Raw genomic sequence first — 288358 nt, 5'->3', positions numbered from 1 at the left:
ATTTATTTGCACTTTGGAAGACTACAGATAAGGCCTCAAAATGTGCTGTCGATTTGTTATTCTCTAGAAGCGAAACATAGAGTAAATGTTTGACAAAAAAATCAATTCATGCGCAAGAGTCCTTTATCAATAGTTTTAGTCGATTGTATGTGTATAAAAGTTTATTTATTTTTCAAAGCAGTGAAACATTATGATTGATGCTAATACAATAACATTTCAATAGTATAATGTATGCACACATATGGATCATTATTTAATTAGTATCAGATGACTGATTACCCACTTACATCTGAACATCGTATGCACGTTATAATATTTACTGCTTTATACATGTGTACTGTATCTTTATCAGGATAGCAAGCACTGGTAGTTGAAGCTTTCCAATCCCATTTAAAATCTTATCAAACACATTAAGGCATTTAAATCTTTTTCTTAGGTGGTGTATTTTGTCTGCAGTGAATAAATGTATACAGTTATCTGTTATCATAATATAAACAAATACTTATGTGTGATTAATATGAGAGTTTTGGGCGGAAAAAATGGTAATTTGGCATACAAACAATACATTTTATCTTTTATAATGATCATTGATTTGATCGGCACTGTTTTCATTCCATATATTTATTATCTGTACCATTTCATATTGCTTTATAAAATAAATTTGATAAAAAGACCCATTATTTTCTCTAAAAATTATTTTGATATTTTTTATTATGAAATAATGCTTACAATCGTTTCAGACATATCAAACGATACACAATAAACAATAAAAATTGTGACATCTCTGCTCGAAATCTTACATTAAATTATTTTTATTTTCCGGTAGGCAATTATTTCATCCCAAAATCTGCGTTTTATAATTATTGTTTGGCTCGTTTTAGCTATCTGTTACAAGTAGCCTTGTGATGCAGCATTTTCGAATTTCCGTCGAGATTAAGCAACAACAATTTCGTATCGTTAAAATAAGAAAGAAATGAAGGATAAATGAAAACCAAATTCTTTTTTGAAATATGCTACGTCATCAACTACAAAACACCAACATTTGTCATTACAAAGGGGTCTCTTTGAAGAGAGAGAAATCAGTTCATGCATTAGATTAGTTTCATGACTTTTCTGGCCTTGTTATATTATTGACATCGTCTTGTATGGTAACCAATGAGTCCAAACGTTTAACAGTTAACTCCGCTACAATTTCAAAAGCTTAACGACCTGTTACATTAAGACTAGATAAGGAAATGCAGATTCCAGTAAACCATAATTTCATAAAATGCATCAATGATAAAATATAGCTAACTTAACCTTGATTTTATTGCATTTAGGTCATGGGTGATTGTTCTCTTTCATTATCAACATCAAGTGTGTTAAGTCGGTGTTTTATGGTCATGATTTTATGCAACAAAAATAACCCTGGTTATTTGATTTATAAAAGCCAAGCGAGGTGTTGTACTCGGTATATGCATTGCCAATGGGGTACATCTTGTTTGTTGACATTTCTTCAATAAACACTGACGTCAATGGCGAAAAAACAGCAGCAACTAAACTGTCATTTAAATGAGTGAAGTACTCTGTCAATTCGAGATCTGCTTTGTATTAAATTTAGAATTTGTCTGCGTAGTCAATGCCGTATCATCTTATAGAACATTTGTAAAATCAGCACTTGTCTAATAACTGCCTCAGATATTATAGGGAATTTGCAAATGTACTTGTGTATTAGCATTTTTCCCACTAAATGTGGTCGAAATGTTCATTCATTTTAAGCCTTGGTGAGACAATGGTATCTGGTCTGTTAAAAGATATGAAAGATCCAACATGATATGTTCGATGTTTTAAAATTGTTTGTGTTTAATACTATTTCAAAAGTATGATCAAATGTGCGTTCGGACCTTTTTCCAAAGTTGTTTGCCCCTGTTACAAAGCACATTTATGAGGAAAGTATTAATAACGGTATTGTTATGTATAAAGAGTAACATTTGAAACTCATGTTAGAACATAAATTTAAGTTATCAGAAAGTTAATATCCAATCCTTAGTACCGAGTTGTTAATGAAAGAGCCAGTTTTATGATACTGCGCGTTATATAAGCAAAGTCGATATATGCACACCCAATTGTGAATGTCAAAGCCTTCTCATGTAAACGTTATCCTCTCTGGACTCTAGATGTAAGTATATCAGATAACGCCGGAATTGTCGACACTGCCGTGCAGCACGATGTTCCCTATCAGTATGAATAGTTAATTACAGGCAACAAGTTGTCGGTCAATGCTTTATAAGGCAACATCATAAGTATGACCTAATTGGAAAAAAATACGATTACTATTTACCAATCAATTATTTAAATGTACTAACAAGCCAGTTTAACCTTTGGGCAACTTATATAATTACTTGCTTGTACACAAAATATTTATCCACTGACATTCGTCATTAAGATAAGGTTTCGCCCACAACGGCCATATCAAGGCCCACGCAAACGTGTTTTCTTTAGCAATCAAAAGCGTAAATTATTCATATCATTTCTGTCATATTACATTTTTGATCTGAAATATGAATGCTTTTGTTCTTTAGTATTATTCACAAAATTCTCCTTAACATATTTAATCAAAGTAATGTACATTTAATTGACATTTAATGTACAACTGCAGTGATTCTGCATATTCGCCTGAAAGAAAATTAAGTTAGGTAACGCTTAAGTACTCAGCTAGATTTAAAACCAAGACAATAGAACACAATTACCTCCAATATAAGATAGGTTATTTTAAAACAATAGAACTGTGAAACACGACAAACGCTTTAAAAAGATATTTCGGAAGAGTTAAATTCATATTAAGTAAATTAAGGTGAGAAAGAAAGAAACATATGAAGTTTTATGTGCGCAAAAGCAAACTAGCAAATCAAATAATAGTATATTTCATCGCTTCAAACAGGCAAATCAGAGTATATAAAATTATTCATGCTATCTGTTTTGGTTATTTATGTACAGTCACACTAACCTGGTTTTCAACGACAAGCTTTAAGTCGCCATTAATTCATGTGTAACAACTTTAAACGAACTTATGCCAATGGACCAACAACCATAGTAGAAAAAAACTGTACATTGAACACAAGGAATGCTCAGATTTCATATTTTATTAGAAATTATAAGCCGCCCAATTCTCCGTATATGTGATAATTGATATATTTGAATGGAGCCAATATGTTTACATTTGTCACTTTGTACTTAAATTGGAAATAAGTTGTAAAATTTTAAGGGCTATGCTATGAAATACATGTTATGTCTTAATCTTAATATTTGGTCCATTTTAGTTGTAAATCATTACTATTCTGTGATATTAACTTCCATTTGTGGTACTTTTATTCAATCAGTCTTAAAGAACTAAACATGTTATAATTGTTAAACCTAAATTGTTCTTTTGTTTTTATTACTCTCTTATAATAATAATAATAATAATAATAATAATAATAATAATAATATAATAATAATAATAATAATAAATAATAATAATATTAATAATAATAATAATAATAATAATAATAATAATAATAATAATAATAATAATAATTATAATAATAATAATAATAATAATATTAATTAAAATAATAATGATAATTGTACATGACATATAAATCGCACAAATCTCAATAAAAAAAAGATTTTTTTGCGTAATATATGAATAGCAATCTTTACAAAATACATCATGGACTCTACATTAATATGCTATAAATACTGAAATAAATATAAAAGAGTACATATTTAGATTAGATAAACTCATCAAATATCCCTTTCTCGATATGACCTTAAATCCCAGTTGTTTATTATTAGTAATGTTTAATAGATAAAAAACATAGGATATATTTCAAATAAAACTTAAGAACATTTTCAATTCTATATAATAAAGCATGTAGTATTAAACTTCCTAGCAAGCTAATATAAAAATTGTCACCGAGTCATTTTGCGCCTCCAATCCAATATTAGACTTCATACAAAACCATAAAGTGTCGCGAATAGTTTGATTAAATTGCCATTGCAATGAAGTTGACTTTTTTAATGACTCGTGTTTAAGCCAGAAATAGGAAGCATTTGAATTGTCCTTTTGGTAGAAAATCTGTTAAATTTACAAACATGATAAAATCTGAAGCTGTTACAGGACTATTGAAATTGATTTTGATTTGATGCCCAATTCTCAAAACTAAATTGTGCTGATAGATGCATAAAAGACACAAAATATCTCCCACTGTTATAATAACTCCCCCATGTTTGCTTTAAGTGCTTAAGTATAAGCTTAGTTCAATGTATCTTGTAAAGGTTAAATAGGTTTAGCTTTAGTAGACACATAAATTGCGCCAAGGATGGCTCGGCTGTAAGCCTTTTCAATTATTATGCCACTCACATTTATATGGATGATTTAACTTAATAGGTGTCTTTTATCTACTTCGGGTAATAAGATCTGTATGCCAATTATTTAAATATAGGAACAAACCGGGAATAAATTTGCATACGAAAATCAACCAAAAAAGAATTTCACCTTTTTCTGCTTAATTCAACTTCTAAATTGAAAGTGATGCTATTGTTTTGGCTGTCTAACAATGGGTTTAATAGACCGCTATCTGATGTAACACACATGAAAGAAATGGCGTGCTGTCTGCTTCAAGAATATGTTTGAAATGTATGTCCTTGATCTATAGCAGCAGTAATGAAGGTATTCCTGTTTCCCAATTTAACGCTTGTTTCAGGTAATAAAGAATTGTACATGTGCAAATCGCATTTATGAATGCAAGAGTAATGACATTGCTTCAAATGCATAGTTTGTCACTCGTAATACGTTGTCAAAATTGTAACTGGTTAACTTGAACGGTTTAAAGAGTGTTGCCCTAGATATTAATGCGAAATACTACAGAAACAAGCTCAGTAGCAAAAAGTTTAAACATAAACCCGGTTTAATGGCATTGGGTAAACGCCAAAGACATAGAAAATAAAATCACAAACAAGAAACATGAAAGAACAGCACAAAACTCCACAAGCAGCAAAGTGCATACATACTATGTATAAACAACAAGGTGTGTTTATCACGGATTGTTAGGTACCGCCTTGGAACGGTCAAGCCTACATGTTTTAGTACCAAAAAGTGAAATCATGTATCGTCAGATCTACTTTTTGTCATGGCATATTAAAATGAATAATGCAACGGGGATGCTAAAAGGGGCGACGGTGGTATGCAGTTTTAGTAGGTGTGAATTGAAAAACAAGTTTATTTCTTAACGTTCATAAAATTGAAATGTTAATGAGAAATTGAAATTTATATTTTTTTATGAACAACTACAGAAAACAGACGTGTAATCGAAAGTTTAAACATTAACTCTGTTCAATGGCACAAGGTCAACGCAAAGCATCTTAAAATATCTTGGTGAAGAGTCGAGGATAAAAGATAACTATGGATAACTACGCAGGAAATGGAAGTGTGTTGACCAAAAGACCCTGCCTTATTTTATCTTTAGTCAAAACGTCGTCGCGGGTTTTATTTAATTAGCTTTACACTACCAATCAACTTTTGAGATAAAAGCAATGTACATATATAGGTTTATTAGTTTATGTTAAAAAAAAAAGTTTTTTTGTACCAACAATTCATAAATGTACATCACATTTTCTAATGAAATGACAGGCACTTATCGGTGACAGATTAGGACCGATAAAAATACTTTTATGGATAAGATTGTTATTGCCTGTGAACAGAATTGTACAACACGAAAAAATCACTTTTGAAACATTCAACGCTTTCAGCGATTTCATTGCGTTTTAGCCAAGGTAAGAGTGTTTGCATGCAGACAACGAAGGCTGTTCATGACAGCATTAAAATCAACGTGTTTGACAAAGGACGAGCTAATAAAATACAGCCGTTTTCTGGTGCAAGTCATCTTAATCGTTAAAGCATGAGGGGGGGGGGGGGGGGTACAGTGTAGCTCAAACAGAGATGTGGTAATAAAGTAAAAGGTTTAACGGACGCAACTTCTTTGCCGCTTTACTTGTTATTTTCTTTTTTGCTAGATTCTTTTGTCCATTATAAAGTAGTCCATTATGTGGAATAAAAGACTGTTTTATATCCGCGCTGAACCATTTTCGACGACCAGCAACAGCAGCCTACTTGTAAAGGTTTTATATTGACGGCACTGTCAGAACATTTGTTTGCAAAACATTTGCATAAATAATTCAATGGAAAATACAACACATAAAAGTGAAAACAAACAAAGCAACCAGTTTTATCACTGACGTTGCCACAACTGTAATCAACAAATAACCAATCCGCAAACAAGTTTTTGCACATGGCTCAGAACTTTTTTTTATTATCCCGCAACCGTCGAATGGTATTTGCCCAATCAGAATAAAGCACTTTAATAAGTTGTAGTAGTTAATTGCAAATTTAATATATTATTAAGTGCTTTTGTGTATTAAAAGTAAGTCGGAATAGTCAATCTAGTATCATTTCGATTTAATTCTATATTCTTGACACGGTCTGAAAATGATGCATATTATTTATAATGGTCAAGAGTTAAATAGATGCATAGCCTGACATTGCTCCAGATCGTTAATTGACGTGTCTTATACTACTGGTTGAACTAAACCACCTGAATTTAGAGCAACTACCATGCATATACTTGCTGTTATGATTGATGGATAGGTGTTCTTTTCGTAATCCTTTCATCGATAATAAATCAACCGCTGTAGCTCACAACTCGAATATAACTCCAAAAAATGTATACTGTTGTAATATTGCTATCAATCAGGCGTAAAACTAGACCTACTGACGTTTACTTAATTGAATAGTCAATGAATTTATGGCGCTGCACAGTTTCTGCTTACGAATACAATTGATAAATGGTCCCTTATGCTGATCGTATGGTGGATAAGCAAATAAGTATACCTTCTTGGAAACAAATGAGTTTCTAGACAATAATTCAAGTAAATTAGAATGCATAAATAGACTATTACATTGCTAAGTTCAATTTGGTGCTCAGACAACTATGCCAGGGAGATTCGATTAGGTGTTTTACCACTTAGGATGGTTATGCAGTGTTTTTATAGCCACTTATATCATGACTGTTTATGGAACTCAGCCATGGATACTCGTATGATATATTGACAGGTGGGTATAAGGGTTGATGAAACTTAGTACACGTATGAATTTGATAACTCGTAAACCCGCTTAACCCTCAGTGTTTTTTTTTTCCTTTTACCGACCGTTTCAAGGCGGTAGCCCGTACACTTATTTCAAATGATATGTAGATGCTTATGTCACATGTATAGAAATAACATGACGAATTCATTATATCGCTGCCTCTCTCTTTCATGCATTTAACAATGTGCCTTTAAACAATCTCATAGTTCATATAATAATATATGCTAATATATGGCAACGAGATTTCTCGATGTACTAGGTATCTAGTGTACTGTGTGATTTCTGTAAATCAAGCTGTTAATATCACTGATGGAATTACTAAGGGTGTGTATGATTGGCTAGGGAACATGAACAGTATGCATTTAATTATTTTATTTTTATTTTTATTTATTTATTTATTTATTTATTTATTTATTTATTTATTTATTTATTTATTTATTTATTTATTTATTTATTTATTTATTTATTTATTTATTTTTATTTTTATTTTTTTTATTTATTTATTTTTTTTTTTGGGGGGGGGGGGGGCAGTGATATTGCTGTTTTCAAGATTGCAACAGATGCCAACCTCCAATTAAATTCATTACAACCTCTTCGAAACAAAATAAACGACTTCTATTCTGCAAACAAAAAAAACCCTTCTTATTATGCAGACATAGTATTTCAGAAAAAAATCGCCATGACTTATGTATGTCATTTGTTTTTAGGAGAAAATAATGGACCAACAGGTTTAAAAGATATGCCCACGTTTGATTTTTGCTGAACAATAACAATTATTGTCAAATTAAATGTTTGAAGATATTTATTACTTAATTATTTATCTCTTTAGTCTATATCATGACGTTGAACACGTACCTTCTTCCCCCTTATAAATATCTCAAATTGTTTAAATAATTCAACACTACCAAAGCAATAAAATGAGGTCATCGTAGAAAAAATACGGTAACCGTTCTTTTCCTTGTAGCCGCAAACAATGTGGCCTGTGATATCGAAAAACGGACTATACAAAGTTTCAAATTAAGTAAAATAATAAAACCGTTATGTGTATCCGTATGGCTACTAAAACAGCATCCGGATTAAGTTTGCAAATCCGGAATTTTTGCAAACTTATTTTTTTTATTTTTCACCCAATGTTTTTTATTTTTGTATTTTTAAAATGTGTTAGGTAATACTAATAAGAGATATTTTTTGTTTCCTGAAATTTAATTTAGAAATATGTTTTTTTTGGCATTTAAAGTCAACTTTTCCAATGGGAGTCCCATTGGAAAATGGCCTTCCCATTGGAAAATGGCTTTTTCAAGCTTTTCCAATTGGAAAACTGGCTCTATTAAAATTGTGGGAGAATTTGGAACATATTTTTTTTTAAATTGAAATTGACTGTTTAATTAAGAATATTTTACACTCACTACATGAAAAATAATATATTCATTAAAAATGAAGAACCGATAGATTCATTTAAGGCATTTGTTTGCGAATCCTTCCCATGAGTGAATCTTTCCAATTGGAGGATTCCCACATTCAAAGTGGGAAAGTATGAACATTGGAAAATTCCAATTGGAATATTTGGTTAATGGGAAAATTCCAATTGGAGAATAAAGTTCAGTTTTAAAAAGGGAAATTTCCAATTGGAAGGACAGGTAAGATTTTGTAATGGGAACATGTAGGAAATGGGAATAAAGAAAAATATTGCCATATTTAAAGCAAAAATTACCAAAATGACACTTCTTACAATGTCCTTACCTGTCAACTGTCGACTTATCCATATTCCTCATCGCTGTTATACTATACAATGGTTAGCATGACGTCTAACCATCGTATTGCTTCATTAACCCTGTATCAGATACTAGTACAATTTTTTATCCGATTGAAAAAAAAAGACAAACAAAAAAATCCATCTTTCATCAATGTCACAAAAACGCTGTCGTTAAGCTTGATTACAAACATCTTGCCATTTAACCGATTATTTTCAAGGTTAAAGGCAACTAAAATTTGGTCAAGAATTAGCATTAATGAAGTTCTTTGAAGTCGAAGATATAAACTTTTTTACACTTCTATCTTTGTTAAAGACCACATGATTATGTTCATATATTTACACAAATTATAAAGGAGTCGGAGAGGTGATGGAGATCTATTGTATGAAAAGGCTTAATTTATGGTATTTATGGGTAAAAATAGTGAAGGAACGACTCGCCATACTGTCATTATTTCATGTACATTGTGCTATATGAAATTATTCTCGTTCATCAGAGTGATGGTGCCATGCGTTACACATTTGATTTATAACTATCAAACCTCTGTAAATGAGAATGTGTGAATATGGTGTTGATAAATCAATGAATGGTTTAGAAAATAAACATTTTGAATTTTGAAAAAAAAGAAGCCTGAACTTGAAGAATACTGCCATTACTAATGAGATGCAATGTGCCAGGCCGCAAAAGTTTTATCAGTGAACATATTAACAGACAATTAAGATATTACATTCAAACAGGGAAAAAGTAATATGAAAACCTATCGCTGTCGCTAAAGTAATGCACCAGTCAATGGTAAGCATCCCCCCCACCCCAGGTCCGGGGAGACAGTCGGTAGTTTTGTGTTCGCGCCAAAATAGCGGGGAATTGGCCTTGGACCGACTGTGTAGCTCAAGGAATTTGGTCGAAGCGCTAGCGGTTTAAGCGCCCGGCGTGCGCCACCTCTAAAATAATCGACGTTTACTGTTTTCATCAATATCGGAGAAACAAAGGTAATAAAATACGCTCATAATGCACCATTTCCGACTACATACATGAGGGAGTAACCCCAAATTCCCGTAAAACAGTTTATGCCATATACTTTCGGTTCTGAGGGAGGAGCACATGTCAAAAGTTGCGCCCCTAAGTTACTACCCCTCTAACATCAATTCCTGGATCCGCACCTGCGATGTGCCATGTTTCCGCAACCTGGGAGATTTAATGAAAACGCTTCTGTTTCTGGGGCTGTGATTACGAAGTTCGTAATCACTGCTTCTGCTGTAATAAACCAAGATGATACTTGACTTCTACCACTACAAGTTACCTAGATTCACGTGCATTATTTAGCACGTTATTGCTATGTGTTTCACAAGATTTATACCCTGTGTACTGCTAATATTTAGCATTCTCGACCATTTATTGTTGAATAAGATTTTAGCTGATAGCTATTTTCTATTTGTCTGAAGATGATGAAAAACATAATCTTATATATTCAACCTCAAGTCAGTTTCCTAGTCTGAATTTTGAGAGGATACAAAAAGTATTCCTGGTGGGTACAACCTTTAAGGTAAAAGACAGACACAAATACATGCATGCCATATTTTTGAGAGGCTGTGCAGTGGATTTTAGTCTGAATTCCAGGGAATATTGGTCTAAAGTCCAGCGGATTTTGGTCTTAACAATATCAACATTTATTATTTAAGACTAAATACAGAAATTTGAATGCATATTTACTTATATTTATTTAATGATCTAGAAAACATACAATAAAAGAATAAATACTATATTATGAAATTATAATCAATTGTCAATGCATATGATAAATAAATAATACATAAAACAAGAGGGCCATGATGGCCCTAAATCGCTCACCTGAGTAAAAGAGTTTAACCTTTGTTATTAATATAGCTTGTTTCTCAAAGAATATTGAACAAGAGCTGTCAAAGTATGTGACAAATGCCCCCCAATGTGACATTGATCTATGATAAAATACATAACAAGAGCACCGCGAAACGGAGCATTATACGCCCGAAGAAGATTCGGCTTGAGGTCCTTTTAATGTAGTGATGATTTGTATAAAGTTATTTGAAAATCGCTTTATTAGTTACCAAGTTATGGCCCGGACACGGAATTGCTAACGGACGAGTAACAAAGATGTGGTCCGGACAAAGAATTGCTAATAGCCCCCCATGGTGATTCTAGTCTTTGAGGTATGGACCTGGAAATTGCGCGCAACACATCCTTTTAATGTAGTGATGATTTGTATAAAGTTATTTGAAAATCGCTTTATTAGTTACCAAGTTATGGCCCGGACACGGAATTGCTAAAAGACGAGTTACAAAGATGTGGCCCGGACACAGAATTTCTAACGCCCCCATGGTGATTCTAGTCTTTGAGTTATGGCCTGGACATGGAATTGCTAACGTCCCCCCATGGTGATTCTAGACTTTGAGGTATGGACCTGGAAATTGCATGTGACACATCCTTTTAATGAAGTGATGATTTGTATAAAGTTATTTGAAAATCACTTTATTAGTAACAAAGATGTGGCCCAGACACAGAATTGCTAACGCCCCCCATGGTGATTCTAGTGTTTGAGGTATGGACCTGGAAATTGCGCGCGACACATCCTTTTAATGTAGTGATGATTTGTATAAAGTTATTTGAAAATCGCTTTATTAGTTACCAAGTTATGGCCCGGACACGGAATTGCTTACGGACGAGTAACAAAGATGTGGCCCGGAAACAGAATTGCTAATGCCCCCCATGGTGATTCTAGTCTTTGAGGTATGGACCTGGAAATTGCGCGTGACACATCCTTTTGGACACGGAATTGCTAACAGACGAGTAACAAAGATGTGGCCAGGACAAGGAAAAGTATGATAAATAGTATATTTTTTCGGTACGTATTTAATCAAAATGTAAACAGAAATGATAACTGGTTTCATTGCTTCTCAAACTGAGTAATTAAGTGTTACTTTTTATTTAGGCTATAGCATATATTTAAAAAAGTATAATTAAGCAACGACTTAAAACATAATCTACTCTCGATATGCAACATGCGCATTTACGTTAAGATTGGAATTATAGATACATTACTTGAAACATTAGATTCCTTTCGCATAATTGACGTAATACTAGTTATAAACCGTTTTAATGATCCCCTTATTATTTAGCGTTCTTGGGAAATGGGAAGTTGCGACCGTTTTATGACATATCCAAAATGCGTTTAGAAAACATAAACTTTTATTATGTATACAAATCAACAATTATATTTGAATGATTCATGCAAATGTAATTGCATTCTTCCATTACAGACGTACACTTCTTATGATAGCATTCCATTGTTTAATTAATAAGACAAAGTTATGCAGCAAACAGCTGATGTGTTGACCATGGCCAATGGTTTAGCTGGATTTCTCTCCGAACATATATCTAAATGTACTTGTGAGTTTCCTCTCACTGTGTCACGAATTTGCACAAGAAAGATTTCTGATTATGTGAATAGTAGTCAATAAGCATGAAAACGATTCACATACGAAAGGCACAAGTAGTATAAATTAAAACAGTAGACATTATTCATTCGCTACAGGAATGTAACTTCTTTTTAAGAATACGTCTTTGCTAGATTCACCGATGCCAAAAAGAGCAATATTCCTAAAATGTCATATTAGATATTCACTCAGATGTGGGGAATTGCACGGCAGTATTAGATTTCTTTGTCCTCGTAACATGATATGGAAATACTTGTCTTCGATATTGAAACATTACAAAGATAGCAAAGACATTAAGTATTCATTAGCATATGTCTGAAAAACTATGTATAACGAGATATCTCCGTGTCGAAACTTGCTTGTTCCAAGTCATTCTAACTTGGTCAATGGAACTTTTAGCGAAAAACATTTCCATGCATTTTTGTGTGAAATTTTGGGAAAAGTTTAAGCAAAAAAACTTTGCGTAATCTAGCATTAACAATGGATTCTTCAAACAACACAAGAAACGCCGCAATGCGACGAAACCAGGTTTTCAATGATTGACAGAAGAACTTCAGCCTGTGTCTGTTTTTCTATTTTTAGTAACAGTGACCTTGGCCTTTGGGACCCTAAATGCAATCCATTGAAAGGTATCCATAAACTCTTCCTTTATACCAAGTTGTGTCAAGATATGTCAACCCTAACTTAAGTTTTTCAGTTTCAACTATTTTTCTATTTTTAGTAACAGTGACCTTGACCTCGAATCTAGGAACCCCAAACGCAATCCCATGAAAGGTATCCATAAACTCTTCTTTTATACCTGGTTTGGTCAAAATATGTAGACCCTGACTAAAATTATTCAGTTTCAACTGTTTTTCTATTTTTAGTACCAGTGACTTTGACCTTGAATCTAGGGACCCCAAAACGTAATCCCATGAAAGTATCCATAAACTCTTTCTATAGACCAAGTTTGGTCAAGATATGTCAACCCTAACTAAAGATATTCAATTTGAAACTTTTTCTGTTTTTATTAACAGTGACCTTGACCTTAGGGGCCCTGAGTGCAATCCCATGAATGGTATCCATAAACTCTTCCTATAGACCAAGTTTGGTCAAGATATGTCAACCCTAACTAAAGTTATTCAGTTTCAACCGTTTGTCTATTTTTAGTAACAGTGACCTTGACCTTGATCCTAGTGACCCCAAACGCAATCCCTTGAAATGTACCCATAAACTCTTTCTATAGACCAAGTTTGGTCAAGAGATGTCAACCCTTACTAAAGTTATTCAGTTTCATAGGTGAGTTTGACGCCGCCCGGCCGCCCAACCGCCCGCTTGCCCGCCCGCCCGAACAACGGCGTTCGCCATTCTAATAACCAGGTTTCACTATGTGAAAACCTGGTTAAAAACAAGTAATTGAGACCTTCTAACAATAACAGAACAAATATGTATTTAATATGCAACCACAACACTAGAAAATCGCCATTAAGAACATTTATTTCCGAGAGGGACAAACTCAACTGGAAACGCTGTAATTAAGATCATCTTGCAGATAAACAATGGTTGATTACTCTGATTAATTTGATATGGAAATAACCGTCTCGAGTATCGTGCAATTCGAGGCTGGTGAATATTTTGGACATTATCTCCCTTTTAACACGAGTTACAAATTGTTTAGCAAATGGCTTTACAAATAGACGGACAGGTTAGATATTGTGCAAAAGTATGGAAATTGATACTTTATCTAAGTATTTTAAGTATGGTATATATGCATTTGAAATGTATTTTAGAATTACTGAACTGCACTAAATGACTTGCATTACATAAGGAAATAATTTAAGGTTATTAAACGACCAGATCAAATGTAAAACGTCTAAGTTATTGAATAAACTATGTGAAGTACTCCTCCCCTTTCAAAGACCGTCAAAATGAGTACATTTGTGGACAACTGCAAGTGGTTGTATAAAATGTATACCACCAATGACGACATTTATTAACTGTTTTAAAATGCATTAAATGTATAATGTATTGATTTAATGGCTGCATTATTGAACTATAAAATGCTGCACGTACTTAAACTTAATTTCACCACCTTTATGTAAAACCAATAGAAATGTATGTCAATTCATTTGGGTTTCTTTTTAATCGTTGGACATTTAAATGTTATAGTAAATCCCTGCTAACAGTATATGAAACGGCATTCCCTTGCATTTATTTCCAGTACTTTTTAAAACAATTGTTAATTTATTCGCATTATTTTGAATATAGAAAACTTCCTTCGTATGTTTTCGTCTCAACTTAAGAAGTTGGCTTCCTCAAACTTAATCCTTAATGTGAAACATGTTTGTAAAACTTCTTGAGATATTAAATTCCCGTAAACGTGGTCAATGAAAACGAAAGAACATAAATGCAGCCAGAGAAAACGAGAATTCAAGTCAATGCAGCCAAAGTCAACGATTGTTACAATGCTTTTTTGGAAGACTGCCAGATAAGGTATTCAACTGTGTCGATTTGTTATATCCAAAAACCCAATCGAATAGTTAATATTTGACAACAAAATCAATTTTTGACCAAGTGCCCTTTATAAATAATCGTTAAGATAGCCAGTTCAGGCGGTTGAAGCTTTCCGTTTTCCGATTAGACCAATCCGTTTCCAATTATTATCAAACACACTAAGGCATATAAACCCTTTTTGGGGGGTGGGGGTGCAATTTAACTGCAATTAATAAATGTATACATTAATCTGTTAACATAGTATTAACAATAACACCTAAAATCCTGCACAATCGTATGTTACATCAGGTCTATTGTACCTATTAGACAGCCAAACTATAAGTATCAATTTCAATTTAGAGATTAAATTCAGCAGAAATGCACATATTGTTCCGCTTTGTTCCTTTACTTACAGAATTAGCATACACATCTTATTACCCAAAGTACATAAAAGACACATATTAAAATAGTTCTGCCAAAGAAATTGATTAAACAAATCAGCCATATGAATAAGATGAATTGCCGAGCCATTTTAGGAGTTTTTGTTCAATTGATGTGTCTGCCTGAAGGTATACGTAATTAATGTTTACAAGATACATTATACTTAGCCCACATTTAAGCAGTTTTAGCCATCATGGGGGGAGTAATTATTTGAATTGAAGAGTTTCTCTGTAGTTAATGCATCCATCAACACAATTTATTTTTTTAGATTAGGACATCTCATTCAATGCCCTTCACAATGCCAAACTAAGTTTGAAGGATCAAACTATAAATGATTAGAATAATCAATTGTTATTTAGTTTTGAAGTCCAATATTTAGGAGGCATAATACATACACCCGTTGAAACAGGTGTATCTGTAATAAGAAATTGAGCAACCTTTAAAGAATAAGATTTTATTGGATTTTAGATTATCAAAAATCATGTTTCATTTTAACGGAAATGTCTTTGTTCAAAGTACCTACGTTTTTGTGACACGGTCTAAAAATAATTGATTTATGTTTATAAAGGTCAAGAGTTAGATAGATTCATAGCCTGACAAACCTCCAGAATATTGATTGACGTGTTTTATACTACTCTTCGCACTTAAGCATCTGAATCTAGTGCAAACTCCATACATAACCTTGCTGTTATAATTGTTAGAGATGTGTTCTTTTTGTTTTCCTACCATATCGATAAAAAATGATAGATGAAAGTGAATGAATTCCGCAAGAACACAAATATGTCTTTCTCCGAAGATGAAAGAGGAATAATTCAGCCGCGTGAACTAACATACCAAAAATATCACTCATTCAAATATAAAGTTTTGTTATAATGCGTATAATTGAGTGCAAAACTTAACCTAAGAGATTTTTCCTTTTTTTCTGTTAAATATTCCTGCAAAAGACGTCGCAAATACTTTATAGGATAGTATTTTTAAAGATAGTGATAACTAAATGGTCCCGAACTCGAATATAGCTTCTTAAAATATATTTCTAACATTGTCACTCCTGTCTTATAATCCTGTATTTTAAAAACATCTAGATAACTAAGATATGAGAAGAGTATGACACTTGTCAATGAATTGCTCTCCATCCATTGTATTGAAAATAAGTGGACATGGCTTTTACATGTATTGGAACATAGTTACTTACTAAACCCAGACTTTGAATATGTTTTCAATAAAGCTGTACGTGAACGTATAACATTACAAAATGTAATTACTATTAAGGGAATGCATATCTCATATATCATAAACTCGTTAACGAAATACATAAACGTTTTCAACATAAAGACGAATAACATATAGTTTTGGTTTTGTGCGTGTGATTATGGTTTTGGGTCACTAAATTTGAGATATGGGTTTTCTCTGGGTAATCTGGTTTCCCCCAAAACACAATAGTGATTAATATAAGTTGCAATAACTTGTTTCACAATCGTTGTAAAAACAAATAATTTTAAACTAATAACATATTGGATTACCACTGCTCTAGGTAATACATCAACTTTGGTAGCATTTATAGGAGAGGCTTCTGGTAGCATGCATCTTAGAACAATATTGAATAAGCATTGAATTTATGGCGCATTTAGCCGTTTCTGCTATGGAATACTATTATTAAATGGTCCGTTGCGCTGATCGTGTGGCAGATGCACTAATAATTATACGATCTGGAAAAGCAATGTATTTTCAGGCAATAATTTAAGTAAATTAAAATGCATTAATAAACCATTAAATTGCCTAGTTAAACTTGATGCTCAAACAACATTGCTATGGAGATTTGTTTTGTTTTATTGGTAATGGTTATTAGGATGGTAATGCAGTGTTGTTATAGCCAATGATATCATGATTGTTTATGGAACTAAGCCATCGATATTCACAAAGGATACTGTAAGGAATGATAAACTATGATTTTAAAGGGTGTTGTTTTGTTTTATGTTTTTCAATGCAGAGTCAAATTTAAGTAGAATTTGAAAGCCGATTTCTTTCAATATAAAGAAATCATTTATGGCCAAATGTTCAAAGACATCATGTAGTTTTAGAAATTTTGTATGAGCATTTTGAAGTTGAAGAGATTTGAATTTTACCATTAAAGTAGAGGCAAAAGTATTTTTAGGAAGGTTTTGAAATATGAAACTCGCTCGTGTTGAGAGAGAGTTGTTCTTTTTTATCCCTTTCATTGATGAATAATAGAGAGAAACAAAGTGAATAAATGTCGAAAGAACTCAAATATGTCTTCTCAAAAGATGACAGAAGAATTAATCAACCGCGGGATCACACATACCATTCTTAATTCACAAAAACAATTGTTAAGTGATGTAATATTGCTATTAATCCAGCCTTAATCTGATCCTTCTGACGTTTACCCTTTTTGTCTGCACAATTTATAAATGTTTTTGTTTGTGTTTGAACATAAGAACCAATTTAAAATTTAGGCATTGTCAGTTCAATGACGCCGACTGAAATGTGATTTTGTGTTACATTGCTATTTTAGTACATTCACAGGGAAAATTTGGGTATATTGTTAGAAAAACTTGATCCAACTATTACACAGAATAATGAAGAGAGTTTTGTAGTGTTGTTTATTGGTAATGAGAGTTAAGCCCGGATGTTTGTAATGACTATTTTGTTGAAATTATTTTTAATTAAGTTGTCTTTCAACGTGTACCAGTCTTAATTCTCTAACTTTTAAAAGGTATAAGGTTGCAATGACATATGCTTTTAAAACGCTGAACATGAGTAAAGAGTGTTTATAAATATAGTTCTTCACATCTTTAACTGAATGTTAACCAAGACCCATACTAATTGCAAACGCAATAGATATTTTCTAACAATAACACTGGTCATATAATCCTGTTATCTTAAAAACATTTAAAAATTACGATATCAGAATAACTCTTGTCAATGAATTGTTATTCTTCCATTTAATTGAAAATATGTGGACATATCCATGATTGTTATTTAGCTACTTACTAAACCCAGACATTACATATGTTTTCAATAAAGCTGTACGTTAACTTATGATCAATGATAGCTAGAGTTCAGGAGTTAGCTGACATTTCAAAATGTTATTATAAATTACTAGACACATATATCTCATATATCATTAACTCGATTACGAAATACATAGACGTTTACAATATTAAGACCAAGAGCATATTGGATTTTCGCAGCTCTAGGTTATACATCAATTTTACATTTATAAGATGGCTTTCCGGTAGCACCCATCCTCGAACAATATCACATATGCATTGAATTTATGGCGTTTTCAACAGTTTCTGCCAAAGAATATTGTAACAAAATGGTCCCTTATGATGACCATGTGGTAGATACAAAAATAATTTTACATTCAGGGAAATAATTGAATTTCCAGACAATAAGTCAAGTAAATTAAAATACATAAATAGACCATTATATTGCTAAGTTTCACCTGATGTGCTGACAAGAATTCCATGGAGATATGCTTTGGTGTTTTACCATTACGGCTTGCCTGTTTAGGTTTTTACTCGCCTGTTTATTACGATCTTGTGTCATTGAACTGGTTCAGTACTTACTGACACCCAGTTTGTTCGGAGTCAGTTGTTAAGTTTAACTTGATGTTGAGACAACTTTTGATTTGATTTGATTTGGTGTTTTACCATTAAGGATGGTAATGCAGTATTGTTATCTGCTGATAACATGAGTGTTTATGGTACTTAGTCATGGATACTCGTGTGTTATATTGACAGTGAGGCGTAAGAGTTGATAAATTTTAGTACAAGCATGAGTTTGATTACTCAAACCTTAGTGAATTTTGTCCTTTTACCGATCGTTACAAGGCAGTAACCAGAAAATTTATTTCTAACGATATGTAGATTGCTAAATAATGAAACGTTTGCTTCATATTTTGCTTTATTTTGTTTGATTTTATTAATAAAGCCTCGTCTAGCAACAATTTCGCCAAAACATTTCACACCTAACCATTAAGACACGGCAAGAAAATGCAGATTCCTGTAAACCATTAGTTTCCTTGAATGCATCAGGAATATAATTGCTGAATTAACCTTGATTTTTAGACAACTATACCGTGACGGATTGTATTTTATTACTACCATTAAGGTCGTCAATGCAGTATTTTATGAGCACTTTTATTGTCATAACCACTATCATCATGTTAATTATCATTTTTTTAAACTAGATTGCGAAAACTTATCTGAGGATATACTTTTTATTTACGATGAAGTAGGACAGTTACTGATAACGGATTATACACAGTTCCAAGGCTGAAACTCCAGCATTTATTGCAATCGATATGTCGACGGCTATGCAATCTGTATTGCCTTTATGATGATGTTGTATCTTCCGCGTTAAGCCTCGTGTCTCTAAAGATATCATAGTTAAACAGATGGCTTGTAAACCTGTCCCTGATATGAATTTCCATTGCACTAATTTTGGAAATCTACCAAATTGAATGCACAAGATTCCAGAGCAACATTCGTAATACAAGCTTTCTACATACCATTCACATACACACAAAATCAATACTACGTTTTGGATAATCCATTTAACTGCTTTTCAACAATGTTTTATATCCGGAAACGTTATGTAAAACAATATTTAATTTATTAATGACTAGCTCAAGAATTACACATGTATGCATCAAACATCAATGGCATTGAACCATTGATAAAACACAATTTAAATTCATGTTGTAGTTGCCAATATGTTTCAAATATTTTAACAAACAGGTTAACTGGGTGCATCGCTGTTACATTGTTTTAGAAACTATTCGATATTAATTTATAATGTCATAGGTCAATTTTGTAGGTATATTAGTAAATATGAAAAATTATAAATTGTTGTTTTACTGCTTTCCATTTCCTTATAGTTACAGCATATTAATGTATAGCATTCAAGAAAACTAGCACATAGGTTTATACAGTATTTCCAACAGAGTTATTCAACTGTTTGTTTTGCTTTGGTCTTCAGCAAATATATGATAATTCTGCAACAACTTCTGCTTTCGGTATGGCAATATGCGCATTTACGTTAAGATCGGAATGATTGAAACATTACTTGAAACATTAGATTCCTGTCGCAAAATTGACGTAATACTAATTATAAACCGTTTTAATGATCCATTTATCCTTTAGCATTATGGTAAATGTGAAGTTGCGACTGTTTTATGACATATCCAAAATGCGTTTAGAAAACCTAAATAGTTATTATTTGTACAAATCAACAATATTTGAATAATTCATTCAAATGTAATTGCAGACGTCCACTTCTTATTTATAGCATTCCATTGTTTTAATTAATAAGACAAAGTTATGCAGCAAACAGCTGATGTGTTGACCATGACCAATGCTTTAGCTGGATGTCTCTCCGAACATATATCTAAGTGCACTTATGAGTTTCCTTTCATGGTGTCACGAATTTGCACAATTCTAGAAAGATTTCCGACAATGTGAATAATTAGCAAGAAAACGATTCACATACGAAAGGCACCAGTCGCTAGGTATAAATCAAAACAGTTGGCATTATACACTCGCTACAGGAGTGTTACTTCTTATTAAAGAGTACGTCATCAATAGAATCACTGATGCCAAAAAGAGCAATATTCCTAAAATGTCATATTAGATGTTCACTCAGATGTGGGGAATTGCACAGCAGTATTAGATTTCTTTGTCCTCGTAATATGATATGGAAATACTGTCTTCGATATTGAAACATTGCAAAGATAGCAAAGACATTAAGTATTCATTAGCATAAATCTGAAAAACTATGTATTACGATAAATCTCCGTGTCGAAACTTGCTTGTTTCAAGTCATTCCAACTTGGTCAATAGAGCTCTTAACGAAAAACATTTCCATGCGATTTTGTGTGAAAATTGGAAAAAAGATTAAGCAAAATACTTTTAGTAATCCAGCAGTAACAATGGATTTTTTAAACAAGAAAACAAGAAATTGAGACCTTCTAACAATAACAGAACAAATGTGTATTTAATTTGCAGCCTCAACACTAGAAAATCGGCATTAAAAACAGTTATTTCCGGGAGGGACAGAATCAACTGGAAACGCTGTAATTAAGATCATATTTCAGATGAACAATGGTTGATTACTCTGATTAATTTGATATGGAAATACCCGTCTCGAGTATCGCGAAATTCCAGGCTGGTGAATATTTTTGACATTTTCTGCCTTTGAACATGAGTTAAACATGTAATTAAACAAGGGTTACAAATGGTTTTACAAATGGCTTTACAAATAGACGAACAGGTTAGCTACTGTGCAAAAGTATTGAAATTGAAATATGTTATTTAAGTATGCCATATATGCATGCGAACGGTCTTTAAGAATAGCTCAACTGTTCTTAATGACCTCCTCCCCTTTCAACGTCTATCAACAGGAGTACAGTTGTGGACAATTACTAGTGTTTTAGCAGATGCATACCACCAATGACGACAATTATTAACTGTTTTACAATAAAGTTAACATATATTTAATAATTAATCAGGGATTGAATAAATGCTGCATTATTCTTCTATATAATATTGTCCTTAAACCTAATTTCAATATTTTTATGTGACATCAATGTAATAGTATGTCAATTCATTTGTGTGTTTTGTTATCGTTGGTCATTACACTTTTATAGTAAATCGCTGATAACAGTATATGAAACAACAATTTCTTGCATTTATTTCAAGAACTTTTTAAAACATCAATAATTTATTCTTAAGATTTTGAATATAAAGAACATCCTCCGAATGTTGTCGTCGAAATTTAAGAAGTTGGCTTCCTCAAAGTTTGTCCTGAATGTAAAACATGTTTGTTAAACTTCTTGAGATATTGAATTCCCGTAAACGTGGCCAATGAAAACGAAAATTCACGTAAATGCAGCCAGAGAAAACGAGAATTTGAGTAAATGCAGCCAAAGTAAGCGATTGTTACAATGCATTTTGGAAGACTGCCAGGTATTCAACTGTGTCGATTTGTTATACCCAAGAAGTGAATTGAATAGTTAATGTTTGACTACAAAATCAATTCATGACCATGTGTGCTTTATAAATAATCGTAAAGATAGCCATCACAGGCGGTTGTTGAAGCTTTCTGTTTTCGTTTGAACCAATCCGTTTTCAATTACTATCAAACACACTTAGGCATATAAACCTTTTTTGGGGTGGTGCAATTTAACTGCAATGAATAAATGTATACATTTATCTATTATCATAATATTTAAAAATACATCCAAAACCCTGCATAAACGTATGTTACACCAGGTCTATTGTAACCCATTGGTAGACAGTCAAACTAAAAGTATCAATTTCAATCTAGAGATTAAATTTAGCAGAAATAAGCGGATTTTTTTTTTGGTTGATTTGTGTATGCAAATATAGTCCCGCTTTGTTTCTATATTTGCATAATTAGCATACACATCGTATTACCCGAAGTAGATAAAAGACACATAGTAAGTTAGTTTTGTCTGAGAAATTGATTAAACTAATCAACCATATGAGTAAGATGAATTGCCTAATAATTGAAATGGCTTACAGCCGAGCGGTTTTATGGGCTTTTGTTCAATTTATGTGTCTGCCTGAAGCTATACGTAATTGTTGTTTACAAGATAAATTATACTTAGCCCACAACTAAGCAGCATGGAGGAGTTATTATTACAATTGGAGAGTTTTCTGTAATTTATGCATCCATCAACACAATTTAGTTTTAAGAATAGGAAGTCTCATTCAATGCCTTTCACAGTGCCAAAGTAACAAAAGTATAAATGTTTCAAATAATCATTTTTTATTTAGGTTTGAAGTATAAAAGACATAAAACATACAGTATAAGTGTTTCAAATAATCATTTTTTATTTAGTTTTTAAGTTTAGAAGGCAAACATACACCCGTTGAAACATGTGTATGCGTAATAGTAAATTTTTATGAAATAAGATTTCATTAATTGTTAGATTATCAAAAAGCATGTTTCATTTTCAAGGAAATGTTTTTGTTCAAACTTACTATGTGTTTGTGACACGGTCTGAAAATGATTGATTTATATTTTAAAAAGGTCTTTAGTTAGATAGATGCATAGCCTGAAATAGATCCAGAATGTTTATTGACGTGTTTTATACTACTCGTCGCACTTAACCATGTGAATCTAGAGCAAATACCATACATAGACTTGCTGTTGTGATTGATAGGTTCTTTTTGTATCCCTTCCATCGCTAAATAATAGATAGATGAAAGTGAATGAATGCCAAAAGAACACATCTATGTCTTCTCAGAAGATGAAAGAGGAATAATTCAGCCGTGCGAACTCACATACCATTTTAATACCACTCATTCAATTATATAGTTTTGCTATAATGCTAATAATCGAGTGTAAAACTGAACCTACGGGTGTTTACCTTTTTCCTTCACAATTTATGAGTAATTTTTATATTGGAAAATTAGAACCGGTATACTTTTTACGCAGTATCAAAATTATGACAACAGCAAAAGTAGGAATATGTGTTACATTGTTATTTAAGGACATTAACAGGGGAAACTGGGGCAGACTGTAATGACTATTTGCTAAACAGTACCCCCAATGCGATGGAGATTGATAACGTATCTGGAAAAACTGAAAACAACGTTTGAGGTCGTTAAAAATGTTCCTGTGTTACATTTTCTTGCAAAAGACGACGCAGATATTTTATAGAATAGTCGTTTTTTTAAAGATAAACAGTGTTAACTTATCGGTCCCGAACTCGGATATAGCGTCTTAAAGTGCATTTCTAACATTGTCACCCACCCCTGAATATAATCCTGTTATTTAAGAATATCTAGATAATTGCGATATGGGAAGAGTATAACACTTGTCAATGAATTGTTCTCAATCCAGTTGTATTGAAAATAAGTATCCATTATATATTAATTATAATTATTGGAAATTTAGCTACTGACTAAAATCCTGTTATATAAGAATATCTAGATAATTGCGATATGATAAGAGTATAACACTTGTCAATGAATTGTTCTCCATCCAGTTGTATTGAAAATAAGTATCCATTATATATTAATTATTATTATTGGAAATTTAGCTTCTTACTAAAAACAAACTTTGAATATGTTTTCAATAAAGCTGTACGTGAACGTATGATCAAAGAAAGCTGGAATTCCGAGGTTAGCTGACATTACAAAATGTTAATCTCATATATCATAAACTCGATAACAAAATACATAGACGTTTTCAATATTAAGACCAATAACATATAGTTATGGTTTTGTGCATGTGATTTTGGTTTTGTGGTCACTAATTCGGACATATGTGTTCTCTAGGTTCTCTAGTTTCGCCCCACATAACAAGAGTGATAAATATAAGTTGCAATAACTTGTTTCACAATCGTTGCAAGAATAAATAAATTTAAAATAATAACATATTGGATTACCACAGCTCTAGGTTATACATCAACTTTGGTAGCATTTATAGGAGAGGCTTCTGAAAGCATGCATCTTAGAACAATATTGAATAAGCGTTGAATTTATGGCGCATTTAGCAGTTTTCTGCTAAGGAATATTATTATTTAATGTTCCGTTGCGCGCTGATCGTGTGGTAGATGCACAAATAATTATACGTTCAGGAAAAGCGATGGATTTTCAGACAATAATTTAAGTTAATTAAAATACATTAATAAACCATTAAATTGCCTAGTTAAACTTGATGCTCAAACAGCATTGCTATGGATATTTGGTTTCTTTTATTACCATTTAGGATGGTAATGCAGTATCTTTATAGCCACTGATATCATGATTGCTTATGGAACTAAGCCATCGATATTCGCAATGGGTACTGTAAGGAATGATAAACTATGATTTAAAAGATTTGGTATGACCATTTTGAAGTCGAAGAGATTTGAATTTTACCATTTAAATAGAGTCAAAGTTAATTTCAGGAAGGTTTTGCAATATGAAACTCGTGTTGAACCCAGAGCAGACAGGTTTTAAACGTTTGAATGAAAAAACACCTGTAACCTTGGTTCTTCAATATGTAAGCAGGAGAACACAACTATAAATTCACAAATGTTACACAAATTTACGGAATTGAAAAGCCTATATTTAATATCACTGCTTAAATTTTCCAATTGAAACTGAAGTTTTTTACTTCTCCGTCTTTTTTAGATTACTAACTATTTGACCATATTTTGTTTATTTCAACATAATCAACCCAGCTTGTAACCTGCATTTTCCCACGATTATGTCCCAAGGTTCGCCGAAAACATTTTTTTTCACGTCAAACGGGTTCCGATAACTAGTTTTGGGCCTCATCGGGACCAACATATTAGGTAACGATGGGGAGCCTTGTGCGCCGATTTCTGAAAATGTGATATTCCTGCAACATCTATTATCAAAGCAATGCACATTTATTAACATGGTTATTGTACTCGTACAACAGCAGTGTTCCTTGGCGTTCGCCTGGTAAAGAGTGACGTAAGGTTACGATATGGGACTCAGCAAAACGTCAATCCATCAAATGAACCTAGTTTACTAAATGTACAAGGTCTTGTAGGTAAACAATACAATAAACTTGACAGTTCTGAAATGAAATCATTGTTTAAAACATATGACATACTTTTATTTACTGAAACTTGGTCAAATGATTTATTTAATTATGATGTAGCTAATTTTTCTACCTATATACTTAATAGAAAAGATAAGGTTAAACATTCAAAGAGAAGTAGTGGAGGTGTCATGATTTATGTACATAATAAATTATCAAAATATGTTCAGTTTGTCAAAAATACTAGTGATTGTATTCAGTGGATTAAATTAGATAGACAGTTACTAAATACAGATAATGATGTATTATTGTGTCTGACTTATAATATTCCTAAGGGTAGTTGCAGAGAATATTTAACTGATAATTCAGTGTTTGAGTTGATTTTGGATGATATTTTAGATTTTAATATTATATATGAAAATACTTGTGAATATTTTGTTTGTGGAGACTTTAATGCTAGAGTTGGAGAAAGGCCAGATTTTGTCTTAAATGATAATATTCATACTTGTTTGGAAGATATTTTCCCAGATGACTATGTACAAGATGAATATATGCATAGAAGCAATTTAGATAAAACTGTAAATGAATATGGGAATATGATGTTAGATTTCTGTAAAATGTCAGGTTTGAGAATTTTAAATTGTATGATTGACTTAGATGCCAATATAGGAAAATATACTTTTGTTAATGCAGCAGGATGCAGTACTATTGACTTAGTTTTATCCTCAAAAAAGATGTTCTGTTGTGTAAACAGTTTTAATGTGTTAGATCCAAACATTCTGTCTGATCATTGTGTTGTTAGTTTTAGCTTGGGATGTTCACAAATTTGTGGTAATAATAGTCTTTGTAATGAAGATGTGAAAATTGATGATACAGTTGATAATATACCATATAAATACATGTGGAGTGATGACAAAAAGAATGATTATGTTAACACATTAAATAATGAAGAGACTACACATATGCTTGAAACACTGTGTGATGACATTGAAAATTCACATAGTAATGATGATATTGATTCCAATTTGAAATCATTCTGTAATATTATAGAAGATATATGTTCATCTTTGTTTAAAAAATATTGTGATAATAATGTTGCACATGTATATAGAGCATATGATGGCTTATATTTTGATGATGGTTGTAAAAATTTAAAACACTGTTATTATAAAAATTTAAACATGTATAGAAATTATCCATGTGATGTAAATAGAAAGAATATGGTAGAATCCAGAAGCTTGTATCAGAGTACTGTGAGAAAAAAGAAATGTATGTATGATAAAATGCAGACTAAGAAATTAGAAAGTGTTAGATTATCAAATGCTAAGATGTATTGGAAAATGTTAAAAGGGTCAGTTGTTAAGGAAGAATGTGGTAATTTGTCAAATGCAGATTTTCTACAATATTTTAAGGCTATTAATGACCCAGATTCAACATTTTATCAACCTGATGAAGATATTTTGTATTTTCATGATAGATATATGAATGAAGAATTGAATATTATGTTTGAAGAATTGAATGTACCATTTTCACATGAGGATATTGTTAAGGCATGAAACCAGTTAAATAATGGTAAAGCTGCTGGGCCTGATTATTTGTTAGATGAGTTTTTTAGACATGGTATTAATAGTAATAATTTCTTTATTGTTGTATGTACTTTGTTTAATAAGTTGTTGAGTTGTGGATATTTTCCAGAGGCTTGGTCTGAAGGGTTAATTGTACCTTTGCATAAGAAGGGTGATAAGAATGATACAAATAATTATAGAGGTATTACATTATTAAGTACATTTGGTAAATTGTTTACTAAAGTAATAAATAATAGATTAAATTGTTGGGCTGAAAAATATCATGTATATATTGAGGCACAGGTTGGTTTCAGAAAAAATATGGGCACAGTTGACAATATTTTTGTACTACATGGTGTTATAAATTATTTGTTAGAAAATAATAAGAGACTTTATGCAGTTTTTGTAGACTTTACTAAGGCCTTTGATTTTTTAGTGAGAGATGTCATTTGGTATAAACTTTTGAAGTTAGGAATTAGAGGAAATATGTTTAATGTTATTAAATCTATGTATGCCCCTGTTAAGTCTAGAATTAAAATGCATAATACTATTAGTAAAGATGACTTTACATGTATGCTTGGTGTTAGACAAGGAGAAAGCTTATCTCCATTCTTATTTTCTATGTATTTAAATGATATTGAAGAGTATTACATGTTAAATGGGTTTGATGGTATTGATATAGGTATGCTGAAACTGTTTCTGTTATTATATGCAGATGATATTGTTATTATGGCTGACTCTGAAGACCAGTTAAAAAGGGTTTGTTGTTACTAGAGCAGTATTGTGATAGATGGAAATTAAGTGTTAATTCTACCAAGACTAAAGTTATGATTTTTAAAAAGGGAGGCAGGTTAAGGAAAAATATTGTTTTTTCTTATAAGGGGGTCAATTTAGAAGTAGTTAAACATTTTACATATTTAGGTATTATTTTTACCTGTGGTGGTTCCTTCACCACCACCTTTGATACTTTAGCAGGACAGGCATCCAAGGCTATTTTCAAGTTAAACTCATATTTAGCTAAGTTTCCATATATGTCTATTAGTAATAAGTTAGATTTGTTTGATAAATTAGTCTTACCAATTTTAAATTATGGATCAGAAGTATGGGGATTAAAGGATTCTATTGTTTTAGAAAGAGTACATTTAAATTTTTGCAAAAGATTATTAGGTGTTAAAATTCAAACTCAGAATAACTTTATATATGGCGAACTTGGTAGAACTACAGTGTACACTAGGAGAGTTGTTGATGTTATAAGATATTGGTTGAAAGTTATAAAATTAGATGCTCATAAATATGTTAAAGGTGTGTATTCTCATATGTGTAGTTATATTGAAACAAGACCTAATTGTAAATCGTGGGCAAATGATGTGTGTTCTTTATTGCAATCTCTAGGCTTTCATTATGTATGGTTAAACCAAGGAGTTGGTGATGAAAATATGTTTATATCATTGTTAAAAACAAGACTAAATGATATGTTTATTCAGAATTGGATGTCAGAATTAAATAACTCATCTCGTGCAAGATCGTATACAATGTTTAGTAATTTTATGTTACAACCTTATCTGACAAATGTTAATATGTACAAATTTAGAAAAGACATGTGTAGATTGAGAGTTTCTTCACATAGACTGTCAATAGAGTCAGGCAGATGGCACAAACCTGACCCAATACCATATATTGATAGAAAATGTTTGTGTTGTTATGTATTAGAAGATGAATTTCATTTTATTTAAGAATGCTCATTGTATAGTGATTTAAGAAAAATTTTATATTAGTAAATATTATTGGACTAGACCAAATGTACCAAAGTTTGTTGATTTAATGTAATCGGACAATGTTAAAGTGAATAGAAATTTAGCTATGTATATACATAAGGCATTTAATGTTAGAAACCAATACCATTATTACTATGAATAATATGTGTTTTTCATGTACACAATGATCTCTCGCTGTCATATACATGTACATAATGCTATAGTGTGTCTCTATTATGACATGAAACATAAATATATATTTATATGATCATTGGTGATTTATTTGACCATTTGATTACTTACATGCATATAATTCTCTATTTGTAAATGTATACTCATGGACATATTGTCTATTGTATTTGTTAATAAACTATCTCACTATGAAAATCGGCGCACAAGGCTCACCATCGTTACCTAATGTGGGGGTCCGGTGAGGCCCAAAACCGGTTGTTGTATTATATAGTTTTCTTGTAATGATTTTAAACTAACTTAGGCAAAGGAAGCGTAGGAATTAATTTGCGTAATACATGAACCTATACTAAATAGTAAATACATCATGGGCGCTCTACATAAACATGCGATAAATCCTTCAATGAAAAAAGAGAAGTACACATTAAGATAAGAGAAACTCATCAAGCATCGCCTTTTGGATAAAACCTCAAAACATATCGCCCCAAGTGGTACGAATATGGAATGGGCTTTGAACACATAATGATGTTAAAATTTGCAATGATCGGACTCATTATCGCGGCGGGTACTTCTGATCGCGGGTATGGTCAAACAAGCATGCCCACAATCGAACAAAATCCCGTATTATGCAATTATAATGTTTGCAGTTGTTTCACATGTACAGCACGTTGCAGGGTGTCAAACATTTAAAAAAAATCACGTTTGATTTGAGTTGAAAAGAGAAAGTTGATGTAGCAAATGTCTTAAAAATGATCAATTGGCTAAGCGTGTCATTTCATGCATTACAACAGGCTGGTACCCATTTCTACCTGCTATAATGTAGCTTTTTTCAGTAAAGACATTATTTCACACAATCAATTAATAAAATTAATAATCGTTTTTTAATTGAATCTGTTGAGAGCACAAGTAAGCTTTAAACCGGTGAAACTAATTTAATTTGTTCCCGATAGAAAATAAATAACAACACGGTGGGGCAGATATTCACGTAAGGATGACCTACTCGTGTTTTAATCAGCCAATTGCAAATACGACATGATATGCAAGTGCGTGTTTGTTTTAAGCAGGGCTTTAACAAACCCGTTGAAGTACGAGAAAATTCCGTTGGACTCAACACACCTTAACCCTTCCAACTACGTTCATATCCAGCTGATAGTATCAATCCTGCAATTCATTCCTCAATTGAACAAACTTTGTTTAGAAGCAGAATGCTGAGGCTTAAAATTCACTGAACCAACAGACATTCCCTTCAATTTATTGTCATTAAACTGTTTTAACTTAAATCTTAAACATTATACTGTCAATAATTAGGAGTGTTCATAGTATGATCTTATATTTGCCTTAACAAGCACCAATATTGAAAAATTCTTACAAGTTCAGAAATAGTAATGTAAAATTCTTACAAGTTCAGAAATAGTGTTTGTAAAAAACATTTATTTATGCTTCAACATCGAAAAATTCTTACAAGTTTAAAAACAGTGTTTGTAAAAAATATTCATTTATGCTTCAACATCCTTTTCAACTTCGTATTAAATATAGTATAGCATAACAGTACAAGCTTTACTAATGACATGACAGGAATCTCGATAATGAATTCTGAAACGACTGTTATTTAATCTAAAGAAATCAGATCAGTTTTAGGATCTTTTAAAATATTCGAGACAACATTAAACAAGCAAAATATATGGCATATCCAGGGAAGCAGAGACAGTTTGAAACATTTTAAAAGTGAAATACTAACTGCTTATATTATTAATCATACATATGTGTTTTTATTCACTTTATGTTACGGGTGAAATACAGTGGCTCCAGTTATGTTAGGAGCTGTATATGAAAAGAGCCAATGACACTTCCGAGCTAGAGCAAAAAGAGCTGGAGCCACTGTTTCGCAACCGTGATGTTCTCTGCTTCTCGCAGTTTGCACAATTGCACTCAAGAAGTGGGCAACAGTACTTAACATACATGTAGAACATTATATACCAGCTGATCTTATAAAAATCCTTGTTATTTTATTTCTTAAATAACTAGGCATTCTTGGAAAGTGGGAATGTCGATGTCCTTATGACCTAGCAAAATAAATTCGCCCTTGATTTGAGACAGGTTACGTCATCGATGTGACCGTACATTTTTTACTCATTTGTGTTTTAAATGTCATAGTTTGACGAGCTTTCCGGAGTGTTTTCAGCAATTGTTATTTTTAATTACAGCTCGATAACATAAAAGCCGCTCATTTAGTTTCATTCCTTCAATTTCAGACTTTCACTAGAATATTTTATAACTTTCTATTTAGCTTGCGGTCAAATTAGATAGAAAAGATGTTAAGGAAGTACGATTAAGCAAGGAAAGCCAGTGGCGTATTTTTAGATACATCACGATCGAGCAAACAGTTATTCCGTTTTTGGGATGGCTCTAGCAGGAAAGGCAAATTATGTAGATAGGTCTGCAGCTGAACAAAAGTTACGAATCATGTCACCCTGTATGTCTGTATGAAAAGGCACAAGTAGCGGAACATCAAAGCGACAAGTTACAAACGGGTGTTTTGTCAACGTTTTGGAATCAAGTTTTCCATTTTCAAAGTGTTAAGAAGTAAGCCAAACCTTTGTCAGAAAAGTTGTATTCAAAGTTATTTGAACGTAATTCCTTTTGCATTAAAAAGTTTATCGTTGTATAACTATCACCGCTGTGTAACCGCTGATATATGGGTTGGAAGTAAATGATGGTCGTTACATTTTAGAGGGGTTCAAATGTAATCACCTTACAAAACTTCTCAGGATATCAATAAAACAATAGACACTTCTGGGACAAGTCCAACAGTCTATAGTTTAACAACGATCAAGCATCTAGGTCAAACAAACACTTACGACTGACAATAACGTCGCTTTCTCCTGCTATCAACTTTATTACAGGACTCGTTGCGTTAGAAATATGGACTACATCATTTGTCAAATTTGAAATGTTTGATTAAAACAAGTCTACAGCAAAAATGTTTTGAGGCAGAATTCAGACATGAAAATACATGAGGCTCTGTAAACTGTATATTAATACTCATAATATCAACAAAGATAACATAAATGTCAACAGTAAAGCAAATAATACTCCAGATATAGCCTTTGTGCCACTGACCAAGTTAAATGTATTTTATGTTAAACATTTAGACCTATCATAGCACGTTTGAGACAACTGCATCGGAGCAAATTGACAATATGGATCATGTTATCATCGATAGTTGATTTTTGAACACTCCGTATTACTAATGACAGAGGCGTACCGTCGTAAGTTGGAATCTTACCAAGCCATCAAACTTTCATCGATTGCATTTACTTACATATCATCATAAAACAATTGAATTGTCAATTCGTTCTACAAAATATAATCAGCGATTTATCGTTTTATGGAATATAAACTAGGATTGTTTTGATCACAAACCAAACTCAAGAAATGCTCTTAGTTTGTATATGAGACTTATGGAATATTCACTAGAGCTGGATTGCAACCGATGATTTATTGGTTTATCACTTGTTTAGAAAGTTTGGAAGCATTTCCTGTTTATGTCTGGAGTTACATTACATAATGGAATTTAATAAGGAAAACATTGCATTTCAAATATGATACAAATTCTAATGGCAATGGTTTGTTGTAGACCAATCCACAACCTATTAGTCTGGAATGAGATTTATGTCCCAACAACATTGAATGGTATAACGTTCGTGTTTAAGACGTTATTAAGATATTAAACTGAATGTACTTGCAATGATGAAAGAGCAAACTCGATAGGGTAACACATTTCTTTAATTCAAATACCGGATATCAAATGAAACTTTTTATACAAGTCTTTGCAGAGCTTTGTGTATTGATTTGAATGGTCCAAGCTGCATGTACTCTTAACGTAATGTGTCCTGACATTATAATGTTTATGCAGCACCAATCTTTAATTGTGTCCTTTGCAATAAGGTTCCTTTCAAAGTTTTGGCACATTCGCACAATGATAGACTTTCTTCTTGTTATATGAATGAGTACCTGTATTAAGTTTAGATATACTTTATGCATGTATATGAAAGGTTGTACAAGCTAAATAGGAATCTGAGTTAGCTACTGAACTGAACACAACTCTCATTTGATTACAACAGTGATATTTTTACTTATCATTGAAGAATACAGCATTAATAGATTTGCTGATATCACGAAGAACAATGTTCCTAAATTGTTCAATAATATATTTATTCAAATTTAGTAAGTAGCTCGACAGTATCAGAAATAGTTTTCCTCGTAATGTGATATTGAGATAATTGTCTTTGATATCTAAACATTGCCAAGCAAACTTAGTTCAACTAGGTCAATGTTACTGTAAGCCATTAACGTCCCGTTTATTTATGCGGGCAAGTTCAAGCAAATTCCGTTGTATCACCTAAAAGTTGAATTTAAGGAGTTTCTCCCCAAAAAGAAAGAAAGGTAAACCCTGTAACAGAAAGAGGAACAGAGTGTTTTATATGCAGCTGCATTTCTAGTAAACCGACATGAAAAATCGTTACTTCCGAGAAGGACACAACCAACAGGAAGTTCATGTAATTAAGATGAGTTTGCAGATAAACAATCGTTGATTACTATTTATTTAAATATGGAAATTACCGAAAGAATTCAATGCCAGGCTGGTGTAACTTTTGATAACTCTCTACGTTTGTACTGTCAATATGTGAAAACGAAGTTTAACAGATATATTTCATATTGCTTTCAAGTAAAACAGAAAACTTAGATACGGAGAAATTGGAATATGTTATCCGAGTGTTTTCATTTTAGCAATTCTGCATTCAAAATGTGTTCAATGAATGGTCATTAAAAACATTGCCGGTGAAAGAGAAGTTATGAAAAGGCAAAATAAAACTTATAATATGAAAGTTACTGACAAGACTAGCGGAATGCTTTTGCTTTTTAAATAGAGTTAATTCTGTTTCATCTGTCTGTACAGTTGTTTAAAAGCTAGATGCACACCATCAATGACAAAATCGACGTACTTCAACCGATGGCTTCATTTATTTAATATTAGTTCGTGTTATTATTAAATAATATACCCATGGAAGTGTCATCAATGTATAAGTCATTTTATATGCTCATATTTCTTTTTACTTTTAGACATAACACTATTATTATAGCAATTCACTGATCACTGTAAACAAAAAAACCTTCATTACTGGCGTTTTTTTACGTACTGTACTTGAAATCATGGCAATATATTAACGCTGATCAAAAGAGCAAATATCAATATTTGTTTCTCTCATCATATTCCTGCAACTTGATTTGTTTGCTTCTCTAATATTAGTTCTGATTGTGAGATATAATATATTTTCAAGATATTAAACTTATTTTGCAAGATTTATGTCTTTCGGAACAGTTACATCAACATAAATTTAATGTTACGCTTGAAGAATTAGTTTGTTTTTGACAATAAAATACGTTATACAGAAATGCTAAAGACAAAGGAATCGATGATGACGAAAATGCATATATTTGCTTAACATTATTAACTAAGCATTACGATACATTGATAAAAGCTAATGGTGTTTATGCCTCTAACCATTCGGAATTGTCCATCGGCATCTCGGGGTTATAAGTTTAGTAAATTTCGGGTTTATCCCCTTAAAAATATCATAAAAGTACCAAACCGTACATCATTTAATCGATACTATTGTTCCTTCCAAAATATCATTACAATATTATCCAGTTTTCGTTTAAAATTAATCTTACATATGCATGAAAATATTATGTTTTATTCCATAGTTTGATTAAAACATTGATAAGCTAATGTGTTATGGACCGATATCATTTAAAATATATCTAAATAATTTGGTTTGGCTTTAAGTAAGGGAATATTCGTTTTCTGGTGGTTTATTTTGTGATATTATCAATATCATTATATAATATAAAAACGCACAATAAACGTATGCACGCACTCACGCACACGATGACATTAATGAGAATTACATTTGATTTTATACTAAAAGGTAGCTTATAAAAGTACTGAGGTCATATATACTGGCAATATTTAAAAAGAAATAAGTTGCCTATCATGGCATAGAGTTCATATATCATGGAAATAGTTCGATATTCATAAGTAGCCCGCCAATGTATAGAAGTCATATATAATGGCAATTGCTGAATATAAATTAGTATCTTATCAAAGTATAGAGGCCAAATATAATTGCAATAATATGATATAAATAAGTAGCTTATCAATGTTTAGAGGCCATGTATAATGTCAATATTTCAATAAAAATAGAAGACTATCAATGTATTGAGATCACATATAATGGCAATATTTCCATATAAATAGTAGATTATCAATGTATTGAGGTCATATATAATGTCAATAATTCAATATAAATAATGTACCTGTCATTGTTTAGAGGTCATATATAATTCAATATAAATTAGTAGCTTATCAATGTATAAAGTTGATTAATAATGACAATAACTTAACATCGATAAGAAGCTTGTCAATGTATACAGGTTATTCACTTAACATAGAAAATGAGCTGCATTTACAAAATGTATATATTATTTTAATACTACTGTTTCCTAGTTTGGAGGCTTTAATCATGCAATGATATTTTTATCTGAGCTTTTTTTGACATTTTGAGCAGCTGAATGTTTTGCCTATTTATAGAAAAACCAAGGGAGCAATTCTCTCCTTATTTCACTTAATACATCACACACAATCTTTAAATGATATTCATCCTCTTATTTCATTTTTTACATATTTCACATTTTCAATCATGTCTCGATATTCCTGCATATCTACCTCTTTCAATCTTTAAGTTAGTACTTAACAATTATGGTCAGTGAATCAAGTTTCCACCATCTGATACCTTGTAGAGTCAGTGATTTATGTACAGAAAGGGGATATTGCTTTGTGTGACAACTCGATGACAGTAATTTCATTCTTCAATCAAATTTCAACAAATATTTTTTTTCTCCTTTTCAAATGTAACAAACTGATCAAAATAGGCGGTACAATTGAAATATCACATTGAAATAAAAACATATATTCAATCAATTTAATGAAGATGGTATTTTTTTTTCGGGAAACTTTTGTAATCAGCTATTCTGACATGCAACTTCAGGGTAACAGAGACCTGCTACTTCTTGTGTGCACACAGATGATAGGGAATGTAAATCATTGTGATCTTATTAAGATGAACCTTCCAGTTGAATAATAAGTAATTTGCCTAAAGTAGATAAGGAATTTAGGTGGGAGATATGTACCAGGCAAGTGGCTGGTTATTTATACGAGACCGTAGGAACGACAGTGAGGTAGGTTTTCGGATGACATGTTTCACTATCCATCAGCGATGTAAACCTTACGTGTAATTATTAAAAGCGGAAACATAATGAAAAACAGTTAACGTTCGTACTCATCTAGACTACTTCAGTTGAGATGCTTAGTTGCATATTGATGTTTACAAACCATAATCGGAACTTCTGAGTGCAGAAAGGAAACAGCTAAGGAGGCAAGGGACGCTCAATATAGAATACTTTTCTTATTCAAAGTTTTCTTAAGATAAGTCTTTAATCTGAGCTAGTGTTTACTCTTTTAATTATTTAATAGTTTGGTTTAACCAAAAATGGAAAACTGCCTTAGCTTTATCATACTGCTCTAGGCAATTGATTCCTCGGCATTCGACCTTTGGTCCCAATGTTCCCTGACTATGTTCATCCTCGGCACCTCAGCGTATCATAACCTATATGATACCTTGGGCAAATTGGCTAAGGAAACTTCGTAAATCTTAAATATTCATGAGCATTTTCCGACAAATGAAATAGCCGTTAAAAAGGATAGAATCTCCTTTGTGAAGAGCTATCGGCATATTTAACAATGTCATGCCTAAAATTATTTGTAAGCCGTGATCTCGTTGGATTATTTCGAACCTAGTTTACATCCGTAACTTCTCGGCCATTTCCGCACGAGGTGTGTCTCATGCGACCAATCAATCGACTGGATTTCACCTTATTTAATATTTATGAGTACGAGATTTTTACAGCTGATTCACCCAGGGGATCATATACGTCATGATATGCTGGGATGCCGAAGATTGACCATGCTATGACATTTGCCCACTTCTCAAATATCCCTGACTAATTATAACTTGCCTCAATATTTCCTTAAAACCCTGTTTTTATGTCATGTTTACAAAATGAAGTTCGTCGAACTCAGTACGTAAATATCTACCAGTTGTTGTATTATGGTGACTCTTATTTAATATATTCGTATGCAACAAGTAGTATTCATTTGGTTTCTTCATTTTGCTAAGGATTTTTTTTAAAACGATTGGGCCGTTGTTTTCAAATATAACATATATCGCTTCTCCTAAGCACTTTAAGATGTTGCCAAAGGTCAATGCAAATTTTACACACCCATTTACAGAGTATATGACAAGAAGAGATGGTCTAACTGGCAAATCCCCATAGATTTGTTTTTGAAGATATTTCTGCTTTATAATCCCACGGTAATCTTATGTATCAACCATATACAAGTAAGTCCTGTTTTGGTCTTAATTAACTGAAAACGCCATTTCTTAACCTAGGTCTCTTTCTAATTTGATTTATGGTATAGTTCTTAACAATGCCAAAAAGGCTTTAATGAAACAAACACTCATACTTTCATCTAAAAACACTTATATGTATTTAAATTTGACTGACAAACATTTTTGAAATTGAAAAGGTCAGGAAATGGCTTCAGGTGTTTAATGCAGTCTCTGTTTGTAATCTCTTTCATTTCATTTTGATGTGTTCATAGTGCGACAATTAAATGTTTCAACATTGAAATTAACTTGAATTTCTCTTTGAATAAGAATATTACGTTTATTTTCTTTATATAACATAGATATATTCTGCCGCTCTAAAAACAAATAACAACAACATAAAATTAGGACCACTAACAGCAGTGACTTATATATGCGATGCGGGGTTCATCTTTACTGCTTGATATAGAGACATTCATTGTTATGCATTGTATGCACACTTAATGCACACTTTATGGAAAAGCGCAGACTTTATTTAGTATACTTCAATTCAAATCGGAATAAAGTCATAATCTAATGTACGTGCTGCCATTACCGCAAAGGAAGTATGATCGTGTACTTCAGTCAGATAGATTTCAATTCATGAATACAGAACAGATTTCGTTGAGGCCTTCGACATGCAATGCTCTCACAATTGCCAACATTTTGCTAATGTACCTTGCGTAACCATTCAAAGAAAAGCTTTACATCACATCTAATTCTAGAGCGTGCTTTTGGGAGTACACAACTTATATCTAACATCAGAGTTATAATGTTACTACTTCCATGCAAGTGTCAATACAATTACTTAAAGATCTTAATGGGGGTTTTCATTTGCATTAATGTAACTATAAATCAATCGATGACTAAATGTCATTGCTTGCGTTGGTGTATCTTATTCAGGACCATATTCCCAAGTTATCATCTTATGCACATATTTGTAATAGGTTTCTACGTGGGGTTCTTTTGCTAATGACACAATATATATGCAAAAAGCTACAGAAACATGCTCAGTAGCAAAAAGTTCAAACATAAACCCGGTTTAGTGGCATAGAACACAAAATCACAAACAAGAAACATAGAACAGCACAAAACTCTACAAACAGCGCAGTGCATAAATACTATATAAATATAAATATTTGGTATATAACACTGCAGAAATGTCTTAAATGGATCTTGGTTGCTTCATACCCCCAATCAAGCCTTAGGTTGGACGAGACTATCTAAATGCATATGTTGTTATAAAGCGGGACTAAGAAAATCAGCAGAACGACGACCCCTTCGATAATCAAAAGTAAAATAAAATGTCCAATCGCGTAAATGCAGCCCGTGATCCCACAATATTATCTCAATACATCAACTTCTTTTATCCATTATTGAAGAATTAATTTTATTTAAATGTATACCTCATTGTTTAAGCATACGTGTCCCTTACAGAATGGGAATTTCTCTAATATCTAAGGAACGATATTGAACACTTCCATATTTGAATAGAATATAAACCTCCTCAGTAGCAAGTTTGCAAATCAGTGTAATTTAAAAGTCATACCCGTGACAAATACCAATGTGAAAGTCAAATGAAATTGGCCTACAGATTGGGTATCTTTGGAAAACTAATCGAACATTTTTAACTGTGAGCTAAATATTATTTATTTGTAACAAGGCATTATTCTGCAAGCGAGCATTAAAATATTGAGGTAGCTTCTTACCGTGTTATGATTTGAGGGTCAACACCATTTACTCCATACACAATCGTCTAATAAATCAAATCCAATGTACATGTACACTGTTTAAATCTAGTGTATTGGTGAGGCAAAATGAAATATTGTGTTTCACAGGCATAACTGTTTTTATTTTTTATTTAAAAAATGTTGTTATTTTATTTCATTTTCTTATCCAACTTAGGATAATTTGGGGGCGAAATTGTCTTAAACAGTTATTTTTATATTATATAATAATATTCCTATTGAATTTAAAAAAAAAAAAAAAAAAAAAAAAAAAAAAAAAAAAAATCAAACTTTATTTTCACATAGTTCAATCTTATAATGGCCTTCCATATTGAAATTATAATATTTTGTGAAAAAAAACCAGCGCTTCGTTCCTTTATATGTCAATAAAACTAACTATTAAATTTCTCTGCCTAAATCATGATACAGCTTATTCTGAAGGTATTTTAACTACTTTAATAGGCTTTTGGAAATTATTCATTGTTTCTTTTTGTGATGAGCGAATGGAAACATTTTCTTAAAACTGAAATATGATGTTAGCAACGTTCTGCTTAATGCAAAATTTTGTCCCCATAAAAGGATTCATAGAGTTTGAGTTATACTTAACATAAAGGGGCATATTGCACAATATGCTGTTGTTGGTTTATACCATAAATATACTCGTATTGTATACAAATGATCCAGGGAACGAGGATATTTTTGTTCGAGGCACTTACTTATTGTATCCCTTTAAAACAGTCATTGATGTAATAGATACAGTACGAGTTTTTCTTTAGAAATGTCCTCTTACATGTTTTTCATTGATGTATATATGTTGTCTTGTGTTATTTTCCTCAATAAATATGTTTAAACTAAGAAGCCGTTTCGCTAGGACGAACACCAATTTTGTCCGAGGCGGGGATAAAATTGGTGTTCGTCCTAGCGAAACGGTTTCTTACGTCTGTAAGAGGACACTTTTGAAGAAAAAACGAGTAACTGTATCTCTCTTAAACGATGATAAGTGTATTGCATATGTAAGTGAGCAAATAAATGCTTTAATAAATATATAAATACAGATTAACAAATAGATAAATGAAAATAGTTTTCCGAAAGATAAAAATACAATTAGTATCATGGCCTTTCTAAATACAATCTATCGGCTTGTGGGATTACTCGAAATTCTCGTGCACGGTCCGCTAATGACCGTAAGAAGACACTTTTTCAATAGTTCTGCTGTGGGAATGGTCGTATAAATGTTTGATACCGATTTTTTTTATTTCTATTTTGAGCCCTAATACAATGCTTTTTATTTCAATCATACGTGTTTCAATTTCCTCTTGCTATGTATGTTAATAACAAAGCCGGTGAAATGAAAAGTGTTAGCCTTTTTTGTTTTTTCCATATTCTTTTGTGTGTGTTTTTCGTTTAACATACTGACATACGTAGCTGTAAATGCAAACTGTTAAAATAAGCTAGCCGATGTTTTATAAGTACTTCTATCATTTATGCCTTGGAGTTGACACGCTTGCGGAAAATTCCGCCTGGCACACAACCCATGCCAGATGAGTCACGTTCAACATCGCATCACTTTTTATTCCTTTGACTGTATGTTTATGATAATGACATTCAAATAAAGCGCAATTCAATATAATTATACAAGTCTAAAACATCATAAAAAAGGAAACTTTCAGTGAAACACAAACGCGTTTTCTACTTCAATTTTTGCACAAATAGATAAGTAAAAGTTGCAAGAAATAAATCGATCATGTGTTTCCGGTCCGGATTGAAAATTCCGACTATTGGTCTCGCTGCGTGACCGATGATTCGGCAACCCACGTTTCCGGCTTATGCACGTGGCCTCGGGTCGGACTTTTATTTCATCGACGATGTTGTATAATCTTTATGGTCAGTTTTCATAACTGGGAAACTTCAGTGAAAAAGTACGGACATAAACCACGGACATATATCGATATAAACATCCGTGAAATAAATCAAAAGGACTTGATCATAATGATAGCTCCTCTGCGCATACCAACACCATCGTTCTTGATGCTATGTTAATTTGAATGTTATTGACTTGTGACTTGACACGACTAGGTTAAGATTCTGGACCGATAAATGTTTGCAATATATTTATACAAGTAAGCAATGACATCTTGTCATATATGGCACACTAAATATATTGCTGGCATTTCCCCAATATCTATCTGCATGCAATCGCCATTGTAGGTTGATGCCAAATCAAGATTTGTTATGTGTTACAATGCTACTCGATGACAGTTCTTGGGGAAAATGAGACATATTACAAGGACCACTTTATCTAATTATAACACATATCTATTGATGAATGGTGCGGTTACCGTTCCTTTTATGGAAGAGGGAGGGTTATGCCAAGAAAATGGCTATAACACTTTTCCCTTGATTGAAAACAATATTTCGAAAGAAAAGACATTACCAAATAGAACAATTACATTCATATTGTGTTGTGTGGGGTTCTTTGGACATAACAGCACAGTTGAACTTACATGACAAACATATTATTTTCAGCAAGTGCACATATAACAATATTAAATTGTTTGACATACTTTTAAACAAAATTAAAGGAAAGCTAAGTTAATACTTATTTGCAACAAGTATAATTGTATAACTGTTCGTATATTATAAATAAGTAGTACACATCATTATGGGTGACGCGTGATAAATAGTTATTGTTTTGTGTTCTTAACATCAATCCTCGTAATATCCATTTCACACATCCCGAAAATAAAAAAAAGTTGTGGAATATTTGAACCGGCAAATGACAGCATAACAAATGACATTTACTAAAAGCGTACGTCAGTTGTCAAGTTTCAGACATAAATAAATGCAATACATACACTTTTATGTATCTCTGCATATCGCATATCCCTGTTATCGCAATTGTCTGGGCCTATTTCCAAGAAAGGACATGTGAAAACAGGAAAACTGCTTTGTTTAGATAGGAGATAGTGTTTAAATATCTCGTCTGAATTTAATCATAACTGGATCCACCTTCAAAAGAAGTCCGTGCAAAAATAGTTTTGTTAGAATTATAATCGATCGAAATACACGAGTTGAGCATAACATATACATTATTTCGGAAAAGACTAGGTTAAAGGTTTCACACTTCTCAAAGATTTATTTTTGTAAGTAAATACAAGAACCTCATACAGCATTCAACTTGAATCAATCGAAGAAGTTCGTATTTAACATCCATGGATCATAAACTATATGTGTAATCGTTGGCTTAAATGTCTTTTAGAGTGAGTCCCATTGTTTGTGATTTTCTCAATTTCACGTCTGGCAACAGTTAATATGCTTCCAACAACAAAAGCTAGACGACTGCTACACTTATACCATACACGGAAATGAAGATGATATAATCTTATAGTTTCATTAAATGCATCAACAAACAGATAATTGCTAAGTCAATCTTGATGATCCGCTGTAAGAGTTCAGACAGCTACGCCATGCGAAAGAGTGTTTGATATATTTGATTGAGGTGTTAAAACGGTGTGTTTTACTGCTTGGCATACACATTCATAAGAATGATACCCAGATATACCCGTAATGTTATGAACATATATACGAAATCGTGGAACAATTCCACTGCTGATAACGAACCCTTGACGAATTATTCTTTACAAGAGTACACAACTCACCATAGACAGTGAACGTTTAGGACATTATATTTCCAAACTGTCATTCAAGGTGACTATGTCGTGAGAACTATAACAACTGGCCTTTTATATTCGAAGAATAAGATTGTCCTAGCAGATATTTTCTTAATTTTTAAGAATCTTAATCTCATTCAAAATACGTTTTCTGTGTTGCAAAAAGTACAAAATTAATGGAAAAATTGCATCAACAGCATATTATTTTGTTTCATGTAATATGTACCTTTCACGTCTGCCAAATTGAATGAGGAACCTACAATCCATTTATATGTTTTTAGAATGTTAAGAAATAGACAATAATAAGATTACTGAATCATTGTTAAAAGCAAAGAAAGGTTTAGGCATCGTTATATATTATTATGTATTTTTATCTTTTCGTTCAGTGTTGCCCTTATTTACTTTACATTGTGGTCGTTTTATGACCCAGTGTCTTTAGCAAATATGAATTTTAATGAAAACTCTGCAAGATTTTAGCCGGGTTTTTTCAAAGTATGATGTTCTCTTCATGGTTGTTTACTATTAATTTACCCTGCATCATTTGTGGGCAAACTAAACGACTGTACGCAAATATATAATTACACGTTTTGTCTACTAATAACTTATAAACATAACGAAGCAAGTCTATTTAGTTAAATTATATGTCTATGATGTGTGCAATGCCTTTGAATATTTAATACAGTTTTGACACCGCATTATACTTAACATGTGGAATGTAAATTTCTGATGGAGTTCCGCTAGAATATAATTGCAATTGCATCCTCATAAACTTTGTCAGCGTTAAAGCTGTCACCTTGATAAATGATCTTAATGCGTTCTTGGGATTCCTCTTCTCACGTATTCAATGTTGTCAACAAAACGTGTATAAGAAAGAATATGTTTGCCTTTTTGATACACGTTTTGTTGACAACATTTAGAGAATGCTTTGTATTACAGTTTCTACACAGAGTGAAATGTAATAGTGTAGACACTTAAATCAGGAAATTTAATACTTTTTTTAACTATTATTTTGAATACAACCTTGAAAGCTTTATTTTCAATAATAGTGCTGCCTAATAGTTTACTTTATTATTCTTGTGATTCTACCCACCCCTAATGAAAACCTCCACTTGAAACTCTTCAATTTTAATGCTTTAGCCTATGTTGTAAAGCACAGGACTACAAATCTTTTGAGGGTTTCAAGGTAGTGGTTCGAATCCAGCCAGAAGCACAAATATTTTATTTTTTTCTTCTTTGTTTTCATTAGCTAACATTTTTTGCAGAAGTTAATATTGTATTTTAATTAAAAAATAATTAAATATATTTCTACACATAAGTATTAGCTTCTGTGAAGATTTTATAACTTGTATGCATGGCTGAAATAGGTGGTTGGAAATTACAAACTTTATTCTTTTTTAAAATGAGACGGTAAAACATTTTGATTTTTTGGCATAATGTTCCCAAAAGATTAAATCTAATCATTAATAAAGACCAGGTCCTGAGTATTTCTAGGACTTTTTGATTTTGCTTTTAAAAGGTCGATGTTCCAATTTTACGCGATCAAAACAGTTTGTTAAAATTGAAATACCATATGGCTATTTCAGTATATTATGATTATATTTGTTGGTGATGTGACCAATAATGTGTTAGTTTTTAAAGCAAATATATTTCTTGTTACTATGATACCAAATTATTACCAAAATGTTGAAAAATAAATGAAATAAAGGATTTTTCTTGTATCTCGGGTGATGTCGTTTTTAATGACAATTTTGAAATGGGGGTAGGGTAATTCAAATATAAATAAAATTGTTATTTGACGGTAAATTTATTTTAAATTTTGTTTTTGAATCCAGGAAATGATACACATTAAGAAATTATCAAGCTGATCATAGTTTGAAATGTTGCCCATTAGGGATGTGCTACCTTAAGCTTCCTTAATGAAACCGTTTTAAATGTTTTTGTTTTCTCAATTGGTTTTCGCTTTTTAATCAAATTAATTAAGAAGAAATTTGAAAGCGATGTGTATGCAACGTATAAAATGTTTAAATTGCAAAGTCACTTCAACACTTCTGTGATATTATTCTACAAAACAAATAATCAAATGCTATTGCACAAAAACAACAAAGAACGAGACACTTTTTTAATTATTTCGTAAACATTAATGAGTGAATTCAAATATTTTAAACCTTAAAACGAGAGGGCAACGATGTTGGATCCGTTTGGCTTGACATCTCTTTGACACATTCTAAATAATGCATTGTGTGACATTTTGACACTGTTTCAAAATATATACCGCTTGAATATCAACAACAATAAAGATTCAAATGAAAATAACTAGCAAGTCTCTTTTACATACATTTTATGTCTACTTGTTGTTAGTCAGATTTTGTTATTTGGAAATTTGTTAACATCTTAACCTCTAGATATGCGTTGCGGCAATAAATATGACGTTAAGTAATTGCTTCGTTAACTTACAAATTAAAGAATATAGAAATAATTAGTAAGTCATAATGAGGTAATAGACACACATCAAAATATTCGAAATAAAAAAAACCTAGACACATTTCAGTTTTTAGAATTTAACGTCTAAAGCACAAACAAGAAAATATTTCACTTCGTTTTTGCTTGTTTTTAATATCTCTTTCTCATTAACAGAATCGAAAAGAATTATGGAAATTGTTTTCATCAATCGTGTGCTTTATTGCCGTAAGTGTGAATACGATATTCTATCGTATTTGATAATGATAATGCAATGCAACCCAGCAGTCTAAACCATACAAACACCAGCAAACATAGTCCTTAGTTTTTCGTACAATAATTAACTTTCTACTATAATTATTTTCAATCGTCATACCAGACATTAATTTTTGTTTGGTGTGTTAGACATCATTTTTGGTTGATACTAAAGATAATAAAATGAACACTGTGAACTTGTTAACCCATTTCATGGTATGTCTTCTGCAATATAACAATTTCAAAGTCAGACAATGTTGAAATTTGAGTGACATAAATTGCAATATCCAGTGATAATAGTTTGGTCAAGGGTAATTTAAACGCACTTTTTTGCGTACTTGGCAAACTTTATATAGTTGTTTTCATCAAAATCGTTGCACTATAGATATTCTAAAAGTATTTTAAACCCGGAGATGTATTAATCCATGTACTAATCATTCATGCTTTAAAGGTCATTATTTCAAAAACATTCTAGCCATCCGTTGCAGATTGAAAAAGATCGGACATGATAAAACGTGAAAGAGACTATGGGTTCTGTCCAGATTGTTTAAAGCAAGATGTCTATGATTAGAAGTAATAACTATTGTTATTTCTTTTTCCATTGTATGATAATATAAGACAACAATATGCCCATGAACAATTTTGAAACATAATTATAAATCTTCACTTGTTATATAAATTGTAGTCAGATTATAACAGACAAAATGTCATTGTTATTGCAAACTTCATCTTTAAGACTGTTGTTTTTCGAAATGAATACATGCGTGACAATAGATGACATGGATTACTTAATATTGAATATATATCTGTTTTGTATGTGAATTATACATGCATGAATTGTAAACACTATTGTTTAATTCTCTGACAAATTTATTATGTTATATGTACGCTATTTATTATTTAAAAAATATAGAACCGTATCATGACCTCAACTTAAATGTTTGTAAACCAACGGTGTCGGTAATGGAGATTCCTGCATGTTATATTTAGTATATATGTTTAATGAGTCCAATTCCTGATCGATAACATAATATAGAAATAACCTTTGCAACAATTTAGGTTTCCCGGAACGTTGTACATTCGTTTTCAGCACGTTGACTTTCGGCAATTATTCACACTTTCTCGTTTTGTTAAAGTGACTTTAAAAAAAATCACTGAAAACATAATTAATTGTATCTGTGAAAGCTTATTTATTTATTTAGGGGTTAAGCATTTAAAATGACGTTATGCAATATAGCTCCTCTTCAGAACTCGTGCTAATATCTTCATACAAATTGATAAATAAATGCTAGTATTCCAAATAAAACGTAAAGGTTTTGGTTTCGGCAAGTGTGCTATGTGCTACGGAATGAGACCATAAAACCAGTATGGAATACAACTGTCGTATTTAGAATATAAACCATTTTTGGGTGAGCTATTTATTTTTCCGTTACTCAAATCAAAATGAAAATGATTCGTTGTAATAATTATTTAATCCTTTAAATAGTATTGTTTTGTTTTTGCATAATCCATTTGAGCGTTGACGCGTATAATTCAAGAAGCACTGTTGTTGTTTTCAAGTAGCCTCGACGCTACATCTCGATTGAGCGAACCGTTATTACACTTATACCAGGAAACGCAAGTAATTGTGGCAATTTTGCAGCTGAAAAAATGTTGATTACCCTATGTTTTGAAAAATCAACTTACCTCTCGAGTGCGAATGCAATGACAGACTGGTAAACATGTTGGAAGCATTCCACGTTTCAACTCTATTTCAATACCATTGCAGCGAAGCGATATGTTATATATTGATATTTTATCAAAGTTATGGAAACAGTAAGCTAAAATATTCAAAATACATTTTAAATAAAGTCATTTTGTAGTAATGATATTCTGTTTGTTTTACATTTTACCGCTGTTTAACCGTTAATGTACAGAAAAAGGTGTGTCTTTACAGTTTAACCTGAATCGAAAATAATCACATTCTAAATAGTTTGCTCCAATGTGTGCGAAACTTCCCATGATATCAATAACACAATAGAGGCTGTAATGCTTACCTTTAGAGACATGAACATCAATATTGGTCTGTAAAATGCTCATTAACACATATAAAACATATCAGAGTACTTTAACAGGAAAGTAAATAATTCCCCTGGTATGGCCCTGCCAGAATAATTGTGCCAATGTCCTAGTCAGAGGGTTATATCATTTAAAGTTTTGAAAATGTGAACATATTACTACACACCACCGTTTGGGCAAATTCAACGCACTTTGCAGACTGGTCCTAATAGTGGTTAATATGTAAAGTTGTTTATGGTATAATGTTATGGATGTTTCTGAATGTATCCCATTCGTTGTGGTAAAGAGGTTAGGACAGATGAAGCAAAAACGTTGTCAGACTCATTTAGCTATTTTGGTTACACACTTAACACACACACAATCAAATGAACTGTCTTGCTCGTAAGAATGCAAATGCCTTTAGCAGAAATACGTACTCTTGTACAAAAGTTATTCTGTTCTATAGGGCCGAGCACATTTCATATGCTTCTAGCAGAGATACGTAATCTTGCACAAAGTTTTTTCTCTTCCTTTTGGTCTCAAAAGAATTCAAATGCCCTTAGCAGAAATACGTACTCTTGCCAAAAATAAATCATTTTCTTTTTGGCAATGAAAACTTCAAATGTCTCAAGCAGAGATACGCACTATTGCACAAAAATAATACTTTCTTTTGGGCCATACAAATTTCAAATTCATTCTTTCGGGCTATTTAAATTCTCAAGTACTTTTCTAGAGGAGATACGGGTTTTTTCCAATCTGTACCCTCATTTTTGGGACCAGACAAGTTTATTGTATATCATTGGCATTCTCCCCAATCTTGTATGTTTCGATAAAATGTTATGTTCATGTAACATGAGTGAATGGCAACTGATATGTGTTTCCAACTCCCACTTTCCAAGCAGTAACGCAATTACAAGAACTATCAGCCATTCTTGATCTGATTTAACAATTTAAGTTCTGCTACCAACAGTTAAATTGTTTTTGAAGGCTAGACGTCTTGATTATAGGCGACTGAATAAGGATTCATGTTTGAGGATAGGTAGTTTATTGTCTCTTGCGTTACACGATGAGTTCAAAAACAGAGCAAGAAACCTCCCACAGTACATTTAACGATCAATTATATTTTTGGGAGGATTATTGTAAATGTCAACATAATAATATAAAGGCTGCTTCAATTCAAGTCGACAACATTAACTAGAATTAGTTCCAGTTGCTCATGAACATAACTCGGTTTGGCATGACTCAACCGGTAAACTGTAAATACTTGAAAGTTCGTTAACCTGCATAAAGCATGTCAAATTGAACTGCATGAAGCGTAATCAACCTAAGTCAATAACATTTACCTACAAAGTCTTAAAAACCTTGTCAATCAACGGGAGCCGATGACTATGGATTCGTTTATTAAGAATGACTTTGTCCATAACTCTTTACCTGAAACCTTACTGACTTTCTTGTTTATGTCTGGTGCAACATTAAACAATTGAAGGTATGAACGAAAACATTGCATTTTAAATATCATACAGGCCAATTTCAAATATTAACGGTATGTTCTGATTCAAGCCACAAGCAATAAGTCTAGTATGTGAATGATATCCAAGCAAAACAAATGGAACGGTATAATGTCCTTGTTCTCTGAAAACTACTTGTACTTTAATATAATGGATGGCAATAACGACATGGAATAAAGTAGTTGTATCGGGCAACAAATTTTTATTCTATATTTTATTAGAAATCAAAATATTACATTAATCATCCAATAAAAGTATTTCTAGTGTCTTGGCATTAAAATGTGTAGGCAGCAACAAAATGGCAAAACAAATCATGTGTGACCCTTGCAATGGTAATGCACATTCGCACAATTCAAGATATTTTTCTCGCCGTATTAATGTTAAGATAATAAGTTTAGATATACTGTAAATTTGTCTTACTGGCTAAATGTGACTTTGAGTTAGCCACTGAACTGTTCAAAACATTCATTGGCTCCAAAATATTAATACTATTTCCCACCAAAAACGTCCTTAACAGACTCACTGATGCCACAAAGAACATTGTTCCTAAATGTTCAATAATATATTCACTCAGATTTGGTAAATAGCTCTGCAAAATAAGAAATCTTTGTCCTCGCAATATGATGGAGATGGCTATGGGAATAGTTTGCTTTGCTACTTATACATTGCCGAGCAAACAAAGTCCTTTGTAATGCATTTGCATAAGTCTGATCAAGTATGTACGTCAGCCAGAAATAATACCCTCTGTGTAGAAATGAATTTGTCTAAAGGCATTCCAACTTGGTCAATGTTGCTGTTAGCTAAAATGCAACGTTCATTTATGTGAGCAAATTGCGTAAACGTTTCAAGAACATCCGTTTTGTAATCTTGTATTAACGAATGAATAGTTTGTCTAAAAGAGGAAGGCAATACATGTTCACCTTGTAACGGTAAGAGAAACGATGCGGTTTTTTATGTAGCCACAACTCTAGCAAATCACCATGGAGATCCGTTATCGTCGAGTGCGAAAGAATGAACAGGAAACTCACGAAATTAAGAGAAGATGAAAGATAAACAATAGTTGGTTACTCTTTAATTAACGTGAAAATTACCGTCTCAGCACTTATACAGTGCAAGGCTGGTGAATATATTGGACACTACGCGTTTGCACTCGACTTCACCAAATATGTGTTAATAAGGTCTAGGATATTACAAATGGCATTCAGGTAAAACAGTTAGATACAGAGACAAATGTAAGGATCATTCTAGCGAATCACCATACAATACATTACATGTGAATTGGAAGCAAAGTAATGATAAGGCATCATTTAAAGTAAGGTAGTTTTTACAAAAAGGTACTGCTGCGCTTTAATACTTTTTGGCTAATATGTTTGATCTTTATGTACAGTTGTTAAATAGCAAACGTGGTTGTTACGCCCTTGCAAACTATCAATGACAACATTCATGCACAACAGGATATGGCTACATTCTTTTTAGTGTAATGATTATATAATTTTGCGATAACACTACCTATGTGTCTTCAATGTCATTTTATATATTCCGTTTTTCTTTTACTATTGGACATTACACTATTTTAATAGTAAATCTCTTATCAACCTTAACAAAAACAACTTCCTTTACTAATATGACATTATGAAAACACATAAACGCTGATAAAAATAATATCTAATATATCTATATATATTTTCGGTATCTTATTCCGGTTAACTTGTTTGTTCCTTCAACTGATTGTGACACACACATTTATTAACTTTCTCCAGTTATTGAGTCTGTTTACAAGATTTATGTCATTCAGAACAATTACATCCACAATTATTAAATTCTATGTTGGGAATATCAATTTAGAAAAGCAATACGTTATTCACAAATACTAAGCAGTCGCAATCAAACAATAGTAGAAATGCAGATATCTTGATGTAACAGTATTCACCAAGCATTAAGATTCCTTCATATTAGCTAATGTTTTATATGCCGTTCTCCGGACATCCGTGGCTTCTGAGCTTTGCAGATATCGGACCAATCCCCTAAGAAATATCATAGTAGTTCAAAACAATTCATGATTTTATTGATATTGTTCCTCTCAAATCCTAGTGTTTCCATAAAATAGCATAACGATATCATACAATTTCCCCTACGTATTTATGGTAATATGATTTTCGTTTCCATGGTTTGATAAAAGAATTGATAATCTCATGTTTAATGGACCAATATCATTATCTTAAACCTGAATCCTTTCGTTTCCCTTGACGTAAATTTATGTTTGCAAATTTTGTGAAGCTCGTTTGTCTTGCTGATTTTATGTCTGCGGGGAACTTGTCCGTGGCCGAATCGACTAGGGGGAAATGTATGCTCGTTTTCGTGTTGGTTTTATTGTCCCTGGCCGAATCGACTTAGAACTCGCACCTCAAACAGACTATTATTTCACTCTTTTATTACGGATATATTGTTTTACTCTTTTTAAAATACAAATTTGTTGTAAAATAGCTGTAGAACTATCAAGTTGTCACTTGTTTGCAATTCATATCTATGAAACAAGCATTATTCAGGTATAATATGAAAAGGTAATGATTTCGGTGTTATATATACCGCAAGGTTCATGCTGCGTGGTACATACAGCACAAAAGGAACAAGAATATGTACATCGCGTATGTCCTAAGGATCTACAGAATTATGTTTAAACACTACCGTTTATGATACAATAAACATAACAAAGAAACATAGCAAAAATGTTATACTAGGGAATCACAAGTCAGACACGCGTGTAATCAGAAATGATAGCAAAATAAAAACCACGAAAGCCAGTCCAGTGTCAATGACAACAGCTTTGATATACATTTGGCGGTACGTCCATTTTAATCTAAATTACATGAGTTATGGGAGTACTCGGGGGTAAACATAGCCATACCTGGAAAGGGTTATACATTTCTATACGTTTTTGTGTCTATAAAACATTTTACTTGCACCTACCTGTATCGCAGAGTCGCAGCTGCCAACGGTCACATACATCGCAGGTGATGGCATGTTGCAGCGGCCTCTCAACCTTATCACACTCAATACACAAATCAGTATCAGACATTACAATTTTTAACAAAAATCCATTACACAATAAAATAAAAGTAGCACAACAACGCGTGTTTAATGTCCAATACACGAAAATTTAACAGTAGCACAGCAACACGTTTAAAACAAATGGTACTGACTTTTAGAAACGTTTTAATATATATACTTACGTTGTTTGTATTACTCAAATATTCTTTAATCAACTTTAAATAACATTAACAAATTAAAGACAATTATTCATTCACCCGTCTTTGAATGTCTTTTTCACACCCATAACACTTACAGTTTGCCTTGCAAAGAACGCATGGTTCAAAGTTATTTACAACTTATTTACAGATCTCATTTACATTTATAAGACGACCTACAATGTTTTTCTTTATACTCAAGATAAAAAATGAAATAAAATTAAGGGGCCGAAATGTCTCTGTTGAAAATCACTAAGGGGCCGAAACGTCTCGAGTCATTTTAATTAAGGGGACGAAATGGCAGGGCCGAAACGTCTTAGGGGCCGATTTGGTAGTAGGCCGATTTGGTAAGGGGCCGATTTGTCTTGCTCCCAAAAATCACGACCTCTTTCATTTCGATGAAGATAGTGTTTTGCGAGTTCAACACACATATAATAGGAAAGCATGTCATAAGGATATCATTAAAATTAACTTGCATATCCAATATCAGTAGCTCGCCTTATGTTGATATGGAAATCACGGTCTATGATACTGTTGCAATAGGCTGGTCATTTGTCAGGGCAATCGGAATGACGTCTTGCTTTAACAGGCAAGAACACATTTGTAAGGGTCATAGCATGAAGGGTTTCAAATAACCTTGATCAAAGTAGTAAGAAGTAACGAAATCACTAAAATGCAACACTTCAACCTAGTACTTTGACATTGAACATGAACCAGAACAATGCTAGTAAGAGAGGGAACAACCACGAAATGCAAAGTTAAACCCTTACACAATACATCAATAAAAACTACAGGAATCAAATACAACTTTATCAATGTATATGTAGGCTGTTAAAAGCAACAGCATCATATATACGTCTATTGTTACGTGATTCTTCTCATTTAGAGAGACGGTAGGCAATATTGGCTTATTTTAATGAATAAATAAAAACGTGAAATACACTGTTGTTACTATTCTCAATGATGATGTTGACGATAATATGAGTTGAAACGCACTTGTAAAGTGAATCTTTCTCCGATCATTTCCCACTGAAATGTCAATTATCCCTAGCTTCACATAATCCTATTAAATCTGAAGATGCTTTACGCACGGCGTATCATTATGTGTATAGGCAGGAAGTTAGAGACACTTTTGTGACCAATTTTGAAGAAACGTTCGAACAATTTGATAAACATGTTGACCAAAATAATTGCCTTGTGAAACTTGAACATTTTAACGCATTGTTTCATAAATCTGGTGTTTGATTTAAGAAGGTACGATGTGGTCCCGCTACCAAACACGAACGGTCGCGTCAACCCGAATGGTGGGATAATGAATGTAAACATTTAAAACAGGACAAATAGCATAGCCTACGTAACTATAGAACAACGAATAATAAATCGGACTTAAATAAATATTTACATAAACGAAGGCAGTTTAAACAATGCTGTAAAACCAAGAAAAATATTTTAGTGTCAAACCGACGTGAGGACCTTATAAACTGCTGTAATGAACCTAAACGGTTTTGGGGTAAAATAAACAGTGCTAAGCGAAGCAGATCGAACACAAGCGATTTAATAGACAGTTGCCAGTGGTTATCGTTTTTCAAAGACTTGTTTTCAACCTCAGAGGCCGAGAACCCACAGGCGCGGTTTGATGATTACGTAAGTGAGCGATTAACAAGGGAAACAAATACGGATGTCTTAAATGAACCTTTTACTGAGAGTGAGGTGTCTGATAGTATTAAAAGTTTGAGCGGAAATTGTGCATCAGGGGCCGATGGACTGAGTATGGAGATGTTTAAAATCACTACAAATAAAACTGTGCCATTTTTGACAAAACTGTTTAATGCTATTTTTAAAAGGGTATATATCCTGATGGGTAGGGCGGGAGTCTTATATGCCCCATTCACAAAAAAGGATCAAAACTAGAGCCGAATAATTATAGGGCCATATCATTATCGAGTAGCCTTAGTAAAATATTCATGCAAATTCTTTCACAAAAGACTAATAAACTGGTCCGATGATAACTCGATTACCGACGAATCACAAACAGGCTTCAGAAAAGGATCCTCGACGTTTGACAATATTTTCAATTTACAGTCTGTTATTCAGAAATATACTACTCGCCAACGTGGGCGGTTTTATGTATTTTACGTGGACCTGTTCAAGGCCTTTAACAGCTGTAAACACCAAAAGATCTTCGAATGTTTGTCCAGGAACAATATAAATGGCCCGTTCTTGCAAATATTTCGCTCAATGTATAGTAAACTGAAAGCAAGTGTTAAACTCAAACATGGACTGACAGATATCTTCCAGTGTGAATTAGGAACAAAACAAGGCTGTTTGAGTTCACCAATAATTTTTGCCCTCTTCATAAACGATCTTATTGGTTACTTAAGCCTAACAATGAACAATGGTGTGGTAAAAGCAAACGATATTGATCAATTATATGCCTTTATGTACGCAGATGACGTGTCTGGGTTTTCAGAAACCGCCATAGGCTTACAGAGACGTATAAACAATATATCCCAAATTTGTGACGAAGTAGGTATACAAGTTAATACAGATAAATCAAAGGTGGTGGTTTTTAGAAACGGTGGGCCACTAAGAGCTTATGAACAATGGTATTATAAGGGGAAATTACTTGAAGTTGTGTCCTTTTATAAGTATTTGGGTGCATACTTCACTCCAAAACTAAGTTGGTCAATGACAAAAGATATGCTGTGTAAACAAGCTTCAAAAGCAATCATTACTATATATAAATATGAAAAATACTTTGGACATTTCAAACCCTCGCAATCTTTTAAATTATTTGATGCAATGGTTGTGCCGATTCTTTGTTATTCATCCGAAATATGGGGCTAACTTTCCATAAACACAGAAAGAGTGCAAATAAACTTTTGTAAGAGAATATGTGCAGTACATACGAATACAGCAAACTTCTTCGCACTAAGCGAATGTGGACGATTACCGTTATTTGTCAATTATATGACAAGATGTATAAAGTACTGGACGAGACTTCTACAGATGTCACCACAACGATACCCACGGCAATGATACCTGATGTTGCGTAGACAGTCAGAAGCAGGGAGAACCAACTGGACGTCCCATGTTAAACAGTTACTGTTTCAACATGGTTTCGGTTACGCGTGGATTGCAGACGAAATCGGTGATGTTAAGACATTTATGGCTGCATTCACTCGAAGACTGAAAGACTGTGCTTTACAGAAACTTGATGCTGACATAAACTCATCGGCAAAAGCAATCTATTATTGCCAATTTAAATCATTACTTGACATTGAAAAATATCTAACTTCTTGTGTTAAAAGGGGTTGATGAGGAATGATATTAAGTTTAATATCAAATTCAAATAAAATTAGGAGGAAACTCTTCGACAAAAGGTTTGTCGAAGAACGGAGGAAACAAAATAGCAACTACTGACAGCGGCTTTAATGGTCTGAGATACAGGACAACAGTTTGCATTAACTAAAATGTTGAATAGTTTGAACGATAAATCTGCTTCGTAATAAAACATAATGGATTAAACCACACAGATTCTACTCCTTTGTATCCGGGAGATACACAAACACAACTCCCAGCAAGCAAGACACCGCTTTTAGATAAACTATAAAAAGCAAGTAAAAGAATGGGTTTTGATTTTTATCTTAATGGTTGCTATGATACAAAATGGCTTTTACCTTGCATTTCTCTTAAACGACCACTCATGGTTAATTTTCATTTGGAAAACAAGAAGATTGCTAACGCAGGTTTTAGTCAAGTATTTCTAGTATTTATTGAATAAATTCATTTTATTTTATAAATACCACTTCAGTAATTAGTGTAAGGCGTAAAAAATGTTGTTTTCCGCTTACCCGATCGACCCTTTTTTTCCTCTCGACCTTTCACTTTTTTGGTCGTAGAGTGTTTATTTTTAGTAATTTCCAAACACAATGCATTGTCTAGTGAACTTGTTAGAATTTGATCATTTTTTCAACATATCTACAAAAGTGATATACCCTGATACTGGTCTGTTTGGTACAGATTCCCAATTGTCCAAAAAACAAAATATGCCTGCCTACCTACCTACCTACCTACCTACCTACCTACCTACATACCTACCATATTGTTTTGGTAATGTCAATGGTAACCAAGTACTGTTTTGGGTGGCCTTATTAGCGAATAACAACTTCCATATTATGACCAATTAATGTTCTTTCTTAGTATCACATAACTAGAGGAAGTATAATTCCCGGAATAATTGCTTATTTAATAATCTTGTCCATATTAAAATATATTTACGTGGGTGATTATAGAGATAGGAAAGGGGTTCTATGTTGTACAATTGGGATCGCTTCGAAAATGCAGCCGTATGCTTTGTTATAATATACGGTTGATAATGTGTCTAATGTTATCCTCATTTTCTTGACAAGCCTTTTCTCCAATGTGCAATAAACGAGGATTACATGCAATAGGTTATAAAACAAGCAATATATCTAGCATATTCCAAAGCCCACAAAATTTGAATACCTTCATCATCTTATCAGAATGTCACTTTTATCATTATTTTACGATACAGCGATGGCAGTATATTGTTTTATTGTCATTACAAAGGGTCACCTTTTTAAAGGTATAAAATAATTTTTAGTGTCTGTATCTAATAATTTATATTATTATAATTATTATAATGTATTTCCATAGATATTTCTTTATTGTGCATGTATATATATATATTAATATTTGTACCTGTGCATTATATTTCTATTTGTGCCTTACATTTCTATTAGTGTCTTATACGAAAATACAACCATGTTTTTTGTTTTAATATTCGATTGATAATGTGTTTGATTTATCCTTATTTTCCTGACACGCCTTTTCTCTAATGTACAATAAACGTGGATTGCATGCAATAGGTTATAAAACAAGAGTATATCTAGCATATTCCAAAGACCACAATATATGAATACCTTCATGATTCTATCAGAATATCACTTTTATCATTATTTTACGATACAGCTTTTATCATACCAAGGCGGTATATTGGTTTATTGTCATTACAAAGTGTCACCTTTTTAAAGGTATAAAATAAAGTTTAGTGTCTGTATCTAACAATATTTATTATTATTATGTATTTCCATATATATATCTCTTTATTGTGCGTGTATAAATATAAATATTTGTATTTGTGCATTATATTTCTATTTGTGCCTTACATTTCTATTAGTGTCTTATACGAAAATACAGCCATGTTTTTTGTTTTAATATTCGATTGATAATGTGTCTAAATTATCCTTATTTTATTGACAAGCCTTTTCTCTGATGTACAATAAACGTGGATTACATGCAATAGGTTATAAAACAAGCAATATATCTAGCATATTTCACAATATATGAATACCTTCATGATTCTATCAGAATGTCACTTTTATCATTATTTTACGATACAGCTTTTCTCACACCAAGGCGGAGTTGGGTATATTGTCATTGTAAAAGACAGTGTGTACATATTCATATTTGAATTTCTGCCTCTTCGTTCTATTAGTGTCTTACGTTTATACTGTTTATTTTCTATTTTTAAAGTATATTTCTATTTGTGCCCTATCTTTCTATTTGTGCTTTTATAATTAAACCTAATATTTCTATTTGTGCTTCATATTTATACCTTATCTTTCTATTTGTGCTTTTATAATTAAACCTAATATTTCTATTTGTGCTTCATATTTATACCTTATCTTTCTATTTGTGCTTTTATAATTAAACCTAATATTTCTATTTGTGCTTCTTATTTATACCTTATCTTTCTATTTGTGCTTTTATAATTAAACCTAATATTTCTATTTGTGCTTCTTATTTATACCCTATCTTTCTATTTGTGCTTTTATAATTAAACCTAATATTTCTATTTGTGCTTCATATTTATACCTTATCTTTCTATTTGTGCTTTATAATTAAACCTAATATTTCTATTTGTGCTTCATATTTATACCTTATCTTTCTATTTGTGCTTTATAATTAAACCTAATATTTCTATTTGTGCTTCTTATTTATACCCTATCTTTCTATTTGTGCTTTATAATTAAACCTAATATTTCTATTTGTGCTTCTTATTTATACCCTATCTTTCTATTTGTGCTTTATAATTAAACCTAATATTTCTATTTGTGCTTCTTATTTATACCCTATCTTTCTATTTGTGCTTTATAATTAAACCTAATATTTATATTTGTGCTTCTTATTTATACCCTATCTTTCTATTTGTGCTTTATAATTAAACCTAATATTTCTATTTGTGCTTCTTTTTTATACCCTATCTTTCTATTTGTGCTTTATAATTAAACCTAATATTTCTATTTGTGCTTCTTATTTATACCTTATCTTTCTATTTGTACTTTTATAATTAAACCTAATATTTCTATTTGTGCTTCATATTTATACCTTATCTTTCTATTTGTGCTTTATAATTAAACCTAATATTTCTATTTGTGCTTCTTATTTATACCTTATCTTTCTATTTGTGCTTTTATAATTAAACCTAATATTTCTATTTGTGCTTCATATTTATACCTTATCTTTCTATTTGTGCTTTTATAATTAAACCTAATATTTCTATTTGTGCTTCATATTTATACCTTATCTTTCTATTTGTGACATATAAACCTTAAAAGGAGAAAACTCTTCGGCAAAAAGTCAGTAGAAGGATGGAGAAAACAAAAAATCAACTATTGACAGCGGCTAAAATCGTCTTAGATATTTTGAAACAGTTTGCATTAACTCAATGTTGAATAGTGCAGATAGATAGACAGACAGACGGACGGACGGACGGACGGACGGACGGACGGACGGACGGACGGATAGATAGATAGATAGATTTATTCGTGCATATATATATGTCATAGTAACAAACCAAATATCTCATATAGTTATAACACAGACTGATTAACAAAGTATTAGTGATGATATCTATACTAAAGCACAACATCATTAGAATGCTTTGGATACATACGTGCGTTAATAAAGATTTAATTCAATGTGACAAATATATAACACAGGATAACCCATTCAAGTTATACAACTTATTTCCAATGGGGTCCTTATGAAAAATATAATTATTTGCCAAGATCTCAGATGTAAGCTGTTTAAATTAGGTTTTCTTATACAAAAATAACATGCATGTACTCTTGACTAGTTAAAGAATGATTAAATGTTTGAGATCGAACTTTTACAGTTATAATGCAACCGACTGTTAAAACCATATGACACTTTAGCATAATATGACAAAAATCTTTGAACTGATATGCAAGATTAAATGAATAACAATTAATAAAATAGGAAATATGTATGTACATTACATGCCATCTGCTTCAATTTAAACATAATGGATTAAACCACACAGTTTCTACTTCTTTGTATCCGGGAGATACACAAACATAACTCCCATCAAGCGAGATACCGCTTTTAAATAAACTATAAAAAGCCAGTAAAATAATGGGTTTTGATTTCTATCTTAATGGTTGCTATGATACAAAATGTTTTTTACTTTGCATTTCTCTTATACGACCACTCATGGTTAATTTTCATTTCGAAAATAAGAACATTGCTAACGCAGGTTTTAATCAAGCATTTCTTGTATTTATAGAATAATTAATTTTATTTTATAAATATCACTTTTTTGCCGTAGTGTATTTTTTCTTCCCTAAAATAATTGCATTTTCTAGTGAACTTCTTAGAATTTGACCATTTATTTTTCTACAATATTGATATATGTCGGTTTGGTACAGACTCTCAAATGTCAAAACATGGAAAAAAATATCCTACCTACCTTACATAATTTTTTTTTGAAAAGTCAATTGTAACTAAGTACTGTTTTGGGTGGCCTTATTACCGAATAATTACTTCTACATAATGACCAATTAATATCCTTTCTTAGAATCACTTGACTATTGGAAGTATAATTCCCGGAATAATTGCTTATATTACAATCTTGTTCATATTAAAATATTGTTACGTGGGTAATTGGTGAGATTGAGAAGGGTTTTATGTTGTATAATTGGCTTCGGTTCGAAAATGCATCCATATGCTTTGTTATAATATACGATTGTTAATGTGTCTTATTTATCCTTATTTTCCTGACAAACCTTTTCTCCAATGTACAATAAACGAGGATTACATGCAGTAGGTTATAAAACAAGCAATATACCTAGCATATTCCAAAGACCACAAGTCTATGAAGACCTTCATGATCCTATTAGAATGCCACTTTTATCATAATTTTACGATACAGCTTTTCTTATACGACGGCGGTATATTGGTATATTGTAAAGGATCGCCTTCTTAAATGTGTAAAATAATTTTTAGTGTCTATATCTTATATGCATTTCCATTTATATTTCTTTATATTTCATGTGTATATATTCATATTTGTATATGTGCCTTATATCATTATATTTCTGTTTGTGCATTATATGACTATTTGTGCATTAAATTTATACTTGGGCCATATACCACTATTTGGGCATTGAATTTTTAATTTGACATTGTATTTCTCTCTGTGCTTTATATTTCTATTTGGGCCTAACATTACAATTTTGGCCTTTTATTTCTACATGTGCCTTTTTTATATTTTGGCCTTTTATTACTGTCTGGGCCTTATATTTCTAGTTATGCATTTTATTTCTATTTTTGCCTTATATTTCTATATCGTATTTCTCTTTGAGCCTTATATTTCGTTTTTGGCGATATATTTCTTTTTGGGCCTTATATTTCTATATCATGGCACAACGCCTTAGACACAAGAACCAGGACAACCGAAATTGGAATTAAAAGTCTTTTAATTGCTGGTTGAATTCGGATTTTAAATTTGTCTGTAAAAAGGACGAACAATATGCCAAACGATGAACGTACAAAAAGTTGTATCATGTGTTAGCATGGTTAACCTTGAAAAAAATAGTTCATTTTTGATCATATATAATAGATATGGCATATTTACTATAAAACAATACATGTTAAAATGTTTACGGTATATCTTAAAGGTTCTCTTTCTGTTCAACATTTGCTGAGTACTGCATCATTGCAACTACTGAATGCAAAATGATTTAAACATACAGCGTTACTGTTACAGAAATGTAAAAGGCTTTTTTAAATTTAGTTTGACCCAATGGGTCAAAACATTTAAAATGACACTCGTATTTAGAATCGATACATACACATGTATAACAAACATAATAACTACTTATTGAAAAATGCATTTATTGAAAATATTAATTACTGATAACAAGATTGTAACGTGTTTTAATAGCTGAAAACGCAAATGATTGGTGAGTCCTAAAAGACTGACAGTCCTACAGTGATAAACTGTCGTCTCATGCAGTAGAAATTCCGTGTTTTCTGCACCTTTCGTTCAAATTAAGCACAGTATCCTTCATCAGAACTATTGTGTTCGATATTTATACGGGCTCTAAACCGAGCGAAGCTCGGCAGAGCCCTATTACGGTCACACATAGCACTTCTTTCGTTCAAAAGTTGCACATACTATCAGCCTGAAAAAAAGACGTAAAGGTGATGGAACCAGTATTTTTCCTGTTCATAAACTATATTGAGCGCGTGCATGCCGGACACCAACGTCATCAGAGCGTGACGACACGGAAGAAAAAAAAACTATGCGATGCGGCGAAATAGCGCCCCACTAGTTATTAAAATAATTCACAATATGCTTATAAACAATTACTATGAATACTTTTGGTAAACTCAAAAAGACAAATAAAACATATTTCTATAGATTGTCTGAGATATATACTTTGTTTTCACTTGTTTATTAAAGATATTCATACGCATTGTTTACCATTCTATACGAAGGTCACACTTGACAGTTAGTAGTTGTCATTTTAGGCTTTACAATATCGATACTATTTAGATGTTTGACAGTTGTTGATCGGATAGAAATTGCGAAGAATTAATTCCTGTTGGATTACCGATTTAATTACGACCATGGATTATACCGGTACACATAGCAGAGCTTGTCACGTCAGCCAGGTAGCTACAATAATGAGCGATCAGGGATACTTTTTATTATTTTGACATTTCATGTGTATCCCTGTCACGAGTCTGCCATAGTCTAAAAATCGTCAAAAGACTCATTGACGGCCATTTAGGTGGATTAGTCAGCCAGGTACAGAATGATTATTTTGTAAAAACACATTTCAGTACAATGTAAATCATACAATGAATATATCAATTTCATAAACTCATGACATGCGGTTGACCAAGTCAGAAATCTCTATGGCTGAGCAAGATATTGTCACAGAAAAGATGGATGGGGTGTACCGATTGTGAACCTCAACAATGGATGAGTGAGATGTTTTGACCGAGATCAAAGGATTGGAACACCTTTCAATTACCAACACTCTGGTTGAGAGATTGAAACTAAAAAGATATACAGGAATTGTGTGACAGGTGAACTCTTGTGCCATGCAACAACACTTTTGTGTCAATTAAGAAGTTGGGCTGGGAGGGTGCGGGAGGGGTATCCCCTCCTGCCAAGTGAAACCATGGTGGAGCGCAAGATTATGGCTGAAAAGATCAATGGACGGTTGCGGTCCGACACCATGTGAATGATAAAGATTGTATGTAATATTAAAATATTTAATATGTAAAAATATACGACCAAAAGTGGATTATTTGTTTATTATATGTATCATGGAGTACACAGTGACAAACACATTTTTTTTATAATTCTCAGACCAAGAGATCACCCAAGGGACCGAATCGCCCCAATCAAATAGCTCGACTGGCCACAACTGCAGTCCAAATATCAGGTAACTGAAATGCAACACCACTTTTTTGTGACAGATGTTATTAAATTAAGAAGTTGGAAGGGGAGGGTGCGGGAGGGATTTCCCCTCCTGCCAAAAAATACCTTGGCGGAGCGCAAGATTATGACTGAAAAGATAAATGTACGGTTGCGGTCCAACACCATGGCTTTGTGAGCTATTGTGACTGTAGAGATGAATGGTTTTGCTTTGATCCACAGATTGTGTGAATGATTGCAAATAAATAGTGCCGAGTGACCCCTCGTGCCAAGCAACACTATGGGAGATGAGAGATTGTGACTGAATATGTTGAGAGGAAGGCTGACACCATAAGAGTGCAAGATTGTGATTGAAAGACAAATCGGCAAATGAGGGTTAATGGTTTTGCTGTGGGCCACAGATCGTGTGAAATATTGTAACTAAATAGTCAGTCCAGGGTGTGGAGAAGGCGAACCATCCTACCAAACAACCCCCATGACTGAGTGAGAGTTGCCATACCCTTACAATGAAACAACATGGCTTTGTGAGAGAATCATCAATGTTACTAAAATACACTTACTTTACAGGTGCACCTGTATGTTATCAAGCTGTGCAATTCTTTATTCATACGTTCTGTTCTATATATATTTTAAAACTTTAAAATGGAGGTGCACCTCTTACATGAATATAACTGCACCTCTATATTTAAGATGGAGGTGCACATCTTTAATATACAACTGCACCTCTATATTTAGACCGTCATGCATTTTCTTAGACCTGCACCTTAAAAAATTAGGTGCAACTCCATTTTTTCAATTTACATCGTCGTTAAGTAATTTTTCACCCAAATGGTAAGTCAAACTGTACTGGCTTGCACATACTCAATTTCATGGTCAAGTTTGTTATAAAATTGCCATTGCGTCACAATTTCTGCTTGTTGATAAGTAAAAAAGTCTAAATGAGATGCCTAAACAAGTTTGTGTTGTTGACAGTAAATACTGTAAACACTCTCTGCGATTCACTCAAATCTGCATGCGATAATGCACCAGTCAATTGTAACCCCCCCCTCCAGGTCCGGGGAATAGTGGGGACTTTGACATTTGGTCCAGCCAACCCTGGCTAAAATCCCCGCCCTGTGAGGACGAACAGATGGTAAGGTCCCCGCCAAATGCCCCTGCACCCCAGGGACCCTAGGTAAGGCCCATTCCCCGCTATATTTAAAGCGAAGACAAAACCGCCGCATTCACCCAGCACTGCGGGCCACCTGAAAGGTAAACACACGGCCCATTTCCCCTTCTATCCCCTGTATACCCCCGGACCTGGGGCGGGGGACCGTGGTTACAATTGACTGGTGCATAAGACTCCAGCTTCTCAATAAATCTTAAGCGTAACGGACTTAAAAAGCTTGAACCTGTTATAAAATATTTCCATAAATTGGGGCAAAGAAACATGACATACAAAATAAAAAAGTCATGTTCATACAGTGTACTAATGCTCAATAGCAATACGTTTGGTCATAAAGAAGTTGTGTTACTATAGTTTAGATTTCAATGTAAATCACTTGTAAATGGGATATGTAAGATTTGCACAAATTACAGACTTTTTTGTATTTCAGAATGCATCCATGCCACCTGGTTTTTGACATTACTGCTGTGGACAGATTTTCAGCAATGCAGGTATTGCCATGTTATGTATTACTGGAGGCAATAAGTTTGGAAATAAACCAGACTTTTGTCAAGGTTTCCCTGAAATAAATTGCCAGTATGTTTCTTGCTTTTTGATAGTAACATTCGCTTGTTATGACATCATGATCAGTGTTTATTTCAATAGCTCATTGATGAACTGTTTCTTTCCGAATTGAATTTTTTCAGGCCGTTTTTGTTGCAGCTTTGAGATAATATCATTTTCTAATAAAACTGCTGACCTTCATTGGTCTTTGGACTGTTTTGTGCATCTATTCGCACATTTTGTTTGCTCTTTTAATCAAACATTGCATTAATTGCAAACAAGTATCACAATTTACTACACATGATGCAGAATTATGTTTCATTTAGTGTGCATATGATTTTAAGCTTATGAACATGAAAAACATCTACTTAAACAATCACAGCAACACAATGAGATCCCTATCTAAAGAAATATTGCTACTTTTCATTCATTCATACTGTCAATCATTCATGAATATATTCATTTACTTGAAGTTAATACATTGAAAATTTTTACATCTCTGATGGCAAATGCAATAAAAAGTGAAGGGGGATAGAGATAAGTACATTTTCACTTTATGCATTAAAGAAAAAACCTTAATACACTCAAAATGCCTTAAAGGGTACACCAGATTGGCACCAAAAAGATTATTTTCTGTAGCGAATCTGGGTACAATTGTTTCATAAAATTTGATCAAAACGTTCAATCTGTGAGAGTGCAGCTTTAATAAATTAAAACACTAATTTATTGTTTATTTAATATAGCCATCCTGGTTGCTGAAGCCACTTAGGTATTTTCAAGGACAAGAACCAATGCTGATCAAAACATGGTCTAGTGATGGAATTCCATACCCGTTCTTGGCAAGGATTGTTTAGAAAGGAATATCGTCTGCAAGTAAGAAAGATTTCTAAGAAAGTCTAGTTTAAAGGCTTTCAAAATGCATCTGGGTACTCGATTAGTGAAGATTAACCTTTGAGTTGTTAAAAAAGTTATTGCAAATCATCCAAAAGACTTTATATTTAATATTTTTTGTCATACATTTTTTGAAATTAATGAACATTTATTGCATTAATGCACCAGTCAATTGTAACCTTGGACCCTCCAGGTCCAGTGGTAAACCGGGGATAGCCGGGGAAAAGGGCTGCGTTTTACCATTCAGGTGTCCCTGCAGTGCCGGGTGAATGCGGTGGGTTTGTCTTGGTGCAAAATATAGCAGTGCATGGGGCATTTGGTGGGTATTTTAACATCATTTCTTCCCTGCAGGGCGGGGATTTTACCCTGGGTTGACTGGACTGAAAGTCAAAGTCCCCGCTATTCCCCGGGCTTGGGTGCTGTTTACAATTGACTGTAGCATAATTTCTACATAGAAGGTTATGTATGTCTCAAACTTTTACAGTATAATAAGATAGTCTTATTTTGTGTCAAACATTGATTTTGTATCTTGCTTGCAGAATATGATGTGCCAATAAGCTCCAGTTTGCTGCGGCTTTTTGCCCATGGCAGTGGTCCTGCAATCTGGATCCAGGAGTTGCAGCTCTGAATCTAATATTTCAGAATGAAAATGTAAGTTAACTTTGTAGTACTTGTTTATGTTTAAATGATTCCAAAGAGTGAGATTTATACTAATCAGGTGTAAATAAGTTATTGACTGGTTAAGAGCTGTATTCTTAATTTTAAGGCAAATCTAGCCTTCAAAACAGATACTTTAAGCATTTTTTTTAAACTTAGCATAATTATGCTATTACTGCATTTTCTACATCATGTAGCCATCTCATACATGAAAACACTACCAGTTGTCATGAATCTTTCAGTTTTGGTGTTTTTTTTTGCAATTTCCTTTGCTGCGCCATTTGTCCCTGGAAGCATTTCAATTTGGCTCTATGTCATTTTTTATATAAACGCTTAGCTGATAAAGTGGAAAAATCTTATCTTGCTTTGAAAAAATCTTAATAGAGTAGGCAGGCCATTTTTATGGTGCTGTCTTATATATATATATAAACTTTACTTGGTCAGATTAATCCAATGCATGGGGAAATAATGGCTCTTTAAAAGTTTGCGGCTTACCGATTGATGGAAATGGCTATTTCTGCTTTTTATGAAAACACCACAGGTGCTTATACTCATTCTAAGTGTTTAATATATCATTGCCAAACTTTCAGTATGTGTTGCATACAGCCTGAAATTGAACTATAGAAGTTTTGAAGTCTGTTTTTGCAAAAATATTATATGAAAATACTGTTTTGAAGAGATACATTGTAAGCTTGGTTAGTGTCTATATGAAACATATAGTTAGAATAACTGTGGTCTCAGGCCATATTTACATATTTTAAAAACGGTGACTTCATTTGTTAGTGTGATAGTCTCTTCATCTGCGTCAATGTAAACAAATTGACCCTTGTTTATTATATTCTGAGTTTAAAATAGGTTTTAATCTGTTTCAGATCGGAATTCATCACTATAGTACCGTATTCACCAGTACGGTTTTATTCAGGATACCAGAGTGGCATCTGGGATTGATCTCTTCAGTCAGTTGGATTCACCAGTTACGTTTTATTCAGGATACCAGAGTGACATAAGGATTTGATCACTTCAGTACTGTATTCACCAGTAACATTTTATCCAGGATACCAGAGTTGGCACATGGGACGATCACTTCAGTACCCTATACCAGAGTGCATTCTGTATCTTGGATCGATGACTTCAGTACTGTAATCATCATGAACAATTGAAATAAGAGACAAGAATTGCATATGTATCAATGCAGAGAAATGTGTCAATTTTCTTGGAGAGTATTCCCCTATCAATAGATCAATACATAATAGTTTATTACGATCATCTTGTCAGTAGGCTGCTAAACTCTTGCTGGGGGGATGGGAGGGGGCAATTTACTATGTCTAAAATACAGTGACATTGTTAAAATTAAAACAAAGCCTAATACGTTCTGAACAATTAAGTGTATTGGCAAAGTATATACTTTTTGTAGTTTTAAACTGAATGAGCTTATGAATGAGCTAATGTAAGCATAATTATAGTACATTTTTGTTCTGATAATGTTGTGAACAGTTAAATTGCTTTATTGTGCATATATTACAAGTTTACAACATAAAAATATATATGTATCAATGACAATAACTAATGTTTTGTTGAATAATCTATGTGCTTGTTTTTAGCTCCTTTGTCGTCCTTCGTCGTCCTTCGTCAACAATTTGACTGTTAACACTCTAGAGGTCACAGTTTAAGCACTATCTGAATGAAACTTGGTCAGAATGTTACTCTCAATAAAATCTTGGACGAGTTCGATATTGAGTCAGCTGGGGTTAAAAACTAGGTCACCCGGTCAAATTAAAGGAAAAGCTTGTTAACACTATAGAAGTCACATTTATGACTGTATCTTCAGGAAACTTGGTCAGAATGTTAATATTAATAATCTCTAGGACAAGTTCGAATCTGGGTCAAGTGTGGTCAAAAACTAGGTCACCTGGTCAAATTGAAGGAAAAGCTTGTTAATACTCTAGGCCCCAATTTCTCGAAACTTCTTAAGCTTAACAGGCTTAAGTAGCTTTTAATATTTCAATTACTCAAAATACATACTTGAATGGAATTTTGATAAATGAAAAATGGTTTAATTTAACTAACATATAGTTAATTCCTATCTAAAGTATAAAAACTCTTAAAGAAGTAAATATTATCCAAATTATTGAAAACCAAAAATAGTGAGTTTAGCTTAATCCGGTTATAAGGGACTTAAGAAGTTTCGAGAAATTGAGGCCTGAGGTCTCATTTACGACTGTATCTTCCTTAAAGTTGGTCAGAATGTTTATATTGATTAGCTCTAGGCCAAGTTCGATCTTGGTCATGTGCGGTCAAAAACTAGGTCATTAGGTCAAATTATAGGAAAAGCTTGTTACCACTCTAGAAGTCACATTTATGACTGTATGTTTATTATACTTTGTCAGAATGTTTATATTGATTAGCTTAAGGCCAAGATCGAATCTGGGTCATGTGCAGTCAAAAACTAATTCACCAGGTCAAGTAATAGGAAAAGCATGATAACTCTCTAGAGGCCACATTAATGACCATATGTTCATGGAACTTGATCAGATTGTTATTCTTGATGATCTGTATTGGATTAGATGAGCGATACAGGGCCGACAGGGCCCTCTTGTTTTTTTAACTGTTATAGATGAATAATTCAGTTTAAAGACTCGTAGTTTAAATAATTAAATATTTTCATACTTTCTGCATACATCGTTATATTCAATGATGGAATGGTGCTAACAACATCAACTAAAGGGAATTTATATTCATTTCAAACTGCTGAGGTGGTCAAACTATTTTTCCATGTTATTTGCAGAACCTTAAAAATCTTAAATATACACAATGCTGTTTTACATATTAAAATAGTTTAGTACAGGTTAATTGTCAGATAACTGTAATAATTAGTTTTAAGTTAACTCAATCTGTTTCGTTTACCTTCTTATGTTTAAAGTAGGAATCATTTATTTGTACTGTAAATGCTTGTATGATATTCAGTATTAGGTAAATTAATATACTTGTGTTTGTTATTATGAGTTTTTTCAAACATTAAAATATTAAATTTGCTTTGCATTGCCTTAACCTTACTTGTTATGCACCTTAATAATCTAATTGGTGTAGTCAAAGTCATAGTATGTCATATAAAATGAATTTTTGCCTTTGACACTTGATTACCTAAGAAAAAATGTACTGCATTAGCAGTTTCTGCAGTTGATAACATACCTAGAGTCCATCTAAGGCAGTGCCTTATTTTATATTATGCTATATTTACATAGAAAGGCCCTTTCGAACGTTCGATGCTCGTGCCATAAATTGATGGTAGAAAAAGGGGAGACATGTAAATATAGAACGACAGTATAGATTTTGCTTAAGTCGAAATGTGTACACTGTAGAAGATGAATTGCATATGCTGTTAATTTGTCCACTTTATAACGACTTGAGAAATGAACATTTTATGCCCCAATGGCTAAATAAATTTTGAGTGTTGCTCTGTTTAATGCTATCATGTCGAGTGATCAGGAAGAACATATACGTTGTTTGACAAACTTTTTACTAAAAGCATTTTCTTTAAGAGATGCAACTATTCAAGATAAAACAACATTCAATTACGAACATAATTATGTTACAAACATGTTTAAATATTGCCTATATATTTATTTATGCACCAATGTTATCGTTTCATAACCATTCTATGTGTTACTGTGCATACATGTGCATGTCTATTTATTCTTTAAATTATGAATATGTCATCTATATAACAAATGTGATACTGTGTATTTTGGGCTGGAGGCCTTGTAGTACGTAATAAACTTATTGACATTGACTTTGTAAGAGATTAACTTTGATGCTACACAGGTACACTAAAGTTCTTGTTATTATCAAATACATGGTAACTATTCATCAATTTAATTAATAAAAATTGTGTAGATTGGTCTTCTTATGTTTATGCAATAATAAGAAGATATTTTTATTTGATTCTATCTATTTCTGAGTTATTTGCATTGACAAATTTATTAACAAAACACTTAAAAATAACTCAAATGGCTAGAATTAAATGACACACCGAAATGCCTCTCAAATTCTTATTGACTGTCAATAGTGTATCACGTGTTCGTATAGATATGTCACCATAAACAGCCATTTTATCATGTTTCCTGGATATTCTTGGATATTGTCTTTGCTATGATATTGCAAACAGATCCATTTAGTTAGAAAGCTTAACAGAATATGTTGTTAATAAAAAAAAGGCCTTTATTTTAATAATTGTTTATTTTTGCCTCTGAGTACGGGATTTGTGGATTCACTTGTCCTTAACTATTTCTTTTTTTCATGATTAACTACAAAGTATTCTGATGTATCCGAATGGAATGGTACGCGCTATAATAGAATGTTATTAATACAGTGGTTTCATATTCAAATTGGCCGAGTTCGGGCTCTAAGCAATACGCACACAAAAATACAAAATATTGGCTCATCTTATAATGAATATTGTTTTAATTAACATTTAAAAACTAAAGTTGTGAATACGTATGCTACTATAAAATAACATTCTTTCATAAATGCTTTGGAATCCATTATTTGATATTTGGCCATATGCTATTTCAAGTGAGGTTAAATCTCATGTGCATGTCATTTTCATTTTCCCATTACTTCTTTGAACAAACGTACGTAAAATTAGTTTCACCTCCAAAATAGTCCTACTCGTGAACAAAGAATATTTCCATAAGTTAACATAGTTCCCGCAAACAATCCCATTAACGGTATTTGATTACAGCAGTTTATCCAACCGGTCTTATCCCCTCAAAAGCTCAAGTCATTTCACAACCCGGTCTCTTTCCTAATTGGTCGTTGACTATATCTTAATATGTTCACAAATACACATGTACCTTTTTCCACAGCCTTTTATAAAAACATATATGAATACCTTAGCAAATTGATTAAGTAAGGAAATTACGATGTGTTGTTCGGGCCCAGTTTCCTACTCGCTAGAGGCATTACTAACTATCAATGTGTTCCTTATTTTCTCAAATTTTTTAACAAAAGAATATTTTGCCGCCCTCAAAATAAAGAATATATTCATTGGGGCCTCCATCAAAAGTCACTTATATACGAGTATATAATGCGATGTTTACCTGTTGTTGTCGTACGGACACATATACTAAATTGTTGAACATTCCAAAATAAAATGTGCACGCTTGATTGAAACGTGTAGTTTTTTGAGATAGAGTATATTTCAATTGCAATCGGATAAAAACCGTATCCTTATATACGCTTTGTAACTAACGCTTGCGTGGCCATAAGAAATATACCACATATACCACTAGACCTCCCTCACTCCTAGACTAAATTAAACACAAATTCCAAACACACCCTAATAGCCTTTAATATGTAAAATTATATTGATATGAAATTGTAGATTTCGTTTAACGCACGCTTTTCTTTTTAGTTAGAAAATTTAGGCAAAATAAGCAAAATCATTATTTTAATAAAAAAAAGCTTGGCTATCACAGTTTGACAATTTTTCATACGCGCTAAAATAAGGTGTATTCCACCTTAAAATGCTCTTAGCAGAAATACCCACATTTTGTACACTTTCCTGACATACGCATTAGGCAAAAAATATGTATCTTCTTTTGGGCCTTAAAAATACCAAATACTTCCAGGCACGCGGTCTTTAACTGACTTTATCATCACCTTTGGAGCAATTAAAACATCAAATGTCTCCATGAGACAGGTTCCCTGTAAGTCAATGGCCTTCTCTTCTGTCAGGTATGTTATTGTTAAATGTTATATTCATTTTACTTGTGTGAATAATAATTGTTACACTAAAAGCGTTTCAAACTCCCAAGTTCCCAGCAGTAGCGCAATTTTAAGGACAGTCAATCCTGATATGTTTTAACAATTTAAGTTATGTAACCAGCAGTGAACATGTTTAGTCCACCAAGTATTATTAAAAGTAGTACACAAGACTGAATTGGGACTAGTTATATGAGTGAGTGACGTTTTTGTAACTCTTGGGATATACAATGAATCCTATAACTAAACAAGAAACCCCCTACAGTTCATAAAATGGTCAAGTAGATGTCCTTGTGGAATAATTGCAAGTGTTGATATAGTTGTATAAAGACTTCTTGCACAAAAGTTGATTAGAATTTAACAATAGACATGCAAACGAACTTGACTGAGGTGGTCCTGTTTAAAACGAAGAATTATTTATGGATTTACTTGAAGTATACGACTTCGTAAAACTGCATCAAACTTGTCAAAATGAATTTCATAAATCGCAGGAAAATATCGGAATTCGCAAGCCAGCTTTGAGAGAAAGTTGGAAAAGAAATAACCTCTTTGTTTTATGGCCGAAGTCATATTATGTTTGGTAACTGCTCTTCAAATTGCGCAATTGCGAACATGAAAATAATAAGTGAGCCAAAGTGACGATACAGAATTACGCATTTAAACATGAAAATAATGATGAAATTAATATTCCAGGAATCGTCATAAAGTTTTGTTATTCATCAGCTTACTTTCGTTATATTGTATAACAGAAAACAGAAAATCTTGTAGTGATCCGCAAATTTTCAGTATTGGATCATGAGCTCATTGCTTGTTGAGAGGCGTATCCTCGTTAGTTTAACTTTTACCAAACTCTCAAACTGATGTCGATTGCATTGACTTACAAAATCATACAGGCGCAAATAACCAGTCGATTTGTTTTCTACAAAATATAATCAACGCTGTAGCGTTCTATGGAATATAATAAGGTATTGTTTTAATAATGCAAAAATACTCTATCTGGATATTATTACCTGGAACACGGGGATAAGTGAATATTCACCTGAACTGGCACTTTATTGTTGATCGCTTGTACAAGGCATCTTTATGACTTGTTGGAACGAATTTGAAAGCATTTTCTGCTGATGGCTGGTGCAAAATTACATACTGGAATTCATTTGGGAACACATTGCATTCTAAATGTCATATCGAACTATTTCCAATGATTAAGGTTAGTTCTTAATCAACCCACAATCATTGTGTCTAGTATGTGATTGATATTTAAGCAAAAACATAGAACGAAATAATGTTTTGTTTGGATAGGGCAACATATTTTTATTTTAAAACAAAATATTTAATAAATCAGACACTAATAGTCTTTGAAGAGACTAGTGTACTGACATTTAATTTTTTAGGCAATTTAAATTCCGTCGTCTAAGACAAGAAAGCAAGACATTGCAACAATGTAACGGTACAAATAAGATGTGTATTTAAGAGGCAGTCTCAACTTTAACAAATCTCCATGGAGAACCGTTGTTCTAGACATGGACAGAATCAACAAGAACTCAATGGCTGATTACGCTTTATTTCAAAATGGTTATTACCATCTCAGTTCTAGTACAATGCCAGGCTGGTGAATATGTTGGACACTCCGCGTTTGCACTTGAGCTTCACCAAATATGTTTTAAAAAGGTCTAGGACAAATACTACAAAACACTTGCAAGTGAAAAGGATAGATAGACAAGCGGAGACAAATTAAAGATGCTTTCTAGGGGGCTTGGTTTGATCATATATGCATGCAAAATCTCTCTAACGAATGACCAAACAATGCATAACTTATGGAAGGGAGGACAAATTTTGATAAGGCAAAATTTAAAATATTGTAGTTCTTCACAAATATATCGTACTGCTGCTGCTGCTTTCATACTTTTTGTCAAATCGGTTCGATCTTTAGGCACCGTTGCTAAATATCAAACGAGGTTGTAACGCCCTTTCTAACTATCAAATGAATGATAACATTCGTGCATAACAATACGTACATGGCTTCATTCTTTTTCATGTAATGATTATAGAATTTTGTAATATCACCACATGTAAAATTCATTTTATATGTTCATAATTTTTCATTTACTTTTGGACATTATAAAATTTTAATAATATTTCCCTCATAATACATAACAAAACAACCCTCTTTACTTATATGATATCCTGGCAATATTTAAAAAGAAGCAAATATCAATATAGCTTTTTTTTCTCGGTATCTTATTCCGGTCATCTTAACTCGTTTGCTCTTTCAACTGATTGTAACACAGAACTTTTTTTTTTACTTTCTCCAGGGATTGAATCTGTTAACAAGATTTATTTCATTCCGAACAATTGCATCCAAAATGATTAAAATCTTTGTTCGTAGTATTAATTTCCTTCTCTGACAACAGAATACGTTATTCACAAATACTAAAGAAAAGGCAATCGCCAATGGCAGAAATGCAGATATCTTGATGTAACAGTATTCACCAAGCATCAAGATTCCTTTATCTAAGCGAATGTTTTATATGCCGCTACCCGGACATCCGTGTCTTCTGAGCTTAGCAGATATCGGTCAAATCCTCTTAGAAATTCCATAATAGTACAAAACTATTCATGATTTTATCGATATCGTTCCTCCTAAATCCTAGTGTTTCCATAATAGCATTTCGATATCATACAATTTTCTTTGGAAATTACCCTTACGTATTTATTGTAATATGATTTTCGTTTCCATAGTTTGATAAAAGCATTGATAAACTCATGTTTAATGGACCAATATCGTTTATCTTAAATCTGAATCCTTTCGTTTCCCACGACCTTAAATTATGTTTGCGAATTTGTGAAATTCTCGTTCGTTTTGTCTGCGGGCAATTTGTCCGTGGTCGACTAAGAGGAAAATGTATGTTTGCTGAAACGCTCGTTTTTTGTTGGTTTTATTGTCCCTGGCCGAATCGACTAAGAATTTGATTCGTTATATAATTGTCGAGGTTTCGATTCCAGAATGTACATTCAAACATTTTAATATTTAAGACAATTATTATGAAACGGTAGTGCATGATAAGGATCTATTTTAAATGGGTATGTTGCTATGAAGCAGCCTATTGAAGTTACGCGGGTAAATATTGTCGAGTTAATAACGTTTCAAATCATAATTTTTCACGACCTCTTTCATTACGATGAAGACAGTCTTTTGCAATTTTAGCACCTAATTCTGAAATGCAACCTCAGATTTACATAGACCCGTTATTTCTTGCATGCACCCATATAATCGGAAAGGCATGTCATTAAGATCTCATTGAGATGAACTTGCTGATGAATTATTAATAGTTCGCCTTATGTTGATATGGAAATTATGGTCAAGGAGAGTGGTAAAATACAAGAGACTAGTTATTTGTACAGGGCAATCGGAACGACAGCTAAGTTTTTACAAGCTAGAAACAGATTTGTAGGGGTCATGACATGAAGGTTTTCATAACCAATATAATCAAAATATGTGATCTAAGAATCGAAGTAGTAGCAAGAATGTAAAGCACTAAAAATTCAAAACTCCGACCAAAAATTTTGACCTTGAACATGAACCAGAACAATGTGACAGCTATTTTTCCAGGCTAGAAATACATTTCTTAGGGGTAATGACATGAAGGTGTTGATATTCTAGATGTGTAAATTATGTGATCTGAGAAGCGAAGTAGTAGCAAGTATGGAAAGCACTAGATATGCAAAACTCCAACCTAGTATTTTGACCTTGACCATACACCAGAACAATGCTAGTAAGAGGGGAACGACCACGAAATCCAATGTTCAACCTTTTAACAGTAATTCAAATTAAAAATAAAGGAATATAAAGCAAATATTTCAAGGTAGATGTAGGCTATTAAAAACAACAGCATTACGAATACGTTTACGAATACGAGGTACTTACATGATGTTGACGATAATTTGAATTGAAAATTCTTTGTAAGAGATCAACTTTGATGCTACACAGGTACACTAAATTTCTTGTTATTACAAAATACATGGGAACTAGATTCATTATTTTAAGTGAAAGAAATGGTGTAAATTGTCGTTCTTATGTTTATCCATGGATATCTTTTGAATTTATTTTATCTATTTCTTAAATACATGAATGTGTGTGTGTGTGTGTGTGTGTGTGTGTGTGTGTACGTACGTTCGTACGTACGTACGTACGTACGTATGTATGTATTTAATGGTATGGCACCTTCTCTGTGTGTGTTGGATGGTTTGATAGATAGTTTGATATGGAAATTACGGCCAAGGAGACTGGTAAAATACAAGAGGCTCATTATTTGTACAGGGCAATCGGAACGACAGCTTATTTTTACCGGCTAGGAACACACTTGTTAGGGGTCATGACATGAAGGTGTTCAAATTACCTTGTTCTGTAGATCATGTGATCCGATAAACAAAGTAGTAAGAAGAATGGAAATCAATAAAATGCAAAACTTCAACCTAGTATTTTGACTTTGAGCAGAACAATGCTAGTAAGAGAGGGGACAACAAGATTCATCATTTTAAGTGAAATAAACTTAACCAATTTGTATTTTCCCTGTCAGACCTATCGTTGCTCCTAGGCAATTAGTTAATCATCTATACGCACGATACATAACTATCTTATTTCCACCTATCAGCAAACCCTTACCACCTATCTTGTTATATCTGCATGTGGTAGCATTCTACTAATATATCCTAATATTAATCCTCAGTACAAAATATTTGTTCTATTTTGTTTTATTTGCATCTATTTCACCTCCCTTAATTTTCTTTTAAGAGGCCCTTCTTTTTATTTTTCTTCTTTGAAGTGGTTGTTTTACCTCGTCCTTGCGACTCGGAAATCCAGAAACCTTTTTAGTTAGTTTGATCAATTACGGAATAAACAAGCAAACCGTTAGTAATTCAAAGTAAGTAGCGTCTAATGCTGTTCGATACACATCAGCATTCTTGAAGAAGTGATAGACAACATATCTTATTAGAAGAAACAAGTTGAGAGAGCATAGCGAAAACCAGAACACAATTCTACGCATCTAGTCTACTGCTAAGACATGATAATCATGGTTCACAAGCTATATTTTCAATTGCTGAGTGCTGAAAAAGAAACAGCTCAGGAAGCAAGGGACGCTTGAATCCTTTTCAGTTTCTTCTCATACTAATTTGATTTTGACATAAGTCTTAAATCTTGCCAAGAGTTTCTTATTTTGATTATAATCTCAGTGAGTTTTTTTTAAATAAAGACCAAATGTTAACTTTTCTTTTTAAGTTCTAAAACGAGCTTGTTTATAACACTCACATGCTGATAAGGTATACATTTTGTTTGCTAAATACTAATCAGCTAGTGATGATCAAATATTCGCAAACAGATTTGGTTTACCCAAAAGGAAGAAACTGCCTTAGCTGTTTTAATCATTATTGCAGCTTTTTACAAACCATTCACTGCCCTTGACGACCTTGACGTCTGTCTCCAAACGTTTTCGTGACTTTGCATAAACTCTGTTTTCAGTTTGCGCTTAATAGTACATATTTGAACCTAGAATCTTCTTTTCTCTTAGTTAAGTAAGTTATGTTATTTTCCTGGACAAAATAGTTTAAATTTATTGTTTCGCCCTCAAATAAAATAATGTATGATTTATTTGGACAACCAACGCCAAGGGCATATGTACAATGCATTGTTCCTCATTTTCTGTTATACGAAAACATATATTCATCCGAAATCCAAAATGAATTTTACACACTCTTTGGACAAACGCAAATTTTCTTTGAGACAGAGTATATTTCAATTCCAATTGGATTAAAACCGTATCGAAATACGTCCTGCCATTACCGCAAGGAAATAGGATCAAGTACTTCAGTCAGATTGATTTCAGTTCATGAATACAGTAAAGATTACTGTGAGGTATTCGAATGCAAATGATTTCCCATTTGCACACATTTCGCTAATTGAGGTTGCGTAAGAAAACCTTTATATCACATTTATTCTAGTCCTTTAGGGACTTTATAACTAATACATAACATCAGATTTATAATGAAAATGCTTCAATACAAGTGCCAATCGAATTACTGAAATCTCTTGAATTATGCTTCCATGTGCATAAATGTAATTAATAAGTCTGACAGTCAGACTAAATAAATTCAACGACTTAATGTTATTGCTTGTCGTTGTTGTAACTTATTCAGGACCATATTCCAAGGTTGACCTTTCATGCACATATTTGTTATAGGTATCTAAGTGGGGTTCTTGTTCTAATGGCATAAGGGACATAAACATTATTCGAGTTTATAATTGTCTTGAGGTCTAGGGGTCGTATATAGTCAGTTACACTTAAAGTAATGTTTTATTATATTGCTGAAATGTCTAATTAAAATGGGCTGCTTAATACCTTCAATCAAGAATCCAATGTTGGACGAACCTTAATGCACTTGCTGTAAGGCAGGACTAAGAAAAAAAGCTGTAAGACATATTCTTCGATAATCAAAGGTAAGATGCAATGTCCATTAGCGTTAAAGCAACCAGGTTGAACGAGAGTTAAGACTGCACGGTACACTGTTTTAACATATTTAAACCAAAAAGCGTTTAGCTCTTAGTCAATCAGTGTCAAAAGACAACCTTTTGGAACACCTTCAGCCAATTCAGAGTCAAACAATGTTCAGCTCTACGAAAGCATACACAGTGTCAAATAGACCACATTTTAATATTTATAAAGCCCATTTATATCGAAATAAACCCATGTGCAGCTCTAAGAAAACATTCACAGTGCCCATTAACACCACATTTTTGAAACCATGAAACTCAAATAAAGCCCAACAAACCTATTTGCTACTCTACGGTCACATACTCAGTGTCAATTTGACCAACATTTGGAAACCATAAAGCCCATTTAGGTAAAAACAAACCAATGTGCAGCTCTTAGTAAGCATATTCAGTGCCCATTAAACAACATGTACGTAACCATGAAACCCATTTAGATCCAAGCAACCCATGTGCAGCTTTAACCAGGCATTTACAGTTTCAAAAGACCCTTACCATAAACAAATATATATAATACATATAAAAATAGTTTGACTTATTGGAGTTTATATAGATGATTTAAGAATATATAGAGGTTAAGTGGCTTATCATGCTAAATGGCCAACCACCTCATCTCCTGATACTTTGGTGGGAAATAAACAACCTTTTTATTCAACATAATTACCAATACAAATTGTACATAGAAATGACAATACTAAACCTGGGTCTTAAAAACAAATTTATTTTGTCAGTTTTGTGTAAAAAATATGACATATTAGTATGATTTATATAACATGTTCCTGTTGCAAGACTTGTATTCAGAGCCAAAAGGTTTATTTGTCATGATATTCAAATGAACACATTATCATGTTTAAATAAATCATTTTAGATGTATATGCTGAGATAATAACTTAAAGGTGCTAATATGCAAAACCTTAACGAAAATTAGTGCTAGTAGTACAGCTCCTTATTCCTCGAAAAGTCTAGCTTATAAAGCTTTGGCGGAAAAAACATAGAGTTCGGAAATCCTTGGTTCTACATGTTACATAAAACAAAAAATATTTATGTCATTAACCACTACCATCTTCTTTGCCACTGGCTAGGGAATGTTCTGTAACACACACAGCCTCTGATGCAAAAGCCCATTCCTACTGATGGTCACCTATCAACCATTCACCTCCAGGCCCTTATGTGTCAAGTATGCTGGCCTGTTATGATGATTCTTCTGTGATCATAAGGACATATGTGCACATCATTCTTTGATCCTGTGGATATGGGTGCAAATCCTTCTGTGATCTTGTGCATATCTTTCTGTGATCCGGTGGATATCTGTGCAGATCCTTCTACGATCCTGTGGATATGTATCCCGATCCTTCTGTGACCCTGTTGGTAAGTGTGCAGATCCTCCCGTGATCCTGTGGATATGTGTGCAGGTTCTTCTGTGATATTGTGGGTATGTTTGCAGATCCTTCTACAATCCTGTGGATATGTATGCCGATCCTTAGAACTGTGATCCTTTTGGTATGTGTGCAGATCCTTCTGTGGTCATGTGTGTTATGTATGCCAATCCTTCTGTATCCTTTGGATATGTGTGCAGATCTTTCTGTGATCCTGTGGATATGTGAATATGTATTACTGATTTAAGTCATTGTGCATGATTAATATGCATAGTTAAATGATTTTAGGTAAATAAATTTTGATGTGTTGCTGAGCACTGTATCATTGGAGTTGGTCTAAATATCCCATTTTTTTGGAAAAGGTTGTTAACATAAAGTGTACATTATACATTTCTGCTTATGATCATTCAAAGCTTTAACAGTCTTTTTAACTGAGAAAATGAATTGTGGCTTCTAAAACATGTATATAGTTCATTAGATTTTATCTCACCTTTTGACCTAACATGGTCCTTCATTGTACTTGACCTACGTTATGGATTTGATAACAACAATATAAGAACATTGGGTAGTATATGTGGCCTCTTCAGGGTTCAAAGTATTTCAAAATAAATACTAGTGTCCTACTTTTGGACATGGCATGACCAATATCTTCATCTGTATTCACTTTGACTTAAATTAATGATCCAAGGAGGATAATGTCTCTAAACTAGAGCTATCAAAGAAGTGATGAGTATCACAAAATGCCACTTGCTCGGAGGAATGTGACACAAGCTTGTTCAAACTTTTTACTAATGCAAAGGACATAACTAATGCTCGAACTGAAAGTGCATTTCAACCCATGCTGACCAACAAACCTAAAAGGTTTCATGTATGTGCAATACTTTGGCTGCTACATGTGACACAATGATTTACAAACCATTTTTCCAGTCATGGGTCATAACACTTGTTGGGCCAATTCAAACAGATAGAAATTAAATGTTAACAACATCCCACTCAGACAATGCCAGAATAACATCACCCTCTCGAAACCTTTGATGTGGTTGGGGTTAATGACTTGGGTTTGATATAGAAAAACAAAAATGTTTCATGAAAAAAATGTTGCCTCTTAACTGTTAATAAGGTTCTATTATAAAATTTAATGACCGACTTTTTTTCCAGACGTGAACAGAAATCAAACTTAATCTAGATTCCACCGGGACATATTAAGATTAATATGTGCAAAATGAGAATGGTAGAATGTCGATGACCTTCGATGCATGACATATAATCAGCAATCAAAATATCCTTTCAGCAGTACTCTGTGTTAAAGTAATATTTATGCAAAAAGCTACAGAAACATGCTCAGTAGCAAAAAGTTTAAACATAAACCCGGTTTAGTGGCAATGGGCAACAAGAAGACCAAGATGAACCTATATCGCTCACCTAATTAAACAAAGTTTACATAGGGAACATTCCTGTGTTTAGTTGTCTCAGTGGTTTAGGAGGAAAAGTTGTTTGAAGGAAAATGTTGACAATGACAGACAATCACCCTATCACAATAGCTCACGCTAAACATAGAAAAATAAAGCTCATGGATCCTGTATTTTTTATGTTTCCTCAATTCTTAATTTTGATACTGGCTTAAGTTCAATATCAAATGAAGCTAAGATAATTACGACTAAGATCTTTTTTACAGGCCCCTGTTACATGATTGATAGTAACTAAGTTTTTCATTAAAATTTCATAGCAAACATGAATTATACATGTACCTCCATCTTATAGTCCTCTGAGTGGTCGATATGAACGCCCTTAGGTGTCTTGCCATACCAGTATGTACAGCACCGGTTCATTTTCCGGAATAAATAGACAAACACCATGTTTATTCAGAAACACAGAGCTGACAGGGAAAGCACTATTACTCAACTTTTAAAGGGACTCATTCACAGATTTTATGTAGGCAACAATTGTTTTTATCTTTGTTACAACGATTTTGAAGAAAGTTATGATAACTAAATATACTAAGTCACCGGTATTTGCACGATGTTGCACGATAGTGTGGTCTTGTGTTGTGGGGGAAACCGGAGTTTCCAGAGAAAAACCACTTGTCCTGCTTGACCTAAAACCACATGCGCCCAGGCTGGGGATCCAACCCGGGTCGCCTATGTGAGAAGCAAGTGTGCTTACCGCTGCGCTAACTCTGGACAACCTTATTTTTATAAGATAATGATAATATTCTGAGTGTCAGCTCAAACCCAACACCCCTGTGTCACTTAAATGACAGGCCAAAAGAATATGCCGGTTGCCATCTCAAAGCCTATGACCTCTTTGCGACAATTTGATGACAGGCCGTGAGAATGTTCTGAAGGTCAGCTCAAACCTATAACCTCAGTGTCACTTTTATAACAGACCATAGCAATGTGCCGTATGCAAGCTCACATCTATGACCTCTCTGTGTTACTTTGTTGACAGGCCTTGAGGAAATGTCCTTGACCTCTGTGTCACTTTGAAAATTGTATGTTCAGTCTTGCATCAGTTAAATTAATTCTTCAGCTGAATTAGCTATCCACATCTTCTAACATGTTGGTATCTTTTAGATTCTCTGTTAATATGTCTTTATAATTATTGCATGCAAATGTTCGGGTATTGTGTCATAGTAAATTCAAAAGTGACTTCATGCTGGTCGAAAGGTGTGTATCTAACAAATGCATGGCCCTAGTTAAAACTATTGAGCAAACTTATGTTTTGTATAATTTACTTACGCAAAGATGTTTCATTATCTTGAAGTGCTTTTCTACATTTTTAAGTTAAACATGCAGATTATAGAATACACACAGCAAATATGTGTAACTATGAAAACATATATTCAAAATCAAACGTATTGTAATATACTATTTCGGAAAAAAACATCATATATAAAAGTTTCCTTCATATACACGTATAGCCTTTAGTATCATACTTTATGTTAAAGTATCAAAATGTTGTGATGGTTGTTATGGCAATGGACTAATATGCATTTGAAACAAAATCACATTTACAAAATAAATGTTGTCACTTCACTAGAAAGTTTAACTGTGTTTATTGATCATATAATTAGTCCATACATTTTTACTTAGAAAACACTCTCATATTGCAATATATTTCATAAAAACATTTGAGATATCAATCATTTAAAATTGGTTTCCAAGGAAAAGTGCATTATCGTGTTATTATGTGTAAGATTGAAGTTTTTTGTACAAGTATAACGAGGGCTCAACGCAACACTATTGTAACTGCAATTTTTACAGAATTTAGCTTTTTGGCATTTTTGAGTGTATTTTGTTAAGATGCATTAACTCATAAAATATTTTTGATGTATTTCTAAAATAAGTATGCTACCTAATTGTATCTCTGATGTGTTAATTCCAAATTGCACCACTATTGTAACTCCAGTTACAATAGTGTTGCATAAAACACTTTGGAAAAATGTCACAGTGCAACTCTATTGTAACTGTTTCACTATACAGTATCAGTATGATGTCATTACTATACCAGTATGATGTCATAATATTTGATTGCATCATCAGTTTCCTTGGAAAAGTAGCTAAATATATTAAGTAGGTTACAACTTTACAACTTCACATGTATGGAAGAAAACAATAACAGTATGAAGTTTAACCAAGGTGAAATGGTAAGAATCATATAACATTATTAATTTTTTCTAAAGTTTGTGTCAATATTGCATAGAAATGTTTGAGAAGCTTACCTTTTATACAGTTGAGTAGTTGAAAATTTTACTTTCATATAAACAAATATAAACAAATTCTTATTGTTCAGATGTCATTTTAATGTAATATCTTATGAAATTATAAATTAAATATAAACAAGAAGAATTTAATGTTAATATGTTCATTACAAGGTAAAAATAAACTGATTCTTTTATTTTTTAATAGTTGGATGTATTATGAAGATTAATATGGCTACCATTCTAAACATTTTCTTTAATTATTATATTTTTTTATATTATATTAAAAGTTCAATTTATTCCAGATATAACTTTAATTATGTGGCCCTGACACCATAGAGCCATAATATATCCAAGTGAATACCATGGCATTCTCGGACATGTAGTTCAGGTAATAATAACATCCCAATGCAATACTAGTACAATAAAAAATAAAAAATAAACATTTACTTTTTTAATACTACTGGTCCAAATAATGTTATACAATTGACCTATTAGGAAAAATATCATTTAGTAGTGTCCTAAAGCAATGTTAACAAATCTGTTGTAATACCCGAGGAACAAGTCATTTAGCTCGTCAATAAAAAAAAAATCATAATTAAAAGTTTTTAGAAAAATGCCATTTTTGCACTCCATCTGATTTGTTTAGGTTTTGTGGGATAATATCAGTATTTGCTGAAAAAAAAAAGCAACTTTTTCTGAAAAAAGTGTTTTATCCATAATAAAAACATCCTTTAAAAAATAATACATTCTTTGTAGAGGAAACAGTTAATATGCTGCAAGCTTCTAAGCACCAGGGACACGCTTCCTATAACGGATGTGGCCGGCAGTGTGTTGCTAATTCAGTAGCTGCCATATGGCAAGGCTACCAGCAGCCTCCTGCAAAGTGGGAGCAGCAAACATTGGACAATGTCCTCAGTATTGGAGACCAGCTTTATGTTGACATAACCTCTAAAAGTGGCTATCAGTACTTATCACTTGAGGATATACCAGACCGATTTTGCTCCCTGGAAATTACTAAAGGTGTTCCTCTGTTTGGAACAGTGCTAAGGACTGTGTCTGAAGAGCCATTCTTTTCAATAAGAGATGCTCTGCAGAACATTTTCGGGTCATCTGCCAGTCACGAATGTCTTTTTACAATGGGAAACAGCGAGCCAGCATACACCAGTGCTATATTTAAGAAAGGCAGTGATTTCTTCTTCTTTGACCCTCATTCACGTTCTGCAGTTGGGATGAGTGTGGCTGATGGTCATGCTACTTTGACCAAACATTTGTCCATTGACAATCTTTCTTTGTTTATCAAACATCTGTCCTAAAGAGTAGTGTCAGATTATAATGCTGATCTCAAATTCGAAGTTGCTTCAATTTCCATGTCAAAAAGCATATACGATGACAGTGATGATGATTCTTTTTCAGGGTTTTCTTCAATCAATGAAGGTGAAGTCACCTGTAAGTTATACCTTGCTGAACAATATTGGGAAAATCTCTCCGATAATGATTCTGAGGTGTCCATTTCAGATACTAATATTAGTGGCATATCTATTGCGTCATGTAGCTCACTTAAAGAAAATACATTAGACCAATTAAATGAATCATCCAGTCTGATTAAGGCGATAGACGTAAACACATTTGATAAGTATGATGATAAGAGTGATGATGATGATGATGATGATGATGATGATGATGATTTACCCTTGTATTTTTTTGCTGAAAAGCTCAAACAAAATGGTAAGAATTCAGGTAGCATAGATAGAATGGTAGGGAATAAGAAAGGAATGCAATGGAACAAAAATAACAATCAGGGTAGACCAGGACTTGGACTAGACAGGCGAGAACTAGGTGGACCAGGAGCAGATGATGGATTTAGATTCAATAGATCAGGACTAGACAGGTTGGGATTGAATGGAGAGTGGCTAGAAAGACCCCAATTATATGGATCAGGAGTGAGTGAAACAGGATTGGATGGATTGGATGAATCAGAATCGGATGAATCAGGTTTGAAGAGATCAGGATTGGATGGATTTGATGAATCAGGATTGGATGGATCAGGTTTGAAGAAATCAGGATTGGATGGATTGGATTAATCAGGATTGGATGGATTGGATGAATTAGGATTGGATGGATTTGATGAATCAGGATTGGGTGGATAAGGTTTGAAGAGATCAGGATTGGATGGATTGGATGAATCAGAATTGGGTGGATTGGATGAATCAGGATTGGATGGATTGGATGAATCAGGATTGGATGGATTGGATGAATCAGGGTTGGATATGTCAGGACCAGATGGATCAGGATTGGTAGTACCAGGATTGGATGAATCAGCACAGGATAGATCAGGATTGGGAGGACTGGGATTGGATAGGAGCAGAACAGCAGAAAATGTACAGGAAACAGTAGCGAATCGAGCGAGTAGAAAGAGAAAGTATGATCCTAGCACTTGGAAAAGAAATATAGCAAAGAGAAAGAAAAAAATCTGGACAGGAATATGTTTCAAACAAAAATGGAAAACAGTACCAACGAAGATCCATGAAAAGTGGATGTGGAATGAATTGCAAATTTAAGTGTCACTCCAAATTTACAGAACAAGACAGTTAACAAGCATTTCATAGCTTTCGGCGACTTGGAAATATTAACAAACAACGCCAGTTCATTGAAAAGTATGTTATTCAGGTGAAAAAAGAAGTAAAAAAAACAAGCAACAATGACTTTGGATATGAAAGAAGAAAATTTTCCATACAGTGGCAACTACCTACAATGTCTGGTGGAGTAGAGCGTGTATGCAAAACATTTTTTTTGCACACCTTAAGCATTTCGGACCAAATGGTAACGACCGTTCACATAAACAAGGCAATGCTAGGATTTGTACTGATGACAATAGAGGTCATCATTCAAATAGAGTGAACAGAAATTCAGAACTGCAAAAGTCTAAAGTTCGTAATCACATACGCTCATTCCCTAACATGGATAGCCATTATTGTAGAAAGGATAGCAGCAAAAGGTACCTTGCATCTGATTTGAATATTTCCAAAATGTATAGATTATACTGTGAAGATTGCTCCAAGGATGCAACTTACAATGAACACCCAGTTAAACATTGTATGTACTCCAAAAAATTCAATTCTGAATTCAACTTGTCATTTCATGTTCCATCAAAAGATAGATGTGACCTTTGTTCTGCGTTTAATGACATGAATGATGAGGAAAAAGAAAACAATCATGAAACTTATAGGCTACATATTGCAAATAAAGAACATGCTCGTCGTCAAAAAGAATCAACAAAGAAAAGGGTAGAAGATGGCAATGAAGATGACTTAGTTGGAGCATGTTTTGATCTTGAACAAGTATTGATAACACCAAAAGGCTTTGAGTCTGAACTGTTTTATAAGCGCAGACTTGGTACATACAATTTCACAATATATCAGTATGGAAACCGACAAGGTTATTGTTACCTCTGGAACGAAACCATATCTGGGCGTGGAGCCAATGAAGTAGCATCTTGCCTGTATAACTTTATACAAAAAAGGCAGGTAAAGGGAAAAAGAAATTCGTTTTTTTCTCTGATAACTGTAGTGCATAAAACAAGAACAAGTTTTACTTCAGTACGCTATGGTACTGTTTAAACAAATTTGGGCTAAAGTCTATAACACACAATTATTTGCAAAAATGTCATACACAAAATGAAGGAGATTCAATACATGCTGCAGTTGAGAGGGCTTCAAAACATGCTAGTGTTTATACAAGTGGGCAGTGGGCAGCAATTGTCCGAACTGCTTCACATAAAAAGGAATGAGTGTGACGGACTTTTTGACGCAAAACAGGTGGCAAGCAATATAAAAAACTTTTCAATAAATGAAGATAATGAAAAAGTCAGATAAAATGAAATTAAGACAGTATAATATACCTCAGAGAGGCCAAATAGCTTCTCTTATCAAACAAGCTATCATGGCCCTCAGAAGGAAGTGAACTTGTTCAAAAGACAGATCCACAGAGTTCCAGTCCAGTCAATAATTTTGAAACAGCTACACCAAGATGGCATTCCAATTTCAAAGGCAAAATACTTGGACTTGATAAATTTGTGTAAGAAGGGAACTATCCCTAGGGTGCATCACCCATTCTATGTTTTGCTCCCCTATGATTCTCAGTAAGTCTGCAAGTCATTTTGGAATCTTTTCATACTATGAGAGTTAAAACTCATTTTTTTTGTATGATGATATCTTGAAGTGACACTCTTATTTAAAATCAATACATACACATGTATAACAAACTTTTTTTACTGATATACCTTAAAACATTTACTAAATAATGCATTCATGGAAAATATTAATTACTGATACCAAGATTGTAACCGTGTATTTAATAGCAGAAAGCGCAAAAATATTAAATGATTGGTGAATGCTAAAAGATGTATTGACTTGTGGTCTACTATAGTCTCTTGAGATAGTAATACCGTGTTTAATGCTCATTTCTTTCAAATTAATCCTTCATAAGAACCATTGTTTTCGACATTTATTCATCCTTTTTGGAATATTAAAACAATATTATTAATTGTGGTAAATCTTATCTGGGAGTAAGAGTGCATCTTCAAAACGTCTTGTCAATAATGTTTTTTTAAAGTGAGGCTGATAGGCTAAGGGATTTAAAATCATGCTTAACTATTAAACAAAAACACATTTATATGCCACTAATACAGTGTTCTTCAAAAATTAGAACATAAAAAATTATGAGATCAATAGAAGTATAGATATCTATAAATGAATTTATTGATATCTAATTATTTATCATAGAACCAACATCGCTATGTTTCATTTTGTATTTAGTGAAACTGAAGTACCGGTACTATAGTTGCAAATGATGCTTATTATGATGTACTAATTTAATGTCAGATTATTAATTTGAATGCTTATTGTTATTTCAGTGTATTTCCCATTTGCCAAACATAGGGGATAGCATGAGTGTTCATTCAATAAGGGATTTTTTAATTTATTCAATTTTCTAAAATTGATTAAAATGAGCTGTGTAAACTTTTTATCAATTTTAGACAATTTTGTAAATGTAACTAAATAAATTTTGTTTAAATGACCACGAATGTGAGATTCTATTTAAATAATAAATTCTATTTCAATGATTTACAGGGTAAAATAAATAAACTGCTGCTTTAATGTCAAAAATGGTATGTATATAGCTATTTTGCATCATTATTACACTAGTTACTAGGAACCATTCTATGATGGTAACATCATTTATGTTATAAAAGATTTTTAAAAACTCAAATTGTTGAGATGTACTGCTTGCACTATTGATATACAATAATGTTATGAAGTTTCTAAAATTTGTTATTATTAATCAAATGTAGGAACACTTAAACCGTTGGACATAATTAATATTTTGCAAGTTATTATTAACAATTTTTGTCTGTTGTATTTCAAATTTTCAAGGAACAGTAGAGTATTAAATCATAAACTAAATGAATTGTAAAGAGAATCTGACTTCACAAATGAATTGATGAAATTTCTAGTATATAAAATAATTTACATAATTATATATACATAATTACTTTTAAATATGTACTTAAAGTTCCTTTAGTGAAAGTTATGTTTTATGTTATAATAAACAGATAACTGCAACCTTTTTTATTATTATGAGTCAATTAATGATATATCACTGGGCAATTGAATAAATCCACAGTGCAGTACACAGCACACTAAGATTCAAATTAACAATTTGTGCCTTTTTTATTAATTGAATAAAAACGGCAATTTTGACTTTTAATAAAATTTACAAAGAACTATGAGGAATTAAATGTGTTCTCAGCTACGTTTTTAATTATTATGTAGGCACAACTTGAAAACAAAACAAAAATATCAATGTGTTGCTCTGCACAATGTAAATTACTGGTAAAAAAGATACTGCAACACCATTGCAACTTTAGTTACAATAGTGTTGCAGTATTAAAAATTAAATCAGAGAAAAAAATGCACTGCAACACTATTGCAAGTTCAGTTACAATTGTGTTGCGTTGAAAAATGAAACGTTATTTTCTCATTTTCAGAAGCAACACTATTGTAACTAATATTTATTCAAATATAATAAAAACAAAACATCATATTTCAATTTTCTATTTGGGTTAATAAATTGATAAATGTACTAAGACTCCTATAAAATATGTATGACACAAAAAAATGTGAAGTTTTTTCAACCTCCTATAAAAAAATTATAAAAAAACTGAGTTACAATAGTGTTGCGTTGAGCCCTCGATATGGTAATTAATGCAATTAATATGAACAGAAACTACTATAGAAATAGCATGTAAATTTCTTCTAAAATTTGGACTAATGGCGAAATTTGACCTCCAGATCATCACGTGACCTTGACCCTGTTTAAGTAAATGATCAAATTTTATAAGAAAATTAGAATATATAACAAATACAAATATGAGAAAAGTTTTACTTGTTTTCAAGCATGTATGTTTGACATGAAATGATGGAAAATTTGCCATGGTATCCATATGCAAAGCTAGTTTGAATATTGGGGCGTAACTTAGGAATACTTTTTTTCCATCTTACAATGACGATTAATCAAGTTTCATCGTTTTTAGTGTAAAACAACCAATACGTATTTAATTTTATACTCATTGCGCTAACCTAACAACCGAGGCAAATGTTTCTTTGAACAAGTACAAAAAGAAGTTTGATAGAATACATTGATAATCTTTTCCCTCAGTTGGTTTCCAATTTAAATTGCAAGATTTATTTTATAACTATTTAAATATTCGTTCTAATGTTAAAACAGGGTGCAACTTGCTGAATTATTCAACATTGAACATGCAAACCAGTTTGCTTAAAATTGATTCTAGTTTAGAACATTTTCCCATTTAATGGTTACTCCCAAAACAAACAAAAATACCAAATTATACTCCAGCAATTCGGGCAAATATAGAATGCTAGACAAGTGGATAATTGAGACCATCATTAGTCTGGGCTCACAACAACAAAAAGTGCCTCAGCTGTTGATGTGTTTGAAGTTGTTTTCACTTAATTCATGGTGGCTCACCCCGAACATTATCACACCGGGGAAATATTCAAATTCACGGTAAGCTGCAAAGGCATCTCCAAGACTGTTTGTTGCCAATGTGCTCATTTCTTATGAACTTAAGTGTCTTATTAATTAATGACGAGACAATACTCTCGCCACTGTGATATGTGTAAGCTTAAGTCTGAAAGCTTGCCAGAACATATCATGTGGTGCTACTGTTCAAAGAACGATCATGTAAGGCAAACACCATGGGAGCATGTCTTTGACCTTTAAGGTCTGGTTTATTTTAGAAAATTCATGACTATAAGCGAAAGAGAACAGTGTTTTAATATACTGAATATTTCGGTAGAAATATCAGATTGTTGTGGTGAACGTATTAGTATATGTTAGCCGGTTATATTTCGGTATAGGAATCAAGTAAGCTTTGCGCATGCGTGGCAGCAAGCGGCGCTCTCAAACTGCTAACCCTGGACCCGACAAGACGTGTTTGAGGGATTCATCCTAATATACGGCCGTGCTGTCCAACATACAGTAACCGTGAGTTGAGTAAATACAATAATGGCGACGAGGTCTACAAAACGAATTTGCGGAGGGGAAGAGAATAGGTGAATTTTGACGAGTTGGCTTGCAGCCTGAAATTCGGTGTTCACGTCTTTAAAACCCCCATGGATGCTAAACTCAACCTGTTAGGATGAATAATTATGCATGGCCTTGTATATTAAATTTAGGTATGCATGAATAAAGCTCTTTGCAAGAGTTTGAGAACACGTGAACCGTCTTTGGAAATTAGACCGGAAACGCGTTACACGCATGCGGCAATCCAAGATGGAAACAAATGAGTACTTGCTTATATTGAAGTGAATAACGACTGTTTAACACACGGATTGATTGTAATTTGTTATTGTAACATGTGTTTTTATACTTTCAATATATAATACATAGCCATAAGCTGTCAGTGCTGAATTTGGCAGTTTAGTTGAGTGATGAGATACCATTTGTAAGATCTTGCAGATCTGTGTTTGGTAAGCTAATTGATATGCAAAGGTACTAGAAAATGGACATTTGTTTACATTTATAAACAGCAGGACAGAGCCATGAATAATTATATGGGATAGCTCTCCAGGAAATTAAATATCGATGCATAGTTGTCAAAGGTTGGTACATGCCGGATTGAGTTGGTGTATTCCCAGCAATTGATATTTTACATCTTTCATCAGGATACAGAGCTTGTTACACAAGCCTCCAGATCACACATTGTTGTGACAGATGGTTTCGGGATCCTGAAAGTGGGGGTGCTGGTGTTGTTACATCCAGATGTTATATTCATTAACCCGTTGCACGGGCAGACATATCACTGGACGTAAGTTGTAATCGTTTTGCATCATCGACATATTACCAGGCTAAACATCCAGTATACAGTTGCACTGTACTAAAATGGACTGTTTGAAAATTTAAATCTGAATATCTTATTTGTTTATTAATTAAAAATAGTAAGTTAGTTAGTTTTCTTTAATGCTGCTCTATGTTAATTGTTTTTTGTGTTTCGATATTTAAGTAATTTCTTTTGTAAGTTAAACTTTATTTTATTTAAACTTTGATCTTGAGTAACTGGATGATTTTGTGAAAATGGCGGAACACATTAGCCAAAGTGATCTTGCTCACCAAATTAAAAGCAATGATGATGCTAGAATGATCAGAGAGGAAGTCGGACACATGGCCCAAGAACTGAACGCCCTGAAAAAGATGCACCTTGCTACTTTGGAAGAGTTTGAAAAGTACAAAAGACTGAACCCTCAATGAGTAGCTGAGAAGGTGACCATAGCGGACAAGCCTACTTATGCTTCAACTCCGTACGACACTGACCAAGACGCTGCCTGGAGCCTAAGTAGGTTTCCAGCATGTCCAACAGGGGTTACAGGAAAGGATCAGCATGTGTCCCGGCAGCGAACAAAGTCAAGGCGCATGAAGGATGGTAAGGGTCGTGCAACATCAAGTTCTTCTTCAACAAGCCCAGGTTTGGTAGATAAACTAGGGGCCTTGACAGTTCGCGAAAAGCCAGCAAAAATGGTGAAAAAAGAGGGCCAGGCATTGAACTCAAAAGATCTGAGATATGATGGCAAAACAAGCTGGTTGGCCTTTCGTAAAAAGTTTGAAATGTGTGCTGACTATTATAAATGGATTGAAACTGAACGCTTGCAGCGTCTTGTTTGGAGCTTAACAGGAAAAGCTGGTGAATTTTATGCCATTTATTCAGAAGTTGTGACTTTCACATATGCCACTTTGAAAACTCGTCTAGGTGAGCGTTTCGGAACAAGGGAGGTCATAGAGACGTCCAAAGTCATGTTTCGACAAGCCTTGCAGGCACCAGATGAGACTCTCGAAGACTGGGCGGACCGGCTACTTGAGCTCGCCACCCATGCCTTTTATAACCTTCCAGAGTGGCATTTAACAGAAGAAGTTGTGCACCATTTCTGCCAGGGATGTACCGACAAAGGAAGCTGGTAAGCATGCCCTGACACAAAGGCCAAAGTCATTGGAAGTGGCTATGAACACAATGAAGTATTTCCAGCATATTTCCCAGGCCATTGATGGTAAGAAGGGGAAGAAACCGAGAGAAGAAGTTTCGGTTAATGCTGTACAGGAAAGTGCAGCGGGTACGAGTATGCTGGAGATGATGGATGCTTTGACAAAGGCAGTGGAAGAATTACAACGCCGTCAAAGACCAGCTCCTAGGGAATATAGGAGGCCCAGACAGGGAATGGGTAACTTCTGCTTCAATTGTGGGGAAGAGGGACATTTTAAAGTTGATTGTCCAGAGCCACAAACTGGGAATTGGTGTAGTGAAAATGAAAATTAACCGGATGTATAGGTACTATGTGCGTTGCACGCAAAAGTACAGACACAGCTTGTTTGAATATGTTTGAATAATCCTCAAGAAAAACGCTACAGTATATGCGGACGCGCAATTTATACTGGTGATGAATGAATGTTTAGCTTACAGCTATAAGTTTGAAATTGGAGGATTTGTCATTCAGTGGGCTGTAACCTTTTGTGTAACGATAAAGGCCAGGGACTTGAGAGCTGCCTCCAGCACCTCTGATCGATCGACAGAGGAAGAGCTGCCTCCAGCCATTTCGAGCGGGGAATTGGGACTCGAGCGGGGAGTTGGGATCCAAGTGAAGTCTGTTACACCAAAGCTCTGCAGTACAAGTGTGTCGCAAATAAATCAAGGCAAGACATGGCACTCAACATGAGGTTGAAGGGACAGAGTATGTATGGTAACTGCCATGCGTTAAAGGTAGACCTGTGGAATGAACAGGGGGTAAAATGCCTTTAACTTAGAAACTACTGGGTATTATAGTAAAAGCAAACAAAGCTAACCAGCAGAAAACGTAATGACCAATGCAGTAAGCGTATGCAATGTGGAGAACCTGAAGTTGTCACCCCATAGTCCAAGAACTAGACATTCTAGTGAGGACAACGACCGTCCAGAACCTGCTGTTACACAGCAATCTATCTCTTTCTCTACTTGACCTTTTCCTCAACTACTACATCATTTACAAAGACAACTTCAAGGAATACAAGACAGAAGCCCGTGTCATCTGGCTCTACAAACACTTCTTATCGTGGAGCACCAGCTGCATCCTCCAACCAACCTTTCAGGTGAGCCGTGATGCCAAAGGCGGCTAGGTGACCGGAACATTTATTTCTCCCATTGGGTATGAAGGTGATCTAGGCCAGTAGTCCAATGTAATATTCCTGATAGCATAAATGATCATCCAAGGACAAGAAATAGAATTTTTAAAAGGAATGAGAGCTTTCCAAGCTTTACAATTAAGAATATACCCAGCAGTCAGACTAACAAACACAAACCATATGTACCCTATAAGAGCCTTGGAATATTTGCAGGTGATATTGAGGTTTATCTTGAAATAGGACATTAGTGTCGTTCCTGACCATTGAGTGCTACTGGAACCTCTATTGATAGAAGAGGGGGAAAAGGGTGTGATGATATGGCGGGAGAGTGAAAGTTTTCAAGATAAAAATGCATTGAAGGAGAACAAGATATCCCTGTGGTGTATAAAAAAGTCGTGCTTACAGCATGTGAAGAACAAGAACGAGAGTAAATTGTGAAACCTTGCAGGTCACAATTTATGTACTAATTGTTACTTTTGCCATTTTAGGTACAATTGCTATATTTTTATCAGTACTAGTGTAATAGGTTCACACTTTCATTCAATTAAGTAAATTTTCGAATATTTTGGCACTTTAAATACTATTTGTGTGAACTATACTTTTAGGGCTCAAATTGTTGGGATTACTAGTACTGATGTTATCCTAAATTGGTTAGGGTTTTCTAAATTGGACGTTGGAAGTCCACGCATGCGTTTTAAAGTCCTTAAATTGACGTTGAATATAAATTACTTCCTCCCCTGTTTAGGTTCTTTTTATAGAGTGGGGAGGAGTGTGGTGAAAGTATTAGTATATGTTAGCCGGTTATATTTCGGTATAGGAATCAAGTAAGCTTTGCGCATGCGTGGCAGCGAGCGGCGCTCTCGAACTGCTAACCCTGGACCCGACAAGACGTGTTTGAGGGGTCCGCCCGGTTATCTCAATCGGTAGAGCGTTGGACTCTGAATCGGACAACCCGGGTTCGATTCCCGGGCGGGCCAGGTCACTTCTGTTGTGATTGGTTATGAAATCCTTTCTACGACCATTCGCACTGTACCTCTGCCCATGGCATGTACAGAAGTTGTCAGTTCCTTGCAGAGGTGAAGGCACCTAGTACTGGTTCTGCCCAGGATAGGTGTCCGGTGGTCGAACTGTCACTCTGTGACCCTTCAATGTGCTCACGCCGGGACCCGGAGTATAAACTACTAACACCACCACCGTGTTTGAGGGATTCATCCTAATATACGGCCGTGCTGTCCAACATACAGTAACCGTGAGTTAAGTAAATACAATATTGTGAATTGGCTAGTTGTGGAGTAGCAAAGATGCTTAAAACATGTTTGAATGTGCGTAAGTTAGAGCAACATAACATGGACATACACATTAATGCAGTGCATCTGTTCTTTTATACAAAAAACGTATTTGCTTAAAATGGTATACTTGTATTCATTATTATATTGCATTTCGTTATATAGGTCTATAATCGAGTCGTTTTTGAGATTTGTTTGGTTCGTTGTCCTTTGTTGTTGTTGATTCCATTTATTTTTCAATAACTAATAAATGCTTTTGTTATTAACTACTTACCATAACATTCAATACAAGTCTGCCACACTTTTGATACAACATACACAAATCTTAAAGATGTATACGAACAATTATAATAAGAAATAGGTGAGGCGGCTCTTTTATGCATCGTGCCTATTAAAACAGAAACTGTTTCAATTTTGTAAAAAATATATAATACACATGAAGTGTAATATAAAGAACTTTAAAGTGACACTCTTATTCAAAATCAATAAATACACATGTTAAACAAATATAAATTTTGAGTGATACACCTTTAACTACTTACTAAACAATGCATTTATGAAAAAAATAATTACTGATATCAAGATTGTAACCATGTATTTAAAAGCTGAAAAGGCAAAAATATAAAATGATTGGTTAATGCTAAAAGATTCACTGTGATTTACTGTGGTCTTAAACGGAAGAAATACCGTGTTTTCTGCACATTTCGTTCAAAATGAACTCGGTATCTTTCATAAGAACCATTGTTTTCGGCATTTCTTCACTTTTTGGTATATTAAAACAATTGTTTTAATTGTGGTTAATCTTATTTGGGAATAAGAGTGCATCCTTAAATTGTTTTCAACAATATAAACCAGTCTGAGATAACTTTTCACATTTGTGTATCCATACTATTAAAGTCATTTACATTTTTTATTTTGCTAACGCAGTTTGGAATTTAGAATTATGTTTTCGCTTCTACGTTCCAAAACCCTGCAATTATAAACAAATAAACCAAACACCATGAGCAATTACTCATTTATTTTTTTTGATAATTTAGTTGCTATCTTCACCTACTTTGCAAGTGTAGGGCTCTTAACCCTCGACTTTAAAACCACCATGTCATTAACTTTGTATACATTACAGGGGCGTACCTGAAACATTTTGAAATGTACGCCCGTACACTTGAGAGCGGTGAAAAAAGTAAAGGTATTTCTACATTCTGGTCCCAATATGATATAATTATGGAGTTGGAGCGGGACCGATATCCCCTGACGTGGGACCTTTTACTGGCCATTTCGTGGGAACCTTAATTCATTTGTACGCCTGGGTGTACTGGCTTGAGTATGCCTAGGTACGCCCTTGCATTATGTCATTGTTGTGTATATAGAAACCTGCATTATTTGACATTTATGATGTAATTTGGTACCAATTAAAACTGCTCTATATATGTTATGCTCTCCATACATGGAGAAAATCTAAAAGAGCTATTTACAGTCTAAGGGAAACAACCATTGCATTAAAATCTATGTAATTTCATACAGTATTGTCTGTTCTTGAAAATAGTTGAAAATTAAAAGCATATTATGATCGGTAAACCGTTTTAATTTTATTTTTATTCTATATTCTGTATTATCTTCATAGATGTAGATTATTCATTTGTTTACGTCGTTAATTAACTAACAAGTTGATGTGTTTGTTGAACTTCTTGGTCCAGGTAATTTGTTTTTAGGTAAAAGTTAGAACATGGGCATGTCATATCAAACTAGTAATAGCAACGTGTAAAATAAAGAACCGTCTCCGTGGCCTAGTGGATAAGCGTCCGCCGACGGAGCGGGAGGTCGTGGGTTCGATCCCTGGCCGCGTCATACCAAAAGACGTTAAAAGTTGGTACAAGTAGCTCCCTTGCCTGGCGCTTGGCATTTAAAGGGTAGTGCTTGGAAAAGTGGTGTACTCAATACTGGTTTAACCCAGGAAAGTTGTACCCCGTGTATCGGTGCTGTACACCGAGCACGTAAAAGAACCAAAGGGTCTCTTCGAAAAAGAGCTAGGATCTCGCACCCGGATTTCCTTGTATCCCACCACTGTCTCTTCAGCGTGCTGTCCCGTCAGCAAAAACAAAGGACCCCGTCGGAAAAAAGTGCTTGCACTTTCACGGGTTATCCTTGATCGCAAGGTCGAAAGAAATACATACATACATACAACGTGTAAAATAAAGTCGGAATGGTTCATAAAACTGAAATAAAGATAAAACTCAGGGGCGGACCTAGGAATTGACGTTATAATGGGTTTAACAACCTTTTGACATTCGCTCCTCCCTCAAAACCGAAATATAAATGGTTTATAATGTGTGGAGGGGTTTGGGTTGCGCCCCCCCCCCCCCACAACCCCGTCCACACACACAAAATCACGAAAATTATAAGAACTTCTAGTCCAAATATTGCATTTTGAACATTTTTCATAACTTTTTCCCCGCAAAATGACAAAGTAATCTTTGACGATTAAAGGGGGCGGGGAAGGGGGTGGGGCTAGCCGGGTGCCCCCCCCCCCAACCGATTGTGTAACGGTGAACAGTTTTCTTAGACGAGTATCTGTCATGAGTTGAGAAATTTCATGAAATTCAACGACGTTTTTGATCGCTAATACCTGTCCCGACTGTTTACAAACGTAACTTCTATGATAAGAATGGATATATTTTGGTCATTTTAACATATTCTTATACCTAAAAAGTTGTTCAAGTTGAGTTATCCTATAACAATCAATATTCATTAACGTTTCTAGATTCTATTAGACTTTATTGTTTGTATGTTTGTTTTCACGTGCACTCCGCCATTTTTGTAGATTTTCTTTGGGTTCAAAAACGGGATTGTCATAGTAACTAAAGAATACTTTCAAGATGGCGGCCTCCGCAATGGAAAGGGAAGACTCACTGCTTGGAGAGCGAAGACCATCGCTTCTGGAAATCATAGAAGATAAGAACAGGGCACTAAATAAGGTTAACTACAATAGAATGATTTGATGTTATCTGAAACACCTGTTTATTGGTAAACTACTAGTTAACATGTTTTATTAAATCTACGCAATGGCTGTTTAGTGGGTGGGGTATAATTACGGGCGATTACTTCAATGCATGGTTCCCTGCGCGATACAAACAAGCTGTAATTAAAACCTTAAAGCCAAAAGGGAAAATAATAAAACTCATTGGCAAGTTTCCGTTTTTTTGTTCAAAAAGAAAATAATTGAAGTACACAGCATATATAAACTTATTATCAATGCATTAACATTGACTCACTAACTATTTATCAGTCTATAATAATGATGTTTGATACTTTCTTTTTTAAAGCAGAAAGACGATTTTGTGTATTCTTTTTGCAAATAATGGTCGGAATATGTTTCTGTCTTTACTTAAAAAATACTGATTCTGACAGTGGACTCAGATATTGTGCACTTGAATTACTTGCCAAAGACTTATTTAGCAGTTGTTGAATGGTGTAGAAAGGTGTAATGACCAAACTATATAATCCGTCACTCAAACTCACAGTCATATTCTATTAAAATTGGCTACAGCTGCACTTTTCTCCAAGTCTTATGCAACAATTACACATTTCATTCAACCATGGACAGGTCGCTGCTTCTAAAGTTGCTGCAATGCTCAAGAAGGTTAGATCCCGTTTCACCATCAAACTACTCTCCTAGAGTGTCTGATATCTTTAATTTCTATCTCATGACATTCTTGATCATCGTTTTTACCAACTACCTGTCACACATTGATTCCTTCTGCATCCTTACAATTTACTGACCGACACCATGTTTGTTTTCTTTGAACCTTTGAATTGAGCTCATTGAAAAAAACAACTGAACAATCTCTCGAACGACATACAAATTACTTCATTTCTGCTTGACTTCAGCAAAGCTTTCTGTTATGTTCCTCATTGTAGATTTCTTCAGAACTCTGATCGCTACAGAATACAATTGTCCTGCATTATCCTTAAATGGATCCTTTTCCACGTCAGCCTTGCTGACATCAGGGGTTTCCAATTCATTCCACCTCTTCTTTTCCTGTCTTACTTGAATTTACCATCTTGAGTCAAGTGAATGCCCACTTTATCACACCATTCAGTGTAAAGAGAATGCCAGACTGAGTCAGCTTCAAGAACACCCCAGCATCCTGCAAGGTTTGAAACAAGCAGATGTCATTCCATCCTGAAAATATAAATCATTCACATCAATACGAAGCATAACAATCTCAAGATCCAGTTAACCACTGCAAAACTGTTTCTGTAAACTGAATTTTGTCTCCTATTCATGGACAAAATGGATGTTAAGTCAAGAGGTTATGACAAAACACAATTAAAAAAAATAGCATTAATTCACATCAATGCAATTCTTTCATTTAGGATAACTATCACCAGTAACGGGAAATTTTACTCCTTGTGACCCTGTATAATATTGGTATGGTTTGAAAGCATTGTTTAAGTGTGTCTGGCTGTCTCAGAAATCTGTGACAAATGCTATTTCTCAGCTTTCTGATATCAGATTGCTATGAAAAAAACTGATAAACAATGGTCAATTGGCATCTCAGGATAGTCTACATGCGGGCGTGATAGCCAGCCAGACGGGAAATTTATAATTGACATTGATGATTATTGAGGTTTGACCATTATATAGGTTGCCAAATATTTAGGACCGTGCATAATATAAAATCATTTGAATCATCATGATTAAAGTTAGTTTGTGCTTTATCTTGGGTAGTGTAATTTTCTCTTAAATAGATATATTTAAGTAAGTTTTTAAGCAAATACTTTTAAATATCAAAGTAGGATGAATGAATCTAATCCAAGACTTTTAGACCTATTTTAACTTTGCTTGTTATAGCGAATGTCTTCAAAGTTTTTGAACCACACTTGAAATAAGCCTGGAGTTTTTAATCAGTTTAATTACCAAATTTATCTTACAACACTATATTATATAAATTATATATATTATTATCCATATATATATATTGAAAAGAGTTCCTTGATGCAGAATACCAGAGTCCCTGATGCAATTTTCAAGTTTATTTGACGCCCAATTAACTTACTTTTTATCTTTTGGACTCCGAAAATAAACTCATTGCGAGCGTAGCATTATAATGGGACCCCACTTAGATACCAGAGAACCCCAACTTGTTAACTTTCAAGATAACATGACCTCCAGCTAAAAAATTCTAGTCCAGGGAAAGTACTGTACAAAAAAAGCAAAAACAATCTACTTCGTTTCATTTTCAAATCTTCATGTACTTGAGCGAATTCCTGCAAGCTGCACAAACACAGACCACCAAGCATATATTAATTAATTAATATATCCTGTCTTCGAGGCTGTATTTTGACCTTAATTTTGATTTGTAAACGATGAAAACTTGGCAGACTTAAAAAAAAACACTTTCTGGTTACCCAACCCTAACAGCAAAATAGGCACCGACCCTACTGCTTTTAAAGATGTATTTTGTTTGATAAAAAAAACATGTATATGTGTTTTAATATGTAGTTTAAAAAGATATATACTGAAAACTACTGATAAATACTGATTACTTTAACTTGTATAAAGCCTAATAAAAAAAAAGCTAACATACCTCTCCTTTTTTGAAAAGGATGTAACCCAAACCAACCCATATTTTTTTTGGCCTATGGAAAAAATAAAAAGTAGTTATTCTAAGTATGTAGTTTTAATATGGCTTCGCATATTCCATAATCATGGGTCCTGAACAAAAACGAGTCCCAATAATTGTTTTTTTCCCCACAGTTACATGTACTTAATTACTACAGTTTGAAAATAAACTTGGCAATACATAATTGTCAATCAGCTAATAAAGCATGACCATTGTGCCCTTTTGCGGTCAATTTGTACCGCCCTAGTGGCAATTTAAGTTTTCCGGCACTTAAGAGGGTTTAATTTATGGCTAAAATTCAATTGGCAGGTTGTTGGCGAAACAAATGCAAACTGTACATCAGTGGTTGTAATTAGCACAAGCCCGACAGCCCTGCACTGGTAAAATGATTTCTGGGCTTGCTCAAATTCTGATTTTATACTGCAGGGCTTGTTCAAAAATGTAATGTCAACCAGTAGTATAATATTTCGGGCTTGTTCACTCAAAAGACAAATTTCAATGACTGGTACACACATGTATAGATTCTTTGTCTTGTATGAGCCCGTCCCTTAGCTGTAAGTTTTCACAATGATACGTAAAAGAATATGTTCAATTGGTGATAGTGGCTGAATTAGTTTTTTCTAATGTGTGAATTTGATTGACAGGCAATAGATATTGCGTTTGATTTATAAATTAACTTGGTTTAATTAGGCAAAGTAAAATCCAGGATCATTTAACGCTCAAAAACCCACAAATGCTTGTCTATTTGCAAACTTATAACAATAATAATGATAATAGTAATAATAAAAGCTTTATCTACCGAAGGTTACACATTAAGACATATATGAGAACATATATTCTAATTTTCAATATGACCTTCAAAGTAAAGAAACAAAAGAAAAAGCATTATCCTTGAAAACAAGTCATCTGTCAATGTTAAAACTAGAAAGATACATTTACATATAAAACTATTAAACATTCTGTTAATAAATGCATTCATACTTAAACATTCACTGACATACACTCAAAGGACATGACTATAAATTAAACATAATTTATTGTATTATACATATATGTTAAAGAACATGTAAAATAACTTATCATTCACACAATAAATGAAGCTTATAATTTCTTTTGAACGTTTTAAGGGTTTTCAACGTATGTCATTTATAAAGGAATGCCATTCCATATATTTTTGCTATATATATTCTGAAATTAAGAAAACTTGGTATTCACGAAAGAAAACACGTGGAAAATTCTGGAAACATGGATGCAGAGAAAAATGAACCACTGAGATGATGAAAATTCAACTTACCTGAAATCAACAACAGAATGATATCCAGCTTTTTCATTTTAAGTTCATATATTTCTGTTTGATGGATCTTCCCTCTGCCAAAACTGTTTAAAAAAAAAACAATTGTTTGAACAGATAAACTCATTAGAATGAAATTTAATCCTGAAAATGATCCTTCTTTAAACAATAGCAACCGGTTATACTCTAGCAAATTTAAACGATTTAATAAACTTCAAATTAAAGTTTCAATGCCTTTGCTTTATTTGAACAGCGTTTTAGTTACATAGTGGCTTCCAAGGAGAGGGGAAGAGAGTATCTCAAGATTAGATAAGTTGTGCCATTTGAATTCAGCTCTGTAAATGAAAGTTTCATAAACTTATCAGTAGTTTTTGGAGGAATAATTTATGGCCGAAGATAAAAGCGTGTGCAGTTTGTAAAGACTTTAAGTCGTAATCACAGGTTCACTTTCAAAGGGAATTTTGTTATAGAAAATATTCATGAAATTGTGATTTGTTTCGAATCTTGGATAAAGGTAGCCATTCAGGGATAAAAAATACAAAAAAGGAATAGAAAAGTTTAACAGAATGGCAGAAGCTGAACTAGTTCAAGTTTCTGCTGATGGGCAGAATGGCGAAGAACAGCAGCCAATTAATAAGGATGCTCAGTCGAGCGTTAGAGTGAAAAGTAAATCTAAGCTTAAGACACTGAGTCCGGATAGGAAAGCAAAGAAAATGGAGGATTATGAGTGGCCAAAGAAGAGTTATTTCGAGACAAGGTGTCTCCTGGATGGAGAAACTTCAGGAAGAATGGTAGATTAACACTGTGGTCGTTGTATAATCTTGGTTACATGTATAAAAAATGCTTTCAGAGAAAGTTAATTATGAATCTAATGATCAGGGACATAAGATATCTTAATCTTAAACCTTAACGCTGCTTTGAGCTGCACTCTCACAGATTGAATGTTTTGACAACTTTTTTGTCTTGGACGAGCCAATTTTTGCGAAAATCCATGGAAACCAGTTATATAGAGCTGCTGACAAAAAATCAGATTGCAGAGTTTTATATAAAAGTTCAAAAATTGATATTTTGTGCATTTTCTTAAACCGTTAGTAACAGTTTAAGCCATAAAACATTAATTTTCGAACGGAAATATGAAAATCAACGACCTGATTTTTTGCAATCTCATTTATCATTGGTTTGCAGATATTTACGCAAAAATTTGCTCTTTCCAAGACAAAATAAAAAAAAGTTATAAAAATGGCCAATCTGTGGGAGTGCAGCTTTAAGAGTGCTCGGGTACATCCGTTAAGTTATGGGCGGAATCTATGCGTTAAATGTCCTGACATTATTTTTATTGAAACACAGTTTACGCCAAAAACAGAGTTGTTACGCCTAGAAAGATACGATCTTAATGTTTTCAGGTGGTTTATAGAGAATTATCAATGAAATGAAATTGATAACTCTTTCAAACAGTGAAAATATCAGTTTGATATTTTGAATGTTTGATATTTAAGTCAGATTCATCATTGAAATGAAATTGTTATTTCACTCATTCAAACAGTGAAAATATCAATTTGATACTTTCACTGTTTTGAAATTTTAGTCAACTCTCAGTTCTAAATCAAACGTGGACGCACACAGTGGGTCAGGGACACAATTATTATTTCAATGCTGCCATTCCTGAAATGATGTAACTTGTGAACACAATTTGGCATGTGTTTCTAAAAAACTATAATCACCTGTCTTTTTTTTCCTACACCACTCGTAAAATTTAATTTTTGGTATTACGATTTTACTGAGGAAAAAAATAATGTCTTTAAACAATTAAAACAATATTATAAAACTGCATCATTTTAAAAAAAATATATCTTACTTAACTAAATGCGTCATAATTTGTGATCTGGTTGGGTAAATTCAAACAAACTGTGTCTAATTCTCAGGCCATGTTTTCAATGGTGTATTATAAATCTTTTCATAACCAATTTCAATTTTTTATTTCAGAAAAACCTTGTCCATCGGTTGGTCTACATTGGAAAGTTGCGTGACAATGTTGGGGACAGAATGGATGTCGGCAGTAAGTTGATATTTTACTTGTGGACTTAAAATCCATGTTCTTCATTTCGAGTTTTTTTGTATCTATAAAATATGCACCTTTGCATGGCCAGGCAGGTAAAATCTTTTAGTAGCAAGTTTGAAGCATTAACTGAAGAACATCCACTGCAAATAAAACTCCAGTATAAGTTTATATCCAAATTCAGTGTATTCAATCACTCTTAATGTGGCTTAAGAGGTGCTGTCATCAGTTTATAGCCATTTTTTTATTAATGTAGACCTGTTTCTAAAAAAGTGGCTTTTAACCTCTTGGGCTTATCAGCATTGTCTATTTTGAGGATGTTTTGAAACATCATTGGAAAGTCACAACACTTACAAATTATTTATGTCTTTGCTTAAGGCAGGGACCTATAATAATCTTCACACTCCCAGCTTAATGTAATAAACTGACAGTTATGAAATAACTTCTGATTCTTTAGATTCAATGTTTATAAAAAAAGGAAAGGTTTTACTAAAACATGCTCACCTGAGAAGACAGTCATGTTCTAGACCAAATCACAGTTTAAAAGTCATGAAGGCTGGGACTGATTTTCAAAAAATTCTTGAATTAGAATAATTTGGGCCCCATTTAAGGTAAAGTCTAAGATCATATATTTCCAGGTATAACCTGGTTTTGGGCATAAACTGTGTATCAATAAAAATATTGCAAGGTCATTTATCCTAATAGATTCTGCTCATAACTTTATGAGTCACAGTCCCCTAGCACTCTTATGCAGTGTAAGGTTTATGGGTAAGAAATCTTATTGAAACACGGCCCAGATAAAAAGTATATGACTAATGCACCAGTCAATTGTAACCACGCCCCCGCACCTCCAGGTCCGGGGGTATTCCGGGGATAGCCAGGGAAATGGGCAGTGTTTTTACCTTTCAGGTGGCCCCGCAGTGCCGGGTGAATGCGGTGGTTTTGTCTTCGCTTTAAATATAGCGGGGAATGGGCCTAACCTAGGGTCCCTGGGGTGCGGGGGCATTTGGCGGGGATTTTACCATCTGTTCGTCCCAGCAGGGCAAGGATTTTAGCCGGGGTTGGCTGGACCGAAAGTCAAAGTCCCTGCTATTCCCCGGACCTGGGGGGGGGGGGGGCGTGGTTACAATCGACTGGTGCATAAATACTCATGATTTACATAAAAGTTCATATCAATAATGCTTTCAATGTAATTCTATTATTTCAGACCACTATGAGCACCTGCTGAAGAACCTACAAAACAACTTCCAGCACTCTGAGCCGATGACTGGTCTTCTCCTAGTCTACCTTAAACACATTGTCCACGTCCTTGAGGTAAGTTGGTGACTACGGTTAGCTGAATAGTAATGTTTAGGTCTTTGATATACTAGTGCTCCAGCTTTGTCTAAATAGCAGGGCGTAACAACCTGCTGCCCTTTTCCAGCACCCTGCTGCCCTTAGTATTTTGTAAAAAAATAAGGTATTACACACTTTTAAAAAACCCTGTTATTTTGATCATACTGTTTTTTAATATCATAGTTTTATTGTTTAAATTATACACTAAAATATTAGCACTCTGTCTGGTAATGCGCATTACTCATCTTCCCTGTGGTAACGGTAGGTTGATTTTCCAGCACTCGGGTCACATTTCCAGTTACTGTTAGGCTTTATGTCAGAATGATATTGTCATTTGGGAAATGGCGTTAAAGTAATATTCTGTATAAAACTTTAAAGGTTTTTAAACAAAATATTCAGTCACACACTTTTTTATTTTTTTCTATAAAAACATGCCTATTTCATAGGTAGAGTTGGGTAACCTGAACCAAATAAAAAATTTAGGCCTTTATACGAATAAATGAACTGATCTCTTTCTTATTAGAATAAAAAAAAAACATAAAATCCTAAATCCTAAATTATCTCGTCCTTGTTCTAGACATCATCAGACATGATCACAGAGGTGATGAAGGACATCATGCATGAACAGCGGACGGAGGATGGGTTCCTGGAGGATGCCAAGATTCTCATCATCTCACACGACATCCCGTCCCGTCTCTACCAGCAGTGGAACTTCCGCACCCTCGACATTCAGGCTGCCCGTATGGAGTCATACGAATCATCGGAGGGAGCTGATAGGATTATTCTGGACATGCTCGGACAACTGCTCAAGTTGGGAAACAAGCTCGCAATCACTCCAAAGGTGAGCCTATAAATAAGCTTATTAACTGCGATACAATTTAAAGATTTGTGTAGTTGGGGGGGGGGGGGGTATCTTAGGCATGGTAATTGCTAGTTTATTTTATTTTATTTTTTTATAGATGTTTGCTTTTTTATACATATAAACAATGCTTACATGTAGTGCTAGTTTTTGTTACATTTTGCAAACATAAACTTTTATCCATGCCTTTTCTGGTGATCTATCTGATTTTTAAATTATCATACTAACAACTATTTATTTGAAATAATATACAAAAAAAAGTCACACAAACAGGTTATTTTTTTATTTATTTTTTTATCTCAACATTTTGGCTTTACGCCTTCATCAGACGATGAATGTACAATCGAAGAAAGAAAGTGACGTCAACGTCGTACACAGTGACCTTAGTTAGATATACACTGATTTTCTTTAAGGTTTGATTATAAAATCTTTCACTTGCCAAATATAGACAGGTGAAGATGGTACAAGCTACCTCAAGGAGGAGGATTTGGTAAATCTTAAAGCACGTTTGCCGTGATTTGCCTTCCAGAATGTGACCGTTACAAATATTCAAATGATGTGGAAATACATAATGATAGATGCATGTTTGTTTTATTTCTGTAGCTCTCAGTGAACTTTTGCTGCACTTGATATCACTGAACTGAAATCTTGATGGCTGTTTTTGTACTGTACTGTGTTGTAGCATGATACTTTGTCACAACTGGACTGGAATCAAGCCACTGGTAGCATGATACTTTGTCACAACTGGTCTGGAATCAAGCCACTGGTAGCATGATACTTTGTCACAACTGGTCTGGAATCAAGCCACTGGTAGCATGATACTTTGTCACAACTGGACTGGAATCAAGCCACTGGTAGCGTGATACTTTGTCACAACTGGACTGGAATCAAGCAACTGGTAGCATGATACTTTGTCACAACTGGACTGGAATCAAGCCACTGGTAGCGTGATACTTTGTCACAACTGGACTGGAATCAAGCAACTGGTAGCATGATACTTTGTCACAACTGGACTGGAATCAAGCCACTGGTAGCATGATACTTTGTCACAACTGGACTGGAATCAAGCAACTGGTAGCATGATATTTTGTCACAACTGGTCTGGAATTAAGCAACTGGTAGCATGATACTATGTCACAACTGGTCTGGAATTAAGCAACTGGTAGCATGATACTTTGTCACAACTGGTCTGGAATTAAGCACCTGGTAGCATGATACTTTGTCACAACTGGTCTGTCCACATCAAACTCCTTTGCCATACATATCATTGGTAGTTTGAAAAAAAATGGAAAATTATATTTTCAAAAAATACTTTTTGGGGGAGCATACATCTTTTCCAATGATAAAACTTGTTTTTAAAAATATTTTGTCACAATTCACTATATATATATATATATATATATATATATATATATATATATATATATATATATATATATATATATATATATATATATATATATATATATATATGTATATATATATATATGCAGTCTTATAATAAATTCAAGTACAGTCAACATATTTATAGTAATGGGGAAAATCAAAATGAAGACTACTGTATGACAAATGCTATTGTATTTACAGATCTCGTTATTGCTTCATAAAAATTATGTTATACATTTACATACATTACAGGTATCGTTCAAAACTACACTTGACCAGCTACATGAAAAATTCCCAGACTTATTGCCACAGCAAGGTAACAATGCTTGATCTTATTTTAGCAATAAATTAACACATGTGTATCCAAGATGTTTGCAGTTTCAATTGATGTATTATATATACTTTGTATAAATGTTAAGTGTTCTGGTTTTCATGCTGCCATATTTCACTCTGCTGGCATCACATCATGTAACAAGTATCTTTGTGCGATGTTAAAATGACATGATAAATCAAAACAGTGTGTCATTGAATTGTCATTTATTATAAAATTATGTGTCTTTTAAGTGATTAAAACCAGTGGTGTAGAATTGTTTACTCTACTGGCCAAAAGAGCTTATGCAATAGTGTGGAGTCCATCACCCATGCATTTGTAAATAATTGCTTGTGAACACAATACAGTCTTCACTTTTTATTATATTTTAATAAAAAAAACACGTGAACAGTAGTAAGATATCCATGAGAGCTTAGTTTCATTCTTAAACCAGACAGATCCATCAAGCTAAACTGGATTATGGCTCTTGAAATGCTGTAGTAATTTTTAAGGGAGGCAACTTTGTACAGAGTTATGTTTTATTGAAGTAAGTTTTTTCCCTTTGTCAGAAAATCTAAAGATTTTCTAAGAGAGACAACTCTTCTCCTATGTTATACACGGTTCACTGATTGCTTCCCTTCGAGTTCAATATATAACCACAAAATTCATGCCAGTCAAGCATACAACATATTGTTTGTTTAAATCATGCAGTTTCCCCCAAATTTTGAGTTACCTCTGTCATTGCATCCCCCTAACATGACTGGCTTTCATATGGTATTGATTCACCAAAAGAGAGAATTTATAAGGCCCCCCGGCCGAAATGTCTAAAAGAAATCCACAGTTTTGTAGATAAGTTTATCAATTTAAAGATAAAGTTTTAAGTTTGTTCATGTGTGTTCTTCCTGGTTTTAGCCCATCTACATTACTTGATGGAGGAGAACGATCAGGTGATGATCTCCCCTGACGAATATATGTCCCAGCGTAGCAGACCCTTCGACATCACACTTGAGAGTGGTATGTAAACACTTTTCAACTTTTCAAAACTTGTACACATAATACTGGTGACAATCTGCACATGTGTAGCAAGGCCCATAACTCTGTCTGTAACCATTGTTTAGTAATGACCCTTGATAGATTGAAAACACACAAGTTATATTGCCCTTCAATTAATGAATGCTTAAATTTGTCCTGTGTCTCTTCTGAATATAATCTAAGAAAAATTCTATTCATCTGTTAAACATAAGTCGATTTCATACTTGACAACCTTTTACCCATAATTCATACTTTTAATTACTTTTTTTTTTAAATAAATTACTCTTTGTCATGTTCTTCTGACATTGGAGTCTTGAACGGTTTGGTTAAGTGACTATGATCAGTCCCCTATTGCAGGAGATATTACCTTAAATCTTTCAAGAATGATATTAATGTCATGTTTCTTTATTTTCAGAAATGGTGTGGCCTCTTCCAACCAAACTATTCCCGTACAATTGATGACAGTTTTGGACAAATATCATCCTTTCTCTCAGTAAAATATTCACTGAAGACATTTCCATTCCACTTTTTCACCACCATTTTAATGGATGTAACATGTTTTCAGCTTTTGAGTGGCATTTTGAATTATTTTGAAAACACACATGATAAATAATCTAAATATGCAAATTTAATATTTTCTCAGAAATAATAGAGGTTCTCATCTTAAGATAAGCAATGTTGTAATGGCTTAAGTTATGTGCCAGTTGGTAAACTCTCTATGAATTAAGCAAAATGAGAAGCCATCTTGTAGTTTGGTACACATAAACATTGAAGACATGTTTTTTGCCAAATGTCAAAGTACACAATGATTTTGTCCTTGATTTGTGATAACCATATAAACTTAACTTAAATGTAACATCTACTTTATCCAAGCCTTTGTTTTTGAATTTTAGCTATAGTAGTTGATAATAGAAAAACATTTGTGTATGTGTTTAACTTATATTTTTATGTCAAAGAGCTATTCTTTGCTTATTACAAAGTCTGTGATATTTTTGTATTTTTTAGATCATCTGATTTTCGAACAGAAAAAAAAACAATCAAGGTAATGTCATTGCCTTGGTGCTGTTGGTGATAGCATCATCGGCATGTCATTAGAAGTCAATTAAAATTGGCCTTAACTCAACAAAAATTCATGATATTCAAATGAAACTTGGTACACATTCTGCCAGAAATATAATGTTTAGAAAGGCCGAGCTATGACTTGGGTATTGTTGAGATATACAGTCATCAACTAATAAAAAGAATAAGATGTTGGAGTTTGCTTAGAGCACTTATATTTTTATATGTTTTCAAATGAACTTTTTAAGTACTTAAGAATATCATTTGTTCGACCTCAGACATTGTGTTTAGAAAAAAAAATAAAGTGAATCATAAATGTATTAGTCGATTATGTTTTTGCATTTTCTTTCTGGTAAATGAGCTGTGTTATGTTCGTGATTTAACTGTTATGTTTATATTTTATTCATTTGTACTTAAAATATTTTGAATAATAAATTTATACATTGCAATGTGCATAAATTATTTTAATCTTTAGTCCTCAATGTATGGATTTCTTTATCCGTTCAAAATTTATTATCAATGCCTGATTTAGGTAAATCCAGTTCAAACATTTTTATGGGAAACAAAGGCCGAGATTGGTTTGGTTGAATTGGATGTATTTGTCACGTTCTGAATATATTTTGTTTCAAAATGTTCTTTTGAGGGGAGAGTGATCTGTAGTAGTGGTATTATGAGATGTCCATCTTTTAATCATGTGATGTTCCTCAACGTTTCTTAAAGCTTATCAAAATGGACAGCAGGACTCACCCAGGTTTCTTCCCAGGAAAAATAAACTTGAGTTTGACTATATTAGCTATCAGCTTTTGTTGCAATCAAGCAAAAAGGAATAAGTATACTCTAACTGTCTCTTAATCTTACTGGTCTCTATAATCCTATCGTATTAAATGCAAGAGCCAGTCATTTGAAGTAAGCAAAGAAATTACATACGGACAATTTGTTCCACCAGTTTTACACTTGGGGAAAGTCTTGGATTGATCACAAAATCTCCCAAATGTCCATGCGAGATTGAATGTCAAAATCGATGGGTTCAGATTTCCACAGAAATTAGTCATTAAAATGTATAATAATTGGGTTTATTCGAAATCACAAATTCATAATAAAAAGCTAAACAAATAACTCCTCTGCCAAACCCCATGTTTATCAGCAGATTCGGTGCTTTCATTACAATCGTTGAGCAGCGTAAAAGATCTAACTTGGGCACTTGTTGAAGCAATAATAGCACTGCCGTGGCAAGTGATTACATGGTTGTTTAATCCAATGGTTTTCTTTGAGCACCTCTGACAAACTATTTTGACAGGTCACTAGGCTGAGCAATTGGCATCACATTGATTCTATCATGACAATATAGTGTTTGTGGGCATAATTATTAGATCTAAATCAAAATACAAAATTATCCAATGATATTATTTATCATATCGATGTGATTGAAGATGAAAAGGGGGTATTTAACTACTAAATAAAGACTGCAGGCTGACATTTCATGTCATTTATTGCACAATACCGCAGAAACTATTACAAAGCCAGCTCTATTATAATAATTAAAGATTGCTGATCGCAAAAACATTTGCTGCCCAAGATAAATATATTTCCAGATATCATAAATTGTCGGTAGATAATAATCATCTGGAACAACCTGATAGTTCTAATAACCCCACTGATATATTTATAGCTACACTCTCACAGATTGACAGTTTTGACACTCTTTTTAATAAAAATTGTCTCAGAATAAGCTGATTCTGGCATCAATGCCTTCAATTTGATAATATAAGATTTACCCACAAGAAGATAGATCTCAAATGTTATGAAAACTGCTGGTAAGTTATTTTTGCATAACAGTGTTTGAAACGCTTTTAGCCATAAAACATTTATTTCAAACATAAATACGAAAAAAATGTGATTTGATCTTTTGTCAGCAATCTTCTATCACTGGTTTCCAAATATTTTCACAACAGTTTGTTCATTCTAAGCCAGAATATTAAAAGAAGTCAAAATGGTCAATCTGTGAGAGTGCAGCTTTAAAGCACAATAAGTTTTCTACCAATAAATTCCTTAGCACTATTACATGGCACTGCTTCATGGTTTTAAGTTTAACCTAAGTAGTTATGATGCTAATGTTGAAGGATGTTCTCAATGTAAGGTCAATAATTATAGTTAATCCTGAAGTTATGATGTCCCAATGGCGATGTGTTTAACATGGGTGACATCTATGCAAGGGTGTGTGTTTCTGTAGGCCATGATCTGCCAGAGACAAACTTGCATCCAGCTAAATGCCACCACAATACCCGTGTGCCAAATTTGATGACTTGAACCAAATACGTTAAAACAACCTGAAAAGATAATGTACACTGTTAACTCACAGGCTAAGACACAGCTATGTTTAGTAATAATTACTTCACCTATAACTTGATTAATTATTGTAGAGATTGATAAAACGCGAGCACATGTGTATGATTTAAATCACAAGATTGGCCCCAATCTGTAACCATGACATTGGTCTTTGAGCCTTTTCTGAAACCATGCACTTAGCATTTGACCCCTGTCTGTACCAACGACCATGATAGTTTGGCCTGTCTGTAACCATGACTTTGGCTGTTTGAGCCCATCTGTAAACATGACCTAGGTTTTTAACACAAATCTGAAACCCTAACCCTGGTCATTGGCTCCTATCTGTAACCATGATCTTAGTAACTGGCCTCCTGTCTGTACCAATGACCTTGGTTTTTGAGACTTTCAGAAGCCATGACCTTGATCTTGGGCCACAATCTGTAACAATGACCTTAGTTTTTTACTCTTTTAACCTCTTTCTGTACCCATTTGTCTTTAACCCTATCTGTAACCATGACCTTGGTTTTTGATATCTACTTGAACCAACTCCTTGGCCATTGATCCAATCTCATTGGCTATTTGTACCATGACCTTGACCTTCGCCCAAGTCTGTAACCATGACCTTTGTCTTTGACCCCTATCTGAAACCATAACCTTGGGTATTACACCCATATCTGAAACCTTGACCTTTGTTTTCTAAAGGATCAGTAATCATGGCCTTTGTCTTTAACCCTTATATGTAACCATGACCTTGGCCTTTAGACCTCTACATCTACATTTATCTATACAGATGACCTTTAAACTTTGAGAGCATGTACTTCACATTTCTTCAATCAGTGGAATATTGTTCAAAAGCAAAAATTTATTGTTCAGCTTATTGTAGTGGTGCAAATAGTGCATGAGCTGTATAACAGCCATGTGACCTTTCATCTCTTGACCTATGACCTTAAACTTTAACTGGTGCATCTGAAAGTGTTTTATTATCTTAAAGTTACCAAAGAATGTTACTATTAAAGAAGGTACTTAAATAGATAACTGAGATACAGGAATCAATTTTGATAATTTTATTAAATGACTAAAAATATCAACAGTTAACAAACCAACTGCATGAGAACAAAACAACATCGCAACATCACAGACAATAAACTGGAACAAGACAGTAACCATTAAATAGATAGGGATAAAAACAGTGCTAATTAACATGACTGTGTCAAATAACTGGATTTTAATCACAGACAAGAGCCCTGCGAAGCCAAATTGCTATCACTTGTCTATTGCTGTTGTTTTTCTAATGCGCCTTGCCAAACATGAGAGTAGTGTCTCTTGGCAACATGTGTACCAATTTTCAATAGGACAGGTTAAATATTTTATAAAATGATCTAGCTGCTGCTGCCGCCACATTTAATAATTGTATCTATATAATAAATTTTGTATTGTATGCCAACTAATGTAATATTCTCTAATTATACAACATCAGTATGAGGATTTCATATTAATATCATAGAACAAATGGTTAACAACCCTGTTTTAAACCCAACACATTCATATACATTACTTCACCATACAATTAACAGTGTGTGTATACCATGTGATAAATTACGTCATAAATGCTACGATGTAAGGCAACATCTTGCGTTGAATGAAGACTTAAAACAAAGATAACTTATTTTTCTTCATCATTTTTAGATGAACTAAAAGGTTCGGTAGTCTATGCCGCTTTAAGAGCCCGTTTTCATTTTTACAAGAGTTTGATTTGGCGATTAGTTTCCTCAAACACTAATCAAGAAACCAGTTTCCAAAATAATGTTTTGACAGCACTCCGTCAGATGTTTGTTCAAGTTTTTTTTTAGAAACTAAACTCTCAATCAATCTCTGCTTAAAGACCGATGGCGGGGCTCTTAAGTGGTGTAGACTGTGCTGTTTGATTTAAAATGGTGAAGAAATACTAAAGTTATCTTTGTTTGAAGAAGAATGTTGCCTTCCGACGTAGCATTTATGACGTAATTTATCACATGGTATACACACATTGATACTTCACTTTTGCAGTGCCATTTACAAAATATAACAAATAAATAAAAGGAGGTTTAAGGTTTTGATTGGTGTAAGAAAAATGATTAAATGCCATTAAAATTAAACATGTCACAAACAAAGATAAAAATATATGATATATTGAAGACGTTAATGTATAAAAGTGTAATAATCTACGATTGAGTATGACTTCAGATATATATAATTGAAACAAAATATCAAAGAAACTGGAAGGTAAGTCATAACTTTGATTTAATTAAAGTCTGGAAGTTAAAACTACAATTTTTTTTATTAATTTTCTATTATAAAATGCATATCAAAAGTTAATAATATTGTTAACTATCAAATCATTTTTGCTCTGGAAGTTTAATGGATATACTGTTTTTCTAACAAGATTTGTGACAACTGTTTCAGCTGCACTTGTTTTATTTTAATATATGTGTAAACCATCAACTATTCCACATTTATAAGTTAACAACGATGTGATTAATCCTCTCGTTAACTCTAACAAAGTTCTTAACAATTGCCCCATTATCAATGTTCTTAATATTCAGTTTTCAATTATATACTAGTACTTCAGATTCATTAATTTTGAGCAATATGCATAAAAATACAAATGTAAAACACAATCACACAGTTGTAAATATTCATGACTATGTTTCATCAATGATAGTCCTTTTGCTAAACCCACTGCTAAAAAACAAATAAATATATGCCATTTATAAAAATCTGATTCTTATTAAAAGTACATTATGATACAAAACTTTTTTATGTAAATGCATATCTGTGGAGTCACCGTAGCAGTCAAGACAGATGCATTTTTATTTTATTTTATTTCGCTTTTGATTATTTCCATATTTCAATGCGCTGCTTATAATTAAAACCAATGAACCTTTAACATTTGTTTCGTAAACAACAAATGCATATGATATTGATTTTTCAACATACCGGGGTATCTTGACAATATATTCACATTTATTATAAAAATATTGCATCATATTAGGTGAAAATTAAAAAAAGCCATTTTTAACTACCATTAAAAGACCAAATTATTATTGCCATTCAAAAATACTTATTTTTCTATTTAATTTCAACAATCAATATTTATTAGAAAGATAAAATAACATATAAGTGCTACGGAGCACTTGAACAAATTTGTCATGTAACTGTACAATATGTGTTATATAACGCAGCAGTGTAGAATTGACTTATAATACTGTTTGCTTTGTCATTTGTAATTATCTGACACTTATTAAAGGGAATAGCTCACAGGTTTTATTTTGCAAACAATGTTTTCTTAAACCTTGTTGTAATTGAATATGATATCACTGACGTTTATAAACAAACAGTAACTGGTAGATTGTGACCCAATTTAACAGAATTTTGTATTTTCAAGCCTAAAGTAATTCAATTTCCAATCCTGTTTAAAGCTTTTTTAGCAAAATAGAGAATTTATGGCATATCTTTTAATAATTATTAAAAGAAAAGCTCTAATTTGAACTTTTGATGATGTTTTATTATTGTAACAACCATTTTGTTTTCATTTCACAGGAAATAAATTTTTCTGTATATCTGTGACCCTTTTAAATGTGAAGTAGTCCCTTTAACACTTTCTATCATGCTATTCAAAACATCTAACTAGCACAAATCGCACAAGTATATATCAACATCGGAAAAAACATATACATCACAAAGATTGCACATGTGCAATTTTAATAGACTGTTTTTGCACATTCAAGCTGATGTTCTTTAACATACAAATTATTGCATTTTTTTTAACAACAGGCAGAATCAATTGAAATGTAACAAGAACATAACTGGTAGACAATCATTTAAATTAGACTTTCCCCAGAGCAAACCCAAATTTTTTCAATAGTACCGGGTACTTAATATCCAAATTTTCAACAGCTCCTTCTATATAAAACCAATAATTTGAGCAAGCCCAGAGAGCACTTCACCAGTGTCAGGTAGAGGTTTGGATGGGGTGGAAGCTAGAGGTTATACATGGCACTCTTGCTTCGTCTGTAAAGCAGCTGCTGTCCAGCCGAGTGCCGGATGAGGTCAGGAGTCGAAGCCAGAGGTGTCTCCTCTGATAAAGCAACTGCCGTCCGGCTGAGTGCCAAAATTGGTTGGGAATGGAAGCCAGAGGTTATATATATGGCACCTGTGTCTCGTCTAATAGTAAAGCAACTCTTGTCTCAACAAATGCCATAGGTTATACATGGCACTCATTTCTCGTTTGATAGAAAAGCAGCTCTTGTCCAGACAAGAGCCAGAAGAGATTGGGAATGGGAGACGGAGGTTATACATTACAATTGTGTCTCGTTTGATTGTAAAGCAACTCTCATCCAGCTGAGTGCCAGAAGAGATCGGGAGAGGAAGCCGAAGGTTATACATGGCACTCGTGTCTCGTCTGATAGTAAAGCAACTCTCGTCCAGCCGAGTGCCAGAAGGCAAAGGCCATAACGATGATCAGGTGCCACCATTGGTGACTGTGGCCAAGGAAATTAAATGTTCCTGAAATAAACAAAACATCATGGTCATTGGCCGAATTTGATTTGAAAACTGTATTGCTTTTTTGTTTACCTTGGTCCATATTCAATATAATTCTTAGCCTTAGACACACCTCAGTGATTCCATTCCGTCTACTGGTCAATTAATTTTACAGTCAAATCGAAATTCTACTCTTAACTTTAAGATTGATATCAGTTAGCTATTGAATACCGCTCCTGGGTTGATATTCAATATAATTCTTATCCTTTAAGACATGCCTTATTGTTCACATTCAGTCAACTAGTTTTACAGTCCAATTAAAGCACTTAAATTCTGATCATAAAATTAAGTTTAATCTTAATTTGATATTGAATATGGTACCAGGACTTCTTATGAAATGAACATTTATAACAATGAACTGGTAATCATGATGTATTGTTTACTTTTGCTCATCAACATCATGGCTTGCCCAAGTAGTAACTATTTATTTGGGAATTTATCATATAACCTGATGAGTTAAACAAATTTGGAGCGAGGTTAAACTTTGAAAAATAAAAAAAAGACAGTATAGTCCACAAGCATCAATCAAACATTGAATTAAAGCCATGATATTAACAAGGAATGTATGTAAGGACAAGTTATACACAATGTACATTTTTTAAATGGGATGGGTGTTGCTGTGTGTTTTTTCTACAAATAAAAGCTATTTGTTATAAGAGAAGGTATATGTGCTTGCTGTACATGTATAATATGGTAAGTAAGATGTTAATTGGTAAACTAAATTCAACAGTCTGAAAACTTTTCACCTGTCAATTGGATTTCTTAGTTTATGCAATGGTAACTTATATTGAAGTCATTCTGTTACTTCTGTCATTTTATAGTTCTATATTTTAGCCATTGTATTTAAATTAAATACACTTTTAACAGACTTTTACTGGCATTGTCTAATAAACTTGGCTTCCAAAAAGTTAACCGCATACTTTTTGAAAACTTGCTCTTCATATTAATTAGCTCCACAAAGACAGGTTTAAAACAAGAGATGTTTGTCAAACATTATGCCCCCCCTGAGCGCCATGTTGTCAGGATTATATGGACAATTGAATGAAATATCCATGGACCGAAATGACAGCTGATTTGTTGCTGTTTTAAGATTATGACCATTAAAGTGTGAGGATAAAGTGTGTTATGACCGTCATGACCTTTGACTCTATGAACACAAAATCCAGAGTCATCAGCTGGTCACCAGAAACTTTAATGTCAAGTTTGAGGGCCATGGGTGCAGGCATTGTCAAGTTATCACAAGACAAGTTTTTTTCGTTCAAGGTCACTGTGACCTTGACCTTTGACCCAATGACCCCTTAAATCATAAGGGGTCATCTACAAGTCAGATGCAGTTGAGTTATCACTCGGACAACCTTTTACCATTCAAGATCACTGTGACCTTGACCTTTGGCTCTATGAATCCTAAAATCAATAAGGGTGATCTACTAGTCAGGTTTAACATCCATGTCAAGTTTAATGATCATAGGTTCAGGCATTGTTGAGATATCAGTGGGGGAAGATTTGTTAACTTTTTTGCGTTAAAAGTTACTGTGACATTGACCTTGGCCTGATGACCCCCAAAGTCGATAGGGGTCATCTACTGGGCAGGCCCAACCTTCATGTCAAGTTTGATGACCATAGGTCCAAGAATTGTCGAGTTTGCTTTCAAGGTCACTGTGACCTTGACCTTTGACCCCTAAAATCAATAGGGGTCATCTACTGGTCAGGCCCAACCTCCATGTCAAGTTTGAGGGCCATGGGTGCAGGCATTGTTGAGTTATCACTTGGACAACCTTTTATCATTCAAGGTCACTGTGACCTTGACCTTTGGCCAAATGACCCCTAAAATTAATAGGGACAATCTTCTGGCCAGGCTCAACCTCCAAATCAAGTTTGAGAGCCATGGGTGCAGCCATTGTCAAATTATCACTCGGATAACCTTTTACCATTCCAGGTCACTGTGACCTTGACCTTTGGCCCAATGACCCCTTAAATCAATAGGGACCATCTCCTGGTCAGGCCAATTCTCCAAGTCAAGTTTGAAGGCCATGGGTGCAGGCATTGTTGAGTTATCAATCGGACAACCTTTTACAATTCAAGGTCACTGTGACCTTGACCTTTGGCCCAATGACCCCCAAAAACAATAGGGGTCATCTACTGGTCAGGCCCAACCTCCAAGTCAAGTTTGAGGGCCATGGGTGCAGGCATTGTTGAGTTATCACTCGAACAACCTTTTACAATTCAAGGTCACTGTGACCTTGACCTTTGACCCATTGAGCCCAAAAACAATAGGGGTCAGCTTCTGGTCAGACCCAACCTCCAAGTCAAGTTTGAGGGCCATGGGTGCAGGCATTGTCATGTTATCACTCGGACAACCTTTTACCATTCAAGGTCACTGTGACCTTGACCTTTGGCCTGATGACCCCAAAAAACAATAAGGGTCATCTACTGGTCAGGCCTAACCTCCATGTCAAGTTTGAGGGCCATGGGTGCAGGCATTGTTGAGTTATCACTCGGACAAGCTTTAAAATTATTTTACCATTAAAGGTCACTGTGACCTTGACCTTTGACCCGATGACCCCCAAAATCAATAGGGGTCATCTACTGGTCAGGCCCAACCTTCATGTAAAGTTTGATGACCATACGTCCAGGAATTGTTGAGTTATCACTCGGACAAGCTTTGGTCTACCGACGGACCGACCGACCGACATACCGACATGCCTGTGCAAAGCAATATACCCCTCTTCTTCAAAGGGGGGCATAAAAATCCGACAATCAATATAAATTGGGTAGTGGTAAAAGACTCACCTGGGAAGACCCTTTCTGGAAACTTTGTTATGTAGAATGTGAATGCCAGCATTCCCAGCATATACATCACAACCACTTTTGGAATGAACATCTGAAAGGGCAATTGGAGATTAATTTAGGTATGGTAAAATTATGTATTGCTTTGTTTACTTAAATAATTAAGGATAAGGATACAATTATTTTTATTTAAAGTCGGGTATATATAATATCAAGAAAAATTTATAAGCTCAATAAGCTATTTTCAGACATGAATGGATAAGAATTATATTGATCACGGTCCATATTCAATATACATAAAATTATAATCTTTATCTGAATTCTGATTTTAAATTGACGTTAAATCTTAGTTTGATATTGAATATAGCCATTGGAAGAACGAGTGGTATACCAGTATGTATAACCATTTTCCACACCAACATTGTAAAGTATGAAAGGCATGCAGGCAGTTAGAATAACATTCATGTTCGCTTAAAAAAAATATACTCAGATAATATATCAGTAGTCGCAATAAGCAAAAAGCCCCAAAGCCCTGCACTGTTTTCCGGGCTTGCTCAAATCTCTTGATTTAATTAAAATAGCAGGACTTGTTGAAATTTATTGATGGCAATCACTAGTATTAGGCTTCAGGCATGTTCGTCCAACAGTCCAATATCGATGCCTGATATAAGATGGGCGATAAGTCCCTTCAATTGGATAATTCAATAAATGCAAAGTACATACCTGTACTACTTCGGAACCCCAGCCCCCATTTAGGAAATACCAGTGTGTGGCTGGGATTACGCCATAGGCCACAAGGCCTACGTAGACGCTGATTCTTTGGTAGAACCAGTGAACCGAGAAATACTGGGGATGAAACTGTACGAATACTATCAACGCAGATAATGCCGCTATTGTGAATAAATAAACATCTCTCCATATCTGCAAAATGAAAACAGTTAAATTAAGAATTCACTACATAATTTCAAACGCAAAAATAAATGTTCCATTATGCATTAGATCATGAAAAGGTGATCATACATAATACCGGAAGCTATATTTCAAGTAGGGCTTTAGTAAAGGAGTTATGGAAGGGTGCTGCACACCAGCCATTTTTGGTATCCCACCTCGAACCTCATGGAGACCAGCATGTGCACCCAACTGCCTTCTTAAAATTGAATGCTTTAGATAAACAAGCAGAGTGAGCGCAAAAGCTCATATGTTAAAAATCAGTCTAATAAGGGAAATATTTTCTTTAAAACAAATACAAGTTTATAAATATTCAAGGTATAAATTCCAAGAAAAAAGTATTTTACTACAACTAGTGATAACTAAATTGATTTCAACATATGTTATTCAATAAAAATATGAAGAAAACTAGAGATTGTGATTTTATATTCAAGTACAAAAAATACTCGTACTTACTGAAAGACAATAAAATGCATAATGTACTGCAGGTAGGTAGCAGCCTATAACACCGATAAGAATGCCAGCCAGATCGACGGCTAGCCATCTTTTACTGGCCCGCTCTGAATGACAGCCAAACATGTGGAATCCAGCCGAACACAGCATACAAAACTGCAATCATAATCAAAAAAAATTCTATGTATAAGCAATGATTTAAATAGTTTATACATAGATAAGTGTGTATACAACATTATTTCCGTGTATAAAGATTATACAAATGCCATAATTGCGCACAAACATGTAAAGTCTTTTGTTTAAATGTAAAGTCGATTGTACATGATTGTATTTGGTTGTCACAAACTACAATATCTGCATTTCCGCGTGTTCATATTTCATAATATGTGTTCCTCCATATTCAAACAAGACAAACATTTCTAACACAAAGCAGTGCCATACCTACAATGTACATGAAGACAACTGTTGTCGCTAGTGTAAAATACTAAATAAAATTCTTAAACAAGTGATGATGTTATATGTATCAAATTGTTAGGTTGATATGATAGAAGATGATTGAATTTGTGCATGTAGTTTTTAACTTACCTGATAGCACAAAAGACCAGCAGTGACAATCAAATGGTCTGCAACAGTTCCTTGATGGTTTGGGAGTTCAATGATGTTGTCATATAGCATGAAGAAAATGAACAGAAAGAAACCTCCCAAGTGTGACCAGATGTTCATTGTTTCATTTGTCCATATGAACATGCTGTAAAATAAGATCATGTTATCAACATGTGTGATATCGAAGCATTAAATGCCAAAAACTCTGACTACAGTTGAAGTTATCCCAAATACAATGTAAGCCAAATATGACTCATTCGAATCCTTCTTAAACATATATTATCTCAATTTTAGCAGCAAAATGTGAACTCTTTTCACCTCATAGAAAATTACATCAATTAATCACATGTTTTTGTTACATTCCATTAAACCCAATATCTAGCTATACAAAGACATATGTATATACCTTTTCAAACACAAGTTGAATGGAAGTGAGACCCGGTACCCATCAGTGACATATGGATTCCCCTGCAAAAACTCTGGAATGTCTTTATAGTCATGTAGAGGAATGTCTTTCTCATTCAAATCACAAAGTCCTGATGCAAGTGTTTTTTCAATACTTTCATTTATTTCAATATCAAGTATCTGGTAACTGTCTCGTTTCACCAATCCTGTCGTCTGTCTGTTTTTCACGTTTTCCCATGCCCCTGGTCTTCCAATCATTATGAACTATAAATTATTCCTACTTTTTCAGAAGACTTCCTAACAGAAACTTCTCAACGAAGTACACACGTCCCAAGCTTGATCCCTCTCGTTTTCAGCAACTCTGGATCATTATCATGTAAGAATGCAAGTATATCCTCTTGTACGATAGCAAGCTTTTGTATTTATGATCTTTTGAATGTCTTTACCAGTTGACAGACCATGTGGCACTTATTTTAAATCAAGTCACTTCCTGGTTTTAACTTGAAGTGCCTGTGGTTAAATGAAAATAATCAGGATATTTGTATTTCAGTTTGATTGCATTCTAATTGCTACAAAGCTATATTCAATCAAATACTTCAAACATTCATCCCAATGAAAGAAACTTGATTGAACGCTACAAACGTGTTCAGGTGCATGTTATGATGGGAATGCATGCACTGTCTTGTTTGTTTATGTTTTTCCCATGCCCACCAGGCACCTCCATTGAGAAGAGTACTTTTAATCGAACAGGCCAATTAAACCAGTTCAGATTAAAGATGATTTTTTCAGCTGAATAAAACAAAAGATAAACTAAGACATTTTTAGTAAGGTTTATTCTATTTGTGTCATTTATTTTGTTCATATTTCATTTTCGATGGTACGGTCTTTATTTTTTTTCGATATGTTAAACATAGAGAATCAAGTCCAGCAGAAGCAGGTGCGCGTACCCTAGAAACCAAAACTCCATAGACTTTTATCCTGTCTTTTATATCTTTCCAAGCAAAATGGCAGAACCAGTTGAAGAGAAAAAGGAAGCACAAGATACTAAAGCAAGAGTACACACCTATCCACTTATACGCGTAAGTGTACCGTAACAAAGTAATTATGTTATTACAGGATTTTTCATTTTAAGGAAGTAAACAATGTGTCTCTTAGTCTTATTTTTAGTTATGTGGTGAATTTTGTTTAAAAATGAAGTTAGGTACAAGATACAAGAATCTTTATTTAAAGTGGGGTATTATTGTGTTCAAAACAAGAAACAATTGTTCAATGGGCTATTTTCAGATAATAACAGACTCAGTTACATGACATGAGCATGTAACAACATAGTCCAAATAATTGTACGTTAAAGTTTTAATGCATTTAATGCTTGTTTTGTGCAAAATAGCTTTGCACTTACATGGTAAAATATGAATATAAACCTTTATTATCCATTCCAAACATAAAATATTTCACTAAATACAATTTCAATATTTTTTTAACGATTTTTGATATGACAATCACTCACAGGGATATATATTTTAGGTTTTAGTGGCCTGAATGATAATCACTCCATGTCTCCCATTAACCTTACAACCCTTGAGGCTGTTTTAAATGAAAAATAATCATGGGGAAAAAATTGTTCTTATATGAGAAAGGAATTACTAACTTGCTTATATTAAGTAGAACAGTGTACTGATACTGTTACAATTTATGATTAATAAAATTCCATTATAGAACCATTAATAATTCACTATACTTTAAATTAAAATATGAACATTTCTTACATATTTGTTCATGAACATTTTCTTGAATTTGCAGCATTCTGACATGAATGATGAAATGAAGACAGAAGCTATGGAGTTGTGCGTCACAGCCTGTGAAAAATTTGCATCAAATAATGAAGTAAGTGCTTCTGTATTAATGGGTCTCGCTCATGTTTTTAGACCAAAAATTAGTTTTTACCTTTTAACAATACATTGATAACATCACATGATTATTTCAATCAACTTCTTATGCAACAACAAAGCCGTAATTAGTGACCAATGCAAGCATAGGCATTATTAACGCTAATGAAAATTGTAGTCTTCAAAGACAATATTTGAGCAAATATCAACATTTGCTGAAGGGTTCCAGCTTTTGGTATCTTAGTTTTAATTGATTTGCCACACTTTATTTCACCATACAAAAATGTGTATTTTACAAAAATATGAGCTTTTAAAGAGACTTGATCACAGATTTGATGTTGGCATACTTTTTTTAACAATGATGAAACACTTCAACCCAAAGATACTTATCTGAATGGAATGTAATAAGTCCAACCCTATAATGATTCGATTTTCAATAGCATTACTAACGCTTTTCAGCAAAATAAAACATCTTGTGTCATCAAATGTTCAATTTTTCAATGAATATTAACAATTCATCTAATTTGAACTTTTGTAGATCTATGACTTATAGTTGCTAAAGGCATTTTGTTCATATGAAATAAAACAATTGATGTTTGACCCGATAAAGCATGTACTTAGTATCCTATTTTTTCAGCCAATAAAATGTCTGAGAAGATTGTATAAAGGAGTGGCTTATTTGTTAAAAATTTCAACGTTTATCAGTCTTCATGCCCTGCCTACTGAGAATCTTTGCTAGTGTTGCAATATTCGGAAATGCACTTTTCCAGTTTGTCGTAGTGTCTGTATTATACTTTAAAGGAATGTCACTCACAGTAATGACACTTTATATTATCAATCTGAAGCATTCCCATTGTATTTTTTCAATAATGCGTATTTAATTCAGATGTAAAAGATCAAGTCAGTCACTTGGCAGTTTAGTAGCAGATACATGTAGCATTTCTTAATTCCATTCAATAATAATATTGTTTCATCAAAACCTTGATCAAAATCAATATTAATATTATTCCAGAATGCTGCCAGAATGATCAAAGTATATTAAAACTTGATGATCCGAACATGTCCGAAGATGTTACGTTCATCGGAAAATATTTTCAATTGCCGAAAGGCCGTTCATTAAATAAATGGAAGTTGAGGTGTAGATATATAATTATGATTTTGATACAATAAAGCTTTGATCAAAATTAATTCATAGTATCAACTGTTCCAGAATGCTGCCAGAATGATCAAAGAGACCATGGACAAAAAATTTGGCGCCTCCTGGCATGCAGTGGTCGGTGAAGGATTCGGATTTGAACTGACGCATGAAGTGAAAAATCTGCTATACATGTTCTTTGGAGGAAATATGGCAATTTGTATTTGGAAATGTTCGTAGAAGATGGGACATGCTTTTTTCAACCAATGTTCAATGTTGACTATTACATTCCAGTTGTTCACCATTCCTGCTAAAGTTACTTTCAATTGATATTTTGTTTCCCTTTACTTTTTTATTAAGGTAAGCCATCCATCATTAGGATGCAAAGGTGTGTTAGTGCATTTTAGATATTGACATTTCGATTATTTTATTATGTTTAATTTATAATGATTAACCATAATATTATTTTTGCTTGGATTATATTTTTGAATAACTCCATAATGGCACTACTATTATGACATAGTAGTAGAGATAATAAAATAAAATTTATTATTATAATTTAGCAATTTTATTTAGTTGCTTTTCAAAATATTTAAAGCCTATATAAAAAATGCCCTCCATGAAGATGTTCAAACTTAACATTTTGTAACTTTAAAATGAAACTTTCCAATAGCAACTTTTTGTATTAATGATGGATGGATTTCCTTTAAACCGTGTGTTTACAGATTCATTCCTGTGTAAACTAAACATATCATAATGCATGCATATCAATATGGTGAACATACATTTGTAAAAATTAGATATGAATTGTCTTGTTGATAACCCAAACATATTTCTGTATACATGTTTAAATAAACACAACCTAATTAGTACATGTAGGTAGGCTACAATTCTGTTAACATGTACTTATTCTGTGATAAACAATTGTATGCATTTATCTCCTGTAACAAAACTATTTTAGTAAGGAAAACCAACAGCCCTTAATATCATCAAGTTTAAGATGAAGTATTATTTGCATTTTGATGTTAATAACTGTATAGTTTCTAATGTGATATTTTCATATTATATACAAAAAAGGATAAAATTAAAAAGGTTACTATTGTTTTTATTGATATATTGTGTAATATTTAAAGTGACACTAATATTTAAAATCAATACATAGACATGTATAACAAATATGATTTTTAGTGATAAACCTTAAACTACTTACTAAATAATTGCATATCTGGAAAAGCTGAAAACGCACAAATATTACATGACATGGTGGGTCCTAAAAGATTTACAGTGATCAGCTATCATCTCATAAGGTAGAAATACAGTGTTTGCTGCGCCTTGTTTTCAAATTAAACATGGTATCTTTCATTCGAACCATTGTTTTCCATATTTATTTATCCTTTTCGGTAAATTAAAACAACTGTATAAATTGTGGTACTGCTTATTTGGGAGTTTGAGTGCATCTTTAATTTTAATCACATGAAAAATGATCGATTCATTTGAATCTAGTTTTTAATTATAATATGAGAAAGTATTGAAAAGTGAACAAACACATGTAAGTATACATTCTATGTTCACTTTCATTTTTAGCTTGACTATTTGAAGAATAAGGAGAGCTATTCTACTAGCCCTAGTGTCGGTGTCACACCTTGGTTTACGTTTTGCATGAAAGCTCCTTTAGGTCATTATCTCAGCAAATACATGATGTATTCATTGAAACTTAAGATATTTATTCCCAAGTTTCAGGCCAATTTAATTACTGAAGTAAGATAACACTAATTTGAAAAATAGAGATTGCTTTTTTTGAAAAAGCGCTTGTCTCCCCTATTGTGTGGTCGCATCTGAGAAAAAATAAATGATGGACATGAAATTTGTAATTTTGGACTGGAGACGAACCAACAGTGAAGTTTGGTTTATTCACACGTATTAAATAGTGAATATCTACTGCGACCTTGACCTTTGACCTACTGATCTCAAAATCAATAGGGGTCATCTACTAGTCACGAACAACTAGCATACCAAGTATGAAGTTCCTGGACTCAAAGGATCATTAGTTATTGAGCGGAAACCGTTCCTCAGGGTCACGGCGACCTTGATCTTTGACCTAGTAATCTCAAAATCAATAGGGGTCATCTACTAGTCACGAACAACTAGCATACCAAGTATGAAGTTCCTGGACTCAAAGGATCATTAGTTATTGAGCGGAAACCGTTCCTCAGGGTCACGGCGACCTTGATCTTTGACCTAGTAATCTCAAAATCAATAGGGGTCATCTACTAGTCATGACCAACTAGCATACCAAGTATGAAGTTCCTGGGTGCAAGCGTTCTTTAGTTATTGAGCGGAAACGAAGTGTGACGTACAGACTGACGGACAGGGCAAAAAAGGAAATTGTGGGCCTTTATATTTATATTAATATTTGACTTGGAAATTCAGGTTAAGGTTTTGCACACATAAGTAAATATCTCAGCAACTACTTGATGTATTGCATTGAGACTTTATACAATGTTACTCAACCATCCAACCTACTTGAGTAACCAAGTTAGATAACTGTAGTTTGCAAATAATGGCCTTTTATTATTTGATTGAAATTCAAGTCAAGGTTTTTTGCATTTAACCACATTAAAGCCAGTACCTCAGCAAATACATCATGTATTGCATTGAAACGTTATACCCAGGCTCCCAACCATCCAACCTTCTTAAGTAATCAAGTTAGATAACCCTATCTTGCATATAATGGAAATAATAGCCCCTTTATTATTTGACTTAGAAATTTTGATTAACGTTTTTCATGTAAGCACAATCATGTAAGTGAATTACTCAGCAACTACTTGATGTATTGCATTGAAACTATAAACAATGAAGTTGGATAACTCTTTCTTGCATATAATAAAAATGCCCCTTTTTATTTGATTTAACTTAAAGGTTGTGCATGTAATGTAATTTTAAAGTGATCGATGCATGTTTCGTTTGCAATCCTAAAATTTAAAAACGGCAAAATATAGGAGCGCGCTGTCTCAGTGACAGCTCTTGGTTGCATATAAATGCATTAACTTAAACGCATTTAAATATACAAAATGACACGACATTTCCGACATTCATCAAAATTGGCAACATTCACGGCAACGCGGACAATTGCAACATTCACGGCATTGCGGACAATTGCCACATTCATGGCATTGCGGACAATTGCAACACTCACGGCATTGCGGACAATTGCAACACTAACGGCATTGCGGACAATTGCCACACTCACGGCAATGCGGACAATTGCAACACTCACGGCATTGCGTACAATTGCAACACTCACGGCATTGCGGATAATTGCAACACTCACGGCATTGCGGACAATTGCAACACTCACGGCATTGCGGACAATTGCAACATTCGCGGCATTGCGGACAATTGCAACATTAAAGGCATTGCGGACAATTGCAACACTCACGGCATTGCGGACAATTGCCACATTCACGGCATTGCGGACAATTGCAACATTAACGGCATTGCGGACAATTGCCACATTCACGGCATTGCGTACAATTGAAACACTCACGGCATGACAAATGCAACATTCACGGCATTGCGTCAATTGCAACATTCTCACGGCATTGTGGACCAAAAGCAACAATGACGGCATTGCGGACAATTGCAACATTCACGGCATTGCGAACAATTGCAACATTCACGGCATTGTGGACCAAAAGCAACATTCACGGCATTGCGGACAATTGCCACATTCACGGCATTGCGGACAATTGCAACATTCACGGCATTGTGGACCAAAAGCAATATCACGGCATTGTGGACAATTGCAACACTTACGGCATTGCGGACAAATGCAACATTGACGGCAATGCGGACAATTGCCACATTCACGGCATTGCGGACAATTGCCACATTCACGGCATTGTGGACCAAAAGCAACATTCACGGCATTGCGGACAATTGCAACATTCACGACATTCACGACATTCCCACCATTTATGAAACTGAAAACCTCCATGACATTTTAATCATTTGCAAAGTATACGGCAATCACAATATTCGTATATTCACAACATTCGTAACATTCACAACATTTGCGAGACTCAAAACATACACAACAACCACATCATTCATGATTTTGACGACCATGGCAATAATCATGACATTCACAACATTTGCAATATTGACATTGACGACACTCACATCATACATGAAGCACATACTCATATCAACATGTTCATATATACACGTTATTCACCACAACGTTCTCGACATTCATGACATTGATGACAATCGCAAGATTAATGACATTCAGGACATTTGTTACATTCACAACCTCGCATAATTCACGACATTCGCAACATGGTCGATATTCACGACCTAGGCAACAATTATAAAATTAACAATGTTCGCGGCATTTACAACGTGCGTGACATTCATAACATAGATGGCAATCGTAACATGTATGACATTCACAACATTCCTGACAGTTAGGACATTTGTGACATTCACAACATTCCCGACAGTCAGGACATTTGTGACATTCACAACATTCCCGACAGTCAGGACATTTGTGACATTCACTACATTCCCGACAGTCAGGACATTTGTGACATTCACTACATTCCCGACAGTCAGGACATTTGTGACATTCACTACATTCCCGACAGTCAGGACATTTGTGACATTCACTACATTATCGACAGTCAGGACATTTGTGACATTCACTACATTCCCGACAGTCAGGACATTTGTGACATTCACTACATTCCCGACAGTCAGGACATTTGTGACATTCACTACATTTTCGACAGTCAGGACATTTGTGACATTCACTACATTCCCGACAGTCAGGACATTTGTGACATTCACTACATTATCGACAGTCAGGACATTTGTGCATTTGTGACATTCACTACATTCCCGACAGTCAGGACATTTGTGACATTCACTACATTCCCGACAGTCAGGACATTTGTGACATTCACTACATTCCCGACAGTCAGGACATTTGTGCATTTGTGACATTCACTACATTATCGACAGTCAGGACATCTGTGCATTTGTGACATTCACTACATTTTCGACAGTCAGGACATTTGTGACAGTCACTACATTCCCGACAGTCAGGACATTTGTGACATTCACTACATTATCGACAGTCAGGACATTTGTGACATTCACTACATTCCCGACAGTCAGGACATTTGTGACATTCACTACATTATCGACAGTCAGGACATTTGTGACATTCACTACATTCCCGACAGTCAGGACATTTGTGACATTCACTACATTATCAACAGTAAGCGCATTTGTGACATTCACAACAACAGTCACGACAGCTAGGACATTTGTGACATTCACAACATTCCCAACATCCAATGAATTCGCGACATTTACGTCATTAACGTTAAAATGGGTTAAAAGTTGGTGTTTCGAATGAACATTCAAGGCTTTTCAATGCAAATATAGGTATGTGCAAATTATTTATGTTATTATATCAAAACTTCATGTTTATTGAGCATGTGGTGAAATCGTCTTTTAGTCCTCTCTACTATAAGTTAGATGTATATATATATAAGAATACAATTATATACATAAAACATATTCCCACCATCTCCGGTTAAAAGTGCCACCTTTGAATGGGTTATTATGGAAATGCATGAAAGGTGGCGTAGCTAGACCCCATATTTGGCGTAGTTCCGTTTTGATACGGAGTTGGAGGCATTTTTCGCGTTTTCTTGTGTATTCTATAAGGTGGGCAAGGGCTTTTTCCGGCATAAAATGTTACATAATTTCTAACAAAAAAGCCACGAGTCTACAGTGCCTACACGAAGCCACATGACTGACGGTATATGCACGCCATTCAGTTTTTAAAAAAAAATTAACAACAGTGAACCCTTTATTCTACGCGTTGCATTGCTGGAAAAGGTGTGACTATACAAAATGTTTATTATTCTCAATCAGTATATGAACAAACTTGTATTGTACTTATCAAACGGAAGCGGGCATGTTCATTATTACACACTAAGCAAAAAGGATTCTGGATATGGCGTAAGGAGAGTGGCACATTTTTGTGCGTTACTTGGGACGTGCGTTCCCTACCACGGAATCGAATAACAAAGGCTATAAATTTGGAACTGGGGAATCGGGGAAGTACGACTTTATATATATATATTTGTGCATTCTGGTATATTTTACGACTTTTTGGAGCCATATTGACAATAAAAGTTCGGCTGGACAGCCGGGCACCATACTGCGCCTGCATCCGCTAGTGCATTTTTTTATAATGTACAGACTGACGTTGGCAAACACTTAAAGTAATTTCACTGAGGTAAAAATGAATATGTAACTTCAGCATTAATATTTCTTTAAAAAATAAAGCAGTTATTGCCTATAATTTCTAGCAGAAAATTATAGAAATGCAGTCGAAGACGTAGATCTTTTAAATTTGCTATGGACGAGACATCTAATATTTGGGGCAACCTGTCTACTACGTTTCATGATTATACGTAATACCATCTGGAAGTTACTCCGGGGATTATGCCGTATTTGTCATTTCAATTTTGACCTTCTGACCCCAATATATATAGAGGTGTGTGTGTGTGTGTGCGTGCGTGCGTGCGTGCGTGCGTGCGTGCGTGCGTGCGTGAGAGAGAGAGAGAGAGAGAGAGAGAGAGAGAGAGAGAGTTATAAATGTATATGCTGGTCAATGAGGCGGGGTCATGTACTGCTCAAGGGTAATCTTTCATTAAGGTTTTACAGTCAACGGTCAGACTGTTGTGGGGATATTGTACAGAAAACTTTTCATACTACCCACCCCAGTAACAAAGGTGCTCAATTTCTGATCCCGGAGAACCTAGTGACCCTAGTTTCAAGTCAAACCGTTGTCAGTTGATTAATATGTTGACATATCTTTTCCCATATAACAACGCTGACTTCGACTTTGACCTTTGACCAACTGACCCAAAAATAATAGGGATCATTAACTTGTCAAAAGGTAGCCTACACGGAAGTTACACTGTCCTATATCAAATCGTTGTTAAGTATTAATCCGAACAATGTTTTATTAAGACTTAGGGCAATGCATTGTCTGTTGACCTACATGTACTGACCCCCAAAACATACAGGGTCATGAACTGATCGAAGACAATAACCACTGAAGTTGCATGGTGCTAGAGCGAACATTTGACGAATAAGTATGCGTGAAAAGTTTCATATGGCCGCATGACTAAACTTGCATGGTCCTATATCAAAGTGTTCTCTAGTTACTATGCGGACAATGTTTTTATAAGGTCTTGATCCACTGACCACCATAACGATATAGGTAATGTACTCGTTCAAGGCAACTTACGACTTAAGTTGGGTGGTCCAACCGTTGTCGAGTTATTGAGCAGTTTTCGTAATACCCTTGACCATGTCATTAACCTTTGACTTTCTAACCCCGAAAATAGGGGTCTGATATACTCGAATAGAGCAACATACAGTAAAGTTGCATGGAAATATGTCATAGGTGATCGTCTTCAATATAATGGTGGGATAAGAATCCGAATTCTAGCGACATTGTTGTCAGTTTTACTTCTATAAATGGCAATATATACATGTAGTTTAGTTTATTTCCAAATACATCTAGACAAAAATGCCCATGCGTATACATAATATGATTACGAAACATGTTTCTAAACATAGTCAAGGTCCAATACATTCATATAAGCAACTGATCAACATTATAAATATATCAAATCATGCGACCAAATGATATATCATCAATAAACTTACATTTAAGCGTGAAGTAATTAATGTTAACAAATAAAATTACCCGTAATACAATAAATATCTTTCTCTTAGTTCCATTGCCTTATACACATAAATGGCAAGGTTTCTGTTTACAGTTACATTTTGCGATTTAAATAATTTAATAAATTTAGGTATATTCGGTGCAGTATAATAATATGTTTTTAGGTATTGCTTTCTTAGTTCTTTATACAGTTGACATTCAAGAATAAAATGAAATTCGTCTTCAAGTAAATTACATGCAAGACATTTTCTATCACAGTGTGGTATTGCTACTGGTTTGTGCCATCTACCGGTTTCTATTTCTAATCTATGTGCAGATACTCTTATTCTCGTTAAAGCAGACCTATATTTTACTATATTAACATTTGACAAATAAGATTGAAGTTTAAAATCTGCAAACAGTATGTATGATCTAGCTCTAGTAGAATTATTTAACTCGGATATCCACGTTTGTATAAATATATCAGTTATTCGTTGTTTGACTGTAGACATAAATAAGTTAACATCTCCAACACCTTGGTACATCCAAACATGATTAAAGCCTAAGGTTTGGAGTAAATGCCTCACCAAAAAAGCCCATGATTTAAAATTTGGAGTATCATATAAATCACAATACATTTGATCATACACTATCCTAACGTATCTAATAGTCTCCATTTGGATAATTTTCATCCAATATCGTATTACACTTGTACAACGTTTAGCTAACAATGTTGTTCTACCAAGTTCTCCATATACAAAATTGTTTTGATGTATGTAACACATTCGGCCTTTCTGGTTTTTCAAGATCCAAATATGCATTAAATTCTGTCATAAGTCGACCAGTATTTATTCCACATTTGACAATTTACCTTATCATAGTGTATTCATGGAATGAGCTGAACGTCTGAGTGTTGAATGAACGTTGTTCATGATTTTTATTACAGAACGATCATTTTGGGAATGAAAAAGTGCTTCACTGATTTGACTTTTCCATTAAGCAGAAGCTGACATATGTGATTAGTGTTATCTACAAAGCTTATGAAGATAGTGTTCATGATATTTAATTAAAAAACACACATAATGTTTGTTTTGTTTGGTGTTTATCAAACAATCAAATTAATAGTAGTTTATGGAATGTTATATGTAAAAAACAACAACTAAAGACACCGATTTGTGTGTATGTTTTTTTTTCTCTTGAAAGATACTTATTTTTGATGGCAGAATACGAGTGACAAGAGTTTTTTTTAATTAAAAGTGTCTTTTATGTGTGCCATCAAATGTCAATTAACCAGTCGCGGTCATGTTTGACAAGTATGGCCAATTATCCGAGGCTACTGGTCATAAACTTGAGAAAAGTCTGGACACGTTTCGGATTATCGATGGTGTACTGTATTCTGTTACCAAGGTAACCTTCAACAGACGCCGGTTATAGTATTTTTTTAGTTAAAAAGGCATGTTTAAATTTTCGCCGCTCCTCGAAATATTGGAGCGACTGCCGCCGCCCCAGCTCCTACGCCCCTGGCCACACCATGTTGTGTTTGTCTGATATCTATCACCCATAACGACAATATAGCGTGGTTTAACCTTCATAACTATATTCCAAATTGATATCCTATAATCTATTATACATTGGCGTTGATACATCTGCTCATTTGGAACCGTCGATCCTAAACGTTGACACTTCGCAGTTTCCCGGATTTATTAACTCCGTTTTGTCTAATCTCGTATATTACGGTATAGTATTTTGCGGTAGCACGAGCTGAGTGGTGTGTTGCTGAGGCTGGGAACTCGGAAAAATTGCAAAACATCATCAATACAGTGTTACTAGCGGAGTTCTAAGTATACTTATGTCATAGAGGAAGTTAAAAAGTGCCACAGTTTTTACCAGGTGAATATATTATCCGTGTGTGTATTGGAAAACGCTTTCATCTTCTGCAGTCGTCGATAATCAGTTTCACGCGACCGTCCCCAGTATTGGAAATTGCTTGCCACTGTTCAGTTCTCGGTTATATAAATTGACCACACTTGGTTAGAGGTGTCCCCATGGATATACAGCACTTAGATTGATCTAAGATTATTATAAATATGATTTCTTGTGAGAGTAATGACTGGTAATCAATACAGTTTACCTACTGTGGCAGCAATTAGCTGGATATTATTGGAATGCCACATATGGTTCAGTTTACAACAGTGAAGTATGAAGCATATACGGTAATTGTGCTTGTGAAGATACAAAATATGTAGGTTGTTTCATACATTTGACATAATGCATGTTATATCTGAGATCTTGCTAGTGTGTTGGAGAACAGTAACTAGGGCAACTTTGTGAGTCAGTGTAGTACGGATATATACACAGAAACCTATTGTGATATTTCAAGGAAACAGTGTTAAACGTCAGAGACATGGCAAATGCGACAACAACTCTTGCACCATATGGGTGTAGTGAACGCAAGTGGCATTACTTCCTAGCCTCCAGTTTAATAACATTCGGGGCTGGCTTAGTTATCATTTTGCTTTACAGGTTATCACTATTTATCTTTTGTCAGACTAAAGCGGTTAGACGGAAAGGCTCCCTAATCACTCCTAACAATGCAATACAGAAAGATACATCGAAGGATTTTACCAAGGAGAAAGGGACGGGCCTGTTTAAAGGTCACGACCCGGAGGTTGGTTGGTTGACGGAAGCAAAGGACTGGGCTGGGGAACTCATCTCAGGGCAGACAACCACAGGGAGAATTTTGGTGGGTATTCGTTTTACCATGGCAACAATGATGTAAAATCAGGGTCCTAGGTAGAATTGTTTTGGGGCATTTTGCATTATTATGATTAATATTAATATTATATACCAGATTTTTATAGCGCTCTTTTCATTTTTACAATAAACAACCAAAAGCCCTTTTTTTTTATCTTGACAGTTTGGAAGCAGAATTTGTTCCTTTTCAAAGCATTTCCATTTTTTCCAGAAAATTAAATTTAGATTTCCCAATTTCTTTTTTTTTTGTAGAAAATAATGTGGAGACCAAATAAATCTAAAATTGGGTAAGAAAAGCCCCTGTGTTGCCAAAATGGTGGGAAAACTGCACTATACTTATATAAAATTAAAATGAAATTGAAAGTATTTTAACACTTAAATTGAATATGAATTATTAAAATCCATTAGAATATAATTTTGCTTCAAATGAGATATGAATTTCTATTGTAAAAATTTAATTAATCATTTATACTGAACGAAGAAAGTTATTTATTAGAAAGATATTAAAATTTGAATTGTGTGCGACTTCTTTGGATGGACAGAAAAGGTATTGAAATGACACACTTTTTTACTTGAATCATTTACTCTGATCTGTATGAATGTTTAAATTATGAATAGATATTAAATTTCAATATTGTACATTGATTGCAGTATATTGATCACTGTGAGTGATCAGCTGTGACTACTTAACGTTAAGAAAGTAAACCTTAATACCAGTGTATTATAATTAAACAAAAAGTGAATATTTAATCTATATAATCCAACTCATTATGTGACTTTAATACATATAGTTGTGATTATATATAAAATTCACGTAACATTATTTTGCATTTATTATTTATATCACAATTAATTCAATACATTATATAATGTTTATAATATTGAATATTGACCTAAGACTTGATCGTTTATTCACCATTATAAATAATAATAAATAATTGTAAATTTATATTCATATTTGCCTTGATTGCATTTACAAGACGGAATATTCATAAAAACATGTACTGAACTTATGAACCAGTCAATTGTAGCCCCCCCCTAGGTCCGGGTAATAGCGGGGACTTTGACTTTCGATCCAGCCAATCCTAGGTAAAATCCTTGCCTGCGGGGACAAACTGCTAGCTCGTAAAATCCCCGCAAAATGCCCCGGCATCCTAGGTCAGGCCCATTCCTGGCCTTTTTCGGCTAGAAAACAAAACCGCTGCATTTACTTGGCACTGCAGGGCCACTTGGAAGGTAAAAAACATGGCCCATTTCCCCCCCGCCATCCCTGGTATATGTACCATGGACCTGGGGGGGGGGGGCTGTCGTTACAGTTGACTGGTGCATTATGCATTCATTATAACACTGTCCTGAAGAAAAATTCGTTAATTATTCAAAATAGAATTTTGAAAAAAAACACACCCCAAAAATGTTTCTGACGAAATCGCGCTCTGTAACCAATTGATCAATTTTTGAACATCATATCATGTAAGAAAAAATACTGTAAGTAAACGTTACATGGAGCATAATAGTTGCTGTTGTAGTTTTAGAACAAAAAGTTATGAAAATTTCACAAATAAACTATCAGGGCTTTTTCTATAGAACCCACGGGTCCGACTTAAATAATCGGACCCATCCCCAGAGCAAAATATAAGATATTTTTCCCAATCTTCAGAAAAAAAATCAAAAGTCTTTTTACCTGTACTGGTTCATTTTTAACATCCTAATAAATTATGTGATGTAAAAAAAAATTGATAATTGAACTCGGAAATCATTGATTTTCATCACATTCAGAGATCAGTATGAAATATTATCTGTCATGATTTATTGCAATAGATATTTACACCCCAAGGATTGATATTTTTGGGGTCTTTTAAAGGGAAAATAAACTAATATTAAATCATTTCCTAATTCGCAGGAGACTTAGACAGCTTTTTCTTTTCACTGTAAAATTTCCCAATTTCGGCATTTTCACGACGCAAAATTTCCCAAAATGTCTAGGGTCTTTTTCCCAAAATGGGCAGAAAAAGCCCTGACTATCAAACATTTGTCATGCGTCAGAAGGGTCCTTTTCTCCGTACTTTAACCATGCTATTGGTGGTTGTAGGAAAGGGCAGATCATAATTCACCCATTCATTGTCAACCTTTTATTGATGTAATGAAAACAGTGGACTAATAATTGCTGATTATGCTAATTGGCAGGATCATGGCAGACACGTGGTATTAATCTCTGCCTTTCAGCAATGTGTGACCAGGGGACTACTCTGTTCATTATGACAGTTGTATGACCTTACTGGACATAAGCGTAGATTTTTCGGGATAACGGTAAAGCTGTAGGGGTGTCTCAAAATCAGTTGATTTTATCTTCTGCTGGTAGAGTTCACTTGTCTGCAGAACTTGACATGTTTTATTGATTGGTTATACAAGTTGAATAGATGATTATGAATGTCAGTTTGCATAACAAATTTCTAAACATTCTGTTTACCCGTATATCGTATATGTTTGGGCAAACTAATCCAATAAAAAAAATTCAAATTGGTTATTCATATTAACCTCTAGGACACAAAATGAAGAAATAAAAATTGTCAACGCTATCGCCATCACCTGCGAGTTTATTAAAATGTTTTTTTGCACGCTTAAATTTATAATCACGTGATTGTTTCAGTTTGCAAATATGTATAATTGCGTTAACAGTCAAAATTATAATGATACAACATCATTTAAACATGTATGTATGGGGGCCATCGTTGAGTCATTTGTGAAAGAGATATATTACACCCTAAATTAATTTCTATATTTATACTGTAGAAAAATAAATACATGCAGGTATATAATAATTGTATCAACTGGCAGACTTTTCCTTTTCTTCTTTAAAGATCAGTTATTGTTTAATTTTAAGCAAGATCGTAAAATTGTTTTAAAATAGATTAGATAGATGTATGGAATGGTATGAATTTTGGAATGTGAAACAACTTGAGTGAGACTCATTATTTTCCAGTTTATAATATTTTTGAAAGAGAAGCCTGAGCAGTGTATGGTTCTGCTTACAGGATGTTTTAATTGTATTTGCAGCTGTTGACTGCATTAAACAATAAAGATCCGTAACAGTCAATCAATTAGGTTATTTTAATGATTCTTGGTATATATACTGAAACGAACCATCAATTTACCTGAAATGGGTTACACTGGCAAGCTTAACATGCTCAGAATAATATTATTATATTGATTCCTTTAAGCAAATACATAGTTCTTGTTTATTGGTTTTCAGATGTCTGTAATATAAATATTAAACATGATATGTATACTATACACATTGTTTCCGATAAAGTTATATTCAATAGTTAAATAATAATAATACATGATGTTGATTGTTTTTGAAATTTGTTGTTCAAAAGCTTGATGTTTATTAAACAAACATGGCATACTGAAAGTCTTCGACTCTTGAGTATTAGCAACTGAATGTTATGTCAGCTGGCTGTATTCAAGGCCTTTGGAAATGTAGCTTGAATTAAACTTTAACTGAAGTAGTAGTTCCAAGGTACGGTCAAACAATTTAACATACATGTGACATAAATGTAATGGGGTAATAGTGGCATTTGTGCTGTCTAGATAATCAGGTAACTTTTAAAGTAAAGCAGTGGATTTTCCACCTGTAAATTAAACATATGCCCTCTCACCCTACAGGCCGGCCCACCAGCATGTCAATTCTTCTTCCAGTGGAGGAAGAAATTGGGCATATGACCTCTCCCCTGCAGGCCAGCAGTTCTGCGTTACGATAAAAGCTTAGCTCATAAGTGAGACAATATAAGTGCAACTGTATACTATATATATAATTTTCGAATAACCAGTCATATACAAATTGCTGTTTTGACAGGAAAAACAGCAATGCCCTTAAGAAAGTTTTTCCCAGACGATTATGTCCTTATTTTCTTGCAAAAAATTGATTGCATAAATTAATTTATTATGCAACCTGGCCACATAAATTATGCTTTTAAATCAACAAAATTACAACGTTTGTGAAATTTATAGTGTTCCAACTTCGGTTTTGAATTAAATATTAATTTATTAAGTGATTTTTTTATAGTCATGCATAAATGAAAAACAGCAATAGACGAGATATGGTGCATTAGTTTCCGAGTATTCTTAATAACCAGGCAATTAAACTGATATTTTTTACGTATATATATGTCCTTCAACTCTTTCATTTACATAAAACCATAAACATTCAACATATCTGTACAGATTATAGTTAATGTTTTACAAATTAAAAAAAAAATATTCCGAGACAAAGAGAGTGACCATATGAATTAGTTTGTTTAATTTGTAATGCCCAAATTACAAATAATAACTGACAAATGGTTAATCGTTTAAACACCGTTAAGAAAATCATTAAGTGTGACATCACTGCAAAATATATAAATTGATTCTGAGTTACATACAGCAATAATCAAAATAGAGTGCATGAAATACTTGGCTCTGATTGACTAGTTTGAAACGATAAACTAAAGAAATTATATATGTCGTTTCAGGTTGGGCTGGTGTTCGTGTTGAGTATAGCGTCTCTCATTATCTACTTCATCGATGCTTCATAGTAAGTATATGAACCTCATACAATGATTCTCAAAGTTTTAAGCTTTCATGTACAATGTCTTGCAAAAAGGTAATGCACGTAGCTAGACCATTTTTGATGCCATGCACCAGTTACTGAGTCATATAGGCCTTATATCCTTTTGGCTCCGTTTTTGGGGGAAAAAAATAAGAAAAAATTGTCTGTCCAATTCAAATTGTTTGTATTGTGAGTGTGACATCCCTGAAATTGAAACTCGTGACCTATCAGTCATGTAATCTGACTTCCCCATCTTTGTAATGTTTATCACCACTTTTAAATATTTTTTTTTAGAAAAAATTGTCTGTCCAGGTCCAATCGATGTGCTACATGAGTATGTTTGTATTGTTTGTTGTATGATCCTGAAATTGAAACTCAGCTATCAGTAATCTGACTTCCCCATATTGGTAATGTGTATCTCCATATTTGAATTTTTTTTTAGAAAAAATTGTCTGTCCAATTCCAATCGATGTTCCACACAAGTATGTTTGTATTATTAGTTATATGATACCTGAAATTAAAACTCAACTATCAGTAATCTGAGTTTCACGTCTTGGTAATCTTGATCTCCATATTTAAAAAAAATTTAGAAAAAATTGTCTGTCCAATTCCAATCGATGTTCCACATAAGTATGTTTGTATTGCAAGCTTACGCATCCCTGAAATTGAAACTACTATGGAAAACTGACTTCCCCATCTTGTTTATATATATTTACTGCATCATAATGGTCTAAAACTTGGCAATGATGTGCAAGAGCCACGCTTATCTTGGCAATGTATTTGTTTAGTTTCAACATGTTTATTTTACAGTATTTGTGAAACAAGTGAGTTATCAAAATTATTATTTATCACTCCTCTTTGTCAAGATGTTACATGAAAGTGTGGTTTCATGATGATATGGGGGGAACCGGAATACCCGTAGGATATCCACTGGTCGGGCTTGGTATTACCAAGAACCAAACCCAAAATATGCTCAGACCGAGAATCAAACCGGATAGCCTCCAAGGTTTGTGCTGATAACTACAATGCTTACCAGACAACCAATGTATTACTACATGTGATTTTAAATTCAACGGATATTAGAACGTTTTTTCCTCCTTATATTGACAAAAATGTTTATGCTGTGATGCTGTCTGATGGAGAAATTCAAAGAAAATGTAAATCCAATTGAATTATAATTCCATTAGCGTCTCAGTGATTAGCGTCTATGCAGAATTTAATTTCAAAGATTGAAGAATCCATTTTGTAAATAATCTTATAATCGTTGCAAACATGCTGCATAGGTTGCTAATTTGCATTTAGATTTAATAGTTTCTAAAATGGTGCAGCATGCAAGATCAAGTGGCAGCCCGGGGATTTTGGTTAGATTTGAATCCAAACTGTCATCTGCTTTGATGAAATAGTAGTTAAGAAAGTTTTTAAGAATCCAGGAAATTGATCATAAAAAACACATGGCATTAACCTTTTTTTAAATAGACCCAGAGACGATGTTGAAGCATTACATGTTTTTGCAAGAATTTAAATGTTCAAAAATTTAGTGTACAAATTCACTAGGCCGGTTTATTATGCTTTCCGGTGGTTTATAGAGATTTATCTGTGAAATAAAATGGATTTTTCACTGTTTCAATCAGTGAAAATATCAATTTGATATTTGTCACTGTTTTGAAATTTGAGCCTGCTCTTGGTTCCAAATTAAACATCAGTGCGCACAGGGCTGGGACACAATTTTAATGACCTCATTTCCGAAATGACATTAAGTGTACATATAAATTGAGGCATTATTAAAAAAAATGTGATATTAAATGACTTTTTATTCAAATTTTAGGCATGTAATAGAAAGAGAATTTGTTTGTTTCAGTGTAAAATATCATTTTATTTCACCTCGTGAACACCAGACGTGAATATTTCACCTGTGGATATGACACCCATGAAATATAAACTTTGGTGCTGTCACGCAGTGAAATATATTACGATCTAAATTCTTATACTGAAACAAACAATTATCTTTTATTTCTACAAGAGAATCCTATATTCTATATTGGTATTACCACAAACCAAACTCACATAGTCTCAGACTTTAATGAGAATCAAACCGGAAAGGCCTTGGTGAGATGTTAGTGCGCTATAACCACTACGTTACTCGCACAACCAATGCATTGAACTAAATGTGTTCAACTTCACTTGATATTGAAACAGCTCCTATATATAATATCAACAAAACAGTTGCATTGAAATGTTGTATTTCAAATAGAAATTCAAAGAAAATGTAAATCCAATTTAATTGAAATTCCATTAGCTTCTTTGGCTTGGCGTGTATGCAAAATTTAATTTAAAAGATTGAAGAATCCATTTTGTAAATAATCTAATTATCGTTGCAAACAATGCTGCATAGGTTGCTAATTTGCATTTAGATTTAATAGTTTCTAAAAAGTTACAGCATAAAAAGTCAAGTGGTGCCCCGCAACAGCATAAAAAGTCAAGTGGTGCCCCGCAGATTTTGCGTAAGATTTGAATTAGAACTGTCACATCTGTTTTGATAATTTTAGTAATTAGTTTTCAAACAACCAGGAAATTAATCATAAAAACTCAATGCATTAATTTCCTTTAAATAGGTCCAAGGATCAACAATGTTGAAGCATTATATGTTTTTGCAAGTATGTGTATTTAAATGTTCATTATGGGTTTTCAATCTATAATGTTGATGAGTAATTGAACTACCAGGGGTGTTAAGTTTAGTAAAAAATTAAGAGTACAAATTCACTATGCTGATTTCTACGAGAAGATCAACTGTTCCAGATCGGTGCATTTGGAACTCCTCGCCCATTTTATTTAAAAACAACCTCGGATGTATGCCAGTACATCAGTAAGAAGAAGTTCGTAAAAACACCCTCGGCTCAATCATGCGGGAATTTATAAAGCAGCAATTCAGGGCAACCATGCGGGAATAGATAAAGGAGCATTATGCAGTAATGGGTTAATTAAAATATCTACATTATTTACCTGCTACTTTGTTAAATGTGAAGATTTCTGACATTGATAACCATCCCTATACATCCAAAGTTGTTTTCGATAGAAAATAGCTGAGGAGTTCTTAATGAGGTTGGTATAACCACAAACCAAACTCAAGTAGGCTCAGACTGAGAACCATAAACCGAAAAGGCCTTGGTGAGAAGTGAGTGCGCTATATAAACCACTACGCTACTTGCACAACCAATGCATTACTAAATGTATACTATTTTGATTGATATTAAAACAGCTCCTTTATATAATATCAGCAAAACAGCTGATGTAGTATTTCAAAGAGAAATTCAAAGAAAATGTAAATCTAGTTGAATTATTATTCCATTAGCGTCTCTGATTTAGCGTGTATGCAGAATTTAATTGATTGAAAAATCCATTTTGTAAGTAATCTTATAATGGTTGCAAACACGCTGCATATATGTTGCTTATTTGCATTTAGATTTAAAAGTTTCTAAAAAGGTGCAGCATGAAAGACAAATTTGGCACCCCGGGGATTATTGGAAGGTTTAAATAAAAAAATGTCATCTGTTTTGATAAAATAGTACCGGGGAAGTTAAGCTTTCAAGCAACCAGGAACATCCTTATAAAAAATCATGGTATTTAATTTATTTTAAATAGACCAAGAGATGATGTTGAAGTATTAGATGTTTTTATGAGAAGTAAAAGGGACGTTGAGACACCAGATGATATAATTGCAAGAAAAAAAGGAAATTATCAAACACTTTCATAAATTATAAAATATTATTGTTGCGTACAAGGCATAAAATATTACTTCATGATGTATCACATCGCTTAAACAGACATGTTTCTTTCGCAGTTTTTGCGTATTTTTTTCAATATATGTTATAAACTGGGTTCGTCTACCATGTCAAAACCAGTAAATTTAAAAACATCGTTGATATTTGTATTTGTACTAAACTTGTGACTTTCACAAGCTATAAAATATACACACTACATGGTTCAAATTTAACTTTGAGGAGCACTCGCAAAATTTAGCGAGTGCTTTTTGAGGCAACTCGCAAAATGAAAAATCAACTTGCAATTTTATTATTTGCTTTATTCCCTTATAATATTGTCTAATTATGCCCCCACAAAGTGGCGGCATATAGGGTTGCCCTTGTCCGTACGTACGTACGTACGTACGTACGTACGTACGTACCGAAGATTGTTTCCGATCTAATTCTTGAAAACCGTTTGTCCAATCCTCACCAAACTTTAAACACATGTTTGTGACCATAATATCTTAATCAAGTTTGATAGTCATGGAAATCGCTTTAGTCATTTAGGAGTTACGGCCCTTTTTTGCCAAAAATTCCCGAAGATTGTTTCCGATCTAATTCTTGAAAACCGTTTGTCCAATCCTCACCAAACTTTAAACACATGTTTGTGACCATAATATCTTGATCAAGTTCGATAGTCATGGAAATCGCTTTAGTCATTTAGGAGTAACGGCCCTTTTTTGCCAAAAATACTTCAAAAATATATGTTTCCAATCTAATTCTTGAAAAGTATGTGTCCAATCCTCACCAAACTTTACATACATGATTGTGACCATAATATCTTGATCAAGTTCGATAGCCATGGAAATCGCTTTTGTCATTTAGGAGTTACGGCCCTTTATTTGCAAAAAAAGACTTGAAAAATACGTCCCGAAGATTGTTTCCGATCCAATTCTTGAAAACTGTTTGTCCATTCCTCACCAAACTTTTAACACATGTTTGTGACCATAATATCTTGATCAAGTTCGATAGCCATGGAAATCGCTTTAATCATTTAGGAGTTAGGGCCCTCAGATTATCCTGAATAATCATTATGGCTTATTTTCTGTGACAAAAAATCGAAGTGGGGGCATCCGTGTCCTATGGACACATTTCTAGTTAAAGTAGATATTTACACCTAAGACTATGAATATTAAAAATATTGATCATTCTTGAGTGACTTGACTACTAGAACTTGTTGATGGCTTATTCTATTTTGGGGGTACAGAATCTGATGACTCATCGGATGCTGGCCACATTTTGATAACAAAGCTGTCCAATAATTTGACATTGTTCACTTTGAGGGGGGGTGTGTGTGTATATTTACCATTGTTCACTTTGAGGGGGGGGGGGTGTATATTTACCCTCGCCATCGGGTAATACCCATACGGTGAGCACGCTACAGATTTCATTAAGTCTATAAGTATTAAAACATTATAAATCTAATATAAATAGAAGCAACAGTATATGTAGCGTGGATGCTTTTGACTATAACATATATCAATTTCTAGCCTCTTTGACAGTTGGGCGGATATTCAAAGGTTGATGGGATTTACATTTAGCCTTTGATTGAGCGAGGTGGTTATGTCATTTGTATTCACTAAAGTATAATGCACGCCTTGGAGCATCCCGGAAAGAGTTGTGATACTTTTCCGTATTTGTTCTATTTTTGAAAACTTACTAGAGCGTGACTCCGTACTGTCTTCTCCATACTGCTAGTGTAAACATGTCACTTATTGGCTGTTTACACTCGACTACGTAGCGGAGTAAAGTTCATGTTTATTCTACTTTCCTTTTAACATTTTGTTGTCTAGAAAAAGCCACTCGCAGAATTTTGCGAGCTTGAATAAAAGTCACCTGTAATTTGCAAATGTCGCTCGCATTTTGCGAGTATGCGAGTCTAAATTCGAACCCTGCACTATAAACTGGGAAACCAATATGCGCTATTGTTAATGGGCAAACTCAGCTGAGACAGCAACGAAATATTATTTAATTATGTAAATTGATGTATTAACGGTCTCATACTAGTTTGACAATTTAAGGCTTGTTTTGAGGAAATACTCAGTGTTGCCAATTTTGTGACCATCTGGTGTGTAGCTTAAGTACCTTTAACCATTTAATGTGGGTTTTGAATATATGTATTGATAAGTAAATAAACTTCCAGGAGGTTAGTTTGGCTAAAACTTATGTGTAGGCCCATTATTATAAGGGTACGGAGGGCAATTGGAATTTAATTTCTGCGATGTTCAGTTGAAGGTGCATTTTTGGGTATATTTCCTACTGGTCAGTAAAAACACAAGTTCACCAGTTCCCTCACATTTTAGTCTAGTAACCTAAATTTATATGTCTGGCATTTTCTTCTTTCTTTTTTTCGGTAAGAGAGTGTGTAGGCTGAAGTTGAAGGCCAACTTTTAAAGGAAGCTGTGACCCTGACTGCAGATGTGCAGTCAGATATTTGTATGGGACTGGTGGGAATAAATCTAACCAGCTGATACAAACAGTCTCAGAATGAATCTCCAATGAATTAAATTAATTCTGTCTTTGCCCTTATCTATGAAAATAATATTGTTTTGTCCTTTTATGAACTTTCTTTAGCTAAGCTTTCTATAAGATTTACAATGGATTGTGCACCATCAGTTAAAAACAATTTGTCTGAATACTTATGTGAAAAAAAATCATATTTATTTCTCCAGGGATCAATTCCTGTATTCAATTGTTTGTCTCCTCATTATTGCTATACTTCATAGCGTTGTCACTGAGGTAAACATTATATAGCCATTCTGCATGGCAACAATCAACTGCATGAGAAAATTATAATCATGTGATCAGAAAATTATAATTTAGTGGGTGTTTGAGATTAAACTAATATTTTAGCTTGTCAATGGATTTATAAAACCTTGTCGACCATTTCCAGTGGGAATAATATTTCAAATATATTAAACAATTAATTCTCTATTGTAATCAAGAATGAAATTTCAAAAAAATATAATACAGTCGAAACCTGTTGGCTCGATATCCAAGGGAATGACCAAACTACTTTGAGCCTCGCGAATATCGAGCCAAGTCGAAATTCTTACATAGAGTAAAACAAAATGGGTATTTGACATCCAGTTTGAGCCAACGAAGAAATCGAGCCAAGCGATATCGAGCCAACAGGTTTCGACTGTATAGTTATTATGTTAGTTAAAAACATGGTCCTTATGTGATATATAATTCATTATACCTACAAAAGTACTGTGCGTATTGCAATGATTGGCACCACCACTTAAATATTGTAATTTTAAATATTAAGCTGAAACCAGTAAAATCAGTTTGCATTTTTTTCTCTGACTACTGGAGAATTTACCAGTCAAAAATCACAAAATACTTGATGAAGTAGATTGAAACTCCTGGAGATATTTAGCTCCGATATGCTGGAGGTCTGAAAACTATGAAAATTGTTGACTATTCGTTTCATTTTTTACATTGTTTGAAGTTGAAAGCTTTGATTTTTTAAGCTAGTGTTCCATTACCCAGCTTCCATTTTATCTGATTGCAACATTCAATACTGGATCAATGGATGTAGCTGGGGATGAAAAGAGAATGGACGGAAATGGGCTGTCTTTTTTCTTAAAAAGTCTCTTTTAACAAATATTAAATGATTGGATACCATTGTACCAAGTTCTGGGACAAATGGGGTGTTGTTTACACTATAAACACATCGCATATTTTTTATAATGTAAAGCACTTTTGATTTTTGAGGTTGTATTATTCTTGTTCCTTTAAATTAAACAGCTTGTTTGTTTTGTTAAATAAACAGCTATTATAATGTAATGTAATCTAAATATTTACTCAATGATGAAGCGTATCCAACTGTCAGATTCTTTTAAAAGACAGAATTTTATAGGCCTTGTTGCCAAGATGTATTTTAGTTGTATTAAAATGAGACTCATAAAATTATGACGCTAGCTGGTTACTTCTGCACAAAGCAGAAATTATTGAAAAAGTATGGTAACCTCAATATTTTTAGGTAAATGAACCTCCATATTTGTGGCTGGTTATAATCTCCATATCTTTAGGCTGATCAACACCATGGGCCAATTGTTCAGTTCTAATAACAACTTAGTTAAGATTAACAATTTTGTTTACGGCATTGTTGACAACTTTCAACTCTTTCCTGCTCTGGAAGTGTAATTTATATACAGTCAACCCTGTTGGCTCGAAATCCCAGGGACCTGCGAAAATATGTCGAGTGTCGGAAAATTTGAGATAAACGGGATTGCGTTAACCTAATCAGTTTAAAGAAATCGGTCGTCTACATCTAGTTCGAACGAACGAGGAATTCGAGGCAAGGGAGTTCGAGCCAACGGTGTTCAACTGTACTTGTGAGCACATCATTAAATATTTTACGTTTTAAAATTAACAACATTGTCATTAATCATTAATTGTTAACTTTAACAAATTTCTGAATGATCTGCCCCATATTTTTACACTGATAGCCTTTATATTTTAAAGCTAATACATATATATTACCTCCAAAGTTTTAGCTCCGTGTTTTTAGGCTGATATTAAAATTAATCTCCATATTTTGAGGAAAAACAGCGTCAACGTGAATTCAGACTTGTACTTGACAAAAAAAGCTTCAATAATGATTTTTTTCCGCCCTGTTAAGAAATTTGGCAGCCAGGAATTACTTTTTTAATGTCTTTTTTTCTTTGCTGGAAATTGCTTTTACTCTGTCTGCACAAGATAACTTTGATCTTTGCCATTTTCGGAAATGGCATGGCCTCGAACTAATGGATTGGCAAAGCTGGATTTTAGGACTTTGTCCTTTAAGAATTTGGAAAATGCCTTATCTTAATATGTTTTGTCTTATGTTTGGAAATGTCATTCTGGCTTTATTGATAATAAGTTGGTTCTGCTAGAGTGGCTGAATAATTAAGTGGTCAGATGGGAATTGAGCGCTGGAAGCGAACATTATATATGACTTAAATATACATTGCAACACTAATGGACCTACCTTATTTGCCCTTGACCTCTTGATATTTAAGTTCTTAAATCTAAATCCTAGCATGACTAGTGGATCATGGAGGGTCCCATTTGCACCCCCCACTCCCCCAACCTCCTGCCCCAAAGTGAACATTCCATGTCAATAGGGTTGATACATTCAGACCCCCCCCCCCCCCTTGCCTGTTTAGAGCTTATTTCATATTTGTGGGGGATTCCTGGGTAAAGGGCCACATATCCCAAGATGTTCCCTTGAAGCACACCCCTACTTTTCCAGCCCCTGATAGCCTCATGTTTTTTTTTGCAAACTATCACCTGCTCAGTCCAGTTTCATTTGTGGTTATTTCAGGATGCTGTTTTACGTCTTTAATAGAACTAATTGAGTGATAGAGTTATCCCCCATTTCACAGTTTGACTACACTTGCTTTGATACATTGACAACAGATGAAAGCATCTTCCTGTTCCTTTTTTTGTTAGAAAATAATCCCAAAAACATCAGACACAAGATTATAAAATCAGAAGTTTGATTGACTTTAATGATTGATAGGCTGTGTGTTAGAGGTAAGGAAAGGCTCAACATGATAAGTAGAGTGATAGGCATCAGCACATAAAACTCTGCAGGAACTGTGAGACTCTAAGAGTATGGCATATCTCACTCTTCCCACCTCTGAGAATGAAATAAAAGTCAATCAAGAAACTGCGGGTGATCATTGAATTTTGATAAATTATACAAGCAGCTTTCACAGTTTAAATTGATTTAAATACTAAGGAATATTGGTGTCTATAAATTTGTATTACGAGCGCAGAAATTGTTTTAAAAAGAGATTTGTCTTTGTTCCGACCATAGATTTGCCTTTTTTACTCTTGTATCCTGATGATAGCCTCATAGATATGCCTTTTTACTCCTCTATCCATTGCCTCAAAGATACGCTTTTATACTCCTTATCTTTAGCCTCAAAGATACACCATTATACTCCTCTATCCATTGCCTCAAAGATACGCCTTTATACTCCTTATCTATAGCCTCAAAGATACGGCTTTATACTCCTAGATCTAAAGCCTCAAAGATACGCCTTTATACTCCTAGATCTATAGCCTCAAAAATACGCCTTTATACTCCTTATCTATAGCCTCAAAGATACGCCTTTATACTCCTAGATCTATAACCTTAAAGATACGCCTTTATACTCCTAGATCTATAGCCTCAAAGATACGCCTTTATACTCCTTATCTATAGCCTCAAAGATACGCCTTTATACTCCTTATCTATAGCCTCAAAGATACGCCCTTATACTCCTCTATCTATAGCCTCAAAGATACGCCTTTATACTCCTCTATCTATAGCCTCAAAGATACGCCTTTATACTCCTCTATCTATAGCCTCAAAGATACGCCTTTATACACCTCTATCTATAGCCTCATAGATACGCCTTTATACTCGTTATCCATAGCCTCATAGATACGCCTATATACTCCTCTACCCATAGCCTCAAAGATTAGCCTTTTTACTCCTCTATCTATAGCCTCATAGATACGCCTTTTCTCCTCTATCCATAGCCTCCTATCCATTGCCTCATAAATATGCCTTTTCCATAGCCTCATAGATATATACGCCTTTTACTCCTTTATCCGTAGCCTCTTAGATACGCCTTTTTACTTTTTTATCCATTGCCTCATAGATGTGCCTTTTTACTCCTTTATCCATAGCCTCATAGATACGCCTTTTTACTTACTCCTCTATCCATAGCCTCATAGATACGCCTTTTTACTCCTCTATCCATAGCCATGGCAAAAAGGTTGATCACACAAAAAGCAGACTGATTCATTAATCTTTCAATGAAAGAGTTGACACACCTCTTAAATGTAAGTTCCTTGTTACTGGGTTGCCAGTAAGCATCTCATTTCCCTCCGGGGACAAATTTTAATGAAAATCTGTCTGACCATCTGATAGAAAATTTCTCGGGGAATGCAATATAAGACTATGTCAAAATGAGTCTATATTGATTACCTTAGGGTTTCCATTCATAGAAACAAAGTTGTAAGCTACCTACAGAGACTCTTCCTACAGATTTTTGCTTCATACAAGAATTTGCCTCAGTATATAGCAATGTGGCCATATTATCAATGCATGTATTGGAGGATCGCTTTTTTTTAATTAATATATTTCTAAACAATTCTATTATCTATTTTGGAACATCAAAGAGCTTTATTTTTCAGATTTATTTGATTTTGCAAGCAACACATTCAATTTATTTTGTAACTCTGACATACTATATCATTGAAATTCTAGATCCTATGATATGGTGTTACCACACGCTCATTGATATGGTTATGTCACACGCTCATTGATACATTGTTGTCGCACGCTCACTGATATGGTGATGTAAGCCCCTATATTTATAACCTCACTTTCTGTGTGTTTCAGTGAGCAGGTGGAGTCATGTACGCCCTGGGCGGAGAGTACGACCCAGCAAGTGGACCTGGCCTTCAACGTCTTCTTTATGATCTACTTCTTCATCAGGGTAACCATGGCAGCAATTTACACTTTAGTCCACTTTTTGTTGAGGATTTGTTTTGCCTTTTTCGGCGTTTAGCTTATTCTTGACATATGTTGGAAAAAGGAGGAAATTGATTACGCTTAAATCAAATTTCTTTCTTTCAGTATTGATGCATGGAATGCAGGCTATGAAATTTAACCATGGAAGCATAGCTCAGTGGCCTGAAATTTAACCAAATTCCTATTTAAAGGCACAAGGCCAAGCAAAAAATAAACGGGACACACACAATGTCTCAAGACGACGAGCATTAAACAAACAAACCACATTACACTTAAATTTGGATGACTGCAGTTTTTGAATATATTTTTTCACAAATATTATTGTTTTCCCAGTTTGTTTTTTATTTTAACCCATCATTTCTTTGGGAAAAAAACCCATTGAAGCTAGAAAAAAATTCATTCAAAAATGGCCTTAATCTAAAATTCCTAAAAAACATAATTTGTTAAAAGCCTGAGTGTTGAGCCTCATTGCTTTAGTCGTTCACAATGCCCCAGACAGCTGTGAAGTCTTACTTTTCATGGCCAAGGAAATTTGATGACATAATGGATTATTTCCCTTGAAAACATTTGTCAACATTGGAGATGTATAGCTTTTTTTCTTTTGAGAAATATGTGTTACTTGACTTAAGGGGTGGGGGTGGAGGGCTCTGATAAAAGCTGTTTCTAACTGAGTTATTGAATGTTTTCCATTTGAATTTAATAGTTATTGAATGATAATATTATTAACTAACTTATTGATACAATTGTGCGGTTTAAGCCTTAAACACAGTTCTCTATTTCATTGAAAATATATTGTTAAAGGACAAGCAAATTAATTAGACAACATGTTGAAAGATAAATTGAGAATGTTTGATTAGGCTTAATAGACAACAATCAAGGTTCACAAGTCTGTTTATTTGCAATATCAGCTATTAAAGGCCTAAAAAAAAAAAACGAAAAAAATAAATAGTTTTTCATTTTTTTTTCAAACTGACTATAAAAACGGTAGGGTCGGCGCCTATTCCGTAGGTAGGGTCGGGTAACCCAAACCAAATGAATTTTTTTTGAGGCCTAATCAATTTTCAGAGCTGTATCATATATCCATGGGCTATAAACTTGCTGTGGCATATAAAATTGCTGTGGCATATTGAACATTTTAGCAGATCAATACACCTTTTGTTTATCTCTATTTTAAGTGAAAACAATCTAACAATTTTTATGCACTAGGCTGCTGATGTGTTGGTCAAGCATGCACATATTTCCATAAGCTGATTCTAAATTTTACATGTTAAAGTTAATGCTGTATAGACGTCATCGTTGTTAATGCACCAGTCAATTGTAATCACGGCCACCCCAGGCCTGGGGAATAGCGGGGACTTTGACTTTCGGTCCCGACCTGGCTAAAATCCCCGCCCTGCGGGGACGAACAGATGGTAAAATCCCCACCAAATGCCCACGCACCCCAGGGACCCTAGGTAAGGCCCATTCCCCACTATATTTAAAGCGAAGACAATCCTCCTCATTCACCCGGCACTGCGGGGCCACCTGAAAAGTAAAAACACGGCCCATTTCCCCGGCTATCCCCGGTATACTCCCCAGACCTGGGGGGGGGGGGGGCGTGGTTACAATTGACTGGTGCATAACTATCAAATCACTACTGCTTTGAAAGTTTAATAGATACACTTGTGATCTGCTGCAAAAACCATGATTTGAAACAATTGTTTGAGCTTGGCATGTTCATGTATAAATATATGAGCATATTATCAAATATTTTCGCTTACAAAGTTAACAACGATGTTGTTAATCACATTGTTAACTTTAACAGAGTTCTGAACAATCGCGCCCCATGTGACACAAAATTGTGTGACATGAATTGTCATGATTTAATTTATGACCACCATGAGCTTCAGTTTCATGAATATATCACTTTATTATATGCTTTCCTGTGGTTTATAGAGATTTATCAGTGAAATAAAATTGATGTTTCACTGTTTTAAACAGTGAAAACATCAATTTGATATTATTCACTGTTTTGAGATTTTAGCCCATTTCCGGTTCCAAATCAAACGTCAGCACACACAGGGTTGGGCCAAAATTTCAATGCTGTTATGTGCGCAAACAAATTTTTGCATTTTTCTAAAAAGAGTGTAATTAATGACTTTTATTTACATTTTTAGGCATTTAATAAAAAAAAATTGTTTGATTCAGTGTAAGATAGCAAAATACTTTACGCTGTGAACACAAAAAGTGAATATTTCACTCATGGCTACGCCAATTGTGAAATATAACTTTTGATGCTCACTGGGTGAAATATATTACGATTTTACACTGAAACAAACAATTATTCGCTATGTTAACACAATTTGGGATCTGGAAATTAAGGACATTGCAACTAGACAAGCTTTGCTCTTCACTCCCTTAATTCGAATAAATGTTGTTATTGTATGTTTTCAGTTTGTAGCTGCAAATGACAAGCTATGGTTCTGGGTGGACAAGTTCTCGGTGGTCGACTATTTCACTATCCCACCCTCCTTTGTCGCTATTTACTTGGACCACCAATGGCTGGGTAAGTGTTGCTATAATATCTCAGTTTTTATTTGTCCCCTGCAAAGCATAGCAGAACACGTAAGGATTACTTTACCCTGGCATTGGTGTGCACCTCCGTAGCTTCATCTTCGGTGTTTTGTTTCCCATAAATAACTTGTGAAGGACTTGTAGTCTTCAGACTTGGTATGCACATTGTTAATCGTCAGTGTATGACCCCTTTTGATTTTTGGGTCATTAGGTCAAAGGTCAAGGTTATCGTTATCTTTACACATGTGATTCATTGACTTCTAGTAATAACAATAAACAACGTAGTGACCTCTTAGACTTCTTAAGGCTCAATAGTCATAACCTATAAGTTTAGTTATCCAGCTAATGGCTGACAAATTAAGGTCCTGTTTGAATTAAAAATTAAGTTTTGGTATAGTCAAGTTGTCCACATGCAGTAACAATGATTACATTAATTAATGTCTGGCATGACTCAGAATGATGTGACACTTTTCAAAAAACATTATTCAAAGTCATGCAATTGACTCAAATGTTTAAGATGAATGTTTTGAGAGAGGGTAAATGCCTTTTTGATGGGGCTAAGGTTTTTGCTATGAATTTCCATTTTTTCTTGGAATTTATCAAGAATTGTTTCAGAAATAGACAGAGAAAGTTAAAAGCTGTGATATTGTTGTTTCCTACAAGAAGGCATCCAATTTTCCTCACAAAAAAAATCTCTAACTAAGACTAATTGGCAAGTTTATCTTATATTAATTTTCGGAGAAAATATGTGTTGGCATTTGGAATGGGGCCAAAATTCCCCCCAAAAATACTGCAGGATGTTGACCATAATCTATGCAAGGTCAAGACCACAAATGAAGGTGAAGGTTAAAAGCTATAAGTATTTCCTGATGCATGGCAGTCAATTAAACATTGGACTATCTAAGCATTTAAAAGCATTTGATAGGGTTGAGAAATTGAACCATGCGATTAATACAGGTCATAGAAATGCTGTTTAATAACTTCTCTGGAAACAGCTTGAGCTTGATTCTTTATGCAACCTGATTTTTATTGCCATGTACCTGAAGATGAAAGGAATTACACATGATTGGCACTTAATGAATATCATTGCATGTACGACCAGGTTTGTGCTAATTCCTCTCTGATACCAGCCCATTGTCAAGGTGGCTTTCGTAATCTGTCACTTAATGGGTCTCCTTGGAATTTGCCAAGAAATGTCTGAACATGCACGCTAATGTTTGTACTGTTGTGGGAATTATTGCTACCATATGTCATACAGTACATATCATACATCTAGAGCAATAATTATGTTGCCAACACCCACAACTTGCATGGTGATAATACAGTGAGAATGTTTCGAGAATCTCTGGCCTTGTCAATGAAATTATATGATGAGTTTATTGGATGCTTCTTAGCTTAGATTTTTGTGATTGTAGGAAAAGATGAATCAGTTGAAATGTTTTCTCTCTGCTCTGAAAAACAATGTATAATACTATTGTTTGAATGTTTGTTTTATGTATTGTGCATTTCAAAATTTATTTGGTACACACAATATCAATTGTTCAGAATTTCCAAATGATCTGAAGTTGTTTTGTATTACGTAGAGTAATAAACTGTAACAATTCTTCATTTAAATATAAGCATAACTGTTGATCTTATTGTTACAGCCCTGTGTCTTCTTCTTTGTTTGAAATGATCGAAATAAGCATAACTTGCGGCCCTTATCTAACCTGGTCTTGTAAAGAATATGTTGTTTTTTAACTTTGGGCTTTTCATGATATAAACATATCTATATAGTAATTTGGCTTGATCAAGATTTTTTTTAGTTTTGATACCGGTATTTCAGGGTTGCGTTTCCTCAGAGCGTTGCGGCTAATGTCAATCCCCGACATTCTGACATACCTGAATATCCTCAACTCCAACACCGTGATCCGACTGTCGTACCTCGTCTCCGTGTTCCTGTCCCTGTGGCTGTCCTCTGGAGGGTTCCTTCACTTGGTAAAGACTGTGTTCTCATAAAGTTGATTGATATTTAGGTGTTATTAGTGTAGTTAATTGTGTTTAAATGAATGGCCAATAGTAACTCCATGCTTGGTATCCCTTGCAGGGAATCTAGTCCATATAAACAGCCGCTTCAGTCTTTGACGATTTTTGTTTTGGCGACTCTACGCGTCCATATCCCACTTGTTGTTTTCCTAACCAAGAATGACAGATCGCAGCGCTAACTATATTAAGCGGAAAGATAACGGGCACCTGCTAGATAGTTAAAAAATGCAATGCATTGTTGACATATCGATCTAAATTTGTGTTTTTTAAAACACTTAAATGTTATAAGAGAAAGGTATTGGCAAAAAATAATTTGTTTAACTTTTGTGTTTTTATTTAACAATGCAGTGTTAAATATTGTGGAGTTACAGTGGAAGAATATATTTTACATTGGTATGAATCAGTCAACTTGTGGCGTTTAGGTAACAAAATGAATATCCAAATGTTAAAAAAGTTCCCTATACATGCATTATTGTGGCTAGTAGGGAATCATGTGATTCTGGCGGGCTTATCAGCGGCACTGAGACTTGAATTAGTCAGAGATGGTGAAACAATAATTGGGGATATAATTATTTATATATATATCTCAACTAGCACTGCTGCCTATGGTAAAGATGGTCAGCCTCATCTCACTGTTATAATGTCTTGTTGGAGGATTTCTGCATTTTGCCAAGTTTGGGTAGTCTTCGATCATCATCAGACAAGGGTTTATAGTGACAAGATTCTAATTGCTATCATACCACATTGCCTATTTGCAATGTTTTATGTAATTAATATTTAGGAAGAAAAAAAAAGATGTTCCCGAAAATTGCTTCTGGTTTTTCATAGGAGGATTGGAGGAAGTATTTCAGCCAGCGTTATCTTCCTCAGTCACGTTGCTATTCATATTTAATGGAATCTGAATTCTTGAAATGAGATATGATAAGCATATATAGAAGTTATGGAGTTACTAACAGTAGAAAAATATTAGTTCACCTCTCACTTAAAATGGGCTGATTGTTTAAAATTTGCTTAAGCTAACAATGTTGTTTAAACATCATCATTATCAACTTTCAAATCATTACTGCTCTTGAACCATAAGGAATACACTTGAGATCTGCTGTATATTTAACAAGATTTGAGACAACTGTTTCAGCTGTTCTTGTGTGATCACATTTAAGAAATATTACACACCACTGAGGGTCATATGACATTATAAGGACCGGCCAGACAGCCACCAAAGGTGTATATGGACCGAGGCGTTAGCCGAGGTCCTTTCACCATCGGGGGCTGACTGACCGGTCCTTATAATGCCATATGGCCCGAAGTGGTGTGTTATATTTCTTATAAAATACCGAACACTTTTCATTACAAGACAATATTTTTAAAGCGATTTAAATGTGTTTTATTTAACAAACCTGATAATGTTTACTTGCGACAAGTTTTCGCTGTTGTGAAAATAGCAAGCCGCACTAACCAATTGTATGACGTCACCGGTCCATATTATATTTTTGGCGAGGTCCGGACCGGCCAAAAAAATAATATGGACTGCTGACGTCATAAAACTGGATCGTCATCAAAATACAGTAATATACGGACCGATTGAGATTACATATATGAAGAAGGGACAAATTTATGTGAGGTATAATATAATCAAATATTTCATGTTTAAAAGTTAACAACAATGTCGTTAACCCCATTGTTAACTTTAACAAAGTTCTAAAAAATTCGCCAAGTGTTTCATAAAAGAGCTCCAGTGCCTTCAGTTCATTCTGTAGGTCTGGTATAACAAAGCTTATTCATTTATTGCTGTAAAAAAGCTTGGTTACAGCTGGTGTCAATGACAGGACATGAATGTTATGTGATAGTTCTGTTGATTCAGGTTACTATTGGATAAGTCCGCCAGTCTGTGGAGATTTGGTGGCACATTGAATTTCCTTTTATATGGATCCAAAACAGGTCATCAATTATTAAATGGAGACACTCGTAACACTGAACCTCTTGTCATGAATTCGCTTTTCCATTATGTAATTATAAAACATTATAAGGCATTGAAGTCAAGCTTCTGTGTACTGAAGCGAACAATTGGGATCGTTCTACGAATATCTCCAGCGGATATCAGTAGGGGAGGGGGGTGGAACTTGTCCAAGTTTACTGTTTATGCCTATATGTAAGAACAATAATAAACTACACTCAAATGCACCATTTCAGACTAGAAATTGTTAAACATTTCTTGTGTGACTACCCAAACTCCCCTGCCAACATTTTACATAATTAAAATTCTCTGGGGGAGAGGCAAATGACAAAAGGCGGTTGTGCCCCTAAGTTTAAAATGTCAATTCCTGGATCCCGCTCCTGAATATACTGATGTCATAATCCATGATGGGATTATACTTAACATGACGAAAATTCTGCATCAAAGGTTTAGGTCTTTCCCAGAAAAATATATAAATTAGAATATATATCAAAAAATTGTCATGCTCACTTGATTTCCATGAATAATTTATCCATCTGTCTGCTGGCTGCCTTGGATATGCAAATAAATATTTGTTTGATATTGACTGGCTGCATGACATTCTCTGAATGATTTCTCATGCATCCATATCGGGCCCATTCATTCTTGCATGTTTGACAGCAAAAACATATTAAATTCATTTTAAAGTCATTGTTCTGTCTTTTGTTTACATAGTGATAGCGAAAACTTAGCAACCAAAATCCATGAAGCTAGGAAAGTTCTTATTTTCCAATACATTAGAATAGAAAGTTGAATTTCAATATAATATCATTGATATTAGTGTTTTGAACACATAGCTTTGACTTTTTAATTATTTTTTATTGATTCATAAAGAAATGACATACTCCAAAATCCAGTGTAGTACCACAATAATTTTTCTAGGTATTAGCCTATTAATGTGTTAGGGTGAGAGTGGTCTAGTGGTTAAGGTGTCCACCTCTCACGAAAGAGTTTCTTTGCATTTGATTATGATATGATCTCACTGCTTGTTCAGAATTTTACGTTTCAGTATTCATACCATTTTAAAGACATCTCCGATATTTTGACCCTATTTCTAAATGACAAAATTCTCAAAAATCATGCAAAACTTTCATATTTTACAGAATTGAAGATTTTATTGAAAACAAATCTCGAATTGTGGCGAATTTTGATTATCATAATGCTTAGAAAAGACCTAGTGTTTCTGTTGCTATATGACTTTATTGTATAACATTCCTTCTCTTCTTCAGCTCGAGAACAGTGGTGACTTCTTCAAGGACTTTGTGAATCCGAAGCCAATAACATACTGGGAATGTCTCTACTTTCTTGTCGTTACCATGTCCACCGTTGGCTATGGCGACATCTACGCGGAAACCATCCTTGGCCGACTCTTCATGTCCATCTTCATCTGTGCCAGTATTGTGAGTTACCATTGTTGGGTTTACCACTGACCTGCTCTGACCACCTTATGTTTAATCTTTTGTTTAATCTTTTGTTTAAAGAAGTATTTTATAATTTTCTTGTCTGAAAACTGGAAGGTCATTATTTGTGTCACATCACAGGAGTCTGGCACAAAGTTCTATGTTTTAAAGGTAAAGTAAATTGACTTTTGCACATTTGACAGATCAAACTGTTATAATATCAATTGATTGACTTTGAAGAAACAACAACTATATTTTGTTCAAAACTTCTTTGATCTGACAGCCATTCAGGGGCTTATCAGTGACTGGCTCTTCAAAGTTGAAGTGGGAAAGGGAGGGTAATTTAGGCATAATGTATGAAACTTGCCATCATATAACTAAAATAGTGGCAGACCCGTGGTCTAGTAGTAAAACACTTGACTGTCAATCCAGGGGACACAGGTTTGATACCCCATTGCATTTTTAAAAGAAATATGAATTGTCTTCCAGGAGGGATGTTTAATGGGGGTCTTGTGTGACTGTGATATACACCGTTGCAAGTTAAAGAACCAGGGTACCTCTAACCGGATTACATTCTGTCTAAGCACAATCTTGTGGAATGGGCCTTGCCCGAGTGTGACTATAAATGAACTTACACACTCACCCTCTACCAAGATTATTAAGAGACTGTCATGTTTAAGTCATCAATGCTACAAAAATATGTGAAGTTGAAAATGTATGTCATTATTTGAGTCTGGAAGTCTAGCTTTAATTGATTTCCAAGAGTCATTATGACCGCCACTTTGAGCTATTGTTGCTGGGGGAATAAACCCTTTTAGTTTGATGACATAACAAAGCAAGGATGAAAGATTTTTTTTAAGGGAAATAAAATAAAGAAGTACTGGTAGATAGAACCGTTCCACTTTCACTCCTTGATATACAGGTTCCGAGAATGGTGGACTTGAAAGAAATATGAAATAATCATGAATTATTGATGATCGTGAATTGGTACACACTGTTTTGATTGGCATCTAAAATACATCATTCTTACTCCCTGGCAAGATCTCAATGCCCTAAACCTTGGAGAATACTAATCCTTATGAATTATTAATTTACATACCCAAGCAAATGTGAGAAAAAATGCCCTGTTGTTTAGGTTTATCAGATAAAAGACTGGATCAGATATTAATCTGGGATATTGTTTCATCTAATGTTTAACAGTATTGTTATGGTCTGTAATCTGATTGTGTATTCTGTGTAAGAAAGTGAAGAGAATTCAGGAATTCTCCCAAGGGGGCCAAGTGATCTCTTTTGGCACCTATCTGCACTTACTGTTGAGTCTCATTCTTGCATTATAATATGACCTGATGGACACCTTAAGAAAATTATTATAGACACCAGACGTAATGATTTAAGTTACTAAGCTTCCTTCTTAATTCTGTCAGGATTATTTTGTTTTTGTACTAAGATTACTTGGGTATTTTTTAGAATCATTCCAACAGTAAATACTTTAATAAGGATGAAAAATTGTATCTTGAAATGTTTAATTGATATCAATACTGTTTAAACCAAGAAAGTTATGAATGTTTAACAGGGATAAGGCCAAATGAAAAAATAGGTGCGTTTCAGGTAATGCTGCCAAAAAAATAGGGTAGGTAGGTCGGAATGTTTTTTTTTTTTTTTTTTTTTTTTATATATTGATTTCAGTTACTGTTGACTCACACTGTAACAAAAATAAATGTCATCAATTTTCAGGTTTATCAGCAGTTTTTAAACATGTTCCATGCTGCAAAGGAAACACTCTTTCTCTCTCTCTCTCTCTCTCTCTCTCTCTTTCTCCAGGTTCCTATATTGTGCATGGCCTGGCTCAATCTCTGTCAATATTTGAGGCCTCGAACATAGTTGGTTTATCCAATTATCTTCTTATTAGTCAATGGAACAGCTTTTTGCTTATAATGACTTTCTAACAAGTTAATCTACAAATAGATTTTGTCAGGGCCTTAAATGTGCCTGAATTATGATAATGGAAGTTATGTTTCTAGCAGCGAAATCTCACAGAATTTGTCTATAATGGAATGGACTCACATAATGTTCATATTAATGTATCATTCCAGGACAAAAGTTAAGGGGGTTACTAAATATTCTGCATAAATAAGGGCTTTTAAAAGCAAATCTCCTAAAATTCTTTTTCAGTAATCGACACAAAGTCTCAAAGATACCCTAGATTATTGCAGCAATTTTGTCCTGAAGAGCAGACACCTGAAATAATTGAACTCCGGGCTTGAATGGGAGGCCGTGGTTTATTGTGATATTTTCTCCATGTAATGAGCGCCAGGGATTGCCTGGAAATTTGTCTGCAGGCTCACATATTCCAATTTTCATTTCCTATCCCTCTGACTTGGGACATTGGATGTGTTGACAGTAGGACATTTGAACCTCCAGGACTTAATTAATCCAAGTTTTTTTATGACAGATAGAACCGATTGCCTTTTTAAAAAAAAAAAAAATCTGAATTATTACTTGGTTATTAGTAGTCTGGAAAATAGGACATTTGAATCTCGGGGCATTTATTAGTCTGTGTTTTTGTTCTCAGATAGGAACATAGCCTTTCTTAAAAATAAATAAATTATTACTTGGACAATAGCAGTCTGGAAAGTAGTAGTATTTGAATCTCTGGGCCTTAATAAATCTCTGTTTCTGTTGTGAGGTAAAAATATTTGCCTTTGATTAAAAATAGCTGAATTATTATGTAAGCATTAAAAGGCATTTTGAACATGGAGAGGGGCTGGAGGGGGGAGACGCTGGGTGCATGGTGCTTAATTATTCTAAGTTTCTCTTGTCATTTAGAAACAAATGCCTTAATCTTAAAAACTCTTATTTATAACTTAGACATAAGAAGTATGGACAGTGGGACATTTGAATCTTTTGGCCTTAATTAATCAGTTTTTCTGATATCATATTGAAAAAGTTTTATAATTCTACCAAAGATATAAAGTACATTGGAGTTATACATTAGACAGAGATTGTCTCTTAAATCCTATAATTGCTTGATTAACATTTAGGAATGTGTTTAATGTACATAGTATGGGAGTTATAAGACTAAGACCACTTTTTTCTAAGCCAGGGCATCATTTGTCTGAAAGCTTTAATCACCGTCAGCTACCCCCAATATACTACTATGCTTTGTTTTGTTGGTACCTTTGGCGATTTGGCTTAGAAAATCTTGTAATCATAGATGAATAATAAAAAAGAGGCAGTTTCATTGGTTCAGCAAGATAACTTCTTGCTTTCCTGTTGATTGTTTAAGCGAATGCCAGGATTGAATCGGAAATGGGTTCGCCTTTTCAGTACAATGGAATTTGTCAGCAGTCAAGACATCCAGGTCATGGACACCACTGACAATACATGGTTATTGAAAAATATTTATTTGTAACATGCAAATATATTCTTTAAAACAAGATTTTGTCAGTCTCACGATATTTATAAAGTATAACAGATTTAAGTAACGTGATTGCTGACGATGAGTTTTTATAAACATGATATCTAAATACCCACACCTTAATTTTAAACATAGAGCATTAACCATTCCAAGTGAAAAATCATACTGAGGCTTAATCCTTGATCTATTTTAATTGTTCCCACTGGATAGTACATCAGAATGGATATGTTTGTCATGTTGGCATGCTTTCATAAGATATATGCCTGTGGCAGGATCATCAAATATTTAATTGACAATTAATGATGTTCTTCTGTACAAGTTGTTCACTTATGTTTATATCTTTGAGCTAAATCATTCATTAATATCTAATCTTGCTGAGCAGGGTGGAGAGAAGCATTTTCCAACATTATTGACAGCTTTCTGGGCTTGTTACAAATAGTGAGAGGAAAACAATGATACTGGAAAATTATAAGTGGCAGCTAAATGAGCATGCTCTCAAGGTGCACATGATGTTCAGCAAGAAATTATGTAAGGCTGTAAGAAATAGGATAGCATTAGTAGGATATTTTGATGTTGATTTTTCTTATCAAATACAACTGAGAGGGACAATTTCCATCAATTTTGAGTCATATATTGAGCTAAATGTGATCTTAGGATCAATAGTTGCTAGCAATGTTGCAGTGATGGTATCTAAATTATATTGTTTATACTTAACTTTCTGCCCTTGAGAATGGCGAGTTCCAATAGTTAAACAGTAATATTTATAGATACTTAGATCCATTGGATTATCCAAGTGGTATACCCTGGGACATCTCATGATCAATGATTGACCATTGTGGTTTGCTGAAATGGTTGTTTGTTGGAAATTGATATAGTCTTGGAAAGAAATTGATTTGAGGTCCATGTCAGTTTGTTATGCCTGGAGGGCTGTCAAACCAACAACATACATTGGCACTGATGTAAATATCCTACTGACATATGTTTTTCCGGTGGCAATGGCCAGATGGTAATCATATTGGGCTATCATACTGAGAATCCTGGGTTCAATGTCTACTGAGAGCTTCATTAATATTTAGTACTCAGGTTTTCTGCTGTACATCTAAAACCTTTTGTAGATTCTTGGGGCTTCTTCTTTCATTCTTTTTTTTGTTTTCCGCATAAACTACAGGCATAAAATTATGACAGTCTTAACAGAAAATCAGCGCTTGTTTGTCAAGTGTTGTCCTTGACAGCAATCATTTAGTGTTACCAATGCCATTCTGTGTTCAGCAACAGTAATAGTTGCTCTGTCCTGTATTCCTTACATTCTTGGAGCTGTTTGCATGCACATTATGTAAACACAGAGGAGAGGAAAACTACAGGCATAAAATTCCAATTAATGACTGGCATCAGAATTTCTAGGTGATTTGTAATTGCTGTGGGATTAATGTAATGGCTTGTGTTTGACAATGTGGGGAATTATAATGGCCATACATTGTTCTCTTTTGCATAATTGTGGTTTGGCCACTGTTAAGAAATATTTTGTAAGTCATGATTAAAGTCTCTTTGTTTTGTCAGAAGCAATAAGTCACTGCCTATGTTGATTTTCAGCATTGTTGATATTTGTCCCATGTTTTATTGGAGGGATGTATGCAGCAGCTCATGGATGCAGTTACTGTAGTGCTGGGAGTGATGTCACCTGGGACAGTTTTACGTTTGCTTATCTCAATTTATCCTATAATAGAATGATATAGCTGTATAGACAGACACTGATTGTACTGGTCATGATTTCAATTAATGGGCAAACACATTGGTTAAATACTTCTTGTGTTTTAAAGAAAATCTCTTTCAGAATAATAACGGTTTTGGGATTGATCCAATATGCAGAATATTTTGCCATAATCTCATAAACAAATGTAATGAAAATTTGATGATTTATTTATTTTACAACAGATAAAAAAACATTTTCATATGTATCACACTTTTTTATGCTTTCTGGTTTTCATAATTAAGTCATGTTTCTAACATTTTTACAGCCAAAGATTTTTTTCTTTCTTAATAAATTTGTGTAAAAAAGAGTTGTGCATGTTTTGCAACCCTTTTTCGCTGTTCAAGCTATGTATTCAAGTCCTGAAAAAAATGTATTGCAATACCTGACATTTCTTGGCAGAGTAAGTTGCACATCAAACCCCACCAATAGCATTAACTTTTCTGCCCAATTAAGACACTGTTAACTTTGATGTCATTTTGTACATGCACTTTGAAGCCTATTTATGGGAATAAAAGTTGGCTGTTACCATAGTCCCAAGACAATTCCATTTCTCATATTAGATAATGCAAACACTTTTGAAATGGCTACAGTATTAAATTTGCTGACATTTTCTTAAAAGGCTCCATTTTTTTTTCTCATTTATTTTTCACATAGATACATATATCAGTACAGTTTTAAATTCTCAACATATACAACATATCTATTTATGTTGATAGGAAATACATATATTCAGAAACAATAATGCTCTCACACATGCACATGCACAAACACTCGCTCCCACACACGCACGCACACATACACATTTCATACACACCCGATCGTATGATGTTTATACGATCGGTGTCCCCTGTATTAGATTCCATTAATGTTTTTTTTTTTTTTTTTTTTTTTTAAGTCTAAGAGTTCTTTGTATGGCTAATTGTGTCTTTTTATTGTTAAATTATATTGTATGTTTAAGTACTTCCCATTTTTTGTTGTGTGTTTCAAGTTTGTCATTGTTCAACGCAATTTGTTCTTCTATTTTAATCCTTAATCTCAAATACGTCAAGTATGCATCAAAGGATAGTGTTCTTTTATTATACTTGGTTGAATGTATATAAAATTTCATAAGAATAATAAGAAAGTTGCATATGTTGTTGTATTTGTTTTTTGTCACTGTTCCCAATAAAGCTTCGCGTTTACCTATAATTATGTTAATTGTTGTTGAAGCTATGAAGTTGTTTAATTTATTCCATAATTGTTGTGTCTTGTAACATTCCCAGTATAAATGTTCAATAGATTCAATACCCGAGTTACAGAATGTACATAAGCTACAATCGACAAGTTTCAATTTAAAAAGCAGTTTGTTGGTTGGTATTGTCCTTAAAAGAAATTTGTAGTAAAAGCTACGTAACGTAGTATCTATTGTAGATATGTACATATTACAGTATATTTTTTTCCACTCAATGTTTTCTTCCAGGGCTTCATTCCATTTTAATTCTGAAGCTGGTGATGAAATTGTTGCTTTGTTCAATATTAAGTACAGGATATTATTTCTTTGCCTAGATTCTACCATTTTTTCTCGAAGCGACGTGCCGTTTATGTGGTTAATTCCATCTTTTATCAGCTGTTGTTTCGTTTCTGCAGAAATAGATTTAATGAGGGTCTGATATCTTATGAAATCGGTGTTTACTATGCCGTATAGATATTCAATTTCATTAAAAACATAAAAATTATTGGTTCTATAATCGAAAATGTGTTCAAAAAGTTTTATACCCTTTTCATACCAATGTTTGTAGAAAAGTGTGTTTCCTAGGTTTTGGACGTTTTTGTTATTCCATATAACTGTTTTGGCTATTTTTATTTTATTTAGATCGTAAACTTGTTTTATTTTGCTCCATGCTTCAAGCACATTGTTCAGAAATGCACATTGTCCTGACACTTTATCAATGAAATATTTATCCATTTCACATTCAAATATTAGTTGGTTGCCATGTGCTTTCAGTTTATTTTTAAAGAAGATTTTCCATTGGCTTTTATTATTATCATCCAAGTATCGTTTAACCCATAACGCTTTTATTGAGTCAAGAAAATGTTCAATGTTTGTTAGTTTTAATCCTCCATATTCGTAATTTTGATACAGTATTTGTCTTTTTATTTTGTCTGGCTTCCCATCCCATATAAATTTGAAGATAGCCCTTTTAACATTTTCAATAACGGGGTTGCTTGGATTCGCCAGCACGGTAAATGGATATATTATCTTTGGTAGCGCATACGTTTTTACAACTGTTACTTTACCCAACAAAGTTAGTTTTCGATGTTCCCATTGTTTTAATGTCTTTTATATATAGGCTCCATAGAGATTTTAATAACCTAATCTGGAATCAAAACTAGGCAGTCATTACCAGGAATTTTGTCATGTCATTAATAAGATAATCAAGGCTAGCTTGTCCCTACAGATCAGAGACTGTGAATGTTGTCCATGACAGCAATCAATATGTGTCACTATGTCATTCCTATGTAGAAAAACAGGTATATAATTTAGCTTGTATATTCTTGGAGCTGGTTGCATGCTCTTTGGAATCATAGAGAGAATATTACTGGTATAATATTCCAATTTAACACTGGCATCAGAAATTCTAGGAGACTTTTTTTTATTGCTATGGGTTTAAAGTTATGGCTTGTTTGACATGGTGGGGAAGAATAATGACCATACTTTATTATCTTTGCACAATTGTGGTTTTGGTCACTGCAAAGAATGTTTTGTATAAACAATAAGTTGTTGCTTGTATTGTTGATGTTTCTGACATTAGATTTCTTATGGTTTGAGATATGCAGCAGCTCCAGTTATTTTAGGGATGGGAATGATGTCCCATTGGACAGTTTTATATTTGCTCATCTATATTTTGCCCATAATAGAATTAGATAGCTGTGTAGACAGACACTTGATGCTCAGGTCATGAACTCAACTTATGTGCAAAAACATGGTAAAATATTGTAGTGTCTTTAAGTATATCTCTCTTTCAGATTACTAATAAAATCACAGTGGCTTTAATTTCAGAAATTAAATGTTATTATTGACAATAAATGTACTTTGACCATGCTGGAAGCCGTTGTTCATTATTCCATCCACAAAATGATCATTGATTATGCAATATAAAAATTTGGATGGATTGATGAACAGTGACTTCGAGCATGGTCAAACCACATTTACTGTCAATAATAACATTAAATTTCCAATATTTAAGCCACTGTGGATCCAAAACTCAATTTATTTTGTTACTATTTTATCAGAATGCTGTCCTTGACAGCTATCAATATGTACCACCATGCCATTTCTGTGAAGAACAACATTAAAGCTGCTGTATTTAAAAATATTTTGTAGATTATTTTGGAACTGTTTTGATGCTCTTTGGAATTATAGAGGAGTGAAAAATACTGGCATAAAATTCCAGTTTACGACTGGCATCAGATATTCTAGGAAAGTTGTAATTGCTGTGGGTTAATGTTATCGCTTGTTTGGCATCATAGGGAATAAAAATGGCCATACAGTCTTCTCTTTCTTTTGAGTCTGCACTATAATGACCACTGCTTAGAAAGATTTGTAGGCATGGATAGTCTCGGTATGCATTCATTATTCTGGCCAATGAAAGCAAAGTTGATTGAGCAAATGTGACTACATATCTCTAGAGGCTCAGATTTTGTTTACCATTTGAAGCCTTTGATCCCGGAAATACAGTTGGCTCTTACCACAGTCCTTAGACAATCTTATTTCACATTCTAGCTTATGCCAATGTCTGTGAAATAACTACAGTTTCTTTGCTGACATTTTCTTGGAAGGCCCAGTGGAGATGTTAATAACCTAATTTGGAATCAAAACAAGGCTTAAGAAACAAGGCAAATATTGCCTGGCATTTTGTCATGTCATTAATAACAGATAATCAGAGCTAATTTGTCTGAAACATAGATCAGAGAGTGTTGTCCTTTACAGCAACCAAGATGTGTCATAGTGCCATTCCTGAGTAGAATAACAGTACTTACAGCTGTATCTTAATTCCTTAAGTTGTTTCACTGCTCCTTGTAATCATAGAGGAGTAAAAACTCAAGCATGAACATTTTCCAATTTAAAACAGCATCAGAAATTCTAGAAGAGTTTTAATTGCTGTCGGTGACTGTTACATATTGATGGTGAGGAATAATAACTGCCATACTTTGTTCTCTTTGCATAGTTTTAGTTTGGCCACTGCGTTGTAAGTATGTCTCTTAGTTCTGTCAGGAAGAATAAGTTGTTGCCTGTATTGTTGATGCTTCTTCGATGTTTTATACGAGATTTATGCAAGAGCTCCAGTATAAGGTTTGCTGGGAGTGATGTCAGATGGGAAAGTATTGTGTTTGCTCATCTATATTTTGCCATAATAAAATTGTGTAAGTGTGTAAACAGACACTTGATGCTCAGGTCATGAATCCAACTAATGGGAAACACTTCAACCACACCTTAAGTTTCAACAAAGAGCAGTTAACATTCCAAAAAATCATACTGAGGCTCATTCCTTGATCTATTTGAATTGTTCTCACAAGATAGTACATCAGAATGGATATAATTGTCATGTTGGCATGCTTTCATTAGATATATACCTGTGGCTGGATCATCAAATATTTAATTGCCAGTTAATGATGTTCTTCTGTACAGGTTGTTCACTTATGTTTATATCTTTGAGCTAAATCATTCATTAAAACCTAATCTTGCTGAGCAGGGTGGAGAGAAGCATTTTCCAACATTATTGACAGCTTTCTGGTCTTGTTACAAGTAGTGAGAGGAAAACAATGATACTGGAAAATGTGGCAGCTAAATGAGCCTACTCCCAAGATGCATGATGGTGGTGTTTAGCTAGAATTTATGTAAGGCTGTAAGAAATAGGACAGCATTACCGGGTAATTTTGCACAGTGTGTTGGTGCTGTTTTTTTCATATCATATGCAACTGAAAGGGCCAATTGTCATGATTCTGGACTGTTGTATTGAAATATTGAGCTAAGTTTGATGGGTAGATCAAATTAGTTGCTTGCAATGTTGCAGTGATGGTATCTGAATTGTGTTGCTTTTTCACACTTTACTTTCTGCCCCTGAAAATGGTGATTAATGACAGTAAAACAATAGTATTTAGATATACTAGATCCATTGCATTATCCAGTTGGTATACCCTTGGACATATCATGATCAATGATTGACCAACGTGGTTTGCTCAAAATGGTTTTGTTTTTGGAAATTGACATAGTCACAAAAAGAAATTGATTTTAGGTCCATGTAATATGTAATATTCTTTTGCCTAGAAGATTGGAAAGCAAACAATACACTTGGGCACTTGTGTTAAGCTCCTACATGTTTGTCAGTGGCAATGGTCGAATGGTAAGCATAATGGACTCGGTATCTGAGGATCCTGGGTTAAATCCCTACTCAGAGCTTCATTAATATTTAGGACTCAGATTTTCTGCTGTGAAACTAAAACCTTTTGTAGATTCTTGGAGCTTCTTGCATTTTTTTTGTATTCCGAATAGAATTATGGAGGAGACAAAATCTACAGGCATAAAATTCCAATTAATGACCCAGGCATCAACATTTCTAGGTGATTTGTAATTGCTGTAGGTTTATGGTAAAAGCCTTTTTGACATTGTTGTGAACAATTATGACCATACATTGTCCTCTTTTGTATAGTTGTGGTTTGGCCACTGTTCGGAAATGTTTTGTAGGTATGGTTAAAGTCTCTTTGTTTTGTCAGAAGCAATAATTCATTGCCTGTGTTGACTTTCTTGCATTGTTGATATTTCTCCCATGTTTTATTGGAGGGATGTATGCAGCAGCTCATGGATGCAGTTACTGTATTGCTGGGAGTGAGGTCACCTGGGACAGTTTTATGTTTGCTTATCGAAATTTATCCCATATTAGAGTTAAATAGCTGTATAGACAGACACCTTGTACTTGTCATGATCTCAACTAATTGGCAAAAAACATTGGTTAAATACTACTTGTGTCTTATAGAAATTCTCTTTCAGAATAAAAAGGTCTTAGGTTGCTTTTGTGATTGGTCCAATATTCAATAAGTTTTCTTATGTAATGACAATTTGTTGAATGAATTATTTTTTCAACATATAATTAAAACATGTTCCATATGCATCACATTTTTTATGCTTTCTGGTTTTTGTGTCGCCTGAAAAGACGACATATAGGGGTTACTTTTGTCTGCGGCGGCGTCGGTGGCCGCGTCCGGTGGCGGCAGCGGCTTCCGCGTCCCATTTTCGCTTGTCCGGCGTATATCTCCTAAACTATTAGTGGTATCAACTTGAAATTTCATATGTAGATAGATCTAATTGAGGGCAAGTGCAGTGCACAAGAACTGTTACCCTTGCTTCCATATTTTTAGAGTTATTGCCCTTTGTGATTTTTCATGCTTAAAGTTTTGTCCGGGGCATATCTTGTAGAATATAAGAGTTATTAACTTGAAACTTCATATGTAAATAGATCTCATGGAGGGCAAGTGCAGTGCACAATAAAAGTAACTCTTGCTTTCTTAGTTTTAAAGTTATTGCCCTTTGTTAATTTTCATGCTTAAAGTTTTGTCCGGGGCATATCTTGAAGAATATAAGAGGTATCAACTTCAAACTTCATAGCTAGATAGATCTCATTGAGGGCAAGTGCAGTGCACAAGAACCGTTACTCTTGCTGCCATATTTTTAGAGTTATTGCCCTTTGTTAATTTTCATGCTTAAGTTTTGTCCATGGCATATCTCGTAAACTATTGGAGGTATCAACCTGAAACTTAATTATTCTGTAGGTATATCTGATTGAGGGAAAGTGCAGTGCACAAAAACCGTAACTCTTGCATCTATATGTTTAGAGTTATTGCCCTTTGTTAATTTTCAAGCTTAAATTTTGTCCGGGGCATTTCTCGAAAACTATAAGAGTTATGAACTTGAAACTTTATAGATAGATAGATCTTATTGAAGGGGATCGCAGTGCACTAAAACTGTATCTCTTGCTTCCATATTAGAGTTATTGCCCTTTGTTAATTTTCATGTTTAACTTTACCTTGCACATCATTGTCTATAAATGAATAAAATGCCAATCTAACAGCTATAATGTCGACAGTAGATAATTGGTCATGCGACACATCCAACTCGCGGAGTTCTAGTTATAATTAAGGCATCCCCTTTACATTTTCACAGCCCAAGTTTCTGCCAATTTCTGTGAAATAGCTACTGTATGATGTTTGCTGACATTAATTCTTTAAAGGCTCAGTGAAGATGTTAAAAACCTTTGGAATCAAAACAAGGCTTGTTACAAGGCAAACATTACCAGGCATTCTGATGTTGTCCATGACAGCAATCAATATGTGTCACAGTGCCATTCTGGTGCATCTGTGTTTCTTAAGTTCTTAGAGCTGGTTGCGGTCTCTTTGGAATTATAGAGGAGAGAAAAGTACATTCATAAAATTCTGATTTGCCACCGGCATCAGAAATTCTAGGAGATTTTTAATTGCTATGGGTTTAAAGTTATGGCTTGTTTGACATGGTGGGGAAGAATTACAACCATACTTTATTATCTTTATTATCTCAATTGTGGTTTGGCCACTGCTAAGAATGTTTTGTAGGCATGTCTCTTTGTTCCGTCAGAAACAAACAGATGATGCAATCAATATGTGCCAACATGCCATTTCTGTGTAGAGCAACTGTAAAGCTGCTATATTTTAAAAAATATATTGAAGACTCTCTTGGACCTGTGTGCATGCTTCTTGCAATCATAGAGGAGCAAAAAAAAAACAGGCATAAAATTCTAATTATGACTGGGATTAGAAATTCTAGGAGATATTTCAAATGCACAATGACATAATTATGTTAATTGCTGTCAAGGACAACACTCTCTGATCTATATTTCAGACAAATTAGCTCTGATTATCTGTTATTAATGACATGACAAAATGCCAGGCTATGTTTGCCTTGTTTCATATCTTTCCTTTGATTCCAAATGAGGGTATTAACATCTCCACTGGGCCTATCAAAAATGTCAGCAAACATACTGTTGTTATTTCACAGACATTGGCATAAGCTATAATGTGGAATGAGATCTCTTCTGACTGTGATAAAAGCAAACTGTATTTCAGGGATCAAAGGCTTCAAATGGTCAACGAAATCGGAGCCTCTAGATATATTCAGTCACATTTCCTCAACCAACTATGCTTTAATTGGACAGAAAAATGAAATCATATAATAATGCCTACAGGTCTTCTTAACAATGGCCATAGCACATTTATGCCAAAGAGATATGTATGACCATTATTATTCTCCATGATGCCAAATAAGCCATAACATTAAAATCATAGCATTTTAAAAATCTCTGATGCTAGTTGTAAACTGGAAGTTTATGCCTCTATGATTCCAAGGAGCATGCAAAAAACAAGAGAATTCACCAAAAGATTCTGAAAAAAAAAACAGCAGCTTTACAGTTGTTCTACTCAGATATGGCATGGAGGCACATAATGATTTCTGCAAGGACAACACTCTGATAAAATAAGTACAAAATAATTTTGGATCACAAGTAGAATATATTTTAAAAAATAAACGTTATTATTGACTGATGATGTGTTGTGACCATCCTCCAAGTCACTGTTTGTCAATAAATTCACATTTTTTTTTTATTATAATGGCATAATTATGTTACAACGCATTTATTGTAATTTATAACATTTAATTTCTAAAATTTCAGCCACTGTGATTGGATCAATCTCCAAAGCAACCAAACATATTATTATTATGAAAAAGAAGTACTCTTAAAGACACTATAGATATTTTACCAATGTTTCTGCACATAAATTGAGTTCATAACCTGACAATCAAGTATCATTCAACACAGCAATCTAATTTTATTACGGGAAAATAAAGATGAGCAAAAAAAACCTGTCCCATGGGACATCACTCTTAGCAATACAATAACTGGAGCTGCTGCACACATCTCCATTAAAAGGAAATGGTAGACACATCAACAATGTTTGTCTTCACAGCTTTCTAAGTCTATAATGGGCGAAATATAGATGAGCAAACATAAAACTGCCCCATGGGACATCATTCCCAGCAGTAAAATAACTGGAGGTGCTGCATACATCTCCAATAAAACATGGCTGAAACATCAACAATACAAGCAACAATTTACTATTTCTGACAGAAAAAATAGACAGCCTACAAAACATTTTTAACAGTGACCAAACCACAATTGTTCAAAGAGAATGATGTAAGGCCATTATTATTCCCCACAATGTCAAACAAGCCATTACATTAAACTCACAGCAATTACTACTCTCCTAGAATTTCTGATGCCAGTCATAAATTGGAATTGAATGCACAAGGGTTTGCTCCTCTGTAATCACATTAGCGTACAAAACTGTGTGAGCTTTAAGAATTGAAGAAATACAAAGTAGCAGCTATTTATGTTGTTCGAAACAGGAATGGCATGGTGACATATATTGGTTGCTGTGATTTACAACCTACCTTGATTGCTAGCCTTGTTTTAATTCCAAATTAGGTTAGAAATATCACTGCTTGGCCTTTCAAGAAAACATAATACTGTAGATATTTTACAGATGTTGGCATAAGCTAGAATGTGGATTGAAATTGTCTTGGGATCCTTGTAAGGGCCATCTGGGATCATAGGCTTCAAATTGCATGAAAGAAATGGTTAACAAAGTCTTGGCTCGAGAGACATTTATTCACCTTTGCATGTTCAATCAAGTTTAAATTAATTTTACAGAATCATTAATGCTTTCCTGGTGATTGAAGGTATGTCAGAGTCTGTCCAGAAATGCCAGATTTTGCTACCCCATTCTGACAGAACTCAAAGAGATGGCTTGAACAGCAAACACATTTCCATGTAAAACACAACTGCATGCAGTAAAAATGTCAGAGCCACACAGACAATGCAAACCAGAGACCATAGGATCTGATGTTCATAGTTTGTGTATTTTTTACATTTTTACTGCCCAAAATTGTTTTTTTTTACAAAACCAAGCCATGTCCGTTTGAGTTCCATCAGGAAGAGTTTTTTTTCAAACCCTGGTATTCTAGACATAGTCTCACACCCTATAAACATTTTTCACCAACATCAATAACTATTCTGTCACATTAAATCAATCTTGATTGAGCTTATGTTAATTTTGACTAAATGGCTCTTAGAGGCTATTTTGTATATACAATATGTAGCCTATGATTCCAGAATTATAGTATGCTCTTTCAACAAGGCCAAGAAAATCTCATTCCACATTCTAGCTAATGCCAACATCTGTGAAATATCTACAGTATTTTGTTTGCTGACATTTTCTTGAAAGGCTCAGCAGATATGTTAATAACCTAATTTGGAATCAAAACAAGGCTTCCAAACAAGGCAAACATTGCCAGGCATTCTGTCATGTTATTAATAACAGATAATCAGCGCTAGCTTGTCTCTTTAGATAAGAGAGTGTATGCTGTCCATGATAACAGCATTACCAATTAATAATAAAACCCTTGGTTGCCTTGGAGATTCTTCCAATCACAATGGCCTAAATTTTGGAAATTAAATGTCATAATTGATAATGAATGTGTGGTAACCATGTTTGAAGTCTATGTTTATCATTCCTTCACAAAATAATCAGCCATAAAAAGATGTGGATGGATTGATGAACATTGACTTGGAGCATGGTCAGAACACATCAACTGTCAATATTAACATTTAATTTCCAAAATTCAAGCCACAGTCGATTCAATATTCAATTAATTTGTATTACTTTTATCAGAGTGTTGTCATTGTCAGCATCACCATGCCATTTCTGTGTAGAACATCTGTAAAGCTACTATGGGTTAAATGTTTTGGCTTGTTTGGCATAATGGGGAATAATAAATGCCATACATTCTTCTCTTTGGCATGAGTGTGTTTTGGCCAGTGCTATTTGAATGATTTGTAAACATGAATCAAGTCTCAATATGCATTGAATATTCTGTCCAATCAAAGCAATCTTGATTGAGCAAATGTAACTAAATTTCTCTAGAGAGGCTCAGATTTTGTTAACCATTTGAAGCCTTTGATCCTGAAATTATGTCTCCCCCTCTCTGGGGGAGACATATTGTTTTTGCCCTGTCCGTCAGTCTGGTAGTCCGTCAGTCCGTCCGTACGTCACACTTCGTTTCCGATCGATAACTGGAAAACCGCATGACCTAGGATCACCAAACTTGGTAGGGAGGTTGGTCGTGAGGTGTAGAGGATCCCTATTGTTTTTGGGGTCACAAGGTCAAAGGTCAAGGTCGCGGCGACCCCCAATATAAAAAACATTTCTGCTCAAAATCTTGAGAACGGTTTGACCTAGGTTCACCAAACTTGGTAGGGAGGTTGGTCATGAGGTGTAGAAGATCCCTATTGTTTTTGGGGTCACTAGGTCAAAGGTCAAGGTCGCGACGACCCCCAATGTAAAAAACATTTCCGCTCAATATCTTGAGAATGGTTTGACCTAGGTTCACCAAACTTGGTAGGGAGGTTGATCATGAGGTTTAGAAAACTCCTATATTTTGGGGGGTCACAAGGTCAAAGGTCAACGTCGCTGTGACCTCTAATGTAAAAAAATATTTCCGTGCAATATCAGGAGAATGCTTTGATCTAGGTTCACCAAACTTTGAAGTGAGGTTGGTCATGATGTCTAGATGATCCCAATTGTTTTGGGGGTAACAAGGTCAATAGTCAAGGTCGTGGTGACCTTCCATGTAAAAATCATTTGCGTGTAATATCTTTATGTCTCCCCCATTCATGGGGAGACATATTGTTTTTGCCCTGTCCGTCAGTCAGTCCATCAGTCTGTCAGTCAGTCAGTCAGTACGTCACACTTCGTTTCCGCCCAATAACTATAGAACTCTTAGACCCAGGAACTTCATACTTGGTATGCTAGTTGGTCATGACTAGTAGATGACCCCTATTGAATTTGGGGTCACTAGGTCAAAGATCAGGGTCAACGTGACCTTGAGGTGAAGAAACGGTTTCCACTCAATAACTAAAGATCCTTTGGGTCCAGGAACTTCATACTTGGTATGCTAGTTTGTCATGACTATTAGATGACTCCTATTGATTTTGAGATCAAAAGGTCAAAGGTCAAGGTTACCTTCAGGTAAAAAATGTTATGTTGGCAGTGACCTTAAGCTTAAAAATGGTTTCTGCTCAATAACTAAAGAAAGCTTGTACCCAGGAACTTCATAGTTGTTCATGACTAGTAGATGACTCCTATTGATTTTGAGATCAGTAGGTCAATGGTCAAGGTCACCGTGACCTTGAGGTGAAGAAACTGTTTCCGCTCAATAACTAGAGAACGCTTGCAACCAGGAATTTCATACTTGGTATGCTAGTTGGTCATGACTAGAAGATGACCCATATTGATTTAGAGATCACTAGGTCAAAGGTCAAGGTTGCCATGACCTTGAAGTGAAGAAAAAGTTTCCGCTCAATAACTAAAGATCCTTTGGTTTCAGGAACTTCATACTTGGTAAGCTAGTTGTTCATGACTAGAAGATGACCCCTATTGATTTTCAGATCAAAAGGTCAAAGGTCAAGGTTACCTTCAGGTAAAAAATGATACGTTGGCGGTGACCTTAAGCTTAAAAATGGTTTCTGCTCAATAACTTAAGAACGCTTGTACCCAGGAACTTCATTCTTGGTACGCTAGTCGGTCATGACTAGTAGATGACCCCTATTGATTTTGAGATCAGTAGGTCAAAGGTCAAGGTTGCCATGACCTTGAGTTGAAGAAATGGTTACCGCTCAGTAACTAAAGAACACTTGCACCCAAGAACTTAATACTTGGTATGCAAGTTGGTTATGTAGATGATCCCTATTGATGTTGTGATCAGTAGGTAAAAGGTCATGGTCACGATGACTGTGAGCTGAAAAATGGTTTCCGATCAATAATTGAATAACGCTTGCGCCCAGGAACTTCATACAATGCAAACTTCGTTTACATTTTCCATGATTAATCAACAACACTTTCTTCTCTTCACTATTTAATATAATCGAATAAACCAAACTTCACTGTTGGTTTGTCTCCAGTCCAAAGTTACAAATTTCATGTCCATCATTTATTTTTTCTCAGCTACGACCACACAATAGGGGAGACAAGCGCTTTTTCAAAAAAGCAATCTCTAGTTACAGTTGGCTCTCACCACAGTCCCAAGACAATCTCATTCCACATTCTTGCATATGCCAATGTCTGCGAAATAGCATCCATGCTGATATTTTTTGAAAGGTCTAGTGGAGACCTCAATATGCTTATTTGGTCTAAAACAAGGGTACCGAACCAGACAACAATTGCCTGGCATTCTGTCATGTCATCAATAAGAGATGTCTGTAACATAGATCAGAGAGTGTTGTCCTTGACAGCAATCAATATGTGTCATCATGCCATTCCTGTCACAGTAGAATGCCAGTAATAACAGCTGTATTCCTTAATTTGCAACTGCTCCTTGTTATCACAGAGGAGCAAATATTTAAGCATGAACATTTTTAATTAATGACTGGCATCAGAACATTTTAAAATCTTTTAATTGATGTGGATGACATTGTTAAAAATAATGATTGCCATTTTTTCTTTTTGTACAGTTGTGGTTTGGTAACTGCTTTGTAGGGATGTCTCTTTTTTCTGCCAGAAGTATCAGTTGTTACTTGCATTGTTTCTGCCATGTCTTATTGAAGATATGCAGCAGCTCCAGTTATTGTAGTGCTTTAGTGATGTCCCATGGGACAGTTTTATGTTTGCTCATCTATATTTTGCCCATCATAGAATTAGATAGCTCAGTGTAGACAAGACACTTGATGGTTGCCATGAATTGAACTTATGGGGAAAACATTGGTAAAATAGTTGTAGTGCCATTAAGAAAACCACTCCTTTAGTATAATAATTTGTTTGATTGCTTTGGAGATTCATCCAATCACAGTGCCCTGTATTTTTAAAAAAATGTTATAAATGACAATGAATGTGTCATGACCATGCTGGTAGTCATTCTTCATCATTCCATTTACAAAATTATCATTTATTATGCAATATTAAAAATGTGTATGCATTGATGAACATTGGATTTGAGCATGGTCAGAACACATTAACTGTCAATATTAACATTTAATTTCCAAAATTCAAGCCACAGTGGATCCAATATTAAATTTATTTGTAATAATTTTATCAAAGTGTTGTCATTGACAGCAATCAATGTGTCACCATGCCATTTCTGTGTAGAACATCTGTAAAGCTACTGTATTTTGAAATATTTTGTGGATTATCTTTGAGCTGGTTGAGTGCTCCTTTGAATCATAGAGGAGTGAAAAATACTGGCATAAAATTTCAGTTTATGACTGGCATCAGATATTCTAGGAGATTTAATTTTAATAAATGCTGCCTTGAGTGTGTTTTGAACACTGCTTAGAATTTGTAGACATGAATATAGTCTCAATATGGATTGAATATTCTGGCCAACTAAATCACCCTTGATTGAGCAAATGTGACCAAAAATCTCTAGAGAGGCTCATATTACGTTGACCATTTGAAGCCTTTGATCCTGGAATTACAGTTGGCACTTACCACAGTCTGAAGACAATCTCATTCCACGTTCTAGCTAATGCCAATGTCTGTAAAATAACTACAGTATGATGTTTGCTGACATTTTCTTGGAAGGCCAAGTGGAGATGTTAATAACCTTATTTGGAATCAAAACATTATGCTTAGAAACAAGGCAAATATTGCCTGGCATTTTGTCATGCCATTAATAACAGATAATCAGAGCTATTTTGTCTGAAATATAGATCAGTGAGTGTTGTCCTTGACAGCAATCAATATGTGTCATTATGCCATTCCTGAGTAGAATAACAGTACTTACAGCTGTATCTGTATTCCTTAAGTTGCAACTGTTCCTTGTCATCACAGAGGAGCAAAGATTCAAGCATGAACATTTCCAATCTCTGACTGCATCAGACATTCTAGAAGAGTTTTAATTGCTGTTGGTGACATGGTGAGGAATAATAATTGCCATACTTTGTTCTCTGTGCATTGTGGTTTGGCCACTGTTTTGTTGGGATGTCTCTTTGTTCTGTCAGAAGCAATAACTTCTTGCTTGCATTGTTGATGTTCCAGCCATGTTTTATTGGAGATATGTGCACCAGCTCCATGCAGTTATTGTAGTGCTGGGAGTGATATCACCTGGTTTTGCTCACAGTGATTGGGAGGGAATGAGCTGAATTTTGACCTTTACAAAATTTAGTGACATCAGTACTCTATTTAGACAATTCGAGATTTTCTGACTTTGTAAAAGTGCCGTAATTCATAGTTATTTATGCTAGATAGTTGGTAGGAGTGACCCCTTTGATGAATCTGAAGAAAGAAAAATATATTTTAGGTTATTTTAGGTAAAATGTCACTAATTTTGTAAAGGTCAAAATTCAGCTCGTTCCCTCCAAATCCCTGTGGAAATATCCAATACTCAATAGATTTTGTCATAATTTTATAAATGCTGAAGTGATAATTATTCTGATTGAAATATTAATGCCCAAAATAATTAAAATATATTACTTCCAGTTTCTGAGATTTCTGGTTTTCATTCACTGTAGTGTCTGTGGCTTTATGGTATTTTTTAAACAGCCTGAGGTATGTTTTTTGGAAATGTGTTATGCAGGGCTACAGCAGACCTTGATTATTTTTGTTCCAAGCCATGATGAGTTCTGTGGAAGGTATTGCAAAACCTGGCATATCTGGGCAGAGTCTGACACATATCAAACTTTCACCCGTTCTATACTAGCCTACAGATTAACTGTAAAACAAAACACATTAACAGTGATGATAAGGGTTACCTGTATTGTATCAAAAAAGTGGTGATATAATCTGATTGTTGGTTATTTGATCATAATGAAATGAAACACACAGAAAATTGAACTGTCTTATGTGTACCATCAGCATGTTATAAGTTGACTTAGAGGTATTGCCATTATGTGGAGACAGAATTGAAACAATTGTCTTTCGAATATTATGATTTACTTATTTTAGAAACTCATTTTAAATATAATTGCAAAACTTCTCTATCATGCCAAGTGGTTTCAAGCATGGCTTATTTTTTTTAAAAGCACAAAGTCTAGGAGATCTGAGGTGGTATTCAATATGCGACTTAAAGCTTCACTCTCACAGATTGAATGTTTTGACAACTTTTCTAATTTTTTTGTCTTGGACCGAGCCATTTTTTGCGAAAATCCATGGAAACCAGCGATACAAGACTAAAAAAGATAAAAAAGTTGTAAATATGGTAAATCTGTGAGAGTGCAGCTTTAAGTCAATCTTATGATCATACATCATGGACTCCACTTACTATATAGGTACATTATTTATATTGAGTAATCTGATTAGCCACATCGTTAGATCCAATTAAGACCAATATTGAATATGTGACCCCACCGCTGTCTATTGCCCTTAAGCCCAGGTCCCTTACTGTAATTGTTGTTATTATTTTCCACAACAACTCAGTTCCTGATGTAAACCAAGTAGTTTTTGTCTTGTAGGGTTTGTTTGCCAGCTGGATTCCAGAAATCGCAGACATCCTTGGCAAGCAGAACAAATATGGGGGATCCTACAAAAAGGAGCGGGGCAAAAAGTAAGTTCAAAATGTTCATAAACTAAACCAAGTTTATGTGTCGCTTACAAAAAGGTCATGGTCAGATTGATTTTTTATGCATGGTGAACCTAAAAAATTATGGCCACTGTCGACAGTTAACATATCTGATTTGCTGAATTCTAGTTTTTACGTATATACTAAGGGCCCACTATTGGAAGCATCTCTGTTTAATGGCTTCTTGCATTTACCACCAGCAACCAGGAACAATTGCTGCTAAGGAAATTAATGGTCTTAATTATCATTTACAATCAAGCTATGAATGAAACAAAAACATGGAAGTCACTGTTAATGCATCACAACACTTTATTCATCTTTTTTTTTCAGGCATATAGTTGTATGCGGCCACATCACGTATGACTCAGTCGCCAACTTTCTCAAAGATTTTCTACACAAGGACCGTGAAGATGTGGATGTGGAGATCATCTTTGTACACAAGTAACAATGCTAGCTTTTAGTTTTCTTCATTTTAAGCTTGTCTGGTTTGAGGTATTGTTATAACCTTGGTGTCTGTAGCGGGATGGCAAAAACTTCTTCATTGGCCATAAGTAAAAATTTGTTGCCAGAGATGATATGCACATGTAAAGCAGGACCCATAGCTCTGACTTTTTAGCTCGAAAATTTGTAGAATAAGGTGGCTTTACTCCCCGCCCTGGTGTCAGCGCCTGCATGGCGTCAGTGTCAAGTTTAAGTTTTGGGAAAAGTTGGCATTTAAAATTATAAATTATACCTCTGATTCCCTTTCTTCAATTTACTTAATACTTCATAAAGCTGTTCTGGACCATCACACAATGAGGTTACGTAACACCATATTATCCTGAATACAAATTATGCCCCCTGATTGACTTAGGAACTGTCGATCATTAAAAACCTGGTTTCGTCACATTGCTGCATTTCTTTTTAACTTTTTTATTTGATTCTTTTTTTATTGTTTTGGCAGGCACATATTACATAATTTTTGTATTCATATCTAAGACAAAGCAACATATAGTCGAGCATGATGTCCTACAGCTCTTATTTTATGAGTAATGCCCCTTTTCGACTAAAAAAACAACAGATCGCAAGCTTAGCGCATATCGGTTGTAACTGACATTTTTTCCAAAAGTGACATTTTCATATTTTTTCCAAATATTTTCTAAACCTCCAAAATATCCAAAACATTTAGCTCTGTTATTTAAGGATAAATGTATATTATTTAAGGCCATAATTGTCAAAAGATCTGAAAATGGCCATTTATTTTTGGGTGAAATGATTGTAACTGTAAATTATTGTGTCAAAATAACATTGAGAAGGGATGTAAGTCCGATATTTTGATGACATCTTAATTATTTTACATTGTTTTTGCAGAGACAACAGTAAGATTGATTAAAAGAGATTAATTTTTTTAACTAAACTCCCAATAAAATGAAAAAAAGGCATGTTTAGACATCATAATTTCGAACAATATCTCACATTTTATCCCTTAAATCTAATTTACGGTAATCATTTATATAAATAATAAATGATGGCTGGCATTTGCATTGTGGCACTTTTGTTGGAATTTCCATCTGTGTAGAGCTGTGTACCAGCTCAGATTCAATCATCGTTTTGTTTGTTTGTTCCTGTCTGGTTTCTATGTCTTGAAATTGAAATCTGGCACCAAAAGATCCTTTAGGTACTGCTCAAATGCTTTGCACAAACTGCCAAAGAAATCAGCTAATGGGTTTTCTGATATAAACAATTGTGTAAAAGGTGACATCCAAGATAAACATCAGACTTTCCTTTGAATGTCAGAGACACACATTTACAAAATAAAACAATTTACTTGATTAGCGCTTGTAGACATTACAATGTTTCTGAAATGTTTGTTTATTTCTTTAAATGGCTGATTTGTCATGATACTTCTAACCAGACTTCTGTAAGATAAGCATTTCTGCTTAAGAAATGTAGTCTCAGATTTTTTTTTACACATTTTATAGCATTGGAACAATAACAAAATCTTGCAGAAGGAGCTTTTTCGAGTTTGTTGCCTGGTTAATATTGAGAATCAATAGCTCTTTCTTCTCAGAAGAAAAAAAAAGAAGATTGAAATTAAACAAAAATGAGAATGATTTTAAAAGTAGCTATGAGATTCTATTTTATTTAAAAGATATTGGTAAAAAAAAATGATTCTGTAAGGCACAACAAAAAGTTTCCAGTTTCCCGACCAATCGTAAGTTTTGCACCTGAACCAACTTTTTATTACTGCCACCAGACATTTTTTTCTGCCTGTTATCTTTGTTTCATCTTTATGGGTATTTCTTTCCAGGAAGTTCTTGTGACGAGATACCTAAATGAACCGATTTATATAGCATGTCTAGTATATAAACATTGATCCATAAAAAATGGTGACTTTTTAAGTCACTCAGTGCACAGTTTTATCTATTAGTGCCATTTGTAAGGTAAATCATTGCTACAAAAGTGCATCAACTTGTTCGGAGATGTCTTTAAATAAATTGTTCAATATGGCATAGCTAGAATTCTTATGTAAGGACAATGTCATAACTATGTTTTTACTATATAGCCCTGTATTATTTATATAATGATACATTACAGAGCCTTACCTGATTTAGAGTTAGAGGGGCTGCTGAAGCGACACTTCACCCAGGTTGAATTCTTCCAGGGAACCGTAATGGACGCCATCGACCTTGAGAGGGTCAAGGTCAGTAGGAGGTTAATGATATTGAGGCTTAAAAGGCCTCAGTCGTGTTTTGGCCCACAAAAATGAGTTTTCCTGGTAATGCATTTGAAAACACTTATATTACAGAGTTTAATCTTTGATAATGAAGTGCAGAAGAAAAAACTAATGTATCAAAAAACCTTTTCTATTTTGGAGTAATTCCAGGCTGGTAGAGTCGAGAAAAAAGATAGAAAACTGATATCATATCCAGTTACCCACAGGGACAAGTAGATAAGCTGATAGCTATTTTAACCTTTATTGAATACATTGGTATTATCACATGATAATGTCAATCAACCTATTACACTACAGCCTTTTGCTGAATCACCTGACTAATGCTTTTCAAAAATTGGGGACTTCAAAGACAATATTTGAGAATATATCAAAATTTGTTGAAGGGTTCCAGCCATCAGTATTTGAGTTGTAACACTCCTCATGATTTGCAACACTTTATTTGAAATAAAAATATTTTTCCATTTAAAAATATGTTTCACAAATCATGAATTTTACAAACCATGAACTAGTTTCTTTAAATGGTTTTCAAGTATAAAGAATATAAATGGACAATTCTGTGCTTTGCATATAACATGTTATAGAATTTATGTGTTTTGGATGGGTTCACATTTCCGCTAATGAATTGATCTTGGTTAAACTCATGAATAATCTAGTATTGAAGTTAATGCTGACTGCACACACCTCTGATGTTAATATATATAACAATTATAAACACTCTTTGATATGAATTAGCATATTTGCATTGGCACCTAAATTATGCAAAACTGTTGGCCGTATAAATTTGAAAAGCATAAAAAACATGAAACTTGGTACAAACGTTTCAAACGTGTAGCTTATATAGTCTTATTACTCAAACTTAAATAGTTACTAACTCGTTCAAATTAGAAAATTGGATGAGTGTAGTTTTTACTTTTTTTTCATGAAATTATTTGCCAGTCTGCTTTTAAAAATAAGTCAAGATATCGTGATAGCCTTGGTGTACTGGTATGCAACATAGTTGTCATGCAAAAATGTTGATCTTGGCTTTAACCTAAAAGAAGGCTATACAAATGACATTCATGCTAATTTTGTAGCACGGCCATTAATTCTGACATTAATAGTTTTCACATTATAATGCCCCTTCTTCAACCGAAAAATAACGGACAGACTTTGGCGTTGGCTCCAGGGCGCTCTTGTTATCTTCAATGTATACATTAAATGCTGGGATGAAGTCCTAAAGTCAGCTTAAATGTTCTAACTGTATGTATTACCTGCCATGTGTTCAGTAAAGTTGTTAGCGACGAATGTTTGTTGTTTGGTCTCCAGCTTCCGCAGTGCTATACACTGCGTCGCAATAAGGATACGAAACAAAACAGTTTGCTTACATAAGGTTATAATTGTTAGCCTGTACTGATATATGTCAACCTTCAATTACATAAAACAACAACTATCTAAGAGTTATGACATGCAAATTAAGGTCAATCCATACAATATTATTGAATCTTTTGTACTATAATGCTAGTTTCTTGGAATTCTCTTGACATACTTCTTGCATAAAAGAATAAATTGCATCCTTATAAGGTTTGTGATGTGTAATTATGTCATAACATGAATGTTCCATTTACGTAATATAATCATACGAGTGGAAAAAAGTGGTGTATGCTCGTTTTCTGACAGAAAATCTTTCCGTATACAATCGGCTCCTTGGCAGGTCTAACGTCACCTGTAATGGGTCGTTAATGCCTTACTTAATGCCATGACACACATAATAACAATTTGAATGCTTTGTATTGTTGCTCTCACTGCCAATGGATTCTGGTACAGCTTCTCCTTTTCTAATGTTATATTGCTCATCAATAACTCTTTTAATTGGATTCAGGCTGCTTTCTGGAAGAAAAAAGCTCTCCATTGAATGCCAGAAAATTTCTTTGGCCGACTTTCATAACAATATATGCTTATATTTCAATGCATTAATAATTTGAATAGCATATCATTCCAGAACACCACTTGTCATTTCAAGACATGAATTATTTACTGAAGTATAATGTGAAAATTAGAAGCCCTGAATTGATCAATGCCCGTTGGGCTAGACAATACAATTTACAGTGTGCCACTCTTTTATTGTGATCGAATATAACTGCTATATTATACATGCATGTGAAACGTCTGGTTATTACGCCATATTGTATTGAATTTGTGAAGCACCCATTATCTAGCAACTGTTTTATTATCAATTTTAGATCATCTGTTTCAAGGACTATTCATGTGAAATCATCTTTTATCAAGTATGAATTGAAATGCTGACTAGTTGAACTTTCAAATTGAAAGCTTAATTTCACAGGAAATGGTTTCTATTGTTATACCCTCAGCTATTGTGTGGGACTTCATTGGAATCATGCTCCATATGAGGAGCCATTTCCTGTGTCCTACTCTACGTCACCATACATGTTTTTTTGAAATGTAAATTCACATATGGATGCATTTTAGAAAAATACTGTTCATGATTTCTGTATGTTCACAGTCTTAAATATGTCAAAAAAATATACAGTCCAACCCCATTGGCTCAAACTAGCTTGGCTAGAATTCCTCATTGGCTCAAACTGGATGTAAAGGGCCGATTTTTATATACTGAAGGTAAACATTCCTGCTTGGCTCAAAATTTCTGAAGCACGAGGTTATTTCGCCAGTCCCTAGGACTTCGAGCCAATGGGGTTCGACTGTATCCGGTTGCTACAATTAGAAATAAGAATATTAATTTATAATATTTGACAATTGACATTAACTTGGTGAAACTTTAAGTCTGCTACAGTCTTAAACACAATGTCATCCCTCCCATGCCACTGCCCCCTTCCCTAATAAAGTCTATCCCCATTTTCATTGACAGATCAAGGATGCCCATGCGTGCCTTGTCCTGGCCAACAAGTATTGTGAGGATCCCGACCAGGAGGACGCGTCCAACATCATGCGAGTTATCTCCATCAAGAACTACCACGCTGAGATCAAGGTCATAGTCCAACTTCTGCAGTACCATAATAAGGTATGGTATGCCAACCCAAAGGAACATTCATAAGAAAGTTATTAGACACAATGTCCTCTTTAGTTGAACAGATACTTTGATATATATGTGGTATCGACCGATGGAAATCAGGACGTTTTGTCTGTAAAACACGTGACCAGTGTAGGGGTAGTTTTTGGCCTGTCCTTGCTCCCGCCAGACGACTTCCAGCAACCCTGCAGTACAGACGTGTGTTCCAGAGTACTCTGCTGACAAAGACTAGAGACCTGTAAAGACTTGGGTAAATATTCCCCTGGCCCCTTATTTGCAATAAGAGCTAGTCTTATTAAAGCCCAGAGTTACCACATATACATGTATGGTTTCTCTGCAATAAAACTACCAAGCACAGGTCTAATAATGTCTAACTACTGGTCTACTATAACAAGGTATGGCAAGTTTCAATATTTAGACACAAGATTTGTTTGCGATGAATATAGCATCTTTAACATATGGGTTTTCTCAGCAATAAAACTGCCTTACAGAGATATCATCGTCTGTCTGCCTACATACCATAACAAGGTATGGCTTACATCAAATATTTACAATTATAAATTTATTTAGCATCAGATTCCTGATGTTTCCACACATAGATCCATGGCGATCCAGTATGGCAAAAGTCAGATTGAATCTGTTTAAGTTGTTGACAACCATTGATTGGAATGCTTATGATGTAACCATTGATTGAAATGCTTGTGATGTAACCATGAAGTGTTTGCAGGAGATTGATCTTAAGTATTTCTAATAAAAGGTGCTTGTAATGTTCATAAACAGTTATTATAGTGTATCTTAATGATAGGTTTTGAAGGTTAGTATAAGAGAATTATTATAAAACAGCTGTTAATATCTATCAGAGAAAGAGAGTAATTTGGAACAGAGTGTTAACACTTGCAGATGAAAACATTGGTTTGACTTCATGAGCAGTTGGCAAACATAATAATTTTTTATTATAATGATAAGGCTTGCTTGTTGAAACATTCTCTTGATATCAATCCCATTTGTTGGATTATATCTTTGATATTAGACTAATTTGTTGAGTATTTTCTTAATTGATATGATGCTTAATCTGATTAAGACCGCCCTTGCATGATAATTATTTACTTTGATTGACATAATAATATGTTGAATCCAAGTTCACATGCATTTGGTTGTCCAGGCTAATCACTGAATAGTAAATCTCTCTATTGGTTTAACTGCTGTGGTTCAGGGTCCTGTCAATTGATATATGTTAAATTTGGTGGACATCGATATACATGTAGCAACCCTTGATTTTAGACTTAAATAGTTCATAGAATTGCCCTTGATTTTAGGCATATTTATGAAGCATTCACATTTTTTGAACACCCCTTTTATTACTTGCATTATCTTTCAACATCAACATCATTTCAGTCATTTGTTGAACACCCCATTCATTTCATACATTTTTGAACACCCCTTTTATTACTTGCATTATCTTTAAACATCAACATCATTTCAGTCATTTGTTGAACACCCCATTCATTTCATACATTTTTAAACACCCCTTTTATTACTTGCATTATCTTTAAACATCAACATCATTTCAGTCATTTGTTGAACACCCCATTCATTTCATACATTTTTGAACATCCCCTTTATTACAGTAAAATTTGTTGAATATGAATAACAAAACATCCTCTTTATTTTAGGCTGCGAAACATCCCCTTTTTCAGGTATGTTTCTATTTCAGGCATATTTATGGAACATCCCCTTTAATAAGTTTCAGCCACACCAGTTTAACATCTGATTTAGGCATGCATTATTAGCCTTCCCTTTGAATCTGGCATATTTATTGCATATCGGCTTATTTTAAGGCAAATTGATTAAAAATCCCATTTATTTCAGGCACATTTGTGAAAGATCCCATTTATTTCAGGCACATTTGTGAAAAATCCCATTTATTTTAGGCACATTTGTGAAAGATTCCATTTATTTCAGGCATATTTGTGAAAAATCACATAAATTCCAGGCATATTTGTAAAACATCCATTTTATTTCAGGCATATTTGTTGAACATCCCAAGCTGGGACTGGAAGAGAGGGGATGATGCTGTGTGCATTGCTGAGCTCAAACTTGGCTTCATTGCTCAGAGTTGTCTGGCGCCCGGCTTCTCCACACTGATGGCTAACCTGTTCACCATGAGATCATACAAGCCGGTAACTATTTAAACCTATAACAATATGCTTGTTATTGTAATGCATTACCCGGCAACTGTTCTTGATGGTAACTCTTATTGTGTTGCCTCGGAAGTGTGGCAAACACATAGGGATTAGTTTGTCCAGCGTCAGCGTCCATGATGTCGTCATTTTCCGTATCATCATCAGGCTTTCATTTTTCATCCATAACTTTTGACTCTTAAAACTTGGTATGGAAATTGGTCATAGTAAGCATCGACCCCTGTTGATTTTGGGGTCATTTGGTCAAAGGTCAAGGTCATGATGACCTTTGTTAGAAAATTATGGCCGCTCGCTACAAGAGACACATCAGATTCGTGAACTTCTAGTGGATATTGAATCCTTATCTGAATGTATAATAATATGTGATGTACTTGCATGCTCATTAGAATAGAACCTTGTTAATGTATGACATTGTCAACTGTTTCTACATTAAACTTTCTTGCTTTCTTGGCTTAGACTCTTGTTGAGAATTATTTTGAAACTGCCTATATCTTTGCAGTCTACTTACAATATAAATGCTGGTCCATCTTGCCTTTAAGGGGCGTAGAAGATTGTCTACTTGTTTGTACAGTTTTTAATTTTGTTTTGTATTTAAAGAAGAAAATAAGGGTCGGAATATTTGAGGCAAGTACACCATGAGAGTTTAAGTAAACTATTATATGTGTGCAGACTGTAATGTATTATTGTGAATGAACTAGCAATAACTTGAATGAGATTCGGCGTGGTCAGATACCCCAATACACTTTTTGCGCTATACTATGTTGTGCACTATTGGCGAATTGGCTAGGAAGATCTAATATTTATGAATAATTACTGAGGCAGTTTTATTTGTTCCGCAAGGAACCAATGCCAAAATATGCACAGACACGGAAAAAAAAAATTTGGTGAGAGATTGAATTGCACTCTTAACCACTCTCCCATGGAGACAACCAGAAGACAGGGTTGGAGACAACTAAAAATACAGAGTTATTGAAGAGTATTTAATTAGAACATGTGATTTCATTAGATGGAAAGTTGTTTTTCCTGCCTTATGCATATTCATTAAAGCGTGATTTTGTCAATCAATTTCTTCTCAGTGTTCATCATGGAGTGTAACTGAAAAAACTACTTTGGTTGCTGATGATTAAGGTTGGTTGACCAACCAGGGTTTCTAAGCTTAAAAAAGATGCATTATATCAAATCTCAATAACAAAGGAGGAAATTAATTAACTTTTCTTAAAAGCTGATTTTGGGGACAGACATCTTTCCTTTTTATGTGTTCATCTTCATTGGTTCTTCAGCCACTCAAGTTATTGCTAGTTTTTGCTGTATTTCTGATAACTGTTTGTGATGTTGCATTAGAATTTCAATTCAGTTATTGGTGTTCTTAGATTGATTTTTTGTTAGCTTTCAGCACTCCAGGATAAAAGGGTTAATCTTTTCTGCTATTTGATCAAGATTGCTAAGCACATAATAGATATAAAAGAAATGAAAAATTCAGATTCAGGAGCTAATCTGGCTTAATCACTGTGAAGGTCCTGCAACAATGGTAAAAACATATGTACTTTCCTCACAGCTCATTAAAATGAAAGACTTCCCTTTTTATGCTAGATTATAACAGACAATCGTTAGTTACGTAGGATTCACCAAGCTGTCAATGCAGACTTATTGTTCCATGGAATTCCTTGGGTTCAAAAGAATTTAAGGAGCAATTTGAGATCTAAGTCAGGATATTTTCTCAGGTCAATGCCGTAATCGGCAAGATGGATAGTCCAAAATGTAACATCAATTATAATGTATGCGATATTATATAATATTGGAATGTATATTTTAATGTTCTTGTATGTTGATTTAAAAAAATTATCTTGATGTTTTTCTTTGACTCGAGTCACAATTTTGTCAATATCCATCAGTAATATGACTTGTATTTCTTCTGTTATTAATGTAATTTTGTTACCGTTGCCGTAATGATATTTTTGAGATCTGTTTTCTCATTTAATGTTGTATGGCTGTACATGAAACAAGTTCAAACTGAAGTTTTAAGCTTGTGAATCTATACTGGCCATAAAAATATATTTGAAGAAAAAAAAACAACGGAAAAATAAAACAACAATAAGTTTTGCCAAAAAATCGATAAAATGTATCATAGAAATCATAATGACAAATTTCTTAGATAATATGCAGCTATTATTAATATACAAAAATGATAAATCTCCATTGTGCATTAGTAAGTGAAATAATTAGAAACAAAACAAATTTTTATATATATTTAAATGTTGTTGTCACTTCCTTTTATCATGTTCATATACATACATTTAGCTACACAGCTGTTAGACTAAGTCAGAACTTATGTGAGTGTGAGAGAGGCAGAAAATAATTTATATCCAAGTTATATATGACTAAACTTAAGAAACAATTAAAAAACATAAATAATCAGTGTGGTGTAACCTTTACAGTCAGTTGAGATGCAGCAATGGCAGAATGACTACATGCGGGGCACAGCCATGGAGATGTATACAGAATTTCTGTCCTCGTCCTTCAACGGCCTGACATTCCCTGAGGCGGCAGAGTATGTTCATTGCTTCAAGTTGTAATCTTGAAATAAAATAAGTTAATTGAAATTATAACATTCAGGGCTGTATCTAGGCCATGATGGGCCTTAGCCCCATGGGTATTATACCATTTATATATTGTATATTGTTTTGCACATGTCGGTCGGTCTGTCTGTCTGTCTGTCTGTCTGTCTGTCGGTCGGTCGGAATACCAAATGGTTTCCGATCAATAACTTGAGAACGCTTTGACCGAGGGACCTCATACTTGGTATGTGTATTGGTCATCACCAGCAGATGAACCCTATTGATTTTGAGGTCAGTGGGTCAAAGGTCAAGGTCAGTGTGACCTTTACATGAAAAACGGTTTCCGATCAATAACTTGAGAACGCTTTGACCCAGGAACCTCATACTTGGTAGGTGTATTGGTCATGACCAGCAGATGAACCCTATTGATTTTGAGGTCAGTGGGTCAAAGGTCAAGGTCAGTGTGACCTTAACATGAAAAACGGTTTCCGATCAATAACTTGAGAACGCTTTGACCCAGGGACCTCATACTAGGTAGGCTTATTGGTCATGACCAGCAGATGAACCCTATTGATTTTGAGGTCAGTGGGTCAAAGGTCAAGGTCAGTGTGACTGTAAGCTGAAAAAAGGTTTTCTGATTGTCCATATTTTATTTAAGTGTCCAAATCCTACTAACAATTTGGCTCCCAAGGGGGCATAAATGTTTCACTAACATCTCTTGTTTTTTTACAGTTTGACGACTTTTTCCACATGAGTATGTTTACGTATCGCTAGCTACACCTTGTCTTTTTTGTTAACTCAAGATTTAAAAAAATGGTATAAACTTTTGAGTCCTATATCAAGATGACCTTTGTCTATTTGTATATGTGTCAAGCAGGCAGATGTTCCTTATTGTTAAGAATTGTGTCGGGTGGGGGGGGGAGGGTTCTGTGTCATAGAAACAATTTTTTTATCCAATCTTCATGAAACTTTGTCAGAATACTTGTTAGCAATTGATTTATTTGAGATCAGTGTGGATATGGGTCATCTCTGGTAAAGAACTAGATCAAATATAGAAAAACATTAATTCAGCAGTGTTTATTCAAATTTTCTTAGCATGAAACAATGTGAATATGAGTAATATCTTGGGTGGAAAGCAAGGTCAGACCCGTGAATAAGGGTTGGCAGCATTTGATTTTCCTCTCTTAATATACATCCTGCTGCAAATGCCATTTACCAAAATGAAAAATCCGGTTTCAATGAGGTTTGTGCATTAACACATTATTACATAACCTTTCTCTACATATCAAATGCCTTCCATTGATACCAAATAATATGGGGTAATCGAAAGCATCCATAGTTCACATAATTGTATAATGGACTCATATCTAATACCTTGACCTATCTACCTACATATACTTACTTAAAGCAAATTGTAGCCATGTTTTACTACTTCAATATATTTTGTTAATCAGGTTGTGTTTTGCGAAGCTGAAGTTGCTGCTGCTGGCTATTGAGGTTCGGTCAGACGAGGGAAGGGAGAGCACTCTCGCGATCAACCCGGGCTCAAAGGTGAAACTAGAGACGGCCACACAGGGATTCTTCATAGCTGAGTCTGCTGAGGAGGTCAAGAGGTTTGTTGATTCTTGGCTATTATTATGCTCTTACTTATGAAAATGTTTATATCTGAACATAAAGGATATCCCTTCGAAAAAGAGAGATGTGACTTATAGCAGCCATTTTATCAAAGAGTGTTCAACAAAATATTGTTAGATAGGGAGTTGGTTTAGAACCCTTTATTTAACTCTATATTGATGTTTCCTTAAAAACATACCGTAATACAGGAATTGTACAGATATATTCCCAGAGGAATAATTGCAATCAAGAATTTATATACAAAAAATATGTTTAAATCATAAAATGAATTGAAAATGTAATTTGCAAATTAAAGCTTGCTTTGTATTGTGTGACAATTCAAACAATTGATTTTGAACTACATAATTATAATATAAAGAAAAATAAATGTGCATTTCACTAGTTGATAAGAGGGTCCCAATTAAAATTGGATTCTGCCAAAGGGGTAGAAAGGAATGAAATCCTGCCAGATGAAACCCAGTGGCTGGGGTGGCATGGATTTGTTTATAGATTTACTGCAAATTAACTGTGCGGCAAATGTCACAAAGCTACTCATATAATGTTATTATTAGGTGAAGGTGCCGCTAACATTAGTACCATTTTTTAAGAACATTTTTTTATACGACCGAAGGGTCGTATTATGTTATGGCCTCCATCGTCTGTCCGTCTGTCCGTCCGTTAGCAATTCCGTGTCCGGGCCATAACTTGGTAACTAATAAAGCGATTTTCAAATAACTTTATACAAATCATCACTACATTAAAAGGATGTGTCGCGCGCAGTTTCCAGGTCCATACCTCAAAGACTATAATCACCATGGGGGTGCGTTAGCAAATCCGTGTCCGGGCCACAACTTGGTCACTAATAAAGTAATTTTCAAATAACTTTATACAAAGCATCATTACATTAAAAGGATGTGTCGCGCGCAATTTCCAGGTCCATACCTCAAACACTAGAATCACCATGGGGGGGGGACGTTAGCAATTCCATGTCCAGGCCATAACTGGGTTACTACTAAAGCAATTTTCAAATAACTTTATACAAATCATCTCTACATTAAAAGGATTTGTCAAGCATGCTTTCCAGGTCCGTACCTCAAAGGCTAATTTCACTGGGGGGCGTTAGCAATTCCGTTTCAATATTGGAAGTTTAAGCCTTTATTGTAAACACTTCACACCTAGTAAGCAGTATACTAGCATAACCTAAATGTTTATTAAAGACCTCAAGCTGAATCTTCTTCGGGCGTATAATGCTCCGTTTCGTGGTGCTCTTGTTTTCGAAGTCTTGGGTCCATATTCAATATCATTCTTATTCTTACCCGTAGACTTGAATCAGGGATTCGATGGAATTAATTTGTGAATTAATTCTACAATCCAATCAAAACACTCAGATTCTACTCTTAATCACTTAACTTTGAACATAATTCTTAAACCATTCAAGATATTCAAATGAGACTTGGTACAATTGTTGCAAGAGACAATGTCCACATGTTTAGCAAGGACCATAACTCTGGCTTGAATAACTGTTGAGTTATGCCCATTGTTTCATTAAAAAACAGACAAGCATTAGTGTTTACTCTGCACCCCTCTTGTTTGCAGTCAACAGGAGGAGAACTCAGAAATACTGTTGTCCACAAGAAGCAAAATAAATGAAAGTTTTTATTGTTTGCATTAATTACTTCATTAATTAGTCTTCATGATTCCTCCCCACCCCCCTCTTCTTTGCAAATAATAACTCTTTCATTGTATGTTTGTATATTTTTTGTGATAAGTGCATTCTATTTGGAACAAATATTGTAAACATCTACCATTAATCTCATTGTCCAGTTTCTGAGATATTTGCCTTGCTATGTCTCATAACGAGGAACTTTTGATGTAAAGTTATTGATTCGGAGAGAGCTCTATTAAGCTGGTATGGTAGTTAGTGTCATTTCTCGACAGGGAGTTTTTTGTGTGTGTTTTTCTGTTGGTAATCAAATATCCTGGGGGCTAGTTCATCATGTTTGTAGGAGGGATTTTCAACAGAAATAACAGGGGGTGTTCCATCAAGGATCCTTGGTGGGATTTGTTTGAAGGAGAGCTTTTCAACAATGGGCAGTTTCATCAAGGATCCTAGGTAGGAATTTGTTCCTAGAGCTTTTCAACAATGGGCAGTTTCATCAAGTATCCTTGGTGGGATTTGTTTGAAGGAGAGCTTTTCAACAATGGGCAGTTTCATCAAGTATCCTTGGTGGGATTTGTTTGAAGGAGAGCTTTTCAACAATGGGCAGTTTCATCAAGTATCCTTGGTGGGATTTGTTTGAAGGAAAGCTTTTCAACAATGGGCAGTTTCATCAAGTATCCTTGGTGGGATTTGTTTGAAGGAGAGCTTTTCAACAATGGGCAGTTTCATCAAGGATCCTAGGAAGGAATTTGTTCCTAGAGCTTTTCAACAATGGGCAGTTTCATCAAGGATCCTAGGTAGGAATTTGTTCCTAGAGCTTTTCAACAGTAATATTTGGGGCAGTTTCATCAAGGATCCTAGGTAGGAATTTGTTCCTAGAGCTTTTCAACAGTAATATTTGGGGCAGTTTCATCAAGGATCCTAGGTAGGAATTTGCTCCAAGAGCTTTTCAACAATGGGCAGTTTCATCAAGGATCCTAGGTAGGAATTTGTTCCTAGAGCTTTTCAACAATGGGCAGTTTCATCAAGGATCCTAGGTAGGAATTTGTTCCTAGAGCTTTTCAACAGTAATACTGGGGCAGTTTCATCAAGGATCCTAGGTAGGAATTTGTTCCTAGAGCTTTTCAACAGTAATACTGGGGCAGTTTCATCAAGGATCCTAGGTAGGAATTTGTTCCTAGAGCTTTTCAACAGTAATATTTGGGGCAGTTTCATCAAGGATCCTACATGTAGGTAGGAATTTGTGTCTAGGAGAGCTTTTCAACAGTAATATTTGGGGCAGTTTTATCAAGGATTCTAGTAGAAAATGTGATTTAATCTTGATTCTTTTCCTTTACAGGGCCTACTACTATTGCAAAAGTTGTCACAGTGAGGTCACAGACATTCGTATGGTCAAGAAATGTCGCTGCAGACCATGTAAGTATTGAAAATATTAGCCTGAATTACTAGAGAAATGACCTTATTTGCATAACCCCGACCCTTTGGGGATTGAACTGCCAGCTTGGACTAGATGGAGAATTATAGATGCATAATTTTGTTGTCACCTTGCCTGGGTTGCATTTTAGAGAATGTATGAGTGGTTTATTTTCCAGCAAAAATGAATGCTTGAATTATCCATCACACGTTAGACTGTAGATTGCTTAAATTTCACGAGAGTGTAATATTTGTGATTCTTAGCTGGATTTTTCATTGAAAACAAAAACATCTGGGTTATAGATTGTCAAGCACTAGGTAAGGGTGGTTGGTCAGATGTCACTTTTTTTGTCATAAATACAACAATTTTTATTCTATTTTTTTGAAACTTTGTCAGCAATTATTCAAGACAATTGTGAATATGGGTCATATTTTGTCATAAACTAGGTCAATAGGTCAAATATGAAGCCAATTTAAATTGTGTTGAAGTTTCTTATTCCTTTCACAAAATATCATCAGTGTTAATCCAATCTTCATGAAATTTAGTCCCAATATTTCTTAGCATGATATTTAGGACCTGAGTGGAATATGGGTCATCTCGGGTCAAAAACACTGGGTCATACCACTGTGAATATGGGTCAGCAGCATTCATAGTTTCGTCTTTAAATATTCATACTGCTGTAGAACACATTTGTTAAAATGAAAAACTGACATTAACCCCTTGTTCTTAAATCAATAAGGATGCAAATTTCTAAACTAGCAGAATATTAGTTTACCTTAATAATGTTCTTCAAGTGAAATAATGGGGGCGCCAATTTTAAAACTAGTGAAGTGCAAAAACTCAAAAGAGGCACTCACAATTGGTCATGTATGTAACACTGTTAGTAAAAAATTCTACATGTAACATTACATATGAAATAGAATTTCTTGTTTGTGCAGATTAAAGTAAGAATAAGCATGAATTATTTACATAGAATCAGAATTTAAAGTTTGATTTGATAATGTGCTCTTTTTTTAAGTTTGAACACTTTCCAATTCTTCGAAAAAATAAATAAAAAAATGTTTGTTCCACCCAAACTAAAGCTTGCAGCACCAGCCTATATTATAACATGGCCTGCTTTGAAAATGAATTCTGACTTTATTCTTAAAGGGGCTAGACACCAGATGATACAAGTGCAAGAAAAAACTTACATAAAACTGACATTTTCCTGTATGCATTGATTCTTATTTACTGATCTATCTCATAGCTTACAACACATGTATCTTTCACAGTTTTTGCGCATTTTTCCAATTCAAAATTAACTATATGGTTCTCTACCACGTTTATCCCAGTAAGTTTAAAAATAGCGTCAGTTTATTTATCTGTACTAATAAACAAATATGATTTAAACTGGGAAACCATTATGCACTATTTGAAAATAGGATGTATTATCGGCCTCCTAGCTGGCATTGACAATTTTTGGACCATCTGGTGTCTAGTCCCTTTAAGGCTTTGGAAATTTAGTTAAGGACGATGATGTTTGAAAATGGAAATGATTGATATTGTATGTAACACATTATATAAATGATTAATACTATTTGATAAGGGACCAATTTCTATGCATTACAATAATTTCTGTACTTATAATATAATGATGAGGGGTAAAATAGTGCTAAAAACACTGAATGGTGGATATGTTCAGTAGTTGTTCTATGAAATTACTTCTTGTAAATAAATGTATTTTGCTTTGCAGCTATAGAGCCATCGTATAAGCCTAAGTTAAAAATTAATCCAAGTATCAGAATCAGTAAGTTAGTGAACAAGGCATAGGCTAGTTTCAGTAAATGTTCACAAAATTAACCACATGTGTATGTACTTATCTTTATCTCTGTCGTGTACTGCAGAATACTAACAGTAACACTTCTGTATGCACTTCTCATAATCTCTGTGAGTCTTTCATATAAAAAAATTATAATAAAAAACCTTTCGTAACTTTTGGTTATAAAAGGTTTCAAGGGAAGTATGGGCTATTAGGGGAAGTAATTATGGGCTATAAGGGGAGTATGTATGTATGGGTTATAAGAGGGTAAAGAATGGGTCATTAGGGGAAGTTAGTATTGGTAATAAGGGGAAGTAAGTATAGGCAATAACAGGAAGTTAGTTTGGGTTATAAGGGGAGGTAAGCATAGGTTAAAAAGGGAAGTAAGTATTGTTTATAAGGGGAAGGTGGTATGGGTTATAAGGGGAAGCATGAATATGTTATTAAGGGAAGCAAAGAAAATTATAAAGTGAAGTAAAAATAGGTTATAAAGTTATGTTTTGGTCATAAGGGGAAGCAAGAAAGGGTTATTAAAGAAATTAAAAATAGGTTATAAAGTTAAGTTAGAATGGGTTATAAGGGGGAAGTAAATAACAGATATAAAGGGCAGTACATATTGGTTGTTAAAAGAGTAAGTATGGGGGTTAGTAAGGGAAGTTATAATGGGTTATAAAGGGAATTAAGTATCAAGTGGCATATAACAGCAAACAAAGTATTGATTATTAAGAAAAACAAATGTTGGTTTAAAGTGAAGTTAAGAATGGATTTTAAAGGGAAGTAGGTATATTATGGGTTGATGAGGATTAGCAAATGGTTTATAAAGGGGAGTAAGTATGGGTTGATGAGGATTAGCAGTTGGGTTATGAAGGGAGGTTAGAATGGGTTGATGAGGATAAGCAGTTGGGTTATAAAGGGAAGTAACTATGGGTTGATAAGGATTACCCATTGGGTTATAAAGGGAGGTAAGAACAGGTTGATATGGATAAGCAGTTGGTTTATAAAGGGAAGAAAGTATGGGTGGATAAGGATTAGCAGTTGGTTTATAAAGGGTAGTAGGAATGAGTTGTAAAAGGAAATAGAATTGCAAAGAGAAGTAAGTTTTAGTTACTAAGATAAACATAATTATGAATGTTCACTGACACTGTGGTTCATAGGAAAGGGCACTTAATCTTTATTTGAGCAAAAACTATTTGGGGTTAGGGCTAGATGGCAAAATAGATGGCTTTAAGCTTGTAGAATTTCAAAGTAGAATTTCAAATGAATGAAGGTAAGGTATGTGGTGACTAACAAATGTTTTCTGCGTTGCAAACCAGTGGCTTTGTTCCGTAAAGGCGCAACTGCAGTTCTAGGTAATGTTGGTGTTTTTTTCTGTGTAAATGATGGTGATTCCACTGTTGTATATGCATGCTAGAACAGTTTCAATGGAAACTAAGCTTTAGCTGTTTTGGTTATCTCTTAAACATTTTGATTTTTTTTTAAAAATATTTATATCCTTGTTTGCGTTTTAGTTTTTAATTTTCAAGTCAAAGAATTGTTATTTGACCAGTAGGAAAACAACATCATATCTTTGTTTGAAAGTCCTTAAAAAATGCAATTAAGCAAAATGGATCTATTCACTTCATTAGATTTTTTGTTTCAGTTATATTTTCTTTCTTTCCAGCTAAAACTACATATTTTGCAATTATTTATATATTTTTGCTGATAATGCACTATTTTTCTTTAATCATGTTACTGTTACAATCACATGAAAGACCATTTAATGTCCATGTAAATAAAGATTGTCATTATTATAAGCTCATCTGGTTTTTTAAGAAAACGGGGGTTCTAAAAGGTATTGTTATAGCCTTCATAGCCTTCATGACATTGTTGGAAGCAAATCCTTATTCTTAGCCATTTTTGGAAACCCTTCAAGATATTCCAATCAAATTTGGTATACAAGTTGCCAAAGATAACATGCTTATGTACATTATGGCACATAACTCTGACTTTAATAAATGTCATATAATGCTTCTTGTAAAGGTCATGCAAAAACTTTACCTTGGGCATCACCTAATAACAATACAAGATATACATATGAAACTAATGGTACACATGTTGCCAAAAACAATGTTTACATTAACAACAAGGCTCATAACACAGGCTTCAATAATTGTAAGTTATGTAATTTGGTAGGTTTAACTTTGCCAGTATTTAACAGTCTTTCAGCCTTTTCTCATGAAACTTTGTACACATGTTGCTAGTGATAAAATTATAATGCACATGTGTAGTGAACATGTGTAACAAGGTACATAACTCTGGTTTTAATTTATGTTCAAATATGCGTTAGATAGTTGATAGAAAAAGTGCAAGCCTAAAGACTTTAAATGGCAAATAACTTAATAACTGTTCAAGATAGGTATATGAATCTTTGTACACATATTTCCAATGACTATGTGCACATGTATGGTTATAAAGGCTCATAACTCTTGGTTGAAAAAAATGCAAAGTAAAACCCCTTATTCAACAGATGTGTATTGCATTATGCCATACATTTCTTTATTAAAGTTTTATTGCACCTTTGTTTCGACTTTCATTTCTTTTGCTTATGTTTGCGTTATTTGTACAGGATTTATATTTATTGTACAGAAGTTAATTGCAATATGTCAGGATTTCCATTTCTTTTACTTAAGTTTATTGCGTTAAGGCAGGACTTAATTTTTTTTAATTAATTTTATTGCAATATGTCAGGAATTTAATTTCTTTAACATTGCCTAAAGGCAGGATTTACATTTATTTTATAGAAGTTTATTGCATTATTCCAGGACTTACATTTTTTTAAGTTAACAATGAACGTGTCTTTCCATTTTCTTTTTCATGGATTCTCCATCTATTGTCTGACATGTGGACAGCTTCTTTTGCTTAGAGTTTGTTATACCAATGTTACTTTAATGCAAACGCTTGTTTATCCTTTTACCAGGTAATAGTTGGATGACATGAAGTAAATTTTAATGATTAAGAATGGGCAAATTCAGCTTAGTGAATGAGGCCTTCTTAATCATTAAGATTTTACTTCAGGTCTTTTAATTTACTTAGAATACAACCTCATTGGCTGACACATGTAAACACAAAATCTGACCCAGTGAGTTTGTGTCGAATGAGTGGCAGTAGACACCCGCAGAAGTTGAAATTCTTAACGATTAAGCCAAGTATCTAATGACTGCAGTTTGCAGTTTCATTGGCTGAAAAAGTAGGTTGTATTCTTAATGGTATTTAAAAGCAGATCTACTCCCCTGGTTAAGCAAAGACAGAAAATAATGACTGTTTTTATTCTTACAAATACCATTTTACTTTCCAGCCAGTAGACTTTTAATATTAAAAGGGCGCTGTAAGTGGTTTAAATACTTTCAATCACGTATTTTTGTGGCATGATAATGGAATTTAGCAAGATCTTGACCATTTTGCACAAAAGTCTGTTGTTACCATGTTTAAGGGAAGTTGAAATTGGATGTAAAAGTAAATGAGATATTTGTAGTACATTTTCAGTTTTTCATTGCCATCGATTTTAAGATGACTCAAAATTAGGAAAACTTATCAAAGGAAAATGATGCCACTTTAAATCACCTGTATTTTAATACAATCTCAATATGTCTTTAAGACTGCTTTTGGCAAAAAAGTTTATTTTCTGTATAACTTAAAAGTTAATTGATGCATTGAAATCATGATTTTGTCATGAAAACTATAATTATCAAATTAAATAAGATGGCTACATTAAAATTACTCCTTTTCCCAGTGTCCCACCTGTAGCTAGCTCTTACTTAATTTTTCTCCTTTTTGTGTTGCGCATTAGCGGTGACAGGTAGGTGATGAGTGGTGCCCCTTGCACTGCAGTGGACATTTATAATCTCCCCTACACTTCTTTCCTTTATAAATAGCCAGCAATTTCAGTTTGAGCTGTCTAAAATAAACATAATTTCGTGTATGATATAAATCATATGTTTATATTCACCTACGAACAAAGTTTGAAGGGCGTATGTATATTGGAGTCACCCTGTGGATGGTTGGTTGGTCGATTGGTAGGTTGGTTGGTGGGTTGGTCAGTCTGTTGCAATTTTCCTTGTTAAGATGATAACTTGAAAACTACTGGATGGAATTTAATTAAACTTCATTTGGTGGTAGAACATGATAAGAGAAAGTGCAGTGTACAAGAACCATAACTTTATTTCAGCTAATTACAGTTATTTGCAGAGTTATTGCCCTTTGTTACTTTTTCTTTGTCTGGAGCACAACTTGAAAATTACTGGATAGAATTCTATAAAACTTAATAAAATGATAGAACATAATGAGTTGAAGTGCAAAATGAAAGAACCATAACTATATTGTAGCTAATTACATAGTAATTGCCCTTTGTTACTTTTTCATGACCGGTTGGAATGTTATTAAACTTCATACTTAGGTAAACCACAATAAGAGAAAGTTTAGTGTGCAAGAACCATAACTTTATTTCAGCTTATCAAAGAGTTATTGCCTTTTGCTACTTTTCCTTGCCTGGAGCATAACTTGAAATTTAAAGTGTGAAATTTAATTAAACTTCATTCAATGGTTAATCACAATGAGTGGAAGTGCAGTGTACAAGAACCATAACTTCATTTCAGCTAACTCTGTATCAGCTAATTACAGAGTTATTGCCCTTTTTACTTTTTCTTGTCAGCAGCGTTACTTTTAAATTTCTCAGTGGATTTTAATTAAACATTGCACAGTGGTTAAGCATGATGAGTGGAAAAACAGTGACTACAATAACTTTGGAGTTATGGCCTCTTTTTTAAAAAAGAGTTTGCCATTCCTGTGTCCAGACAGCATCCTGGGGTATTCGTCACTCCTGTGACAGCTCTAGTTGTCTTTATCTTGTGTTTATAACTGTTTCTTAACTCTTTTCTATTAGTATCAGTGAGTCTTGTTTGTTAGAAATATGATTGAACTGTGTGTGTATGTGTTTAAACATTGATGTTAAAGGGGCTGTTCTCCATATGATGAAATAGTGAAAAAAAGAAGAAAATTGTCGAAAACTGACATAAACTTGGTATCGATGTGTACAATGCATTGATACTTACTTACTGAAGTACCACATAGTTTACAATTTATTATTTTCACAGTGTTTTCGTATTTTTCCATTAAAAAAGATTACTAGGTATGTCTCCCTAGTAGAATTCATTCCTTATGCGTGATTGGCTGGAAGATGTTATCACGTGATATTACCAAGTTAGGTATATAGCTTAAATATTCCAGATGTTTAGAGTGAGCCTTCCTAGCACAGTGGATACTTCACTGAACTGCAATATTGGGGACACCGGTTCGAACCCGGTCTCCGACTTGATTTTTTTTTTACAGTTTGGTATATTTTTTACAATTATGATATCAAAGAGTGAAACATTTTAATCAATAATCGTCCTGAGATTCATTACAGAAAAAAAAAATTTGGTGCCAATCTGGTGTACTGTACCTTTAAATAGATTTAAATGTATTCAATGTTATAAAAGAACTTTGCATCTTATGTTTTAAGGTGGTAAAAAAGGTAATTTATATGTTGTTGTATAGAAAGATATCACTTCACTTGGTGACTTAGTTATTATACATTACACAGAAAAACAGTTGTTGTTAATACAAGTGACACAGCATATGTAATGGAAGTAAGTTTTAGATTTGAAACAGTTAAATTTCATACCTTATTTCACTTATTATTTTGTCTTAAATTAAATAATTACACTTTGTAATGAATCACTGTTTGATTTAGATATAACATTTTAATTATAATTATATAATTCAAGTTATAAATTTGAAATTGATTTGTGCTTTTGGAATATTAAATGCCTTCAAAAGTATAAATACTGTGGAATTTAATATAAATAATGTTTCTAGGCATTATAATGCCATGTAAGTCTGAAACTAACACCATTATTTGATTAAAAAAAAACATATTGCAAATAAAGATTGGCATTTTCCCCCAAATTGCTTGCCCCCTCCATATCCAATCAGTCTGATACAAGATGTTTGTAATTGTAGCTGCCACTCAAAGTCAGAACCCTGGCAACCCATTCACCAAGATTAAAAAGCCCCCAGGGGGAGGTGGGAACATGTAAGTATTGGATGCATATTGCTGTTTGCTGTGATATTGTTAGCTTTTTAGTATTTCCAAGAAAAAAGTTGAGGTATTGTCATATAGCTATAGTGTTGAAGTCTTTGGCAGTGCGCCTTCACCTTGGCCTTAAAACAAAAACAGTTTATGAAATTCTAATGAAACTTGGTACACATGTTGCCAGAAACATAACACCCATGTACAGTAAAGCCTGTAACCCTGATTTTAATACTTTAATAATTAATTGAGTTATGCCCCCTTTTTTACTGAAAAACAGACGAGCATTGGCCCTTTGTTATAACTCTTAGATTTTTATAAAAAGCATTCATTATTTTTGTCATAAATAATGTACAGATCTGACCTTATGTTGAACTTTCTTTTTATATATTCTGTGTCTGTTCATTTGTTTTGATATAATCGGCCAGAGACATTTTTTTAAAGCTCATACATTTGTAGCTTAAAAAACTTGGCCATTAAAACAGGCTTATCACTTTTTATCACTCATATAGCTTAGTAAATTTGGCCATAAACAGTCTTTAATGCTCATATATATGATTTTTTGATATTTGAGCCAAACCACTGATAATGAATGTGTTACTTGTAAGTGAAAGTAGGAACTATTTCGATGGCGGAGGAATTCTAACAGTGAACATGTCGGGACTATTTTAGTGAGGAAGATGCTTGGGCAAGACATAAATGGCAGTCTTCTGCTTCAAGAATAAATCGCCTCTCTATGTAAAAATAACCCTCCTCAGGCATGCAGACTTGCAAGACACTTTCCAATCTTTAGTTTGGCTGGAATTTTGGAGCTTTTATTGATACCTAATTAGATTTACTGTTTGAAATGATTAAAGTGGCCCTTGAGTGTCTGCATATATAGAAGTGGTTGCAACAGATCTTCATAGTTGCAGATGTTTTGCAATGAAGCCACCCTCATGCAGTGTAACTTACATAAACTAATAGGATTAATTTGAATAAAACATGTTTGTCCTAGGAGTTTTGCAATGAAGCCAGAGTGACCCTCGTGCATTCTAACTAGTTATACCTAGTATTGGGATTGATTTTAAGGACCATCCAATTCTAAAGATGAATGACACAAATTTGCTGGATTTTATATTGAGACTAATCCCCCTGAATCTATTCCAGCATTGAATTTGGTTCCCCTTTTCGTCAGTTTCTAAGTGTGATTAAAATCACTTACAGGGCATCTTTCTCCTAGAAATCAATGAAACAGAATAGGTTCTTAAAGGGACTAAACACAAGATGATACAATTGCAAGAAAAAAAGGATATGGTTATTTACTTACCCATTATAATTGACCATTTGAGGCTAATGTTTGGAGGAAATACTGTATTTGCCAATTAAGGGACCATCTGGTGTCGTGTCCCTTTCAGTTTAAACTTTTTTTTTTTTACAAATTAAAGTTATATTAACTTGTGCTAAGTCATTCCCATTGGAACTAAGTTGCACGAGATCGTGGTCTTGTTTTCTGACATACCCGAAGAAAACCCTCTTATCCTTCTTGGTGACCACAACCCAAACTTGCATATGCTTTACAGGTTGTTAATAGAAGTTGAACATACCATAAATGTCCTATTAAACGTGCATGCCATTAGTAATAGACCCGCCTGGGCTCTTTCCATGGGTCTATAATTTTCCGATTCTTTGTCATGAACAATGAATTATGACCTTAACCCTAAACTTGAGTATTTTTGTGATATTGAGGTTAAGTCTTTGTATCTTAAATGATTTATTTGCCTGTAAGTCAAAAGTTTCAATATTGTTTTACTTCTTTTGTTTTCAGAAAGAAAAAGAAAAAGTCCAAACAAAAATCTGACTACGAATGGTGAAAAAATATGCAAAATATCATATAACGTTCAATGTATATGTATATATATATATATACACTTAATGAGATCTAACGCATAGATCATAGATTTTAAAAAAATGTTATTTTCTATTTGAAAAATATTCAAAAAGAACAAAAAGATACAGCTTTACATCAGAAAATAAACCAGATTTGTTTCCTTAAAATTCTGGTCTCGAAGATAATGTCTTGTTCGTAAGGAAAAGATCTTTTAGTGGATACCACTTGTTGCCGCAATTTCACGACATGTAGTTTTGCTTGTATGATTCAGCGGAATTGTTTCAAAACAATGTAATTTCTGCAAATGGATAGTCGTTGGGGCAAAACCTCGCTAAAATGGTATCTGCTAAATAGACTTTTACCTTGCTGTCAAAAAACGAGACTCAACTTCACTATATCGATAGAATAAAGCGGAATAACAAAATAATGCATGTTGCTGTATATTGATTACATTGGTTTATATTTTAAATTAACCAGAAAAACATGTTTTTACCTTTGACCACCAGTTCACTTATTTTACAACACTTACAAGTGTTTTGTTTGAAATGCTGCGTTCAGGGGCATAAAATCAATTTCCAGTCATACTTGTATAATAAGTTCTAACTATCTAGTGCATGATAATTGTAATGGTATGCACAACTATAAATATTTTTTTCATCTTAGTCTTCAGAATCTGAAAAATGGTTTCTAATTCTTATCTTTAGAAGGGCAAACGAATATATACAAATTCGCCATGTGTCTCTCCCTATTTTTTGTCCTGAATGAAATACTGAATTTTGTGCCCCTGTCAGAATCTCAAAAAATAACATGCTTTGTCTTGAAAAGAAACTTACTATAAAAAGCAGCTTCTTTGTCCTAAAACTAACATTTTCACCAACTATCTTTCCCTTTCCGAAGTGTTATTTTAGCTTTCTTTTGGTATTAGAGTTCTATGCGGATGGAGTTTTTGGGCTGAAATGTTCTTTCTAGAAAACTCTATTTTTGAGGAATAATTTGAATTTTCCAACAATATGTGAAAAGTAAAAAGTATTTATGGAAATTTAATGTGAATTTTAAAAAAGTTTTCTCTTTGAACACACATTTTTGTTTTCATTTATTTATTATTTTCTCATTCTTTTCAAGGATTTTATGTAATTTCTGAATCATAAGGTTCTAATAATAGTGTTTATATCACGAGATTAAACTTATTATAGTCACTTACATTTACCATTTAAGTATATCATCATTAAATTAATTATTCCCCACTGTAGGCCAAGCAGTCCAAGTAAGGCAGTCCATGGTCTCGAAAGGGAGATGTCTGAGGTTCCAGTGGCCCCGTGGACCACTGTTGCTGAGAAGGGACCTGTGCAGGATGAGCCCCGCAAGTTTGACTCAACAGGCATGTTCCACTGGTGCCGGGGGAGAATCATTGATGAGGCCATTATGGTAATTTCTTTTAAAAGGAGTAGATAACACACTTTTATTTAGCCATATTCACAAAAAAAGTGCTAGATGATCATTGTTGCGTTCTTGTCATTATTGGTATGCTACAAAGCATGAACATTGGTGATTATCCTAACTTAAATAATAATGAAGGTAATTAAACTTAAAGGGAGTTTGCTCACACTTATTGATAATGTATTTGTAAATTGTTAATTTAATTGGACAAAATTATTCAAATTATTTAAGCGGATTAAAACAATTCAAAATGCTGTGTTTGTCCATACTGGACCCTCATTTTTGAGGTGGGAAGGTAAGTGTTTTTTCTTGACTCTTAATTCCATTATCAAAAGAAGAAATATTTCCACCAGAGAGGGTAGAAAAAAGTCTTGAGTCTTGGATTCGTTTGTGAGAGGATCGGGTAAGGCCCAGAAACGTTTATTAATAGTGGCCTTATATTATTGAATATTCGACTTCAAGGCTTGTCCCTGTAGTTTTCATTGTACTATTACTTATACATTATTTTCATATTTTAGGACCGCAACAAAGCAGCAATGACTGTTCTATGCAATCACGTGGTTGTGTGTCTGTTCGCTGACGCCACATCACCGCTGATTGGTCTACGCAACTTGGTTATGCCGTTGCGAGCGAGCAATTTCCATTTCAACGAACTCAAGCATGTTGTTATCGTGGGCAACCTAGATTACCTTCATAGAGAGTGGAAGACGATCCAGAACTTTCCGAAAGTCATGATCCTACCAGTAAGTGAAATGTAGCTGGACGTATACTTTAAATTTCTGTGTTTGATGCCATCTAGATGTGAGTCAGTGACCTTTACCAACTAGAAGTGATTGTTTGTGTAAGACCCACTTGTAGTAGCACTTAGGCCTATTTTGTCTTGTAAATCATGACATGTTTCATTAAAAGTATTGGAGTTGCTATCATGAGTCATTTCTTGCATAAATCTGCTTTTAAGACATTTGTGGCATTTGGATGAAATCCTTTGTCTGATCCTAGTTTAGAAATATTATCGATTCTGTAATAAATCCATATCATATTTCTGTTTGCATTATAACTTGCCAATTAATATTAATCATGAAAGCTTGATAATCCCAGATTCTGCTTATGCATAGTTATGGAAGCGTCAGTGCCACGGTCTATAATAGTTTTGAGGAATACTGTTTATTAATCAGGAAATGACCTAATTCAGAGATACGAAGTCCTAATTACAATAAAATTCACTGACTCATTAGGAGATATTAAGTCGTAATGATGAGATACTTGGATCAATTCTCATTATTTCTTAATTTTGTGGTACGGTAGAAACTCACTAAACCGGACAAGGTCCGGACTGGGCAAAATTTCCGGTTTAGTGAGGATTCCGGTTTAGTGAGGATTTGATGTACGGAGTAAGTTTACTCAAAATATTAACTAAGTTAACCTTTAAAGGGAAGTTGAAAACTGGAATAAAATGAAAACACATAAAGATAACATTTATTTTACATAAAACAATTCAAAAGTGATAAACATAATTAAACATTTCTGCGTTTTTATAATCTTCTTTTTTTCCAAGTCTTAAAATAAACCAACTCGCGAAAATGACCACATCATCACCAATCAAAGTTCTTGATTTGAGTAACAAACAAACAAATTATCCGATTATCTGTAATTTAATGCTTGTTAAGTATGTTTGATAGTTTAATTAGCGCCCCGCTCTAATTTGATTCAATCATAGAAGTCTTTAGATAAAACAACCCTCCAAAATGATCACTTAATAACTGTTTCTAGTTCTTTATTTTCTGCAACAAACAAATTAATGTTTCAATCAATATTTTCTTTTCACAAGTTTGATTATCGTGTGGCAGTCAATCCACAGCGCGATCATCATTATCGATTATCGAGTTAACACAACATCACAGGTGCAATATTTAACGACGCACCGGCTGTCAAAACAAAGTGACACGCGATTCGCGAATTCCTAATACACAAAATCATTTTGACATGTTGGAACAAATATATGTCCGGTTTTATGAGGTAAAATTATGTTGACAACTAACAAATTTTCACGATTTTTTGTCTGGTATCCGGAATTCTGGGGTTCTGGTTTTGTTTGGGGTTTTTTATATTGAAAATAGAAGGGGAAAACCGGCACTCTGAAAAAAGACCGGTATCCCGAGGATTCCGGTTTTGTGGAGTTCCGGTTTAGTGAGTTTCTACTGTACTATCTTTTTATTAGGACTCCTATTTATGACTTTGTATCTCCTTCTTAGTAGCTATTATCTTGTAATAAGGACTTAGTATCTCTTATGTAGTAGATTATACTACATGTATCTTGTAGTTTAATTATTAGAACTTGGTATCTCTGAATTAGGGGATTATAAGTATCTTCTTATAGGAGATAATCCATGAAAAAAAAAAAGACCCTCGCACGGAGAAAGTTTCCATACATAGTATTTCATGTATTAACCATGATTAATTATTTATACTTTACATGTTTTAATATAACAGGCTTTCCAGCATCCTCCTTTTTCATACCTTTTCCTACGTTTTTAAAGGTCTTATTTTTTTCCTACTTCTTGTTTAAACCTTCTATTATACCTACTTCTTTTTCAAGTCAATGGAAACAATGTCAACCATTATAAGTAGTTGTGTTGGTTACTAAATGTTCCATCAAGACGTCCATACAGAGGTCATTTGTTTCATCACAGTTTTAATGAAACAGGTGTTAGCCATTAAAATCAGTTTAATATTTTAAGGTAAAAAAAACTGTTATAAAATGTTCATGAATTGATAGGAAAAGATCCTATATAACTGTCCTACTTTTGTTAAGTTTTCGTACTATTATTATGAAAACGGCTCTTAGGTTTTCCTACTATTTTCTTTTTTAAAGTTTTTCTTTTTCTTTTGGACTGCTTGAAAGCCTGAATATAACTTAAAAGTTTGAAATACTGGTCATGTTTTCATTGGTTGTTCTGTAAGTTGTGTGGTTGGTGTACTCGCTTCACACCTAGGCATCCCGGGCTCGACTTCCCACCTGGGCCCATGTGAGTTTGGGGTTGGTAGTCACCACTAGTCAGTAGTGGGTTTCCTCTGGGTACTCCACTTTGCATCACAGCATAAGCTTGCAGTCACATGTAACAAGACCAATATAATGTTGTAATAACCAAAGTTTCACAATCTTTGTTAAAATGAAATAAATAAGTTTAAGATTACATTATCACATACCCTCTTTTTACAAAGTTAGGTGGAGGATATGATATTAGGAATCTCTATGCCACTTCTGAAAAAAAGTTGTGCATACTCTGTGAAATATAATAATTATGATCTTACCTTGATTCAAACAATTATTCTCTATAAATTTACCCTTAATTAATATCAGGGTTTAATGTAAGAATTACGTAACTCCATATAAAACTATAAGGAGTTAGTTCCCTTTTTTTGCTGAGTCCACTTAATACATGTTAGTTATGAAACTAATGCTAATATTACTACTGCGCTATAATGCTTGGTTGTATAGGGTGGTCAATTTGGCTCAGGGAAAATCTCGTAACCATGAATAACGAATGAGGCTACAGAGTTTCATTTATTCCACAAAAAAACAATGCGGAAACATTCACAGACACTGAAAAAGTATTCTGGCTATAGCTGGAATTAAACCCAGTATGCTAGAATATTCCAAATTAAGAACAACTATGCCGACCATTCTCCTGTGGAAACACCTGACAATAATGGGTTATTGAAGAGTATGTATTTGTAACATGCGATTTCATTGGAAGAAGAGTTGTCTCCCCTGCCTCATGCATATTCATTAAAAGGTGATTTTGTTAGTCAAACTTTCCCACAGTATTTATCATGGAGTGCAATGGAAGAATATGGTCAACAATGTACTTAACGTTGATGTGCAATAGTGATAAATGTAATACTATGTAGTTTTAAAAGTACTTACTAAAGTAATTTTTATGGCAGTTAGTTCCCAGCTTCGCTTGATAGTAAACCCTCATTGTTCATATTTTGACTTCTTAACACAGCTTGCAAAAGAGGTATTTGTTCTCAGAAAATATAAACCATTCTCAACCGCTTTTAGATTTAGTCTTTCAAGCTGTTCATATGTTTTCTTCATTATATCATCTTGCATGTACCTGATGCTATCATTCAATTTTAACCTAATATCAATTAAGCTTACTCCTTATAAATAGCTAGCATTTATTTTTGCAGATGCACATGTTGAAAAATGATGCCTTAATTTTTGTTATTTTCGAGATGAATGATAAATTCATCATTTTTAGTTTTTTTTACAAAAAAGGTGATAAAATTATTATATTGATAGCCTTGATGTCATTTTTGTTGTCATCTTTCAAACTCTTTTATCTTGGCCATAATTGAAAAAAAAGAGTCAAGATACTTAAATGAACTTTTGTTTTCTGATCATGTTGCCAAAGACAATATGTATGGCAAGTCCCATAACTCTGGTTTCAATAATTTTCAAGTTATTACTTACAATTTAAAAGAACAGACTGGTGTTGGCATTCTTCATGACAGTCAATTTACAACAGTTGGTAGAATAGCTTCACAATATTGCAGTAGTTGCACTACTCATATACATTAGATACAAACAAGTGCTTCTCTTATCTCTTCAAAGAATGATTTTACTCTTATATATCACGCGATATTTGCCGTTTAAAATTTGTGTGAAAAAGTCAAGTCTATTAGAAGATAACAAATTATTATTTTCTAAATTTACCACTTTTTTATCTTTTTGTCTGAATCTGTCAATTATATTCTTCATTTAAAGTAATTAACCACATCAATGTATAATATATATATAGATAAATAATATATATATTTTGCTTATCATCACTTTGAATGTATATTACTGATTATTGATTATTGATAGAAATTCCATCATTTTTCATTGCCAATAAGTACTTACAATATTTAACATGGCACCAATACTTTCTGAACGAAAAAATTAACAACCACACAAGTTCACGTTAAACAATTGATTCTTTATCCCAGGGCTCGCCACTGAATCGAGCCAACCTGCGTGCAGTGAATATCAACCTGTGCGACATGTGTGTGATTCTGTCAGCCAAGGACCGCAAGTTTGACGACCCACATCTCGTTGACAAGGAGGCTATTCTGTGCTCCCTCAACATCAAGGCCATGACGTTTGATGACAGTGTGGGTCTCATACAGTCGTCCTCTCCCAACAGCCCGGGGCATCATACTCTAGGTATGGACATGTGAAATGATATCAGTTAAATGTCGTTCACCCAATGATAAAAATAAATAATCATAATACTATATGGAAACACACCATAACATAAATATTATGCAACAATTAATTTTTTACATATTTTCTGAAGTTCATTGTTAAAAAAGGAACATGTTATGTGTATAAAGTATTAAACAAAGTATTAATTGACAAACCATTCTGATATGACCTGTTGCAGAGTTCCTGCCCCCTGGGTTTATGCAGGTGACAAGCCCCTCCAAGTCATCAAGACGAGGCTCAGCCTGCGGTTCCAATGTGCCTCTCATCACAGAACTTGGTGACCACCTGAAGCATCTTTATTTCTTTTACATTATTATATTGTTCAGACTTTCAATCAGAACATATTAATCTTATTCATCCATAATTTTATACCATTTAACTTTTTACTTTCAGTAACTACATCAAAATAAGATATTCATTGAAAAATAAACTGATGTCATAGTTTTTAATTGATAAAAACATTGATGTGGAAGCCAAAGATAATATCCTGGTTGTACTGAGTTGTCATAAGAAGTTATTTGTTTCAGCAAATGACTCAAATGTGCAGTTCCTTGACCAGGATGATGAGGATGATCCAGACACAGAGCTGTACATGACCCAGCCCTTTGCCTGCGGCACCGCCTTCGCTGTCAGTGTGCTGGACTCACTCATGAGCACAGTAAGTCTGAGACTCATATAATTATATGACCCAGTCCTTTGCCTGTGGTACCACCTTCGCTGTCAGTGTGCTAGACTCACTCATGAGCACAGTAAGTCTGAGACTCATATATATGACCGAGTCCTTTGCCTGTGGTACTGCCTTCGCTGTCAGTGTGCTGGACTCACTCATGAGCACCGTAAGTCTGAGACTCATATAATTATATGACCCAGCCCTTTGCCTGTGGTACGGCCTTCGCTGTCAGTGTGCTAGATTCCCTCATGAGCACAGTTAGTCTAAGACTCACATATATGACCGAGTCCTTTGCCTGCAGTACCGCCTTCGCTGTCAGTGTGCTAGACTCACTCATAAGTACAGTAAGTCCCTGATCTGTGACTCGTATATAAAAGGTACATCAGTGCTAGCTTCACTCAAGAGCCAGGTAAGTCTGAGACTTCTATACATTACACAGCTCTTCGCCTGCGGCCCTGCCTTCACTGTCAGTGTGCTAGTATCACTCATGAGCCAGGTAAGTCTGTGACTTCTATACATTACCCAGCCCTTTGCCTGTGGTACCGCCTTCGCTGTCAGTGTGCTAGACTCACTCATAAGTACAGTAAGTCTGCGATCTGTGACTCATATATGAAAGGTACATCAGTGCTAGATTCACTCATGAGTCAGGTAAGTCTGAGACTTCTATACATTACCCAGCCCTTCGCCTGTGGCACCGCCTTCGCTGTCAGTGTGCTAGACTCACTCATAAGTACAGTAAGTCTGCGATCTGTGACTCATATATGAAAGGTACATCAGTGCTAGATTCACTCATGAGTCAGGTAAGTCTGAGACTTCTATACATTACCCAGCCCTTCGCCTGTGGCACCGCCTTCGCTGTCAGTGTGCTAGACTCACTCATAAGTACAGTAAGTCTGCGATCTGTGACTCATATATGAAAGGTTCATCAGTGCTAGTATCACTCATGAGCCAGGTAAGTCTGAGACTTCTATACATTACCCAGCCCTTCGCCTGTGGCACCGCCTTCACTGTCAGTGTGCTAGACTCACTCATGAGCACGGTAAGTCTGTGACCTGTGACTTGTATGTAAAATGTACATAATTGCTAGACTCACACAAGAGCACGGGAAGTTGAAGTCTTCTATACATCACCCTACCCTTGGCCTGCTTTACCTTTGCTGTCAGTGTGCTAGACCCTCTAGTAGGAGGGGACTGTGTAAAGATTGAGTTTATTTGCTGCAATTTGTAACATTTTATGCGAGGTTTCAATCTGCCTTAATACCAAGAAGTACCTACAACTTTGGAAACTAAAATTACTTCTCCTATGTATATATTTGTAGAGTTATTTCAATGACAATGCACTTACTCTGATCCGGACGTTGATAACGGGCGGCGCGACCCCCGAGCTGGAACAGATACTCGCTGAGGGTGCAGGCATGAGGGGAGGCTACTGCACTCCCGCTGTCCTTGCTAACCGGGATAGGTGCCGTGTTGCTCAGATCTCCCTCTACGATGGTCCACTTGCTCAATTTGGGGTAAGTAAAGTTTTAAAGGGTATGAGAACCTATGAGTTTTATAATATGAGTGTCTCTTAATTAAAGTATAAATAATATTTAAAAATATATATTGAAAAATCACACAAATGAATTATTTTATATATAAATGTTTCCGTGTTTCACATTCATCAGTCACTGTAGATAAACAATCATGCAAACGAAGTGACATCAAGGTCATACACTTTTTTAATGACGGCACATTGTTAACTGGCAAAGCCAATGACGTTGATAGGAACAGAAATATGATAATATGATACACATACATATGTACATAAAAGTATTATTGATAACATGTTATTCAATTGACTATTAGAAATTGTGTAATAAAAACATAGTAATTACAGTATAACCTATTTAGCAGTGAAAAGAACTTAGGCTTGATAATAGGGAAGACTATATGCTTGGATTTATTAGACACAATTCAAAGGAAGCTTTTTTGCATCTCATTTGAACGTGTTGATGTGTTATAATCCAAACTATATTTGTATTTACATTTTCATCATGAAATCAACCACACCTAAAAAGCCAATGTTTTATTAAGTGGGTCTCAGCTTTGTCATCTGTCCTTTTCATTTAGTAATAAATTCAGTTTTATATATCAATAGTTGCATTTTATACACCATATGTGACATGAAATAAGAGTAAACGTCTGAGCTATATACATGTAATATTATGTTCAATTATAGCCATATGTTTAAGATGAATGATTGTTTTGTTGACCCCGAAAAGTGATATTGACCATGGATGAAGTAGAAAACTCAGATGTGGAAAAAAAAACAATTCTATTTTTTTATATATAATACATAAATGGGCACAAGTCTAAAACCTCGAAGATTAATTAATTGTCAAGACTATTTTTGTAGACTCTCGTCTGATTAAATTTATGCAATAAGGGATGTCTAGAATAATACAACTCTGACCAGAGAGGCCAGAAAAGTAATGCATAGTTTTGATCAAATTCATGATCACGGGAGAGTGGTTAAATTTTTTATGTGTGTCTGCCGCTCATCCAATGGTCACAATCTAGCCCCTAGGTAGAGGCCAAGATCCATGGGCTATGAGATATCAAACAGTCTCAAGAGGCCTAACTTCAATTCTTCATTTCATTGTAATACCTTTCCTTCTAGTTCGAGTATTGATGATGAAATTTGCTGAATTTTAAACTGTTCAATAATTTATTTAAACTGTTCAATAATTTATTATTAACCCTTTTTTGGTAAAATGAATGGAATTAAGATGATTTTTTTAAAATTAAATCCAAGTGCTTTCTGAGTCTGAGAGTCTAGACTTGGTCTTGAGGCTGTTCCTTATAATGGGCCCTGGCTTGTCTAGTTCTTGTTCCTGTGGACTATATTATTCATATCAGCGCATGGCTGTTTTAACATTTGATCTATGATATATTAAATAAACTCAATTCATAAACCCCTCCCCATGTTTCAGGAGGGTGGCACTTACGGCGCGCTGTTTGTCCATGCTCTTCGCCAGCAGGGTATCCTCTGTATTGGGCTGTACCGGTTCCGGGATACAAGCTCCACGGAGAAGAGCCCCTCATCCAAGAGATATGTGATCACCAATCCCCCAGAGGAATTTAAACTGCTACCCACTGATCAGGTACGGGTATATTTTTGGTCAATGTGTTTTTTATTTTGATCATTCAATGTACTGTGTGCTTCATCACAGGGGATTGGGCCGAAAGTTTTTAGCCTTGATTTGTAAAATAAATCAATAAATTAACCTACGATCCACCTATTTATTGCCAAAAATAATGACTTTGGGCCAATATTCCTATGACGTGACACATTTTTTTTTTTATCTTTCTTATTCACAAGTTAATAATTTTTATTGACTGTAATAATTAGAATTGGTAAGTATGTGCACAACTTTCTTCTTGCTTTTGCAGCCTTTAAGATGTTAATTTGTTATAAGTTATCCAACATATAAACTTTCAATGTATTAGTGATATATTTATTAATAATTACAAATTAATAGTATCTGAATGGTTGTTTTTTTTTCTAACAAAATATTTAGATTATACTTACACATATTTGGAATAGTGTAGAATTTACCATTAAAAATAGATTCCAGTAGATAATCCCTCTTGTTTTGTGGGTCAGTAGATATGAGGTCAAGGTCAACAGCCGTATGATAATATTGTCTGCTCTATAACTTGAGAACAGTAACTGTTATACCTAGGAGCTTGAAACTTCAATGGTAGGTTGCCACTGACCAGTATATGACTTGTATTGTTTTGGGTTCAATAGGTCAAAGGTCAAGGTCAGGATTCTAATGAAATCTTTTGCCACACATGAACTTTACAACAGTTTGACTTAGGACCATGAAACTTTAATGGTGGATTGTACTTGACACTATATGACCAGGTCATTATAAGGGCAAAGGCCACTTTTTACAGAATTATAAATACATTCACTTTGGTTTAACCTAGAACTTTAAGACTTCATATGTAGGTTGCCCTCATATTTTGGGGGTCAGTAGGTCAATGATGAAGGTCATAGCCACCATTTTTTTTTTTTTTTTTACATGTTTTAGACAAAGCGAAATAACATTTAACAAACACCTTGCTGTTGTTTTTACCAGTTCTTAAATGCATTTGAATGTAATGACTGATATATCCTTTTTGATGGTTAAACCATTTTATAGAATTGGAAGGAAAAGCAGGGGAAAAGCACACAAACAAACCAAGATACTTATTTAAAAAAAAGTTTTTAAACTACATCTCTGAAATAATATACTTTGAGTTTTGTTAATTTGATGCGTACAAATTTATGAAAATATTGCAAATACATTTAAATATTTTCAGGCATATCTTAAATAAAAGTATCACTTATATTAAAATTAATAACACATATAAACTTCAATGGGTATCAGTTTGCCTTTTTGATTTGCAATTTTATTATATATTATTATGATGTACATGTATGACATAAATTTTGTTAGCTGTTTTGTATGTTTAAATGATAAATTCGTAATTTTATATTGTTGCAAGCCAACAAGCTTTTGGAGATAAATTTGCTGGATCTTGAGTATAAAAAAAACATATATTTTTTTTATTTCTTCTGTTGCTGTAATTAGCATCTGAAAAAAATAATATCATATACTCTTTTCTTGTAAATAGGTTACTTCACCTTTTAATAACAGTAATATATGACTTAATGAGATTGTATATAACAGTGAATAACAATATATTGTAAAACTAAATTGAAAGTGTTTTACTTTCAAGTTTAAATAAGCCTTTCCAATTAAAGTTTCATAACTCAGGATTATAATCAGACGATCTGAATCATGACTCAGAGTTATCAGGCCCCAATTTCTCGAAACTTCTTAAGCCTAACACGCTTAAGTAGCTTATTTCAATTAGCCAAAATACATACTTAAATTGAATTTTGATAAATGAAAAATGGTTTATTGTGATAATCATATTAATAATTCCTATCTAAAGCATAAAAATTCTTAAAGAAGTTAATATTATGCAATTTATTGAACACCAAAAATAGTGAGCTTAGCTTAATCCTGTTATAAGGGACTTAAGAAGTTTCGAGAAATCGGGGCCTGGTAGTGATATGCTCATGATAGGTAAAAAATGAGCTGAATCTTAAAAGTTGTAAGGACATAATTATCCATAGGTGGAAGTATCAGTCGGAGATGTTTAAAATGATGTTTTCATATAATTAAGTTAACTTTATTTTCACCATCTCTGACATTATACTGCCACCTATGGACAAATCCCGTGATTTATCTCTGAAGCTGGTTGGTTCTGACATTTTGCAGTGCCTTAATTACTAATATGTATGTCTTTTCTCCTTTTACTCAGGTGTTTTCTCTTACGCCCTGTAACCTCTCTAAAAGTTCCGCTCCCTTACCAAATGGGAATGAGAAAAGTAAGGTGGAAGCATGCGTGAGACCCCCACCCTATATGTGTTTCACTGCTTGATACTATGTTGCCGCGTTGCTTGTATGTAGTGGGGTGCATTATGACGACTGTGTATCTGATGTACAGATTTAAATATAAATACTATAGCTTGAGTTTATGAGTCTTAAATTATAGCTCGTCTTCTTTTTGATGGTAAAGAATCAGGCTGCTGTGATAGCGCTGGTGCCGCAGGCATCAGAAAAAAACATTAAAATTAAATTTTATTGTACTCATATGAAGCTTATAACACATGTTTTCAGAAACAATATGCAAATGTTTGCAGGGCACAAAACTTTGGTTTGAAAGGACGCACAATAAATGTTAATGGAAATAACAAAAAAAAACAGATTAATGCGTTAGCGTGTCTATGATTAAGGTACAGATTACCGGTAAAAGAGATTAGCGATATGTTGGTGCTGTATCTGTTCCTAAATCATATACATTTTTTTTTTTTTTTTGATCTTTAAAGTGAAATGAGTTTAAATGAAAATGCATTAAAATTAAAAAAAAATGAAATTGCATCGACTTACATTGTGTGCCTTTACAATTATTTGGGTTATGCCCCTTGTTCGATTAATAACAAAAATGCAGACGAGAGAAGTTGTTCTCTCCGCAGCGATCTTGTTTTTATAGGTTGCAAAATTATTGATCTGAGGCTGAAACTATTCACTTATTATTATGCTCACAATTTATTATTATTTTTTTTTAAGTTAATTTGAATTCTTTTTACTAATTAAGCAACATTTATCCACAATAATTTGATTTTTTTTTATTCATATAATTATATTTATATTTGCAATAATAAGTTTTTAACTTTTATACAATAACTATGCATTGCAAAATGATAAAAATTGTAGTATATTTAAATATGCCGTTTAGTTAGGTTTGATTCTATACATTAATACCCAATATTTGACTTTAAACTTGCTTTTAGCTCATCTCTTTACAAAGAAAAAAATCCTCAGGTATTGCGAAAGCCTTTAGGTGCTGTTAGCGTCATTGTAGGGCAAACACCTGAACCATGGTCTGTTTTAAGATATTCAAGTAAAACTTGGTACACATGTTTCTAGAGATCTGCCGCCATTTGTATAAAACAGGTTATGTTTTTGGTTTGTTCAAAGTTATCCAAAATGATCATTGATTGGTCAATATTTATCCAATGATTAGTTCTAACCAATCAAATCATTTAAAAGAGTAAACTAACCAAAATATAACCTGCGGACAACTTATCCTAGTTTTATACAATCAGCTGCAGATGTAAACCAAGGTTCATCACTCTTGCCATAATAATTGTCATGTTATACCCATTGTTCGACTGAAAAATAATACAAACAAGCGCTGGTGTTTTTTACCTTAGCGCTCTTGCTACTTATTCAGCAGGCTGCAGGGTGGCCTATATATGTAATATAAGCTTATAGATATAATGTACATAGTATAGAACTGCTGTATAGGCTTTAATTAGCATTCTACAACCAATTGTATAAAACTGGATAAGACTTAGTTATCCAAAGGCTATTTTTTGGCAAGTTTGCCCATCAAAGCTGTTTGATTGGCCTACAGTAATTATTGGATCGACCAATCAACTTTTCTCAAACCAAAGAATAAACCACTTTTATACAATTGGATGCAGAGCTCTTGTGTACTGTGGCTGGGAAAGAGACTCTATAATCCCGATGAGAAAATATATTATCGTTTAAAATGCTATAGGATTTTATCAGTCAAACTTTGGCTAGACATTGCATTAAACGTTTTAAAAGATTTATTTGTAAAACAGCAGAAAGCTTAAGTAATAACACATTGATTATTTGTTACACGCTGTATTACCGGTTCATATTTTCTCTTATAACTCTCAATGCGTCTGGCGCAGGGGGCCCAGCGAGGTTCCTGGTTCCATTTCTAAATAAAAAGAATATAGTTCATTTTTTGTCCTCAATAATAGTAATAATATGTATTATAATTACATAATTATGATCTATAGGCTAATGCTACAAATGCAACTGCTATGAAGTCCAGAATAAAAAGAATATTTTTGCATTTTATGAACGAATATCTCAAATCGCAATCGCGAATCTCAGTCACGGTACCAGAGTATTAGTATGTACATCATGTGACCTGATAAAGTAAACATTCATTATATTGTAACCATTAGTTTGTTACAGCCTGTCCAGCTTGGGTATTGTCACCATCATATCATGTATCATGTAATCATGTTACAGCTTACCCTGTACCTTTAACCTTTTAACGATTTTGATCCCTTGTTACCTTAAGATTCTATGAAACCAGCTCAGCCAAACAAAACCACTAAAATCTAGTACTGATGGGCTGGAGAAAAGTTATGGTTTGCTCAATCTTGTTTGCTCAATCAGTTTGCCTTGAGATGATTTTCAGCATTTAGATTGTGATGAAATAATAATCTATGATATATATCAAGATATGGTTTGCAATTGCCTAATATCATCAGATAGTCATGTGTACACCCTCGCAGCTAATTTTCTCAGCTGATCTGGCAGTAGAATCATTTTGTAATAGGTAATGCAGGCTATCAAACGTCGTACTTCCTACTTTTTAAAAAGGTTTCCTTTTTTCCTGTTTGATTTATTAACCACTATTTTACATTCATCTGTTTGAAAATTGCTGTTCATTGATCAGTTTTTATCTATATTCTTAAATTTTGTTAACCTATTTACCATGTTGGTCCAAAGCTGCACATATTTCTCAATTTCATCATTGCCGACCTGAGATGGCCTGACAGCTATATTGTTAACACTTTTCAACAACTCAAAATGGTCGTTCAACACAGGTTTGATTTGATAGGTGTATACGGTACATTGAAAAATATTTATTAAAATAGAAAACTGTTGTTAAATTATCTTAAACTGATGTACAAATTCTTAATCTTCCTACCTTAGCCAAAAGAAAATCCTATTTTCTCCTACTTTTTTTGTTTTAAAAAGCTCCTATTATATTCCAACTTTTCTATGGGACACATTTGGAGAGCCTGGATAATATTTCAAATTGAATAGCTTTAATCGCATAGTGTGATTCTTCCTTGGAATGGACCAGTTAAGCACACAGCCAACAGCCACGAGGGTTGCGGGCTTGATCCCTGCTTGGAGCTTTGTCATTGATTATATACGATTTACTCTATATAGCTGATTGGAAAACTGTTCATATTTTTGTTGCAATAAAATGCTAACCCATATAAGAGCTTGTTTCTTGCTAACTGGTGCAACACAAAATAAATCTAATATTTATATCTTAAACCTTTTAAAAATATTTCAGTTAAGCAGCTAAATGATTTTGTCTTGATTAAGTTGATACTTGTATAAAATATCAGCATTAATTATCTGTTTATTAAACTTGTTATTTCTTCATAAAAAGGGGTGGATTTAATAAAATGGTGTTTAAGTATGCTGGTAGTTGGTGGCAAGTTATTTAAAAGTTTCTTTTAAACTGCTTATTTATGCTGAATGAGTAAATATTAGTCATGGATTTAGTAAGAATTAGTAGTGTTTTTTAGCCAAAAGATCTATATTTTTATATATCAAACCTAATACTGAGTAGCATTAATTTCCATTATGTATGGAATGAAGATTTTTATTAAGATTTCATTAAATCATTAATACTCCATAACACTATACTATTAAAAATGTAGTATTAAATTTTAATTCAAATAAAATGTTTTCAGTTCAAAATATTTTTATCAAATATGAGTCAATGGGCCAGTGTTTAGAACTCTGTTAAAGTTAACAACTTGATTATTGACACCATTGTTAACTTTTAAACATGAACCATTTGATGATGAGCTAATGTATTTAAATATAGACAAGAACAGCTGAAACAGTTGTCTCAAATCTTGTTAGAAATTCAGTAGATCACAAGTGTATCCATTAAACGTCTAGATCAGTAGCAATTTGAAAGTAAACAATGATGTTAACTTTAACAAAGTTCTGAACAATCGGCCATTTAATGATGTGTTTAAATATTTCTATGGTGTATTTCAGATTTTCTGTCTACAGCCGTTCACAAGTCTGACGAAAAAGAGACCCACAGCGCCGTTCCCCAGAGTCGAGCATGAGGTAGAGGAAGAGATTTCCCGCTACATAAACCAGTCTGCAGACTTCAAGGCCTGACGCTCTTGCAAATGAGCCGAAAATTGATCAACCAGCTTTCTGATTAAAGTTCTTAAGCCTACATGGTCAAAACAAAAATGGATCAGTCAGCTGTTATTGTTTTATAACCTCTGTATTCCGTATACACTTATCAGAAAAAGCAAACCAGGTTTCCAGATCTACAGACATGGAAAAAATCAATAAAACAGCCTTTAAATCTCGAGGCCTATATATCGGTTCCCACCTAAAACATCATGGAGAGTCATCATGGTACATGAACCAGCAATACAACTTCGTCTGTTTGGCCTCGCAGGCAAACTATCAACCTCTAGATTAGAACAGTCTATTGTAATAGTGACATTTAGTTCAAAACATGGCAATATTGTCAGCCACTAGTGGAGCTTGCTCTAATATATAGTGACCGCCTTGCATCGAGATGTTATATAGTGATATTTTTTCATGATTTTGAAATGTTACAGTTTTTAATATGTTTTTTCTCTTTTCTTACATCGTTACAAGCTACAAAGCACACTGTATAGAATAATATTGTGTTTTCTGTTTAAAGGCAGTCAACTTCTTTAAAGTTTTCAATTTCTGGTTCAGATCAAAATTATCTGTTTTTAGATGTATTTGATACTAGTGCATAAAATTAATGTACTATTCACTTTCTCAAAATAGAATTGGGCATTCCATATTGAATTAAACATTTCAAAATGTGATTCATTTTTGTCCCTTAATTTTGCCATTTTTTTTTTCAACTTTAGCCCTGATAATGTTCAAATATAAAGTTCAAGAAGTGTAACACTTATTTGTATTTTAGTACATTTTTAGAAGCATTTGTGCTTGGCTGCCTTTAAGATTGGTAACTGAAAATACTAGTTTTTAATTGTTGTATGACACATTTACTTTGAACTTCTAATGACTAGCAACTGTTCTAGATAACTTCTGAAATAGACTCTTTCTATCATTTGCTTTTCTTACTCTGTAAAAGGGAGGCATTTTATTATTGTGACTTGTACATTCTGTTGATGTTACATTTTATTTGGATAATATGGAAATAAGACATGTTTTATTTCTATGTATGAACAGTAGGAAAAATATCATAATGATGTACAGCGTAGCGTCTATTGTTACTTGATGTTACGGTATATTCCCTTGAAGTTTGAAGCATTCCATTCCTGGTCAATAGATATTATTGTAATACCTCACTTGTAAATGTTGCTATATAATACGATTAAAAACCTACAGTAGACAACAATTTAGATGGTTTCATGGAACATAATAAACTACACCAGAGGACAATTTAGATGGTTTCATGGAACATCATAAACTACAGCAGAGGACAATTTAGATGGTTTCATGGAACATAATAAACTACAGTAGACGACAATTTAGATGGTTTCATGGAACATAATAAACTACAGCAGAGGACAATTTAGATGGTTTCATGGAACATAATAAACTACAGTAGACGACAATTTAGATGGTTTCATGGAACATAATAAACTACAGCAGAGGACAATTTAGATGGTTTCATGGAACATAATAAACTACAGCAGACAGCAATTAAGACTGTTTCTTGGCACATACTGAACAGCAGTGGCAATCGGAACACCTCGGCCATCACCATCGTATGACAAACCTCGGATGTATGCCAGTGCATTTATAAGGGATTTTTTTTTTGTTAAAATAGTTATAATTATTAATAATAGTATTTTAAGGTGTAATGGTAACAATTAAGTTCAAATCGAATCCCAGGGAAGTGTTTTATTGCATAAAGAGTAAATTCCTTAGGTCTGCTACAAGATCTACTTGCAGGTAAAATGTAAACAAAATCTGCCGTTGTTAACCATCTATAATACATCCGAGGTTGTTTTAATGCAATATGGCCCAATGCTCCAATTGCTGCTGTAGGTGACAATTAGAACTGTCTCTAAATTTACTGCTGACATAAGTAAGAGGTAGTATGTATCACCCAGACCCTCAGACAGAACGACACAAATGTTTTCTGTTTTTTAATGTTTTTAGAGGTATAAAAAAAAACTTTGACGTTTATAAGACGTTTATAATTGAAGTATTGGGGAAAAGAAATATTGCAATCTTGGGCATTGTTTATAGGTATAATATAACAAGTTTTGACTTCCTTGAGGGGGACGGTACATCTTGTCAACCCTCGGCAAATAATGTCTCTATCATGCTGTGGTTTATGATTAGGTGTTTTTTTTTGAAGAAAAAAACTGGAATAGAAATTGTTTTTTTAATTACTTTTTATTAAATTGTGTGTATTTGTTTTCAACAATTTTTACTGGTATATCATTTTGCAATTGTATGTATCTGTAAGTAGAAATGACCGATATGAGGTACCGTCTTTGCAATTTGAAAAACTGACATGCTTAAGCATTTTTGCAAGAGTAGATTTCTAAGTTAAATGCAATTTATCTGGCTTAAGAAGCTGACATTTTGATGGGGAAATGCAGTGTTTTCCACATTTAATTGTATTATTTGAATTAACTAGTTAATACTATCATTGAAAATGATGTGATATAACGCTCCCATAATACATATAACTGCTTGTTAAAACCTACAAAGGCTTAAAAATAAATTGTTTGTTTCAGGTTTCCTGACCTACCCTATTTTTGCCCGGAACCTAAACCTTTTTATTGCTTTGAGAACTATTTTTATCATTTATTAAGGGTTTTTTTCCTTTAAATGTTTAAAATGAAGTGTTTTTGGCTTTTAACAATACCAGTGATGCTTCTTCTGTATAGATGTTCCTATGCATATAGTTTGTAGTTTTGGGTAACAGAAAAATCTCAAGAAACAATTTGCCTAAAAAAAAGGTAAAAGATTTTCTGACCTTACCTACCCTCTTTCTTTCTGGGCATGAAATCTGAAACAAACACATTATTTTTTAATGCTTAAGTTTTAAGTCAAAGATTAGTTTGACAACTTCTTTGCCTTGATTTGTCAGCAAATTGCAGAGACTGGACTTCATAGCAGCTAGCATTTGTATGTCAAAACAGACTTGGACTGTGATATCATGTGTATATATTATCTTATATTGTATCTTTAATACAACCTCCTGCTGCTATGGGTGGTTATTCTTGTCCATTGGATTATCATGACTTAAATGTTTTACAAAGTTTTGACTGTTGACAGTATTGTTTGTTTTTCTTTTGTGTGTTGTTGTGTATTTGTCGGGATTGTGTGTTTGAGGTAATGCAGGCTTGCAACACAACAGTTTATCTGGCGAGCCCAGTGATCAATACACTAGCTTCTCACCAAGGCAATCCAGGTTTGATTCTTGGCCTGGGCGCATGTGAGTTTGGTTGGAGGTTATCCAAAGATGAAGAAGTGAGCTTTCTCCGGTTTCACCTCCAGCACAATACCTTACTGTTGCGCAACATTGTGCCAATTAGTGTGACTAAGATGATCTAACTTTCTTCCATGACAATCGATGTAAACCACATAAAGTTTAAACTACAGTTTATAGTAACACACCAGTTTAACTGTTTATTGTACTGTAAGGGAACTAACACTGGAGTTTGAGTAAACCAGTACACCGATGTATGGGTAAACAAGCGTATCGGAAAACCAGTGATTAGGTAAACAAGAGTATAAATTAACCAGTACAGGGTGAATTGTTAAACCAATGTATTGATAAGCCAGTGAATCAGTAAACCAGTATATTGGTTAGCTAGTCCATGGGTGTATCAGTAAACCAGTGTATTGGTAAGCCAGTGATTCAGTAAACCAGTATATTGGTTAGCTAGTCCATGGGTGTATCAGTAAACCAGTGTATTGGTAAGCCAGTGGAACAGTAAACCAGTATATTGGTTAGCTATTCCATTGGTGTATCGGTAAACCAATGTATTGGTAAGCCAGCGAATCAGTAAACAAGTGTATTGGTTAGCTAGTCCATGGGTGTTTCAGTAAACCAATTTATTGGTAAACCAGCGAATCAGTAAACAAGTGTATTGGTTAGCTAGTCCATGAGTGTATCAGTAAACCAATTTATTGGTAAACCAGTGAATCAGTAAACCAGTGTATTGGTTAGCTAGTCCATGGGTGTATCAGTAAACCAATTTATTGGTAAACCAGTGAAGCAGTAAACCAGTACATTGGTTAGCTAGTCCATGGGTGTATCAGTAAACCAATTTATTGGTAAACCAGTGAATCAGTAAACCAGTGTATTTCCATGGGTGTATCGGTTAACCAATTTATTGGTAAACCAATGAATCAGTAAACCAGTGTATTGGTTAGCTAGTCCATGAGTGTATCAGTAAACCAATTTATTGGTAAACCAGTGAATCAGTAAACCAGTGTATTGGTTAGCTAGTCCATGGGTGTATCAGTAAACCAATGTATTGGTAAGCCAGTGAATCAGTAAACCAGTGTATTGGTTAACTAGTCCACATGGTATCGGTAAACCAATGTATTGGTAAGCCAGTGAATCAGTAAACCAGTGTATTGGTTAACTAGTCCACATGGTATCGTTAAACCAATGTATTGGTAAGCCAGTGAATCAGTAAACCAGTGTATTGGTTAGCTAGTCCACATGGTATTGGTAAACCAATGTATTGGTAAGCCAGTGAATCAGTAAACCAGTGTATTGGTTAGCTAGTCCACATGGTATTGGTAAACCAATATATTGGTAAGCCAGTGAATCAGTAAACCAGTGTATTGGTTAGCTAGTCCACATGGTATTGGTAAACCAATGTATTGGTAAGCCAGTGAATCGGTAAACCAGTATAACAGTAAGCTAGTCCACTAGTGTATTGTGAGATCCCTATTTAAAAGATCGTTACTTTTCAAACAAGCTTTTAAAGCTTCATCAATTCTATCTCACTGAAATATTTCCCATTATGCATTTGTCATTATGTACAGGGCAATGAACACTGTTATGTTGCAAGCCTTGTCGAATTGTTTCCAATAATAGAAGTGATTCATATATTCTTTTTAAACTCAAAATATATAAATGCCTTATATGAAAGTTTTGTAAATTGAAATTTGCTATAGTTAACCAAAAAATTAAAATCATTCTGCTTCTGAGTATTGTTGAAAAATAATTTTCCATGAATTTTACTTCAACAATTATTGTAATATTGATGGTGTTAAATATCAGATTTAATTTCATTATATTAATAGGTTATTTTAAAGAAAATTAATGATAATTTGTCTTTTGATTGTATGTTTTTATATGGAAATGAAATTGTTTTGCAAATCAGCTAATACATTATCAAAATAATTACACTTAATCTAGAGTCAACAAAAGTATAATGGTTGTCAAGTACAATGTAAGATTTAAGAACAATAATTCTAGTTTGAGGTCATGACCCCTAAATACTTTTTTCAAGAATTTGCATGAGTTGACATATTCATTGCTTTAAGTGACACTCTTATTCAAAATCAATACATACACATGTATAACAAACAAACTTTGAGTGATTAATCTTTAATTACTGTAATACTAACTATTAAATGCATTAATGGAATATATGAAAACGCAAAAATATTAATTGATTTGTGATTGCTAAAAGATTTACTCTGGTCTACTATATCGTTTCATTAGGTAAAAAAATATAATGTTTTCTGCACCATAACGCCCTAAACTCGGTATCTTTGAGAAGTACCAATGTTTTTGACATTTATTCAACCTTTTTGGTATATAAAAACAATTTTATTAATTGTGGTAAGTCTTATTTGGGAGTAAGTGTGCATCTTTAACGATTGAGATCAGCAATAATTCAATACATGGCTTTGTAACACATTTGCATTCTGCTTCAGTTTAAAAAGTATTAATTATCAGCACATATCCGTTGTTTGAGATTTTTCCGTTTCTAATATTTAATAATGATATTTGTGAGAAAAAAGCTTGTTTATATAGTTTTTTTATATATACAGTCGAAACCCATTGGTTTGATATTGCTTGGCTCGATTTCCTCGTTGGCTCGAACTGGACGTAGAGGACCTATTTTGTTTTACTCTCTGTAAGGATGCACGCTTGGCTCAATATTAGCGAGGCTCGAAGTATTTCATCTGGTCCCTGGAATATCAAGCCAGGTTTCGACTTTAGTTAGAACAGGATGTTTAAGTAATTTGACTTTATCTATTGCAAGTGGATATAAAATATAATTTTTAAAATTTCTTGCATTATACTTATGTAGGCAAAACAACAAAAACAACAATGTTTTCATAACTGCATTTTTTGTTGAAACGTAAGCATTTAAGGTTGTTTTGTATGTTTTCTTTCTTATTAGTTTGAGGATTGTTGTCAGTGCTGTTATATGATCTTTTTATCTAATAAATTTAATTTATTTAAAATGTGTCTCCTCATCTTTTACAAATTCAGTCAGTTTGTTTGAATGTGATTCAGGGTGAATATGATCCAGGCAAGAATGTGATGCATACAGAATGAGATCCAGGAAGTATATGATGCAGTCATGAATGTGATGTAGTCAGAATATGTTACAGGCAAGAACGTGATGCTAGTAAAATATCATGCAGGCAATAATGAGATTGAGGCATACTGTGAAATCATTAATGTTCGTGGGACATTAATGTTCGTGGTTTTCGTGGGTTGGGTGATCCACGAATTCAAGATCCCACGAAATATAGACCCTTTATTCACTTTTTCAATTGCCTTGTTACGTACATACACTAGTATATTATTTACAGAGGTCGCAGTATACAGTGTTAAAACCTGTCTCACTGTATAACTTACGATCATTATTCTGTTGATATATTATAACTGCCTTTAACAAATAATGAACCAAATCAATTAAATGTGTTTTATGCAGCAAAAAGTTATAAGCACGTGTTTAAACGTGTGCTGTTAATGAAAATATCCAAGTTTTAAGATGTGCGTGATGAGTGTCTGTACTCGATTTTTTTATTTAATGAAATAATTAATCGATTACTAGTACATTGAAGGTTACTAAGCACCGAACGTGACAATATACGCACCTTTTCGGTGTTTTCACAGTTTGCAAAATTCTTAATTGGCATTCAATGGCTTCCCCTATCTGTATTTATGATCAGGGTACATCTTCTTTTATTACCTTTATTCCCAATTAAATCGATAAGTGACATGGGTATATGCACTAATTGGCATGTCGTACCACATTAGCGAGTGTCATAAACCGAGTGACATAGAAGACGGAAATCACGGGCCAGCGCGTGGATATTATGCAGACGGTCTAGGACTATCGCATCTTCGATTATTTATTTTTTTCAAAAATGAAAATCCACGAATTCAAGTACCCACGAAATTGTTTTTTTTCGGCAAACCACGAAATTTCATGCCCACGAACATTAATGATTTCACAGTAATATGATACAGGGAAGAATGTGATACAGGCAAGAACGTGTTGCTGGTAGATTATGATGCAGTGAGAATATGTTACAGGCAAGAATGTGTTGCTGGTAGAAAATGATGCAGTTAGAATATGTTACAGGCAGGAATGTGTTGCTGGTAGAAAATGATGCAGTTAGAATATGTTACAGGCAGGAATGTGTTGCTGGTAGAAAATTATGCAGTGAGAATATGTAATGGGCAAGAATGTGTTGCTGGTAGAATATGATGCAGTGAGAATATGTTACAGGCAAGTATGTGTTGCTGGTAGAATATGATGCAGTTAGAATATGTTACAGGCAAGAATGTGTTGCTGGTAGAAAATGATGCAGTTAGAATATGTTACGGGCAAGAATTTGTTGCTGGTAGAAAATGATGCAGTTAGAATATGTAACGGGCAAGAAGGTGTTGCTGGTAGAATATGATGCAGTGAGAATATGTTGCATGCAAGAATGTGTTGCCGGTAGAATATGATACAGGCAGAATTTGATGTAGTGAGAATATGATACAGGCAGAATTCGATGTAGTGAGAATATGATACAGGCAAAATTCGATGTAGTGAGAATATGATACAGGCAGAATTCGATGTAGGCAGAAGTGTGATGTAGTGTGAATATGATACAGGCAATAATAATGTGGTGCGGGTAAAATATGATGCAGTCATGAATGTGATGTAGGCAGTATATAATGCAGACAAAATGTGATGCACACAGAATGTGTTACAGGCAGAATATGATACAGGCAAGAATGTGATGTATTCAGAATATGATAAAAGCAAAATTGTGATGTATTCATACAGGCAGAATATGATGCAGCCAAGAATGTGATGCTGATAAGATATCATGCAGGCAAAAACTATGATGCAGGCAAGAATATCATGTAGACAAAAATACGATACAGGCAATTTTGTGTTGCAGGCAAAACTTTGGTGTTATCCGAATATGATGCAGGCAGGAATGTGATACAGGTAGAATACAATGCAGGCAAAAATGTGATGCATGCACGATTTGATGCAAGCTGAATATGATTCAGACAAGAATATAATGGAAACAGAATATGTTGCAGGTAAGAATGTGATGTTACCATTATGTTTTACAGGCAAGAATGTGAAGTAATAAGAATATGGTGCAGGTAGGAATGTGATGTAGTCAGAATATGGTACACCCAAGAATATGATGCATGCAGGATATGTCTTTGGCATAATTTGACGCAGAGAAGACCGGAATGTGATCCATGCAATAGTATTAAGAAGGAAAAACATGATGTAGGCACTAATGTGATGTAATCAGAATATGATGCAGGCACTAATGTGATGTAATCAGAATATGATGCAGGCACTAATGTGATGAAATCAGAATATGGTGCAGGCACTAATGTGATGTAATCAGAAAATGATGCAGGCACTAATGTGATGTAATCAGAATATGGAGCAGGCACTAATGTGGTGTAATCAGAATATGGTGCAGGCACTAATGTGATGTAATCAGAATATGGTGCAGGCACTAATGTGGTGTAATCGGGATATGATGCTGGCAAGAATGTGATGCAGGCAGGATAACATGCATGTAAAAATGTTAGAAGCAGAATGTGATGCAGGCAAGAATGTGAGGCAGGCAGAATGTGATGCAGGCAGAATGTAATGCAGAGAGAACAAAAATATATGATGCAGGCAAAAATGTGAGGCAGGCAGAATATGATGAATATGATGCAGGCAAGAATGTGTTATAAGTAGAATGTGATGCAGGTAGAATGTGATGCTGGCAAGAATGTGATGCAGGCAGAATGTGATGCAGGTAGAATGTAATGCAGGCAAGATTGTGATGCTGGCAGAATGTGATGCTTGCAGAATATAATGCAGGCAAGATTGTGATGCTGACAGAATGTGATGCAGGTAGAATGTGATGCTTGCAGAATATAATGCAGGCAAGATTGTGATGCTGGCAGAATGTGATGCAGGTAATAATATCAAACAGGCAGAATGTGATGCAGGCAAGATTGTGATGCTGGCAGAATGTGATGCAGGCAATAATATCAAACAGGCAGAATGTTATGCTGGCAAGATTGTGATGCTGGCAGAATGTGATGCAGGCAAAGTATTGAGCAGGCAGAATGTGATGCAGGCAAGATTGTGGTGCTGGCAGAATGTGATGCAGGCAAATGTGATGAGGGCAAAATGCGACTCATGTAGAATATGACGAGGAAGGATATGATGGAGGCAGAATGTTATGCAAGGAAATATGATGCAGACAGATTTTAATGCAGATAAAATATGACACAGGCAATAATATGATGCAGCCAGAATATAATACGGATAAAACGTGATTCAAGCAGTCAAAATGACAAGTTGTTTGTTTGCTGGAACGTTTACAAATACGTTTATAATAACAAGAGAAGAGAAAGTAAATGAATTGTAAGCCTTCAATCATATCATTTGCACCTAATTAAATATAATGTTTCACACAATCTGAACTCTTTGTCATAAGTATATGCTAAAGCTGTGTTTCATTGGACCGATTGTTCAGAACTTTGTTAAAGTTGACAACTTTGTTAACAGCGTCGTTGATAACATTTAAATCATTACTAACTTGGAAGTTTTATGATCTTATGATCTGTAGGACTTCTTACACAATTAGGCTGTGCTTGTATATTATACATGAATTATATTATTTCATAGTTGTTACTTATTAAAACATATGAGCACATCATGTTATATAAATAGTTATGGTTTAAAAGATAACAAAGCTGATGTTTACAAAGTTCTGAACAATTCGATCATTGTGGCCATGTTATTATGAAATAATTCGATACATATGTGTCAAGAAACTGGCCTGTCTGTCATAAACGGGGGCATCGTTTAAAAGAAAGGCTTGTTGGTCGTTGTTTAATCTGTCATAATGAATGGTCAGTATTCTTACGAGAGGACGGGAATGCTGGGTAATTGACACATGCACATCCATGACGTACAGGACCGTATGGCAGGTTTTATTGTCGCTGTATATAAATTATTATATATGAATTATATTATTGCAAATTTATTGCTTAGTAATGACAGTCGTCCGGATTGTCTTATTCGCTATGTTGTTTCGGACCATTTCGTATAGGCAAAATGTTTAAAAGGTTAAATAACAAAAAATAAAAGAAATTCAAAGAATTAAAGAATGATTTTAATTGGAGCCATGAAATAGTGGAAATTTTTAATATTAAAGATACGTTTCGGACGTTACTATGAAAAGTTCACACAGTTTCGGAGTATTTATAACAGTTTTTGGACTATTATGTACCGATCAGTTCGTTCAGTCTCAACCATCTGGAGACACTGCTGTACTGGAAACAAATAGGTGAGATATTTGTACATGTATAAATAATTGTGAAATCTACTATAAATAAGTATGTGATTTTGTAATATTAATTATGTTATTTTGTTTTATTAATTAGTTTATTTAGTTCTGCCTTTGTTCAGATATTTTCATTATACAAAGCCAGTTGTGTGCAATACACATAAAATTATTTTGATAAACAAAAATTGGAGTTTCTAGCTTAAACGCAAGGCCGTGCCGTGCGTTGAGGACAACGCATTTACCGACTTTATACGATAACGTAAATTAAATATAAATAGATAGTTGCCAACTTCATCATCGGCTATCTTGATTCAAAGCACATTTAATGCTTATTGGGAATTATTTTTTATTCACATTTACAATTACACAATGTAAACTATAGAAACAAATCCAAAACGAAATGGACATGGATTGTCATAATTATAACAATCACAGTGATAAATATTAAAATTTACTATGAAACTAGCATGGCATAAATATTAACATTTTTTTACGACGCCAAAGCCACATACACGGCCGTCGGCTCCATTGATCTTAAACGTGAATCAGTGTATAGCACTGACACAAGAGACCCCCCCCCCCCCCCCCCCCCCCCACACACACACCAGAATTATTACTAGGTAGCGCTTAGAAATAAACCCGACAGTACATGATTAGTTAATTCAGGGCTTTATACTGTCACTATCTTTTGGCGAATGCTTCTTATTTTATCTCGAGTCTCGAAGCCAAAGGGTATGATTGCACAAATATGATATAGAAATATGACACATAACACTAATGACTTCATTAAAACAATGGCAAACAATTGACAAGTTGGTAAATCACACCCTACATTTCACGTATGCGGGGTAATAATGTGTCCATCATCAGGAGGGCAAGCAGCTCATGAATACTTTTCAGAATATTGAGAGATGACAGCTGGCTTAAAGGTTCTAAATGATATTAAATAAAGAAGCAGTTAGACTCTTCTCGCCTTCACCCCTCGATACGTTTGCGGCTGTGTACCCTGCACTTGGTTGCACCTGTCATTGTTATTAATACCACAAATGCCCAGAGACAAGCGAGCTGTCAGAATCACACTTAATAAATGCATTTGTGAGGGTGATTATGGTAACACGTTGGTCACTTTGTTCAGAAGATGGCAATCAGAAAAGACTAAGACTGAATGAGAAGTTTCCAGTTTTTGGACACCACTCACCTGGCGATTTAAAATGAGAAATGACACCTTAGTAATGGTTACCTTTGTCCCGGGTCAATATGACAGTACAGACGGGGTTTTTTAACAAAAAATGTCGGTAGTTTGCCACGTGCAACTTAACAAACGCTAGAAAAATGAGAAAATATTTGTATGGTTGATGATGGCATTCTCATTCATCAGAGGTTCGATCATGATAAATCTAACGCATGTGGTACGCATAGCATCATCACTCTGGTGAAGCGAATGGATGATGGGTGCTGATCGCATTCCATCTATTAATCCCTGTACTGTATTGGCAATTATAAAGTTACCAGGGCTGTTGCAATTAAAACAACTAATTTTGATGCAATGAAACTTGGCACACATTGTAAACATATCAAGTTACCATTCAAGAATATTGAACTAATGTAACCAGTGGAAGGCGTCAAAGAGCACTTGAATGAACAATGCATTCTTAAAACTAAATTATTTGTTATTCCACCTATTTAAAACAGCTTTTTGACTATTGAATTTGTCTTATTTGATATATAATCTTCACTAATTATTGGAAAGCTTGTAAAACACATACCTGTCAAATATTGTAGATTTGCTTGTAGTTTAATGATGCAATCCTTGGCCAAAATTTCAACTTGACGAAATTTTGTAGAACGATGCAACGCTGAAATTTTGGCCAAGGATTGCATCATTAAAATACAAGCAAATCTACAATATTTCACACGTGACAAAAGTCATTTATAGGTTCAAAAATATTTTCATATATTTTCTGTCAAAAGAGTTATTTAAAAATGAACCCCACTTACTTGTTTGTTGACATCGGTTGTGACCCGTGTTGACCCATGTGAGAACCCCTTTAAAGTCACGTTATTCCTTACTCTGAATACTATACATCAGAAACAATATATGTATATGGCTATTTGGTAGCTATGATGCACCATACAATTGTAACCACGCCCCTAGGTCCGGGAAATAGCGGGGACTTTGCCAAACCCGCGCAAAATCTGCTGGTAAACCCCCCGCCAAATGCCCGCACATCCCAGGGATCCTAGATAAGGCCAGCTTCCCGCTATATTTGGCGTGAAGACAAAACCACCACATTCACCCGGCACTGCGGGCCACCTGGAAGGTAAAAACACGGCCCATTTCCCCGGCTATCCCCGGTATACTCCCGGATATGGGGGGAGGGGATGAGACAATGAGAATATCATGTAAGGGAACTTGTCCGCCAATGCAGTTTTAGAGGTTTCGGGAGACTATGCCCATCTGCCGTTGCTCCTTGTCAAAATTTGTTGGATTCATCTCATTTCGGTTTTATAGCTACATATTGTGGTAACCTCACCAAAGAGGTATTTGAACAGGACACAATTCCCTTCTCATTTATGGCAATATCATAACATATGTATTGTATTGTGTTTTCATGTTGTATTGCTCCAATAAATCCTTTGAATGTGTTCATACTTTATTTATATCTAAAAAATTAAGATATTTTTGTAATATTTATTGTTAATCCAAATACCACAGTACAATATGCATGGTACGTCTAAACATTGGTTCCTAGTTATTTTTAAAGTCAGATATTCGTAACGAGAATAAGACTCTTTTTGACACACTAGATGTTCCTTCTAGTTTGGTATGGTCTTGGTAATGCATAGAGCACAACCGGTACTAGGGGGAGGGCGACCCCGCCCCCTCCCCAGCCCATATTCGTCTTAATCTACTTTTCATGTCGATATCGGAAAAAAGTAATGAAATACGCTCAACATGCACCAGTTCAGACTTTAATTATAGAAGACTTATTGTGGTCCACCAACAGGCGCGGCTCTAGAAATTGGAGGAGGCGTATTGTGAAAAGGTTTGTCGAAGAGTTTTAAGAAACTAAAATCTCAATCAAACTCTGGTAAAAGACCGAAGGCGGGCTTCAATAGCCCCAGCCCCTGCCAACATTTTACACCATATCCATTTCGATTCTGTTGGAGGGGCGCTTGTCAAAAGACCGCTTGCCTATGGTACGCCTCCTCCAACGTAAATTTCTAGAACCGCACCTGTTGGTGGACCTAAACCATATTTTAGCGATTTATACAAAGCATCATATAGCGTATAGATCACCATACCAAGACATGTGTCCACATGTGTTTTTTTTTATCTCAAATAATCATAACACATACCAAGACATTAGTGTTTAAGTAGCATAACACGTCTGTACATTTGTTTACAAATGAAATAATTTGTTTGCCTTGGTTAAAACGTCCCATCAAATAATAACATACTCTTTGATTGCGTCGTTAATTTGTCAGGCTATCATAACCATTAAATATCATTTTTAAGTAGTTTTTAACTCATCATTAGTGCAATGATGTCATGATGACATTCATTATATCATAAACTGTTTGAATATGCCTTAGGGTGCTGTCATTCGGAACTCCTAGGTCATTTCCATTCGAAAACAACCTCCAACACAGGTGCTCGTCACATTGCCTGGATACAGTAATACATGCTTATTTCATATTTTCTTATTTTTTTTTTTATTTTTTTTTTAATTATTTATTTATTTCGGTCAAGATAGTGAATACATGTCATTTAAAAAAATATTCCACAATTTTTCATGAAAGAAAATTAGTATATTATATTATAATATTTATTTATATATTATAGTAATTTTCTTTCATGAAAAATTGTGGAATTTTTTTTTTAAATAACATATATTCACTATTTTGACCAAAATAAATGATAAAAAAAAAAAAAAAAATATTAAAAATAAAAATAAAAAATGTATTACTGTATCCAGGCAATGTGACGAGCACCTTTGACCTCGAATGTATGCCGGTACAAGTAGTTCGTAAAATTTGCATATAGTTTTTTAATAAATTGTAGTGTTTTTTGTATATCTATGGTTAAAAAGATTGCCAGTGACAGTGTGTTTATACCACGTGATAAATTACGTCATATATGCTACGTCGGAAGGCAACATTTTCCTTAAAATGAAGACTAAAAATCAAAGATAACTTTTCTTTTACTATACCATTTTAAATAAAACAAAGGGCAGTCTTATAATGCCGCTTCAAGAGCCCGCCTTTGTTTTATTACCGGAGTTTGATAAGGTGATTAGTTTCATAAAACACTTCGACAAACCTGTTTCCAAAATAATGTTTTGACAGTGCTCCGTCAGACGGCCGTATTGTGAAAAGGTTTGTCGAAGTGTTTTAAGAAACTAAAATCTCAATCAAACTCTGGTAAAAGACCGAAGGCGGGCCTCCGTAAGCGGCGTAGACTGTGCTATGTTTCATTTAAAATGGTGAAGAAATAGTGAAGTTATCTTTGTTTAAAGTCTTCATTCGAAGCAAAATATTGCCTTCCGACGTAGCATTTATTACGCAATTTTTCACGTGGTTTACACACTCTGAGTGAAGTGTATTATTGCATAAATAATTAAGGTCTCCAAGAGTAAAGTCATTAAGTTTAATTGCTAAATTGGACATTGTTAACCGTTCATATATCCGAGGTTGTTTTGATGGAAAATAGCAGAGATGTTCCGAACGTGGGTGCTCTCTGACAAAGAAGTGTAAGCCGATCAAGCATTTAAGTATAATGTCATCTGTTTTAAATAAAAGTAAAATGTTTCATGACGCGAAATATTTGAATTTTCGGTTTGTTCTTAAATGGACAGAATATAGGTTGATAAAAAATATGCATTATCATGTTTAACTGATATTTGACTCCAATGATTGAATGCAGAATAGAAAAGAGTATGATTTGTGTACATTTTTTTTTAATGAATTCATAGCTACGTAGCCACAAAAAGCGCCAAAAGATCGCCTGTATTGTTTCTTTATCTGTAGACAAATCGTATGCTTTTATTTTGTTTTGATAATTAAAGTTAAATGAGTAAGACATTTGTTTGCATATATCAAGTGTTTAATACCTATATTATGCAATTGTTAACCCAATCATCGCACTTGAACATGTGCTCATGCATGGTCAGATCAGTCAATTTGTCATTCTCAATTACTTCAAACACCTCCTTTCTCCCGGCCTCTTTTTCACATGCTATTATATTCTTCATTGCTTTCTTTCTATTCTTTATGTTCTCATCCAAGAACAAATTGTTTTCCTTTTCTACCTTCCATCCACAATATGTGCATCCTTCCCTGTTTATAGTATCCACATGTTCTCTCCACCAGCCGCACTTATTCCCTTTTCTTTTCTTGTTTCTCTCCATCGATCCCCCACCCCTTATCTATTTGTCTAAGAAACCCGCCTTTTCCCTCTATTCCCCCCTCCAATAAATCCTTATCTATTTGTCCAAGTGACCCGCCTTTTCCCTCTATTCCCTTTTTCACTCTCATCACCCCTTATCTATCTGTCCAAGAAACCCGCCTTTTCCCTCTATTCCCTTCCCACCTCCAATAACTCCTAATCTATTTGTCCAAGTGAACCCCATTTTCCCTCCATTCCCTTTTCCCTCCAATTACCACTTTTCTATCTGTCCAAGTAACCCGCCTTTTCCCTCTATTCCCTTTTCCCCTCCAATCACCCCTTTTCTATCTGTCCAAGTAACCCGCCTTTCCCCTCTATTCCCTTTTCCCCTCCAGTAACTCCTTATCTATCTGTCCAAGTAACCCGCCTTTTACCTCTATTCACTATTCCTCTCCAATCAACCTTTATCTATCTGTCCAAGTAGCCCGCCGTTCCCCTTTATTCCCCCCCTCCAATCACCTTTTATCTATCTGTCCAAGTAACCCGCTTTTTCCTTCTATTCCCTTCCCCCCTCCAATCACCCTTTATTTATCTGTCCAAGAAACCCGCCTTTCCACCTTTTCCCTTTTCCCCTCCAACCACCCCTTATCTGTCTGCCCAAGTAACCCGCCTCATCCCTCTATTCCCTATTCCCCTCTAACCACCCCTTATCTATCTGTCCAAGTAACCCGCATTTTCCCTCTATTCCCCTCCAATCACCCTTTATCTATCGGTCCAAGTAACCCGCCTTTTCCTTATATACCCTTTTCCCTTCTGATCACTCCTTATATCTGTCCAAGTAACCCACCTTTTCCCTCTATTCCCTTATCCCCTCCAATCATCACTTTTTCATAACGACTTTTAACGCCTTCTTGCTACCTTTCTTCATGTCCTTTCACTTGATTAATTTCTCACCATATTTACATGGATGTATAATAAGTAGGGATGCAAACGAATGGCAAAATCGATATTCGAATATTCGGTAATTCTTTCGATCGAATATTCGAATATTCGATAAAAATTGAATCTTTAAAAAGTTATACTAGTAGTTATCTATTAATTTTAGTTATAAACCACGATACCCTTTTCTTTATCTGTCGAATGTTTCCAGTGTTATCGTAATACAATACAATACATAGCAGCGTGTCGAATATTATTACATCGACATATGAAATACATATCTAGCACATAACAAGCACATAACAAGCACATACAATTCAATGAAATCACTCATCAATAAAATCATCACATATGATGGCCTTGTTCTTATTCAGAAATATTATCTTATCAACAAGATCACATGACAGTCTGTTTCTAAGTTTGTTAACAATGAGTCCGGCGCAGGAGAAAATTCTTTCTGATGGCACAGACGTCGCAGGTATCCCAAGCAGTTGGCGAGCAACATGTGCAACGCGAGGAAAGCGTCCCTCGTTCTTTTTCCATCATGCAAGTGGAGTGGCCTCCTCGTCGGAAGGTTCGTGCCGGTACCGACGCAGCTCGTCGTTAGCCGTCTTGGTCGTCTTTGGAACCATGAAGCTAAGACGGGGTCGTTTGGAGGGTGTTGACGCACTCTCGTCGGGGTTGGCAACCGAAATGGAACATCGTCCAATCTACTCTCAAGCGCGTCTTCCGTGTAGCGCCGCTGTTCCGACAGACAGGAAGTCCAGGTCTTTGTAGCGGGGGTCCAATAGAGCGGCAAGGACTAGGGTGGATGTGGCGGTGCCATCGTTCGAAGGTCGGAAGCGGCGACGAAGCTCAGCAGAAATAACACCCTTCACTTCCTTGACGGCATGGGAATCAGCCTCGCATGCACTGAGTGTGTTGTCCAAAAGACTTGTCACGATGAGATAAACTTCACTGCATGACACGTTCTTCTCCGTTGACATATACAAAGTCGTCTCAGTCAAATGACTGAGTACGTCGCTCAGCTCGGAGACGACGGTCCACTCGCCGTCCTTCAACGACAGGTGCTGGTCGGCCTTCCGGGTAACCCGAGTGTCCAGCATGAGGTCGGACAGGACGCGGCGTTGCTCGTTCAGCCGGGCCAGTATAGCATGCGTGATGTTCCATCGGGTTGTAACATCCTGCACCAGCTCGTGTTTGGGCACCTTTAGAGTAGCTTGGCGCTTGCGCATTTCGGCCGTCAATGTAGTCGAGTGTTTGATGTGCCCGACCAGCTTACGACATCTGGAGACGACCCTGTTGACATCCGGGAGAGCAAATGCCGGCTTGATGGCCAGCTGCAGTGTTTGCCCAAAGCACCCAGAACACAAATCATGTTTAAGACCAGAAACGGTAAACTTTTTCATTGATTGCTGTTTACTGCTTTCACTTTGAGAACTTGGATGCTTAGCCTTCACGTGATTCCAGAGATTAGTCGTCGTGCCCATGTACGACAACCTCACACTGCATAGTTTGCACGTGACAGATTTATTGTCAACAGAGCGGGTGAAAAAAGTCCATACTTCAGATGTGGCTGGCATCTTTTACGTTGTTAAGAAATACAAATCTAATATATAATAATAATAATAAGTTTAACTTATAATGTTTTGCGAACATATATTCTGAAGGAATGAAGTGGTATCTACTTTCAGCGTATAATATCAATCACCGATTTGAGCAATATTGCTCAGCTTAATTGGCAGGCAAACTGACAAGAGGGTGTGAAGGCCGCTTCCTTAAATTCTTAATTGGCATGGTCATTTAAAAGAACTGAAAATCAATTAAACTTGTTTGATGTTACTTCCTAATAGCCAGTTATTTTACAATTATGGACACTGTTTATAGTACCCTACGATCGATCCCTAATTGACACATGACGCACACTCGATTGTCATCTCGTTAACGCCTCAGGCACAAGATGCGTATTGTTGTAAAAACAAGACAATATAATTTTAAACACAACAACTGCCCTAAAGACTCAAGGTTTATATCATTATTTTTTGAAAAAAATAATCGAATATTCGAATACCGATTTTAACATTCGAATACTAAACGTTCGATCGAATATTCGTTTGCATCCCTAATAATAAGCTATTTGTGCAACTAATATTAAACAATATTATATTTCAGGACCAATGATTTACAAGCGGTATTGGACCAGGCCATGTCGGGAAATGTTGCAAATTTGGACACACTGCAGCCTGCCAGCAAGTCAGGTAATATATTGGGAAACACAGTCTGAATGACATGTGAATACAGAAACAACTTAAAGCGGTAAACAATTCAGAAATTTTAATGTGTAATCGTTCATGCACCACGAGTATGGCCATGAGAGGCAGTGGTCGAACAGAGAGACTTATTGGAAGACACTAAGACATAAAAGAGACCCCTTTTCCTTTTTAATTTCACATCAATGCAATGTAATTTCAGTTTATTGAAATTCATATAAAAAAACGGAAGAACACTTCTTAGTTAATTTCATAGATTTCTGCAGTAAACAATTTAATTTGTATTTAGTATATTGGTGTATATTATTGGAGAATAAGTTTTTTATGTTTCTTTACAGAAGGGAAAGCACTAGAGAAGGGAAACATTCTTAATGGATTCAGCAGGAGTGAGTGGAGTTTAAACCGTGGCGATGTACTGACTCAGCGTCTGAACAATGCAAACTCTGTCCCCATACTTCACAACCAAAAGGGGACCATTATAAACAGCAGACAAAATGGGCTGAACAATTTCAAAAGAAATTTTGGCAGTGTAAAGCCAACAACTTATCGACCAGATATGGTTTTAAAATCTGGTAATTCACAAATAAACAACAGCATAAGTCACTTGGAAAGCGGCAGCATTCCTATTAAGGGCATTAAAGTTGATATAGAAAATAATTTTATTCCGCACAATAAGGACAGCATATTGAATAGTCCAAACGGATCACCAAGAGCAACCGGAGTTCATATTCCAATAGAAACAGTGCTTAGAGCAAAGAGGCAGGCCATCAGTGACTCGCTGAACAGACGGGTATTTTTACTCATGAACCCCAAAACGCCAAATGCAACAGTGGATATAAACACATTGACAGGTTCAGCTCTCATGATAACACCAAAGGACAACAAAACTGAAACTCATACGAGCAATTCCACTATTGACTACCTAAATTTCGTATCTGTAGAAAACTTCAATAACTTAAGAGACATTTTGGAGGCAGTACAGAAAGAAAATGCATACATACCACCAGCTGTTTTAAGTGAAGTCCTTCAAAGTCAGCCCGCAATGCAGAGAATCTCTGACCTATCCGCTGTGGACATTTCGTCTCTCGTAAACGACAACAAAACCCTTGAAAACAGCAGCAATGGTGGTGGACCGAACAAAATCACATTGACCACTGACCAGTTGCGGGTTCTCTTGCAAGCACTCCTTGCCGGTAACGAGGGAACAAAAAGTCAGAGAGTAAGTGACACCGCACCAACAAATATTCCTGGCCAAGTAAGCACCAGACCTGTACAAACTCTGTCCCCTATACAAAATCAGCAACAGCAACAGCAAACCACACGGAGACAGGAAAGCAGCGCTACAAACAATGCGGGTAACGTGAGAAACAGGTCCACACAACAGGAGACGAGAAGTGTTAGTAATAACAACAATAACAATATTAATTCACAAAACATACACGCGTTAAACCAGGCAGTAAGAAGAAATCTCCAGAGACAGCAGACAAGCAGGCAAATTCCACAAACATCAAGTAGGACCTTAGGTATACCAACACCACAACCCAGACGTACAGTTCCGTCACGAAACCAAAACGCCCTTGTACAGATCGTCCGTCAGTCAGGTTCAACAAATCTTCGGCAGCTTCAGACAAATCCTACTCGAGTTCAAAACACGCGTCTTCAGCCCCAGCGCAGAATGACTGTCCAGTCCCCAACAAGTAGCCAGCGCATAAGGCAGGCCACCACAAGCCGGGGATCGTCTGCTGGTAGACCACTGGTGCGGGCCATCTCAAGCAGGACTGGTTCAACTTCTTCCAGAGTCGGTCAGCCCTCTCAGCGCGGGGTCATTCAACAGCGGGGAACTACATCACAGCGTCAGGGTAGCAGTACGAGGCAGCAGAATGTACAAAGACGACCGCCTGATCCGTTCACTTCTAGATTTCAAGTTGGGTTTCAGCGGGGCTCCAATTTGCTGGCGCAGCCTGATATGGACTTTACGGGCTTTGATGGTTCGGTGCGTGAGAATGTAGGCTTTAATATGAACATGATGCCCCCACCTGGTCCTGGTGGGCGTCCACCACCAAATATGCCTCCTTTCTTTAGAGGAGGACCCGGACCAAGGTTCTTTGGACCAACGATCGTATGAGCAACGCTTAATATCATTGCTAAGCGAATATGAACATTTAATTATAATACGATATTTATAAGTGTAACATCATTCTCATGCAATGAGAGTTCGTATGTATTGGAGCATGAACTTAGTTATAAGGAAATAACACAAACACTGTCAATGTATCGCTTTGTAAATAAGAACACAAAGGTGGACTAATTCATTGGAAATTAATAAGCACGTTCGTGACATATACTGCATGGCTAATACCCAATATACTTTTTTATTCGATTGTTGACCTATCTATGAAAGGACATTGCATGTGTTGATATCCATTGATACAAAAAATACAATACATCATAGGTATGTATTTATATACCTTCTTTCTGTAAACTGACTGCTGAATGTATTGTAAGTATTGTAAAAATGTGATGATGACTATGTTTTAATAAAACTAACATGTTGAATAGCATATTCCAAAGTAGGACATTTAAAGTACCATTATCTATAAATGATAAACACAGAGATGACAATCACATATGTTAAAGTGCATACGTATTTGTAGCGGGAACTGAAGTGATAATGTTCTTCTTACCAATTATCTGCAATAGGCGCTACGCCTATGAACAGTAGAGCAGTTATAACTGCTGAGTCGTCAAATCGTTCTCCTACCAATTATCTGCGATAGTCGTCAAATCTTCCTCCTTACCAATTATCTGCAATAGGCGCTACGCCTATGAACAGTAGAGCAGTTTTAACTGCTGAGTCGTCAAATCGTTCTCCTACCAATTATCTGCGATAGTCGTCAAATCTTCCTCCTTACCAATTTTCTGCAATACGTTCCACGCCTATGAACAGTAGAGCAGTTATAACTGCTGAGTCGTCAAATCTTCCTCCTAACCAATTATCTGCGATAGGCGCTACGCCTATGAACAGTAGAGCAGTTATAACTGCTGAGTCGTCAAATCTTCCTCCTAACCAAATATTTGCGATAGGCGCCACGCCTATGAACAGTGGAGCAGTTAAAACTGCTGAGTCGTCAAAAATTCCCTACCAAATATTTGCGATAGGCGCCTTGCCTATGAACAGTGGAGCAGTTAAAACTGCAGAGTCGTCAAATCTTGTTCCTAACCAATTATCTGCGATAGGCGCCACGCCTATGAACAGTGGAGCAGTTATAACTGCTGAGTCGTCAAATCTTCCTCCTAACCAAATATTTGCGATAGGCGCCACGCCTATGAACAGTGGAGCAGTTATAACTGCTGAGTCGTCAAATCTTCCTCCTAACCAAATATTTGCAAAAGGCGCTACGCCTATGAACAGTGGAGCAGTTAAAACTGCTGAGTCGTCAAATCTTTCTTCTACCAATTATCTGCGATAGACGCCACGCCTATGAAGAGTAGAGCAGTTAAAAATGCTGGGTCGTCAAATCTTTCTCTTACCAATTATCTGCCATAGGATCCACGCCTATAAACAGGAGAACCACAGGGGCAGAAGTAAATTATAATTTTACATACTCTGTATATAGTATTATAGATTCGGAAAAAAACAGTTTGTTTCTGTTCCCTGTGTTCTAAACTGCTCAGTTGACAACTCGTCCTCTTAACCAATTACCTGTGATAGATGCCACACCTATGAATGGTATTTTTCTGATTATGTATCAAACAGTAGCCAGGTTCACGCAAGATCCTGGTCGTAATTTGATATAATCTTAGTGTCATATTTTCGTTATTTTACTACTGATGTATTTGTTAGTAATTCACTTTACTCTTTTGCGAGTAAATTTGTGGTTTCATTGAATACAAAGTTGATGGTATGAAAAATAAAACAAAAAATATCAGTTTCTTAAAGTAGTAATCAGTTATCACGAAGTTTAAAATGTGCTCATTTTTTTGAATCAATTTCGTTGAAAAGTATGTAATGGTGGCTTGGGTAACACCAGAGTGCAAGTACGAAGCAAGCAATACACAGTAGAACATGCTTATGATTAAACCCATTTGAAATACGCTTAAAATTGTCAATATTAACCAGAAAAAGCCTCAACTAATTTTATTTGTTTTGAATTACCACTGGGCGCCGCCATTTCAAAAAGCAATTGAGACAATAACCTCGTCATGCACGGGTCATTTTTTCAATAACCTGGCACACTTGTTAGTTAACCATAGGTGACGTATCACGCGCAATACCCACGTCACTACCCAAAGGTCAAGGTTACACTTAGTGTCATTCACAGGTGGATTTTGAAATAACCTGGCAGATGTTTGGCACATAAAAACGACTTGTCTCGTGCAAAACCAAAGTCCTTACCTTGAAAGTCAAGGTCATAGTTTGAGAATAACAATCATGGAATGTTGCATAAATGCACTTACAGTATAGGTAGAATATTGTGCAATAGCCACATCATAGCATCAGTTACTTTCCTTACTTATTGACCTTTCCATTACACTTGGGGGCATTTGTTACTTACAGTGACAAATCTTGTTCAATGATTTTTCTTAATTGTCAAAGGTATTTAACTATGGTGTTCATTTTGGTTAGTATATAATTATACCCCCACAAACGAAGTTTGAGGGGGTATATAGGAGTGAGCTTGTCGGTCGGTCGTTCGGTCTGTCTGTCGGTCTGTCGGTTTTCATGGTTTCCGGACGATAACTCATGAAAGGCTAGACAGATTTGAAAATTTTTTGGTACACAGGTGTAACATCAGAAGATACAGGTCAAGTTTGATATTGGGGCTGGTGGGGCCAAGGTCACTGTTACTAAAAATAGAAAAACGGTTTCCGGACGATAACTCATGAAAGGCTTGACAGATCTGAACAATTTTTGGTACACAGGTGTAACATCAGAAGATACAGGTCAAGTTCGATATTGGGGCTGGTGGGGCCAAGGTCAAGGTCACTGTTACTAAAAATAGAAAAACGGTTTCCGGACGATAACTCATGAAAGGCTAGTTTTTCTTGTCAGCAGTGTAACTTCTAAATTACTCAACAGATTTAAATAAAACAATACATGCATGATAAAAGAAGATGCAGTGTGCAGTAACCTTGGAGTTATGGCCTCTTTTCAAAGGAATGGTTTGCCATTCCTGTGTCCAGGCGGCATTTGGGGGTATTCGTCACTCCTGTGACAGGTCTAGTTTCAATATATACAAGGATTGATAACTCTCAGTTAGTAACTATTAATTGTAAGTGTTATTGTTATTGTGTTTTTTTTTACAAAACTTCATTACTTTAAAACTTCTTTTTTTAATTACAACCTGCTTGCCAGATGATGCACATTACATTATCTGATATACATAAATCTTACAGGTTATTGTTAAATTGTCATTGTAAATCTTTTTATAACAGTGTTTTCAATTTTATTTTCTTAATTATACATATTGATCATACATATATTGATAATGTATACACAAGTCGAATATATACGAAATAAATTTTGATAAAACAATTTGAGTATTCTGTTTCTATTGGGTGGAAGTCGAGGAAAAGTGTGAGAAATGGTACTTGGTAGAAGTAGAGGTTTAAAAAAAAGTGGATGTTCTATATACATGTATATTCTAGAATTGGTATTTGCATTACATTTACAGGTAAAGTGTAATTGCTGAGATATAAGTGTTGACAAAAATTTATTTTGGGCAACATTTTTTGGATGTATATTATAAATTGTCCTACAGTTAGAAATAAATTAAGCCACTAAACACAGTTTCATGAAGGAGCTTCATCACATTTTTCTCCAGATTTCTCTGCAGAATTGGTCTTTATATCGGCACTAACACCGTCACTATCAGAGCCAACAAGTCCAGAGGCGGTTTCCACAACCCCTGAATCTGAGCCCGTGCCTGTGTCAGGTTTATGCCAGGCCCCAGAATTTTCAACTTCGGGCTCCACAACCAGTAGCACCTGTGTCCTTTCCTCACTGCCCAACCGCTCCTGAAGATACCCGACCAAGTCATCCCGGGTCCCTATCAAGGCGGGCCTCGACAGCTTAGAGTCTAGGTTGTAGAAAGTGCCATCAATATCTCGGAGGAGAATCCAATGTTTAAAGTCTACAGGGAGTTTCACAAACCCCAGCTTCCAATCTGAGGGAACATTGAGAATCACACCTTTCACTTTGCTGAATTCTATATGGGCAATACTCCTGTAATTTAAAACAGATTTCAAGCATTTTAACCATACTCAAATATGTGTGTTTATTGTGAAAAATGTCATATTTCATACATGTATGCATATCAAGATTAAAACGTTAAAAAGTTTTTCCCGTAGTTAAGTTTGAAATAGATATATGTTCACTTAGTTCAAATTAATTAATATATTTCACATGGAAAGTGTTAATTGTTATTGATCACTGTATTAAAAAAGTACACAAATCCTTCTTGGTTAGTTTGGCAGAGAATAAAAATCCAATTAAGTGTTCAAATTGATATATTATCTAATATGATGCATGGCAGTACACTTCAAAATCTGCTCTACATTTATTTTGGTAAATCAGCAATCAGGCATTATTGATTTCAATCAGGTGAATCAGTAGATTTAAACAGTGGCTGGGTCAATAGACAAAACATAACTTTAAACACTAAGATGGTTCACGGGTTTTAGTATGCATTACTAAATAAATGGTCTGAGTTTCTATGACACTCCTGGACACTGTTTTAATAAGATAATTGTAAGTCGTAAACCTGTATCTGCTTAAAAATGCTCAGGGACACTTGTAAAACTTCAGGCAGAATCTATGCGATAATTGTTCTTACGATATTTTTGATTGAAACACAATTTATGCCCCCAAAAAAGGTTATGCCTGTAAATTTACGATCTTAACCCTAACGATTTTTATTGAAATGGGGCTTGAGCCCAATCATTTCCGTAAATGCATACTATAACCTTTAAAGGGACTAGACGCCAGATGGTCCCAAAATAGGCAAAAACAGTATTGACTCAAAACAAGCCTAGAATTGTCAATGCAAGCTAGTAGGAGGTCGATAATAAATCATTTTACATGATTTAATAAATAATAAAAGCAACACTCATCTGTGTATCCCTGTTTAAAAATAGAGCAAAATGGTTTCCCAGTTTAAATCATATCTGATTATGAGTACAGATAAATATACTGCCGCTATTTTTAAACTTACTGGGACTACGTGGTAGACAACCCCAGCAAATTTTGTATTGAAAAAATGCCCCAAAACTGTGAAAGATGCATGTGTTGTAAGTGATGTGATACATCAGAAAGTAAGATTCAAGGCGTTGTATACAATGATGTCAATTTTATGTAAGATTTTGACAAATTTCTTTTTTTTCTTGCAATTGTATCATCTGGTGTCTAGTCCTTATACAGAACTCTTTTGAAACATATTAATTAAAACCTTTTCATGTTTTCTTACTTGCGTTTATCAAACCACACCACACAGAGGTCACGTGTTTGAAGGGCGGCGGTGATCACATTGACATCATAGTTCCCCATACCCAGCAAACTGCGATGTGGGTTCCAGAACTTCTGGGGCGTCAGACTAATGAAGATAGAGAACATGTATTTTTTGCTTTAAAATCTATTAAACATTTTGGCAACAGCCTGTGCACCTGAGGAGACTTCCAAAGAATAAAAACTGCACTCTTAATTATGGCCAGTTTATTTGTTAACATTTATGAATAAAGAAATAAATAGCAGGCTGAATAAGCCTTAAGACCTTTTGATAACTTCTTATTTCCCTACTCATGATAGCAATAAACTGTTGACAAAAATGTTAGCTTTAAGTTCTTAAGTCTGTTCAAACAATCCTTTAAAAAAACAATAACAATTCAAATGTTGACAATTCTGGTTCAATGTTGAGAAATTACGCCTCAATTTTAAATTTAGTTTATGCTACAATTGTACAATTATCTATGTACAGCATTAGGCAAAGAAATTGCTTTGGTTAGGGTTACATCCTGTTAAAAAACAGGTAGGGTAACAAGGCTTTTTTTATTTAAAGGCTTTATGTAAAAACGTTATTGTCATCATTGGCGAATTGTGTTAAAGTTATCTTCTGTATAAACTAAGCTTTATAGGTTTTAAACTTCATATTACAACACACATTTAAAATATATTTTTGATTTTTTTTTCAAAACATTTCCCAAAAGTCTTATTATCTCGAAGAATATTAACTTGGTACCTTGTACATATGTCATCCATCTCTGACTTGGTGAAGACTGGGGCTTGAAAAAGATTGTTGAGCACGTGCATCGCACACAGCTGCTTCCTCTGGCGCTCGTGGAAAATTCCACCATTCTCACACATGGCACCGTCTCTGAAGTAAAAACAACTGTTGTTTGAGACCATTAAAAGTAACTTAAAAGTAAAATGTGAACTCAAAAAAGTACAGCTCCTATCAATAGTATTCAACAAACCAACAGGAGGAATTCTGATTTAATTAACTTAAACCAGTAATAACATCATATTTATCACTCTCTCAGGCACAATGTTAGACATGAGAGTGGTCTTAGGCTGTTGGGAATGTTTACAAATGGGGTCTAAGTCTTGATTCAAACTCAGAAAAGTAAAATAAAAAAGACAAATGTTCAAATTAATTCCATTCCTTTTACATTACATACAAATGTATATATATACATATGTATAAAGATCTATATTTACATAATAGCACAGGGGTTATAGGTCCGTGATAATAGTAAAACTTTTCACTGTTAATATTTGAAGCAAAGTTAACCATCAAGACATTTAAGATTTGCATATTTTAGTCCTGAGTATATATGGAACTTAAAGGTCTGTAAATAAACAGGGGCCTGTATTAGTCCAAATAATTGTGGACAGATTTTAGCATGTTTTTTTAACTGTTTTCTTCACCTAAAATCTTCCTAGTTTACTAAATTTATTTCAATAGAGGGGACAAAAAGTAATAAAATAGGTTAAAAAATCTACCATTTCAGACTAGAAAGTAGAATTTGTTATAATTTTCAAGGGGGTGTACACCCCAAGCCCTGCTGCCAACACTTTGAACTGAATAATTTCCGGTGGGGAGGTAGGGAGGGGCGCAAGTCAAAGGATTAAGTTTCTTAGTTACGCCCTCTCTAACTTCCAATCCTGGACCCACTCCTGCAAGAGATCAACATAGGGACTAGCCACCCTAGGGACCAAATCATTCGAATCAGATAGCTCGACTGGCCAAAACTACAGTCAAAATACCAGGTAACTACACACATAATCAGACATTGACATTATGTAGTGAATTAATCAGTTGATTCAATCAATCAATGATTGGAAATATAAAGTTAGATTTTAGAAAATCGACATCTGAGTTCATGTTTGTAACCTGTAATGTTTATTGGACATTTTTTATTCGAAAATAAGTAGTTAACGGAGTCAATGATTTAAATAATTACTTACTGTGCTGTCTATTAAATGTAAAATGTTGTGTAAAATATGAAGCGTCAACTTACATGAACACAACTTCTACTTTCACTTTGAGGTTGAAATGATACTCTTCAAAAGAAGGTAGAGAGCCAAAATACAAACACCCGCACAAAATGAGTTTTTCCATTTTAGACAATATTTCTCCAAAAGTGTGGGATGTAGTGCTTTCTTTTTATGCAAAAGCACTTACAGTTAAGGGAAACAAAATGAAACCGGAAAAGAAAAAGGATCTGCATAAACTTGATAGTTGGTATGCAAACAAAAAAATATTATCTATCTCTGTTTCATAGGTACAGTCAAGTTACCCTTAGCGGATCATAACCAATAGCGGATCACTCTCTTGTTGAATACATGCTATAAAGTTTATTTAATTGTATTTTTTTTCTGAAAATTGGCAGTTATGTACTTTAAAGTGATTGTGAAAATCACAACAAATATTGGTTAAATCGAACTTCAAAATCATCTGTATCATACGAACGTTCGATGCAACTGTTTACGTGACCCAGTTGTTCCGGCCTCAATTTGATTGCAACATGTGCTCTTTCTGAGAACTTTTCGTCCAACTACAATGTGTAAGTGAACAATTTATACATTTTATGAAAGGTCAATATATAACCTCTTAAAAATGCATAACATTCTTTTTTTCATCAATGAATTGTTAGAATTTGGCGGTCATAATTACGTGTGGGTAATTAACCAATAGCGGACCGCCATTTTGTTCATGCAGTGAGTCTGAGGGGTTCTCTCAACATAGTGAATTTGTACCAGTTTGTCATTGCCGATTTTTTTAAACATAAAACAAACATTGCATGATACTTATGTAACTTTAATTATGATTAAAATATGAATTATAACACACATATCTAATTCAGTTTCAAATTTTTGACTTTTTATTATACATAAATATGATGTACAGTACTATACACACTTAATATCATAAAAATGATATTTATCAGCTTTTAATTTAAAAGACGCCTGTGTTTTAATTGGTATCGAGGATTGCCACTTCCATAAGTGTATACCATGCAGTTTGTGATTGTTTTTAAAAATATCACTTGTGTTTTACAGATGAATGAAGATTGAATTTGGGCAGAGTTGACAACATTATTTATTGAGAAGAGTTGGTGGAGGTAAGTAACCATTTGAATCTGGAACAGAACATCACATTAACATTATCATATTGTAGCAGGGTACACTTAAAATAAATTATTTGAAATAAATCTCAAAGTTACTTGCTCATGGTTTGTAAAATCTTTAAAGTTCAGATGGCCGTGTGGACTAACCAGCTGTCTTCTACTTTTTTCTTCGTTTTTCCTAATTCTGTATTTAATTGAAATGATTTTCTTTCAGGTACCACCGCCACCTAATATATCTGCCATCAAAGCCAGAAGAGGAAGAGGCCATGATATCTCCACAGACAAGGAAGCCCATGATGAACCACAGTCTTCAGCAAGCTGTTGCACATCTATCACATTAGAGAACTCGGTGATAAAGGGGTACCATGTGTACAAGATAAAAACACCAATAACTGGCCCTGTGACAAAGCTTGTTGTAGATAGGGAATATACTTACATCAAAGATAAAGATGCATGCCTTGTGTGGATTCCTGGACTTTCTGAGTCTGATATCACTTTACATGACATGGTAACAGATGATAAAAGACAGCTTAAGTTGTCAGATATAGCTGCCCTTCCAATTGGCCATGTACCATGCATTCTTTGTTTTTACAATGTACTTGATTCGGGTGGACACGTGTGTGCCATCATGACTGGTGAACCGACGCTCAGTTTCCCACAGTGGCCTGCCACCATCTGAGAGTGGTGGTGGCGTTGTTATTCCATGTAAATATGTACTTACAGCAGAAGATGAAGTGAACACTATACAAATGTTAAGAGAAACACTCAAAAAGATGCCCAAATGTTATGTGATGAAAATAGTTGTTAATTGACATTGATATACTTGTTATTGCCATGAAAATATGCTGGACTAAAACTGATATATAAACTAATCAGTTAATTCATATGTCTTTAGAATGTATTTAGAATTTAATTGGCATTGTTTTGTTTTCAACAAATCTAGTGATAATTTGTTGCTCATTATTTCTCACCTGCAATAGAACTGCTTGATGTTATTGATCAAAGAATCTCCAAATTACAATTTTTGATTGTAATAAGTTTTATATGGATTATGGTTTTGTTTAGTTGTTTTATACTCAAAGTAGCTTGAATTTTGATTCAAATTGTTGCATCTTTTGCCATCAATCTTGTTCACTCCAGTTTTCGTGATGTCTGTGTATTTTGTTCAGGTTTAAGAAATAGGTTTACCTTATACAGTACTATTTCTAACAGCTTTTAACCTGTTACCTCATATCATTGCATAGGTTAGTACCATAATATCAACACCTAGCTCAGGCTAGCTGGTCAGAATTTTTAGTCAACTTGTTATGTGTTTATATAAATTATATTTGTTCATATTTTACTTTTTAAATGTCTGTGATTTAATTCTTGATTATAATGTGATTTACTGTGATTTTATGATTCTGTTATCCTCAATCATTGTTAAATTATTTTTAAATGAAAATAAATTATCTCAATCAGCATGAGTTTATTCTATGCATAGAATTAGTAAATCCTATTCATAAACAGTTCACAGATTTACAAGCACATACATACACAGTTATTATTCATATCCATTTTGAAAATTTTATACAGTTATAAAAAGTCCAAAAGCTCTCAAAATTAACTGGACCTGAGTGTTTTCAGCTGGAAATTTGTTGAAAATATTTAACAAATCGGATATCTTTAAATACATACATGCGATCTCTACGGACTTGACGTGATACAGACCACCGAATAAGCATCCTGTCATGATATCACCTATATAATGCATAAAAGAGGGACTAAATATATTTAACAGAAAAGATAAACAAACTGATTGTCAGTTTTGACAGCTAAAATCTCGCTTGAGAGAACCCCCAATATCGGAATGTCACGTGATCCGTTATTGGTAAATTTGATTCGCTAATGCCTCATTTACTCGTACATGCAAACAACGGTCAGTTAATCGGTTTCTGCACGGAAATTGAATTATTTTATGTCAATCAAAAGAGGAAATATTTTTCTTTTTAACTGTAAACGTTACAATCTCAGAATGTAAAACGTTTGTTCAATGCACAGCATTGTTTCCATACTGATCCGCTAAGGGTAACACGACTGTACTTGACACAAACTTTTTTTAATGTTCTATATGGGCTATATACTATAATAAGATCTTAATAAACATATATATAGGCCGATTTTTTATTTTGTGACTTGCGCCTGTGCTCTGTTTAATGTCAACTCCTCTTCCGAGTGTTACTGACATGAACGGTGCGCGCCGTCATGATTTGTGTATTTTCCCAGCTGACCGTGTTTTTTCTTATTTATTTTTTTCTGATTGATAGTTCACCTGCTTATCTTTTCAAGGCACTTATTAACCACCATCTTTTGCGTGTGTTGTCAAACTTGGGGATTATCCACAATAATTGACTTTAGGGGCTACTTATGAAGTTATGTAACATGCGACACCAATGAAACAAACACCAGATAGCCGAGCTTTCTGGCGTAATGAAACAAACACCAACAGATCCCTTCAGGGAAAAGCATGCTCGACCCTGAAGGGGTCCACTGGTCTTTATATACACTACTCTATTCTCACATAGCCCGGGCTTTGCTAATTTGCATATTACCAACCAAGTTTACATCTGGTATGAACATACTTCTGTTTTATATGGAATATTATGAACGCACCTCCGCCGCTGTAGACCTCTGCCGCATACAGGGGAATGTTACCCTTCAACCATCAGGAAAGCAGAGCTTTAAAGATTGTTGAAGTTCCAACTTACTATGCCTCACAGGGCAGCTGAGCTTTCTAGCAAGTGCATAGAAGTGGTGACTATGAACGCACATCCGCCGCATACAGCGGACCGTTACATTTATTTATCATTTTGGCATGTCTTATAATTATGTTTTTGTATCCCTTCCAAGTCCAAAATCCTTTAAAAGACTCTTAGGCTCTTTTTGCTGTAATATCTGTCTATTGGTTGGTGAATCCTCTTTTTGTGTTGTTTATCTGCATTACTGACCAATAACCACTGTACCAGAAGGGTATTGTTCACTACTTCAACATGGTCAAGGTCAAACATAGGGGACAAGGTCAGGTTTATTTGTGCAACCTCCTTAAATTCTGTAGGTGGAAGTATTTGGAAAAAAACTTAAGTATTGTATTTACATATATTAAAGAAGTAGTTTAGATCAACGTCCCACTTATGCACCAGTCAATTGTAACCAAGGCTCCCCCAGGTCCGGGGAATAGCAGGGACTTTGACTTTCAGTCCAGCTGAACCCGGGTAAAATGCTCGCCATGCGGGGACAATCTGCTGGTAAAATCCCCGCCAAATGCCCCTGCACCCCAGGGACCCAAGGTAAGGCCCATTACCCTCTATTTTGGGTGAGAAGACAAAACCACCGCATTCATCCGGCACTGTGGGACCACCTGGAAGGTAAAAACACGGCCCATTTCCCCGTCTATCCCCGGCATACCTCCTGACTTAGGGGGGCCGTGGTTACAATTGATGGGTGACTTAAGGGTCAAAGTTCCTGTGTTTGTGGTGCTTTTGTTCCCATTTACTTTCCAGCCATGTTACTTGAAAGTTGTCACATTAAGTTTTACGTGTCCACTCGGTCAATTTAAGCTCCTTTGGCTTAATAAGTCCAACCACTGGGGATTTGCGAAGGATTTAGGTAATTTGACAACTAGCTGTTCACCACGTATACAGATGTTGGGCAGGGAACATACTCCAGCCATATCACTTAAATGGTCAAGGTCATACTTAAGGGAATCAGGGTTGAAGAGCCTTCTTCTTATATCTACTCAATCAATGAAAATTAAAAATAAATTGCGAAGTAGTATATAAGTGGAGTAGTTAGAACCTTTGTTTTAATAAAATAGTCCAGTTACATACCCTGCTTGTGGAATAACATGCCAAAAAGTAAAATAAAATCTTTACATTTTAGGTATCAGAATGAATTGCCAGACACAATACAAGGCCGGAAACCTCGGCACATCACCCAGGAAGAGTTGTGTAAACTCATGAAATGGAAACTCACTGTAGGAAAATAGACAGCTTATGTTTAGAAAGCAGAACATTATTTAATTGCGTAAGGCTTAACCAAATTATATGTATACAGTCCGTGTTTCATAGCTTGGAGACTGTCTTTAGAGGCACAAACATTATATTGTCATAGCGCACAGGTGTCTGTTACTAAGAGTCCTGCAGAAACCTTAATCTTTGACCAAATTTATTTTCTAAAAAAGCCATGAGCACTCTGTTCTAAACTCAAGCACAGGCATAGCCATTTGCGAGTGGTCACGATTCAATATCAGATTGGTGTTTCGCTGAAGAATCCAAGATGGCTTCCAATTGTGTGTCTCTAAAATTGGTCATACTCATAATTAAACCACGTAAATAAAGCTGACACTAAACATCCGTAAAGATTGTATGCTCCTTTGTCAATATGGAATGGATGCAGTGCAGGTGAAAAATGTATTAAATGTTATATGCATGGTCGCCATGGTGACTTAAAAGTAGTGCCCAAAGGTGTTCAGTTACACAAAACTTAATCCTTGTTGAAGTTTATCGGGGATTTCAGATAAAGGATCTCTGGCTCAAACAAGCACCTGTTGTGTTGAACTTGCCACCGACTGTCACATATAACTTTAATGCAATTTTCAAGTTATGGCCTTTGACCAACTGAGTAAATTAGATGAGAGTTGTCTCCCCTTGTGGTACTCTTGTTTGGTTTTAATTGTCAACAGTTTATTCATGGAAATGAATGGAATAATAAGTTGAACATTATAGTGGTTGTAAATGTGCGTGTTTGAAGATAACAGGTTAAACTCATGTTGCTCTCTATATCTTCTGGCTTTTAAGTCTCCGATTTATTCATTTTTTTGCACAAATACTTATCGGTAACTGACAGATACTAATTTCGACAGAATTTTGTAAATTCATGCTTGATATATAATTCAGTTTTCAAAAGCATTTTCAACTTGTTTTGACAAAGTGTTACACATACTTCAGTAACAGTTTGCATAAAATTAAAATGTCAATGTCTGGCCATATATGAAGACATACAAAATTGATATTATATAATGCATTGTAATACATTATGTAAATCTTCAGAGAGGGAAGTTCCGTCCCCGTCTGACAGAGATGGTAGCCACAAACAGCGAGGATGAGGTGAAGTCCGCCAGCACATCAGCATTTGCAGCGCTACCTGATGTTCCCGCGGCAATCCAGGCCCTGACTGTGCTGAAAGCTGTTGGACCTGCAACTGCCTCAGGTGGGAAACTGAAGTTGAACATGCATTTAGATTTATTTATAGCTCCTCTACCGTTTTTTTTCTAACAAGAGAAGAAATATTTTCATAGTCTTAATTTAATTTTAATTTAAATTTAATCTTAACTTTAATTTTCATTATCAGTGACCATATGTTAAACACAAAAACCTTTTAAGATATTAAAATAAACATGGTACACTTGTTGCTATATAGATATGCAAATGTATAGCAAAGCTCATCACTGTTGCTTTAATATTTGTGGAGTATAATGCCCCTTGTTTGACTGTAAAACCCCAACAGATGCTCATTGGTGTCAAATTACCAGAAATATTTGGAAATTCATAATTGAGATTGAAATAGAATGAAAATTTCTGTGGCTTCTGGGCATCACTTCTTGAATTAACAGTCTTCTGTATTCTGAAGTCAGGTTAAGACTAGGGATGGCAATGAGTAGTAAAGTTGATACTCGAGTACTCGGACAATCTTCCGATCGAGTACTCGGGTACTCGATTACTTGGATAACTTGAATTGGATTTCGGGAAAGACAAGTCCGTGTATACATGTATCGGTCATGTACATTGTGCGTTGGTCATAATATTGGCCATTTCATCTTTAAATATCACTGTAATTTTGTACCTTAACAGAGAAATAAATAAAAATAAAACAAATTTAGTTTCATGCTTTTAATTTGTCATTTTCATTTCATTTTATACGTATATATGTACTACATTATAAATGGAAAGTAAAACTCGGATCATATTCAAGCGTCGAGATGATCGAGACTACACTCAATAATGAACAACATTCAGAATTACACTAAACGAAAATTGTTTAGTTGTTTACTCTACGAAATACGTTTTAAAATGACCGTTTTTCATACTGAAATATTGTTCTTTTCCTCATTAATATTCATTTTTCCATGATTAAGATATCCACCAATCAATTGTGATAATCATTGCAAAAAATATGCCCATTCAGGAATCATTGCACGTAACGGTCGTTACTAATTCGCTCCTCAACGTCCATTGTTTGGTGAAAACACACTAATTGGTAAACAATACAATTCTTTAGGAGATGTACCGCTATCAAAACTTCGCTAATTGACATCAGTGCTATTTGCAAATTAGGGCACTTTGTTGATAGTTTACAACTATCACAACAACTGTCAAATAATTTATTAGGGTCAATTGTGTACACAGCGGGGATTAGAGGGGCCGTGACTTTGTTCAGAATAAATCTGACTTTGCTTGACTTTGCTAGACTTTGCTTGACCTTGCTCGACGTAGCTTGAATTAGATATTGTATCGTGCAAGTATGCCTAATGTTCGTTCTCATTAAGTCATTTATTCAACAAAGACATCCTTTTGTATTTGAATATAACTTATGAGTGTTAATATTGTCTTTGTTCAGAATAAATCTGACTTTGCTAGGCTTTGCTAGACTTTGCTTGACCTTGCACGACATAGCTTGAGTTTGATATTGTAGCATGCAACTATGCCTAATTTTCGTTTCCATAACGTCAATTATTCAACAAAGACATCTTTTTTTAAAATTTAAATCTTACTTATGAGTGTTAATTCATTGACTTTGTTCAAAATATCTCTGACTTTGCTTGACCTTGCTCGACGTAGCTTGAATTAGATATTGTATTGTGCAAGTATGCCTAATTTTCGTTCTCATACAGTCATTTAGTCAACAAAGACATCCTTTTGTATTTGATTACTTATGAGTGTTAATATATTGACTTTGTTCAGAATAAATCTGACTTTGCTAGGCTTTGGTAGGCTTTGCTTGACCTTGCTCGACGTAGCTTGAATTTGATATTGTAGCATGCAACTATGCCTAATTTTCGTTCTCATACAGTCATTTAGTCAACAAAGACACCTTTTTGTATTGAATATTACTAATGCGTGTTAATTCATTGACTTTGTTCAAAATAAAACTGACTTTGCTTCAATTTCCTTGACTATGCTTGACTCAGATATTGTATCATGCAAATATGCCTCATTCTCGTTCCCAATAAGTCATTTATACGACAAAGTCATCTTTTCGGGATTAAATAACGATTATAAGTGCTACTAAACTGACTTTGTTTAAAAAAAAACCTGACTTTGCTTGGCTTTGCTAGGCTTTGCTTGACTTTGCTAGGCTTTGCTTGGCTTTGCAGTGTTTAGTAGGACCCTAAATTGTCGACTTGGAAACACGAAAGATATGATACTTTCGTCTGTTAATTGTGAATTTGGAGAATTTCATAATTTTTTTATATTTTTTTTCGAGTACTCGAGTAGTGATTTGATACTCAGGTACTCGGATGATTGATCGAGTGCTCGAGTACTCGGGTACTCGTTGCCATCCCTAGTTAAGACATAAAATATAAAACAAACAGTTTCATGTAAACTTTATTGGTTCAGCCAATGCATTAACAGAAGCGATGAAATCTAAGACAAAAAGGTATGTTTGAGTATAAATTTATATGCACATTCATTTTTACCTCGACCATTCGAAGAATAAGGAGAGCTATTCTACTCACCCTGGCATCGGCATCACACATTGGTTAAGGTTTTGAATGTAAGCACCTTTAAGTCATTATCTCAGTAAATACATCATTTATTGCATTGAAACTTTGGATATGTATTTCCAACTATCTACCCTACTAAATTAATGATGTTAGATAACACTTATTTGAATATAATGCAAATAATGGGCCTTTATTATTTGACTAAGAAATTCTAGTTAAGGTTTTGCATGTAAGCACAGTCATAGGTTAATATCTCAGCAACTACTTGATGTATTGCATTGAGACTTTATACAATGGTACTCAACCACCCAACCTACTTGAATAACCAAGTTAGATAATTGTAATTTGCAAATAATGGCCTTTTATTATTGGACTTAAAAATTCTGGTTAAAATTTTGCATGTAACCTCATTTATGTTAATATCTCAGTAAATACATCATGTATTGCATTGAAATCTTATCTAATTCTACAGTGATCCATGCATGTCTCGCCAAAACTTTTTAATCCTTACACTGAAAAGCGACGGAAAAGTCCAGTGCTCTGTCTCTGTGACAGCTCTTGTTAAACATACCCTCCGCTTATGCATACACGAATGGACCAACCCTTCTTTGCTGAAAAATCCACCTTTGCGCATGCAGACATGGACAAATCCATCTTTGCTGACAAATCTTTTTTTCTCGTGTATGCTTGACTCCCCTATTATCTAAGCATTTCAACCTTTGATGGTTATATATTGAAATTAGTGGTATTTTTATTTTGTTGATATTTTGCAGCCATACTTGCAGCAGGTGCCCCAGCCAAGGCAGCCTTCATGGCGGATGAGAGCATGGCTATGTTTCCAGGGCTACAGCCAATCAAATATGACCTTGCATTCTACAAAACGTACATGAAACATGTGACACAATTGGTGAAACAACTGAACAAGGAGGGTAAGTCGAAAAAGACAGCCAATTAAATTTGACCTTAGATTCTACAAGATGTACATGAAACATGTGATACAGTTATTCAAATAACGGAACAAAGAGGGTAGGTTGAAAAAGACAGCCAATGGAATTTGACCTTAGATTCTACAAAATGTACATGAAACATGTGATATAATTGGTCAAACATTTACTGAACATTATTTCCAAGTGAATTGTCAATAAAACTTATACAGTAGTTAGATATGAAAGCTCAGTAACTTTCGAACACCTATCAGATCAACCCTTGCATGACTGGATAATGGCCCTTGTAATGGTGTAGCCCTATCGAAAGTATAGTTTAAGAGAGACAACTTGTACAGGGAGTTGTATATTATTGTAGTGCTACCCTCCCTTTGCCCTTTGTTACAAATAAGCAAGAATATGGGCTCAGTATTATGCCTTTAACTAGTATTAAAATGCTCTGAATAAAAACATACCAAAAGGGTCATGCCAGTAGAGCATAGGCCCTTGTGGGCCTCTTGTTAACCAGGTTTTCACATAGTGAAACCTGGTTATTAGAAAAACGAACGTCATTGTTCGGGCAGGCTGCCGGGCGGTGTCAAACTCGCCTATGAAACTGAATAATTTCAGTAAGGGTTGACATATCTTGACCAAGCTTGGTCTATAGGACGAGTTTATGGATACCTTTCATGGGATTACGTTTGGGGTCCCTTGAGTCAAGGTCAAGGTCACTGTTACTTAAATAGAAAAACAGTTGAAACTGAATAACTTTAGTTAATGTTGACGTTTCTTGACCCGACTTGGTATAAAGGAAGAGTTCATGGATACCTTTCATGGGATTGCGTTTGGGTTCCCTAGGGTCAAGGTCAAGGTCACTGTTACTAAAAATAGAAAAACAGTTGAAACTGAACTACTTAAGTCAGGGTTCACATATCTTGACCAAACTTGGTATAAAGGGAGAGTTTATGGAGACCTTTTATGGGATTGCGGTTGGGGTCCCTAGGGTCAAGGTAACTGTTACTTAAAATAGAAGAATGGTTGAAACTAAATAACTTTAGTGAGGGTTCACATATTTTGACCAAACTTGGTATACAGGAAGAGTTTATGGAGACCTTTCATGGGATTGCGTGTAGGGCTTCTAGGGTCAAGGTCAAGGTCACTGTTACTGAAAATAGAAGACTGGTTGAAACTGAACAACTTAAGTCAGGGTTCACAAATCTTGACCAAGCTTGGTATGGGCGGCGTTAAACTCACCTATGAAACTGAATAATTTCAGTAAGGGTTGACATATCTTGACCAAACTTGGTCTATAGGAGGAGTTTAATATGGATAACTTTCATGGGATTGCATTTGGGGTCCCTAGTGTTATGGTCAAGGTCACTGTTACTAAAAATAGAAAAATGGTTGAAACTGAATAACTTAAGTTAGGGTTGACATATCTTGACCCAACTTGGTATAAAGGAATAGTTTATGGATACCTTTCATGGGATTGCGTTTGGGGCCCTTAGGGTCAAGGGCTCGGTTACTAAAAAAAGAAAAAGAGTTGAAACTGAGTAACTTTAGTCAGGGTTTACATATCTTGACCAAACTTGGTATAAAGGAAGAGTTTATGGAGACCTTTTATGGGATTGCGTTTGGGGTCCCTAGGGTCAAGGTCACTGTTACTAAAAATAGAAGAATGGTTGAAACTGAATAATTTTAGTCAGGGTTCACATATCTTGACCAAGCTTGGTACATAGGAAGAGTTTATGGAGACCTTTCATGGGATTGTGAAAATCCAAATATTTGTGAACAAGTTCCTTTATAATCGTTTTCATTTACCAGCACCAGAGTTTGATGATTTACTAAAATCACCGATGATAACAATATCTATATATGCCGTGACAAAGTAACATAATCATCTTTATTAATTAATTAACCTTTCCCTTAAATATTTATTTCCACTCTTATGCATGCTTCCTGTCTTCTGTGTATATCCTCTAACCTGCAATTTGGCATGTTCTTATACACACAACACACAACAAATCAACTTAATTATAATTCTCACAACACAGGCTGAAGTTCTTCTGTCAATCATTGAAAACCTGGTTTTTGTTGCATTGCAGCGTTTCTTGTTATTATCTCAAAAACAGATCGGACATTAATTATTTGTTTAAGTATTTTGAATTATACAGATGGAGAGATTATTGTATGTAAAATTAGCTTGAATACTGGTGGTACTAAAGCTAAATAATGACCTGTAAATTCCTATTGTATACTATTGAAATACTGGTACAAGGCTGATTTATTTTACAAATATTTTACAGCTGTTAGTCATTAACAATCTTTCTCATTTGAAAAGGTAATTTTTGGAAGTTTTAATTACGTAAATATAATGGTTACAGTGCTCCAGCCAGGATTTGAAAAGGGCAGGGTGCTTGGTCCAAAAAGGCACTTTTAATGCGCTTTTAATGAGCCTAAATGGGACACTTGCAAAGTTCAATATTTTGATATTTTGGTACTAGAGCTCTACTTTCAATACTAATTGTTATGATATCCAAAGATGTAGTTATTAAGTCATACTTCTGTATATTTATTATTTTCATACTAATTTCTGAAACATAACCTGACTATATGTGCAGTTATATCAAAATTGGTAACAAACTGTGATTTAAATAGAAGTAACAAATCATGCTTTATTCGCAGTTTGATCTATGGCATATCAATGCGCAACTCTTTCAACAACAGTGTTATGAATGGGAGAAGTCACTTCTCCCAGTTTTCAGCCTACTCTCACTAGGCTGAAAACTTTGGGAGAAGTGACTTCTCCCTTCAGTCAATTTAGGGAGAAGTGGGGAGACTTTAAGGAGAAGTGATACTTTCGTAACACCTGATACAAAAACTATGCCATAACACACACCTCAGTTTATATTCACATTCAAACTGATTGCTATAACTATATAAAATGTTCATAAAAAATGTATCATTTTTGGCTCAGCAAAAGTGTATTTGTCAATGTCACATAGTTTATCTCCAAATAGCATCTAAAAATGAAACAAAAACCAAGACAGCTAAGGATTTGAAACAATCAAAATGACTAATAAATGACCTGTCAATATAGTAGGGGGACGAATCTTATTTTGGTACGTTCGGGATAGGGTACGAATGTCACATTCAGCTATGCTGTTATTTACTTGTCTCTGGCTAAATAATATGCTGACATTTAAGAACCAAATGACATTTAAATCACTGTCCTTGATGAAAACTTTACCAATACATAATGGGAGGTTGAGAAATTAACTCGGAAAATTGTTCTGACAAAATGGCGATCTCGCCGATATTTTTGACATCGTAAACAGGAGAAAAATACTGTAAGTATTAAAACTCTACATAACGCAAAAAAAATAATATGTTTTTGTGTTTACAAATCAATTTTTTATCATGAACATTTCACGAAAACCAATTAAATATTTGGTGATACGTCATGTTTTTGATTTTCTTAGCGCCACCTTGCCGATGGCCCGAGATGGCTATGACCGTCTGCTTCAAAAACATCAATGTTTAAAATGTCTGGCATTGTTTGTTCAATACATATAACAATTACTTTTTAACTTCATCAATGCTTGACACGATTTTTCATAAATATGTCGCCTTTTCTATCTCATTTTAATGAACGTATATCATATTATCAGGTTCTTCTCAATGTACATTCTGATTGGTTAACTTTCAATAGCTCCGCCTACCGGCGATGTTTTGGTAATTGGATGACACGGCCCAATTATCGGATTAGGGGATTACCCTATGGCTAATTGCGATGTTTTGACTAATGGGACAGTGGCCAAATACTCGCTGATTGACAGATTTACAATGTATTAAAATTTCGGCGAGGTCAATGTCGCTTTGATGACACAAATGGGCGATTTATTTGTTTTATTTATCATCAAAGGCGGCTCTGTCAATGAAAAGGGCACAGCGGGGCGTTTGAAAAGGCAGCAGGGCGCCATAAAAGGGCAGCGGGGCGCCCCGCCACGCTAATTATGCTTAGCTGGAGCACTGGGTTAAATGAAACATAAAACCACATACTAGTACATGTATTAGCCTTTCAATAGGCTCAAATATCTAATTGCTATGTATTATAATAGGACTCAGGTGTTCTCAAGTTAAGATTTAATCATGAAATCAACATTGAGGTTTTAATTTATGACTATTGGACGGATTTAAAGAATATTTTTGGCTCTGAAAGACATAATGTATGATAAAGTAGGAAGTATTGAAATTTATATAAAGACAATTTCTGAAAACCATTTTTCTATTTCTCATACTCAGACAATGGTTATTTTGCAGGATTGGCAGTAACATACCTCTGTAATAATCGTCACCTTAGTGCAAGAACTCAATATCTGCTTCTATTTTTATATGCAGTTATTACGTTATTGCACTAAGATGACAGACTATGTAAAACTTTTATAAAAGCTATTGAATGATCATGATTCCACATTAAAATGATGTTATTTAAATTAATTTGTTATTATACACGCCACCACATAATGGTGTGGATGTGGGCTATAGAGGAATCACATTGTTCTCAGTCCGTCCATCCGTTTGTCTGTCTGTCTGTCTGTCTGTATGTTTCTGTCTGTCTGTATGTTTGTCCATCCTTGGTCATCCGGACAAGTCTTCCTTTCTCCATTACCCATATGTTTTTGCGGTATTGACTTCAAACTTCATACACTTATTGACTGTGTTGAGTAGAAGTGCTGCACAAAAGAAACATTACTTTGTTTAGAGTATTTTTAGAGTTAATGCTCCTTTATTTTTTTATACCTATTTTTGTGTTGCCTGAAAAGGCGACATAAAGTGGTTACTTTTGTTGGTGTCTGTGGCCGCGGTCGTGTTCTGTTTTCGCTTGTCAGGGGCATATCTCTTAAACTATTAGTGGTATCAACTTGAACTTTCACATGTAGATATATCTCATTGAGGGCAAGTGCAGTGCACAAGAACTGTAACTCTTGCTTCCATATTTTTAGAGTAATAGTCCATTGTAAATGTTTGTTGTTAATTTTTGTTCAGCTTAAGGCTGTTACCTTTAATTCAAATGCCACCTACACATGAACGTTAAATGGCAACATCAATGTCTATAAATGTATAAAATTTCAATCTTACAGCTATAATGTCGACAGTAAATAATTCGTCAAGAGACACATCCGACTCGCGGGTAGTCTTGTCCACTGGGTAGTCTTGTCTGGATCATAACTTCAAACTTCATATACAGATATATCTCATTTAGTCATCAAGAAGTGTAGTGCACAGGATCCATTACTCTGGCTGCAGTATTTTTTTAGTTATTGCCTATTGTTAATTTTAATACTTTTTTTGTCCAGAGCATTTCTTGAAAGGTCTTTGAGATATTTACTTCAAACTTCATATATTCAGATTGATCTTAATGAGGAGAATTGCATTGTACAAGAACCATAATTGTGGTAGCAGTATTTTTTTAGTTATTGCACCTTTGTTAGTTTTCATACTTACTTTTTGTCCGGAGCATTACTTGAAAAGACTAAGATGTATTTACCTCAAACTTTACATTCAGATAGATCATAGTGAGGAAAAGTGCAATGCATAACTTTGCGTGCAGTTTAATTTCTTTTTAGTTATCGTCAATTGTTAATTGTTATCCTTTATTGTTAGGTAGAGTTGATATTCTTCTTTATTCAATGGGGGATTTGGCAGTCTGTGATTGCTCTTATTACACTTTTTATGCCCCCCCTTCAAAGAAGAGGGGGTATATTGCTTTGGACATGTGGGTTGGTTGGTCTTTCCGTCCATCGGTAGACCAAAGCTTGTCTGAGTGATCACTCAACAATTCCTGGACCTATGATCATCAAACTTGACAAAAAGGTTTGGCCTGACCAGTATATGACCCCTATTTATTTTAGGGGTCATCGGGTCAAGTTCACAGTGACCTTTAACATGAAAAGGTTGTCAAAGCTTGTCCGAGTGATAACTCAACAATGCCTCAAACTATGGTCATCAAACTTGTCATGGAGGCTAGGCCTGACCAGTAGATGACCCCTTTTTATTTTAGGGTCACAGCGACCTTGAACGCAAAAAGCTTCTCCATGGGATAACTCAACAATACCTGCACCCATGGCCCTCAAACTTTACATTTCGGTTTGGGGGTGACCAAAAGATGACCCCTATTGATTTTGGTCATAGAATCAAAGGTCAAGGTCTCAAATCACATTGGTCAGTACAATGTACATCATATTTACTTATTCCCTGCTGCTAAGAGGATTCATGTTTATCCAGAATTATTTTATTCAGAAAATTTTAAGCCTTATTTCACAGGTGTTATAGTCATTATTTCTTTATAGTAGAACTTAGGACCATCAACTTAACTGATGCCTTGTCACAGACATAGGACATTTAGTGAGCATACATTATTGCCGGTGATACTTTTTTATTACAAGAATGTGATGTAGTGGGGTGGTATTGATCACATCCAGTCATAGCTTTAAGTGCTTTTAGAAAATAGCACGGGAAAAATAGAAGAAAAAAATCATTTTATAATAAAGATTAGTTCAAATAGAATGTATAATGCAAAGGGACATGCTCATGTTTTAGACCAAAAATAAGTATTCCCAGTAATGCATTTGAAAACACTTATTAGCCGGATTTTTCATAAAAAAATTACGGGTTTTAGAATGGCGAAAACCGGGCGGGCAGGCGGGCGTTAACAATTCTGCGTTAAAGTTTTCATTTTATGTAATAAAATCAAGAGTTTTTATCCAATGGTTATCAAACTTGGTCAAACTATTTGTCGGCATGTTCTCTTGAATATATATGAATATGGGTTATCTCGGGTCAAAAACTAGGGCACTAGGTCAAATCTTTAGAATAAATATTTCATGGTAATAAATTCAACAATTTTTATCAAATCTTGATGAATCATGGTCAGAATGCTTGTCTGCATTATATCTTGCATATTTTTTAATATGTGTCAACCTGGGTGAAAATCTAAGTCACTAAGTCAAATATTAGGAAAAATATTTCCACGTCATAAATTCAGCATTTTTTTTCATATCTTGATGAAACTTGGTCAGAATATTTGTCTGCATAATATCTTGCTAATTTTTATATCGGACATCCTGGGTCAAATTCTTTGTCACTAGGTCAAATCTTAGGAAAATCTTTCCACGTCATAAATTCAACAATTTTTGTCAAATCTTTATGAAACTTGGTCAGAATATTTGTCTGCATAATACAATGTATCTTGAAAGCTCTTTAATATGGGTCATCCCCCGTCAAAATCTGGGTCACAAGGTCAAATCTTAGGAGAAAGAATTCCATGGTCATAAAAACTCATTTATTTTTGTCAAACCTTTATGAAACTTGGTCAGAATATTTGTCTACATGTTGACTTAAACATTTGTGAATATGGGTGACCTCAGATCAAAAACTAGGTCACTTTTTTAAGGTGAAATCTTAGGAAATATTTTCCTGATGTCATAAAAAAAATGTATGCTTGCCAAACCTATCAATATCAGTAAACAACTAAATTCAATTTGCTATTTTATAAACACACATCCCAATCATGAATTTCATATCCATATTTTTCAAAAATTTAAATTTTAATTAACTTTAATATTTGTGTACATTAAATCTTAGATGATAAAGTGTGTCATTTAGGGTCAAAAACTAGGTCTCTGGGACAGATCTTATTGGAAAAGCTGATGTATTTATAAAATGTTCATTTTTCCTCGCACAAATGGAATAGTTTCTGTTGATCAGGTTATTTATATGAACAATATCTCCTATAAGTATAAATATGGGTCTTTTGGGTTAAAAGTACTAGGTCACTAGCTCAAATCCTAGGTTTGCAAAATTGCATTGTCAAATAAAAAATCCGGCTTAAATGCGGCGTTGCCGCATTGGCATCTTGTTTTATCATTATTTTGCTCTATATTATCGAAATTGCCGAAAAATTTTGCGTAAATATCAGCAAACCAGTGATATAAGACTGCTGACAAAAGACCAAATAGCAGATTTTCATATTTCTGTTCGATAATTAATGTTTTATGGCTTAAACTAACGGTTTTCAGAAAAATGCATAAAACATCAATTTTTGACCTTAAATATAAAAATCTGTGATCTAATTTTTCATCAGCAGTCGTATATAACTGGTTTCCATGCATTTTCACAAAAATTGCCTTATTCAAAGACAAAAAATCAAAAAGTTGTCAAAACTTTCAATCTGTGAGAATGCAGCTTTAAGGGAAAATGTCAGTATTTCGGATTTCTTAAACTGTCTTTAGTATCACTCCGTTTTGAGACATAATTTGTGTTAAATATATATAACAACGTAATTACACTACTGTTGATATGTGAGGATTGTCGGAGGTCATGGCGGATAGCAACGGCAACTGATAAGCCCTGCCTAATCTGGATGCTGATTGGTCAGTCGGGTATTGGTCAGCTTGTTTGACTAACAGGCAGCGTCATGTTAATTGTTATCTTACTCCCATATAAAAAATAATTAATAACAGCTGACTTTTGGAATTTATTTCATCATGTTTTTAAGCATTATTATGATATGTCGTTTAGATTAACAAAGAATACTGAATAGTAGGATGCCAATAATCAAATATTGCTTATCAGTAGGATGTCTGTCATTTGTGCCATAACTTAGCAACGATCTCGGTGGAGGTGTTGTAGTGTCAAGTGATTTATTGCAACATTTTCCTGAAAGTGACAGATTATGGGGTATTTTAGCATGGTTTTTAGATCTTTAATCTGAGGTATTTTAGCATGGTTTTTAGCATTTTTATGCCCCCCGAAGGTGGGCATATTAAAATCACACCGTCTGTCCATCCGTCCGTCCTTCCGACTCAATAACTCAGAATATCATGGACAGATTTTAAAATAACATGTGTTCGGCATACCAAGACGACATGTCACGTGCAAGAACCGTGTCCCTACCTCTAAGGTCAAGGTCACACTTAGGTGTTTATTCACAATGGAATGCTGCATATAAGGACATAGAGTATAGGTTGTCGTGTCCAGGCTGTAACTTTCCTTGTATGGACAGATTTTAAAATAACTTGCCACATGTGTTTGGCATATCAAGAAGACGTGTCGTGTGCAAAACTTGTGTCCCTACCTCTTAGGTCAAGGCCACACTTAGTGTTTATTCACAATGGAATGCTGCATATAAGGACATAGAGTATAGGTTGTCATGTCCGGTCTGTAACTTTCCCTTGTATGGACAGATTTTAAAATAACTAGCCACATGTGTTCGGCATATCATGAAGACATGTCGCGTGCAAGACCCGTGTCCCTACCTCTTAGGTCAAGGTCACACTTAATGTTTATTCACAATGGCATGCTGCATATAAGGACATAGAGTATAGGTTGTCGTGTCCGGGCTGTAACTTTCCCTTGTATGGACAGATTTTAAATTAACTTGCCACATGTGTTCGGCATACCAAGATGACGTGTCGCGTGCAAGAACCGTGTCCCTACCTCTAAGGTCAAGGTCACACTTAGGTGTTTATTCACAATGGAATGCTGCATATAAGGACATAGAGTATATGTTGTCGTGTCCGGGCTGTAACTTTACTTGTATGGACAGATTTTAAAATAACTTGCCACATGTGTTCGGCATATCAAGAAGACGTGTCGTGTGCAAAACTTGTGTCCCTACCTCTTAGGTCAAGGTCACACTTAGTGTTTATTCACAATGGAATGCTGCATATAAGGACATAAGAGTATAGGTTGTCGTGTCCGGTCTGTAACTTTCCCTTGTATGGACAGATTTTAAAATAACTTGCCACATGTGTTCGGCATACCAAGACGACATGTCGCGTGCAAGACCCGTGTCCCTACCTCTTAGGTCAAGGTCACACTTAGTTTTATTCACAATGGCATGCTGCATATAAGGACATAGAGTATAGGTTGTCGTGTCTGGGCTTTAACTTTCCCTTGTATGAACAGGTTTTAAAATAACTTGCCACATGTGTTCGGCATACCAAGATGACGTGTCGCGTGCAAGAACCGTGTCCCTACTTCTAAGGTCAAGGTCACACTTAGGTGTTTATTCACAATGGAATGCTGCATATAAGGACATAGAGTATAGGTTGTCGTGTCCGGGCTGTAACTTTCCTTGTATGGACAGATTTTAAAATAACTTGCCACATGTGTTCGGCATATCAAGAAGACGTGTCGTGTGCAAAACTTGTGTCCCTACCTCTTAGGTCAAGGCCACACTTAGTGTTTATTCACAATGGAATGCTGCATATAAGGACATAGAGTATAGGTTGTCGTGTCCGGGCTGTATCTTTCCCTTGTATGGACAGATTTTAAAATAACTTGCCACATGTGTTCAACATACCAAGACGACGTGTCACGTGCAAGAACCGTGTCCCTACCTCTAAGGTCAAGGTCACACTTAGTGTTTATTCACAATGGAATGCTGCATATAACGACACAGAGTATAGGTTGTCGTGTCCGGGCTGTAACTTTACCTTGTATGGACAGATTATTATTCATGTTTTTTTGGATTCAAACCAAACCATGAACACTTCCTTTTGGCCTCTCAAAAAGGACACCATGAGTACCGGCTCTACCAAGGAAATTGGTTGAGAGTATTTCATATCGACTTAAAGCTGTCACAATTGAATGGGGCCAGGGCTTCTTAAATCCAACAATATGCCGGTTTTGACCGATTTTGACCATGCGGACCGCTTTCAGAAACAGAAAATGGCAAAAGAATTGGTCCGATTGTTTTCATTTCTTTAATTATTTTAATTTAAAATTGCTTAGTCAGTAGAACATGTAAAACCTTTGTTTTTCCTTCACACAAAATAATAATTACCCCCAAAAACATGCTAAGATAGACCGATAGACTGATGCGACCAGTGTGTAACCTGTTAAGACGATCTATCGATATCTGTTAATTGGCATCCAAACATGTGGTAGATCACAGCAACCAGACTGATTGAGTTTCCAAATTTTAGCAGCACTGCATGGGTCTAATATAAATTATGTTTAATGTGAACAATTGTCTAGGCATGAAAAGTTTGATGCCCTCGAAATGGCATTGTTTTTTCATTGATAAAGAAAATGCTATCTGCATACATAATTTATAGATGCCATAATTTTAATTCTATATCGTACTATTAAACTCTAATTATTATAAATAGGTAATTTATCAATTAAACACTTTCTATGCAGCTGCATGTTCTATTGTAAACAGCAATAATGGCATGAATTTATTATCGCCAAATGCAATCATTTTAACAAAAGTTGTAGGTTTATTATCTGAAATGTTAGTGTATATCAATATTGCTGATGACAAATTATCATGACATGTGAACAAATTTTAGCAGAAATTTCATAGCCAATAGTTTGAGTACTTTATTTGCATTTTGACTGTAAATCAATTAAAATTCTTTGTCAACGCTTATGAACAATGTACTTAGGATTTATAGGTAAAAATAACAAGATTCCCATGAAAAGATTTATATTTGACTTTATGTTGTTCCTTAAACTATGTAAATGAAACATTTACAAAAAGCTTTTGACAGATGGAAGAAAATAGGTTGAAATAATAAGACTGTGTTTTAGTCTTTAATGTATAGCTCTTTGCACAGAGTAAACATATAGATGGAGTTGTTTGTGTATGAATTAACGTAGTGTCAGTAATCAGGCTAAAATCAATGTTTTGACCTTCTTTGCTTGTCTGTTCATGGAAGAAAATATTTAGTAGTTTAGTTGAAACTTATCTATTTTACAACATTTGTGAAACAAGTTATTACAACATTATATTATGGTAGTCACCCTCGTTGGTACGATTTGACATGAGAGTGTGGTCTTGTCTTGTGGGGGAAACCGGAGTACCTGGAGGAAACCCACTTGTCCTGCTTGGTGACCACTAACCAAATTCACATATGCCAAGGCCGGTAATCGAACCTGGGTTGCTCTGGTGAGGAGCGAGTGCACAAACTGCTGCACTAACCAGACAACCAAAAATAAGTCAAAGTATTGTTATAGCCTTGGTTTTTGCATCATTGTTGCTCTATAACTTTGGCCATAACTAAAAAACATTCAAGTTATTCATGTTAGTTGGCACAAAGATTTGCAGGGACAATATGAACATGTGAAGCAAGACCCACAACTCTAACTTTAATAACTGTTATGCCCCATTTTAACTGAATATAAACATTAGTCTGTTGGTGTTCATTCCTTGGGTCTCTTGTTTAAAGATGTGAACATTTTGACTTTTTCATTTAATATCTTCAACAAGACCATCATTACTATTACATTTGAAGTTTAAAACGTGTTCATACTACAGCAAACCATGAGAAGACCAAAAAAATAAATACCTGTGTTTCCGGTGACATGGCGAAAAAAAATAGGGTCGGTCGGTCGGGATTTTTTTTTTTTTTTTCTTTTACAGTTTCCATATCATGCAATTTTCTGTTGAATCATAACAATTATGTTATATCTAAGCATTTCATAATTTACAAAAAGTCACAGAAAAAACCCTTCGACTACCGTATTTTCCCGCCAATTTTGCCCATGAAATCTGGTGTTTTTTGTATACAACACTCGTTTGTAAGTCGTGATCGGTTTTTAGAAAACAAATCCAGCACTTCAATTTCTACAGATCTGTGATAATGTTCTACCCAAACAGTCAATTATCAACTAATTTTTTGATTTGCATGAGGAAAATCGCCGATTTTCTTGTCAACTGTGAGCTCCTTAAACTAGGCCTTCAAGTGGAGGTAGGTTAAAAATAGATAAGTAAACGCGGATATGGATTTATTTTACTTACCTTATTTTCGTACAATCAAAGTTTCATTCATATTTATAGTGAATTCAAACATTTCGGTCATTGTTATAAGATTCCCAGACGACGATTATTGATTATTATTTTTTCGATCGTATGGTATTTTCTTACCAGCCTAGGCGAAATCTTGGCAATCAAATGGAATCGTACGGTATCCGACTGACCAAATTAAATACAAACCATAGCCACGCGCCTTTGATATTATCACCGCTCATGCACTGATGTCACAAATAGTACCTTTTGATCTGCAGCCGACACATTTCAACAAATGTGTCGTTAGACACATCCCAACAAATGTGTCGTTAACTTTCGAAGATTTTTTATTGGATTTCAGATGATGGGACTTATTTTTTAATAAGGCGAAATAAATAACCATTGATAATTGCGGATAAATTAATGTAACGATTAGTGAAATGTGTATTGGAACCTGGCAAGTAGCCTGCATTAGATGGAGCAAAGCTTAATCGTAAGAAGCCTGCATGATATACGCAATGCCTAATCGTAAAAAGAAAGTTTTATTTTGGACATGAATAAATAACACCGCGAGCTATAATCCTAAATATTTTCATTTTAAAGACTGCAAAATATTCTCTTATGATTAACCACGTGTTTGGACCGTAAACATGCGTTTGCCAATTTGAAGATAGCGGACACCCGGTTCGCCGCCCTCCGCCATTTTGTATTCCTGTTGACGTAGCGTCTCGGTAATACATAATAAGGAATGCAAGTTTATTCTCCGGGTACATTGAAAGACAAAGAACGAAAATAATGACGATATATTTGAAAAAATATATAATTTTTACAATAGAATTTCTTTTTTTTACTTTTATGTCTAAAAAAAAGATTAGGGTCAGCAAGGAAAAAATAGGGTCGGTCGGGTCACCGGAAACACAGGTATTTTTTTTTTTTGGCTTAAGTAATTTTAAAATAACTGCTCCTTCCATGAACAGAAGCAAAATCTGATAGCATAAAGCCCCCCCCCCCCCCATTTTAATTAGGCGCTACTAATAATGTTCCTATAAATGCTAAATGATATAAGGTTGTCTAGTTCAACAAGTGTATGCCTCTCACCCAAGAAGTTGTGGAAATTATTCCCAGACTGAGTAATTTCTGAATTACTGTTTTTTATCCAAGAATTAGATTTAATAAGACATCATGTATTTCTGTATCTTGCAATCATGAAGATCTAGTGTCATGTTCACAAGCATCTTAAAAGTAAAATCTTAACTTAAGATGTGTCATAAATATAACCTCTGACAAATTAATGAAAAATTAATGTTTTAACTATACAATATCTGACTTTTTTGAAGATTTATGAAAGCTCATGAACTTTTTATGTACAATTTTGTTTAATTAAGTGATGCAGTGATCGTTGACTTGGGTTCAGTCTATGATTTATTTCGTTTAACCCGAATGACCCTTGGCGTGATGTAGAAAACCTGGATTTTAAGTAAATTGAAGAGTTATAAATTTGCATTTAAGGAAGGAAATATTCACATACCTGTGATTAAAAAAGAGGTCATAAAAGCCGCCTGGGTGTTTATGTACATATTATGGTCACCTTGTACATATTTTGGCACCGGGAAGCACAAAAGTGTCGTAAAAATGTGATTAAGCCTTACTTTTTGATGATAAGTATGTATTAAGATGACTTAAGAACTTCACAAACTATGCTTCTTTTATCTGAAGAAAGAACATGAATGGATTGGGTACCATAAATTAGTGATTTTTTTGTAAATTACTTGACGCATTGGTGTACCAGTTACATTATAAACAATACTTGACAGCTTTTATTTTTATTTTTTTCTAAATAGAAATTTGGTGGTTGTAATCTGCTTCATGGATGTTCAGTTGTGAGAGCTTCTATAAATTATTAAGGCGATCCCATTGGCAAAGACGTGAGCCTGATCACTAAATTTCGTTGAAGTCAGACTGAGCTGTCTTTTGTTTGAGATTATTCATTATGTATAACATTCATAATGTTTGGTCAAGAAATCCCCTCATATTTTCATTAGTATTAGCATTATTACTATCACAGCTGGACGGTGTATCATTATCTCCATCAAGATTAACGAATGTTGACAGACAATACCCTTCAAAAATTGATTGATTTCTGAAAATTGATCATGTAGCCACACTCTACCAGTAATAGTAGAATATCGTTGAATTAAAACTCATCAATTGTATATAAAAACTTGAAAGATTTGTATCCTGTCACCACATGTACCCATTATTATTCTATTTCTAATTTGACTGTTTACAATTTGGAAGGGGATGTTTACCATTTGGTCTGATTAAATTGGATATAGGAATATAACAGAAAATTGAGATTTAATGACACAGAGGTTAAGCCCTTTTACGACTTTTAGGTGACATCAGTCCATTTAGCGGGCTTTTAAAACGCTCTTGAGGTTAATATAAGCTATTAACATGAAGGAGAATGCCTTATGGTGCTTGGATGGGGTATATAAAGTGTGCATTGAATAGGTTTGACTTGGTGATGAAATTTGGTTTATTTATTTCTGGATAATTGTATTCATTTGATGTTAAAGTTACTGAATGATTTAATTAAAACCAATATTTATAATAAATGTTTTGAATCATGTTATGTCATGTGACGTTTTGTAGGCATGAATTCATCTGAAATATATATTCTTTTCATTCAGATGTCTTTGTGTGTTTTTTGACAAAGTTGAGAGTCCCTGTGATACAAATTCTTAAAACAGTGAGCGTTATAGGAATTTTACTTTAAGAATTGTTAAAAATTGATAAAATGCATATTTCATGAGACCTTCTCTTTTTGCATAATGTATTGCAGTTGAATTTATTTATCTACGAATTCCTAAACATCTTAAAGTAAACAGACCAAGTATACCAAACACAATTAGAAAATACCTCTTTTGTAATATTTGTATTTATCCATTATACCTCTTAATGTGCTCTTAAGATAAGATCTACGGTACGTTTTGTATATTAAAATATACCGTACTGTGAAAATTTAATTGAATTTCATTTTCTTTGGGCTAAATTCTATAAATCATTATGTAATTGTCTTAATAGTATATTATGTAAATCTAACGCCCAAGGGTATGAAAAATATTAAATATTGTGATGAAAAGTACCCAAATTCTTGAGATAGGATTGGATCACCATTAAGATAATTGTTTTAATTATGTTAATGAGTACTGTAGAAGTTTTATATGTAAATTGATGTGTGATGTTATACATTCGATGATGACTAATAATAAATAGGATGATCGTAATGAAAACAAAAGTTCATATAAGGTGTAAACAAAAATATGTTTCTTTCCAATTTCTTGGTTTCTTGAAATATTTCTTTTATTGAAAACTAAATTATATGGTTAAGAACATCTATACAAATCCGTATTTGCATCACTTATATCGTTAAAAGTCAAAAACACTTTATTTTAAATTATATAATAAATAAAACAAATGATAAAAAATGAATTTAAAAGGGCAATAAAAAGGTTTATGGTCAGGGCAAAAAAAGAGTGAATGTCGGGACCCCCCCCCCCCCCCCCCCCCCCCCTCCAAAAAAATAAATTGTTATGTCTAAATTGTGAAACGAAAAAAAATAAAATACAAAATGAAAATACAAATATTACAGTTTATTTCAATCTGATATGTAGTCATTAATGGACATTGAATTTCTAAATTATCAAATATTCAACAATTTTTGAAAATTAAATTTCTATCTCCACTGATCCTTACAAACACAAAATGACTTTTCTCATGCACTTAACAATGTTTGCTGTTGATGTAGAATTAATAAATACATAAATTACAGCCCCATGTTTTGATTTACGCTTTTATTCACTGTATTATGTCATTCACTTAAAGATAATGGTGCGTGCATGCAAGAAAAAAGGTCTTTATGTGTGAAGTAAAACATAACAAACGTGGCAAGATTTTTGGGTAAGACCTTGGGAAATTTGTTTTAGTAAGATTGTGACAATAGCTAAGAGGAGCATAGGAATTATGGTTGAGTCTTTGATGATAGCTGAACAATCGGTCGATCAGTCGGTTGATCCATCTGTATGTAGATCAAAGCTTGTCCGAGTGGTAACTCGACAATTCCAGGACCTGTGGTTGTCAAACTTGACATGAAGGTTGGGTCTGACCAGTAGATGACCCCTATTGGTTTTAGGGATCATCGGTTCAAAGGTCATGGTCACAGTGACCTTAAATGCGAAAAGGTTGTCAAAGCTTGTCAAAGTGAAAGGCCACGGTCACAGTAACCTTGAACACAAAAAGCTTGTCCGTGTGGTAACTCGACAATGCCAGCACCCATGGCCCTCAAACTTGACATTAAGGTGGGTGGGGGGGGGGGGGGGAGTTGACCAGTAGATGACCCCTTTTGATTTTGCTAAGAGGATATATATTTATAATCTGCACATATCAGTCATCATTTGAACATATGATTAAAAACTGTACCTACAATCCTATCACTTTGAATGGTCGTATTATAAAAACTGCCTCAAAGGCATCCTGAATTTCAATGACAAAATAGCTGTCATTTCTTCCCATGCATATTTCATTCATTTGTCCAAATATTCCTGACAACATGGCGCTCAGGGGGCATAATTTTTGACAAACATCTCTTGTTTAGGTTTTAAAATTAAATTTAAAGGCCAAAAATTGTTTTGAAGTATGTGGAAATTTTTAAGATTGAGACAGATAAAAATCATGACCAATCAAAGGGTTATACTGACAATGTTCTAAGAAGGCTAAGTCACACAAAACACTGAAGGAATCCGTTGCAGGCTTGCATTTTTTTGGACTACCAGAATTTTTGCTGGACTACCCAGATTTTGGATCCAGTAGTCCGAGGGACTACCTTGTGAAAAATGTTAGTGTCTAACCCTGGTGAATGTTCTCATATGAAGAGCGTTGATGAAAGAACCATGAAACCAGCTGTTTCGCTGATTTAAAGTTGACTTGTACAATTTAATTGTTACGAAATTTTGCGTATCAATACAGCTGAACCCCGCTGGCTTGAACTGCTTGGCTCGAATTTTCGCCGGTATACCGTTTTTAAAATCACCGTTATCTGATGATGTGGGATTTGGGCCAAGCAGCAATGCTATATCTTTTCACCACGTTTAGTCTCACATATTAGTATTACAAACAAACTATTGTCAATTGGACACTTCATATATAGAGCCTTATAGAGCCCCTTTATTGTTTGTTTGGCACAAAATGTTTATTGGACACACAGTGGACTTGAGGACAATCTGTCTGTGGTGACTGTGATAGGTTGATGGTAGCCATTATGAGGAAGAATGAGCCCTGGCTAGACTTTTTTGAGCCCGTCTGTGGGCTTGTTTGAGCCCGTATGGGGCTTGTTTGATCATGAGTCGGCTTGTCTGTAACCACAATAAGGATGCAGAGGGCATATTTGCATTTTCACAACCTGCATTTTGAAATGCGTAGTATTTTATGTCCATATGAAGTACATCATGAAACAATTATATCATCTATTCTTTACGATTTGTTGCGTTTTTATGCTACGTATGCAAATTTGCACCTGTGGTATGTTTTGAATGCGTTTATATGGTAATTGATAACATTGACTTTTTTAATAAAATGCCATTATCTTGTGTTGAAAAGAACATTAGACATGATGATGAAGCTAATTTCAATCACGTAAGATATCTATATATAAATATTTATTACAACTCTTATTCACTAAGCGATATTATGTTTCAGTAGTTCAAGAGAAATCAAAAATGATATCCTATCAGAAAACATTTAAACTCAGTATCAGCTGAAATAAGAGTGTGATAGTTTCTCATGATAATTTAATGTATTTGAAATTTTAGCAATCCATGTTGATAGCATATGAGTCTCAAAGAAAGTACAAATAATTAAATAAACTTAAAAAGAAGAAATGAATATTGAAAAAATGGGGTATTTTTCATACTCGGGCCTTGAAATGATCATTCCATGTACCTTGAAGTGTTCAATGTTGTATGTCAAGAAAAAGTGACCCACGGGTCAAATATTATGACTCATGTATATTTAATAAAATGATACCGGGGAGTCATTTATCTGTGGATGTCATTGTACTTTGCGCCTTCGTCATTATAAATAGATAATTGAAGGGTCTTCGCATTGATACAAAAATTTAGTTCCTTCATTCACAGCAACATATAGTTGATTATCGCGAGATTAGCAGCATCAGTAGTAGTAATATGATAGTTAGTAGAAGGAATAGTAGTAGCTGTTGTTGTAGAGGTGGCAACAACAACAACAACAACAATTCAGCAGGAGCGGCAGTAGTTTTAGATGTCATCATCTTCATCATCATCATCATCATCATCGGTAGTCACGGGTGGTGGCAGTGGCAGTAGCAGTGGCAATAGTGGTAGTATCAACAGCAATAGCTGCAGCATTGCCACCTGTATTACTAAGACTTGAGAGCACACATATTTAATGACCAACATAGTCGGTTCTGTTCAGTGGGGTTAAATACCTATTTACAGTAACGATCCTTTGGAGTCATGTTATTAATTAGGGGGGGGGGAGTGGGTTGTCAATATTTTATAGAAAAGGAGTCACTCAAGGACAGCGACGATTGTCGTGATTTTATGTGGGTCAAAATATGTTCTTTCACCGGTCATGGGAAGAAGACAATGCCAGATGAAAACAAAACTAAGCAATTTTCTAGATTGAAACATTGCAAAAACAAATCGCAATCAGTTATACGAAAATGCATTTTAAACGCCTCAGAATGTGTTCATGATGATATGAACAAAATTGAAGTAAATTTAACATTCAGAGATTCAGTTTCCCCAATAAGATGGGGTTTTTTCAAGTTTCTTTCGTATTTTCCATTTTCCATGGTGAATACGTATATTTACGAATTCAATATTTTTTACAGTGAAAAAAACAACAAAGCTTTTAAAATTAATAATAAGAGTATGAGACGGCCAGATTCATATATAATGTAATATAGGTTACATTTACATTTACATTCCAACTGTCTGTCTGTTTTAACCAGCATCCAGTTCTTATTGAGAACACTGTTCTTATGCAGTTATTATGTTTTGATTTTGACCATTATTTATTGCAAGTATTACAAACATCATGAGCATTGAACAAGCTTTATAATACCACAGAATTAATACAAATCGGATATTATTAAGCAATGCATATCAATTGTATAGATTTTACAGAATTGAGAAGAAACCATAAATTTTTTTTAAGTCTGAGAATCTTCTGTTATACTTGATAGTAGTATAATATTATAAGAATATTAAAATTTGAAGGAGAATGTTTAGACATTTGTATTTAATATTAATTTGTACATGTATGATCAATTTAGAACATTTCATCTATTTTTGTTTTCAGGCCCAGATATAGGTTGGACAGCACACAAGGTGGAGCTGACCCTGTGGACATTCCAGATCTGCAGGACCCTGGACACTGACCTGCTTGACCAGATGACCACTGCAGTGGACAAGGTCAAATACAGTGTGGACAAGGTCAAAGATGAATCAGTGAATGGTGTTGAAAAGGCCAAGAACACTTCCAGGAAGGTCAAAGACAGTGTGGTCAAGGAAGAATCAGTGGATGGTGTTGAAAAGGCCAAGAACACTTCCAGGAAGGTCAAAGACAGTGCAAAGACCAATGGCAAGGCCGTTAGTGGTGAACCTCCCAAGAAAAGAACCAAGACTGCAAAATGATGGACTGTGGCAAGACAGATGATATGACCTCAAATTGAACAATAATTTCTGTTTGAGAATATCTTTGTTTTAAATAGTTTGTTAAGCTAAGGCAATACGCTTCATATTGAGAGTGTAATTTTTTTTTTCTGCCTTGCTGGTTATAGGGTGACCGAGGTTTTTCTCAGATGTTTTGTTATTCAGTTTCATCATAAAAAAGATGGTTCAAATCTACGGAAATGTATGAAGAACTATGGATCTATTTTTCAAAGTTAGAAAGTGCTGTTGTCAGCAGCGATATTCCTTGCAAAATCTTTAACTTTACTCTTAAAAAGTTCTCTAAACTGTTCAATATATATATATTCCATTAAAATGTGGTGCAAATGTTTCAAGAGGAAATACAAACTTGTATACCAAAGCCTGTAACTCTGGCAATAATCTTTGTTGAGTTATGCCACTTTGTTTGTTTAGTTTTGTTGTCAATAAATAAATTTAAGTAATCTTACACACAATTATTCTTACTTGGAAATATAGTTTAAGAAAAAAAGCAATCATGCTTAATCTATTATTATCATTATTATCATTATTATTAGCTCGACTATTCAAAGAATAAGGAGAGCTATACTACTCACCCTGGCGTCGGCGTCACACCTTGGTTAAGGTTTTGCATGTAAGCACCTTTAAGTCATTATCTCAGTAAATACATCAGTTATTGCATTCAAACTTTGGATATGTATTCCCAACTATCTTACATACTAAATTAATGAAGTTAGATAACAATTATTTAAATATAATGCAAATAATAGGCCTTTATTATTCGACTTAGAAATTCTGGTTAAGGTTTTGCGTGTAAGCACACATAGGTTAATATCTCAGCAACTACTTGAGGTATTGCATTGAGACTTTATACAATGGTAGTCAACCATCCAACCTACTTAATTAACCAAATTAGATAACTCTAGTTTGCATTTAATGCAAATAATTGCCCTTTATTATTTGACTTAGAATTCTGGTTAAGGTTTTGCGTGTAAGCACACATAGGTTAATATCTCAGCAACTACTTGAGGTATTGCATTGAGACTTTATACAATGGTAGTCAACCATCCAACCTACTTAATTAACCAAATTAGATAACTCTAGTTTGCATTTAATGCAAAATAATTGCCCTTTATTATTCGACTTAGAAATTCTGGTTAAGGTTTTGCATGTAACCACATTTAAGTCAATATCTCAGCAAATATATCATGTATTGCATTGAAACATTTGATATGTATTCCCAGATAACACTTTTTTGAATATAATGCAAATTATGGGCCTTTATTATTATGTCTCCCCCTCTCTGGGGGAGACATATTGTTTTTGCCCTGTCCGTCAGTCCGGTAGTCCGTCAGTCCGTCAGTCCGTCCGTACGTCACACTTCGTTTCCGATCGATAACTGGAAAACCGCATGACCTAGGATCACCAAACTTGGTAGGGAGGTTGGTCATGAGGTGTAGAAGATCCCTATTGTTTTTGGGGTCACTAGGTCAAAGGTCAAGGTCGCGGCGACCCCCAATGTAAAAAACATTTCCGCTCAATATCTTGACAATGGTTTGACCTAGGTTCACCAAACTTGGTAGGGAGGTTGGTCATGAGGTGTAGAAGATCCCTATTGTTTTTGGGGTCACTAGGTCAAAGGTCAAGGTCGCGGCGACCCCCAATGTAAAAAACATTTCCGCTCAATATCTTGACAATGGTTTGACCTAGGTTCACCAAACTTGGTAGGGAGGTTGGTCATGAGGTGTAGAAGATCCCTATTGTTTTTGGGGTCACTAGGTCAAAGGTCAAGGTCGCGGCGACCCCCAATGTAAAAAACATTTCCGCTCAATATCTTGAGAATGGTTTGACCTAGGTTCACCAAACTTGGTAGGGAGGTTGGTCGTGAGGTGTAGAGGATCCCTATTGTTTTTGGGGTCACTAGGTCAAAGGTCAAGGTCGCGGCGACCCCCAATGTAAAAAACATTTCCGCTCAATATCTTGAGAATGGTTTGACCTAGGTTCACCAAACTTGGTAGGGAGGTTGGTCGTGAGGTGTAGAGGATCCCTATTGTTTTTGGGGTCACTAGGTCAAAGGTCAAGGTCGCGGCGACCCCCAATGTAAAAAACATTTCCGCTCAATATCTTGAGAATGGTTTGACCTAGGTTCACCAAACTTGGTAGGGAGGTTGGTCGTGAGGTGTAGAGGATCCCTATTGTTTTTGGGGTCACTAGGTCAAAGGTCAAGGTCGCGGCGACCCCCAATATAAAAAACATTTCTGCTCAAAATCTTGAGAACGGTTTGACCTAGGTTCACCAAACTTGGTAGGGAGGTTGGTCATGAGGTGTAGAAGATCCCTATTGTTTTTGGGGTCACTAGGTCAAAGGTCAAGGTCGCGGCGACCCCCAATGTAAAAAACATTTCCGCTCAATATCTTGAGAATGGTTTGACCTAGGTTCACCAAACTTGGTAGGGAGGTTGATCATGAGGTTTAGAAAACTCCTATATTTTGGGGGGTCACAAGGTCAAAGGTCAACGTCGCTGTGACCTCTAATGTAAAAAAATATTTCCGTGCAATATCAGGAGAATGCTTTGATCTAGGTTCACCAAACTTTGAAGTGAGGTTGGTCATGATGTCTAGTTGATTTTGCAATCAGTTAGTCAAAGGTCAAGGTCACTGACCTTGAGGTGAAGAACCGGTTTCTGCTCAATAACTCAAGAACGTTTACACCCAGGAACTTCATACTTGGTATGCCAGTTAGTCATGACTAGTTGATGGCCCCTATTGATTTTGGGATCCATCATTGATTATTTCTCACCTACGACCACACAATGGGGGAGACATGCGCTTTTTCAAAAAAGCAATCTCTAGTTTGACTTAGACATTCTGGTTAAGGTTTTGCATGTAAGCACACATCCCGTGCCAAAAAAAAGCTCAGCTTTCTAAAAAGCGCAGCTTTAGCTTAGCTAAAGCTATGCTTTTCAAAAAGCTGCGTTTTTTTAGCTAAGCTATTTTGAAAAAGCTTAGCAAAAGCTGTGTTTTTTATAGGAAGGTTAGCAAAAGCTGTGCTTTTTAATAATAGCTTAGCTAAAGCTATGTTTTTTTCTCTAAAAAGCTGCGCTTTTTCTTCAAAGCCGCGCTTTTTAAAAAAGAGCTGCACAAAAGCTATGTTCTTTTCTCTAAAAGCTGAGTTTTTTCTTCTAAGCTGCGCTTTTTGTTTATGAAGATGCGTTTTTTAAATCAAAGCTTAGCTAAAGCTGCGTCTTTTGACTAGGTAAAAGATTGCCTCTTAGAAAAGCTGCGTCTTTTTCATATTAGCTGCGTCTTTTCCAAAATTAAAATTGGGTTAGTATTTCTTTAAAAGACTAAGCTTTTCAAACAAAAGACTAAGCTTTTGGAGAAAAACAAAGGTTTACATTGTGAAATTCATTTTTTTATTATTTATTTATAACACATTATTCTGTAGTTTTTGGCATAAATATTTTGGCAGGAACAGAAGATCCATCTTTTTTTATTGGCATCCCTTTTAAAAGTATCTTTAGTTTTATTGATAATCTACTGTCATTAAAGAGTGCATTTTAAGTGTATCTTTTTACTAAGAAGTGCATCTTTTAGTTTAGGTAAAACAAAGTAGTATCTTTGTGTAATAAAGTAAACATTTATGAAATATACACATAAATACAAGAATATGAATGAATGAATGAATGAATGAATGAATGAATGAATGAATGAATGAATGAATGAATCAATCAATCAATCAATCAATCAATCAATCAATCAATCAATCAATCAATCAATCAATCAATCAATCAATCAATCAATCAATCAATCAATCAATCAGTAAATAAGCATTTTATTATTGATCAATATACCTTCAAACTAAAATAAAATAAAATAATGAAATAAAAAGAAAGATTATTTTAAAAATCAAAAATATATTATATTGTTTTATTTAAATCAAAAGAACACATCTTACTTATAGGCAATAATCAATTGCATGTAATAACAACATTTATAGAATTATTATTCCTTAAATTTCTTGTAATGCCACTACCAAATTCTTTGTCATTTCCTTTCCAATTTTACAACATGCATGATAAGCCTGATCTTATCTGATTGTACCAAGGACCAATTAAATCTCAGCATTTAGGGAGCCAATTTCAAATTAAAGCTACTGGTAGCCATTCTGTTGGGATTTCATTAAAAGAATTTTGATGATGTTTTAATTAATAAATGAATTCACACCAATTAAAACAAATTAATAGTAAAGGGATTAGTGAAGTAAAATAATGATCATTAGATCAGATAAATATGAACTATGATTAGAAACATGGCATACATATAAAGCACTCAGGTCATGGTATGTATTCTTTATTTCAGTTGTTAATTTCACTGTTATGACACTTGACTACATGTGGGACTTTTATTTGTCAACTTTCAATCTAGTGCACATATTTTAATAAATAACAATGCTGTTGTAGATAGTAGCTGGATGTAGGATTATTGGTCCCAGATAGTAGATTTACGTAGTTTTAAAACTCTATGAAGATGCACTTGTTTTCATCCTTATATATATGTTAATATCGTATTAACATATTAAGCTGAAATTGCCATGTTTCCATACATATGCACACTAGCACCTTTAATGCTATACAAATGATTACAGTGTTGGTTTTTGGAGGGGTCATAAAACTGCCATCTGCCACATGGCTTACCAGTTATTGGAAACTGGCCAAATTGGGTCAATCAATTTAAGTTAAGTACTAATAAAGTC

The 288358-nt window shown here is 34.4% G+C and overlaps 7 protein-coding genes across 22 annotated transcripts; 5 read left to right on the top strand and 2 right to left on the bottom strand.

Annotated features, from left to right (window-relative positions):
- The first annotated feature begins 99115 nt into the window (after positions 1 to 99115).
- LOC128245993 (testis-expressed protein 47-like) lies at positions 99116 to 111648 on the top strand. 3 transcript variants are annotated; one of them, XM_052964221.1, is made up of 8 exons: positions 99116 to 99215; positions 105142 to 105214; positions 106422 to 106528; positions 107127 to 107390; positions 107857 to 107898; positions 109047 to 109110; positions 110017 to 110118; positions 110552 to 111648. In XM_052964221.1, the coding sequence occupies exons 1-8, from the start codon at positions 99117 to 99119 to the stop codon at positions 110593 to 110595; spliced, it is 795 nt and encodes a 264-aa protein (XP_052820181.1). In that variant the 5' UTR covers position 99116; the 3' UTR covers positions 110596 to 111648. The 3 variants fall into 3 exon arrangements, with proteins under 3 accessions (XP_052820181.1, XP_052820165.1, XP_052820173.1); XM_052964205.1 differs by lacking the exon at positions 99116 to 99215 and adding an exon at positions 103432 to 103949; XM_052964213.1 differs by lacking the exons at positions 99116 to 99215; positions 107857 to 107898 and adding an exon at positions 103434 to 103949.
- Positions 111649 to 112344: 696 nt separating this feature from the next.
- On the bottom strand, positions 112345 to 124010 carry LOC128223124 (progestin and adipoQ receptor family member 3-like). Of its 2 annotated transcripts, none has more exons than XM_052932395.1 (6): positions 123299 to 124010; positions 122875 to 123037; positions 122293 to 122445; positions 121612 to 121809; positions 120892 to 120982; positions 112345 to 113522 (listed from the first exon to the last, which is right to left on the bottom strand). In XM_052932395.1, the coding sequence occupies exons 1-6, from the start codon at positions 123553 to 123555 to the stop codon at positions 113359 to 113361; spliced, it is 1026 nt and encodes a 341-aa protein (XP_052788355.1). In that variant the 5' UTR covers positions 123556 to 124010; the 3' UTR covers positions 112345 to 113358. The 2 variants fall into 2 exon arrangements, with proteins under 2 accessions (XP_052788355.1, XP_052788364.1); XM_052932404.1 differs by lacking the exon at positions 112345 to 113522 and adding an exon at positions 114570 to 118065.
- Positions 124011 to 124217: 207 nt separating this feature from the next.
- Positions 124218 to 127414, top strand: LOC128218714 (dynein axonemal light chain 4-like). The gene is made up of 3 exons (XM_052926403.1): positions 124218 to 124376; positions 125098 to 125181; positions 126394 to 127414. The coding sequence occupies exons 1-3, from the start codon at positions 124302 to 124304 to the stop codon at positions 126556 to 126558; spliced, it is 324 nt and encodes a 107-aa protein (XP_052782363.1). The 5' UTR covers positions 124218 to 124301; the 3' UTR covers positions 126559 to 127414.
- Positions 127415 to 135838: 8424 nt separating this feature from the next.
- Positions 135839 to 230773, top strand: LOC128246166 (calcium-activated potassium channel slowpoke-like). Of its 8 annotated transcripts, none has more exons than XM_052964378.1 (27): positions 135839 to 136820; positions 141343 to 141404; positions 152610 to 152706; positions 155175 to 155286; positions 157120 to 157271; positions 160542 to 160712; positions 182446 to 182537; positions 182883 to 182993; positions 185130 to 185235; positions 188132 to 188284; positions 190318 to 190473; positions 192930 to 193042; positions 194504 to 194662; positions 197663 to 197739; positions 200849 to 200884; positions 205572 to 205644; positions 207449 to 207490; positions 208762 to 208936; positions 209467 to 209691; positions 213947 to 214163; positions 214384 to 214482; positions 214733 to 214863; positions 216194 to 216388; positions 217850 to 218020; positions 220239 to 220338; positions 221272 to 221302; positions 224342 to 230773. In XM_052964378.1, the coding sequence occupies exons 1-27, from the start codon at positions 136482 to 136484 to the stop codon at positions 224370 to 224372; spliced, it is 3426 nt and encodes a 1141-aa protein (XP_052820338.1). In that variant the 5' UTR covers positions 135839 to 136481; the 3' UTR covers positions 224373 to 230773. The 8 variants fall into 8 exon arrangements, with proteins under 8 accessions (XP_052820338.1, XP_052820325.1, XP_052820351.1 ...); XM_052964365.1 differs by lacking the exon at positions 200849 to 200884 and adding an exon at positions 199470 to 199523; XM_052964391.1 differs by lacking the exon at positions 200849 to 200884.
- Positions 230774 to 243141: 12368 nt separating this feature from the next.
- On the top strand, positions 243142 to 245864 carry LOC128214233 (myb-like protein I). The gene is made up of 3 exons (XM_052920597.1): positions 243142 to 243149; positions 243642 to 243727; positions 244078 to 245864. Exons 1-3 carry the CDS (start codon positions 243142 to 243144, stop codon positions 245862 to 245864), a joined length of 1881 nt encoding a protein of 626 aa, XP_052776557.1.
- Positions 245865 to 249172: 3308 nt separating this feature from the next.
- LOC128224010 (josephin-2-like) lies at positions 249173 to 256104 on the bottom strand. Of its 4 annotated transcripts, none has more exons than XM_052933601.1 (4): positions 256043 to 256104; positions 251974 to 252108; positions 251206 to 251331; positions 249173 to 249965 (listed from the first exon to the last, which is right to left on the bottom strand). In XM_052933601.1, exons 1-4 carry the CDS (start codon positions 256087 to 256089, stop codon positions 249533 to 249535), a joined length of 741 nt encoding a protein of 246 aa, XP_052789561.1. In that variant the 5' UTR covers positions 256090 to 256104; the 3' UTR covers positions 249173 to 249532. The 4 variants fall into 4 exon arrangements, with proteins under 4 accessions (XP_052789561.1, XP_052789580.1, XP_052789552.1 ...); XM_052933620.1 differs by lacking the exon at positions 256043 to 256104 and adding an exon at positions 253708 to 253731; XM_052933592.1 differs by lacking the exon at positions 256043 to 256104 and adding an exon at positions 253256 to 253356.
- On the top strand, positions 253343 to 284072 carry LOC128223995 (uncharacterized). 3 transcript variants are annotated; one of them, XM_052933564.1, is made up of 5 exons: positions 253343 to 253479; positions 258284 to 258377; positions 259453 to 259612; positions 262901 to 263056; positions 283254 to 284072. In XM_052933564.1, the coding sequence occupies exons 1-5, from the start codon at positions 253343 to 253345 to the stop codon at positions 283586 to 283588; spliced, it is 882 nt and encodes a 293-aa protein (XP_052789524.1). In that variant the 3' UTR covers positions 283589 to 284072. The 3 variants fall into 3 exon arrangements, with proteins under 3 accessions (XP_052789524.1, XP_052789533.1, XP_052789542.1); XM_052933573.1 differs by having other exon boundaries at positions 253344 to 253479; positions 258284 to 258427; XM_052933582.1 differs by lacking the exon at positions 253343 to 253479 and adding an exon at positions 256305 to 256432 and having other exon boundaries at positions 258284 to 258427.
- The last annotated feature ends 4286 nt before the right edge of the window (positions 284073 to 288358 follow it).

Source organism: Mya arenaria, chromosome 2, assembly GCF_026914265.1.
Source record: "Mya arenaria isolate MELC-2E11 chromosome 2, ASM2691426v1".
Classification (NCBI taxonomy): Eukaryota; Metazoa; Mollusca; class Bivalvia; order Myida; family Myidae; genus Mya; species Mya arenaria.
This window is presented reverse-complemented; position numbering and strand designations above follow the sequence as displayed.

Excerpts from the sequence above, each read along its gene's own strand:
- LOC128224010 (XM_052933592.1), bottom strand. The coding sequence starts at position 253,356 with ATGGAAAAACTCATTTTGTGCGGGTGTTTGTATTTTGGCTCTCTACCT. Across the intron at positions 252,109-253,255 it reads AAAGTAGAAGTTGTGTTCAT|AGACGGTGCCATGTGTGAGA; the intron begins GTAAGTTGACGC and ends TTTTTACTTCAG. Across the intron at positions 249,966-251,205 it reads GTGTGGTTTGATAAACGCAA|GAGTATTGCCCATATAGAAT; the intron begins GTAAGAAAACAT and ends TTTAAATTACAG.
- LOC128218714 (XM_052926403.1), top strand. The coding sequence starts at position 124,302 with ATGGCAGAACCAGTTGAAGAGAAAAAGGAAGCACAAGATACTAAAGCA. Across the intron at positions 124,377-125,097 it reads ACACCTATCCACTTATACGC|CATTCTGACATGAATGATGA; the intron begins GTAAGTGTACCG and ends TTGAATTTGCAG. Across the intron at positions 125,182-126,393 it reads AATTTGCATCAAATAATGAA|AATGCTGCCAGAATGATCAA; the intron begins GTAAGTGCTTCT and ends CAACTGTTCCAG.
- LOC128223124 (XM_052932395.1), bottom strand. The coding sequence starts at position 123,555 with ATGATTGGAAGACCAGGGGCATGGGAAAACGTGAAAAACAGACAGACG. Across the intron at positions 121,810-122,292 it reads ATGCATTTTATTGTCTTTCA|ATATGGAGAGATGTTTATTT; the intron begins GTAAGTACGAGT and ends TTCATTTTGCAG. Across the intron at positions 120,983-121,611 it reads GGGGTTCCGAAGTAGTACAG|ATGTTCATTCCAAAAGTGGT; the intron begins GTATGTACTTTG and ends TTGCCCTTTCAG.
- LOC128223995 (XM_052933564.1), top strand. The coding sequence starts at position 253,343 with ATGAGTTTTTCCATTTTAGACAATATTTCTCCAAAAGTGTGGGATGTA. Across the intron at positions 253,480-258,283 it reads CTGCATAAACTTGATAGTTG|GTATCAGAATGAATTGCCAG; the intron begins GTATGCAAACAA and ends TTTACATTTTAG. Across the intron at positions 263,057-283,253 it reads GAAACAACTGAACAAGGAGG|GCCCAGATATAGGTTGGACA; the intron begins GTAAGTCGAAAA and ends TTTTGTTTTCAG.
- LOC128214233 (XM_052920597.1), top strand. Across the intron at positions 243,728-244,077 it reads GCAGCCTGCCAGCAAGTCAG|AAGGGAAAGCACTAGAGAAG; the intron begins GTAATATATTGG and ends GTTTCTTTACAG.
- LOC128246166 (XM_052964359.1), top strand. The coding sequence starts at position 136,482 with ATGGCAAATGCGACAACAACTCTTGCACCATATGGGTGTAGTGAACGC. Across the intron at positions 197,740-199,469 it reads GAAATGTCGCTGCAGACCAT|CTATAGAGCCATCGTATAAG; the intron begins GTAAGTATTGAA and ends TTTGCTTTGCAG. Across the intron at positions 208,937-209,466 it reads TCATTGATGAGGCCATTATG|GACCGCAACAAAGCAGCAAT; the intron begins GTAATTTCTTTT and ends TTCATATTTTAG.
- LOC128245993 (XM_052964205.1), top strand. The coding sequence starts at position 103,725 with ATGGCAGAAGCTGAACTAGTTCAAGTTTCTGCTGATGGGCAGAATGGC. Across the intron at positions 103,950-105,141 it reads GAGAAACTTCAGGAAGAATG|AAAAACCTTGTCCATCGGTT; the intron begins GTAGATTAACAC and ends TTTTTATTTCAG. Across the intron at positions 105,215-106,421 it reads GGACAGAATGGATGTCGGCA|ACCACTATGAGCACCTGCTG; the intron begins GTAAGTTGATAT and ends CTATTATTTCAG.